We start from the raw sequence: 288,358 nt of genomic DNA on the forward strand, positions 1-288,358 counted from the left end.
ACGATTTCACGGCCTTGGCTGTATATGATAACACCTTTCTTTCCAACCTTTTTGAAAGACATTTTGACAAAATAACGTTTTTTATTCATAACACTATGTGAACTTCAACTGCGACCATCAACAATACAACCAAAACACCAGACTAAAACGGAACCTAACCTAACCCCCTAAGTCTCCCTGTCCGCCACTACATTTTTTTAAACTTGGCAACACCGTTTAGACTGCCGGCTAGTAAAAGCATATAAAAAGGTCCATCTGTCCCTGGCCGCTGCCGCATCTGTTTTAATTGTGTCCAAGTAAAAACCGTACTACGTTGCCAAGTGGCTTTTTGACCGCTTAACAATATATTTTCGGGAATATTTTAATAGGACGCCTCTGATTATATCTAATGCGACGGCAACTGTAGAAGGAGAAAGAAATAGTTTTAAAAACTGCGTCATTGATGATGCGGTGGCCTTTTCTCATCTGATTCGAGCTCTACCATTTTCAAGACATTATAGTGTACAGGGTGTCCGTTTTCGTGTTTGGAAAATCGAAACGTCGGATTCTAAATTTTACTCCGCGTGTCATGTGTGTAAGTTGTCTCTTTTCTGTCTCTTCCGGAAATTTAGTCGGAATTTTGTAATTTTTGAGAAAGCATCATACCACAGAGTACATGCGCAACTTTGTTCTAATTTATCTCTAATCTAATTCATATATTTTCTTTAACAGGTGCCAGAAAGTTAAATACAAAAACAGTGTATCTGATCCTCTGGAAACTGTATAAGGTGTGCCTCAAGGAACTGTGTTAGGGCCTCTGCTATTTATATTGTATGTAAATGATATTGAACATGCGATTAATGATTGTAGTATAGAACTGTTTGCAGATGACACGATGATTTATATGATTGGGAGGGACTTACATGAAATGCAGAAAATAGTCAATAATGATTTAGATAGACTGTTCGTATGTCTTAATAATAATAGTTTAAGTGTTAATGTATCTAGATCGAAATGGTTTTTATTTGGAAAAAATGTTGTTAAATTTTAATTACGTTAACCTAAGCATAAAAATTGATAATGAAGAACTCATGAAAGTTGAGCAAATTAAGTACCTGGGAGTCTTCCTAGATTCAGAACCGAATTTTCATGGTAATGCGGACAGTATCATGAGAAAATTGCCTAAAAAAGTAGCATTTATTTCTAGAGTAGGAAAAAACTTGTCAATGTACACTAAAAAACTGTTGTATGTATCAGTATAGCTGCACCACACTTGGAATTTTGCTCTACATTGCTATACAGTCCAAATTCGATGCTCACCATTGGGATCTCAGTTCTCTCTCTCTAGTCGTTAAGCGTCGTGATTCTATGTTAGTCTCATGTTGTGTTTTTAGCAGTTTCCCTCCATTCCTCTCTATCTGACGTGTTTCTAATGCTGTCTTGGAAAAAATTCCCTGTAAACTGCTTCACCTGGTTCAGCTATCATTTTGGAGAACGTCCTCAAGTCGTGTTCCCTCTACCTTCCCTTGGACCATAAGTTTTTAGAGATTGTCATCTTTCCTCCTGCTGACATGTCCAAAATACTTGAGAATCAGTTGTTTGATTCTAGTTGACAATCTGACTTGGATGTTAAGTTCTTCGAGTATGGATACGTTAGTTCTGCGGTCTGTCCAGGGAATCTTCAGTAGTCTTCTCCAGACCCACATCTCAAACGCATCCAACTTGGCGATGTCTGTGGCTTTTAAGGTCCAGGATTCTGCTGCGTTGGAAAAACGAGGGTGTTTACTAATTTGCATTTTGTTGTGGTTGTTATATGCCGATCTTTCCAAATTTTGTTCAGTTTGGTCTTGGCCGTTTTGGCAAAAGCTATCCTTATTCTGATTTCTTGACTTGATCCGCCATTTCTGCTGATGTGGGCACCTAGATAAGTTATTTCTTCCACGTTCTCGACATCTTTAATATTAGGCATAAATTAAGGGCTTTCCTTATGATATATTATCTCCATATACGTTAAACAATAAGGATGACAGAACACAACCCTGCCGTACACCACGTTCCACGTTGAAAAATCCAGAGGTTCTTCCATCCATTTTCATTAATGTTATGTTATTGTTCTTTTAGTAGGTGAATCAGATGCCGCGGAGTCCCCATCTGCGACAGGACATCCCAAAGTCGTCTCCAGTTGACACAATCAAAAGCCTTGCTGTAATCCAGGAAACACAAGTATGCAGTTTTGCCATATTCTCTTGTTTGTTCAATGATTTGCCGCACATTCATAATCTGGTCTCTCGTACCCTTTCCCCTCACAAAACCGGCCTGTTCTTGTGGTATTTGCCATTCTAAAAAATTTATAAGTCTATGCAACAGGATCCTGGCAGGATTTGGAACTACAGATCATGTATTGGCCTTAAAAACCCTTATCGAATAAACAGGGGAGTATAATAGATCGTTGGTTCTGATCTTCGTGGACTTTCTGAAAGCATTTGACACTATAGAACCAGACGCAATTCTCAAAGCTCTTAGTCAATGCCGCATTGACTACAGATATACTAGACTAATACACGGTATATAAAAATACAACAGCATGCGTGAGGTTGCACAAAAACACAATTAAATTTCCACTCGAAAGAGGAGTTAGGCAAGGAGACACGATGTCACCCAAACTTTTTATTACCGTCCTCGAATACGCGTTCAAACAGCTGGAATGGGAACAAAGAGGCATAAACATCGACGGTAAGAGATTATACAACTTGCGTTTTGCCGACGACATCGTGCTGATCCCAAGAAATGCTGACAGAACTAGCAAATGCCACCACAAAAGTAGGGCTACAAATAAAAGACAAAGATAATGACCAAACTAGTTCTAGGAGAAACTCAACATTGGAACATCGACGAAGTAAGAGAATATAGATATCTAGGCCATGACATAAAAATACACAGAGACAACCAAACGCAGGAGCTACAAATACAAGTGGGGCTTGGATGGGCAGTCTATGGTAAACTGAACGGAGTATTCAAGAGCGATATCCCGATCTGTTTAAAGCGTAAAAATTTAATCCAGGTTACTAAACCGTCTGGATAATAATTTAAATACTGAATAATTCTTGGAGAAGTAAGAATGTTTTTGAGTCCCCGAGGATAGAATTTAATCTAAAATTTTCGTTTCACCTTTCCATCAATAGGACTGAAAACACTTGCAATCCTTTTGATAATTTAACTTACCCAGAAATAAAACCTCTTCATAAAAAAAATGGATTTGTCTTAAGGTATGGACAGACATGCTCTTTACTAGCACGAAAGCATGCCATTATTGAGCAGTTGCTCCTTAATAGCACGTGTGTACTTACCGTGCTAGAAATAGGCATGCTCATTTTGAGTATCCTAAAAAATCGCCAGTCGTTTGATTTTCGAGCAAGCTTATTGTGGAGCGGGTGGATGCTTTAAGTGCCTCTGAACAGGTTTGCTTATGAGTGTGCCACTAAACACATTGCGTGCCAGTTCAACACGCATCTCAATCCGCGAAAAGTGTGTTTAAAACTTGCAAATATGACCCCTTGGGGGGATAAAAAAACATTACTTTTTTTTTACTCACTATCGGAGTCCAGAATGTCTGTGGAACACACGATCACCTCTACAAAAATAATATAGCACGCAATAATGCTTATGAAGCTTTAGTAAATGAAATGAAGGATTCAAGTTTAACTATAAAAATAATTAAAATTAAAAATTGAAGGTTTGTGTGCCATTCACACTATTTTCTTGCAAAACTTCCATTTTAGACCAGAAATTGCATTTAACTAGCAGGTGTGGCGAGTGGTTTGCTTTTCAACACGCTTTTTGAAAGTATGCTTAAAGCAAGCATGTTTTTTGCGAGCAAATGTAAATAGCACGCTTGTTTCAGGCATGCTTTTTTTCGAGCATGTGTGTCCCTACCTTTAAGGATTACTTTAAATCAATAACAAACAAAATTATCACATCAAGTTACAGTTTATTTACTCATAATGTAAAACAAAATAAGTAATAAAATCCTACTTAACTTACTAAAACTGCAACCTATGAGGGAATTGGCTTGACCTCAGACCAAACATGGCAGACAAATAAGCCAGCAAAACTTTCCTAAATAAAACATCACAATTCAGATTCAGACCTTTACATTGTTTTTAAACAATAAATACCTGTCAGTATGTTTCCTTATTGCTGAAAGCAGTTGAGCATCAACTACTTTTTGATCTGCTTTCCTTACCTCACTGACTTTGTAACTCTGCAACAGAAAAAGCACTTTTCATTACCATCACATCCACTGTGCAGCAATAATACAGTAGAAAAAAATGCATAAATCAGTTATAAACAATCAAAGTGTTTTCATTATTTATCCAAAGGTGTCCTAAGATTAGTCATCATGTATACTTTTTATTAAACTATCAGTTTAATTTTGATTAAACCTACTAACCTCCTTCTTTTTCTGGAAAATGTCTCCTTCTTCCTTTTTCGCCCGCTTCACTCGTTGGCGTTTGAAATATACATCATTAATAGTGTCTGGAATTTTCACTTCACTGATGTCAATTTTAGTTTGTGTACCAATGACGTACCTTTGGCTAATACGTCTCAAAGGACATCCATTAATTCCGTAGGGACCTTAGAAAAAAACATGAGATAATCAATACAGAATGAATCAGTAAATAAATTAATTGATAATTTCTTTAAAAAAAAATCAGATTTTATCAATTCATATCATGTAGGATCTTAAGGTGTCCTAAGTATACTCATCATTAAAATGTAAACCAGCAACTTTTTCGTAAGTTTCAAAATATACACAAAATTACAATAATCATTACCTGTAACTAGAAGAAGTCCAGAATCCAATTGTTTCAGAAAAACAACCCTTTTTCCTTTGTGAGCGCCAGCCAATAAAATCAGGACAGTTCCTGGAACAATGGAGGTTCTCAATGTTCGCTGGTGGTTTTTATACAGCTGTTTTGCTGGCCTCTTTTTGATTCTACAAAAAGTAAGAATAAATATACACACAAATTTACTTCTAACATTATAGTGTGTAATTAATAGAGTTCAGATTAAAAAGCACTAAAATCGTGGAAAAAAGCGCTTAAAAAGCCCAAAACTCTTTCAGAGATGCAACATTTTTTTGTGTTCAATTTCTAGAAATCTTTTTTGAAGATTTCAAATTGCTTTAGAAGCATACAGAAGATTTTAGACTGTTTTGAAAATTTTCAAAACCTTTTTGAACTACTTGAGAGCATTTGGAAGGTTTTTGGACTGTTTAAACAGCATATTGAAGGTTCTGGAATGCTTTAGAGGCATTTGGAAGCTTCTAAACTGCTTTAATATCTTCTGGGAGCTTCTAGACTAGTTAAAAAGAGTTTGGAATCTTTTAGACTGTTCTAAATGATTTTGAAAGCCTTCTGACTGCTTTAAAAACATTTTGGAGTTGCTGTAGTGTTTTAAAACCTTTTTAGACTACTTTAGGAGCATTTGGAAGCTGTTTGGGCAGTTTAAAGAGCCTTGAAGGTTCTGGCCTGCCTTTAAGACATTTGAAACACTGTAGACAGTTTTAGAAACTTTTGGAAGTTATTAAACTGCTTTAGAAGCATACAGAAGCTTTTGAGAGTTTCTAGATAAATTGAAAAGCATTTGGAAGCTTTTAGACTGTTCTAAAAGCTTTTAGAAGCTTCCAGGCTGCTTTGTAAGCTTTGCAAGGCATTTTAGAGGTTTTATAGTGTTTTGGAATGTTTTTACATTTTTTTAGACTACTTCAGGAGTATTTGGAAATTTTTTGGTCAGTTTAAATTTGTAAATTGATACTTATACATTTTGCAACATGTTTTTGTCATTCAGAAGCCTTCAATATAGCATTTTTTTGTCAAAGCAGTTATTGTTTTTATTTTTAAAAACTTGAAAAGCTTGTTTTGTAAAAAAATAGTTAAACCATACAAAAATAGCAATAAATAAGCACAAAACAAAGAAAAAAGCATCAACTAAATCTGTCAAATGACATGTTTTTGCATAAATCGTTCACATTAGATGTCAATTGTTGGTTGCTTTCATTATTTACAAAAAGCAGAAATATCTAGAAATCCGGAGTAATTAAGAATGTGCAAATCAAATAAAAAATGTAAAGAGTCAATTATAATTCTTAAAGTATATCAATTTGAATTTATGTATCAAGTTTAGTGTAGAGCTTTTAACTAAATTTATGAAACTTGTTATTGAAAAGTAAAAACTCACTTGTCTTCAGTGGGATAAACAGCCCTTCTCTTTTGCACCAGTACAAATCTTTTCCCTCCATTTTTTTCACCTCCAATAGATTTTTCAACAACCCTTGGTTTAGCAGGACTTTTTTTGGGGGCTACTTTCTTTCCCACAAACTTATACAGAGCTTTTTTGTGATATACTCTGCTTCTTGAAAAACGGACAACTCCGTTACCAAGATCGTAGTTCCTTGGTCGCGACTTCTTCTCGGTTGGAGCCATCTAAAACCAAAATGAAACTTTCAATACAAGAGCCACATTGTTTATGATTGAGACTATTTAAAACTGATTTTCTTCAGGCAATATCTGAATGTATCGACACTTATTATTCGGCGGTGTCCTAAGTAGAAATTCATCATATAAATTTTCAATTTTTGAAGCAGAAATGTAAAGTTTAAATTCTAACTAAACAGATTTGAGGTTATAACTTTGTTGTTGAGTTAACATTTTGTTATTTGGAAAGAAAAATGACTAAAAATGTATACATAGAAGGAATGTTCGTGGTTCTTTGCATGCAAAAGTGAATAAAGTTTTTAAAAAACAAAAAAGATTTTTAGAAATATTTCGGATTTTTAAAATAATACAAAACTTACCTTCTTGAATGATCACGTCAAAAGGAAAGGAAATTGGAATGTTTTGTTTACGTCATACGTCATGTCAAAAACTGCTATTTGACACTATGACAGATGACATACTTGCAAAAATAAGGATGTTGAAATAGGGATGTTACTTACTGGCTACTGGCTGCTTATATGAAATTGGCTACAAAATGGTAACTGCTAACAAAACTTGAAATGTATGGTCGAGGGCACTAATGAGAGCGATGCACGTCATTGACGTTTAACGCGCCACGTTGCCAGATGTTTAGTTTCTTCATTAAAACCTGAACTTTACGTAAATTTTGTTTTTATTTACTTCATATATAGAAGTTGAGGCAGTTTTTTAACAGATAATTTTGAATAACATTATTAGTCAATATTCAGGTTTATTTCCTAATCCTTTTGAAAATTGCTAAAACTATCTTGTGCTTCTAAAAGCAAAATCAAAAAAATTATTTAAATTTAATATTTTAATTAAAAGTTATTATCTTAGAACTAACAATTATTATACTACTTATAATTAGTTTAAAAATCTGCATAATTGCAAATAAGTAATAATTACATAAATGTTTTAACTTTTTTTCATAGTAATGCAGACTATTGAGAATACTCTTGATGAGACTGATGAGAGCATGCGAGACTGTAAACCGAGTACTAATAGTAAATAAAATCTGCAGATAGCTTTAGTCAGTCAATGGTGTGCGTGATAAATTTGTTTTACTGTTGGGCTACCTCACTTTTAGATTGATTTGTTTTTATTCAAGTTTAAAAATTAATAGCATTTTAGCAAACCAGTGTATAATTTAGGAACGTACTAGCTGTCATATTTCCGTCCAATGTGACATTCAAGCTGTCAAACTTATTTATTCATAAATATGGCATAAGTCATCAGTCTGTCATAACACAGTGATAGTGGTTGATGTAATGTGTAAAATCGTTATTTGTTTATAAAAATGGCAAAAGACTGTGTAAAAATCTAAAAATGGGTGCAAAGGATTCAAAAAGAAGTTGTCTCAGCTACGAAGATGCCGTTAAGCGAAGTAAGTGACATTTAAAAGTATTTTTTTTGCATAAAAACAATCTCAGTGTACCCTATCACATGATTGACAGACTAGGTTCAACATAAATAAGATTACGATTCTTATGATAATTAAAAAAAAAGTCTCTATAGTAATTTTTTAAATAATCAAACATTAACTTGAACAGTTTTCGTTCCTTACAGCTTTAACTGGTATTCATACAGGAATATATTTGAGGTTGTGCTTTGGCCCCCATCATTAAGTTAATTAACTATAACTATGGCAGGAGGTACTTAATGATATTATTACTTAAGTGCTGATTTCCATTGTTACTCTTGAATGTATGAAAACAAAACCAACATCAAAATACCTTTTGATATAGTGCAGGCTTAATTTGTGTTTGTTAGCTTAAATTTGTATAGTTAGTAGATCTCCTTTATAGTATAAGTAGCAAGCACTATTGTGACTAGTAAAGTTTTTGCAAACTTTGCAGTTTATTTAAATTACTTTTGCCTTAAATATGAGAATGCACTCTATGGTTTGCATTAATAATTACATACAAAATAAATCATATTTTTTTATCTTAATTCTCTGGCCAAAGTACAGATACCTACCTAAATTAGATGAAAACACTAATTACTAATTTTAAAAGTTATCAACTTCCAGTTTTTAGTATAAAATGCTGGTGTGTTACTTCTAAAGTTGAAGATTTTTTGTGACATAATGTCTCGCATAATGTTTTACTGAAAAATTGACCTAAAGGCTACTTGCCTAATTACCTGCGAAGTCCAAAATGCAACTGTCTGAGTCAAATTGTTATGTCTTTATTCCAATAACAGGGTCATTATTTGAATAACACAGGGCTGTTGACCAGCCAGATAAGGTTTGTGTGGGAAATTTGATATTAGAGGAATTTACCATGTTATGCATATTTTTGGGTTTAGGTATTTTTATTTAATTCATTGACATGCTGTCTCACTAATAAGTAATAATATTTGTTTTAAATTTGTGATGTGTTTATTTTATTACTTTAGAATATTGTTATTAACATTTAATGATGATGGTAGTTTTATTTGAATAATATGATCTCCAGTATTATTTATTATTTAGTATTCTCCTAAATAAAATGTTTTCAAATTGCCTTTAGTGCAAGTTTTTGTATGTCAAACATGAAACAATCAATCTTTGCTTTGGCTTAGTTAACAACTACTGATTTTTTAAAGAAAGAAATTACACCTGGTAAATTTAGGTCAAAATAAGTCAGTTTAGTTTAAAGTCTACTTTTACACCCTGTCCTTATCAACAAATGAGATAGATTTAATCAGCTGATTATACCCAATTTTGGATATACAGTTTGTTTTGAAACAATCTCACATCAACAACCAATGAATTTTTGTTTTATGTAATGTGGTTTTACTTTGTTATAATAAAAAATATATACAATTTTTTATAAATGGGCCCAAGAATAACCCCCTTAAATATTAAAATATTGGCAGTGACAGACATGTGAGAGGTTTTACTTTAATATGTTAGGGCTGATTACACCAATCGTTTCTTTTTTAAAACAGTTTTGAGGAAATATTTCCCTTAAATGACCTTTAAGGGCATAAGTGCCCTGATGCAATCTTGTAGAGAAAGAATTTCCTACAACTTTCCTTTATTACACTTTTTTTATATTTTTTCAAATAACTGATTTATGCACTCGTTTCATTTTTTAAAAGAGTTTTGAGGGAATATCTCCTTTAAATTACCCTTTAGGCCAAAAGTGCCCTGATGCAGTCTTGTGTAGTTTGACTATGAAATTTTGCACATGATCTGTCACAGTCAAATCACCACTTAGCCTAGGTGAACCTTAGGTCTAGGGTAATAATCATTCCTTAAGGGTTCCTTGAAACTTAAGGTAGCCATAATACTTGTTATTATTACTCCTTGAGGCTACCTTAATTAAGTCGGTGCAATCCGCCATTAATGTATCAGTTCAGATTCAAGTTGCCATAAAATGTTTTCTTCAGAAAGCTGTTAACTCAGCAGTACTTATCATTCAGATATGTTGACTGTAAAATTTTGTCTGGACTGATGTAATCTTATAGCAAACTGTTACATAATAAAGGTAAAGAGAAACCGAGAAATATTACTACGATAAAATGATATTTTAGATTAATTTTGTGAGGCGATAATGTTATGTTATTTTATCATTTAGTATAAGACAAGATTTTTGTTCATTGTGGGCAAGTTCAAATTTAGAATTGCACATTTCTCTACTATAGGCATTAATCACTTTTTTAGTATACAGATTGGCGTTTCAAGATAAGATACTCCCTCTGGTGGTCAATTGAAACTTGAAGTGTTGGTACATCGTCATTTCTCTAAAAGTGTCATGGTTTCTTCTTGACCTAGACAAATAAAAATGTTTTACTTATCCCTGCTGTCAACCTGTAATTTAATCATTTGAGTAGGTACAGCACTACTTAAATGAGTAGATAAAGTGACACCTTAACATTCCCAATGGAAAAAACATTTAAATGAAACAGTTTAAAGTTTTATTTAGTTAGGATCTGGTACTATGTAATATGGCATATTATCTAGTAATTTAAAATTGATAACCACAATGATAGTGCATAATTTATAATTTAACTAGGTTACAGTGATTGTGGTGAACCATGAGGTGGTATCTACTGAATCAATAGCCTAAATTAAGGCCTAAATTGATTGCTTGTGTTTCAAAATTAGTCTGCACTTATATATACGGACACTCTGTATTTTTGATAATGATTGTACTTAAAGGATATATGACGTTAGTTAGTTCACCACGTTGTCGACTAGCAATATAAATGTAACTTTCTAAGAAAGAATAAAAGTCATGAGCTTTCCTTTGCTGTTGCAAAACTATAAAATTAAGTCTGTATAAGAATATCTGTTTTATAATACAGAGAAAGTTCTATGTATAGGATACCCTGTATAAAATAATGGAAGCCCAGATACCTGTATACCTATAACAATAATATACTACATGAAATGTCGCAGGTTCCAGTAACGTTTTTGCAAGCTGACAGCTACAGCATCCAGAAATTTTTGTGTTTCATTTTCTTCTTTTATCACGAATGATATCATAACATTACAATGGACGGAATGCACTCCCGAAGACTGATAATACCCAAAGGTGTTTTGGATTCAGGAAACAATGTCATTGACATACCGGATGGATGCGAAGACTCGAGAGTTTTAATAGCCAAACTACGACCAAATCAAGGGTCGCCTAGTCGATCTGGGCAAGGTGGGGGATGTCAGCCAAACTGCCCGTCTCATGTACAAAAGCTTAGTTCAGCCGGATCAATTTCCTCTTCCCGTAGAAGTGCCAGACCTTCCAGAAGTCGTCAAGCTAACATTAGTATTAGCGAGGGAATCGTACCAGATGAGTTAAACAACAGCATCATTAACCATTCTTTGGCTCAATTGGAACAAGTAGAAATTGACGAACTAAAGGTTGTTCAAGAAAAAATTAGGAAATTTCAAGACGCCCGAAGAGAATTGGTTATTAGCATTCTGATGCTTCAAGAAGTCGAATCAGCCGGTAGAGAATCCTAATACATTATAATTATAAGTTTTCAGTTAAAGGAGGTATTATTGTAGCATTTTATTTCTGAATAAAACCCGGTATTACTAGTAAAACTCTAATTATTATTATTATTACACATTCACGAGAACAAAACACTTTCCTGATAAGCTTGATTACGAGTATGGAGAGCCGGTTCTGCTTAACTGTGATATAACAAAGTAAATTCTAAGATTAGCGCTCCTTTGTTTATTTAATTAAATTTAGTAACCAGAAGTTTGCAAATAAAAAAATCTTCCGTTCTGTGTCAAGGCGAATATAGGAGAGCAAACGCCGATAGTCTAAACAACGTTTAATGATAAGGTTATAGCACATTTATTATGTAGTTATTATAGTAAGTAGTAATATCCTCAATTGTAAAAGGTTTAACGACTTCAAATCTGATAAAAACATTATGATTTTATCTAATTTTCAAAGACGTCCTTTTATTTGACTAGAGATAATGTTGCAAATGGAATGAGCACCATAAATCGAATGATGAGTAGCACCTAATATAAATTTGATTGTAAATGCCTACTTCACCTTGAGCAGCATCAGTTAACTTATTTTGAGTGTGTACTAATTTTTAAATTTAATAACGTGAATTTACAATCTTTTTAACTTTTCCTTTAAATATTTACAGTGTCTGATGCCGAGCTCCGACGAGTTTCTGAGGCGTTTAAACGTCTTACGAATGGAGGAAGTCTACTCGGTCAAATCGCTTTTGCACAACATGTCTTAGGGGAAGGGGTTCCTGCTGCTATTGTTGAAAAACTATATGCTGCATGTGGAGGAGGCCCTCGTGGAATTGCATTTCGCGATTTGGTTTGTGGCTTAGTTCTAATAACTAAAGGCTCTCAAGATGAGAAAATTAAGTAAGCCTATCAAAGGAGTTAAATGAGCAGTTAGTATAATTTACTCTGTGTGTTTAAGGTTTCTGTTCCAACTCTATTCCAACGATTCGGGTACTCAGATCACCCGAAGCGAATTCGAAACAGCTTTGGAAGTTGAGGGTACGCTACCTCCAACTGATGGAAGCACTACAAATCCAAAATCGAATTGGGATCTAATGCTACTCTCCCTTTTTGGGAGTGGCCAGGATAAAGTTAGCTTTGATGATTTTCGAGCCTGGATTAAACATAATAAGGAACAAACTATATTATCTAATTGGTAAGTGTTGTTACATTTTGTAAAAGCATAAAAGACGATTAAAGTAACTTCTAGCATTTGAAAAGAATCGCGGTGATCTTACTTATTAGATTCCCGGTGGAAAAAATTCTTTGTATGCTTAGAACAGTGGACTGATTAATAAGATTCATAAAAGTTTTTTTCACAAAATGGTCATGCTTTTTCTTTTTCTCAGTTTGAAAAAGGGAAATCACACAAAATATATTTAAGACACAGAGCCTTGAAAAAGGTGGAAACTAACTACGGCGAATATTGAAATAAATCAATGTTCACAACACAGTCCAAATTGCCTGGCGTGTTTTTTTTCATCGGGAATCTAATATTTGAAAAGTTTAAGGAACTCTTAATTTAGCTTGATAAGCTATTTTTAGAGGCTTATATAACAAATTGCGCAGATAAAAAATGTAATTGGTAAATTATGCTAAATGTCTGTATGTACATACTTACGGTTTGTATTTGGTGTTGCATTAACATAGATTATCGGACGTATTTCGGAAACTATGGAAGATACAGTTTTGAAAAAAGATGTATTATAAAGGTTAATGGGAAAATATTTTTAACTTTCCGTTAAGTGACGCTATGATGTAATGAATCATTTCCCGTATTGAAACCAACAACGTAATTAGAGTATAAGTTTTCTAAGGAGTAGAAGCGTCTTTACTACTTATTGTACTGAAGCTGCGGATTGAGTTTCGAACGAAGGGAGAGGTTGCTGAGAGACTGCTGTAGTACAAAAAAAACTTTTATTTCTTTCCCTATACAACATACTATTTTTCTTCAAACATCTAAAAATTCAAGAATTTAGTTTGTTTATATTGAATTTTGAACAGTCTTTTTGAAGCCATTTTACAAACTTTATATTTTCTACCGATTATTCAATTTCACTGCAAACCTTTATTCTCAAAGCTTTACAAATTTAACCAACTTTACATGTGATATGAATCAGCTTACTGTTGAAATGTATTGGTTAAGATTGTTAATTTTTTTTTTGTAGGCTTCTGTCGAACCCATGCGTTTCCTTAAGTTCGGAAGTGGAAACCCCAACATTTTACCAAACTTTAGCCGGAGTAACACATTTAGAAGAGCAAGATATTTGCGAGCTAGAAAAATGTTTCTGGGCCATACAAAGCAATTCTATATCCGGGCATCTGGACTTCAACTGTTTGTTGTCCTTAGTATGCCCTCCTGTTCCTTCAAGAGCATGTCGCGGGTAAGTTTAATAAATTTGTTATCACCTGCAGTTCTTATCTTATTTTCTTCTACTTCAACTATAATGAAAATTAGACATTTGTTTATTATACCAAAGTGTCATTTCATTTTTTTTATGTTAGATTGTTTATGGCTCTTGATGTAAATCGTGACGAACACATTGATTTCAAAGAGTTGTGCTGTGGGATATCAGCTGCTTGTCGAGGTCCGATGGCGGAGCGCATGAAATGTATTTCACATCAAATAATTTAACACAGTTTTCTTTACTAAAGCATTTTTTTAGTTTGCTTTAAAATCTTCGACATGGATCGGGACGTTTATTTGAACGCCGAAGAGTTAGAGAACATGAAGCAAACATTACAGTTTATTGCTAATGAAAACAAGCTTACGTACGCTTCTCAGTTTTATCTGGAGCAATCTTCACTTCAATCCGAACAAAATTTAAACCATCAAAAGGCGTTGGAATCACTTTATAAGAAGGTTTTTTTTAATACTTACTTAAATCAAGGTTTTTGGTATGATACCATTTCTTTTTATAGATTGATAGTAATGGAGGACTGACCCAGGAGGATTTTCTTATGTGGGCTGTAGAAGACAACAGTTTGGTTGCTCCAGTTTTAGAATTGTTATTTCAAGTTTGCCATGTGTCATTGGGTTTAAGGCCTCACTGTAGGCATAACGAGTACGAAATAGGTTGTTTGTTAGTACTTTGCGATTAAAGTGGAAAACTAAGTTTGTTTTTTTAGTGATGGGCTGGTTGGAGCGGGAAGAAAGACGGGGTTATAACGTCGGACAGTTTTGGTATTTAATATCATCAGAATGGTGGCAGCAATGGTTAAATTATACATCAGCTCCTAGGTAATTTATTTTCATTCATTTTGGTGTTGCCGTTTCCAGTGTAATATTGTTTTCAGAGTGAGTACTGATTATTGTCAATGCCGTACGGAATCTCGTGGAATTGTGGAAGAAGGTATAGTGTGTGATGAAAGTTTGGTCAGCAACACTACCGACTACATTTCCAACAGTAACGAATTTCATTCTAATAGTATGGAATCGGTGGGTGACTTGCTGAGTAGAGGAGACAGGTAAGTTTACTTTCTGTTATATAGCGTGCATCAGTTTATACTAGGACACTCTGACATTGAACGGAACAAGTTTGTCTCGTAGTTTTCGATGCTTATGGCTTCTTCGGTGTTGAGTTCCCTAAAGTATTTTTCCCATACATCTTTAGTTAGTTAGTTAGTTAGTCTTCTTTATTTCTAATTATGGTCACAATACATTTCCTGTAACTACAAAAAACATACATGAAAACACAAAAAGAAACAGCGTTATTTTAAGATGTGCGTACACCTGATAGTCTCTTACATAATCCCTGATACAATATGGCTCGAAATTAATTAACATCTGTTTTACCTTTCTTTTAAAAAGTTTCTCATTTCTTTCTAATTTTAAATCATTTTGTAATGTATTAAAAAGCTTCAAACAGGCATAATATGGATTTTTTTCGGTTATAGTTAATCTGTGTATCGGATAATTTACATTTACGCTTCGAATGTTATAACTATGATGTACCTCCAGATCAAACATACTTTTGTTTTTGAAAAAGAAAACTATACATTCATAAATATATAGTCCCCACACCGTCAGAATGCCATTAGCTTTGAAAACCCCCCTGCAGCTCTCCCTGTATCCCATTTTCTTGACTATTTTAAGTGCTCGTTTTTGTAAAACAAAAATTTTTTCCATTAAGCTATTAGAACCCCAAAATATTATCCCATACTTGAGCACAGATTCAAAGTTTGCGTAATATAGGATTTTTAATGTTCTTTCATTCATGTATTTCGCAGTGACTCATATGCCATAGCAAACTGAACTAAGCTTTTTGTTTAACTCTAAAATATGATTTGACCAGTTCAGGAATTCATCCAAGTGAATTCCAAGAAATTTGGTATGTTCTACGAGCTCTGTATTTGATTGTCCAAAAGTTAGTGTTCCAGGTTTTTCAATTTTAAATTGTTTTGTTCTAAAGAGTAGAACCTTTGTTTTATTATTATTAAGTAATAATCTGTTACTTTTAAACCAATCTTGTGCTCTGCAAAATAAGTTTTCTCCCGATAGTGCTACCTTTTTACATTTCTTCCCCCTGTCAATAAATTCGTATCATCGGCATAACACGTCACATGCTCATTTTCTGAAAGCAGAATGTTGCTCAGGTCATTAAGAAATACAATGAATAAAATAGGTCCCAATATGCTTCCCTGTGCAATTCCAATTTTATTTTCCTTCAGACTTGAGAAATAATCCTGTCCATTTTTTAATATTTTAACTTTTTGTTGCCTATTAGTTAAATATGATGAAAACAAATGTAATGTTTGACCTCGTACACCATAAGCCTTAAGTTTTCTAAGCAACATATCTGGGTCAACACAGTCGTACGCCCTTGACAGGTCCAAGAAGATGCGAATCGCCAGGTTATCTTTTTCCATACTTTCTAATATCCGTTTTGTAAAGTTAAATATTGCAGTCTCCGTGGACCTTCCAGGCACATAACCATGCTGATTTAAACTCAATAAATTACAATGCTTGAAAAAATCTATCAACCGTTTACACATACATACTTCAAAAATTTTTGAAAAAGCCGGTAACAAACTAATAAGCCTGTAGTTTTCCATCAAATCCGCATTTCCCTTTTTAAATAAAGGCTTAATCAACGCTATCTTTAATTGCTCTGGAAATATACCATGTTTGAAAGAATTATTAATTATATGGCAAAGCACATCTTTAACAACCGGAATAGCTGGTTTGATGTTGCTAGTAGGTAGGTCGTCAATCCCACTACTATGCTTATTTTTTATTTTTGCTGACAATTCACATAACTCCTGAGTGGACATCTTTCTAAGAAACATAGACTGGTCATTCTCCCTAATGCTGCAGTTAAAGGGGATGGTCTTTAGTGACTCCTTTTTTTGTACAAACTCATTTATTGGCTTTTCCTGTTCTTGAGCATCTTCCACATTTTCTTCTGTGCTCCATATAGGTCGTGATCCATATCGCTTCTAAATTTTGCCCAGTAATCTCGTTTTATGGCTTTGATTCTGGCATTGATTCTATTTCTCACTTCTGTATATTCGGAATGTTTTTCTGGCGTTGGTGAGCTCCTGTATATGAGGTAGGATTTCTTTTTCTGTTTTTTGCTATTATTGGTCCCATTTATGTTGACTTTTCTTTTACCAATGGACTCTTCGGCTGCCTCTACGATATATGATTTGATTTTATTCCAACAGCTCTCCACATCATAGTCCAGCGTATTAAGTCCTTTCAGTTTATTTGTTAATCGGTTCTCATACAGACTTCTCGTGCCATCATCTGTCAGTGATTCAATATTAAGCTTGTCTAGTAAGCATCAAAAGGGTACATTCTTTAGATCGAAGGGTGACAATTTGACACCGTTATTAGGAAAATATGTCTGATTTAACTGCGATTAATGGTCTTGAAAATAAATTTATTATTATAAATTTTGGTATATTTTAATAAAACTTGCTCTGGACTTGTCTCTAAGTAAGGTCATAATGTCACAGTACTGTGACATCTTGTATTATTATTTTTATTTGTTGGTACATAATTTATTACTAAAATATGTCTTACATAGTTGCAGTATTGCTTCAAGCTCTGGCGTTTCAAGTAGCTCAGGGACCGTTTTAAAAAAATTGTCTCTTCCTGGTCCTATCGATAACAGGAATTTGGTCGCCGAAAGTAATTTGAAGGTGCCCACTTTAACAGGAGAAGGTAAGCCACGAATAACCGACCTCATAACGTGAGATGATTAATAAAATTTGCTATGGAAAGGTGGACGTTTGAAACGCGATACACCATTAGCTCAACGCAGAGACTTTGAACTAGTACCCGATTCATTATGGAAAGCTTTGGCTATGTGGTACGGCGGACCTTTGCCCTTACCTCGACAGGTGATTTATGCTGTTTTTTTTAATTAATACAGTGTGTCGAAGGAAAAAGGGCTTTCAGAATCTGATTTAAAAAACAAAACAACAACAACAAAAGTTTCCTCATTTAACCATTTCTGTAACTACTATAGAGTGGTTCAAATAATTGAAAAAGTATTTGAGCCACACTACACTGATACTCGTTTTCATTTTACTAAAAAAGAGACAACTGTTTTATTAAAATATGATTATGATGTAATGTAATAAATGTAATTTATTTTTTAATATATTATTTTCAAAGGTTATAAGGCCTCCAGGAAGAACCGATGTCGAACTAGAGTTATATCCTCTTAATTTAAGGATTTTGAGGCATCAAGTACAGCCGGCTGTAAACAATAATTCAACGTGGGGTAGTGTTGTTGGAGGGTAAGTGTAATTATGTCTTTAAACTGTGACGTTTTTGATAAATGATATTTGCGAATGTCAAATATGAATAGGATGACATAACAGTACATTAGACTTGCTAATTACAGCTCCAATTCAATTTTTGTTTCATTTTCCTGATACATATTTGATGTTGCTTAAGAGCTTTGCAAAATAGTGTTTTGTTACACCATTTACAGTTACGGAGCTCTAAGTACTGCGAGTTTTCCTCCCTCGTCTCCAAGTGCCTGTATACGTCGCACTTTGACCAATGTGGCGGCGTTTTCACGTTTGGCTAGCGTACAGCAGGTGGCAGATTTTCTCTGCGAACGTTTGGGCATCAAGAACGAGGACGCGCGCCTTTGGTTGCTTAGGGATCATCAGCAACCAATGCTTCTCGAAGACGAGCAAGCTCATTTGCAAGACTTAGGAATCAAGTGAGTAGAACATTTTTATTTCCGAAAATATTAAGGACATCTTTAAATCTTATGAAATCGTTCAGATAAAGTTTTTCACAACTAATTGTGGGTTGTAACTTATAATTTTATAGAGATGCTGATCAAATATTGTTTGAAGTGCGAAATAAAGATCTTACGTGGCCAGAGGAAATGGGACAGTTGGCTGCTGGAGGAAGCAACGAAACTGCGCTTGCTGAAAGGAGACCTACAATACATTTGCCGCCGGGTAAGTCATTAAAACAGTTAATTTTGATGTACAGGATGTCCTCTTTTTATTGATAGTGCAGTACAGTTATGTAAACAAGGCAATTGTTTGCTCAGGGTCTGAAATTTTATTGAATGGTGACACATTTGGCTCCTTAAAGGTGTCACTTTCTATTGTTTTATGTCAGATTATACCTAACGGACGAAACGCGTAACTTAATAATACAATAACCCTTTTTGCTTGAATTGGAAGATACTTATTAGAAAAATTACAGCTTTTGCATTTTTCAAATTAAATGCAAGATGTTTTACAATAAAAATGGTGTTTCTAATTTACTTCAGTGACATCCCTACAAGCACCTTACTGCTAATTTTTAAAAAGAGTCTGTTTTGTGGATCCTCAGTTTTTGGTAAAATTTTTCATTTTCGAGTAAAAAAATTATGTATGTCGAAAATGAAATATAATAATAAATAAATTATTTTTTTATATGATAAAAGTAGAACAAATTGATTTCAATTTGTAATTTTGTTCAATAATATGCTATTTTTACGTTAGTTAAGGTGGGTTTACAGTTGAGCATTTTCGTGTGGACCTACCTTTTCACATCTTATTGATTTCAGAAAACAAAGACATAATAACAATAATGTACATTTATATCGTTATTTTTTAGTAAGTTTTCTTTGTGCTCGAATTAAGTCAGCAAATTGTTGTTATCAAATTGGTGTCAATTTGTTGTCATTGTTTGTTTAAATTATAGGTGCCACTGGTCTACATAACCTAGGAAATACATGCTTTATGAACGCGGCTCTGCAAGCTGTATCCAATACTCGCCCATTAACGCTATACTTTCAACAGGATAATCAGCTTTCCGAGTTAAATTCTAACAATCCTCACAGTACCAAAGGAACCGTGGCTAAAAGATATGCCGAACTCTGTAGGCAAGTTTTTTTCTAATCTATGTGTAGCATGAGTAGTCATTGGTTTACTTATTATTAATAGGGAGTTGTGGGCGGGATCAACCCGCAGTGTAGCTCCGTTAAAACTACGCTGGTGTGTTACAAAGTACGCTCAACATCTAAGCGGAGGCGGGCAACATGATGCTCAGGTCAGGTCAAGAGATTGATTGTTTGAGTTGTATTTGACTGCGTTGTAACCGTTTTTAGGAACTGCTCGCCTGGTTACTAGATGCCCTTCACGAAGATCTCAATAGGGTCCCTAAAAAACAGTACATTGAGCAAAAGGACAGCGATGGACGGCCCGACGAAGTAGTAGCTGATGAAGCTTGGCAATACCATCTAAAGAGGGAAAACTCCATTGTCACTGATTTGTTTCATGGGCAGCTGAAAAGCAAGGTAACTAATTAGATTTCTGATATTTTTTTGCACCATCAGTGACAATATTCACCAGGTTCTTTTTATATAATATAAGTATCGACTTTAGGTCACATGTCAAACATGCGGACATGAATCAGTGAAATTTGATCCATTCAACCATCTCAGCCTTCCATTACCAATGGAAAGTTACACTCTGTGTGAGGTTTTGGTGGTACGACTAAATGGCGAAATTCCAACAAAATATGGCCTAAGACTGAATTCGGAAGCAAAATACGGTGATTTGAAAGAACACTTGAGCTATCTTTGTGGTGTAGAAGATCAACGACTTTTATTGGCCGAAGTTGCGTTTAACCAGGTAAGTTTTATGTGTGTGTGTGTAGTGCGAGGGGTAAACCACTGAGTAAAATATTGTACACTAATTCCTAATATGCCAATATTTTCCACTAATTCCTTTCCTAATAATTTCCTAAAACTAATCTGAATTACCACAACTGGAGAGTCTAAAAAAAACTTATTTAATTAAAAAAAGTAGATATCAACTGCTGCTTGGTTTAAATGGGACACCCTGTATATTAACGTAATTTTCAGATAAAATCGCTATTATCGAGTGAAAGTAAGATAAATCCAAGTACTGCTTTGGAACTCTACGCATACGAACTTCCAGCTAGTTACGGCAATAAAGAAGATGAGAGTGATAGAAAAGATGATGTGGATGCGGAGGGAGATATTGAGACAGGTAATTCTTCATATTGGTATAATAAATATTGTTTGCTTATGACCGATTGCACCAACATATTTTTGAGTTTGAATTAGGCGTAAAATGTCTGATTCAAAACATTACTTAAGTTGGTGCAATCGGCCATTACATCACATATGTAAGTGTAGATTTGATATTTATAATTCAATTTTGATTTTGGGAGTTGGAGCTAGTTTTTTTAGGCCATTGAAAAAGTGTTCACTTAAATAATTGTTACTTTTATAGAGGCTTCAACGGGCGCCACCGACAGTCCTTTGGCCCGCAGCCCTGAGGTAAGGAGTGGTTCGGCCATTTGCATGCCCAACATTCTATGCTTTAAGGTATGCACGGCCTAGGCCTAGTGTATTTAACGTTTTGTTTTAGTCGATGTTGTGTATGGTCATTGGTTTTGTTTTACTTCTTCCTTACACTAACGTGTTAATTATTTGGTATAAATATTTAGCTGGTTTTATGCCAATATTTCCGATATACCTACTATTTTCAGTCTAAACTTTCAGAATACATTTTTCTAATTCACAGATGCATTAGAAAATGGACATTAAACAAGAATTTGGTTTGCACTGTACTTAGCGTTTCTTGGAATGTATTACAATGTCTCTTTTAACGTCAGTATAAAGCGATAGAACCTAATTTAACGGTTATTTTTCCACAGCATTTTTCTTAAATCTGTCAAGGCAGTTTTGTGAGGTTAACTATTTTATGAAGTCTATTTTATGTCCCAAGGGCGTTAAAAAGAACATAATGTCCTGAAGAATCTATGAACCTATCCCTCGGTCTGATGGACATTATATTCCCCCTAACGCCTGTGGTGCATACAATGTTTTATGTTTCGAATAATTCAGCAAATTATTTACTGTTTCTGGAATTGAAAAGTAAGGTATACCTTTACCGGTATGTTGTTTAGTGTTTATTTTACCTGAATGTTGTGACTTTGATAGTCCTGTCAGTCAGTGAAAATGGCAAAAGCTGGACGAAATTTTAGAAAATATCAAAGAAAATGCAGCAGAAGCTAACAAAAGTTTATGACATAAAAAGTCAAGACCATTCTCTAAGGTATGGTTTTTATGGCATGAAAGAATAAAAATGCCATTGCTAAATTAAAAAAGGTTTCAGGGCGTTATAATATCGCCCGCCTATAATGCCCTCAGGTTGTTATGAACACTATAACCTACACCGTTTCCAAGGTAATATGCATTCATAACGTATAGGTGAAACATAAAGAAATTGAGAGGTTGTGTTTATTAAAAAAAAACAATTTGTGGCGTAAAGGATGAGGTAAAACATCACCAATGACAAGAATACCTACAATTTTGCCTTTTGCTTTAGTAATTTTTGAAAAAAACACATTATTTTGATGTTGAGAAAAACAGGTACTAGAAAAAGCTAGAACCAGTTTATCGGGTTCAACAAATTCGGCGGGAGTACGGAGATCTCGGCAACCATTAGAAATACAGCGTTGGTTAAATGGAGGGCAAATGCGCATTTGACTATTGGCGTTTCAAGTTAAGATCGCAGCGCTAGCTGAACTAAAATCGAGCAACCCGTTCCTAACCTAACATTATAAATAATATGACACTGTCACTTCATATTTATGAAACCAGTGCTATACTCCTAACCAAAATCAATGTAAACAAACGGAGAAATGACAGCTAGAATGCCTGTCCTGAACTGTTTTCAAAACTGATCACCAGAGGGAGTATATCTTATCTTGAAACCCCAATAGAGAGAGGTATTTTATTTATTATTCAGGCAATTTTTATCTTTAGTAGTGATTTTGTCTAATTTTCTTATGATCGTCATTGTATTACTTTTGGTGTTCTTATATTCATATTTCAATTATTTCCTTCTATGTCTAAAGAAATTGAATTTTTGCTATAGTTGAAATTTTACCTTTTAAGAATGACGTCATCTTTTTACATCTTTGTTTCTCGCATATCAAACATATGAAATGAACAATTTTAGCAAAAAAGGCACGTTGTTGATTTTATCTGTCTAATTAAAAAAGTCCCTTTGATTTAAATACATTTTTCTTTGATATTTTTACTAGTACTATCGAATCTGCACATTTGCCTCCACATTTAACTTTAACCATTTCTACACTTTTTACCGTTTTCGAGGACTCTGTACTCACCTTCAAACTTGTAACACTCTGTGTAAACAATTAGCTTATGCATTAGTTCACCAATCATAACTTTGCGCTTAACTTAATAAATTGTTAATCCCAACTTTAAGATTAATTTGCTTTAACGTCAAAATTGATTGACTTCTTGATTTAACTGCCAACAGGATAAAACTAGCATAAAGCAGCACTGTGATGTTTGGGTAGCTTATTTTACTGAAGTTTGATTTGCGTGATCAATGCTAGTTTTAGGCATTTTATTAAAAAAGAGTCGAAATTTAGCTTATATTAATTCTGAGAAAAATCTTGTTGCATTAAATATGTGTAGATTTTCCGGAGATATCGGATTGTGCAAACCCTACCACCTTGTATCAAAAATGTAGAACGTTTAAGACTGGGTCATAAAATCACCTGCTTAAGTAGTAGCAGATATTTAAAGAATACCCTGTATATTGATTATACTGTTGTTCAACTCTAATACATATTATGTGGATACTAAGAAAGATTGATGCTTCAATGAGTTTTATTTTATTAAAATATTGTTTGGTAATAGGAACTCTAATTAATATTAAATAAATAGACAATCGTTTGCAAAAGAAACAAAGAAAAGACCTCTTTTATATCTATCTGAGTTCTCTAGGTAGTCATGTATGGGATCAAGTAGGACGACACATCAATTAGGTAATACTACTTTTTTATTGTTCTGCTACAAGTTTTTAGGTGTTGATATTTATGGAAAAATATTAGAAAAGTATTCTCCGCTCGCTTTCGTTATAAGTTGTAGCAAGTAGCTATACTGGTAAATTGCAATAATTTTTCTGTGTGGTATGCTATTCTTTTATTCTCTTTATTTTTTTAATTATTTTGGTTTTGATCATTTTGTACATATGTATATATTCGTAGATGTTTTAAAATGCAACATGTGCAAAGGATGGTGAGTTTTAAAAACAACTTAAGTTGTTGGATATTTTTGTTTTAGTTGTTGATTGATAGTTTTGTCTATTTTCGTTAAAGATGCACTACAATAACTAACGGTTTTATCTTATTATTTGTCACATACTCCAGTGAGACAGTCAATTTCAAAGCCAATGTTTATCGATAATAATTGTATTATTTTCGTGCTACTTTTTATCGTAGACTGAGTTTCGTCTAGGAAAAAGGACAATTTGTTTATTTATATTATAGTAATATTGTTTGAGGTTGCATTTGGTTTTTACTGTCACAATAACTGGGGGACATCCATAAAGATATCCGTCCTTTAATAAATCGTTATATCGAAACATTTTTCTTTCAAGCGGGGGAAATGTATGCCGTCATTTTTTTTTGTCAATGCATCTTAATATTGAAGAAGTCATCATCAAAAATTGATAAAATGAAGATGTGATTACTTATTACAACATTTTCTTGTTTTAAGGTTTAACGCTCAAGAATTGGAACCAATAAAATCAAAAAATAATTATGTAGTTCGCATAAAAAATTTTACGATAATTATTTTTTACATTCTACTTCTCTTCTTTTCTGAAGAGTGTTGACTGGCACAATTCCGTTTCTTTGGTTTGCATCTTTAACGTGAATATTCTCTAGTCTTCACTACGGATTACTATACAATACTTTTAATTTAATTTTTTATAGTAGTAGATAGTGACTGTTAAAAGGTGCTGTCATGAATTTGGATTAACATTTTTGATAAAAATAATGAAATAATACAGAAATGCTTTACTTAACTTTTATCTCCAAGGTGTCGTCTTTTTAAACTGTGGTTTTATTGGTGCTTATTGCATTTCTTTGTTTTTCTCCACTGTTACAAACACAAACTACTAAACAATATTAACCTACAATAAGGTTGTATTATAATGGTGTTATTATCTTTATTTAATATTTAACGTCACTACTACTATGTGAAAGACACTTAAATTTTTAATAATCTTAAAAATATTTATTTGCTACACGGGACTAAGTTGATTGATAATTTGTTTGTAGACCAAGAAAGACAATTCCTTGACCAAAGCAACTTCGTTTAAGAGGTCGACCATTTCAATTCATTCTGATGGCTCAAATATTTCGGGTAAGTACTGAGATTTTTAACTTACGTTTTTTGTTTTTTTACATTAAACTTTTTTACAACAAAAGCGCTTATCGCATGTGACACAAGAAGCTGTCAAGTTTTGTTCTATTTTGTTAGGTACACCGTCATCTTTGTAATTTATATTGCAACATGTTGTTAGTAAAATTGAATTTTTTTACAACATTTTTTGGTTTTAAGTGAAACTACATTTGTTAATTTGGTTCTTGTAGCCGTTTTTGATCCAGCTAATCTGACCCGACCACCAGCCTATCTAATTGCTGTACACCGAAAAGTTGTGAGACAAGATATTTATTTTCTTTCCCAACAAAAAAGCAAACCGAGCCTTTTCGGTATGCCTCTGTTGCTCGGTTGTTCGCCGGGCAGCACTTGTAGGGACGTATACGATATGGTGTGGCAACAAGTAACTCGATTGTTAAGTCCTATGCCACAGAGTGACCAAACTAACCATGCTACAGACTGGTAAGTTTGTTTTTTTCCTGGATCACTTAGTCACGATTAACTTTAATGTGAATTTTAGTGATGATTCATTAGGTTACGAGTTTCCTTTCACGTTGAAAACTATACTGGCCGGTGGCCAGATATGCGCCGTTTGCCATTGGACGAAATTTTGTAGGGGTTGTCCATTGCCTTGTACCGACTTGCCCTTGCTTCATAAGTGCGGGCCGTCTAATAATACACCTGCCATGTATATTGCCATAGATTGGGACCCTACCGCATTACATTTACGTTATCAAAGCAGTCGGGAAAAGGTATATTATTAAATTGTTTTACTTCCACTAATTCTAAAAAATTGTTTATAATCAGTTATGGAATGAAGATGAATCAGTAGCGATATGTCGGAAGTTGCATACTGAACCTATAGACTTGGACTCCTGCTTGAAAGCTTTTACTTCCGAAGAAAATCTGCAGGAAACTTATGATTGCAGTAGTTGTAAAGGAAAACAGCCAGCGACCAAAAAGCTGCAGATTTGGCGGTTGCCACCCATTTTGGTAAGGATATGTTTCTATTCTTGTTTATTCCATGGTAATCAGTGTTACCAGGTCTGGGGAACTTTCCACACCTCTAGGGAATTAGAACCACATTTGGATATTTGGGGAAAATGTTTAAATTTTTTTTTGGAAATCTGGATTAATACTAATTCAACACTCCTTTTCACTTATTGATTGAAACAAAAAATGTGTTTGTGTATATACAGGGTTAGAAGAAGAAATTGGACAGTCATAAGGGGTATCTGACTAATTTAATCATATTTAAATCTGTCATAAACTTAGAAACTGTCAAATACCACTCCATGAAGCTAACTACAAAACTTGTTTAAAAGCAATACATTCGGTGTATATCATATTGTACCATATAACTGGACTTTGCCTATTGGGGATATATTTCAGTCTGTCACAATGGTGATAATTGCTGTTAAATGTATAAATTAGCTCCATGAAGCTATCAAACTATAAAACATGGTTTAAAGGCCAGTACAATTGCTAAAAAATCATAATCAATTATTTATTAGCTTATAGGGCTATAAATACAATTTTGACAGTTAGATGACATAAAAATATATATTTTATACCGAATTTAATCTGTTACAAACGTGCCAACTGCCAAATTCGGATCCATAGAGTTATTAAACTAAAACTCACTTGAAAACATTTAAATTAGTGTTAAATTACGTTATACATTACATCTTCTAAAAGACTGTATTAAGGTCTCAGGGGCTTCCTTTCCTTCCTTCTTAACTTCAGAAGTTACATTTTTACAACTAACGCGTCTATTTTGGACATATTTAAATCTTTTACAATGAAGGTAACTGTCAAATACCACTCCATAAAGTTATAAAACTACAAAACTTGTTTAAAAGCAATACAAACAGTGTAAATCATTTTAATATTTATAATTATAATTTTATCGTTGGCGTGCGTGCCTATTGTGGATCAAACTACAAAACTTGCTTAAAAGCACTGTTGTAGTTAATACCGTTGTAAATCATATTAAATGCTTGTTTTTAGGTTCATGAGTACAATTTGGACAGTCGTGACGTGTATCTGAGAGATTTAGAGCATAATTCAATCGGTCATAAACTTATCAAAATCTTCTTCATGAACCTATAAAATGACAAAACTTTCTTAAAACGTACAATCAGTTAAAATTCACATTAAATGTTTTTTGGAGCTCCATGAGCAGAATTTTTGACAAATGTGAAGATGTTTCCTTTGTAGCTGGTTCCATATGTCAAAATGACACTGAAGCTGTAAATTAAAAAAAAAACATGCACAAAAGCAATACAGTTGTAAATCATTTTAAGTACATTTTTTAGGTTCATGAGTTGAATTTTGTCGGCTGTCACTTATTCTAAACATGTTTTAAAAATCCGAGGACCAAATTCTGTTTGTTTTGAGATCAGCAAATCCACATTGAATAGACGTAATAATAACATTTTAAGTGAAGAGAATTAAAGCAACACTTCAAAAAACCTAAAAAAAATCTGAGGAATTTTAGTAAAATCTGACAAACTTTTTTGAAATGCTATGGAAAAATTGAAAAAATGGTAACGTTATGGATCAAAAAACGGTACATACTAATACACGGTAATTCGATATTACCCTCAATAAATCAACAATATAAATTCTGTTGGTACGTTCTGTTTGGTTAGCAGTTTAGTTTCACAGCCCTGTTCTAGCAGGAAAATATTGCATCTGATATTACTAAATTAAAACTGACTGTTGGTGGTTTATATCTTTCAATAATTTAAACAGCAAAACCAACTTTTAAATTTGTTCAACAGATAATTCACCTGAAACGCTTCGATTACGTCAACAGCAAATGGGTGAAAACTCAAAAAGTTGTGAACTTTCCGTTCAATAATTTCGATCCGACTGCCTATCTTGCTTCAATACCGCAACAAACAATACTCAGGCATCGTCAGTTGTTGGAAGAACACAAACAAAAAGAAGAAACTGAAGATGCCAGGCAAGATGGTACACTTTATTACTTCGGTTTATCTATTTTTTGCTACAAATTATTACTTTTCAGCCGGGAAGATTTTAGAGGATGTTAGCGAGTTTTCGTCTACGAGTACAAGAAGCAGCCTGGAAACTAACGAATGCCTTTTAAGTAATGGAGACAGTAAAAACGACAATTCTGGTCCAAATATCAATATTAACAAAAAGCAAACTGAAATTAGTGAAAAGCAATATAAACACAGCAATAAATCGAGTTTGAGCACGTGTAATGAAGAGCAATGTAAATTGTTGGAATGCGGAAAGACTGATGGAGTAAGTTGCGTTTCCGGTATCAATGGAACTGATGAAGTAGACAGGGTGAGTTTTTCGCTCAAGATTTTTACTTGAAAGCTGAATGTTTTGTGGAACTTTTTCTAGGTGGAAACGAATGTGAGGCTTAGGCCAGAAAGAGTGAACAAAATACGATCGAGATTGATTTCAACCAGTCTCATAAAGACACCTATTATAGATGAGAATCTTAAAGATTATCATGAGCACAAGCTGTTAGAAGGACAGGATCCTTATGATTTAAAGTATCAGTTATACGCTGTTGTGGTAAGTTTTTACTTTTTAGATGTTTTGGTACATTTTTTAATTAGGAGGAGTTAAAAAACTGACTAGTTTTGCGTTGCGTAGTTTATTAGTATTGCCAAAATTCTTACAGATTGATATTTGATCACATTTATTTTTAAATCATCAAACGATTATTAATATTGATCTGACATTTATGTTATCTGATGCAGAGTCATTCTGGAATGCTAAACGGTGGGCATTACATATCCTACGCCTGCAATCCAAACGGAAACTGGTACTGCTACAATGACAGTTCTTGTCGGGAAGTTATTGCGGAAATCGAATCGAGCCATGTGATCAACGATAATCGAGCAAACAGCAGAAAAGGATCGTCCTCAGGTTGTACCCCTTTAAGTAGGCGAAAATGCCCCGCTGGAAGCCAACCGCAACGGAAAGGTAACTGTTTTCTTACTATAAGACACTTGTATCAATATTAAAGGTAAATAAGTTATAATGCTTCAAATAAAAAAACTGTATTTATAGGAAGTACTGGATCAACCGATTCAGAAAGAACGGCGCCACTTGCGTCACTGGATATGTCTATAGGTTCTTCCACTAGTGTGTTGGACAGCGGTAACGCTTCAGATTCGGGAGAACGAACGAAAACCACGAATTCTCCGTGTCCTAGTCGAATGTCGACTAGTGGCAGTACCAGCAGCGTAAATAGTAACAGTTTTAGGTAAGTTTATTTTATTTTAGGTGTTAATTTGTATTTGATGACAATACTATATTTCCGAATTGGGTATTTTTATATAATACTCTACAGTTTTTGTCATAAAATCCAGTTAGTTTATTCCACATCTTATGGTTTTTGACTTATTCAGTATGTCCAAGATTCGATTCTCTATACTCTCGCTTCCCGTGAGAGCTACTGCAAAGGTTAAATAGGGAAAGTTTTAGAGAATTTATTAGGCAATCCAAAAATGTTTTAAAAATATTTAATTTTTGCTTCATTTTTTAATTATTTTCGAAAAACCAAAAACGACAATTTTCAAAAAAGTGCTTCAATTTTCGCTAATTTTAAAAATTTTTAAATTTGGTTTAAACATTGTTAGAGCAGAACTATCTTTCTGTGTATTTCGTTTTCAGTTCCGACGTTTCGGTCTCGAGATACCATCATCAACTTTTTTTCTTATAGACGCCATTTTGTTTTTTCAAAATTATGTATTACATGTTACAAAAATGTACTTTTATGTTAAAAAAGCTAAAAAACAGTAATTCTTAAAATTACGTTAATGCAAAATCTAAACGATTACAAAATGATGAAAATGTAGTATGTAATTAAGGTCTAAACTAGCTTTCAATCTAACCAAACGTAACTTAATCTTAATCTGGTAAACTTTCAAAATGTCTCCCGTTCGCTCGTCGACACTTTTCGCAATTCTTTAGCACCCTACTTATGACTCTGCCAAGTGTGTTTCGGTTTATCATTGCAAAAGTATTTATTACCCTTTCTCAGAGAACATCAACATTTGTAGGAGGTTCAAACTCATAAATCTCATTCTTAGCATGACCCCAAAGATAAAAATCTAAAGGGGATAGTTCTGGGGATTCAGCTAGCCATGGGATTACTAAACGTACTGTATTATGCGCAGGACAGCCATCCTGTTAAAACCAGAATTTTCTAAAATCAGCTTTATTTGGCACAATTTCTCGAAGAGCTTGTAAGAGCTCAGCTCTCAATAAATCCAAATACTTCCCTCCATTAAGATTATAATCAAATGTAAATGGCCCTATTAAACGATTTCCTAAAATGAGAAACATTGCTCAGTTACTGAGTCGCAACTTTATTATAAAAGTAATATTTTATTTGCATACCAATGATTCCACACCAAATATTTAAGCCAAATCTTGTCTGCATCCGTCTTTGAGCAACCTCATGGGGATTCTCTACAGCCCAAAAATGTCTGTTGTGCTTATTAAAAACACCTGCTTTCATCAGTCCATCCAACAAAATTAGAAAAACTGGGTCCTCATTACATTTATTAATGTACCAGTTTGAGAAACGCAGTCTTCTGGGATAATCGGTCTCCAAAAGTCCTTGTACAACTGTTGGCTTATAAGGATGATATCCAGAAGTTTTAAGAACTTGGTGAACAGTTGATTTTGGTACGTTTACATCTTGTCCTACCATTCTAACAGATGCGGTTGTGTTTTCATTGACGGCTTGCAAAATATTCCGATTCCGGATTTCATTATGAAGACGATATGATCCCCTCGGTTTTTCAAAAGCACCGTATTCTAATAAATTAACAACTACATTTCTAAAGTGGGTCTTGTGAGTCTTCGTTTCTGTTGGACTGAAGATACAGTGCCAACATGTCAAATTTCTCTTCATCTGAATTTTAATACAAATATTAATTACAACCACGAACGAAAGCTTATTTGTGCAACAGTTTTGCACATATTCCACAATGTATTTTTACAGCAAATGGCCACCTAAGTCAAAGCCAACGATAAACGTGGTTTAAATTTTAATTAAAAAATTACGATGGCGAATTCTGATAGTAAAACTAGAAAATACACTGTAGTACTGGCTTTAATTAAAGTTTCTTTCAGTTTACAGTTCAAATTATTTCTTTTATCCATAGATACATATTTTAACAAGTTACAAGAAGCCAAACTTTTTCAGGTTTCCATACAGCGATGCTAAAATCCCAAGAATAGACACGAGCACAGCGTACATTTTGTTTTACGAAAGATCCGGACTGGATTACAAGCCATATATGCCTAAAGCGCCGCCCGTCACCGAAAACGGATCGGCTACATTTTGTGAATTGGACAATAGCGGCAACGAAATACGTAAGTAAATCATTATTATAAACAATTCTTTGTGTGAACAATTTATTACAAAATCGGCCAGTATTAAAATTGCTATCAAGATAATTGAGACATTACACAAAAAAGTGTTATCCAAACTTAACCTTAAGTAAAATGCTTATCATATGTGTAGCTTTTGTTCCAGAAAATTCCAGGTCATTGCCAGAAAAGTCTCCTGTCTTCAAATGGATCCGGGACAAGTTCTCAACCTAGCACTTGTTAATACTAAAACCTTCCAGAATTAATTTTATTCGTACAGACTGATATTTGAATTACGTAATAGGTTTGCACATTTAAATAATTTGATATTGTATTAAAGTGTGTACAGATTTCAGCACAAACATGTTATTCACAAACTGTATAATCGATGCTTCTTCATCCGTATAAAATAATTTTTGCCCTGGTAGGACTTTTTATAAAGAATATCTATTTAACTTGATTAGTAATCAGGTAAATTTTAGCAAACAAGTCGCTTTCAACGTTCAAGTAAAGTCTGTACGCACCTTTTTTAATATTTAATTTTATCAACGTTGTTTTATGAAAGTTGTTTATTTCAGTACACTTTCAGAAGATTAACCTCAGATTTCAGGTTTGGATGTAAGTTTGGCTGAATATTGTAAGTAAGTGCATGTTTATTTTTTGAGAAACGTTTTTGATGTATTAATTTACATCATTATTCAACAGTACTATCATATACAACTGTATTTATATTTTGTATAGATCTACTTCAGGTATTATCATCTATTTGAACAGAGGTAAGGCTTTTTTAAGTTTCACTTTGATTAAAACTCTGATTTACAGCTTTTAGAATTGCATTTAAAAAAAATTATCATTTTTAGAAATCGTACACTTTTTTAATGACTTTTAGCGCAAAAAGTTCTTCTTCGCACTAGTGCAACAAAGTCTTTTTTGCATTATGCTATACAGGGTGTTTCTAAAAGGTCTGTACAAAATCTTGTGACATATTCCTGACATCAAAATAAGCCGATTTAAAGCAACTTGTCTTAGTCAGAAATTGCTCCGTTTTCGAGAAACAGGTAAATTTAAAAAATTGTATATTTCATTAGGAGTACAAAAATAAGGGTTTTTCTGTGCGGGTATGACCAAGTCATGCAAGCACGGAAAACCTATTTTTGAGCGAATTATGAACGATATTTTTCATTCTACTTCTTTGAAAACGAAGGCATATAAACCAGAGTTAAGAAAAAAAGACTTAAAAACTATTTTTTTATATATTTTCGTATCCATTAAAGAAATATAAATAAACATTTAACTATACTAAAGTGGGAATATAGAAAAGTAAGTAACTATTAAAATACAAGTACAGCTTTTGCTAGTAAATATTTGTCCCTTGTTCTGCTGTTAAAACTTTCGATTTTTTCGGGTTATATCCTACCGCTTTGCGCTTCAAAAAAGCAATAGTTTTTGGATACTTCCCCACGCCAGCCCTTTCTTTTATGGCCAAACAACTCTTTAGCATTGAGAATCGTTTCTAGGAAACTATTCCTGCAAAAGTTGCTCTCAAAGGGACTAACAGTTCCGGTGATATTAACAAAAAACAATATTTTTTTAACTTTGGAGTGTATGTTTATGGTAACTAACCCATCGTTGCCAGATTTTAAAACAATTCATGAGTGTGAGCTTTTTAGATGTTTTTGAATGGACTTAGTGCTATAAAATTGAGAATTAGAGCTGGTTAATATTGCTTCAGTGTTAAGAAAACAAAAACTGGCAATCTTGATTCAATCGTCGTCAGTTCATCGTAATACTCTACTTTTACTAAAAGTTTTTTATGATGAGAATGATTAAATTGTGAGTTATTTCTCTTTTATGTTCTAAAAGTATCACATTATTTGTCACTTTATTGGCTGTATGTCACTTTTAGGCCCACAGGCGTAAAAGACAAAAAGGGAATATTTTGCTTTGCACTTGAATCACCCTGTATAATGTAGAAAGTGAAACTTAATAAAGTAATCAACCTAAAGAACAGATCTATTATACATATTGATCTGACAAAGTTAAGCTGGTAACATCTTCCATGTGAAGAAATTGATGAGATTGCATTTGCGATTCTGATTTACAAAAAAAAAAAACTATTTTTTTGTCTTAGTATCTTAATTAACTCTTTTGGTAAATGGTAGGAAAACTGTGATAGTAAACCGGATTAAATTTACCATACTGTTGTTTTCTCCAAACCGTTGAAGTCATAAGTGTCATAACGAATTGGCTTAATATGATAAGATAACTTTTGCGAGCGTTTTTCTCATTGTTTCTCTCGTCTCAGTAATGTTACGAATGTTGTTTTGTTGAGATTTTATAGTTTTCTAGTTGTATAATTTTTATCTTGTTATTAAATTTCGTTTTATTCTTTGTTCGTAGAAATGAAGTGGTTTACGCTTTATTACTTAACGTATAGTAGCCCCACGCTCACCTGTTAGTATACTTCAAACCTAAAAAATCTCATTACTAAATTAAAATCACTATTGCACAGAAATGTAATAATAATCATGAGATTAGTTCGGCGCATGTGGGTTTAACTGTTAAGTGAGACATCTGAATGATTGGTCAAGCCTTTTAAATAGGTTTCTTATACACGTTACACAATAAAAATTGGAATGGGTAGACTGGTTAAGTTCAAAGTTTAATTATTTAGTTTCTAAACGCGGTAACCTGCTAATAGTTTAGATAAACCAAAGATATTTTATGATTGCATTTTACATGTATGTTAATTTCTATCTACGCCTTTCATATAAACCAGCGTATCTAAAGCTACCAATTAAAGCGTAAAAATATTCCGACTAGTCTGATATTTAAGTTATTCCTAGGATATCTTATTTTCCCATAAGTTGAAGGTATCTAAGTATAGTATAATTAACGACAAAAGGATAAGCATTATTGTATTATTATCTCGGTGCCATTATGTTAAATTCAATAAACTTGTATATTGTTTACTGGTAGTTTACTTAACCTTTTTGTCCAGGACACTTTGTGTGTAAGAATTTTGTTTAACACAACAATTGAAACCAAATAAGTTCTTCTAAACCAACCAATAAACTTTATTTTACATAATAAGATACTTTGACATGTCATATACCTAAAACTCTCTAGTAAGTGAATTCATATATTATCCAGTATAGCACCTTTATAATTACAATATCAAGTCAAGAGTACTGTCTATCTAACTTAGAAGAAAATTGATCCCACATGGTATCAGTTTACCAAACATAGCTTTGAAAAAGGAGAAAATATAATATAATTATTATTTACTTATGTTTACTCATTGTCCCTCTCTGTAAAGTGTGTGACCTTCTTGACTTTCCTTGTTCTACTTTCTTTTTGTGCATGGTTTTCAGTAAATTGAATATTACATCTGGACTAACACCCATGTTAAGAAGTTGGACTAAACTCCTAAAAAAAATTAAATGAAAATGTAATAAAACAACTTTTCCCACTTCCACTATCAGTAATAATAGTTATTATGTATTAAGAGTGAAAAGTATGGCTTTAGCGCTACTTCTCGCTGCTACACCGCAATTAAAATGTTAGAATTTGGCAGAGAGTGAACAAGTAAACAACTTTCAAAATCAGGTAAAAAAAATTATTCTTCAAATGGTTACAGAAACTAGTGTATTATACAGGGTAATCATAGAACTACAGCACATTCCTGATATCAAAATAATACGATTTAGCTAAATTCTGCTATACGGAAAGTTAATATTAAGAAAGATACAGGGTGTGAAAATCATATTATCAAGGTCTTTTCATATAAAGGCGTATGACTGTTATGACATGACTTTCATGTGTTTTGCAGTAGCTGATAGGGCGCGCTACCTGCAACCATTTTAGCTGCTTAAAACGACCTAAACTTTTTTTAACGCAACTGAGACGGACATACGACTTTAAAATTTGATTCTAATATGTTTTCTATAAAAAAAGATATACTAGTTCTAGATCTTAAAAGTGGACAGCTTTCGAGATATTTAATGTTTTAATATTGCATACTTTGTCTTCCACAAAAAGACATTCACTGATTGTCAGATTGTCAGTTTGAAAACTATGTCAATTAATTTGATTTGTTTACTATGGATTTTTTGAGTTTCTTTCTGTTAATACTCATTTATAGAGCCCATTTAATTTCTAACCTGTTTAAAAGTGGAAGAGTCTACTCTTTTGGCTTTGTTTATCCATTTTTTTATTTCAACAGATATTTTAATAAAAATTGCCTCAACATAGCCCTAGAAGTCCTACAATTATTGATACAAAGTATAGTATGTGGACTCTGGGGGTAGTTTTATTTCAGCAAACCTTTAGACACGCCGTTTTCCATATATGAATGCAAAAGGTTTTTTGACAAAATTGTGATTTGATTCATAGGGTTATATTGACGTCAGCATTGATGACGCACGGGTAAACTGGCTCTGCAAGAAGGGTATGAAACTTAAACCATCTATAAAAGTGAAAGTAACTAGACTTTTACACCCACATTATTTAAATAAAAATAAGTGTATGCATTGTTGTCTATCCCATTCTGCTAAATTTCCAAGTACTTCAGCTTTTAAGAGGGTTTTATATTACCTGAAAACTTGTTTGTCCATATGAACCCCTGCCAAATCTGCCAACTGCAAGAGTTCATCCTGATAGGGTCGCAGATCGTTCATGTGCTCAATGTGGGAATTAATTACCGAAGGCATCAGTATCGTCAATGCAAATAGTGTTTTTAAACTTTTGTAATTTTGTTTTAAATAAATTGTTATTGTTTTTGAATTTCAAATGATTACACATAACCTCACAAACATCAAAACGTCAAAGTTTTTAAAGTTTAAGTCTTCTTTTCTTCCTATGTTAACGGTTTTCAGATGTCAACCCTATTCGGCTGAACTAAAAATGGTGTTTTTACATTCAAAGAAAAGTGAGTCCCTGTGCCTGAGCATATGTTCCTTGTTGATTGGTAACTTTCTTCAGAAAGTTACGACAAAAATCCTTAAAATGTACGATAATTTGTTGGAAGAACCACATTTCACAAGACAGGAAATCAGCTGTTCGGCGCTGTGTCGGTTCGATGTTGCCAAATTATCTACATAATACCTATAACCTCGAAAACTGCGGCAACTGTCCTATTTCCAAATAATTTGACGTAAAATTATTTGATGGCAAATTTGATGTGTAATTTAGCTTTACACTCGTCGCTTTATGAATAAGTTCCTCAAATTTATTTGAATCAAATGCCCGGTGTAAAACCCGCATAAAGAAATGTATTGTCTGTTGTCTGTACTGTTGCATCTTAGTTTAGTGAGGTTCTTGCTATTTTCTAAATTTATACTTTTTGTATAGTTGTGTGGTAGATACTGTAATTTCTTGAGTCAGTTAAATGATGGATACTGTACTTGCCGGGCAGTTCGGCCCTGTTAATTATACTGTTAATGATACTGCGCCTAAATTAATAAATAAATAAACAATAATCGCCCTTTTTTTACTCCCAGTAACATAATATACTATTATTATCTGATCCTTAGGTAGTTGCGGCCTTATTCTAGTAAAAGAAGTATACTACCTATAACCTTAAAGAACCTGTCATATATGTCACTCTCAGGGTCACGGATATGAAACTGTTATGATTTTCAAAACAGGTGATCTTTTTATCAAAATATTACAGTAAATTTAAATATATACCCATAAACTTTTATTACTATTTATCAATCATTTTGATTAGCTGATGTAGTTGCAATTTGTTCCTTGAAAAATGATATTTATAAGCCATTCAATAGGTTTGTTCATACAGTATTGTTATTAAACAGTTGGGACCCAATAATTAAGTGTAAAGTGTAAAAATACGTGTTTAGATACAGTTGTGTGTATTAAAATCCTGGATTCTCTGGAAAGCTACTGTTTTGGTAAGTACCACCTATCATCAATTTTAGGCCAACGTGATATCAACAATTTTTGATCATCAGATGATTACCTATTTGAGTTGGCAACCACAAACATCTATTTAGTACAGAATTAACAATGTTCTATGCATTTTTGTCACATCAATTGTGTTATTTTGTCACATCAAACCTACTCAATAACATACCATTGACATTTTTTTCTGAAAGCCTGAAATAATTTTATAGAATTTTGCAACAAATTCAATGTGACTATGATCAGAGATACCTAGGTACCCCTACTTAGGGTACCTTTCTTTATTTAAATAAAAACTCCTTGAAAAATAAACACTGTAATCAGAAATGATAATTAATAATTATTTATTCATTAGGGTTATGAGGGGGTGCAGTGGATGGTTAATAAAATCAGAGTTTATTTAACTTTTAAAAGAAAGGAATAACTTTTAACAAGAAAGAATTTTAAATATTGTCATACCCCCAAATTTAGTTTTCTACAATATTTTGAAACTTAGTTCTGGCTATAGGTTTAGTAAACAGATCCACCAACTGTTGTTACCAAAGAACATCTTATCTCCAAATATTTCAGCCTTAAATTATTTTCTGGATGTGTTGCTATATTAATAGCTGATTGATTATCTTTAAAAACATGTACTAAAAACTCTCCAGAAAATAATCCAAAGTCTAGTAAAACTTTTTGAATCCAACACTCTTCTGAAACTGCTCTTGTTAAGGCTGAAAATTCGGCTTCTGTGGAAGAGATTGTTACAGATTGTTGTTTTTTACTTGCTCAAACTATAGGGCAATTTAAAAATATAACCAGCAGTCACAAACAGCACCTCCCCAATCTGCATCAACTAATCCACTTAACAAATCTACACTATCATCAAGTTCAAAAAACAGTTTCAAGTTTATAGTACCCTGAACATAAGGAAGGATTTGTTTAATAGATTTTAACAAATTTTCACTGCCTTTATCCAGAAATCTACTTAAAAAATTAACACTAGCACACAAATCTGGTCGAGTTCCACTTTAAGTATATAACAAACTACCTATGATTTTCCTGCACAACTTAACCAAATCTTCATTACTCAGCATTTTTCATTAAACTAAAATCAAAATAATAATATGCAAATATGTATGTACCAAATTGCAGTCTGGCATTCCATATCTCTTTAAAATTTGCTTAAGATATGCACTTTGATCCAAAATAATCAATCCCTTTTCAATGTTATGCTGTACCTGTATACCCAAATACTCAGATACTGTTCTCGCGGAGTTGTGGAGTTGTCCCCCTGTGATATAGAAGAAAATTAGAGCTTTTATTTCATCATTGTCATTGTCAGTTTGAAAACCATTGAAGTTTACTTGATTTGTTTACTATTAATTCTTTTCGGTTTCTTTGTGTTGTTAATCATTTATAAAGTTTTCTATTTACCACACCACCACAGTTCTTTTAAGAGCTATTGTTTCTACGCTTTTAACATTCTGTAAGTACTTTCATATTATTATTATTATTAACATTTTTATTTTTTTTATATTAGCTGTCACAGTCTAACCAAAATTGGTACAATTACTAACCTGTTTTGAAAAAAAAGTGAGAGTGTCTATTATGGTTTTTATTTAGCCATTTGGTTTTAACAGATCTAATATAATGTCGTAAATTCGGAATTACTTACTATTACAGTATTTTTTAGAAAATGCCTGGAAAAATTCTCCACAGACAAGCCCAGCAGTTAATTCTTAACCTTTGTGAATATTTTGAATTGAAAAAACACAATGGAGGACCTTTCGAAGCTTTATCATCTGTTCAGGAAGTAAATAACAAACTTTAAGACCTTATACAGGGTGTCCCGCGAGGTAAGGGACAAAATTTCCCTACATGATCTTTAGGTAAATTCGAGTCATTCGTTCGGTGCCTGCGAGAGAATGCAGATGACTTGTAGGATAATAGAGCGACGGTGCACCGATGCTGAATTATCAGTTAATCCTAGCAAAACGCAGACCATGCTCTTCACAAGGAGAAATATAATAATAAATATGAGCATCCGTAAGCTCTATGTTTAGGTACAAATTTATTATCTAACAGTAACAATCGTACAATTTTTAGAGCATCAGTACCTATCAGAAACATCAGTACCTTAATATTTCAACCACTTCTAATCAACAAACTTATTTTTTTTTCTAGAAAAAGTACGCAGTAACTCGTATAATGATAGCGTTGCAGCACCAGTCACAGTGAAGTGAATAGGTCACATGTTGCACTCATAAAACTTGGTTCGACTAATTATTTTATCCAAAGTAATCAGATTATACCTTGGATGATACAAATCGATATATAAAGTTGAAGATAGATAGGTATTGCTTAAAAAGTGCTTCGAAAAGTGCATACCTGATTAATGTGTGTATGTTTGAAACCTATTACTAATGTGCATCTAGTAAGTTATTTTTTAGTAGTTTATTTTAATTAAGTCTTGACAGTATACCCATGTACTTTAGTTCTAAATTGTAGGAAGTATTTTACTTGATTATTTATCATAATTGGAATTATAATACTTATTTATTTGTCTAATAAATGAGTGATGTTTTGTCAAAAAATCTACTCTCACAGACTACAGAAAGAACTCACTTATTGTATAAATAACTGTTATTCAGAGTTACCTATGTTCTGAAGACTGAACAAGTGCAAATTTATAAGATGAGTGAGGTTTTCCTGGTAGTGGATTCACGTATACAGGGTAACTTTTTTAAATAGAACACCAATTTTTTTTACTTTAAAATTTTGTATCGATTTTTTTTTGCGTATTCTATGTAAAATGTCTTATATTATACCTAACCTCTGAACAGTTATCGAGATATTTACGTTTGAACTTATTAAAGTTTAATCATTACACTTTATCAGTTATAAGTATTTCAATACTGAAGAATTGAAAAATTATGATAAAACGATTATAAATTTGGATCTTCTGTATTTCTGTCACTATGTGTACTCTTGTTTAGTAATACTGAGTGTGCACGGTATATTATTCAGGATTCAACAGAAACTTTTTGTATACTGCGTGCCCAAACTGATAGGGTCTAACCATTCTTCAACCGTAAATATCTTGATAACTGTTATGGTTAGGTATATAGTACACGAAATACACTTATAATTCGAAACCGAATTCAAAAATCTCTTAAGATAAAAATTATTTCCTCTAAGTGTTCAAACCATTTGTGTTGAAGTTATCAAGTTGAATACTTGACGGTAAATTATTGGTTTTCAATTTTTTTCATACTTTGAAATCTATCGCAGGAAAACCTGTCCAATACTTTGCTGCGACATTAGAAGCACAAAAAAAGGTATAGAACCAAGAGCCGAGAACGCGTAGCTTCAGAGAGAGAACCAGGCTGGAGAAAAAACTGTTTTACCGGGCCAGCGGCCCTTTGACTATCGATCTGTCAACAGAGGAAGACCAAACCTCTACTCTCGCTAAGGCGCCGATGACAGAACCATCCACGAGGAGCGGCACGCAGTCCGCAGATATAGTGCAAATAATACCACTTATGAATAATCGAGGTACTACTATATCCAATATACCGAAAAAAGCACCTGAAAGCTCTCAAGCAAAAAGAAAAAGGCCATCAAATGGGACACCCTCAGTGAGAACCAAAAATCGGCCGAAAAATACTACCCCATTTTCTAAAACTGTCGATACCGACATTTACAGCTCAGCTTTGAACAGAGAATTGCAAGTTGTCTTCATGTCGAACAGACCAGAGGGCAACATTCTACCTGAAGAAGTGGAAAAGTTAAAAGCTCACTTAATCAATGAGATGAGTAAGGCCATGACGAAATCTGCAGGTCGTCCTTTAGGCCTAGAATTACGCTTCAGGAATTCAAGCTTAACAGAAGAGGACTGGTTTCTAATAACTGCAGAAAATACGGAATCAAGAGACTGGCTGGTACAAAATTGCAAATCAGTGTACACGGCGAATACAGGTTTTAGCGCAATTTTGGCAACGGAGGATCCATGGCCGGCGGAAGTTAGTTTCGTGATCAAATGTGAAGCTCAACCTGATATTGAAAAGGTAGCTAAAATGCTCAATCTCCAAAATAGAACATTTCAGGTTACCAAATGGAAACACTTGGATACTGCAGAGGTAGGTGAACCGGGCAACTGGCGCCTCACTTTCCGGGTAAACGGAGAAATCAGAAAACTATTGGAAGCGGGACCGCATACTTTATGGTATGAACTGGCCACCATAAACACTTTTATGAAAAAACATCACTAATGGCCATATTCACTAAATTTTTATCAAACTTATAAGTTTAACAATCTGTTGAGCTCAATGATTTCACATGTGTTTCCATAGCAACAAACGAACTCTTAAAGTTATCAACTTGATAACATGTTGGTGAATATGATTGTTGAAGAAGTAAATTAATAAAATTAACCTTACTACCTACTGAACTGTACTCTGACTGAAAGAAGGAGCAAATAGTCTGAATGCTTTACAAGGATATTATAATATTCATTATGACTTAAGTTCTACGAGTAAATTTGAGAAAAAAGGTTTTTCCCAAAAATGCAAAACTTGCGACCATAAAAAATGAAAAGTTGATGATGAAATGTTGTTGCAGAAAACCGAAAGGTCCGATTAGAATAATGAAACAAAGTTTAAATTGTAGTTTCTTTCACAGTGCAGAGACAGACGTACCCTACGTATCCTCCAATCCGCAACAATATTTTAAATTACTAGTGGAAATCGAGCCATATAGTGTAAGGACATTTTTCACCACTCCCAAAAGTACTTATTTTTGTAAGAAATTGCCATTTTATTTATGTACAGGGTCATTCATTCATTTGGGACTTACCAATCTCTTTTAACCTTAAAATAGGTTAGGAACAATTTGGTAGAAATTTTTGGATTAAACTTTTTAAAGTACATCAAATGTCTATTTCAGTTTTTTAAATTACAACGAAGCCCCAAATGGAGAGTTGGTCAGTCCCCAGTGAATGATCCTGTCTATACTGAGTATTTCAAATGTTTCGAAACGATCTACCTTTTCCCACAACACGAAAGCCACAAATATGAAATTTTTGAAATATCACATAAGGTTAAAAAATCATCATGGCATCCTTTGTAAGTGATCATATCATAGCAAGCATTTTCTTTCTACAGTGTCCATAATTGTACTTTCGACGTTTATGATCTTTCTGATTCTCTCGTTTCTAACATGATCAAGCCTAGAGATGCCGCAGCTCCGTCTCCAAAAATCCATCTCCACCACCAACAGGCACTCTCTTTGCCTTTGGGTGAGTTTTCATAGTTCTGCGCCATTGAAATTATGAAGAAAGGCGAGTAACATTACTCGTGATGATGATGACAGAAGACCTTCCTATCTCTAAACACGAGAAATATTCAATAATACATTTCCCAATCGAAAACTCATAGCTCTATCTACCGTATAAATTTCTCACCCCTAATCCACCTTCTAATTTGACGTTATTAGGTATTTTAGTCAACAAATGAAATCAACAAGTTGTTCTTTGTTCAAAGTTTAAACTCAGATTTCTCGAAACTATCTGAATAAAACTTTGCAAAACCTTATTTGTTGATTCTAGGACTTTGGAAAGAACAAAAAAATTGATTAAAATCATTACCGATCTATGGGTCCTAAAAATTCGAAATGACCATCAAGAGATAGATTTTTTAACCTTATGTAATATTCCAAAATTCCATCTTGGATCAGCTTTCACCTGGAAAAAGGTAGACCGTTTTGAAACATTTGGAACACCCTGAATGTATCCTTACATCTATATTTATATCCTAGATTGTATGTACTTATTTTTGAAATAAAGATATTTATTATTATTATCAGTTGTTTACTGTTTTGCCATCAAAATTACAAAAATTTGTCAAAGTTAGAGGTTTAGGCTTCCAAACGGTCATTAAGTCTCCCAAACAGCAACTTTTCCTCCATTTGCACATCTTTGTATTTTTTACTAAGATAGCAATGGTGGTAGACATCTTACCTTTTATAATCAAATTTACAACAATAATTGTGTGTGCGCGTGAACACTTGAAGTGCTGCTCAACTTCGTGCCCTTAGACCTTCACATAAAAATGGAAGCCATAGGGACAGCATATACGCTGCGCACTATGGATCAATTACAAGTTTGCACGTATGGACACTCTTGTATATGGGATTGGGCAACGGTGCCCAATACTTCTTATGAGTAGTGACCATATGCCTAGAAGCCTCAAACTTCCTCAAGGTTGTAATTACCGAGCGGGAGGAGTGAGGGAATGGAGCTGCCCCGGGGGTCGTCCGTGAAGGATCCAACTGGTTTACGGATGGATCCAGTAGAGGGGGGCAGGTGTCTGCGCTGAGACAGGCCAAAAAGCGAAGCACTTTGCGTTGGGTAGACACGCTACTGTATTCCGTGCGATCCTGTATTGTGGACTAAAACTACTTTCGGGCCCACGACAGGAAGACACAATTAACATTTGTTCTGACAGCGGAGCTGCCATCATGGCAATCAGTGCTGAGGTAGTGATCCTCTCCATCCACTCCAAATTGGTTCTGGAGTGCAAAACAACTCTGGAAAAGCTGGCCCAAAAGAACGAGATACGTCTTGTGTGGGTTCCGGGACATGCTGCTATTCCGGGAAATGAAGAGGCGGATCGACTGGCAAAACTGGGCACTCAGAAAGTGGCTGTTGGTCCAGAGCCGACTGTGGGGATCGCCAATAGCAGGGTGATCCAGTCGCTAAAATCTTTAGCCCAGCAGCTGTTTCAAGAACGCTGGGACTCCGCCATAGGTATGAGGCAGGCCAAAGAACTCATCATTGGCCCCACCCAAGTCAAAAATATGAAATACCTGCTGGATCTAAGCAGATAGAACTTAAGGACGATGACTGGCCACTGCCAGCTGAGACGGCATCAGTACTTGATGTGTATAACCGAGGATCCTATGCTTGGAAGAGGAAGAGGAAGAGTCGGCAGGACACATCTTGGTGTCCAACCCTCACTCGTTCGCGGACAACATTCCTGGGACAGTCAATAATGACGCCCAGGGCAATCAAGGAGCTAAGACCTGGCAGACTGGTTGGCTTTATAAAGTCGACTGGACTGCTGTAGATCATTGGGACTCCCTGTATAGCTTGCACTGGCATAGATGGTGAATCTTTTGCTGCATTGGTTATCATAAATCATAAATTATTTTTATGTTGTTCAGATCTAATCTTTCATGACGATTTCATAATAAAACTACGACAACATAAACTCCCAATTTATAACATAATTGCTTACGTTTTTCTTAGAATGTCAAAAGTATTGAGTAGGCATAAAGTTGATCTGAAGCTTTATTCGGCATTCATTCGGCGAAGAACGATTTTTCTGGTGTTTAATACTTTGCCCAGATTAACGTTGTCGGAATACCGATTTGAGTAGGCTGCAGTTGCAGTAGCAGTCTTCTAAAAAAAGACATTGATTCTGACCAAAAGTTCAAAGCTGCTGTACAATTTACTCAATTTAGCACCTATGTTTATAATCTACACACATTCGGTTGTCCTTAACATGATTATGGTATTTTTCTTGAAATCAATACTAATATAGTTTAGCATTCCAATACGTTACATAAATTAGCCTAAATGATAATTATTATTTTCACCATCATTCTCAGGCGTGACGTACGATTGTCAGTACCGTGCTGATCTCTTATCTCAGATCATTGCCAACTACAGTGACTTCTATAACAAATGCGCGATGTCGTACAGTTTGTTATTGTAAAGAAATAGATTTAAAGTCACACAAGGGTATTCTATTCAAATCACGCCAAGGTTATCTTTTATCCAATTTAAGAGTTATTAAATGTATTAAAAGTTGTCTTCAATTTTTACATTAGTCTAACCGGCACATTTAAATCGATTTGTTCGGAGCTTTTTTAGTAACTGTCTATGGTACAGTTCAATTAACTAGTTTAATGATATTTGTAGTCGGTGCTACTGCGGCCCTTATTGCGGTTCTGTTGGTTTATACTCTAGTTGAGTTTGATTGTTTTGTTAATAAACGCGGGTTGGAAACAAGTAAGTGTTTTGTTATTTTCATAGAAAAATATCTTCTCTTTCTGGAAAGCAACACCGTCATTTTAATCGTTAAATTGAAAATTTGCGGATTTCAGACCAAAGAATATTGTCCTTTTGTTTTGGAAATGTGACATACTTTTGTTGTCAGTGGTTTGTTTGACATCTGTCAAAATATTACATTATTAGAACCCTTTTTGAAGGCAAATGAGATGTTTGGTAATTTGTAAAAACTGTCCAAAGGTATAAGATAAATTAAATAGGAAATATCGCTTTGCCCGGGCATTATTAATAATGCTAGAAGCCATATGGCCAATTTAACTATAACTAATTAACCTAACCTAACTTTTAAGCTGATGGTAATAAATTTTGTATTTGCCTATAATAATTTATTACATTGCCCGGTCATTATTTGTTCTTCTTCTTGAAATAGGCTTTCAGCCTGTTTTCCAATTTTAAGGAGTTCTTTGCTCTCCAGACATTCAGAGTCGACATCCAGCTATCCCTCCACCTATTTGGTGGTCTGCCTGGCGCTCTTCTAGAGTGTGGTTTTCCGTCTTCAGAAATGAAGATGATATTAAATAGAGTGAGGGAAGAAAGAAGAAAAATAAATTTCAGCAAGACTAAGCTTATGGTGGTCGATAGAGGCGAAATTCTTCCTAGACCGAACATTTCAAATATAGAAAATATGGATGAATTTATATACCTGGGATCCCTATTGAGTAACTACGACTAGCAATGGCACGAGGAGCCTTGTGAGAATATGGAAAGATTGTGCCCTAACAAGAAATACAAAGAAGATTCTACTTTTTTTCATAAACGAGGGTATTTTAGTCGAGAATTAAATGACAAATTAAAAAATAAGTTTTATTAAAACCTGGAACGTTCTAGTTTTTGGTTAAAAACTTACGCACGCCACTGCTTACATTAAAAAGACGTTTTGTACTGTAGTATAAAAGCTTTTTTCCACTACTAACATAATAAACATAACATTATTGACCGATTAGCAACTTGAGAAATTAGTTTTCTCTACCTTAATGGTCATTGTTGACCTACGTCAAAAATAGAGTCTAATCTCTAGTTCTAGTCTGGCACAAACACGACAAAAATAGAAATATTATTGACCTAGGTAAATAATAATGTCAATGTCCATTAAGACATCTGACATATATTTGACTTGACAGAAACAGATAAATTAGGTTGACTTTTCATGTTGTTGTTTTGTTGTTATCTTAAATTTTCAATAAAAGGAGCTTAAAAAATATTTTTAATAATGGAAAAAATGCTATATTATCCACGGTTTAGACAGTTGGTTAATAATATACTATTGATAGTGACCAACACTATTAAAGATAGATAAAAAATATGGGATAGTTTGAAAATAATTAATCTTTTTAGTATTTTTTATTTCATTAAAATACTCAAGATTATTTCTCATGTAGAATCTATGATTTAAATCTGACTCACCCTGTAATACATATTCGCGGATCGTATGTTTATTGAATGTTTTGTTTCTAACTAATAACAAAATGGTTTATTTTATCAAATTATATAACGCTTTATCTGAGCGTGTTACATCAATTTTAGAAATGGCTGATCTTTTGACCTGCAAAACGAATGTCGTATTTACGAATGTTAAGTCCGATATTTGCATAAGGTCACCACTAAAGGGGCAAATAGAAGTCAATGTTGTGTGAAAGGTTTATTGAAGAAAGTGTTTCTTTCTAAGACGGATCTTTAACTAATGTGTTCTTTGGTGGGTTTCTTAAGTCTTCAAATTGATGTATGGGTGTCTCTTTTTTTATCAGTTTAGAAAGTTTCCAAGATTCTTTAGTAACCAAATTATTTTTCCAGATACGGTTCGTCCTTGCGAGGAAAGCACCAGCTCGTCTCAAGACGGTAAGCATTCAAGTGAGGAATTAGTAAAGTAATAACCAAGAATGACTGATCAACCAGCTGAAAATGGAGTTGACAGTAAAGAGCATTTACAATGGATTGTGGGTAAGTCAGATTTTTGTATGTGGTGGATATGTTTTTTAATATGCCATGTTTTACCAAGGGGATGAGTCTTACGACGATTTTGATGAAAATGGACATGACTTAGAGCACATGCCTCCACCCTCTCGATCAGTGGGTCAAGGGGGTTTTGGAAGCCTTTCGGCCGCGGAGCAAGCTGCTTTGTTGGAGAAACGGAAACAACTTAAGTGAGTTTTTGAACAGTTTAAATAGTATCTAAAAAAGGTTTTTTAATAACCACAAGATGATTTCAAAATTGTGCTATACTGATAATAAAAGTCCTATAAACTATAAAGAAGTTTCGAAACGTCCCTGGTTTCCGATTTAAGTATTTTATTTTTTCTTGTAATATGTTTATTCTATGTATTATTACTCTCATTTGATATTACAGTGTAAATCTTATTTGAGAATTGCAGGAAACAAACACAAATTCAGTTTGATTGATTGAAGATTTTCATACCTATGTTATTTAACCGACATTTTTTTGAAAAAAACGTATTTGAAAGTTTTAAAACTGATTCATTCTTTGTATTGGGTTATTTCACTGTTCAACCACAAATAAGGCGGGAGTTTCACTTGGACGGTTGCCATGTTAATGTGGTAAAAGAGCGAGTTTTACTATTTTAAAATTTGACCACCCCATATTATTATTTTTGCTAAAAATTGACATCAAAATCATAAGAAATTACTGAACCATGGTCAACAAATCAGAAAAGTTGAACTGAAAATTGAATTCGAGATTATGAAAACTGAATATTATGTTTAAAATCATAAAAATTTACTTGAAAATTAACAATTTATCTCACAACTACAAAAACTGACCAAAATAATGAAAGTTTACTTGGAAACTAAAAATGTACTCCAAAATTATGAAAACTCTGGGTTGGAAATTAAAAATTGACATCAAAATGTACATAAAATTTACTTGAAAGTCAAATTTTTTGGTTAAAATCACGTTTACTGTTCTAGAAACTTAAAATTAACTTCAACTTCATGAAATTTATTTTAATCACTGAAAATTGTCTGGAAAACTGTCAATTGACTAAAATCATATATTTTGGTTGCAACCTTAAATTTAACTTGAAGATCATTAGAATTGACTTGTCAACAATTTATCTCAAAACTGACTTCAAAATTATGAAACCTTACTAAAAAACTGTAAATTGACTTTAAACTCATAAAACTTTACTTAAAAATTTAAAATCGTCTTTATATTACCAATTTATTTCAAAATCCTAAAAACTGACTTCAAAATCATGAAACTTACTTGAAAACTAAAAATTAACATCAAAATCTATCTAAATATAGTTAAAAATTCTCAATTTTTTCTTGAAAACCAAATTTTGATGTAAAAATTACGTATACTGTCTTCAAAATCATAAAAAAAATGTTTAACAAATCAGGAAGTTGGAACCTGTAAATTAATTTTGAAATTCTGAAAACTGAATATTATGTTCCAATTCATAAAAATTTACAGGAAAATTTACAATTCATCTCAAAGCTACGAAAACTGACCAGACTTCAAAATCATAAAACTTTACTTGGAAACTGAATATTGACTCTAAAATCGTGGCAGAAAACTTAAAATTGACATCAAAATATCCTTAAAAATCATAGAAATTTACTTGAAAAATAAATTTTGACGTCAAAATCATTTGTACCGTCTTAAAAATTTAAAATTAACTTAAAAATCATAAAAATTGACTTGAAAATTTCCAATTCATCACAAAATCATGAAACTTTACTTGAAATTTTTGACTTCAAATTTACATGAACTGTCCTAGAAAATTGACTTGAAGCTTCATGCAATTTTACTTGAAACTAAAATTTACGTCAAAATCATAAAAATGTACTTAAAAACCATGCAATTTTCACCAGTTTTGTATGTAACGTCATAGGACAAATCATACAAATTTACAGGAAAATTTACAATTCATCTCAAAGCTACGAAAACTGACCAGACTTCAAAATCATAAAACTTTACTTGGAAACTGGAAATTGACTCTAAAATCGTGGCAGAAAACTTAAAATTGACATCAAAATATCCTTAAAAATCATAGAAATTGACTTGAAAACCAAATTTTGACGTCAAAATTATTTGTACCGTCTTAAAAATTTAAAATTAACTTAAAAATCATAAAAATTGACTTAAAAATTTCCAATTCATCACAAAATCATGAAGCTTTACTTGAAATTTTTGACTTCAAATCTACATGAACTGTCCTAGAAAATTGACTTGAAGCTTCATGCAATTTTACTTGAAACTAAAATTTACGTCAAAATCATAAAAATGTACTTAAAAACCATGCAATTTTCACCAGTTTTGTATGTAACGTCATAGGACAAATCATAAAAATTTACAGGAAAATTTACAATTCATCTCAAAGCTACGAAAACTGACCAGACTTCAAAATCATAAAACTTTACTTGGAAACTGGAAATTGACTCTAAAATCGTGTCAGAAAACTTAAAATTGACATCAAAATATCCTTAAAAATCATAGAAACTGACTTGAAAACCAAATTTTGACGTCAAAATCATTTGTACCGTCTTAAAAATTTAAAATTAACTTAAAAATCATAAAAATTGACTTGAAAATTTCCAATTCATCACAAAATCATGAAACTTTACTTGAAATTTTTGACTTCAAATCTACATGAACTGTCCTAGAAAATTGACTTGAAGCTTCATGCAATTTTACTTGAAACTAAAATTTACATCAAAATCATAAAAATGTACTTAAAAACCATGCAATTTTCACCAGTTTTGTATGTAACGTGTAACGTCATAGGACAAATCATAAAAATTTACAGGAAAATTTACAATTCATCTCAAAGCTACGAAAACTGACCAGACTTCAAAATCATAAAACTTTACTTGGAAACTGAAAATTGACTCTAAAATCGTGGCAGAAAACTTAAAATTGACATCAAAATATCCTTAAAAATCATAGAAATTGACTTGAAAACCAAATTTTGGCGTCAAAATCATTTGTACCGTCTTAAAAATTTAAAATTAACTTAAAAATCATAAAAATTGACTTGAAAATTTCCAATTCATCACAAAATCATGAAACTTTACTTGAAATTTTTGACTTCAAATCTACATGAACTGTCCTAGAAAATTGACTTGAAGCTTCATGCAATTTTACTTGAAACTAAAATTTACATCAAAATCATAAAAATGTACTTAAAAACCATGCAATTTTCACCAGTTTTGTATGTAACGTCATAGGACGTGGGCTCTGACGTAGCTCAGTCACGTCACGTTGACAACGTCGCCCATTTTCGCCTTAATGACGTGCAATTAGAGTTATAATAATCAGTTTATATTTGCAGTAAGGCCCTTGGTACAAAACAAATAAAAAAAGTTTAAGGAGCCATTATCTTACTTGTTCATTTCAAATAACAGTATTAGCCGATTAGGCTGAATATATTTTTCGTAACGCCCTTGGTATAATACATGTGTACAATGCGCACACTATAGGCGTCACTTTAACGTAAGTTTTCAAAATCAAATGTCACCTGAATAATTAGTAAAAACCCAACAAGTTATTCCACTTTGTGTTAATTTTTCCCAGTTCAATATCGTCGGCCCGCCACTGATCGTACGATGCCTTCGTCATAATCGCGACATCCTGTAGCAGCGAATCGATTCAGTTTGTTTTCCTCCTGCTAAAGTTACTTCGATTTTATTATATTGTTTACGGTTTAGAGTGTTTTGTGTTATTTGTGAGTGAAAACTACTGTAAATCCAAGTGAGAAAACCATCAAAGGCGTCTTAGTGTATTTATAAAAATTACAATCGTACTAGAATCGTGTAAAAAAACAATAGTAAATATACGTAAATATGTGTGTTAGTGACCTAATTACTTAACATAACAATAACATTTAAGGTTGCAACTTACATAATAATAGCACAGTATAATGCAAGTACACATTGCATGTTTCTTGAATCTATTGTAATGCAAATAATTCATTTTACAGTTTAAATTTCCTGAAAAATTTAAGGTGGGTTTTTTTGCCTTGCAAATTTAAAATTAATCAATTAATAAAAATAGAAGTTTAAATTAATTTTTTTTTTATAATCGACAAAAATCATGTACTCGAAAAATGGAATTTAACTTTTGCCCTCTTCTTGACGTAAACACCTTCCTATAAATATTAATAAAATGTCCTCGATAATTATGCACTAGAAAATTTTGCATAATTTTAAATAATTTCGCGGTTGTACAACTATTGGATGACTGTTAAAAATTTTCCTAAAATAACAAGTGCAATGCCGCTGTACGGTTAATAATGTAATGCCAGTGCGGTTTCTTGTTTATCTCACCAGTTTTGCGAATTTAAATTCAAGTTTATCAACACACTTTTATTTTATACGGGGTGTCCCAGTTTATATTTACTCGAGGCATGGTTAGGAAAACTAATTTTAAAATATTCACCCGAGGGGTAGACCGCCGATAATTTGTTGTACACCAAAATGTCTTTTTGCATACAAAATACCTTGAAATGCCTTTAAAATGCTGCTTTTATTATTGCTCAAAATGCCTTATAGTGATAATGCCTTAAAACTGCCTATAAAATACCTCAAACTGGCTTGAAATACATCAAAATGCGCCTTTAAATTATTTAAACTGCCTCAGGATACCTTCAAATGTTTACACATTTGTGGCATTCTTAAATTTCGTTATAAGTCCCCTGGTATCGAGATAATGATAAATCTTGATGAAATATACCTTTGAAATTAATTTTTTATGGTCACGTGACAGTTTTTAGGTTGGATTGATTGGCATGTCTGCTTTTACAATTTGTTCATGAATTTTGACTATTGCCAAAATGTCGATAAGGATTAATGATAATGACTTCCTCAGGTTACGTGACTGTTTTTCCAAATTCTGACAAACAAAAAATATTTTTTGACGTTTGCACGAATCTTCTAACTGTCATAGTTTCCAAGTTAGCACGTGTCAAATAAAGACACTTATCATTTAAAAGAAACAGTTAAAAAATTGGTAATTTAAATTTAGACAGTAGTAAAATTGTAAGAACTAGGTCACGTGACTTGATAATTCAATTTTTGAGCTTGCAACATTGTAAAGGCCAGTTGACATTGTCAAAAACAGTCACGTGAACTTCAAAACGCGGTTTAAACTTTGAAAAATGGTAAATTAAATTTAGACAGTTGTTAAAGCTGAAATTGCTAAATACACGTTACGTGACGTTGAAAATCCAATTCTGCATGTTCTTGCAACACTGTAAAGGCCAGTTGACATCTGTCAAAATTAGTCACTTGACGTTTAAAATGTGGTTTAAAATAAAAAAATTTGGTAAATTAAATTTAGACTATTTTAGACAGTTGTAAAAACTGAAATTGCAAAAGACACATCACGTGACTTTGATTATGCCGTTTTAGAGCTTGCAACACTGTCAAATCCAACTGACACCTGTCAAAAACAGTCACGAGAATTTAAAATGTCATTTAAATGTTGATCATTTGGTAAATTAAGTTTAAACAGTTGTAAAAGCTGAAATTGTAAAATACACGTTGCGTGACGTTAATAACACAATTTTGAGCTTGTAACATTGTAAAGGCCAGTTGACACCTGTCAAAAACAGTCACGTGTCCTTAAAAATGTAGTTTAAATGTTGAAAAATTGGTAAATTATTATAATAATTTGTAATCAATATCTACCACCCTTTTTGAGTTACCTATTTGAAAAAAGAAATAAGAATACTGAATGAATGATGTGTTTATTTAACATATAGCTATTCAAAAAACTAAAAGATTACCATTTATATTCTAAAAAAACTTATGCAAAACACAGTGCGTTAAATTTGGTTTAAAATATGTTCCCTAATCATTGCTTTTTGAATCTACTTAATTGATCACAGTCTCTAATAATTTTTGGCAACATATTGAATTCATACAATCAATATCCACATTTGACAGACATCTTTAAAAACGTTAGTCCTATCACAAAAATATGAAGGCAACAAATTATTTTTTATTTTAATCACTAATACGTAAACACTAAACACAATCTTCTGTTTAACCGATAAAAAGTTTAGAATATTGAGCATAGTTGCGATCGGCGTATATCGGTTGCACTTGAATAGGTATATTTCTCATTGCTCGGTTTTGGATGAGTTGGATCTGGTCAATTTTACAAGAAGGCAAGTTATACAGTATACATACATACAAAGTAGCTCTACAACTACTATACTCATCCAGTCCTTCCGGTCTTCCAACAGATTCGGGTCCAGAGGCATATTCATTTTTGCGAGGTCTGTTTTGATGTTGTCTTTCCATCTCTGGCGTGGTCTTCCAGGTGGCCCGTTTTCCCGACGGTCTTTCCTCTCATATCAATCTGGTCAGTCTGTCATCTCGTAGTCTATGGACATAACCGTACCCTCTTAGACGTTGGGACTTAATGTCTTTGACAATATCACCGTCGCCTTAAAGCTTTTCTTCATTAGCCTCAGTCATTGTCCATGTATTCCATCAGTAAGTGATTATTGGCCTTATAGTGCTTTTATAGACTTTTACCTTTGAGGTATTTTTAGATTTGAAGGGAGAATAGACATCGATTTGCGTCTTGTATTCTGCCTTTCATTTCCTCTGTGAGACATCGTTATCGACTGTATCATTTTTCTACCAACTAAACCATCCGTTTATACATTTTAATTTCTCTTTTCAGTTCTTCTTATCATTAGTACTAAGCACTCCACTGTGGTGGTGTTAACACCCTGTATATCCGTTATTATTGAGTTTTCGAAAAAGTGTTATAGAAACTTGAGGCAACAATTTTTTTCTGTACAACTAAATCCTGTATTTAAATGACCAATTGTCTTAAAGAAGAGTTTACACATGCCTAGATTTGCGCCAACAGAAACTAGTGTTCCAGTAAATTCAATTTTGTCCGTGTAAACATCAACTTGCAAGTTGCAAGTTGAATCTTTGCGTGCATTTAACTTGCATGCAAGTCAAAATTGAATTTACTAGTAAGTAAGTAAATCTATGCATGTGTAAACTCTCCTTAAATTTTGTTTTTCTCACCATGTATGTTCATTAAAAACTGGGACACCTTATACAATTTATTTTGAAAGTAAAGGTGAATATGAAAATACACTTTGACGCCTTCATCGTTATGCGAAAATCAACTTAAAAGGTGAATTCGGTAATTAATTTTTAATGGTAGAATAACATCAGTGTTGATTTACTTACCATAGTGGACAGTGCGGTCTGAAGTCGTCAAGAGCACAAACGCTTATGAGTGTCGTTATCGATAAACTGCTGCGGCTGTTTAAGTTTTTGTTTGATTTCCTTAAACTTTCTGCCAATTACTTATACCAGTACATTACTTTCGACCAGTTGTGGAGCACCGAACCACAAGAATTGTGGAACAAGAAAGCAATCAAAATTGAACCAACTGAGAATTCCTGTTTACCCAAACGACCAGATACTTTGCAGTTTGTATCAAAGAGTAAAAAAAACTTCAAGAACTGTCCTAACAAACAAAGGACAATAGGGAATATTAATGAAACCAAAAACTATCTGCAAGTTTCCAAACCGCGTGAATTAACACAATCGGCAGATTTTGGGAGTCCCCTTCCAAAGAAAATTGAGACAGAAAAGTGCTTAAGTCTGGAAAACATACCGGTCAATGACCAAGTGATATTAGTTCGAGTGTCGGAAGAACCACCCATGAGGCCGTCTCCAGGAAACGGAAAACCAGAGGAGGGGGAGGAGGATTCCAACAACCAGAGCGCCTTTACGCCCACTTTCAATTTTTATCCACCTCAACTGATGAATAACCAGAAGTTTTTGAATAGGAGAAACAGTAAAAGATTTGTCATTGGGGATGGTGAAGATGAATTACCCTCTCCTAATCCTCCCGATGTTACTGTAACGGAAAGCCCTAGTGTGGAAATGAGGGCTGAGTGGGCTAAACAGGATAATGTTGGCAAATTGTCGGTACCTGGTAAGGGATTAAAGTAAGTTTAAAGATTTTTTTACGTTTAACCTTTGGGTGCGTATTTTTTTGAAACAACATGTTTAGACAGGTTCAATAGGTCAAGGATTTACAATTTCTATGTAAATACTTAGCACCACTCGATAATTGTTGGATTGTTGAAGCTATTAAGTTTCAATTAGGGTTTCTAAAACGACCGTAATTTCTTAATTGACTTATTTCTAGCACGACTAATTGACTTTTTATAACTTCTCTAATAGCAAAGTCATCAAAAATTAAGTAGCATTTTACATTTTATGTACCTTTTGTTTCGGAGGATTTTGAAAATTTAGTATACTAAGGCCCAGTGGTTCAATCTTTGAACCTGGTTCAAGTCAGGAACGTCACTTTGACAGCATATGGTAAAGTTCAACTAAACCGGTCTTTGAACTGTGATTGTACAACTGGGCCTAAGGGGATCATGATTTTTATTTATTCATATTTGAGAAAAACAAGCTACTAATACCTACACGTATTTTATTATTAAAATAGTGATATTGAAAATCTACATTATTCAAAAAGCTTACAAGTATGACGTATTAAGTTATTGACCAATCAACGGTAAGATATTGCCTTGTACAGAAGGACGAAGCAATATTTTGGCCTGTTGTCACTTTCTGCATTGGTAACTATACCATAGTTATAATTCCTATAAAATTGGAAACCAATGCTCCCGTCAAAAATGCAGAAAAAGTCTAAATGTGACATGTGTCAGTATGCCAGAGAAGATATGACGTAAATTGATAGTTGGTCACAAAATGATCACAAGGTATCTTTCAGACTTTGTAATGAAAAGGTCATGTGGACAACCGTCAAATGACGTCACATCTGTCACCTGCAGATTAATTTTTTCTTCCATCTTTGTCGATAAATATAATATATATTATTTTATAATTTGCAACACTTTGTATAGACTTTTATATGTCAATGGATAGAAAATATAATGGGCTTTCCAAAAATATGGCCGTTTGTGTCGATAGGGTGCTTCGTTTGGCCGCCAGAGGGCTCCAAAACTAAACGTTTTTCTTGACTGTAACCACTCTAACTTCTTTAAGGTTTTTTTTTTATTGGGTCAGGTGCGGTCCTGATATTTGGCACAAACTAGCACCGTGAGGGTCAAATTTAGAGCCGTAGCAAAACTGAAGAAATAAAATCATTAAAGTCGATTTTCGCTTGCACTAAGTGGCCAACATAACGCAAAACCCATTGGAATAGTGGTAGTGTTTCAGGCAAATTTGACCCTTACGAAAATTGTCATTTGCAAAATCGGTTTTTCAAAAAAATGTTATGCATTACATCGGAGTAGACCTAGTAGCTCATGTAACCGTGTTTTTCTTATTTTCCAGGGTCAAATTAGCCCTAACAAATCAAAAAGTGTTTCTAGGGCACCCTGTTTGTAAAACGTAAATAACACGCGTATTTCTATCACTTTGTATATACTTTTATATGTCGATGGATAGAAAATGAAAAATTTAAAAAAAAAATTTTTAAAAGTAAAATTACAAAACTCTTAATTTTACAATGTATTCCAAGGGAATTCATTAAAATTACCAAACTTTATGTTTAAATTTGAATGGTATGTGTATCAAAAAAAATATTTTATGGATTTTTTTTTATAATATATTTTAGACGTTCCCAATTCTATTACCTAATAGTTTTCAAAAGACCAATGTACTTCCAGTAATGCCTAAAATTTGTACACCATAATGCCCCAGCGGTTTACCCCTCGATTATTCCACTCAACCATAGTAACGTTATAGAAAAAATAGCTATTTATGTAACCAGTTATGAAAAGATCGATTTTGTGTAACGAATGAATGTTTGTAGGGCGAGCGCAGCGAGGTCCTACAATTTGAATGAGTTACACAATAAGACATTTTCGAAACGTGTTGCATACATAATTTTTTCTAATTTTGACCAAAAAGTGGTAAAAACCATCTTTTAAAGTGATTTAACACAAATATTCACTTTCATAGCACCTTGTATAAACTGTGACAACGACATGTTATGATGGATGTCGCCCATATGTTTCTACGGAAATGCATAAAAACAGGGAGTGATGAAATGAACTTTTCTTAACCAGTTACATAAAGTGATACTTTATGTAACTAGTTACATAAAGTAAAACCTTTTGTCACTCTAATCAGTTTTGAAAAGTGTCACTTTATATGCCAAAATTAGAAAAAAGTTATTCATAAACGGTAATTCGGTAATTTTCGAAAAAATTTGTAAGAAAATGTAGAAAATTATGGAAAACATGCTATCATGAAAATTATCGGTAAATTTAAAGCTCTCGTGGTATTAATTTTGAAATTTCCACAGCTACAATGAGATAGAGCAGAACAAGTAGGAACGTTTCTAACTTAATTTTTCTGTTTTGCTTGAAGCTAATATTGTCAAGTTTGGCAATTTTTGTGTGTAATTTTTCCATTTGAGATGGTGAAAAGAAGTATTGACACTGTCTTAATGAACATTTTCCTTTCGTAACTTATCAAACATGTTCAAAGCAAGGGTAACATGAAACCGTAGGTGAAAATTTATCGAAGAGTCAAAATAACGATTCTTCAATAGAAATTCTTACAGAGCACATATCGAATATTATCTGTAGGTTCATTTATCTTGAAATAATAAATATTCGTTAAATTGAAAATTCCTGATGTATAAACAAAATATAGCAAGAAAATAAATATTCCAAACAAGCTCTTTTTTGTTATCACTATTATGTCGGTGGTTTTGTTTTATGCAGTTCATGTTCAAATAGTGACATAGTGAAGTCGTCCAACCAGAAAATGAGAGTAGTTTTAGGATCTTGTCACGGCTCCAATATTGTTAAGTATCGACATTTAGTCAACTTTATTAAGCGGTAGGTGCATAAATACAAAACAGATCACTTTTAAATTGTAGTAACTGTTTTACTAGCAAACTGACTACTCAAAACACGTTTGTATCAAGTATTAATAGTAGCTTCAAAATATCTTTCAGTACTCACCCTTTTAAAACAGAATACACAAAACTGTTGCTACTGTAGTAACATTTTCAATCAATTAAATTGGTAAACTATAGCATTCTAGAGGAGATATCATATTTGTCTGATAAACTTAAGGGTCATTAGGTTAAGTCAAGGTTGCCATATGTAATATCAACCACTTTCTCTTATCTTGCGTGATTAAAACAATGTGTTTGGCAGTGAACCATGTTATATCACACTTGAGAATAGTTATGTTTCACCTGTCGAATCTTTTCTATGCTTTCTATTAATATTCAGAATCATGACTGCGTTCTCAAGAAGAAACGTATTTATGTTTGAAGATTGTAGGGTGTTGGACGTGTTTGTTATTATTAAGAATGTTTAGTTGACCTTTATGGAAACCCGGTAGAAAATGCATAAATTGTTCCACCTAATTGAAGATAGGAGGTTAACTGGAAGGTTTGTCACTTTTTGACAGAGAGGTTATTGAGAAGCTTTTTATTTAAAAAAATGTTCTTTATTATCTTTACAGTACCTTTCTTATGTCCTTTTCTAATGTATTATTGTATAGAGTTATATATAATATATTTATAATACTGTTCCAAAGCTGTACAAGTCGAAAACAGAACTTAAAATCTCGATTTTACTATATTAGACCCCTAAATAAAGTGTTAATTCTATTTCAGACCCTCAATGTCTCAAGGAACAGTGATGCTCCATCACAACCGGTTCCAAGAGAAGGACTTTACAGTTGCCACTCCAGAAGAGTTTGTTAAACGTTTCAACGGAACGAAAGTCATTAACAAAGTATGTTTAAAACTACTTCATACGTCCTTCATTAAATTTATTTTGTTTGCTTTTTTAGGTGTTAATAGCTAACAACGGTATTGCGGCCGTAAAATGTATGAGGTCTGTGCGTCGTTGGTCCTACGAAATGTTCAAGAATGAGAGGGCGGTTCGATTTGTTGTCATGGTGACCCCTGAAGATCTGAAAGCCAACGCCGAATATATCAAAATGGCGGATCACTATGTTCCCGTTCCCGGTGGAACAAATAACAACAATTATGCTAATGTGGAGCTTATTGTGGATATTGCCATCAGGTTACAAGTGCAGGTACAAATATTTTTTAATTAATAATTCTATAGTTAAAAATTAGCCATGTTTTTGGTCTATAGTTTGGTTCAATATCACAATGAAATATCGATTTCATGATAAGGCAGTAGCTTTGAACCGTCATTATAGGTCACATGTGGGTCCCATATTATGTGTTGCATAGTTTTAAGTCAATTCCCTTGAGTGACAGAACCATACAGAGTGTTTGCATACAGTTAAACTGGAAGAACAACTTGTGCAAACAATTTCATGTTACGCTGGACACCCTGTAAGGTCTTACCAAACATGGGGCTTGTCCTGAAAAGTACTCAGATCATGTAACAAATAATGTTGAACATACAACGGCATTTGAATGATAGATACAAACCTGTTAATATGGCTTAACTAAAGAATCCATTTTCCGGAAAAATCGATATTTCTTCGGACACATGACGTTAATAAGAAATGCCCAAAAACGTACCGAGGTAATACCCTAGACAAGGTACTATGTAAGAAAAAAGTTAAAAATATGTATTAGTAAAGTGACTGTAATTTAATACTTTTCTTTTTTTTTGCACACGTTCTTGTCCCACTTTCATTGTCTCTAGCCACCCTGTATGGTTGTATTGGTAATGGGGTTGCTTTAAAAATTATGTAACAGATAATATTGGATCTACACCCAACTAAAATGCCACATAAAAAGCTGCCATAATTTAATTCGGCTAGAGCACTGTAATGTTGTCTTTTTCGGATAAATCAATATTTCTTGAGACATGGGACGTTAATTGGGAAACGCCCAAAAACGTCCCGAGATAACGTCCACCTAACCTAAATAACAGCTATTTATGTTAAAACAAAACCAAAAAAATTATTATTTTAATAATTTAAAAATTCCTGTAATTTAATATAGTATTTACGGATGATACAACAACTCCATTTTAATGGCATTTTGACGTTAAAATTTTTATTCAGGCTGTTTGGGCTGGATGGGGTCATGCATCAGAAAATCCAAAACTGCCAGAGCTGTTGCACAAAAATGGTATAACTTTCATCGGTCCCTCAGAGAAGGCGATGTGGGCATTGGGTGACAAGATTGCTTCCTCTATCGTGGCTCAAACAGCTGACGTTCCTACATTACCATGGTCTGGAGGAGGTAAAATCTTATAATAGTTTAATTTGAAACATTTAGTGCAGAACTGCAAAAATCTACTAAAAGAAACAATTTCTCTTTAAAAAGTAGTTATTTTTGTTGTATAGTACAAATGTAAATATATTTTCAACAGTTTGATTAAACTGTAAACCACTTGATTATAATTAGAAGTGTCATACTTATTACTTAAAAAAGCTGTTTTCAAACGATTATCGGACGTCTTACGAGAACTGCGTCTTAGATGGTTAAGGCGAGGTAATTAAGCTTTGTTTCATTATGCAAAATACTTAAAAGACAAATATTTTGATTTCAACTATTGCTAAAGAAATGTACTAAGTACTTTTTAGAACCCTAAAATCAAACAATTTCAGAAGCCTGTTATTTGTTTAATCCAAAAAAAACATTAGTTACATAATTTTTTTTTTCAGGACTTAAGGCTCAATATTCAGGAAAGAAAATAAAAATTTCTTCGGAATTGTTTGCAAAAGGATGTGTATCAAACGTGGATGAAGGTCTTGCTGCGGCTCATAAAATTGGTTTTCCCGTAATGATCAAGGCGTCAGAAGGTGGAGGTGGCAAAGGAATAAGAAAAGTTGAATATGCCGATGACTTTGCTGCCGCTTTCAGACAGGTCTGACTTTACTTATTCTTTTTTTTTAATTTGTTTTATGCGAATTGTTGACAGGTCCAAACTGAAATTCCCGGATCGCCAATTTTTGTCATGAAACTCGCTAGAGGGGCCAGGCATTTAGAAGTTCAATTGCTTGCTGATAATTACGGTAACGCTATCTCCCTGTTTGGAAGGGATTGTTCCATACAAAGACGTCACCAGAAGATTATCGAGGAGGCGCCTGCTACTATAGCCAGTCCTGAAGTGTTTGAAGAAATGGAAAAAGTAAGTATGATTACAAAAGTTTCATTAGAATTAAATTATGATTATATCGCTTTAAACGATAAATAACAAAGTTTTTTAATGATTTTAGGCTGCCGTTCGATTGGCTAAAATGGTGGGATATGTTTCGGCTGGTACGGTAGAGTACCTGTACGAAACAACGGGGCGTTACTATTTTCTCGAGCTGAATCCTAGGCTGCAAGTAGAACATCCTTGTACTGAAATGGTATCTGATGTAAATTTGCCCGCTGCTCAACTACAAATTGCTATGGGACTTCCTCTACATTATGTTAAAGATATTAGGTAAGTGAAGAACGTTACTTTGGTTAAGATAATCTTTACAATTTGATTAAGTTTATTTTTTATGGAATATAGTCAAAGCTGTCTTGTCCTAAATAGTTATATGTGTTAGTAGAGTGTAAAGTAACATTTTTTTTGCTTGTGCATGTTGCAGCGCAAACCGCAGGCGCGCGTTTCTTAAATGCGAAAAAGACACTTTACATTTGAGTGGTACATTATTTTTTGCACAACTTACCTCTATAAGAAAACTGCAAATTTTGTTGGTTTTGCAATTTCAAACATTGTTGCTCTTCATATATTCACTTACTTTCTATTCCGAAAATGACATTGAATACAGCTGAACCGGCGGAGGCAGCCAGTAAAATATTTCTTTATTTGTTGCCAGAAAATTGTATGAAAGATCATACCAAAATGCCATAAATCTTTCAAAAATTTGCACTTTTTGTTGTTACATAAGTTCTACGCTTCGCCAAATGTTGGGAAAAAATACTATTGGTAAACTCTACTCAATGTATTTTGGCTTCGTCCGGAACCTTACTAGCAGTATACATATACAGGGTGTCACTAAAAGGTCTGTACAACGCTCTGCCAAAGTTAGCTGGGGTCAAAATATAGCGATTTAGCCATATTTGCCTTAATCCAAAAGTTGATAATTACAAAGCGACTTCTGGAGACTGTTTTAGACTGAGATTAACGTACATTTAGTAGTTCAAACGCATTTTTTCTCGAACACGGTGGCCCATAGCGACATGATTAAGGCTTTTCTAAGCAGAAATAACAGGCAAATATGCCTTTATACTCAAAAGTGATTTACCGTTACCGAGAAAAAAATACAAAGGAATTAAACAAATTACTTGAACCGTATGTGGCGCCCTCTACGATCAATGTAAAAATCGTTGGCAGATGATACCTAATTTCATAATTTTAAATGGTTTGGTATAAAAACTACGATTAAAAATTGATTATCAAATTTTTACTTTGCCGCCCTGTAGCTCTGTAATTATCAACTTTTGGATCAAGGCAAATATGGCCAAATCGCTTAATTTTGACTCCAGCCAACTGCGGCAGAGCGTTGTAAAGACCTTTCAGGGACACCCTGTATAACCTATGAGTAATGACTCACGGGTACACAAACGTTACTCGACGAGGTTTACTCAAAACTAGTGAATAATAAGCATTGTGATCACCACAATTCGGTCTACGATTGATTGTTTGATTTTACTATTTGCAGGTTATTGTACGGTGAATCTCCATGGGGCACAACAGAAATCGACTTTGATCAACCCCAACACAAACCACAACCATGGGGTCACGTAATAGCAGCTAGAATAACTTCCGAAAATCCCGATGAAGGTATAGTTCATTCCTTCGGATCGATAAAAGCCATTTTACTGTTGATATTTGCAGGTTTCAAACCAAGTTCTGGCACAGTTCAAGAACTAAACTTTCGCTCGTCAAAAAACGTTTGGGGTTATTTTTCCGTAGCCGCTTCCGGAGGTCTGCACGAATTTGCGGATTCACAATTCGGTCATTGTTTTTCGTGGGGTGAAAACCGCGAACAGGCTCGAGAGAACTTAGTAATTGCTCTCAAAGAATTGTCAATTAGGGGTGATTTTAGAACTACAGTGGAATACCTTATTACTTTGTTGGAGACTAAAGACTTTCAAGAAAACACGATAGACACTGCCTGGCTGGACATTTTGATTTCGGAAAAAGTACAGTCAGAGAAACCTGACGTTATGTTGGCTGTTGTGTGCGGAGCGTTGCATATTGCTGATAAAACAATTGAAACGGCATTCCAAGAATTTATTAATTCGTTGGAAAAAGGTCAAGTGCAGTCGTCAAATACTCTGACTAATGTGGTTGATGTCGAGCTGATTAATAATGGCAATAAATACAAAGTTCAGGCCAGCAAAAGCGGTGCCAACACATACTTCTTGCAGGTACTTTGTAATAATTATGTTTTACTTGACAGTTCAGCGACATTTTTATTTAGATGAATGGAAGTTTTAAAGAAATCGAAGTTCATCGTTTAAATGACGGAGGTATTTTGCTCTCCGTTGATGGCAACTCCTTTACAACTTATATGAAAGAAGAAGTCGACAGGTACGTGATTAACAGTATCATGTTAACTGACAGAGTTTTCAAAACCTTTTATTCATAGATATCGCATAGTGATCGGCAATCAAACGTGCATTTTTGAGAAAGAGAATGATCCGACGATACTTCGCTCTCCGTCCGCGGGTAAACTGATTAGTTTTATAGTCGAAGACGGTGGTCACGTGACTAAAGGACAAGCCTATGCTGAAATTGAAGTTATGAAAATGGTGATGACTTTAACAGCGGGCGAATCAGGAGTGATCACTTACATTAAAAGGCCCGGAGCAGTTTTGGAGGCCGGTGCCATTTTGGGTAGTTTAGAATTGGACGATCCTAATTTAGTGACGAAAACCGTGGTTTACAAAGGTAAGTGACAGTTTGTATTACCAATTTTTACAAGTCTTGTATTTTTTAATTTTGTCTGGAATGTCTTTAAATACAAAAAATTAACGCATACTGTTCTCGCGGAGTGAGTTTACCCGTGCGTCACGAAGCCTACATAATTTATAATCATATGAATCAAATCAAGTTTTCGTCAACAAACCTGTTGTGTTCATATTATAGAAAAGGGGGTGTCTAAAGCTTCGTCACGTTTAAAATTTTGCGTGTATTGCCAGTCAGAAAGTAGAGATCTTTGGCTGCAAATTTGCACTAAAACAACCTTATAGCAAAGCAAACCAAAAATATCTTGACCGAAATAACATTTTTCATTTATGAGAAGTCTCCGTTTGGATCATAGAATTCCGTCTAAATTTGAAACCTAATTTATTTACCAAAATTCGCAGAGATGTATTACCAATATGTAGTATTTCTTTAACTTTAAGCTCTTGATTTAGGTTTTGGATGGTTACATGTTTCTCTAAAATAAATACAACAAATTAAAAATACAATAAGACATTCTGAAGGATGCTGTAGTATCTCATATCTCATTTTCAGGTTGCAATCCACTTATTTTATTTTAAACCCGCTGGAAAACATTTTAGACGCTTATTTTGTTTTTCTATGACTTTATTATTAATATGTTTGAAGAAATTTTTATGAAAAATCTATAATGCAACCCAAAAATCTCAGTCTCTGGAAACAATGAAATGTTAATAGATGTTTCTTACAAAAGTAGATATATTTTACTATTATTAACATACTATCGTTGTACATATCATATAATGTATTTCGGACATCCATTTTAATGCTTTCAGATAAATCAGTGATCTTGGCCCGTCGATAACGGCTCGATTTACGTTTTCTAGGTGAGGAAATCATAAGATTACTTCCTTGCTTTTTCCGAATCGAATAAACAGTTTTGCGGGAAATTTCCAAAGTAGCTGCAACCTTCTAGTATCAAAAAAAATCAGTAAGAATATGTAAGGTCTTAAAATTTCTTATTGTCTTCCTGAACATATGATAAAGCTTCTAAAGGTCCTCCATTGGTTTTTTCCAATTCAAAATATTCACAAAGGTTAAGAATTAACTGCTGGGCTTGTCTGTGGAGAATTTTTCCAGGCATTTTCAAACTGACAATGACTAAAATAGAAGCGCTAATCAGTAAATGTTTTTTTTGGAAGACATTCACTTAGATATTTACCCTTTCTGAAAGTGAACAATAGACAAAGATGAAGTCAATAATGCATGTCTACTTCTAAATCACAGGGGGATGACGCATGGGTAAACTCAGTCCTCGGGAACAGTATACAAATTCGGGCATATCCAAGGGTAAATTATCAGAAATAGAATGTCCCTCAAAAGTAAGTTTATTGGGATTTCTGAAACGGTAAGAGTTACAATTTTAGTTAAATGAGAAACAACATTTTTTAATTCGCAGGTATTTTTAAAATATTTAGCAAAAACCTAGGTAAACAGCGAAAATGAAATATGTTCAGATTATCACCATCTTATAAATCAATTTGTTTCACTAGGCTCAGTTTGTGCATTTCAATTTGAAAAATTATGACTTAAGGCATGATGACATTAAAACATCAGTGTTTCGACCTATTACACAGATAGGGCTTCATGAGTTTTACAGTAGGATCGAGTCTGGTGAATGACATCTCATTGATCGGAATGATATGTTGGTAGAGCAAAAGTTTGAGGTTAGCAGTCTTTTCCTGAGAAGACTTAACATATAAGACCCGCATGTCTGATCCTGAATGTGTGGGATGGTTTAATGAGAATTTTAAAAATATCAGGGATACGGTTCATTTTCTGGGAGAGGTGTGCAGACAGTATGACACTCCGGATAATAGACAAATATTTAAAAGTTACCAGAAACATTACAAACAGGCGATTATTGACTCTAAGCGTACCTACAACGATGTTTTAGTACAATCCTCCAAGAACCCAACTAAATGCATGTGGAATATTATAAATAGTAGAAGAGGAAAACCATGTCGGGACGGGGAGCTACCATTGTCGGCTGATCAATTTAATGACTTTTTCAGCAGCATCTCTGAGAGGGTTCTCGATGGCTTGCTTGAGGGCAATGTTTCTCCGCTAGATAGTTTTGCGGGAATGGTCATGCCGGGTGCAGTCTTTGAGTTTAAGAGCGTTACATAAACGGAGGTTAGGGATTGCATAGACTCACTTAAAAACAAGAAATGCACTGACATATATGGCATGTCACTCCAACTTTTTAAAAACAATAAAAAACCTGATAATATCTGCCTTGACTAAACTGATTAATCACTGCCTTAAGGAGAATGTATCTCCGAACACTTTGAAGAGTGCTATAGTTGTACCCATTTTTAAGAAGGGTGATGTCTCGAACTACCGTCCTGTGTCTTTGCTGCCGATCCACTGGAAGGTGGTGGAGAGGTGCATTGCTGTTAAGATGACTGAGTATTTTGAGGGAAATGGTCTGTTTTCTGAGCAGTTTGGGTTTCAGTCTGGCCGGGGCACAATTCTTGCTGATTTACGATACTCTTCCGTGAAATGCATGCATAAAAGTACTCGTCTAGAAATTCCAATAAATTTATGTGTATAATTTTGTAAAAGAAGACGAACGAAGACGAAGAAACGGACTGGCCCATGCAGATTATAGATCAAACTTTCACAGTTTTTTCTATTACAAATAATGTTTTGTTTGTTGGGATGTTCAAATATTAAAAATATTATTTGTTAGGTCCATTTCCGGAAATGGATACCTCAGCCCAAGGGCCTTTGGAGAAACTGAATCACATTCACAATGGTTACAAAACCATGCTCGAAAACACTCTCGCCGGTTACTGCTTACCTGATCCTTACAATGTGCCTAAATTGCGCGAGGTAATTTAATTAAAATACCATTTTGACTAATTTTCACAAAACTTTTTGTGTTTATTCAGGTTATCGAAAAGTTTATGTCATCATTGAGAGACCCTAGCTTACCACTGTTAGAGCTACAAGAAGTGATGGCGTCTATATCAGGTCGTATTCCTATCGCTGTTGAAAAGAAGATTAGACGTTTGATGTCTTTATATGAGAGAAATATTACTTCCGTTTTGGCGCAATTCCCAAGCCAACAAATTGCCAGTGTCATCGATAGTCACGCGGCCACTTTGCAAAAAAGAGCTGACCGCGATGGATTCTTTTTAGCTACCGAAGGAATTGTTCAATTAGTGCAACGGTACGGTGAAGTTTATTATTTACTTTATTTTGTAGTGTAAATCCAATTTGTTCCTTAGGTATCGCAATGGCATAAGAGGTCGAATGAAAGTCGCCGTTCAAGATCTATTAAAACAGTACTATGACGTGGAAAGTCAATTTCAACACGGTTCTTATGACAAATGCGTTTCTTTGTTAAGGGAAAAGCATAAAGATGACATGAAAGCGGTGTCAGCGACCATATTTTCACATTCCCAGGTATCTAATTGTTAAACAGAAAATATAAAAAATAGAATATAGCAAAACTGTAATTATTATGTAGTAATTTTAAATGTGACGTTTGCTTCTTTATTTGTCACATTGAAAATATTTATCTTTCTATTACATGATTATGTCAACTGATCTTACTTTGATTTTTACAATTGTTTTTCAGGTTGCCAAAAAAAATCTTTTAGTTACAATGCTGATCGACCATTTGTGGTCTAATGAACCCGGATTGACTGATGAACTAGCCCCTGCTCTAACTGAGCTTACATCTCTGAACAAAACTGAACATTCCAGAGTAGCATTAAGGTGAGTTAATCGTTTAGCTGTTTTAACAATATTTTTTAAAAATGAACCAAAATTTCACTAAATATACAGGATGGTCCAGTTTTAAATGTCAATAATTCACCATTTGATACTCCATCAAAAAATAAGTTAACATCTCATTTTTGTAAAAAAATGCTTTCTAAGAAAGATACAGTTCTCCAAATTTCAGTTTAAAAAGGAATTTTGCTTTTCGTAAATAATAAAAGTAACCAACCTTTATTGACATCTAATATGAATGATTTACGCAAAAACACGTCATTTGACAGATTTTTTAATGGTTTTTTGCTTCTTTCTTCTTTTTGTGCTTATTTGCTGCTATTTTTTGTATGGTTTTAAGTTGAATAGGCTAATTTACAATTGCAATAGCTATATTGAGGTATTGAAGACTTCTGAGAGACAAAAACATACCAATTATCTGTTTCAAAATAGGTAAATGTCAATTTACAAAATTAAACTGACCAAATAATTTCCAAATGCTCCGAAGTAGTCTAAAAAGTGTAAAAACATTCCAAAACACTATAGAAGCTTCAAAATGCCTTGCAAAAGCTTACAAATAAGTCTAGCTTCCAAAAGCTTTTAGAACAGTCAAAAAGCTTCTAATTTTTTTTTTCTTTTCTATAGAAGCTCTCAAAAGATTTCTAATACAGTCTAAAAGTTTTTGTATGCTTCTAGAGCAGTTTAACAGCTTCCTAAAGTTTCTAGACTGGTCTACAAGTTTTAAATGCCTTAAGAACAGTCTAGAACCTTCAGTGCTTTTTTAACTGTAAACACTTTATAAACGCTCTTAAAGTAGTCAATTTTAACTAATTATGGCATGGAGAACACGAATCTGATGCTTTTTTTTCACGATTTTAGTGCTTTTTAATCCTGACTCTATAGTCATGACTATCAGACCGTTGGAGTAATTTTGATTTGATTTGAGTTACGACGTTCAAAGATTTAAAACTAACCCAACCCAAAGTGAAAAACCTTAAAAAATGTCTTTGTAGCCAGTTTTCATAGTTTTCGGACAAATTGAAAGGCTGTCTTGAAACTTGACTTAGAAACTGTGACAATTGACTTGATCGGCTTAAAAACTAACAAGTCTTTAATAGTCAGTCGTCATAGTTTTCAGATAAATTGAATGACTTTATAGTGTTGAAAATTGACTAGTATTCATGAAAAACTACTTTTTCTAGAATTTTTGACTACAAATTCACACATTTAAATCTTGAAAATTGACTTGGACACCAAAAAGTGACACAAATTTCAATATTTTAGTCTTGAAAATACCCCTAATACAGGATATTGACATTAGGTCGATGAGAATTGACTTTTCAAGTTTTTTTACTTTGCTTTTTATTTTCTTAGAACTATTTTTAGTGCTTTAAAACTGCTTTCAGATTGGAAAATCGAGATTTAAGACTATCTTCACCAAGTTTTTGACATAGTAGACTTAAAAAACGATTTTCCTACATTCTCCATAGGCTTAAAAATGTCATTTCAAACTTTGTCATTATTAAATTAAATTCTAGACACGTCAGTGCTAAAAATTCGAGCATTTATAAAAATCTAGGCGGTTTTTAGTGCTGTCAAGCTGTGTTCAGCCAAGTCAAGACTATCTTCACAAAGTGTTTGACTTATCAGGCCTGAAAGCCAGTTTGTACACTGTCCATAGTCTTAAAAATGTCACTTTAGTAGTAAAAAATGAGCTTTATGCGCAACAATCTTTGTCTTGATTTCCGGACTGTTTTTAGTGCTTGAAATCCAGTTTCAAACACTTGAGAATGGATTGCAGTCTGAAAAAACAAATTATAATATTATTCCTAGTAGAAAACTAACCAGTTTTTAGACTATTCAGTAGAAATTTGGATTCTCACAAGTCTTGAATGTTCAATTTTACACTACCTATAATCTCAAAAATTGAACGCCAGTAACCTGTTTCTTTGACTGTTTTTAGTGTCAAAAACTAACTTGTAAACCAGAACCAGATTTAAATCCTCTCTCTTTTTTTGGGTCTTAAAACGTAATAACCCAGTTATCTCGGAAATAGAATTTTATATCAAGATTTTACAAGATCTTTCTCCAAATTGAACAAGAAAACTAAAAAAACTGTAATTTTTGAATAATATCCAGTGAGCGTAGAAAATAGAGCGGAAAAATGAAGACCGTTCCCCTGTATCAACGCCACTAAACAATTTTGACAAACATTATTTACATCACATTCATTTCATAAGTTCTTGTTCCAAATTTAAACAAAATTGCTTCAACGGTCTGTCAGTTACAGCAATAAATCTATTTTTTAAACTGAAATTTCGAAGACTGTATCTTCCTTAGGAAACGTTTTTCAGGAAAATGACATAATGCATGTCAACTTATTTTTTCATGGGCTATCGTATGGTGAATTATTGACACTTAAAAATTGACAAACTGTGGCTGTAACTGCAACCGCAGCAACCAAATTACTGATGCACTTTCACCACGTGGTGGTCTCTAATGCTCTATTTTGAGCACTAAATGGCAGCATATAACAAATTCAAAATTTTATAAAATATACTACAATTCATAAAAAAAATTTGTAATACACTTAAATACCGAACAACAAACGTTTTAGGGCTCGACAAGTTTTGATTGCCGCTCATCAACCCGCTTACGAATTACGCCACAACCAAATGGAAAGTATTTTTCTGTCGGCCGTTGATATGTACGGTCACGAATTCCATCCGGAAAATTTGCAGAAACTTATAGTGTCTGAGACCTCGATTTACGACATTTTGCACGACTTTTTCTATCATTCGAATAAGTCGGTTTCTAGTGCTGCTTTAGAGGTAACAATGTGTTTGTTTAGTTGTTAAGGTTGCTATAAATTGAACTTGCGGTTTTTCAGGTTTACGTCAGAAGGGCTTACACCAGCTATGATATAGTGACTTTACAGCACTTGGAGTTGAGCGGTGAAATTCCTGTGGTACATTTTCAATTTTTGTTGCCTCCCAGTCATCCTAACAGGTTAGCGCGATTGATTAACAGTGGCTCTGAAAGTGGTAAATCGCGTTTTTTTTCTTATTAACTCAGTCTTATCGGTGAGTAATTGGTTTTAGATGACGCCTTAAGCGAGCGAGCGATTATAGTAGATACATTCCAAAGAACCGGTTGTATGGCCGCTTTTGAAAATTTCCACCAATTTGAAGAATATGCTGATGAAATTCTGGATTTGATTGAAGATTTCTCTAATCCGGCCACTATTAGTGCCAAAGATCTGAACGCTGTCGAATCTGGTAGTTTTGGTTGATAAATAATTAGTCAAGGTGCAACAGTAACTTTTCTTTATCTAGGATCTGAATCAAGGAAGAATTCAACTTCCATAAATGTCAGTTTGTCAGTTGATGGCCCTAGAGCCAATCAAACTGAGGAAAATATAATTCTAGAACCAGTACATATTTTACATGTGGGAATTAAAGATGATGGTAAGTAGATGTGTATTCATAAACTTTTTGTTACCGAATGATTCATGAGACAGGAGCAATAGAGGCGAATTGTTTTAAGCTTGGTAAACGCAGCTGTTACATTGAATTTTTTAACCAACTCAACTATTTCATTTTTCTAATTTAGTGATTTGTTTGGTAATTTTTGTGCTCCTAATCAGAGGCTAAAATTAAAGAGTTAGTTTGGTTTTGAAATAAACAAAGAAACAAGATCAATTTTATTACCAGCAGTAACTTAATTTTCTTTGATTTTTTTAATCTGGTTAAATAGTTTTTATGGTAATAGTGAATAAACTTTACAGGTGACAAAGATGACTCAACCATGAGTAAACTCTTCCTCAGTTTTTGCACCAAACACAAAGAAGAACTTATCTCCAGGAAAATTAGACGAATCACTTTTAGTCCTTTGAAACATAAGCAGTTCCCGAAATTTTTCACGTTCAGGTTTATAGCTGATTACTTTATTTAGTACTCCAGACTTTAACGTTGTTGAATTTTTAGAGCTAGAGATGGATTTACGGAAGACAAAATATACCGCCATCTAGAGCCAGCTGCGGCTTTCCAACTCGAATTAAGTAGAATGAGATCGTACAATTTGGAAGCTTTGCATACGTCAAATCAAAAAATGCACTTATATTTAGGCAAGACGGATTGTTGGTTGTTTGTATTATCAGACTTAACTGTTGATGGTTTACAGGTAAAGCTAAAGTTCCACCTGGCAAGGAAGTCACAGATTTTAGGTTTTTCATCAGAAGCATTATTAGGCACTCGGATCTGATTACCAAAGAAGCGTCCTTTGAATATTTACAAAATGAAGGTAACTTCAATCATTTTATACTACTTATGAATGTATTGTCATAAGTTATATTTTCTAAGGGGAACGAGTACTCTTAGAAGCCATGGACGAGCTTGAGGTGGCATTTTCTCATCCTCAATCCAAACGCACCGACTGCAATCACATTTTCCTTAATTTCATTCCAACTGTTATTATGGATCCCGCTAAAATCGAAGAAGCTGTCACCAACACCGTATTACGTTACGGTCCTCGTTTGTGGAAGTTGCGCGTACTACAAGCCGAAATTAAAGTTTTAATTAGGTAAACCAATTATTTTTAGTAAACCAAACAATCTAGACTAATTTTCGTGCATATAGATCATCACCAAACGCTCCTACAACTCCCATAAGGCTGTGCTTATCCAACGACAGCGGCTATTACTTAGACATTAACATGTACACCGAAATGGTGGATCCGGAATCGGAAGAAATTCGATTCCAAGCATATGGAAACAAACAAGGACCGATGCACGGACTTCCAATCTCTACACCGTACTTGGCTAAAGATTATCTGCAACAAAAGCGGTTCCAAGCGCAAAGCAACGGTACTACTTACGTGTACGACTATCCAGAAATGTTCAGACAAATGGTAGACTTACAATGGAAGCAGTATAGTCAGCAGTTTATCTCGGAAATCGAAATTCCCGATAAGTTTATGGATTTCGTCGAGTTGGTACTGGATGTTGAAAACGAAAGTAGGCTAGTTGAACAGAAACGAGTTGCAGGTATGTTTATTTACGTTTTTGTTATTATGTTTACTACAGTATACTGGGTTTTCTACCGGGAACTATATTTTTCACGATATTTCAAAAACTGCAAAAGATAACTTAAGGGTTTCGTAATTGCGTTGGGGCATCCACATTTAAAATCCATCCACATTTTAAAAAATGTTGTTTAGATTTCCAAAAGTTGCCCAACTTAAACCGATTCTTCGCGCTATCTCCCGAGTTTGGTTGCCTTTGCCTATAAGAATTTCATGTCCCAGATATTTATATGAGACTACTTGTTCAATATGATTTGAACGTAGGAAAATTCCTTCAGTTGCTCATAAACTCGGTCTTACTAAAATTGATTTTTAAACCTGCCGTTTCCGAAGCATTTTTCAATCGCCTAAGCATCTCCCTCTCCACGTCAATTCTGTCTGTAACCAATACAATATCGTCCGCAAATCTCAGATGGTTCAGTCTCTCACCATGTTTAGTCCCATATCCTCAAAATCTAGTAGCCTCTAGTAATTATCTATCTACAAATATATATTTTTATTTATTGGCCACCGTAAACTACGAACAACGGGAGTAACAGTTTATAGATTCAGCCTAATATTTGAAGAGTAGTTTTGACGCAGGGGCTAAGTGAAACAAAGTAAAATGGTCAGAAAGTTGTATTTTATTCGGAGCATAAGTTACTCTATGTGACTCGTATGAACTAAACTGTCATACTGTGTAATTGGATTTAAAAAAAGTTGCATTAATTAGAAGAACGCACAAAAATATTTGACACCTATTTTTTTCTTTTTTTAATAACGCAATGACGTTAGAAACGTCAGTGAAAACCATACTTATTTGGTACACCATATACAGGGTGGTCCAGTTTTAAGTGTCAATAATTCACCATTTGATAGCTAATCAAAAAATAAGTTGACTTGCATTGTGTCATTTTTCTGAAAAACGTTTCCTAAGGAAGATACAGTCCTCCAAATTTCCATTAAAAAAATCGTTTTATAGTTTAAAACTGAACATCCAAGACTTGTGAAAGTCCAAATTTGTACTGAATAGTCTAAAAACTTTTTTACTACTAGGAATGGTCTTATGATTCGCTTTCTCAGACTGCCATCCTGGTTGAGTGTCTGAAACTGGCATTCAAGAACTAAAAAAAGTCCGGAAATCAAGACAAAGATTGTATTGTGCATGAAACTCATTTTTTACTACTAAAAATAGTATAAAAGTTGACTTTTAATGCTAGAACGGACCTTACTAGGACTAAAGAGAGTCCAAAAGTATATTTTCAAGACTTTAATTGGTGTACAACTCAATTTTCTTCAACTTTCAACAAGTCGAGAAGTAAATTAAATTTTCGGACTATTTTATTTCTAAAAATTAGTTCTCAAGACTATTATTGTAGCATTTGGTGCCAAAATTTTTTACTTTTATTACTGAAGAAACTTGACTTTTGGAAATAGTCTTAAACTCGATTTTTCAGTCTTAAAAAGCACTAAAACAGTCTGAATTTCTTAGAGATGATACAATTTATTGCACCTATGAGTGTAGAAGTCAATTTAATAGTGAAGAAGCTTGAAATAACATTTTCAAGACTATGGTCAGTGGAGACACTGGCTTTTAGGCCTGATAAGTCAAAAACTTTGTAAAGATAGTCTTGAAACTCGATTTGAGGCACTGAAAACAGCCTTAAAATACTAAAAACAGTCTAGTTTATTAAGAAATACCCGAATTTTTAGCACTGAGGTGTCTAGAAGTCAATTTAATAGTGACAAAGCTTGGAATGCTATTTTAAGTCTATGAAAAATGTAAAAATTGTTTTTTAAGTTTGCTATGTCAATAACTTGGTGAAGATAGTCTTGAAACTCGATTTTCCAAGCTGAAAGCAGTTTTGAAGCATTAAAAATAGTCCAGAATTCGAAGAAAATGAAAAGCAAAGTACGAAAAGTTCGTTTTCAAGATAATTTTCATGAATCTAATGTTAATGGCCTGCATCTAAGACTGTTTTCAAGTCTAAAATATTGAAATTTGTCTTCAAATTATGAAAACTTACTTCAAATGCAAATTTTAAGCTTCTGATGTCACTTTTCATTAGTTCAGTCACATTTTGGGGTTCAAGTCAATTTTTAAGGTTTAAATGTATGAATTTGTAGTAACAAATTCTTGAAAAAGTAGTTTTTATGTCTACAAGTCAATTTTCAGTATTAAAGTCTCTCGATTTGCAAGAAAAGTCAAATTTCAAAACTAAAGTCTTTCAGTTTGTCTGGAAACTATGAAAACTGGCTACATTAACATTTTTTAAACTTCTTAAGTGAATTTTCCGTTTCCAAGTTCAATCGTGTTCAAACAAGACCAAGAGCTGTTCTGATAAGACATTATTACGAGAAAGACGGGAAATAGAATGAGTCCTGACTTTAGACTTCTGCGTACGTTATAAAATTGAAAGGTCTCTTACTACGTCACAGGAGACCGCGCCCGGCTCATTGTGACTTTCTATTAAAGCTTTTTATAAAATTCCTAGCGATGCAATATTAAAACGTAAGACGTAATAGCTCGTTTTAATGCATAAATAAAAAAAAAGTTTTTTAAATAAAGTTACGCCAAGATTATTCTAGTAATCAATTACAGGAGAAAACAATGTTGGCATGGTGGCTTGGAAACTCACACTGTACACTCCGGAATACCCGGAGGGACGGGACATAATAGTAATTTCTAACGATATTACGTATGGTATTGGAGCATTTGGGCCTAGAGAAGACAAGGTACTACTTTGATAATATTTTTAAGTTGTTGAGTAATAATACAAATTATGTTATCTAAGGTGTATGGATTGGCTTCGGAGTTGGCCAGAAAACTGAAAATTCCTAGAATCTACATATCAGTCAACTCGGGAGCTAGAATAGGACTCGCGGAGGAAGTTAAGGGTCTGTATAAAATTGCGTGGGAGGATCTCAGCGATCCTGAAAAAGGTTTTCGATACTTGTACTTGACGCCTGAAGACTACGCAAAAATCAGCTCCTGCAACTCGGTAAATTAATTAAGGCGATTTTAAATTAAGTGACAATTATTAATACGGATTGTTGTAGGTAAGGGCCGAGTTAATAGACGATGAAGGTGAATCTCGTTACAGAATCACCGATATTATAGGAAAAGAAGATGGGTTGGGTGTGGAAAATTTAAAGTACGCCGGTATGATTGCAGGTAAGTTTTCATAGACCTTTTTTTTGTAATAAAAAAACTCACACAATAATTTAAAAAATAAATATATGTAATTACAAACTATAGTTACAGGAAGATTACATTTTCGCATATCTTACAGAAACCATTTTATTTCAGGTGAAACTTCCGCTGCTTATAACGAAATAGTAACCATCTCTATGGTTAGCTGTAGAGCGATAGGAATTGGTTCTTATTTGATTAGGTTAGGTCAAAGAACAATACAGATCGAAAACTCGTACATAGTTTTAACAGGGTGAGTTAATAATTTGTCAAAACTGGCAATTTGGAAAACAATTATTGTACATTTCCAGATATAACGCATTGAACAAGGTATTAGGAAAGGAAGTATACGCTTCGAACAACCAATTAGGAGGCATTCAAATAATGTACAACAATGGAGTGTCTCATAAAACGGAACAAAGCGATTTAGGTAAATTGTCGTGTGTTTGTGAGCTTTGAAATATCAAAACTTTGTATTGTACTACAATTTTAGATGGTATTTACACGATATTGAAATGGTTGTCGTATGTGCCAAAAGATAAAATGTCTCCACTGCCCGTGATTAAAACGAATGACCCCATCGACAGGGAAATCGGTTTTGTACCTACAAAAGCACCTTATGATCCAAGGTAAGTACTATTATTTCAAGTGTTCAAGTTCTTATTGTTTTTAATGGTCACCAGTATTTAGTTGGTATCGTCTACAGTTGGTTCGGGAATTGGTTTAGAATTTAATAAAATTTTATTTTTATAAAATCAGCTGACAACTATCCAAATAAACTGGACAAAATGTGAGAGACAATAGATTATATTATCTATACAGGGTGTTACAAGTATAGGGCAGTGCATTACGGTAAACGTTTTTCACGTTAGCAAAAAGGCAATAAATCAGGCCCAATTACAGTCGAAACTGCATTAAAACCCGTTGATTTGTTTCGAAATGGCGAGTTTTTTAAAATGACCCAAAAATCACTGTCCCAGTTGACAGGGCGCTCAATTTATTTTTTCGCCGATTGTCAGTAAACCTGTCGTTTTAGTGCCTAACGACAGGCTGTAAACAACCACTTTTACTGCCTAGGCAGTAAAAATTTTTTTACTGCCGCTTACCTGGCGCAGGGACAATATAAATATGACATCGTTTACACAACATAAAATTTAACATTTATTAAGAAAAAACACCAAACACAACATTTTTGGAGTCAAACATTCAAAAGTATATATAATTATTTATAAACATTAACAGTAAAATGAGAACATCCTTCTATCATTATTGATTTGTCGTTCATTTCGTTAGAACTATTTTTCAAATACACCGATGAACTAGAAGTTTCATCTTTTCTCTTCCCACTGTCACTGCAGGTGGGAATATTCGCTAGAATTTTTTCACTAATCACACTTTTGCTTTCGACTGAATTCTCTATGTAGCCTTCAGCAACACTTGTGGACTTCCACCCTCCATGTCTTTTTAGCATTGTGATGTCAGCTCCAGAATTAACAAGCCAAGTAGCAGACGTCCTTCTAAAGCAATGTCCAGTTAACTTCTGAGCATTTGGTAGTTTTAAATAAGTTGCTATCTCTTGTGGCATAGCACCAAATTTATGAATTCCAATAACTTGTTTTAATGCTTTACCCCTCCAATATCTGAAGAAAAATCTTCGGCTTTCAAATCCAGGACGATAGGAAGCATATTTTCTATACATGTCCAGGTGTTCTGATACCACAAAAGATCTCGGTCTCTTCATTTTGGTATCAGGAAGGGAAACTAATAGCTTATTGCCCATATCTTCGATATCATCTAATTGCATTCGCACAAGTTCGCCACTTCTACATGCTCCGGCAATCGCAAGAACCGCCGTAACCTAGACAAAAATACTTGGTTGTTCACTTAAAATTCGATCCAAAGTTCTGAAACTTACTTTGGTTGATAAATAGTTGGCATCTGGAGCTTCCGATAAAAATTTAATAACTTCTTCCTTCTCAAACACCTTAGATTTTTTGGGTTGGTATCCATCTTTCTGCCTTTTTAAAAAAGCCCTTAGTTTCAAATACTTTGCCAAATCTACATTATGATGAGTGCTTAAGGTGGATTGGAGCATAGAATATACACTCCACAATGTAGAAGACTTTAGTTTTTGAGACAGTTCAGCAAAATATGCGATTAACACGTTTTCTGAAAACAAACCGATGTTCTTGTTCTTCCAGTAATCCATAAATCGGCAGTATGTGTCTTCATATATTTTTTTCGTATTTTTCCAGTAGGAGATTAATTTTTACATTCCTGGCTGCTTCTCGCACCTCCGGAGGCGTTAGTGGTACATCGTCGTCACTCTCCATAGTCTCCATCATGAAGAAACAACTTATAAATTTGAAGAAACTTTTAGATGTCAATTTTGGCTTAGTTAAGATGTCTATTTAAGATCGTAATCATAGCAACCAAACAGGTATAATTATTGTTGTAGGTACATCATAGGTGGACAGTTTTCATTATTAGAAATAGGAGAGGTGTATTACTACTTAAATATAAAAAGTTATTCTGATTGACAATAATTGGCGAAAAAATTATGTGTTTGACTCCGCGAAAATGCACATTTACTGCCGCAGCGCTATTCATTGTCGAGTCAAAGACGAGGCCATGAAGAAAGATGAGAATGAGAAAAATGTGCTACTTTTTCGCCTTGTAAAACAAATAACTATTTTATATATTTTATTATATAAAAAAGATGTTACAATCTGATGTTTTAATTAATTGAACGTTCTGACTTTGCCATTATATTGACGTTTGACCTTAATATCGTCTAGATGGATGTTGGAAGGTAGAGAATCTCCAAACGACCCCACAGTGTGGGAATCCGGATTTTTCGACCGGGGATCCTGGAACGAAATATTGCGTCCCTGGGCCCAAACAGTAGTAACTGGACGTGCCAAACTAGGTAAATGTTTCTTTGGGAACAGAACGTGTCAGTTACTAACTCCAATTGTCCAAATTAGGTGGTATCCCAGTAGGTGTGGTTGCGGTAGAAACTCGAACTGTCGAATTAAAATTGCCAGCCGATCCTGCTAATCCAGATTCAGAAGCTAAAACTGTATCTCAAGCTGGACAAGGTAATGCATCAGTTTTATTTTTGTTACTTTAAATACCAAAATTATTTATGAAACAGTGTGGTTCCCTGATTCCGCCTATAAGACTGCTCAAGCCATTCAAGACTTTTCCAGAGAAGATTTGCCGCTGTTTATTTTTGCAAATTGGCGAGGTTTTAGCGGTGGCATGAAAGGTAATAACTTACCATTGGTTGTGAACAAATATTCGATTGTTGATTGTGTTATTTAGATATGTATGAAGAAATTTTAAAGTTTGGTGCTTACATTGTTGATGCCTTAAGGCAGTACAAACAACCTGTTATTGTATACATTCCCCCTAACGGTGAGCTTCGTGGAGGCGCCTGGGCTGTTGTTGATCCTACAATTAATTCGCGGTGAGTTTAAAATTATTTATACAAATTGTAGAATGATTAAAAATAACCATGTGCCAGTATGAAGATCTCGAAAACGGTAAGAGATAGTTGGCTAAATTATGGCAAAATTGCGCAGTTTGGAGTTTAATAATATGCCGCTTTAATATTTCAAAAATTTCTAGATTAGTTCCGGAGATTTCGATAAAAAAAGACATTTGTAAAATTAGTTTTTATTGTTTGTTGATTTTAATTGAAAATAAGCGACACTTTTTCCTCCTCTACAAGGAGACAATATCGTGTATGATATCCGACGTTTTGGTTTTTGGTTTCCATCATCATTTTTTTTTGCGCGCCATGTTGAAATTTTACATTTTTGATTACAGCAGCTTTTTTCTGATTACGGTGATCTCTTGCAATCTATCGTGCAGAAATAAAATAAATATATTTTTTTCTTGATGAAACATAATTTAGATAATTGATACTTTCTCATTGCAACTTTCCTTCTAAAACATGATAACGACACATTTAAAGTCGGACGTTTCTGTTTTTAGTTGAACTTGATTTTTGTTAAATACTTCTATTTTTTAGGAATATTGCAGAAGTTTTTTGCTTGAAATTTGGCATTAAAAGAAAAAAAATTTGTTGCTTAAATTTACTGGAATAGCTCTCCTGGTCATTTCCTATAGGTTTTTGCTCCACTTATATGAATCTACCGATTTTACAAATTTAGTAACCTAAATTTACTAGAATATCTATCCTTGTTGATAATATTACAGATGTTTTCCACTAAAAATTCGACCTTAAAAAACTAATTTTATTATTCTACCGATTTTACAAAATGTCAGTTAAAAAACTCAATTTTTTCAACTTTTTAATAATATTGAATTTAACAATATTGTTCTTTTATACATATTCATATTATGTATGTAACTAAAATATAACAGCACATTAAAAATATTAACAATTATTATATGAAATAATACTTCAATATGATACATGAATTAACATAATTTAATTTTCCCACCCTAGTGCGGCAAATTAATCTCTTTCCGCACTAGTGCAAAAAAATGATTTCTTTACACACTAGTGCGGATTACTGGTCTGACCCCTCTGGACCTGTATATAGGCTAATACACTCACCCTCCCCACTCTACCGATACAGAGACACTAGTGCGGAAAAGTCTATATTTTGAGAACAAAAATAATCATTCCCGCATGTTCGTAGAAGAGAGAAAAAAATTATTTTCAATATTTCGGTTTTCTACAGCATATTATTAAACTCCAAATTGTGCAGTTTTGCCATAATTTAACCAACTTTTTACCTTTTGCTACATTCCCATACTTACACACCAATTTGTGGCACCCTGTATAAACTTTTTTTAAGACAAAACAATCGCAATTAATTAATAAAACCCGGTATTCAAAATTAGTTTAGAGGGAATTAAAAACAATAAATAACAAATCGTTATTCCGTGTTTTTTAATTTAGTTTTATTTCTGAATTGATTTTTGATGTTTTATTATTTGATTCCCCTTCACTACTTGCCTGTTTTGTAAATTATATTTTGTAAGAATTCTCAATGTGCCGTCATATCGGATCATTAATATAATGTGCCGTCATCGCTCTTAATATAATGTTCATTCAGTAAATTGGTTGTTTGAAAAATGTAGTTACATGGAGATGTACGCGGATCCAACGGCAAGAGGTGGAGTTCTTGAACCGGAAGGAATAGTTGAAGTAAAGTACAAAAAACGAGATCTACTTAAGACGATGCATCGTTTGGATCCTGTACTCAAAGATCTTGACGATCAACTCAAAACGTTCCAAGCTGCTCAGCCAGTTAGAGAAAGGTTTGCGAAAACTTCCGTATTTTAGTTAAACATTTTGTGATAAAACTGTGTATTACTACTAAAGGTCATCTAGCATAACACCCATCCAACCCGTACCCGAGAGAGAGAAACCGAAAGAACTGAGAAATCTCGAATCGAAAATCAAAGAAAGAGAAAACTTGTTGCTGCCCATGTTCCATCAAGTTTCAATTCACTTTGCCGATTTGCATGACACCCCCGAAAGGATGCTGGAAAAGGCAGCCATTTCGGTATGTTGCTAATAATTATTCTCTAAAAAAAATTATTGATTTTAATAAAATATTATCATTACAGGAAATAGTACAATGGAAAAAGTCACGTAACCACTTCTTTTGGAGGTTAAGAAGATTGTTACTGCAAGACAGAGTTTTGAAAGCACTCTTAGAAGCGCAACCGGAAATTGGTCTGGGTCAAGGTGAATCAATGCTGAGGCGATGGTTCGTGGAAGACAAAGGAGCCACCGAGGTAAGTTTTGCACATCATTGGATTGACGTTACATTTTATTTAAGTGGGTAGGATTAGACACAAAACATACCTAAGCGTTTGAAATATAAGATAAAAAGAAGTAGTCAATGGGTACGTTCACTCTATGTCAGGGGCTTAGAGGTTAAGTAAGCGGTCCTATTTAGTTTGTTAGGACTGCTTACTTAGCTTCTAAGCTGCTGACGTCGGGTGAACGTACACGGTGTCTCGGTCTCAAATTTATGAAAAATGATCTTTACCAGTTTGACAAAACATGGAATCGTCAAAAATTCTGCCTAGCTATGGGTTTTTGCTTGTCGACATGATCAAAAGGGTATAGTCGGATTTTTACCTTTTGAGAATGACGTCATCTTTTTACATCTTTGTTTCTCGCATATCAAACATGTGAAATAAACCATTTTAACAAAAAAGGCACGTTATTAATTTTGTCATCCTGTCAAATTAAAAACGTTGACATTTACTGTCAGTTTGATATAAACAAATACCAAAGGTATAAAAATGATACGCTACAATGAGCAAGCCCAAATGCTAGTTCTAAATGTGCTGCTTTTTTTGGAGTACGAAAAGAAACAGTTTCCAGATGTCATCCCAATTGATCATCAGTCACTTCTGAACACACTAATTTTTCAAAGCATTTGTAGGTTAAAACTTGTGATCTAATTCCAGACATGCGTGTTTTTTCACCTGCATGACGTCATTCTCAAAGGGTAAAAATTTGACTATACTGTGACATTCTTTAGATCGAAAGGTGACGATTTGACGTAATTGTCATTAGAAAAAAGTGTACTGTTCTCGCGGACTGAGTTTACCCGTGCGTAATCTCCCTGTGATTTAGAAGTAGACATGCATTATTGACTTTATCCTTGTCTATTGTTCACTTTCAGAAAGGGTAAATATGTAAGTGAATGTCTTCCAAAAAAAAAACATTTACTGATTAGCGCTTCTATTTCAGTCATTGTCAGTTTGAAAACCATCAAAATTTATTTGATTTGTTTACTATTCATTCTTTTCCGTTTCTTTGTGTTGTTAATCATTTATAAAGTTTTCTATTTACCACACCACCACGTTCTTTTAAGAGCTATTGTTTCTACGCTTCTAACATGTTGTAAGTACTTTTATAATATTGTACCGTCGTACTCCTTAATGACACACTTCTTGAACAACACCGTATATTGTTTACAAACAATAAACTGACACTGACACTTAACCTCGCTATCTGACAACTTCAACTTCACTACAACCATCAATTCAACAACTAACTAACCAGGCCTGGTTCAGCTGCTTATATAGGCTTCCATGGTTTCTAGAAAGTTCCCAAATATTCATGAAATTGACTTTCTCCCTCACACTCATTAAGCTATAACATAAATCTCTCTCTATATAAGCAACGGAGCCAGGATTTTCTAGAACACAGACAAAAGAATGTAGAACGTAAACAAAGCAACGTAACATACAGGGGTAACAACAAATAACTAAAGAAATCCTAACTAATAATCAAAAGTTCGCTTCGTAACACTGCCTCCCTCCTAGAGTTGATCGTCCCGATCATCAACTTCACCAGCTTTGGGTGGTCGGTAAGGTGCAAGTCGATCCAGGTGAACTATTTTCATTTTCGCCCGATGTCCTCGCTGTATTCTGTAGACGACGTCGTTCAGACGCTTTATAACGTCGTAGGGTCCCTCCCATGACCTCTGTAGCTTCGGTGACTTTCCTTTCTTTCGAGCAGGATTGTATAACCAGACCTGATCACCGGCTTGGAATCCGCTGCTGTTGGCCCTTTTGTCATATCTTGTCTTTAGTCGGTCGCTTGCAAATTTCAACTTCTGCCGGACTTCCTCATGGATCACGTGCAAGCGTTGCGCCAATTTTTCTGAATAGCTATCACAAGAGGCTGGGGGTTCTTCCGGTCGTCCAAAAAGAAGATCCATTGGCAAACGAAGCTCCCTTCCAAAGACAACACTAGCTGGTGTTTTGCCAGTGGAATCATGTACTGCCGATCGATAAGCCATCAGGAACAACGGAATGTGCTGATCCCAATCTGTCTGATTGTTATCGACGACTGTCCTTAGGTAGTTGTCTAGTGTCCGGTTGAAACGTTCCACCATTCCGTCTGACTGTGGGTGTAATGGAGTAGTTCTGGTTTTCTTAATTCCCAATCGGTCACACACTTCCGTGAATACTGCCGATTCGAAATTACGCCCTTGATCCGAATGCAGCTCCCTCGGTACTCCAAATCTGCAGAAGAAGTTGTCAACCAGAACTTCTGCTACAGTAGCGGCTTCCTGGTTTGGTATTGCGTACACTTCTGGCCATTTACTAAAGTAGTCCATTGCGACCAAGACGTAGCGATTTCCGGAATTAGTTTTGGGAAAAGGTCCAGCTACATCAACGGCAATCCTCTCAAACGGAGCTCCGACATTATACTGCTTCATACATCCTCGGCTCCGAGTTTTGGGACCCTTGCTACTGAAACAGTCTGCGCAACGCCGACACCAATCTTCTACATCTGAGCGGCTTTGTAGCCAATAGAACCTTTCCCTAACTTTATTTAACGTTTTGTTGATGCCAAAGTGCCCTCCACCAATTCCATTATGGGCTTCTTTCAGTACGTCACTAACTCGGTTTCTTGGCAGAACTACCTGAAGTCGTTCTTCTTTCCCATCCGGACTTTCCCATTTTCTTTTTAGTAAATCTCCATCAATAATAAGGGACTCCCATAATGCCCAATATCCCTTTAATGTTGGAGACTTAGCGGAAATCTCCTCCCAATTTGGTCTTTCTCCACGCTCTTTCCAGTTAATTATCTGTCCTAAATCGGGGTCTTCTCGTTGATCGGCAGCCAAGTTTTCCCGATCCCATGCGATGTCATTTTTCAGAGCGATCCTTCGACAAGGCTTTCCAAATTCGGCTATCTCCAGGCGTTTACAGTGATTGCAACCTTCCACACAAGGTCTTCGTGACACTGCGTCCGCGTTTCCGTGCAAACGTCCTTTTCTGTGTTCAATCTGGAAGTCATATTCTTGAAGTCTTTGCAACCATCGAGCTATTTGTCCTTCTGGATTTTTGAATTGAAATAGCCATTTCAGAGAGGCATGGTCCGTCCTTAGTCTGAATCGTTGTCCGTACAGGTATTTGTGAAACTGCTCGACTGTTTTCACTACGGCTAACAGCTCCTTCCTGGTTACGCAATAATTTCTCTCTGGCTTTGATAGTGATTTGCTGAAATAGGCGATCACTCGTTCTTCACCATCTTGGATTTGAGATAAAACTCCGCCTAAACCAATATTACTAGCATCTGCGTCCACAATAAACTCTTCCCCAGGTCGTGGAAAAGCCAAAACTGGTGGAGAACAAAGGGTTACTTTCAGTTCTTCCATGGCTTCCTGACATGTTGTAGTCCATTCGAAGGGCTGGTTATTCTCCGTCAATTTGTGTAGGGGTCTGGCTATATCAGCAAATCCACGAACAAACCTTCTGTAATAGGAACACAATCCCAGAAAACTTCTCAATTCGTGCTTGTCTTTCGGTACAGGCCAATTCTTTACAGCTTCAGTTTTCTTCGGGTCGGTTTTTACTCCTTTTGACGATATAACGTGTCCCAAGTATTCGACTTCTTCTTGGAAAGAGCTGCACTTCTTCGGATTTAATTTCAGGTTTGCCCCCCTGAACTTCTTGAAGATTTCTTCAACGTTTTGCAGGTGTTCTTCAAATGTTTTGCCCATAATAATGATGTCGTCTAAATAAACAAGACAGGTTTTCCAAGTCAATCCTCGTAGAACAGTTTCCATTAATCTTTCGAAGGTTGCCGGAGCATTGCAAAGTCCAAAAGGCATGACGTTAAAATGCCACAAGCCATTTCCAGTTGAGAAGGCAGTTTTCTCTTTGTCCCGTTGATCCATCTCCACTTGCCAGTATCCACTTTTTAGATCCAAGGTGGTAAACCACTTTGCGTTAGCCAGAGTGTCTATGGTGTCATCTATTCTGGGCAAAGGATAACTGTCTTTCTTAGTAACTTCATTTAGTCTTCTATAGTCCACGCAGAATCTTGTCGACCCATCTTTCTTAGTAACAAGTACCACAGGAGAACTCCAAGGGCTGGTGGATGGCTCAATGACGCTGCGATCCGCCATGTCCTGTATAAGATTTTCCACTTCTGCCTGCTTAGCCAATGGGAGTCGTCTGGGTCTTTGCTTAATGGGCAAATAATCCCCTGTTTCAATTTTATGCCTCACTAAATGAGTTCTTCCCAAATCCGTTTCATTTAAGGCGAACACGTCCTTGTAGTCGTGAAGCAAACGGCCAAAAGTCTGTTTTTCTTGATCAGTCAAAATTGAGCTCGTCTTTTTCATTAAGTGCACCAAACACTCAGGAAGATCACTGTCGGGGTTTGGTTTTGTTTCGTGCGACTCCTTAGTCACCATAAGTACTGGTTCGGATTTGGCTATTATATCGCCTTTTTTTAATCTTTGACCACATTCTTTCAAATTGGCGACTTTTACGTATGCTTGACCGTTTTTCTGCTGGACTAGGGTGCGGGCTACAAGAACTCCCTTCTTCACAGCATCATCTTCCTCTTCATAACTCGGTTCTATCAGCTGAAGTTTGCTCAATTCCGTTTTTCTATCCAAATTAACTTTAACGATGGTCTCTGATCTTGCAGGTAAGTTGACATCTTCTTCCAACGTGACTTTCCTCACACGCATATCTTGTTCGGGTGTCATCATAACAATCTCGTCTTGTCCAGTCTTGATCAGTCTCTTCTCCAAATCCAGCTGGAACTTGTGTTGCTCCATAAGATCTAAGCCCATTAAGACGTCATCAGTTATGTTGGCCACAAAAACGGTATGGTTGAAGACATGCCGCCCAAGCTTCACTTCCGCTTCATGGATCCCCAGAACAGGCATTGACTCACCAGCGGCAGTTTCCAATATAAACTTTGTACCAGTGTCGCTAATCCTGCAGTGTTTCACTATGTCCGGCCTTACGATAGTATGACAAGAACCGGTATCAACAACCATTTGGCAATCCCGGCCGCAAATCTTACCGGTCACTATTAAGCTGGTGTTTTCGTGCTGAAGACGGGCTACTTTAATTATGGTTGGTGGGGCTTGACAGTGTTGCGTAGCCAGCTTTTGCCCCGGAAAACTGGCTACTCTTCGTTTTCCTGGTTTGCGACACTGCGATTGAATGTGCCCCTTTTCTCCACAGTTCCAGCATTCCAATGACCGAGTAAACGTGGTGGTTTGAGCGTTTCGGTTGTTCTGACTTCTTCTATTTAACGCTCCCATTAGTTCTTTTCGAAATGTCTCCAGCTGACGATTCAAGTCTGACTGAGTGATTGTGTGATCTGAATTGGAAGATCGGTTTCTCGGTTCCGGTGTAAGGCTTCTGACTTGACGCACTCGAGTATGTCCTCGTGATACTTGCTTGACCGCCTCAAACTCCAAAGCGTAGGCAAGAGCATCATGCAATGTTTGGCATCTCGCTAATCGTATTGCTTGCTCTGTGTCACAATCTTTAAGACCTCGCACAAAAGCCCGTACTGCCATTCGCTCTCTAATGTCGTGAGAGGCCGTTGGATAGGCCAGACAAACTAATCGAGCAATGTCGGCTTCATACTGTTGAAGTGTTTCCATGCTTCTTTGGGTCCTACTAGACAACTGAGCTTCGTATACTTGTTCTAGGTGCTTATTTCCAAATCTCATCTCTAAATGTTGGATTAAGTCGTCGTAGTTTTTGTACTGGCTCTCGTCCAAAGTCTGCAAAACCTCCAGTGCTTCTTCTCGAAGTGACAAAACCAAGGCAGTGGCTTTGTCACTTGATGTCCAATTGTTGGCCTCTGCGGCAGCCTCAAACTGTTTTTTGTAAACCTGCCATGAGGTCTTACCGTCAAAAACTGGTGGCTTAATATTTGAGCAGACACTAGAACTGGCGACTACGGTTGGCTTTGAAGACTTTTCCTGTAGTTTGTCAAATTCCTCTCGCAAGGTCTGAACGGTCTCCTCCATACCGCTTATCCTCTCATTTACCTTTTCTTCCAAAATTTCCATCCTGTTGTCCATTTCTCCTTTTATTTCATTTATTACTCGGTCTAGTTTTTCATCTTGTCGTTGAAACTGGTCTTTAATTTGGTCTTGGCTTGCTTTGAACTGCTCTTGACTTATTTGGCTTGCTTTCATTTCTTCGAACTTTTGGTCTTGGCTCGCTTTCATTTCCTCCAACTTTTGGTCCTGACTTGCTTTCATTGCTTGAATCATCTCCATAAGTTGTTTCATTCCTTCATCCATTTTGGCACTTTGTTGTCGTGTACTCACAGGCATTCAACACACCTTCTGCTTTTGTCGGTTTATTCTGTCTTCCTCTGGAACTCTTCTTCGATTCTCCAATCCCACTTCTGACACCAAATGTACCGTCGTACTCCTTAATGACACACTTCTTGAACAACACCGTATATTGTTTACAAACAATAAACTGACACTGACACTTAACCTCGCTATCTGACAACTTCAACTTCACTACAACCATCAATTCAACAACTAACTAACCAGGCCTGGTTCAGCTGCTTATATAGGCTTCCATGGTTTCTAGAAAGTTCCCAAATATTCATGAAATTGACTTTCTCCCTCACACTCATTAAGCTATAACATAAATCTCTCTCTATATAAGCAACGGAGCCAGGATTTTCTAGAACACAGACAAAAGAATGTAGAACGTAAACAAAGCAACGTAACATACAGGGGTAACAACAAATAACTAAAGAAATCCTAACTAATAATCAAAAGTTCGCTTCGTAACAATATTATTATTAATATTTTTATGTCGGCTGTCACGATCTAACCAAAATTGGTACAATTACTAACCTGTTTTGAAAAAAAAGTGGGAGTGTCTATTATGGTTTTTATTTAGCCATTTGGTTTTTCGTAAATTTGGAATTACTTACTATTACAGTATTTTTTTAGAAAATGTCTGGAAAAATTCTCCACAGACAAGCCCAGCAGTTAATTCTTAATTTTTGTGAATTGAATTGGAAAAAAACAATGGAGGACCTTTAGAGACCTTTATCATCTGTTCAGGAAGAAAATAAGAAATTTTAAGACCTTACATATTCTGACTGATGTATTTTTTTTTTGATACTAGAAGGTTGCAGCTGCTTTAAAAGTTTCCCGCAAAACTGTTTATTCGATTCGGAAAAAGCAAGCAAGTAATCTTATGATTTCCTCACATAGAAAACGTAAATCGAGACGTTATCGATGGGCCAAGACCACTGATTTATCTGAAAGCATTAAAATGGATGTTCGAAATACATTATATGATATGTACAACGATAGTATGTTAATAATAGTAAAATATATCTACTTTTGTAAGAAACATCTATTAACATTTCATTTTTTCCAGAGACTGAGATTTTTGGGTTGTATTATAGATTTTTCATAAAAATGTCTTCAAACATATTAATAATAAAGTCATAGAAAAAATAAAATAAGCGTCTAAAATGTTTTCCAGCGGGGTTAAAATAAAATAAGTGGATTGCAACCTGAAAATGAGATATGAGATACTACAGCATCCTTCAGAATGTCTTATTGAAGATTTTTTATATTTATTTTAGAGAAACATGTAACCATCCAGAACCTAAATCAAGAGCTTAAAGTTAAAGAAATACTACATATTATATATATATTAGGTTTCAAGTTTAGACGGAATTCTATGACCAAACAGAGACTTCTCATAAATAAAAAATGCTATTTCGGTCAAGATATTTTTGATTTGCTTTGGTATAAGGTAGTTTTAGTGCAAATTTGCAGCCAAAGATCTCTACTTTCTGACTGACAATACACGCAAAATTTTAAACGTGACGAAGCTTTAGACACCCCCTTTTCTATAATACGAATACAACAGGTTTGTTGACGAAAACTTGATTTGATTCATATAATTATAAATGACGTAGCCTTCGTGACGCACAGGTAAACTCACTCCGCGAGAACAGTATGGTTCCAATGCTATTAATTCATTAATAGCTATTTATGTAACCAGTTATGAAAAGATCGATTTTGTGTAACGAATGAATGTTTGTAGGGCGAGCGCAGCGAGGTCCTACAATTTGAATGAGTTACACAATAAGACATTTTCGAAACGTGTTGCATACATAATTTTTTCTAATTTTGACCAAAAAGTGGTAAAAACCATCTTTTAAAGTGATTTAACACAAATATTCACTTTCATAGCACCTTGTATAAACTGTGACAACGACATGTTATGATGGATGTCGCCCATATGTTTCTACGGAAATGCATAAAAACAGGGAGTGATGAAATGAACTTTTCTTAACCAGTTACATAAAGTGATACTTTATGTAACTAGTTACATAAAGTAAAACCTTTTGTCACTCTAATCAGTTTTGAAAAGTGTCACTTTATATGCCAAAATTAGAAAAAATTAATTTTTTATTATTTAATCTGATATATTGGACCTTTTTCAAGGCTTTACTACTCTTGGTAAAATCTTCTAGCATTCATAGTACTTCCGCAAAAAATGTTTTTCTAATTTTGGCATATAAAGTGACACTTTTCAAAACTGATTAGAGTGACAAAACGTTTTACTTTATGTAACTAGTTATGAAAAGTTCATTTCATCACTCCCTGTTTTTATGCATTTCCGTAGAAACATATGGGCGACATCCATCATAACATGTCGTTGTCACTGTTTATACAAGGTGTTATGAAAGTGAATATTTGTGTTAAATCACTTGTTGGATGGTTTTTACCGCTTTTTGGTCAAAATTAGAAAAAATTATGTATGCAACACGTTTCGAAAATGTCTTATTGTGTAACTCATTCAAATTGTAGGACCTCGCTGCGCTCGCCCTACAAACATTCATTCATTACACAAAATCGATTGGATTTACGAAAAGCGTAACTGGTTACATAAATAGCTATTTTTGTATCCCCCTGCTATTTACCATTTTACACAATTTTATTGCAAATAACGTAGCCACCAGTTAATTTGATAACTACAAATTAACTTCTAGCCAGAGTTAATTATATTTTGGTAAAATGTTTAGGGTTATAAATGGGATCGCAATGAAGTCGTAGTAAATTGGCTCGAGGATCAACTTAGCCAGCCAGCCCATAAGTCAATTATCAGCCACAATATACATGCAGTGAAAAAAGACGCCGGCCTGAATCAAATTAAAGAACTTATAGAGGTAAGCGCCGGCATTCCTTTTTTGGTTTTCAGTTTTAGGTTTGAGTTAAATAATTTGAATTAATAGGAATGCCCCGACATGACCCTCGATGCTATCGATGTCATTATTGAAAAATTAAATGACAATCAGAAGGCGGAAGTAATTAGGAGATTATCTCAACTTGGATCCATGGAAAACGTCGATTAGTCATTGGATTCAGATCAAAAGTATTTTTTGATCCTGTCTAGAAATACTTTTGATATTTGGTTGGTTATTCACTTTTACCTGTCGGGCAGCATTTCTTTATAATATTGTCAAAATCAAGTTTTCCGGTGGCTATAGTTTTAAGGCTTTTAAAATATAATTCTGTAAGTCCAAGTACAAAAACAACCGGAATTTTGAGGTCCTTTAAGGGTTTAGTTGTAATAAAGTTACTATATGAAGAATCTCGTAAAGTAAATTTTATTGAGGTTTTTGTTGAATATTTTTTTTTAATTTCCACATTAAGGCATTGACAATGCATTTGACACTATTTGGTAACGTTTAGTAACATTTTATACTGAAAAAAAAAAAAGATAAAATATAATTTTATCAATTATTTGTATTTATTTACCTTTTCTAACATACCTTTATAAAAGGCTATTATTGGCTAAAACTTGTTACCTTTTTACTGTTAAATATTATTTTCAATAAAAAAACTGTTACTCATAAACGGGTTTTCTTGCATCCAAATGATAGATCTTCGGATATTATGTCAATGGTATTGACATAAGTATTAATTATATGACAACCGCCGATTTCTTAGCATAACCTGATATGAGAAATTAATATGCCAAGTAGAATAATATAAAAGCCAAACAAATGACGTAAAGAAAAACACTAACTGCTTAAAATCTGGCAATATTTAAAATATTTCTAAACAATTAATGGTGAAAATCCAGTTATCAGGAGTAACTGAAATTTACCTCAAATTTAACAAAATTTTAAAAAATATATTTTTTTTTTCTTTTATTTCCTAATATTTTGTTTTAGTTTGTGGTAAAATTGTAAAACATGCCTTATATTCTACCCATTCTGCTCTACACCACTGAAAAGCAAAATTCAATATGTTTCTTTTGAGTGGTTAAACCTCCCTGAACTCCCAAAAATAATCAAGGTACAGGGTGTTCAATTTTTGAACTAATTTTCCGTAAAAAGTGCATCTAAGTAGTTTTTGGAAAAAATTTCTCAAGCCTTCCAAAAGTTTTTAGAACGCTCTAAAGGCTTCCAAGTGATCTTCAACTAGACTAGAAGCTCTCAAAAAATTTCAAGGCAGTGTCTAAACCAATGAATAAAAAAAATGTAAACATAGCAGGAAGGAGCAATAGCAATCAAAGAGGGGGACAGAAACAAGGGGGAGGCGGGGGGAGTAATATGGCGGCCGTCAACTTCCGGTTGGCACTATCAGATCTAAATTTAATCTTGTCCACTGTACAACTTAATTTAAATTTGCAAAACTCAACTGTTAAAGAACCACAAACAAACAAAACAAACTAACACTATACTACAACAAATACAAACAACAAATTTTTGCGGGTTTGAAACTCCAAACTTTCAATGACTGCGTCAATTCAACTGCGCAGTAGGCGAATGCGCAATCAACTTCCGTCCCCCTCGCTTAATGCACAAACGGGTTATAATTTGTATTATTGTTACCTCCTGATACTTGTTCTTTTTACTCATTGGTCTAAACAGTCCATAAGTTTTCAAATGCTTTAAAAGCAGTCCAAAAACCTTCAATGCTTTTTAAACTCTCTAGAAACCTTCCAAATGGTCCTAAAGTAGTCTAAAAAGATTTCAAAATACTACAGAAATAACTTCAAAATACTTCTAATGCAGTCGAAAGCCTTCCAAATGCTCTTCATCTAGTCTAGAAGCTATCAAATCATTTCAAGACAGTCTAAAAGTTTCCGTGTGCTTTTAGAGCAGTTTAAAAGGTTCCAAAAGTTTCTAGAACCTTCTACAAGGTTTCAAATGATTTAAAAGCAGTCCAGAACCTTCAATGCTCCTAAAGTAATCTAAAAAGATTTCAAAACACTACAGAAACTCTCGCTTTTCAAAACAGTCTAAAAGCTTCCAAAAGCTCTTCAACTAGAAGTTTCCAAAAAATTCAAAATTGTCTAAATTTTCCAAAAAATTATAGAACCGTCTAAGAGTTTCCAAATGCCTCTAAATCATTCCAGAACCTTCAATATGCTCTTTAAACTCTGTCCAAACCCTTCCAAATGCTCCTCAAGTAGTTAAAACAAATTTTGAGAACAGAAATTTCCAAAACAGTCTAAAATCTTCTAAAGCAGTTTAAAAGCTTCAGTTCTAGAACTTGAATTCAAAAAATGTTGCATCTCTGAAATAGTGCTTTTTTACAGATTTTTGCTTTTTGAGAAAAATTAATTAGCTTTTTTTCACGATTTTTGTGCTTTTTAATCCAGACTCTATTAATCACTGTTAAATTGTAGCAGCTAGGGATTTAATAGAGTATAAAACTGCTCTCATTGGTTGAACTAGAAAGGTTCATTGAATTTTATTGGCTGCTAGTACAATGAGGGAAATAATCAACTATTAGAAGTGGAAAAACGCTAAGTTCTGCAACATTTCAGGATAAAAAAACTGCTCTATGTGAGGTTTCGTTAGTAAAAAAAAGAAGCTTTTAGCTTTAACAGTGCTGGTATTTACTCATATACTGCACATGTGGGCTTTACACGTCGCTCAAAAGAGAAGTCAGAAAAGTGGGAATTATGACTATTAATATTACATTTTATATTTTCGATTCATAACCGTTTTGTTGCATACCGAAGGATTAAATCAAACAGTAATATTTAGCTAAAATATTTAATTCCTTGATTAGGAATAACCAAAAATTTCCTGTTTTCACAATATTTGTTTCAACTGAGTCTTTAAACAATACTTTATCAATCCACATTTAAATATAGATCTAAATATCATGTGCTTAATAGAAAACTTTATCAAGTTGACTATGATTGTCTGAGTTTATCTTATTATTTCTAATATACAGGGTGTCCAAAAAGTCTGGAATATGTCTGAAAGACCAATTTAACGATTTACAGAATTACTACTTTTACAACCTTTTTTCTGAGTCAAAAACACTATTTGTGGGGTTCAAAAATTTGAACAACTTTAGAGCCCAAAAAAAATTGATAACAATTTAACTATATTAACGTTATAGCTATCATTGTTACACCTACTATTGTTATAGACGGCTACACCTTTCAAAAAACATTCAACACACAACAAATGTTTTGAGATGTTATTAGGATGTCCTTTTGTTAAGATTCTATTTATTTTGTCTTCCTTGATTTTTTTTGAATATAACAGATGTTAAAAGTATATTATCAGAGTCCTTTAAGCCCAATATTTCTACAGTTTTTAATAATTAAGTAGGTAAATAGATACAGGAACTTATTGGAGTGTTAAATTGGTCTTTATGAGTACGCTTAAAATCTGAAGTAATATACAGGGTGTTAGGTTTGAAGTAAGAAAGTTGGTATGCTTTGTGACTGACCCGGTATACTTGTTTTCGATTTGCAATATTCCAGACTTTTTTGGACACCCTGTATTTTATTTCATCGTTTATACGCTGCTGATTTGACTATAATCAATTCCAAAGTTAACTGGATAAAGACTTTCAATAAACACATTTTAGGCTTAAACATCAAAGAGGGTAAGTAACTACCATCAGTACAATTCGGTTACGATTACATACAAACCCAAAAAAATGTTTAGAAAGCTAATAAGTATAACATTTAAAAAAAATAAATGTTCCTAAATAATAAAGAATAAATTCAATATAAAAACATGTTAAAAAGTAAAAAGGTGAATTTTTAGTCACTTACCCTCACTCTAAACTTTTATTAAATTTAAATGATTTGGCCATTGTGTTTGGAGCTAATGGTGATGACCAAGAGTCAACAACAATGGGCATAAACAACCCAAAACCAGCACCACCAAATCTTTGGTTCTTAGTGCTGAATGTATTTGGCCTCTTCCCTCCTCTAGACTTTGAGGTAATTTCGAATACTGGCTTTTGCTTAAATTCTGAGTTAGATCAGCCAGCACATGCACTGTTGCCACATAAAGAAAAGTTCCGGCAGAAAATAACATTGCTATACCTGAAAATGATTAATAATAATACAAATCTTTTATGTTGTATAACTCTTAAAAATATAGATGTAATTAAGCACTTACTTGTGCCGTTTAAGGAACTTAAAGTTTCTTTTTGCTTCTGACCAATTCCAAAATAGGTCAAAAGAGTAAAAACTGGGGCTGCAAGTGAAAATATCAACAAATGTCTTCTTATTCTATTCCTAAAAAGCAATCCCTTGTATTTGAGTTAACACTGACTCAAAAAGAATAGGACCCAAATATTTTATACTTTGAGTTGTTTTTTCAAAGTTATACAGAGTGGTCCAGTTTTAAGTGTCAATAATTCACCATTTGATAGCTTATCAAAAAATAAGTTGACATGCATTATGTCATGGTGAATGGTGTATGGGTCAACAATATTCGTTATGCGGACGACACAGTTCTAATTGCAGATAACATGGAGGATTTGCGGGATATGTTTGGCACCTTTTTACACTTTGCAAATATTTCCAAAATTTTATTCCACTTCTTAGATTTGTTACCTTTGTTATTAAAATTATAACTAAAATTAATGTAGCAACTTATGTTAGCACTTTTTGTTAGATAGAAGCGAGGGAAGAAATTGTTTGTATATTGTAGTTTTTTGTACTTTTTTTAAATGAAAAAGTTTTTTAGACTCTCTAATTGTGTTAATTTATAAAATTAGTGGGAATTGCTAGGTTTTATTGGAAATTATTAGACATATTAGGAATTAGTATGCAACTTACTTATCTCTTACCATTTTCAAGCTTCCCTTATTTATACATAAATTCTTGGCACACTGTATCAATGAATTGAAAGTAAAAAAAAATAAAAAGTGAATCCAAATAGCAAATTATTACTGACAGAACCCCATTTAAAAAAAAAACTGACTTTGTTAGTTACCAATAAGCAAAAAACCAAGTTTGGATTTTAACGTTATCACATTATTAAGAAAATAAAAATGGTAATAAGAATGTGTTTCTTGTTTTCAAAAAACAACCACTCAGATCATCAATCAAAAGTATTTCTCTCCCATTCTTTTTGAGTTTAAAGTTCCAAACCTTTCGATTCCCTCATGCATCAGCACAGTCACTAAACCGAAAGCTGCAGGAGCCTTGTGCAACATTATTGCCAGGAAAACGATAATTTCCACGTCAGCATGACTGGTAGTGGCAGCGGCACCTACATTTTTAAATTACAAAATCTGATATGGTATAATTGAAAACATCACCTAATGCCACTCCATCAGCTGCTGCATGAACCACAAGTCCAACTGTTGTCGAAATATTACGCTCAGAAGGACTTTTATTTTCATTTCTACTTTGTGTAATCTACAGAAAAATATTTTAGAATGATTGTTTCTATAAACTGCTCACAGAAAGGTTTTACTTCAATTATTTTATTATTGATAAACCCAAAGGTCTAAAACAATAAATAACAAACCAAAACTTTTATTCAGTCTTTGTTTTCCAGAATTTTATTTTGACAATATTGACTGAAAACAAATTTAACGACAGCCATGACAGGAAAATGGTATCTTTCAAGCAAATTTCAATCAGAACCATACATTTACTGGTCAAAATGGAAACACTGAAAGAAACACAAAAAGAATGTTATAAAATTATCTCAGCTATCAAATGAACTGGGTAGAAATTAAAGATTTGCAGCATATATCTGTAAAGAAACCACTTTTGAGACAAAATGAATAAGGGTCTTAATTATAGAAGAAATGGACTTTCAAAACCTTTCTTGTTTATTAAATTGAGTATTGAATGATCTTTTCTGTGAGCAGTTTAGTTGAGTTACCTATTGAAATACCTGATCAACTACCAGCATAAATACAAATCCAAACACTAAACTAATACCAATCACAGACAAGGAATCACTTGGTTCTGCAGAATTAGCAGATTCATTATGAGCATGAGTTGGAATGTTTTGCTCTGATATCATTGATCGCACTCCTAAATATTTTTAGTTAAATATTGGCTTTTTTACATTATTATTAGACTTACCTTCAGGAATTATAACAGCCAATGCAGTTCCAACTAACAGACCTGCCCCAAACAGAATGATTTTATTCAACTTTTCCTGAAACAAATAAAAATATAGTAACAACATGGCACAGCTTAACAGTTAAGCATAAATAAACCAAAATCACCTCTTGAAAAGCATAAATAAGTGGTATAGTTCCAGAGGCTAAAGCCCCAATAAACATGGCAGCCGCCCAATACACAATATTAACAGTTGGAAGCAACATTACTTTGATTTGTCTGTTTAAAACTTAATACTAATGGTAACTGCAACACATAAATAAACATGAAGCCTTCAAGGTGTGTTTTATTATTATACATAAGCATATATTAAAACAGAAAGTGCTGATCAAGAGAAAAGTTATTTTAATAGGTTTTATAGTGTAACATTAGGTTGACCCTCTTTTTTCAGTTAGTAGTATGGGAAGGGTACAGTTAATAAATTATTTACTAACCAACTACAGCCCCAATCAACCAATATAACAAATCTAGAGAATATTTACCTCAGAAAATGTAAAAAACAGAGGTATGGAACCAGCCAAGTAAGACCCCACTAGCATTACAAGGGCCAGGGATACCAAGATGGGCATTTCCTCCATCTCTGTCAGTTATCCTTATACAGCAAGATTTATTCCCATTCAGTTCAAATTTACATTGTTCGTAAAGTAGTTTGCGGTATTCCGTTGTTACGAAATGATTATTTATTCCACGTAAACAACAATTTCCCTTTCTAAACTTTTTATTATTTCTTTTGACAACACAGGTATTGTTTTTGTGCTGACTTAACCTCACTTTATTACTGGTCTGTGGTCTGTCACTTTCTAGAAATGTCACACACTGTCGCTTTCGGGTGCAGAGTATTACACTCCAGTGAGTATTAAGTCAAAGGCTAGAGATATTATATATACTTCCTCCTTTAAACCTCACAATATGTATCTTTCATTAAGCAATTATAAATAAAAATGAGAAAACTATATTGTTTTGAAAAAAAACATTCTAAGAATCTCACATGTTTTGCATGCAATAAATGCTTCTTTTTTTTTCGAGATCTGTATAATTCATCGGTCCGTTTATTACTGCAACCAACAATACACCAGGTTCACATCTGCTCGTGGAAGATGTGGCAACATAGGGCACAGTCCCAACTGACAGCCGGCTAAACATTTTGAGGTTAGGAATTTTAAAAAGTTAAAAAACACCTAAAACTACAAACAGAAGAAATAAAAACTTAATTTAGGGTTGTTTAAGTTTATTAATTAGTGTTGTTATTGCGAGACCTTCGTAGAATTTCAGATTTTTCTTCACCAAACTGGAAAACTTGCAACATTTGGTGGTAAACGTACTGAACGGTCAAAGCGCCCATTTTCAGCTCCAGACTTCAAATTCATTGTTATTTTTCTATTAACTGGATAAACTTACTTGGGCTGGTAAATGTTAATACTTAGTTTTAGTGCTACAGCCACATGATTAGTTGAACTATAAGCAATAATCTAATAAAATAACGTTTTTTTAGAGTCTGTATTGGATGGTTTTGGCATAACAATAAGAAAAAAAAGCTACTTGTTCACAAGTTAATTGCTTTTAATGAAACAATGAACACAGAAATGTAAAGTAGAATCACAACAGATCAAAATCTCTGAACATGTTGCAATTTTATTTAAATTTTAACACTTTGAGACATATGATACGTGTGAGATTATCAACTAAATCAGATTTCAACTAATTAGAACTAACGGTATAAACATCACACAGTAGTAGAAATATAAAACAAGTTTCTATAAGTTTTTAATAAACTTTAAACGAGAATTTTTACCCTGCTTAGACCTTTGATCAAGTTATTATCAATAACCATCAACAATAACATTTTTAAGTTAAAACCTAAATTTGTATATATTGCTACATTCTTTCGTTTTAACACACTTAAGAGATTTGTATGGAGTCCTTGGACACACATACACTTTTTGGCAAATTTCACTTTTTAAACTAGTTTTTTGTTCTCAAACAGTCTTATTTTGAAACATAGAACTGTCAACTTTACCAAACCTAGACACCGAATATTCAGAATGTTTATAAGCACACGCACATCCTGAAGGCATTTTGAAAGAATCGGTCGCTGGTTCTCCTTTATTGTCCAAAGATACCAGTTTCCTGTACAGATATTTTTGTCTACAATTCACCGAGTAACCGTCTGGTAATACTCCTGGTATATCACACTTTGAGTCTTGGCTGGAAGTTAACTTAATTATTTTCTTTATTTTGCTTAGTATGGTAATTATTACTTTCTGCACACTTCCACTTGAATCCCTTGCTTATACTCACTATCATCTCCCATATTGATTACAAGCTTCCATTTGCTGTTTTTAGTCTCTCCTAATTGAGGAAATACTATTTTCGTATATGAGCTGCATACGTAAGTCTCGTCTTCATGACCCAGTCGGTTTGTAATCGCTGGAGCCTACACAAAATTACCTACAATGCCAAATTTTTGCATTTTTTTAACATACATACCTCATCTTGGCCAAAAAAAGATTTCAGGATATTATTTGAGTCTAATATAGTTTTGATATGTGAGTAAGGGTAAAGATCCAAAGTTTCACAGTAGGTTAATTCTCCAGCACATTGTGGCACCTGACCAGAGAACCTTGAAGATATGTTGATCTGATCTATGCGATCAGAAATGGAATCAGGGAAAATAATCTCCTGTTCTCTATCATGAAAATCTGCAAGTTAATTCTTTTGTTAACGCATATACGGGAAATCCAACTAAAATAGAATGCCGTCATACATTTGTGTGTTATGTATAGAGTCCGGATTGAAAAGCATAAAATCGTGGAAAAAAACGCTTAAAAAGCAAAATTTTTTTTCTCAAAAAAGCATAAAAATCTGTAAAAAGCACAAAACTCTTCTTCTTTTCTCTTTTCTCAGGGATGCAAGTTTTTTTACTTTTTTTGAGTTTGGAAGGTTTTTGGACAGTTTAAACAGGATATTGAAGGTTTTCGAATGCTTTAGAGGCAAGCTTTTAGATTCTTTTGGAAGCTTCTGGACTAGTTGAAGAGCATTTTGGAATCTTTTACACTGTTCTAAAAGCTTTTGGAAGCTTCTAGACGGTTTTGAAAGACTTGGAGTTTCTGTAGTGTTTTGAAATCTTTTTGGACTGCTTCAGGAGTATTGAAGATTCTGGCCTGCTTTTAAGACATTTGAAACCTTGTTGACGGTTCTAGAAACTTTTAGAAGCTTTTAAACTGCTCTAAAAGCAAAAGAAAACTTTTAGACTGTCTTGAAATCTTTTAGAGTTTCTAGACTGTCTAAAGGCTTTTGGAAGGCTTTCGACTGCTTCAGAAGCATTTTAGAGTTTCTGTAGTATTTTGAAATCTTTTTAGACTACTTTAGGAGCATTTGCAAGTATTCTGGAGAGTTTAAAAAGCATTGAAGGTTTTGGACTGCTTTTGAAGCATTTGAAAGTTTATGGACGGTTCTAGAAACTTATAGAAGCTTTTAAACTGGTTTAGAAGCATACGGAAGCTTTTAGACTGTCTTGAAAAGCTTTGAGAGCTTGTAGACTAGGTGAAGATCATTTGGAAGGCTTTAGAGTGTTCTAAAAGCTTTTGGAAGATTCTAAACTGTTTTGAAAGGCTTCTTTCAGAAGCATTTTGGAGTTTTTGCAGTGTTTTAAAACCTTTTTAGACTACTTGAGGAGGATTTGGAAGGTGTTTGGATAGTTTAAAGAGCCTTAAAGGCTCTGGACTGCTTTTAAGGCTTTTAGACTGTCTTCAAATCTTTTGAGAGCTTCTAAATAAGTTGAAAAGCAAAATTTCTAGAAATCCGGACTCTAGTCATGTATACCTATGTAAAAAGTTACTTTTTTCTGTATTTCTCGTACTTTACTGTAACTTGTTGCAACTACAATCTGTTGTAGTATAAGTTTGCTCTAAAGGCCTCAAAAAATGAAGTGATACACTGTAGAAACAATAAAATTTTTCAAAAGTGACGATATTTCAGTTTATTTTGATTTTTCCCGATTCAAACCATACATAAACTAACCTTTAGGTGGATGAAATAAAATCCTGGGTTTAGTTCTGTTGCTGTTGGTGTCTGACTCACTGGAGTTAGTAGAAGTGGGCTTTTCATAGGAACTTTGAACCTGGAAGTATATGATAAACGTTGTTCTGTAAAGTACATTAATATTTTTTCAGTCAAAATATGATATTAGTCATTTCCTAAACTAATTTAAAAATGATTGGTGTGGCATTAGGAAATTCCGTAAACATTGTTACAGTAATGATTGACTAAATTCAGAAAAGTGATACATTATGTAAGTTATTATGATACTTTTACTTTTAGAAAGGATTTATTTTTGCATAGTCTTTGGATTCATTAAACAATAACGGAATGTGACTTAGTAAATTTGAACAGATGAGCATAGTTTAAGCAAATTATAACCTAATAAATATCAAATTTACTTCCAGACATTTCAAGATTTCTAGTTTTCAGTTAAAAGTCAAATTAGTAACAGTGTTTTAGGAAGCAAAATCATGTGCATTCATATCAAAGTTTATCATAAAAATAACAATTTCTATCAAAATAAGTAATCAGGAAAATCGTCAATTAATGTTGACGACAACCATTATATGATTTTTTTGGTTTTTTGTTTCAAGATTTCAAAAATAACTGAAAATGTTAATACCAGCAGAATCGGTTCTCTGTCAAACATGTTGCACCTCTTTTTAAAGGAAATTTCTAGTATATTTAAGAAAATGTGTAAGCAAAATGGCGTCCCAAGCTGTTGCACCTCGTTTTAACCCTAATTTTAGGTGGATTTAAGGAAAAGTAATCAAATTGGCGTCCGTAGGTGTCATTTTAAGTTGTCTATCAAAATCTATGTTGCATCTCCTTTTAAAGGGAATTTCAAATAAATTTAAAGAAAATTTTTTATCTTGTAGGTTTTTCATAAATTTGCAACTCAAAAATGATAAAAAAAGTTCGTCAATCAATTAACAGAAATCAACGCTTGTTAGTTTATTCTGGAGTACTTTATACAAGAAAAATATTGTTACTATTTATAAAGAAAACTTACTAACTACACCTAAATATCAAATTCCAAAAGTCCGTATATACAGGCCCACTTTTAGATTTATTATCTTTCAAAGCCGCAACAATTATATTAATAGATTGTTGTTTTATTATTACTTATGTAATCAAACACGTTTCAATCCATCATTACATGACCATAAACGTAACATTACATTTCAATTGATGAAGAAATATTATTATTAATGTAGAATTCAAATTAGAAATGTGTCTGTTTTGTTCAAATTTTTGAATAACCATACCTCTAAGTTTTCTCATTATCAATATGTCAATTAGTTTGCATGGTCTCAATTAGAGAATCTTATGAACACAAATTCCATATTTGTATAATTACCATCAATAATACAGCAACAATCCCAACAATCCTGTAACAACAACAATCACTTAACATTGTTTTTAAAATTGACCTGTTATCAAAGTGTCACAACTTTTGTTTACAAAACCAATTGGAAGTCACTTTTACCATCTTTCACCTTGGCGTTCTTCACTTTCATTCTTCAACGACCGTCAAAAAAACTAAGTTTTCTTGTATAAGCACGGTGACTTTTCATTTGAAATGTACTGAAACTTTACACAACATTAGGTCAAAACGCGCACCTTGCACTAAAGTAAATAGATGCGTGTAAGAGTGTATTATAAAATACTAAAAGCACTCTCTCTCGACGACGTCGTATCTACTGGCCACTTTGTATACTAGTCGTTTAGAATATTAATTTATTTCGCATCAGTGCAATGATACCATCACTCATTATTTTTAACCTCGGTTTTCATCACCACAACTGAGCAATTTAATACAGGCATTGATAATTGTAATTAAGATGTATTTATAACACTATAAATCAAAAAAAATAATTGATAACTGGACGTTGATTGTACGTGATATCACATTCACAATGCTACAAAGCTGATGCAAATTTATTATTTCAATATTATTATGAATTTTTAAAAGTCAATTTGTACAACCTCTGTATTCGTGAAACCCCATTTCTGGTTTCTTTGACTATTAAATGACTTAAAAACTCAATCACATCAATCCTGAAAATTTGAGCTTTTTTAAGGATTATAGTTTTTACCTGGCCTTAAAAATTGAGTTTCAAGACTATTTTTGCTAGGTTTCAGACTTGTAAGGTCTGAAAGCCAATTTATAAACTCGCTGTAGTCTTGAAAACTACATTTCTGGGTTCTTTTACTAAAAAATTGATTTAAAAACTCATCACTCCTGAAAATTTGAGCTTTCTTAAGAATTCTAGACTGACTTAGTATTTTAAGACTGCTTTCAGCCTAAAAAATTGTGTTTCAAGACTATTTTTAATAGGTTTCAGATTTAAAGGCCTGAAAGCCAATTTGTATACCCTTTGTAGTCTTGAAAACTCCATTTCTGGTTTCTTTCGCTATAATGACCTCAAAACTCATCAATCACGCAAATTTATGCTCTCTTGAGGATTCTAGACTCTTTTTAGTGCTTTAAGACTGCTTTATTAACTTTTAAATCGAGCTGCAAGACTATTTTTAACAGGTTTTAGACTTGCAAGCTAATTTGTACATTATTTTGTAGTCCTTAAAAGATTTCCAGGTTCTTTCATTATAAAATTTACTTAAAAACTCACTAATCCTGAAAATTCGATCTTTCTTAAGGATTCTAGACTGTTTTCAGTGCTTCAAGACTGCTTTCAGTCTGAACAATCGAGTTTTAAGACTTTTTCCACTTAGTTTCGGACTTGTAAGACCTGGAAGGCAATTTGTACACTTTATGTTGTCTTGAAAACCCCATTTCTGGTTTCTTTGATTATTAAATGGCTTAAAAACTTATCAACCCTGACAATTCGAGGTTTCGTAAGAATCCTAGACTGTTCTTAGTGTTTCACGACTGCTTTCAGCCTAAAAAATCGACTTAATGCTATTTTTACTAGGTTTCAGACTTGTAAGGCCTGAAAGTCAATTTGTTCACTATCTGTAGTCTTGATTTCTAAGTTCATTCACTATAAAATTTACTTAAAAACAGATCAACCCTGAAAATTCAAGCTTTTTAAAAGATTCTAGGCTTTTCAGCCTGAAAAATCGAGTTTTTTTTAACTAAGTTTCGCACTTGTAAGGCCTGAAAGCCAACTTGTACTTTCCCTGTAGTCTTGAAAACCCAATTTCTGGTTTCTTTGACTATTAAATGATTTAAAAACTTATCAATAGTAAAAATTTGAGCTTTTTTAAAGATTCTAGACTGGTTTTAGTGTTTTAAGACTGCTTTCAGATTGGATTTGATCACTTTTAACCCTACATTCAGTTAAAACTTTCACAAAATTTCGTTAAAAATAGTTCCAGTATTTATAATTCAGTTGAATCAGAACCTCCAATTTCCAACCAAGCCAACCAACCAAGTATTAGGAACAACTTCAATTTACTACTTCGCGTTTCTGCTCTCCTAATAATATGTTCGAATTACTGTAAAAATTGGATTTTCTATCAGGAGTGCAGAAGTAGAAGGAGGCAAATTTACTATTCTTAATAATTTGTGAATGAAGCAAGTATCAGGAGTAACTGAAATTTACCTCCTTGTGTTTCTGCTCTTCTGATAACGCGCCTGGTTTCCTGTAAAAAATGTATTTATTATCATTAAGGAGCACAGAAGTAGCAGGAGGTAAATTTAGTTTTCTTGAGAGTTGGCGATTGGATTTACTTTACTTCCTCGCCTTTCTGCTCTCCTAATATGCGCTGATTTTTTTTGATAATTGGGTTTTCTGCATGTATCAGGAGTAACTGAATTTTACCTCCTAGTGTTTCTGATCTCCTGAAAACATGCCTGGTTTTCTGTAAAAATGATTTTCTATCAGGGACACAGAAGTAGTAGGAGGTAAAATTAATTTTCTTGACAATTGGCGAATGCGCCCAGTATTGGAAACTAAAATGTAGTTTTGCACGTTTCTGCTGCTCTTTCTCCCATATGTCCGATTTTTTGCTAAAATTGGACTTTCTATCATGAGCACACAAGTAGCAGAGGGATAATTTAGTTTTCTAAAACTACTTTTTAAATTTACCTCCTCGCTTTTCTGCTTTCCTGATAATATGCTGGATTTTTTGTAAAAATTGGCTTTTCTATCAGAAGCACAGAAGTAGGGGAATTTAGAATTCTTGATTTTTTTTTCTCAATATTCCATAACAACAATTTTTACAGCTGTCTCAATTTCATTCAGCGTTTGACGCGTCAGGAATATAGACAAAAAACGTAAAATAAAAAAAAATTAAAACCCTACTTTTTTCGAAAAGTAACTAATATAAAAGCAAAAAATACATATTGATGACAGGAAAGTGTAAACAAGGATGATAACCGGCGACACGTGTTTCTGCTTTTTGGCTTGTTCGCGGAAACACGTGTCGCCGGGTTATCATCCTCTTCTGCTTAACTTTTTTTTTGCGATATTTACCCAACCAACACTTTCCTGTCATTCATTGAATCCGCGTCAAACTCTTCTATGATTAATATTTGAATTCAGAAAAAAAGAGGTTTTCTGATTGAGCAAATAAAATACCAGTTCCTCCAATCATTTATTATTGATTATATTACATATTGAGTAAAATATAAAAAATCTAGGGTTCAATACGATATTTGTGAGTTATTGTTGTTGACAGATACCAACCTGACCAATAAAATTATCCAGAAGGGTCTAAATTTAATGATTTTTTTTTAATTTTGCAAATCACTTAAAAATTTTCAGTGATACAAAAAAGATTTAAAAATTGACTAATTTAAACGAATTGGAAAAATTAAAAAAATATCACCCTGCGTACATTTTTACAACCACTTAACATATATTGATAATTAAAAAGATTGATTAAAATTAATATCAAAATAAAAAGTTATAGGATAAGATTTTATACGGTTTGATTCGTAAGTTAGGGACGCCCAGTATATTTCATTCAGTTCTCTCTTTGTACCCTAGTATTTTATTGCACAACTACCTTTTCGGCACCAATAAAAGATGATTCTTGGAATCAAGACATTAGCCTAAAACGGTAACAGAAAATGTTAATACTGTTGACTTGCTTTAACCCCAAAAAACAAGTTTTTAACACCAACTTTACTCCGTAAACTGCATTTTAGAATTCTTGTGCAAATCGCACTTACTTTTGGAACTTGGTAAATATTTTTGATACCTTAAAATCAACAACAAAACCCAAAAATAACGACCAACAGTTTTTATGGGCAGTAACTAGGTTTATTGCTGTCCTAAAATTGAAAGGCATTTTAGTTTTGCGTTTGAGGGTAACAAAGTACCTGCTTTAATGCGTCTTCTCGCATAAATTCTGCCCAAAACGGTAAATAAGAAATACAGACAGGTACACAGGTTAGAAAAATCCTGAATTCAGTGCTAAACGCAACTTCGGACCTAACTCGTGGTAGAACAGTGTAAAAAGAGTAAAATGAATGTGTTTTGGCTTTGGTTGATTGTGTTGTCTCTTGTAAGTATTTGTATTACTTTTTTTATTCTGTGGTTTGTTTTTATTTACTAAGAATTCACACAGTTCAAACAAAAATGTATGTTACTTTTTCTTTTTAGATAATATTGAGATTGTTAAAATACTGTATTGTATCATGACTTAGCATTACCTACTATACAGGTGTAAAGAATTAAACCATTAATACCAGTAGTAATTGCACATGTGCTACAAAAATTTTTCGTACGAGTATCAGTTTTCGTTAAATTGAACGAAAATGTATAGTACTACTAGTTATTTTAATATATTACTAAAATAAAAGTTAATTGAAAAATGAAATACACAGTTTTGTTTTTTGATTTAAATGTTTTTTTTTCTTTACTTGAACATCTCATAAAAACGTTGGTGCAAATGGGTATTTTCGCTCTACACATATAAACTTCAAAATTGCAGGTTTATTATACATTTATTGTAAATTAATCTGGCAATGCGGAAAAGTAACTTTACCGCATCCGGTGCAAAAAATACTCCTTTCCGTATTTTAGCATCTCGTTAGTAGTCACGTCTGGCCCGGGGCTGTTCCTATTTTAAAAAGAATTAAAGGGTTTTTTAACATGTCATTTGTTAATTCTATGTCGTAGTTTTCTTCATGGTAAATTTTTTTCAGTTTTTTATCTTTTTCTTTCTCTTCCTTGTAGAAATTCTTAAAGTGTGTTTCTCACTGTTCTGTCACGATTCTATTAGTTTGTATAGTATCTGTGACATCTAACTTATTTAGTCTTTTCCTCTGGCTTCCATATAATAAACTTTTTCCAATAGTTTTCTTTTTGCATTTACCTCATTTTGTCCTCTTCGATAGTTGTTCCAGTTTTTGTTAATTGTATTGATGTTTACCTGTCGCTTTCCTATTGCTTCCATAGCCGCATCTAGAAGATTATTTTTATTGTTTTCCATTGGTGGTCTATGCTCTTCTTAGTAGTATTTTCTGGTTTAATCGATCTTCAAACATGCTTTGTATTGTCATCTTCTAATTATTCCACAGTCCACTACTGTTTTCAGTTAAAAAATCTCTCCCTCTATATTTCTTTACTTATGTCAGGTGCATAAACGCTTACAAATTTAATTTTAATGGACCTATTGTATCAATTAGGTTATTCAAAAAATTATTGATTCTTTCTTATACAAGACTAAAAATGTAAAAAATTTCAGGTGGAATCGCTGTACGCTCGACCACAAGTCCTATTTAACAATTTTGTAAATTTTAAAAAAGCAAGAAAAGTTAATCATACACAATGGACATCCTCTAAAATAATTTTTCCGGACGAGTTTGAGTTGGTACCGAGAATAACCGAAACTCCAGCTTGCTCCAGCAATCTGACCTTCTGCGAAGAAGTAAAGTCCTATCCGTATCATCGTGTCAAAAAAGCGTTAGAAAAAAATGGGGTGCCCAAAGTTTTTTTTGGAAAGGACGAGGTAAGCTAATATTATATTTTCTACCACAGATGACTAACAAATTGATTGTTTTAGCTCCCTAAAGAAGAATTACTTGCCAAACGTGTTGATGATGATACAAGATTCGTCTGCAGGTCTATGACTAAAACCGTTTTTCCTAAAGCTGCACAAAACAAAAACAACGAGTGGAAATACATTATCAATCAGGGAGAGCAGGATGGATTCATTCAAGGAATCCAAATTGACACTTGTCTCCAGTAAATGATACTTTCCTTCTGGTTTAAATTAATGTAATATAAAGTATGTTGTGTTTTTAGACCTAATGAACCTTGCGACCTTCCAACCGGCAGTCAAGTTCTGGAATTCCATTCAGTTTGCAAGCAAAAATTCAGCTATAGGAGATTATTGTCGATTAACGAGAGAGGACAACCGATTGCAGAGACTTTTAAAATTCCTTCAGCTTGTTGTTGCAGCTATAAGAGGAAGTTTGAATTTTTTAACCGGATCCGCAAATAATGTACCACAGACGCTAAAAGTAGTGAATAGGTAAGTTGTTTAAAAGTCGCTTATAATTGCAAGAAGAACACAAAAAAGTAGTGTAGATTACTTTACAATACAGTAATACAGTAATTTTAGTTACGTTGTGTAACGGTGTTCAAATTTTCTGAAACTCTCATTGAATCACTCTGTATTTATTAATTTGATATTTCTTTTTCAGTTGGAACTTGTTTGCTGCAAAGTGAATTATTTCAACAAATCTGGGAAAAACTTTTGTGTGTGTGTGTGTTTATCAATTTCTGATATAATCAAATTGTTGTGTTGGCTGTGCATAGAGTCCCATAAATTCTAGAAGTACTTCAGTTTATTTATTTATTTTTTTGTTTTAGACTTTATGTCAAACTTATCCCGTTTCCGTAAAAAAAAGGAGATTCAATTTTAATATTCGCTTAATATAATTTCCTAACTAAAAGTAATAGTTTTAACAAAAGTTTTATCGTCATTTGCCTCCGAGATTTGGGTGATACATTTTATATTCTTACGGCCGACATGTTAAACATTTTTCTATTTTTATAAAGTGCAAATGTTACTTTTTTTGTGGAAAACTGTTATAACTAATAATTAGAGAGTTCTGGTGGGTTTCAAAAACAGACTGTTTTGATTACTATCGAAACAAGCTTCAATACTAAATAAGGTTATAATAAACAAAAAAACAGATGTAAAAATTGAGTCATTAATGAATAACATAAGTAAATTTAGAAAACAAGAGTATTATTAACTACTCGTTAACTTTTAATTTTATGCATATAGTTTTATCGATTTACTTATATTTTACTGTTTAAAAAAAAAATATTGAATCATCCCAACTATGAAAATCGACTATTTGAGCAAAAACCTCTTACTTCCATTCCAAATTTTTGACAGGAAAACCCCATTTCCCAGCTAGATAAGATAAAACTAGTATACATGTCTAGAACTCAATTTCTGAAAAAAGATTAATGGCAAAAACCGTATTTTGATATCTTGTCTCTCTAATTCTCACTTTAAAAGAATGTCTATTTTTGAACATTTACTACGATGTAAGTACTGAAATATGAAGTTAATTTGCAATGAGTAACAGATATAGACGCAATAACAATTACTTTTTTTTACCTCGATTTTCACACACATTAAAGTAACTAACGACCAAAGTTCTAATTTTTAAATTAATAGTAGAAAATAATTAAAAATAAAAGAAATAAAAAAAAATAAAATTTTGACTCAAAAGTTAAAAACGCAGTAATTTTTATCATTCAAGTGTTGTTATAGAAACGAGAAAAAAATAACCGTCACTTTTGACAGCTGATGTCAAAGCCAACTTGAATAAAAACAAAAAACTGTAATATCTTAGTTATTTTTAAGATTACCGATAGACATACTTTTTTAAAGTTATAGCCAACTGTCATTTCAATTTAAAATAATAAAGTTAAGTAAATTTTTGAGAAAACGGAAGACATTAGCAAAAAACCAAGCACGCCACTGGAATCACATCAAGAAATTGCCTTAAAAATGTTTTTGTTTCACTTAGATATTTTAATAAACAAAGAAGTTTTGAGGAGTTTTCAAAATGGGCGAAATTTGAAAAACGCCATCCAGCGCCTCAAACTGACAAGATATCGAAATACGGTTTTTACCATTAATCTTCTCTCAAAAATCGACCTCTAGACATGTATACTAGTTTTTTCCTATCTAGCCGGGAAATGGGGTTTTCCTGTCAAAACACTCTAAATCCGGATACCCTGTACATAATGTAAAACCACACATATTTTGGTAGGATAAGTATTTGTCATTGTCTGCTAGATAAACTAAATAGATATGTAAATAAAGTATTGTAAACTAATAATTGTCCTGAACCTTCAACATGCTCTTTAAACTGTCCAAAAAATTTTCAATTGCTCCTGAAGTAATCCAGAAACATTTTAATTAAAACACTATGGAAGCTCCAAAACAGTGTTTAGAAGAAACAGTTTAAAAACTTCCAAATGCTTTTGAACCAGTCTAGCAGTTCTCAAAAGATTTCAAAACAGTTCAAAAGCTTCCATGCTTTTAAAGCAATTTCTAGAACCGATTAAGAGTTTCCAAATGCCTCTAAAGCAGTCCAGAACCTTCAATAAGCTTTTTAAACTGTCCAAATGCTCCTGAAGTAGTCTAAAAAAATCATTCAAAAGTTTAATTGTAAAGCAAAGGAAAAACACATTATCTAACCCTGGATTTACGGATTGAATTTTAAAAAACCTTCAAATCATCATGCCATGGACGCCTTACCACTTTCATAAACACTCACAAAAGCGTAATAAACATTTCAACGATTTTATCACTTCAAGGTTTTTTTCGCCAACTGCATTAAAACAAGAATTTTCAAAAATTCCTTACATTTTCCGCGATAGCAAAAACTTACACACGCTTGTATCGTTTAAAAATCGCAAAAAACCTCTTAACCCTCCAGTAATTCCTAAAATATGGACGGGATTGGCAGGTTCCTCCTGCTCGTTTCATTCAGTGTCTTAGTAAGCACTGTTGTAGTGCCAAGTAAGTTTGAACCGGTTATAAGTGCCTGGGCAACTTATAAGAAACTGTGTTACAATAGGTCAGACGAAAAAACACGGAAATGTTCGACATGTTAGAGCGGAAGACCAGAAATGTGACTTGATTTGTCCTGGACAGCCGGTATTACAGTTACCATCGAATTTTCTGCGAAACTGCACTTCAGGTCACTGGAGTGTGCCTACCACGACAACCAAAACTCCCAAAATCACAACTTTACAAGCAACAACAACAGAAGAATCTGAAGAAAGTACTGAAAGTACCGGTTCTGAAAACTCTACTGAAAGACGTCACGGTATTTTTTTTAATTCATTTAAAAAACTAATAGAAAGTAGGTTCATTAACTGCTTGAGTCGAAATTTGCCTAGGTTTTGATATTATTCAAACCTAGGCAAACCTAGTCCTCGAATATATTGAGGTTATGATTATTAAGACAGCTTAAGGGGATTAAAAGCCTTTCCCTAGCAGACTACGATGAACTAGATGATGAAAATGTCAAAAAACAACGGTTCTGCAAAGATTTTTCTATTTCTGACAATGAATACGAATGAAAACGACGAATTTCGGTCTAAGTGCCGTATCACGTCACGAGGCACGTTTCAATTCAGCTGCGTTTAGCGGTTGTGATTATTAATTCCTCTTTTGCTTGTTTAGCTCAATTATTATTGAAGAGAAAATGGTTTGTCAATACTAAATGGTGTCAGAATGCACAAGTTCCACCAGGGAACATTAATTAAAGACCTTAAATAAAGACAAGTTTTTCAGATAGAATATGTAAATAGCTCAAATTTATAATAAACTTTTTAGAATCTTCGAAAGTGTAAAGAAGGTTTTCAACAGTATTTAGAGGTGCGTCTAGCCATTATAAACGATTTTTCTAAGGTTTAGGACATAGTAGAGTCTTCTGACAAATTTTTTTAGGACGTTTTCAATAGTATTTAGAGGCTTCTGTCCATTTTATAAAAAAAACTTTAAGGTTAGGACTCTCATAAAGACCTCTCACATATTTTAAGAGATTGTCGAAGATATTTAGAAGTCTCTGGCTTTAGAGTCCTTTGACAATTTTTAGGAGGGTTTTGATAGTATTTAGAGGCCCATGGCCATTATAAATGATTGTTCTAAGGTTTAGGACATTTGTGAAGGCCTCTGACCATTTAAAAAAAAATCAGAAATTAACGATTTAGGAACTTTCTGGCCATTTTAAGCATTTTTTCTAAGGTTACGACACTTGTAGAGCCCTCTGACAATATTTAGGAAGTGTTGCATAGTATTTAGAAACTTCTGCCTATAATAAACAAATTTTATAAGGTTTAGGACACTTTGAATTTACTCAGGACTTTTTTAAATACAGACTTCTTTGTCTCATAAGTGGTAGGTAATTATCAACATCAGCAATTTTTAACGATTAAACCGCTAACAAATTATTAGATTGAGATTATTACAAATCCTTCTTCACTCATTTTGGGGACGCTTTGTAATTTCTTTTTAATAAGAAAATATATTATAAACATTACTATAATGATTCAAATATAAAACAAAGGTTAAGATTCAAAACAACAAAGAATTGACAATGAAGTAACAGTATTAAAATCGGAACGGTCGCTGAGTAGGAATTCTAGACAACGGGATGTGCCTCGTGACGTCATTTTTACGTAGAATTTAATAGTATTTTTATATGCAATCGGCTGAACAATTCAAAGACTAATGTTCAGAAGAGTTTCAACCAAAAATACAACTAACTGTTGCATCAGAATTCGGAATCAAACGCCAGCTTCAAACTCACTTTTGAACCTGTACAATAAATTTGGGACACACAGTATATGAAATATTTGACGCATATTTCCAACTTTTAGGTAGGCATACTCGACATCACAAGAAGAACGGCCAAACTCACACTTTTAAAAAAAGAATGGCGTTTATCAACAAAGCAGCCAAACAAAAACTATTCAGACAACACAAACAACTACAAAATCGTGTAAGACTGGACGGATGTTACGTTATTTGTTCGGATCCCTATTATGGACCCGGTGGTAGCCAAACTGAAGAACCTGAAGGTATTTCCTGACACAAAACCAGATTCTTTTCGATTATTAGTTTATGTTGTTGTTATCCAGAACCCGATGGAGATCAGGGCTGGGATAATTACGTGCCAGGCGAGGATAAACCCATAGAAATAATTTACGTGCCCACCGCAACTGAAGAAGACAAAAGACCACATCAAATTTACAATAATTATGATTTCCCACCCTATTTTGACCAGCAACCAGATTTTGGATATGGGTTTCAGTCGTGGGAAGATAAGAAGCAGAAAAGGAAACACTCAGAAAAAAAACACTGAACATATTTTAGCCTTCAGCTATATATACAACAAAATGCCAATAGGGCTCTAGGTGTGATAACGGTCAGCAGTTAAGATTTCATCTTAAGCGAGTACAGTATCAAATAAATTACCTGTCAGTGTAAAAATATATCTCTCCCTATCCAAAATTAAGTCTGCAAAAGCTTCGGTGGTCGTAATTGGAGCAAAGATCAGAGTTTTGGGTGTTGGTCCTTGGATTTTTCTTCCATATCCGCCTCATTTACCTGTTTGATGAAGTTTAGGGCGTTTTCGTAAGCTTTTCGGACCGCCTTGCGGTCTGATTGTTTTCGGGGCTCGTTTGCCTATAAAATATAATACACAATTTAAGTACCTAAAATAATTATTGTCAAATTTACGAAAAATGTCACATGAGTCTTTTACTGTTATCATTCTTAAAAAAAAAACAAAATTATGATTTGAACTGCAAAGGTTATTAGAGGGAAAAAGGAATACTTCACCGGGACTATTTCACATCCCGTATTTTCGTAACACTTACTACAGCTCTAAGTAGCTGACTAGAACATAAGGCAATTTAACCAGATTTGCCAAATTACTAATCAAGGACCCATTTAGACATTTCAGAACTTCAGAATGAATTAAGTATGTAATGCCAAAGGATGACGTAACAATGAAATAACCATGTTTGGAAGGTGTAATGCAATAAAGAGGCAAACGTCAGAGCTAGAAAATGTCATGACGTGATATATACAGGGTAATTCAAACACGAGCCTCACTATTGGGATCTCAGAAACCATAAGAGATACGAGCAAGATTAAATTGGGGCAAAGTTGCGCAATTTAACGCTCAACCAAATGCTGTTCCAAAAGCATCTTTTGGAAGGTTTAGGACACTTGTAAAGGCCTCTAGCACTTTTCAGAAAGTTGTCAGTACCGTTTAGAGGTTTCTGGAACTTTCAAAATGCTCCTAGAGGCCTCTGGCGATATAAAACAATTCTGAGTAAGTTTAAGACAGTTGTAAAAAAGCTCTGACACTTTTCAAAAAAGAGTTTTCAGTAGCATTTAGAGGTTTTTGGCACATTCAAAACGGTCCTAGGGGCCACTGACAATTTAAAACAACTCTGAGAAGGCTTAAGACACTTGTAAAACCTCTGCCACTTTTTAGAAAGTTCTCAATAGCATGTAGAGGTCTATGGAACTGGAGCATTTTGATGGAACTTTCAAAATGCTCCTAGAGGCCTCTGGCAATTTAAAACAATTATGGGATGATTTAAGAAACTTGTAGAGGCCCCTGACATTTTTTAGAAGGTTGTCACTAGCTCTCTTACATGTCTTTGGCAGATTCAAAATTATCCTACAGGCCTCTGACAATATAAAACAGTGTGTAAAGGCCTAAGGCACCTTTTAGAAGGTTCTAAACAGCATTTAGAGCACTACCGAACTTAAAACAATTCTGGAAAAGTTTAAGGCACTTGTAGAGGCATCTAGAGCTTTTTAAAAGGTTCTCAATAGCATTTAAAGGTTTATAGTACTCTCAAAATGGTATTGGAGTACTCTGGCAAAATTTAAAACAGTTCCGGGAAAGTTTCAGACCGCTGTAAAGGGCTCTGGAGCTTTTCAGAAAGTTCTGAGTACCATTTAGAAAATTTGGCACAGTCAAAACGGTTCTAGAGACAATTTAAAACAACTCTGAGAAGGTTTAAAACACTTGTAAAAGCTTCTCGCACTTTCAAACTAGCCCTAGAGGTCTCTGGTTCTTGGAACGTATAAGTTTAAAACTCTGCAGACGCCATAGTATATGACCAACCAATCAAAGTTTGGAATACCCTTGGAACGTCCATTTCGCTAGTTCGTTTTTAAAGACTTTTCAGCTTTATTTACTTGTAAGTTCAATTTCGAAACGCTTTAAGCATCCTCTTTAAAATGTGACATCAGTTGCAAACAAACAGAGCGTTATTAAACAAAAACTGATACTGAAAACATTTTTTTAGTGGTAATAATGTTGATCTGGTAATAGTCTATGAAAAGTGTTGATAAGCAGATTAATCCTTTTCGCTGTATAAAACGCTGTTTATTTACGAAATTGATAAAAACGTCAAAATAATCTGACATTGTTTGAACCGTCAAACTGACAATATAGCTGTTGCAAACACACATTTTTATTCCATCTTCGTCTAATGAAATGAGATAAGGAATGTGACGCAGTCAGAAGTCACTGAACAGAGAACACACAACACACTTGTCACAAAAAGACTTATACCGCCCGCATTTTTGCCGACCACTCTGTCATTGCTGTTGTCTTTTTCTAGTCAATTACAATGGCTTGCTCTGTATCAAGTATTCAAATGAAATGTGTTTAAAACGTTTTAATTTTATCTGAGCTACTTGCAGTAAAGTGTCGTACGAATACTGGCTTTTTTTGGATATCATGACCGTTAAACCAATAATTTTTTCGGTAAAATAATTGAAATATTAGCATTTGAAACACTTTGAACTGTTAAAAATGGTGGAAAAAACAATTTATACTGTCTTAACTTAAAAAAGCATACTTTTTCCTCATCTTTCTCAGTATCGACGCCCATCAGCTCTAATTTCTCAGCTGGCAGCCATTGCCAAGTTCTCTTCGCGTCGAAAAATAACACTAAGTACACGTGTTCGGTCGCTTTGCTCGACAGGTCCATTACTTCTTGAGGTGGCGTCGGAAGCGGAATACCCTTGTAGGAAAACCCTAAAGAAAAAAGTCCGAATATTTCTTTTACCAAGCCATAATTATGTCTATTATAAATAGGATTTTAAACAAGACCAACTAAAATACCTAAAAGTGGAATAAATCATCAGAAAACAATCAATGAGGGTGCTTTAAATATCCCAGTCAAATGACAAGCGAAGTCACATTATTGATTTAGACGTTTAGATCAGATTGAGGAAATATCGTAAAACTTAAATACCAAACTCAAACGCGTTATTTGTCAGAGATAACTTGGTGATTAACCGGATTATACTGGCATTTATTAACCATTTGTTGCACCTTATTTCCTCTGAACACAAACAATCATCAATCGAGCTAACAGTGAATGACTAAAATTCCGACAACCAATAAATTCTCATTGGAATTGGAGACCATAAAACTGATACTATTTATTGTGGCCTGGGACATTATCTGAGGAAAATGGCTTTACAAATTATAATTATTATTGTTATTGATGAGCGATTAGCCGTTCTTATCTAGTTCACTAATAACCAACGAGTTCGACCAGTGCAATTATAAAGTTTCGCTACAGTTATTACTTAGGTGTGAGTGAGTTTTAAGAAAAAAACATGCACGACAATGATTCGTTAACTGTGAATGCAATGGAAGAATTACGGCAGGAAGTGGGAAAACCGACAAATATTGTTGTTGGAAACAACTTGAGTTATGGCAATAGTTTTGAGGATTTAGATCTCGTGCCCCGTAAGTATTACTAGACTTAACGTTATCACAAGTACAGATATTTTAATTCAAAACTTACTAAAAAGTAAAAATGAGAGTTTTTGTATACTAAAAAAATTGTGTTTAGTGTCTAAGAAAACCACTGACATTACAGAAAGTAAGGTACCTAAATCATGCCAGATTTAAGAGAAATTTGAACAAATATAAAAAAGGTCAATACCTAATGCATGTTGAGAAATGAAACAAATTAATTTTAGATCCGCGCACAGCTGTCAAAGAAGCCAAACGTTCAGGATCCGTACAAAATGAAGAAACTGTAGTACTTCTCGAAGATGATATACACCAATCCACCGAGATTGAAAGGTTGAAATTAACACGGTCAACTCGAGGAATAAAAGTCAAAAACAACAACCGCACCCAATTATACACCCTGTACACCATTTATTTCGCTATGGTGGCAGTCGCCTTTTGGTTTGCCACGTTCTACGTGTGGATGCCCATAATCGACGGTTTGAAAAATGGTAGAGTGGAAAAAACGGTTGTTCCAATTAGAGAAGGGAACTATTATCGTGATCACTATTATTAAGTTTAAAGACCGGAGAATGTGTTACGTTTAACACAATACTCACAGAGTTTATGGAGTAAGGATCTCAGGTCAGTATGTTTGACCATAATAGTTAAGGTAGTAGATTTAATTGTATATCTACTTAGGATATATTAAAACTAATGTATGTTTTCTATTCTATTAATAATGAGCACTAAAGACTTATATTGAAATCCGCCTTATTTTCATTGAAACCTACAAACTTTTAGAATTTTATTAACAATGTATTACAGATTTCTGGAAATATAACTTGTAGCTCTCGTCTATGATGAGACAAATCTCTACAATCAATATAGTTCTCTTATACTGTTCGACACATGTTTTACAGCTCCACGAACCGTATTTTGACAGTTAACAGGTCACTGTCTAGGCAAATAGAGTTCTAGTTTCAAGTGACAACTGCCATAACACATAAAAACTGACAAACTCTAAAATCACAGTACAAAAGCGTTTCCTTGCAGCCTTAGACACAAAATGTGTTTTAGCGCTTCATTTCATCACGTAAATGTCTACGGAAAAAGTGTTCTAGTATCTCGTGACAGCTGTCATAAACGTAAAAAGTGACAAACTTTGACCAGTCTGGGTATGAAGTTCAAAAAGTCACAGTATGGAGCAGTGTTGCAGCGTTAGATACAAAATGTGTTTTAGAGTTGTATGATGCTTAATTTGACAGTTGACACGTAAATGTCTAAAGAAATGGTGTTCTAGTATCCCGTGACAGCTGTCATAGACGTCAAATCTGTCTAACTTTACCCAGTATGGACGTAAAGCTATGAAAATCACAGTACAGAACAATTTACAAACTGTTCTATACTATGACTGCTAAATGTATTTAGTTTTACGACAATTAGGTATTTTGACAATTGTCACCTGCCTGTCTGAGTAAATAGTGTTCTAGACAACTGTCATTAACTTCTAAACTGTCAAAGTTTGCTTAATCGAGACCCCTTTAGTGCAGTTTTCTTGGAGTGTTTGACACAAGGCGTGTTTCATAGATTCCTAATTTGACAGTTGACACTTTACTGTCTAACTAAATGATGTTCTAGTATCTTGTGACGGTTCTGTCTCACTTAATCTGTAAGAATCACATTTTAGAACAGTTTTCTTACAGTATTCGCGACAAGACGTGGTATTTAGCTGCTTGACAATTATTTTCGCATTGGTACGTCACTGTTAAGTAAATGATATTTAAGTGTAACGTAACAGCTGTCATAAACGTCAAAACTGTCTTTTAGGGCAGTTTTCTGGTAGCTTTAAAGTAGCACAGCTTCATAACAATTATTTTGATAGTTGTCACGTGACCCTCTAAGTCAGGCAGAATTTTCTACATTAAACACGTCATATAGTTCTAGGCGGAACGATCCAAAACCACCTAATAGAACCTTCTAAAATATAGGCTTTTTCTAAAACATATTCTAGAATATCTTCCAAAAGCTGAGGAGTCAACTTCGTTAAAATCTGAACCAGTTTGATGCAATTTTGTTTGTTGTTTGTCTTGTCTTGATGCAAACTCTTCATAAACGTGAGCATAGTGGTACAAAAAATTGTACATTACTACAAATCTTAGTACATAGTTGTCGGTGTTAGCTTGACGACAAGATTGTCTTTCAGTTATCTGATTAGCCATCTTTTCTCTGGAAGTATGTGATCTTTTGACCCGTTTTTGCTTTCTGTCGAGATTCTCGCATAATTATAACAAAAGTCGACCTAAGTTAGAATAATTAGGTATTAATCATGTGTTTAAGTCATGGCGTTTTAGATTTATAGTAGTGATGATGGAGAAATCCGAAAGCGCTCTACTGTAAATGCTATTAGAATATTTTGTGTACGCAGAATACAAAAAATACTACTTCTTCCATATATTATCTGTGATATTACATATTCGTACATGCAGTCTGGGAAAAAAACTTGCCGACCTGTTTAGTGTTTTTGTCAAAACTTTAGTCAGTGTTTCTTTTGTAAATATACACAAATCGCAACTACAAACGGAATAATGTTACAGTCGGAGTTTATAAATCTGAAATAATTGCATAAATGCATTTTCATTGGTCGGGCGATGGGTGAATTTGCTTTTCCTTATAATACCAATATTTACACTTTTAGAGTATTTGACAGCATGGCAATTAAGTTATTCAGAATTCAACAGAAACACTTGAATCCTGGATTCCACACCGTTGACACACAAGTTATTAAAAATGATTTAATTAGAGTCAGTACATAGTTTAAATCATACACAGTGGCTTATTTTGCTATAAAAGTTGAAAATGTTAGAAACTTCTCCATGATCTAATGGATTACTGCATTAAGATGCAACAAATTAACATAATTCAAACAGTAACCTAACCTAATCACCATTTCCCCCATAAAACGTTAAATTAAAAATAAATTACATCAACTCACCTTTCGGCATTTTGGGATCGATAATCAAGGCCGGATACCATGGATATCCTCGACACTTGGCCCACACCAGCTGTAAAGGTTGAAGCACTTTCTCTGTCCCGCTTTCGACGGCCGTGTCGCTGTCCTCTTCTTCGCTTGATATTTCGCTGGGATCGTGCGAGTAGCAGGTTGACAGCGAATTGTCGCTGTCACTTTTTTCCTCGTCCGTCGTTTGTTTCCCCGCCCTGTAAATCTGGGCATTGACTTATCAGAAGCGAGATTTTAACATCGATTATTATTATAATCACTTGTTGACACGTGCAATTACGAACTGAGAAGCATTCACACAAAAGTTAATAAGTACAAATTAGAGATTTTTGAGAAAGACGTCGTTTCACTATCTTAACTCCAGTACAACTAGACCGTTCCTCAATATATCATAAATAAAACTAAAAGTAAAGCTGAGTAATTCAATCAAAACCCACCAGATCACAAACAAACCCAATTCAGCGACCAATAAAGTCCCAACAGACGAGAACAACACCGGAAACGATCTTTGCTGGTTTTGAGACGAAAGAAAACAATTAGGCAGAGATTGACAACGAACGAGCCAAATTAAGCGTTCAATGTAGTCCCAACAGACGTAGAATGGCTCAAAAGTAACAATTATGCAGACTAGAATAACACGGGAAACGATGTCTGCCGGTTTTGAGAAGGAATAATACAATTTGGCATAGATTGACCACGAACGAGCCAAATTAAGCGTTCAATGTAGTCCCAACAGACGTAGAATGGCTCAAAAGTAACAATTATGCAGACTAGAATAACACGGGAAACGATGTCTGCCGGTTTTGAGAAGGAATAATACAATTTGGCATAGATTGACCACGAACGAGCCAAATTAAGCGTTCAATGCAGTCCCAACAGACGTAGAATGGCTCAAAAGTAACAATTATGCAGACTAGAATAACAGCGGAAACGATCTTTGTCGGTTTTGAGAAGGAATAATACAATTTGGCATAGATTGACCACGAACGAGCCAAATTAAGCGTTCAATGTAGTCCCAACAGACGTAGAATGGCTCAAAAGTAACAATTATGCAGACTAGAATAACAGCGGAAACGATCTTTGTCGGTTTTGAGAAGGAAGAATACAATTTGGCACAGATTGACCAAGAACGAGTCAAATTAAGCGTCCAATGTAGTCCTAACAGACGTAGAATGGCTCAAAAGTAAGAATTATGAAGACTAGAACAACACCGGAATCGATCTCTGCCGGTTTTCAACTTATTGACCTTTGCGTGAATGCTCTTCAACTGATGAAATTTTACATGTAAAAGTTATGTAATAATACTCACTTTAAAGCTGTCAGGTACTTCAGCAGTTTTGGTGAGGTTGCTTGGATCCATTGTTTTTGGAACAGTGCCCGATTGTTTAGTTTCTTTGGCGGCTCTACCTTTCTTCTTTCTAACATTGTATATTTCAAGGAGATAAAACTAGCACTTAAAAAAACAAGTTTAACCCACCTTAAAGGAGTCGAAGTATTTGAAATTTCAGACTCGGTTGTCTCTTTCTCTTCTTCTTTTTTATCGACCCCCTGTCCTTTTTTACTATTTCGCTTGCTTCCTGTAAGAACAAACATTAAGATTTGTTGCACATTTTGCGTAGGTTTTACCCTCAGATTTTTTTTCTGCCTCATCTGTGTCGTTTTTAGTCTGAGAATCCCCGGTTTCAATCACTTCCACTTCTGATTCTTGACTCTCCGTAAGTTGTGAATCTGCTTCCGTTTTTTCTGTAGTTGTAATGCGTGTTTTAACACTATCAAGGTTTGGAAGTTAGAACTTACCTTGTGTTATAGACTTAGACAGTCGCCTGACTTTGTTCAGCTCACTGCGCACCGCTTTAACGCGTTTAGCCCTGGCTAAACCATGCTTTAAAGTCTGACTCTTGGTTAGTAAATCCTCCAGTTTGGATATTACATCACGCCCACTTTTCCCCTGTACAATCACCGTTAAATAAATAAATTAAAACTCAAGGTTTACAAAGTAACTCACTTGCAAACTCTCTAACTCTTTGTCAATGTCCGAAGCTAGCGCCTCGTCTCCTCCAGTACCGGAATTTTTAGGTCCTTCCTTGTCAACCTTTAACAATCCAGCACTTTCCAGCTCTTTCTTCGCTTGCCGAAAAATAGCTCCGCATTGGTCACGCATTTTAACACCCGCTTTATAAAATACTGTGTCTTTGTTGTTGTAAGCCAAGCAGTTCGAAATCATCAGGTCAAAATCCTTTTCCATCGATGATAAATCTGGATACAGACCGTCCTTTAGCTTCTGGCGCATTGTGCTTAAGTCCATGGGTTCTGTTACAACTGTAGTGTAGTCCGGAACCTAAAGTAACTATGCATAATTCGGAAATAACGCTTCACAAACTCACTTCTTCTAAATCAACTGGTTCGATAAAAATTTCGTTGGTGTCCTTCGATTCGATCAAATCAAGCACCTTTCCCAAACTAGCTTCCAGAGGCTTTAACTTCACATGCAACACTTTTTCGCACGTTCTGGTATATTCTAGTTTCATTTTTTCACGTTTTCGTACCAACTCGCATAGTAATCTGGATGAAATGTACCGTCAAAAATGCAATTTTTTTAATTTGTTTTGATTACCTGGCTCTTTCCAAGTCTTGGCGTAAACATTGCCAGTACTTTAGCTGCCTGCACAATTCGATGGTGTCCACGTTAATGGTGTTTGAATCCCTAGTACCGCCCTGTGTTTGATGGAATAATAAAGTGTCGATAATGTTGAGTAATTAGTGTTAATTCAAATTGAATTGTTGATCGTCCATAAATACAGTGTGAAATTCTTTAAATTGAAAGATCTATTTTCGGAAATATTTGAAGAACGTTTTGATGGGTTTATTTTTCTCTGAATTTGTCTCTAAGAAAGGTTAATGTTTTATATTAGTGAAATAACCACATCCATCTGGCTTTGGCAAGTTCATCAGTGTCTTGGTTTAAAAATTACCAGTACCATAGACTAAATGATATGTATGGACAAACAGTGGCAATAGGACTGAAAATTAATTTAAGTAAGCAACGTAAGATGGCATTACTAAACGCATATTCGGGTAATTTTAAAGCCAGACGCAGCATTTCCGATCTTTTGACTGTTGGAAAATATCAGTTTTAATGCGGCGTTGTCTAGTTGACAAATCACATTTTTTGTGTGTGTTTTCTTTAATTATTGTGTTTCATTTCGTTGTATTTTTAGTTTAGTTATTTGTTATTAGTTTATTTTTAATATTCATCAAGGGGGGTTATTTTATACTTAATACATTATGAATTCCATGTTTAATCTTAAAACAGTCACGTGACCATTTGTACCTTAAAATGAGTCACGAGATTTAGAGTTTAAAACTAAAAAACGGTCACGTAATCTCTAAAATTATTAAATTTAATTATTAAAAATAGTCACGTGACCCGTCAAATATTATTTTGACATTTACAGTCACATGATCTTCAAGGTTCCGTTTTGGCATTAAATAAGTCACGTGACCTTTAAAAATAAAATTTGCGTATTGAAAATCGCCATGCGACTTTATAAACTGCAAAAAGAGTCACGTGACTCTTCAAATAATATTTTTAATAAATAGGAATCACGTAATTAAAAAAATATCAGTTCAAAGTAAAAAACGGTCACGTGACCCTTTAAACATTATTTCGCTAATTACAGTCACATGACCTTCAGGATTTCGGTTTGACATTAAAAAAGAGTCACGTGACCTTTAAAAATATATTTTATTTTTGAAAATCGTCACGTGACTATTTGCACATTATAAGGAGTCAGATGACTCTTCAAATAATACTTTGACATCTAAAACAGTCACGCGACCTTTAGGATTTCGTTTTGACGTTAAAATAATTGAAAATTGTCACGTGGCCATATGCACTGTAAGAGGGTCACGTGTCTTTAAAAATATCAGTTCAAACTGAAAAACGATTATGTGATCCTTCAAATGACATTTAAAACTGTCATGTGACATTATAAATTCTATTTTTAATCTTAAAAGAGTCACGTGACCTTCAGGATCTGTTTTGACGTTAAAAAAGAGTCCTGTGACTTTTAAAATAAATAGAATCTTTATTATCGATACCGCAAACCAGAAATTCTTATCTTGTTTAGTTTTCAAAATACGAGTAATTTAACTCAAATTTATTTAAAAAAATCAAGCTTTCTTACGCAGTTCAGATGGGATAACAAAAGAAAGCGGATTATAGAAAATACTGCAAAAGTTGGCAACTATGTCTGTAGTGACGAGCTGTATTAGCGCCATCTCTTAGAGTTTACCTACAACTGAAGCCGCCAAAATACATTAGGCGCTGGTTGTCTGTACTTATCTTTTAGTCTGCCAGTACTTTTTATTTCATCCTTGGAATAATATTTTTTTTAATCTGATGCCTTTTTTAAAGCTCTTAGTAAAATTTTCTAGCATTTATAGTTTTTCCGTAGAAAATAGTTCAGTTAGGTCTTCAATTATATCTGTGGTAAGTAAAATGAACACACTTAACCTTACATGAACAGTTAAATTGAAATATTTGTTGTTTGGATGAGAAAATAATAATAAAAACTCACCTGAGCACTCTGTAATCGCCTTAACAAAGGCACCCCATTGCGATACTGCCGTTTCAACGTCCAGTAAGCAATCAGCCTTTGAATAAATTGAGACTTTTTAGTAATGGTAACCAGAGAAGCAATTTCTTGAATCCGTTCTGGCGGAATGGTGGGTATAAGAATTACAGGAGCTGAAGTTCGTTTTTTGGCCAACACTTTGCGAGCTTGAATCATTTTCTTTCTAGAATCTTCCTTTTTTTGATCGCCGTTTTCGGTTTGAGCTTCACTGGGAGCGTGAGCGTCGCAGTACGCAATTTTCTGAATTAAAACTGGTTGACCAGCAACCTCGCCACCCTATTAAAACCCTATAAATCAGATCCAGACGCTTGATTGACATTGTAGAGTGTCAAACCTTGACAGCGTCCATTCTCATATACAAACCAGCTTGTTGAGCACAAGTAACATGAAAAGCTGCATAACAAGAGTTTCGGTGGCATTGTATGCAAGCTCCAACACCTTTTTGCTTGCAAACGTAACAACTTAAACGCCAGCGTGCTGCTGGAATCGTTTCAATGGAATCTGCAAGAAAATAACCATCAAACACTACTCAGTTAAAACTAGCAATAAGTTACCAATTGGCTCTAGAAAAACGGTGTTAGCAAAACGGACTTCCGGAATCCACAAAGCGCAAACAACATGAGCCCAAGTGCCTCTGTCAGTTTGCTTAAAGGCTCCACCCTGATTGGGACACAAAACGCAATCAACTGCTCTACTGGGAGATTGCAAACATCTGCAAGAAAATTTTATTTGGATCTAAATAGTATACAAAGTTACCAATCATTAAATGATATGAAGTTTTGCCAAAACTGTTTTAAAAAAGTTGCCAGATTTCAATAAAAAATTTTCAGATTTATTTTTTTTTTAGGTATTTTGAAGTTTTGCTTAAATTCTAGTGTCTTCATTACTTCATATATATTTTTAGAAGTCATAACTGGCTGAATCCAACTGATAAACCTATAAAATGTATTTAAAATAATTTAGAACAGTATTGCTTTTCAGCATATTTTTTTTTACTTGTATAGCTTAATAAAGTGATGTTTGACATTTTGCGGCATTGTTACGTATGAAACTAGCTCCAAAGAAAACAGCTTCACATCTGTCAAAACTTCTGCCCATGGAGCTCTAAAAACCATTTAATGTGAATGTTAACTGATTGTAATGGGTGCGCCATCTATTACTTTTTTTATCTATAAGTCCATATGTTACCATCTGAGTCAAAAGTCATATGGTATGCATATGGTATGAACTATCAAAGATATTCCACTTATAGTCATGGATTGGCTTACAACACAACAACGCATTTAATTTAAAAGTTTTTCTCAAATATCCAAATGTGATTTGAATTCTCCAGAGGTGGGGAATTTTCTCTAGACCTGGCAACACTGATAGTATACAAAAGTCAAAAAGCTCAAGTACCTTCTGCACAGCCATTGCCCTTCAGGTATATAAGGGACGCCATAACAATCTTGGTGAACTGCCAAGTTGCACATGTCACAAAACAATATGACGTTCGTGTTTTGACATTCACCGTCCATGCAAATACAACAAACTGCGTCATCGTCAACCACAGCACCGTTGGAATGCCCGTTTACAGCAGCCTGTATCATTAATTTAATGCTACTCATAATATACAGCAGAGAGAGGTAAAGTAAATATCAGTTACAATTAGTGAGTAAAAACAACAGTTTCCAATATCCCATAAACTGTCATTAAAAATATAAATACACACGCAACATTACCTGAAAATATGATTCCTTTTCTAGTCTATCCATTAAAAGTTCCAGGGAATCTACACTAACTGGTGATAATCCTTGAGCTTCTCTATGAGAGCAAATACAATAAACTACCATTAGACCAGTAACTTTACAGTCTACTCTACCTTCTTTCATTCATTATAGACAACCAAGCAGTGTCCTCTTCATCAACATCATATTCAACCTCCCCATCCAATTCTTCAGTACTTTTTTCAATAAAACGAATATAAGCATTAGGCCTTGGTGGTGCATCACATATATTATAGTCTTCCAGTTCTTTATAGTTAGCTTTTGGTAGTTCTACTGTAGATTCTGGCTGATTTGGAGGTTTGCATTCATCTACTGTAGATATCATTTAGGAAGCAATGACTACTATAATTTTGAATGTATTTACCCTCAGTTTTTGCTGTTTCAGGGGGAGGCGTTTTCTCTTTGGAAAACACCTCTAAAGGGTCATTAATGTTCCACCTAGATTAAGTTAAAAAATTGTAAATATAGTTTTGTAAAGAAAACTACAAGGCAAAAATGAAGCCAAAGATGTTAAAAACCCATTCTAGGCAATCAAAGACATTAGTCGAGACATTAGTACCGATTATGGTTTGAACGGTTTTCCAAAAATGTGTCACATTTTAAATCAAATCTCCAATGACTTAAAATCAGTTTGACAACCATGGGATGGAAATGGTTGAATGGAGTAAAGCCCCAAATTTGACATTTGGGCGACCAAGTGACACTTTGATATGTTCACGTCATCTGACAGCTGTCCTGTCAAAACTCAGCTCTAAATACATGGAGTTCGTAGATTAGTTGTATTTTTGTGATAAATCGCATTGCAAGTTGTATTTATAGCTTCATAGAGTGAAATTTAGTCAGTTGTGACATTAATAGTCACTTTAAGGTTTTTTACGTCACTTGACAGCTGTCAAAAAGCACGCCGATGTGACTTGAAATAACCAATCAAAAATAGATGTACCGCTTCAATAAATCCCACGTCAAAACTGAGAAATTTGGCTCCATGAAGCTGTAAACACAGCTTACAGTAAAATGCCTCAATGAAACACCTCTATTTGACATTTTATACTTTCAGGTCAGTGGTGAGTGAGGTTTGACAATTATGACAGCTGTCACGTGACACAAGCAAAGTATTAAAGTGTTCCTTAACATCCCAACTGTAAAATATGGCTTGATGGTGCTTTAAGAACAACCTTCAGAGTGATTCATCAAACTAGAAACTATTTCTAATTTTATAGTTTCAGGTCACTGGTGAAAGGGTTTTGACAGTTATGACAACTGTCACGTGTCGTAAGAAAAGTATAAAATAATGTTCCCTTAATGTTAGAACTGACAAACTTGGCTCCATAGAGCTGTAAACACAACTTACAGTGCAACCTCAAAGAAACAGATCTATGACATTTTATACTTTCAGGTCACTGGTGAGTGAGTTTGACAATTCTGACAGCTGTCACGTGACGTGTATAAAAGTGTTTCTTAAAACATATTTCTGAGAATTTTCTATCTCTACTTGGAAAAAATTAATTTTGTGAAAGTAAGGGCTCTTAGATAGCTTTCCATTTTGAGTCTTTTTAGAATTGAATAAGGAATGATGTGACAGTTTATATATCTAAATAAAATAAGAAACTATAAATAAAACCATAAATGAACCCAAAACCGCCCAAAACACAAGGATGGTTTAGTACTAACAAGGGTAAGGAATAATAAACTGAGGATTCCACATAATCAACAAACAAATAATCAATAGGTACATCATTCAGAGTCACTAAAAATGATACTTTAGAACAATGTTTTTGACTTTATAAACTGGCGCAAAAGGAACTTTACACCACACACAATTTAATACTTGTTGGAGTACCAAATAAAATTACACTAAATTTAAAATTCAATTTAAATTTACAGGAAGGTAAAAGTGACTCAAATGACTGAAATGAGAAAATTAATAACTGCAACCTTAAGTTAATATTTGAATATATAATCACATTTTTCTTATGATTTAACTTAACCAAAAAAGTGGATCCAATGTTGTAAATTTGAGGTTACATTTTCTGGATTGCCTTTCAAATAATTGAGTAGTTTAATAGTTAACTCACCGACAAACTATTCCATTAACTTCAAACTGAACCATTTTCTGAGCTTCTTCAAAGGTAAGAGGCTCAGGATCCGTAGCCGCAACAGTGGGAGTTGCAGCAATTTTAGGATTCTTCCTACCTTTCTTATTCTTTGAAGCTGATGGTGTGCTAGGCATTTGTGGGGTGGTAGGATTTTCGTGATTATAATTCTAATAATGCAAACCGGATTAGTTTTAGTATTGTAAGGCAGAAAAGCTCTAAACTGGCGGCACTCACTTTAAGATGGTACTGTAAACCACAGACGGTTTTGTAGCTCCTGTCGCACTTATCGAGCGGACACTTATATGGGGGACCGTGATCGGCTCTCGCTTTCTTACAGTGCTCTAGAATGTCAAAATCCACGCCCATTCTCAATTTTTTTTGCTATTTAAGCAAAATTGTCTTAAAATTTAATTGTTTTTTGATTGAAATTGTTTACAAACAATTAATTTATGAAATGACGGTTGACAGTTTTGACACTAATAACGGGACGTCTCTTTTTATTACATGCCCCGCATACGTATAAAAAGAGACACACAATTATGTGAACAAAAGTCTGACAGATGACAGAGACGCGCCAATGAATTATTGAAGGAAAATAGATCCTCAAGTGGCATAGGAAACTATTGACGTCATACGTGATCAGGAAGTGTTTGCTTTTTAACAAATACACAAAATTATCAATTAAACATTGAGGTATTGGGGTCGCTATTGCGTTATTAGTGACGTAAACAAATCTTTTTCTGAGTAAATACACGGTTAATTTTAATAATAATGGTCCAAAAAAAAATTATTTAAATAAAGTAATTTGCAATTTATAAGATTTGCCATCCAAAACGTAAACAAACATAAAAAACAAACCTTGAGGTCACGTTACGTGATCCCGCTCAGTCAAAATAAAAAGAAATTATTAAATGTAAATAAACAAGCGAACGAGCGCGTACGCGCGTACAATGAACCAAATTGAGACCAAGTGGTGGTGGTACTAGAAGCGGTACCACGTAACATATCTTTCTATTTATCTATTTAGGGTTCCAATCATACGGCCGTTTAGCACCGTGGTAGATTTTATAAATAGAATGCCAAGAAGTGTTCAAAACTTCTTTTATGGTACTACTCTTTTAGCGGCTATTTGATTGATTACGGAATTATCGCTGGGTACCACTCTTGGCCGCCAGGGTTACGAATTTTTAAGCCTCTTACGAAGAACCTACCCGCACTTATAAACGGTTGAACGTTTAGTTGACTATTCAGTACCAGAGTAAAACCGGATGAGTTTAAATATTGTGGCTATATTGCTTTGTAGTGAAACAGTACAGGTCAGAGAAGAAGCTTAAGAAGAGAATTTGAAGAAGAAGTAATCTTTTGCGGTCGAGTTCTTCAGGCCAATCAACCCGTCTGTACCGTTGTGATAAAATATGGCGTTTTCGATTTTTCGAAACGGCCTGAAATTGGCAAAGCACGTGCAGAAGATGAGCGTTTTGAAGAACGCTCTAGAACAAGCTAAAACTGAACAAGTGAAGAACGCAGCTGCAGTAAGTAGAATATCATAAAAAAAATTTGAATGCACGCATATGATGTGTGTGTATGTGAAAGTTTATAGTGAATAGCCTAAAGGCTATTACTGACTGAAAAAGTTGTAATATTCTTGACTGTAATATTTAAGTTACTTATATGTATTAAATAAGTTAACATATTAACACCCGTTTGCACCGTAAAAGTGTTTAGGATGCTAATCATCATTGATTAACTTAAATAACGCATTTTTATTTTGACATATTAGTTTAGGACTACTAACTCTGTAGCTAACTGTAAAACTGTAAACGGGGGTAAAATGTATTTTTATAGTGTAACAGCACTTAAACTATATAAAGTCAACAACCTATAGAAAAATTGAAAAGTAACAAAAGATAACTTCCGAACCTATAATTGTTGAAAAAGTACATAAGATACAACATAACGTCACATCAAGTTATCAGTCACAGATTAAGGCAAAACAAAGTGACAAATTTTTTCAATTCAATTTACCGCATTATCTGACACTTTAGTGGCTTAAAAGTAAATAGGACTGACCCACATGCACGCCAACACCAGATATACGAAACGAGATAATATTTTCAGAGCAACTCTTACGAAACTTTTACATTTAGGCACCACACCTTACTGTTCGGAACCCATACTGGTTCATCAATTATTTTTTATCGACGTGATCAGGCGGGTGTAGGCTGATGGTGCGTTTTGTTGTTCACGTAGGCCCCCTTTCAAACCAACCACTTGTATAAATAGGTCCATTGACCTACTTCTTTGTCCAGATGCAAATCAACAACAAAGTCTCAATGCCATAAATTAAATGATTTGCAGACTAGTCAGGGTTATTAAAATAATAATCCGCAACAAGGTTATCGATTTTTGATTTGTTGTTACAGAACAAACGCAGTACCGCTTCATTTTTTTTTTGTTTTTCTAGGTTTTGACTTGCACTCAATATTCGTGTCTGCTGACCCCCAAAACCACCAGCGAAGTGGCCTCGAGGGCTTACAGCAGCAAGCACGACCCTAAAAGACATTTGGAAAGGAAGTACCAGTCGTCGTCCGAATCGGACAGCGACTTGGAACAATGGCTAGGAAGAAGGGTAAGGGTATGACCCTTTTAAGTGCACCTGCAAATCTAACCAGGTGTTGACTTGATAAAAAAAGGGAAATTCCGACTTTTGGCGTCGAAAAATGCGTACCTTCCACGCCATATTGGACCTGAACAAAGACGGAGTGATCTCTTTCGACGACTTCAAACTACTCGCTGACGGTTTCGTGGAGCTGGGGCATTTGAGCGATCAGCACACCAAGGAGTTCTATCAAGTGATTGAGGTAAAAAATGTTTGTTGAACAGTCCAATATACAAGTTGTCAAAATTGCTCTAAAATTTAAGAGAGAAGATCTTTCAAAAACGGGAAATTGTAGTTTATTGGCTGAAGAGAAGGCGCTAACTTCACTACTTTGCAGTTTGAAACAATTTGTTTTTCTTGGTGATAGTCACCCATATCTTGAGATATTCCAGTGCCCACAGTATAAGAAAACACATTTTATTGTTTTAAACGGCTTTAAGAAGCAAAGCAATACAAAGTAAATAAAAATGTAATTTCAATTCAACTGTACCTATCTATCGAACTAGTTGAACCAAATTGAAAAATGGTATCATAAAACTCATTTTGATCAAATAATCTATAACTTTGTTATTAACGGATTAACCTCATTTTTTGTATATATATATAATACTCCCTGAACTGCAAAAAATATAAAATACGTATTTTTTTTATTTTTGAGAATTCTTGAAAGTCTAAGTCTAATAAAAATTAAATAAAACGATTTAAATTTTTTTTTTCATCAGCTTTTTCTAGGCCCGCTTTTGTGTTGCCAGTTTGTAGAGTTTTACCTATTCAAATTAATCTTGACAAATTAGAAACAAACTCAGTCATTTTACATTATTATACTTGTTTTATAAGCTTTGACATTATTGACAGATATCACGTGGTTTTAAAGGATAATTTAGCTAGGCAGTCACATGACCATTGTCAAAAATCATAAATAATCTCAAAAATACGTTTTATATCAAATATTGCGAGAAAACGTTTCTAAACTCTGATTTTTGCAACTTTTAAGCATGGTTTGACAGTTTTGACGTTAGTGACAGTTGTCACGTGATTGTAGGACACTATTTAGTTAGAGGGTCACGTGACAATTGGCAAAATAACTGTCATAAATCACAGAAACACGTTTTATATCAAATACTGCAAGAACACGTTTTTAAATCCTGATTTTTGCAACTTTTGAGCATGGTTTGACAGTTTTGACGTTAGTGACAGGTCACGTGATTTCAGAAGACTATTTAGCTAGACTATGAAGTGACAATTGTCAAAATAACTGTTAAATTTCAGAAAATCGCCTTGTTTCGAAAACTGTGTTAAAATGTAGTTCTTGCAAATTCTAGTAAAATTTTGACAATTCTGACAGACATTACGTGGTTTTAGAAAATAATTTGTATTAAGAAAATGTGTTTTAAGCGCATTTATAGAATCCTTATTAAATTTCCTATTATTATTAATTTAAACCAAAAAAGTACATAAAAAGTTTCACAACCAACATAATGACAATAACGTAATTAAAAAGGGTAGATTATATACCAAAAACATGCTTGTACTGTTGTGAAGATCATTTTATTGTAAGTAGTATATGATTGCTCAAGAGTAGAAAGTACATTTAAACACTTGGAAAAATTTAAAGAAAAAGTTACAAAATAAAAACAATAATATTCAATATCATTTATAAGCACTTTTCATTTTTACAGATAAGACTAATATTATTACTAATACTAAAATTAAATTTGGTTTTAGAAACCAGGCTTCAGTGTTTACAGTTTTTACAATAACACTAGATTAAAAACATTATGTCAAAATGACAATTAATTATTTTTTGTCGAATGAAATAAGAAAGTTTTCGTGTTGCGCTATAAAACGTGTTATTTGGCAATATTGCATTCTGCGGCTTGACTTTGAGGTTATAAATCAGCTGATACAAAAATGATCTGTCAGTGAGACAGCCATAGCCAATAAAACTGCTTACTGAAAGTCGTCTACGTCATACACGCGACCAAATCGTCGATTTGAATTCAGTAACGCATTTTTAAATTCCTGAAAATCACCAAAAATCATTTTTTTCAACAAATTTTCCAAAAAATTCTCTAAACAGCTAACCTACCATTGACCATCAATCACACTGTATATATTGTTTCTCCTGATGGAAACATTTTATTTTTCATAGCTGTATATAATGCGGTTTCTGATATTTTTTTAATTCACCGGACAAAGTTAAAAAAATTACCCAATTTGCTACACACTGCATATACATTTTTTGTTACTTTTTCAGGACTTGTGGGAGAAACAGTTTGGCCCAATCTCCACCTACAACCTAGTGCCAGTGGAAAAGTTCCTGGACAACATGCACCACGTCCTGAACGACAAAATTTTAGTTAGGCGTGCCCATTCCTTTTTGCCGTATCTATTTAAAGTAAGACTTCTATATGTTAAAATACAGACAAAAATTAAATAACAAAACTATTTAGGCAGTTGACAAAGATAAGTCTGGTGAAATTACGGTAGAGGAATTCAAACTCTTCTTCGACGTGTTAGGACTGAAGGAACACGACGCCATATTGGCGTTCAGAGCCATTGACTCCAATGGTGACGGAAAAATCACTAGCAAAGAGTTTGTGAAGCACGGAAGGGACTTTTTCGTCACCGAAGACGAAGACCGGATTTCCAAATACTTTTGGGGACCTTTGGTCGACCACTAAAAGCTTTATTAAGTACTAAAAATCAGTTTTGCAGTTTTCTAGTGTTAAAAGTGCAAAATGTTATTAATTTTTCAAGTATATTACTTAATGACTATTGGATAGATTATTTTGTATCTAAACTATATTTACGGTGTATTAATCATTGTGATAATGGTAGGAGGTGCGTGTGGAGAATAAAATATATTGTTCTTTATAAAGTAGTTTTTATTAATCTAACACAATGAATCAGGCTTAATAGTAGAATACAAAATAACGAAATAGAAAAAAGTTATTTATTTTAAGTTCAGTAAAGCCTTGTATTCGCGTACTTGTTGCACCATTTTGTTGATTTTCTGGGTCCTGAAATACGTTCAAATATTCAAATATGTAATTACAATAATTCAGTAATAACTCGAAATCAGTTAGAAGGTTAGGACGCCTAATTATAACATGTAGGATATTGTTCCCTTCGCTAAAAAGTTATTATAATTAAATACAATTTTTGTATCAAATTCATGTAGCAAATGTAATTAAATCGGTGAGAATAAGAACAGTACAAGTCCAAATGGTACCAGTTTTTGGAAAACGAAAAAAGTTAGTTATTAATGCAACGAGTTTTTCATGCATATAGTAGGGTTTAGTGTATAATCTTATACGTTGTTTACACTAATAAATAAAATTTGTTGGTCTCTGATTTTTTTCACTTTAACACAAATAACTAGAGTCCGGATTAAAAAGAGATTAACAACCTCACTGAAGAACTGTCTTAGCTTCTAAAGAAGATTATCAAAAACATAGTTTCTCTGTGGTAGCAGCTAATAATATTTTGCGAAATCTAAACAGCAGAATAAAGCTTTAATTAACTTGGTAACTATAGTAAGAAAATTAGAAGCTTTCTAAGAAAAACTTTGAGAAAAATGCTGACAAAAAATATCCCTGAAATAACACCTATTAGTAAGGCTTTAATAAGAGACCAAGAAATCTTTTGAAAAAGATTTCAATGTTTTGGAACACCCGAATAAACTTTTAAAGAACCAGAAACACTCTAAATAAGATGGTGATGAAAAGCCCAAAAGCGTGAATTACAGAAAACTAAATGCTTTTAAAAAATGATTTTTGTATCATGAACTTCATACAATTTAAGCCTTATCTACTTTAAGACTCTTTAACATAAAAGTTCAACACTACGAAAATATTCCAAACCCAATAAAAAATTAAACTTTGGTTTATATCACACTCTTTTTAGAAATTCTGTTAATTTCACTTAGAGTAAGTGCCCAAATATTTTAAAACACATTTAAATAAAAGCCAATAAAAATACTTACGAAACTTTAAGACTGTTTTCAATGGTGGAGGACTGCAATTCGCCGATGACAGGGATTTTCTTGTTTTCTCTTTCCTTCCAACTTCGGATCTAGCCAATAATAATAGAGCTTTATATTGTAAAAGTGCACAAACATGTTTGTTAATAACAGTAAATTAAAAGTCCAGATTTTCAAAACCACACTTAAAAACATATATTTTTATAATTTTTTTTTCAATATTTCTCCTGAGGATTACGTTGTAGCTCAGTTTTGCTAGAAAATTGCTTTGTTCTCTGGTAGCATTGTTACGAGTATTATTAGTAAAATAAAATCATCAGCAAAACGCAGTAAAAAGTTATCAGTACAATCCTATTTACAATTAAACAGCAATGTAAATTTAAGAAACCTTTACTTAATACTTTAATACCTTTATTTAATGCAAAAAATAGTAAAAATCCGCATCGAGAAACACATTGTAGTAAAGGTTTTTTATCTACGGATACTATTTGGAAAATGTAATTCTCTGTAATATTGCTTTAGTGCACTTTTTCTGAGAAAGTTGCCTCAAACACTAAAGTCATTAGGTCTGCATTCACCCAATCATATCTCCGTTATTTAGAAAGCATCAAAAAAGTGTAAAGAAGAAAAAATGTAGGGCGTTTTATCCTCTAAAAAATCAACTAAGGGCAAAATTTATCACAAACTGCCTTAGAACTTAACTCTCCATTTAATTAATTATATCTCTGTTATTTGAAAAGATATCCAGAAACTGAAAATAGGAAAAAAAGTAGGAAATTTTATCCTCTATAACAATGCTACAGGGCTTTTTCTGTAAAGGGTCAACTAAGGAAGATATTTGCTAAAAACGTAAGTAAAAACCCAAACGTACTATCTCTAGAAAACATTTTTCTTTTTTGTAAATCCGTAGACTCTGAAGATGCAATGATAAATTTGAGAAACCTCGGCTAAACTAACAGATTAAATTCAGTCCAAAACATATATTTATATGTCAAAACTGTCAAAATTCTATTCATAGACAGATAAACAAGCATTAATGATTTGTCCTCATGTTTTATAGTTTGATAGCTTCCTGGAGTTGTATTTGGCAGTTACCATCATTGTGATTAATATATCCACAATAAACAAGTACACATCACAACTGCCAAGAAATAACTCATGAAACTATAAAATGCATAACAGTATGATTTACACTGATTGTATTGCTTTTAAACACGTTTTGTTGTTTTATTACAGATTTTTGCAGAGGTATTTGACAGGTTCCAAGTTTATGACAGATTAAAATAATCAGATACTTGACAACTGTTCAATTTCCCTTTTTTACCCTGTATAGACAAACAATTTTGTTGTTTTAATGTACAAGTTAAATGGAGCGTTGAACGAGTAATAGTATTCACCCAGGTTTAAAAAATTAAAAGTTTTCCCCAAATATCTAAATGTGTAAAACAAAGACAATTCAAGCAAAAAAAATTAACTAAACCTATCAATTTTAACATTAACAACATTCATTAAAACGATCCACTTACCTGGACTTCTTGGTATTTATTCTTCTTTTTAACCGTTTCAATAGCTCTTTGAAAAAGCACACATTTTTTGCTGTAGCCTTGCAGATCATCAATAAACTTCTTCTCCGCGTCAGACGGTTCCGGCTTCTTCCTAGCCACCAGCATCAAAAGCTTCTCACATCTACAACAGAACCATATTTAAACCTACAAAATGCGGTGTGTGAGAAAATGAACCTTTTTAGCAGCTCATCCTGCTTGTCTTTAATGTCCTCGTACTTTTCCGCTAAATGCTCGGCTTTCAACCTCAGCTCCTCTTTTGAAGAGTTCATTTCGTCCAAATCCATTTTCTGGGCTTTTTTCAGCAAGCTGAGAGTATGCGCCCGTTTCTCTAATTCTTCACTAGCTTTGGCAAAGTTTTTAAAATGTTCTTCCCTGAATGTTTCAGTTGTTAGCCGAAGAATCTGCAACAAATCCACTAATAACTAGTTTAAAGTAAGTTTTCAAAACGCACTTCGTAACACTCTTTTGGTCCTGCTGTTGAGGAGTTTGATAATTTCAACAAAGGCCTGCTAACTCCTTTCTTTAAAATCTTTTGTATAAATTGGTCGAAAGGTTCGTTGAGCATCTGAAATTTCCATGTGTTTAACACTGTTTTTCGGCAGAAGACTGGGTATATAAACCTTTTTTAATGGTGATTGAACCTCAACTTGGTCCAGCAAGATATCTTCTGTTTTAGGAGGAAGAGCTGCAGACATTATACCCATAGTGACTACGCTTCCATCGCTCAGCATTGCAATCACTGAAGTCGGTTCATAGTATAAAGAAAACCCAACAATCGGGTTTGAGGTGGTTGTGTTTGAGGTTTTTGTACACACCAAGTATTCAGCTGACGTTTGGTTACTGAAGATGTCCAAAGTAGGATCCTCATCTGTTTGTAATTTAAGGGAAAATCACCAAATATTACGATTTTGAATTATATTGAAGCTTTACCATCAGGTCCAAAAACAAAATTGTGAAGCTCCTCCACACAATTAATATTCAGAGTGTGTACTCCAGCTCCGTGGGTGGCAAAATACCTGGACACTTTGGATTCGTCTCTGTGCAAGAAAACTGGACACTTATACCTAATTCCGTCATCTTCAGAAACCGTGAGACCCAGTTCAAGTTCTACGGTTTCGAACACTAAGAGTTGTTTGTTAGGTTTGGGTGCCAAAGGATCAAGTGGGGTTGGCGGAGTTAGTAGCACACTATGAGTTAACAAACCAGTAGAACTAGCTACTGAGATGATTTGAGGAGTAGTTTTCAGACAAATTATTGAGCAGGCTTCGTCGTCTGCTAGATCTGGAGGGTTGGAATAAATGCATGGACCTTTAATAACAGGCAATACTCTGCAAATATTATTTTTTGATTAATGGATTAAATTGTTGCAAGTTAGAAAGACTAACCGTTTGTTTAGATCGATTACCACCCAGAAAATTGAACCGTCACCCCTAAGCACGTAGATGGGCCAGATTAAATCTTGGTGTTGGTTTAGTGGTTTAGCTTCTGGCGGTTTTTGCAACACTTTTGGGCTAAATTTGTGTGCAGTATTTGGCACTAGTACCTCTAAAAATTATTTGTCAATTATTAAAAAAAAAACAATAGTGCAGAAGTAAAAACTTTGGTGCTGTTAAGGGGATCGGTAAAGACTTTACGTTTTTCGATCGCGATGCTTGGCCTACGTGTAGAAAAATATATAAAAAACAGTGTTCGTTCTTTGTTTCTGTCGATAAAACTACGGCAGTGTTAACGCAGACATTACTGTTTAAGCGACGAGGGTCCTAGAGTGATATGGAACAAAGATGCAAGATTTCCGCTCCTTAATTCGAACAATTTTTTAGTCCCATCTTTTAACCCAAATTACGACTTTAATTTTTAACTTATATGCGTGATTTTTTTTTTATTAAATAGCTAAAGGTTTGGGGAATGTGCGAAAGTTATTTTTGTCACCAAAAAAGTTTTGCAGGTAGGAAAAATAGTGACTTGAAAATTATGGTAATTTTAGCATTTTGTTAAAATGCTTCTAGATATTTTGATTGACGTACTATTAAAATTATATTGACTTTCGCACATTCTAGCAAATGTCTTCTTTCATATGCCGTTTAAAAAACAGCAATACCTAGCCTAGTTTTTTTTTAATTTGGGTTAAAAGATTGTCATAAAATGCATTGAATCTCCCATAAGAGGTTTTGCTTTACCGATGCCCTTAAGCTCATTTTGACAGAGAAAAAGTTCCAGTTTTAACTTTTAAATAACTTTTGAGAGACTGAAATTGCGGTCAATCTGTCATTTTAAAAATAAAAACAGTCGTACAGTAGGACAAGTTTAGTGCTGTTAAGCTCATTTTGACAGCTCGTAAGTTTGTTACTTTGACAGTTACTTAGGTATAGTTTTCACCAGATTAAAAACCTTTAAATTGATTGTTGACAAACCCAAATTGGGCTTAAGTCAAACTGCCAAATAACGTTACAATTTGACAACAAAAACAATAATCGACCATCCGTTGTAAACATTTTAGTAATGTTGTGCCCATTTTGACGGCCTGTAACTCTGTCATTTTAACAGTTACTGAAGTCTAGTTTTGACCAGATTAAAGCCCTTTAAATTGACATTTGACAAACCCAAGCTGTCCATAAGTCCGTGCACAATTTGACAATAAAAACAACCGTGCAGTAGTAAAGATTTTAGTGCTATTAAGCTCATTTTGACAGCTCGTAACTCTGTCATTTTGATAGTTACAAGGTTCCAGTTTTGGCCAGATTAAAGCTCTTAAAATTGGCATTTGACAGACCCAAGTTGTGTATAAGTCAAACTGTCAAATAACACCACAATTTCACAATAAAAACAATCCTGCAGTAGTAAAGATTTTAGTGCTGTTAAGCTCATTTTGACAGGTCGTAACTTGGTCATTTTGACAGTTACAAAGTTCCAGTTTTGATCCGATTAAAGCCCTTTCAATTGACATTTGACAGACCAATATAGTGAATAACTCAAACCGTCAAGGAACGTCACAATTTGACAATAAAAACGATTGTGCAACAGTAAAAATTTTAGTGCTGTTAAGCTTATTTTGACAGCTGGTAACTTTGTCATTTTGACAGTTACAAGGTTCCAGTTTTGGCCAGATTAAAGCTCTTAAAATTGGCATTTGACAGACCCAAGTTGTGTATAAGTCAAACTATCAAATAACGTCACAATTTCCCAATAAAAACAATCCTGCAATAGTAACGATTTTAGTGCTGTTAAGCTCATTTTGACAGATCGTAACTTTGTCATTTTGACAGTTACAAGGTTCCAGTTTAAACAAGATTAAGGCTATTTAAATTGACATTCGACTGCCTGAAATTGTGCGAGTCAATCTGTCAAATAACGTCACAAATTGACAATAAAAACAGTAATGCAGTAGTAAGAGTTTTAGTGCTGTTAATCCCATTCGGACAATCAAAACTCTGTTATTTTTACAGTTACCAGTCTATTTGTAACCAGATTAAAGCCCTTTAAATTGACTTTTGACAAACCCAAATTTTACTTAAGTCAAACTGTCAAATAATGTCACAATTTGATAATAAAAACATTCGTGCAGTAGTAAAAATTTTAGTGCCTTATGCCCATTTTGACAGCTTGTATAAAGAATCGCCATTTCAAGACAGAAGAAATACGCCCTCTGGTGGTAAATTTTGGAAAAATATTGCACACCTCCTTTTTCCGTTTGTTTACGTTGATTCTAATTAGAAAATTAGCACTGGTTTCATAAAATGTAAGGTGTTTTCTGCCGTTACCGAGCGTAAAGGTGGATTCATAGTTCTGTTTCCGTAAAACATAATTACATAAAACGAGTAACCTAAAAATAAGCCTTTCAATTCATAGTTTTGCCGTAAATCCGTAAAATTTAATCTGTCATTTTGCAATGACTTGTAACTTTTGGGCAGCCAATTTTGTCAGAAAAAAATTGGTTGAGTGGTATATTTTGTGATATCTTTGTTTACATTTTTAGTGGCATTAGGATTTTTATTTAAAATGGATTTTATAGTGGCTGCTGTTGGAATATTGTGTTGTACATTACTAAAGAAAAGAAAGAGAAAAACACGACTGGAAAAAAACAGGAAAATTAATAAAAAAAAGATTCAAATTAGGTTTTAATAAAACATATTTTTTTATAAAACTGTTAGGTTACGAGTGCACGATTTTAGTTTTAAATGACGCTGCGATCTTAACTTGAAACGCCAATATTTGCTGTTTTAGACTTTTAATACTAACCTTTTTTTGGTTTTACAGAAGGCCTGTGAGTAGATTCTTCAGCAATTTCGGGCATACCAAAATCGAAATCTACTGCAGATTCTCCGTACACATCCAAAAATGTTAAGGTAGTTCCTGGAAACAGTCCTCCAGGTTTTTCCCCAATAGGGTACGCTCCAACGTTTAGAGCTTCATTGTTTTGGATTTGGTACAACCTGTCAGAAGTTTAAAAAAACAGTAGTTTTGCAAAGTTGAGTAATCCAGGCGGTTACCTGAGCATATTATCCGAAGTTAGAACCAAAACATGGGAATCGCTTACACTTCCTGGATGAAATTTGGCGCTCCTGACCTGAACGTGGTCGCAACATACTAGCAAACGCTCATCCAGACTATGAGTCCTGAAAAATGCAAAGTTTAGTGACTTGTGGTCCCCAGAAACCAGGGACAATAATAATTCACAAAAAAGCGGTGTATTCATTAAATTGTATACGAATCGCGGTCGGCCTCTTTTTGCAACGATATTTCTTAATTTGGAGGTGCTCTTTTACCCTTTTACACCATTACCGTCTCCGCAATGCGATTTTTGGTCGTGCGACACATCCTGGCGCTAAATAACAATTTCGGTGACGTCTTGCTTTTTAGCGCTCTTTACCGTAATTAGCGCGAATATGACTTAAATGGGATGATTGAGAAATATGACGGGACCGAGGCCCCCGAAAGAAAATTAAGCAAAAATACGTATATCTTAATGGAACGAGTGCACCAGCTTCCGGAATTTATGGCGGTTTAGTTGATTACCTTTTAAATAAACGGCGGCGTAAACCCCAAACAATAATAAAAAAGGGATTTGTAAAAAACATTTAGTTCATTAGCATTCCTTAGAGGGGTTAAACGGGTTAATGACTTCAATGTGCAAGTTAGTTTAGTAGAAAAATATGAAATTGGACAAACATTAAGAAACAAATATAAAACGGCGCCACTGATTTCCTTAACTATAATTAAGAAAGCATAGGTTAAGCGGTAATCTCACACTCGCGAAGATTTGGCCGCCGCGGTATGATTTGCATAAAAAACCAATAAAATTAGCGAAGGATTAGCGGAATGCGTGAACGAGGCTTAAAGTAGCAGAAATGCCGGGGTTTACGTATTCAAATGCCACTTTAATGGCGGATTGCCTTAGGTGACACCCCCCAGGTATATCAAAACTAATGTTCCTCCGGACGAAGCCCGCGAAAAATTGGAATAAGGTAGGGTTGACCGAATCGGGGGGCTTTATAAACGCTAAAGAATTCAAAACTGTATGAATATCTAAAGGCATAGCAACACCAAAAGAACAAATTTAAATAAGACAAATACTTTTTAACATGATTTAACGAAGGTTTGAAGAACTCAAGGTATAAAAACCTGCTTAAAAATATTTACAACAACGCAACATCAATTATTATAAAAATAGCAGAGGACATATAAACCAACAAAATCCTATGGGAGTTAGACAGGGTGACACCATCTTCCCAAAGCTGTTCACTCTTGCATTGAAAGATGTTTTCAAGACACTGGATGGAACAAAAAAGACATAAAAATTGATGACAAATATCTAAACATTCTAAACCATCTTCGCTTTGGAGACGATAGGGTTCTTATATGTCAGGGTGTTGGAGAATTTCAAGACACGATGGAAGATCTTAAGATAAAATTAGAGAAAATAGGATTAACTAAGAACCTGAGCAAGACAAAAATTATGACTAAAATAAAATTGAAAATGTTGCTATACGTCTTTGAGATCACGTCATAGAAATATGTGAAGAGTATGTTTAGTTAGGACATATTATTAAATTGGATACAGTAACCGGGTGGATGTGGATATTCAAGATTCTCTCTAAAGAATCATACAGATAAGCGTACAGGACGTCAAAATTAAAGGCATGGTAACAAAAGGCTGCAAAAGTAATATTTGCTGCCAGAAATTGACTTTAAACTTATCATTCAACAGCGATTTGTTGTCACGTTTTGCTGGATATTCTTTGAATTTGATCTGACATCAATGTACTCAAAGCTTAGGAGAACAAAAGCGAACGAGTAGTTGGTGGGTGGGGTCGAAAAGGAAGCCCAAGGACAATAATACGAGATAATTGAAATATGCACCCAGCGCGCTCCAAAATAAATAATTACGCTCCAGTCACACTAAAGAGTTATGCTAGAGTTTGGAGGAGAATTTCGCAAGTATATCATTTTAAAAGGCGCTGTTATGACTGAGGTAATGGCTCTTGTTGTGTAGTTCGGGAGGCAGGTGGAAGCCATACATTAGTCAGGACGTGGCGTCTTTCCCTTGAAAATGGAATAATAATTAAACTGGGGAATTAACAGCCGAAAAGTTGATGACAAAAATCCTGCCGTGAAAAGGCGATTGACGAAGCGTACTAACCACTTTCGGAGCTTTAAGAAAGTGTTGGGGTTGACCTAAATTGAGTTGTTTCCGACCTCAGGAACTAATTTCAGCCGGTCAATGCAGTCTCGTAAAACAAGTTTAATAAAACACCTTTGTTGCTCATTTTTTCTTCTAGTCTGTCCTAGTCCAAGTTATCCGAACGTTTGGACCGTAATTGAGTAGTAACCGCATGTTAATGGATATTTACTAGCCACAACTTTGTTACTATAAGTTCTGACCGGTGATTTCATACTTATAACGTAAATTTTGTTGATTAGACTATATGAGAATCAAGGTGTAATACTTTGAAGGTAGTAAAAGATATAGGCGCGGCGACACCTTGCTGGATATCAGAAAGTTCCAAAGTGCAATTAGGTACAACGGGGCTCCGCGATAAATTACGGCATATTTCTATACTGGCGCAAAGTTTAAATAACGTCACCGTAATGTATTCCGAACTTGTGCAATATAACACTTCGTATAATGTAAACAGTTTGGAAAATTTCTCCACTAATTTGTAAATTTTGTCTTTTCCTCATCCCTGCCGTATTCTAATGCTTCGGGTAATCCCAGCAATCTGTTCTATGACATTATAGGAGAAGTAGGTAATTACTGAAAGAAGGTAAAGTAACCTAATAGCAAGTTTTTTTGTGCTATTTAAGTTGCTTCATTTACTGATGTTGACTAATCTTCTTCTTCTTTTAGTGCCTAGGTATATTCTCTATGTTGGCTATCACATTTGTCCAGATATCTTTGTTTACTGCTGAACTGAACAGGGTGCCAGAGGTCATTCCCGTCCACTGTCTAAGGTTCTTGAGCTATGAAGTTCTTCTACGACTATCTTGCCCTGCAGTATCAACTTCGGTAACACCACATTTCGAAAGCTTCTATACGTTTGGCTGAGGAGTCTGTAAGAGTCCATTCTTCTGCATCATAGAGCAGTACCGAAAATATGTAACATTGGAGGACTCGAGTTCTCGTGTGAATGTTAAGTTGCATGTCTCACAGAACACTCCCCATGTGATTAGTTATCTATCTAATTTCTATTTGATCTCTTGCCAGTGATCCCAGTATTGATTAGGGTTGCAGCCGAGTTATAGCCAAGGATATATGTCTCTTTGCAGTTCAGCTTCATCCCGTACATGTCGTTTACGTTAACAATTCGATCGATTAGTCTCTGTAGGCCTTCGGCTGAATCTGCCAACAGCACCGTGTCATCTGCATATCTCAGGTTGGTGATAATCTGCCCGTTGATAGAAGTTCCTCGGACGGACAGAAGCTCTTTGGTTTGTGTATAGAGTTGCTATTATACGAATGTCTCTTTCATCTAAGCCTCCTCCTTTTAAGGTTCCGATGTCGGACCTTGTCAAAGGCTTTTTCAAAATTGATGAAACATGCGAATACGTCACAATTCCCTCTAGATAAGCACCTGGATGCTAAATATAGTGCCTTTTATTTCTGAAACCAAATTGTGTCTCAAAGATATTTGGCTCTAATTTCCTGTAGGTGCACAAATGGACACTTCAGGCCCAGAGAATCTACAATCGCCCAGTCTTTCTCAACTAATTCGCTTAAAATGGCCTCACAAGCGATAGAATCCTGAGGAAAAAACTGTTAGCAAATGTAGGCTCATTTTTGTTCAATGCTGCTAATTCCTTTATTCTATCCCTGGTTGTAACTTCTTAAGAAATTTCGTGGAGTGAAACATACTGAAATCCTCCCTGAGTTTTGCTATTTCGTTCTCCTCCTTCAACTTGAGCCCCTATTTGGAGCTACAGAAGTGTTCTGATTTTGTATAAAGGAAGGTTTGACAACCTCTTTGGTCAAGTCTTCATCCATCTTCATCGTTACAACCTTTCGTGGGTCTTAGCTGCCTCTACGACTCGCCTCCACCTATTTTTGTCCAACACAACCTCCTTCCAGTCCCGTTCGTTTATCAAACTCGGTCTTTTCACCACTTTTATCAGTCGAGATCTAAACAGGTCAGGTAAGGCGGAAAAACATTTATTTCCTTTTTGTATACTTGCTGTTATTTCGCTACTGATATCGTTATCCGAGGTTATAACTGCTCTTAGGTACTGAAATTGTAGGTGTACATTGTTATGTTTGGTTCTATTCTGTTTCTTCCTGCTCCCCCCCCCGTCTGACATGCCTATATTTGGTCTTGTCCTCGTTGATCGTGATACCTTCTTGGTATTTTCTGTGTTAATGAACACAGACAAGTTTCTTTACTCCAATATTAGCTTTTCCTCAATTTCTCTGTATCGTGAAGCTAAAAGCAAAGTGACATTATTTTGGTCTAGTTCACTGCCTTTGCCTAAACACTCCCAAACCATTTTTGAGGTGATTTTGGATGAATTCAGCACTGTTCTAGTAATATCTTGCAATACCCGTTATGAAGGCTAAACTAAATGCATTACGTATAAGAAAAGTGGCAAAAATAAAATACTGTGTACATCATTAGCAGTAAAAAATTGAAAAACGTTCAAATCTCCCGTCTAGTGGCGGACAACATTCCCTCTTGAAAGCGCGGAACAAAAAAACTCACCCCTGCGAATTAGCCGTCATCTCGCCCTCATCCGCCTCCCCATTAAATCATCGATACGCTACCGGCAAAAACAAAAGAAAGCCTTTGCGGCCACAACCCTCATCCCCCGGCCGTTTCCGTTGCCAGTAAAAAACCGCCCCCTAATTCTAAAAACAACCCTTTTGTTTTCCGATGTAGCTGACCGCCAGCTCCGTCGATAAATCTTACTTTTCGAGCCGGTAGTTGTTTAAAGGGATGAATATTTTATTCGATTCGCAACGGTCGATAAAAATGGGTCCTTTTTTCGTACATGTAAGGTTCGTTTCAGTAGTGAGGGATGTCACGTACCGAAAATGCGATTATTCAGTAAAACTATTCCACTAGCGGGGCAAAGTCGCATTTCATCCCCAGGGAAACGTCATATTCTCGAACGATATACCTGTCCTAAGGCGTAAGTCTTAACTTTCTTCTTCAATATCTTAGGACAGTTGATGGCTGAAATGCCGAGGAAAGTACACGATGTATGCCAGTGCCAGGACAGTATTCAGTACAAATCTGCCTAAACTAAGACAAAACACAACCAAAAATTTCCTTAAAAAACCACAAGACAGACACCAAATAACTCAAGATATTGCAGACAAAATTCCCAGACAAACCATTAAATTGTAAATTGGAAAAGACAGTAAGACAATTTGAAGTAGCAACCCTGTATAAAACAATTGCATGTCGCGAGCCCGTTCGCGATTGTCGTTTATTTTACGATCGTCAACCCCTTAAGAAGTCACCCTCTTAAATATTTGACTCAACGGCAAAAGATACGTTTACTAGAACGTTGAAATAACCTGAACGTCGTATAAACTAAAGTTATGCAGTCCTATATGTATTAAGGAACGTGAGTATAAACCTTATGCAGAAAAAATCTAAAATTACCTATCATAGCATGTTCAATAAATAACGTCATTCAAGGTGCGCATAACAACTGTAATATTGATAGATCTTAATTATTTATTAGAGGTTGAGGAATCAGTTACGAAAAGTCTGTTTTGCGTAACAAATGAATGAGTTGTCATCTTTTAACTTGTTTTATAATTAAAATTCTCTATTTTTTACTAAAAATATTTTTATTAGAAATAACGTTTATATTGTTTTATTTTTGTAATCTGTGTACTACTTTTACCCACCCTGACCCTAAATAATGAAACTTATTGAAAAATATAGAAGAGTTTGTTACATAACAATTACTTGTCAAAGAGAGCACAAACATCTCACCGCTCAATAATGGACTGTTTTAAATCCCACAGTATGAAGAAATCGCTAGTATTCACAAAATACCAACTAAAAACTGACTTTGTCCAGATAATCCCAAATAACGCTTAAAACAAATTCTAGGCAAAGACAAAGCCTAATCAGCAGGACAATACAGAATGTTAAAATTTAATTGCTGAGATTTAACACTTAAAAGACATTGTTAACATAATTGTAAAAGGGTCATTCGCGTTTAATTCTTTAAAACTTTAGTGTAAAAATGTATGCTTTAGTCATCTAAAGTTTCATTTTGGTGTGTGTTGGAAATTAACTTTTTACCTAAGAAAAGCTGTGGCTCACAACCTACACTGTTTGCTCGAACATCGAGAAATTCGTTTGCTACAGATAAAGGTTGTTGATGAAAATTTATTTAATTTTTAGTTGTTTTATCAATGTTTTTTTCTCGGGTTTTCCATTGTATAAATCCAAGAACTTCTTGCAATCCTGTAAATTTCTGGATAATCAAGAGGAACTTTTCTAATTATTTAATATTTTTCAGGATTTTCCATTGCATATCTAACTTGGGTTGGAATACTTCAGTGGAAAACAATATACTGAGCATCCCACCTCACTCCTTCGGTCCTTGTTTTAGCATGCGTGGACGGGAGAAAGAAAGCGCAGTAAGTAAATTCAAAGGGACTCTCGATAATAATATAACCCAACCCATGGCGGAAACGAAGCAAAGCCATTTAATATTAATTCTTTGGGGTCCACCCTCTAACAATATTACAAATACGGCATATAAAGCAAAACCGTGTATCCAGGGCCCCCGTGCCCGTTCTGGACACCCCATCCCCCACACATATCGGCAATTAAAAAAGCGCTCACGTGCACACACATTAGTATACAAATTAAACGTGATAAATTCGGGCATTTTTCAAAGGGCCGAGTCCGGGTACCGGCTCAGCTTTCCCTATATTCTTAATTATCCCTTGGAAACCTTTTTTTGCATGTGTATGCTCGAAGCGCAGAAATGGACGTGAATTTCAATTTTTTTGGCCCCGGATAAGATTGATTAATATTCTTTTCTGGACCTCGGCGTTTCCAGATTTTTGCACTGGTGATGCGGTTTTGATGGGGCCCGAATTAAAAAACGTCAGGGAGTCTAACCGGCAGAGCAAAAGCGAGACAATTATTGTCAAAGAGCCGGAGCAGAGACACTTAACACGAGGAAGATATTTAAAACATCCCAGCGGCTGAAATTGGATTTTTCATTTTAAAAAGAATAATTCCTGGTAAACAGCGAAATATAATATGCATGTAGGTATATTTAAAATTCTTGCACATATTTCTCCCGGCGGCGACCGCAAAAATAAAAACCAATTTGCATTCAAAGGCACAGAGGACAAAGGGATGGGGTTTCCAACCCTTTTACGATTCTGCACGGAGGAAAAATATCATAAAACACTGGCGGTCAGTAAAAATTAGAATGCGAGACCGCTGTCATTTTTAATGTTCAAGAATCCCATCCTCCCCTTTCTACCCTCTCCGCTCTTCCTCATCAACCCTCCGGTCGTGCTTTAGGTAAACCGACCGTCCAGATTATACTTTTGTACCAATCTTGTGTGAAAAAAATACGTGATCTCACAGGAAGTGAAATTTGCGCTAGCTAATCGTCAAGTTAATTTCTATCAAGAGACGACCAAATGACGAAAAGTAGCAGTGTATTAAGTCTAAAGTCCAAATAATATACACCCTTTTAACAGTGGACAACGTTTTTGTTTTAAGTATAAAGTTTTATATGGCAGTTTTTACTCAGAAAGATTATCCGCTCGTTAAAAACTTTCCAAATTATTTTATTCTACTACTCTGGAGTTTTGTCCTGGTTTACACTCTGATTTGCTACATCAAATATATATATTTTATCTCAAATTCTGTTTAAAATTTTATACCGTTATCTCCAAAGCACTAGATGATTTAAATGGTTACTTTTTTATGTTCTTAACTTTTTATGTATAATTACTGTTATTTGGAAAGTATGGAAATATTCAATTGTTTTGGAGAAATCTGCCATTGGCAACTACTGCTGTTACAATATATCAACACTTGGTTTTTAAAAATTACACCGTTAAACTGTGAAAATAGTGTTTAAAAACTTCTCAACAGTAGTAACCTAATTATTATAGTGTTTTTAACATTCTTGCATTTCCTTGCTTAAGAATACTAAGATTTTCAGGTATGGTTTTGTAAAAAAATGTCTACAAATAAAATCAAGAAAAGATAATTTAAAAAAATTACTAATCATTTTATATTACCCCATATTCCGCTCAATCGGTTTTTCTTAAAAGACAAAATTTGAGTATTTTACCATTATTATTGATTTATTTTTTATTAGTTTGCGAATTCCCTATATTGATATTTTCATGTAACTGCGAGTAGGTACTAGTATTTCTTCTAATGCTCGTAGTTCTAATAAATCAAATATTCCTATTAGAAGTAGGAAAAAGGACCTTTCAAGTATTGGTATAAAGCTAGACTAATATGCTCTTTTTATGTAACTTTTAAATGATCATAAGTACGGCCAAATATCTCTTTTAGGAAAAAGGTACATTGAAACAATGTTGTAAAGGATAAAATTCCCTACAACTCTTATTCCTTAAAACTTTTTCATATTTCTCCAAATAACGGAGATATGGTCGGTTGAATTGAGTACTAATTACTTTAAAGCACTTTTGTGCCCTACGGACAGTTTTAGCCAAATATCTCTCTAGGGTGACCCTTCAGAGAAAAAGTGCTTTGAGGCAATGTTATAAAGGATTAAATTCCCGACAACATACATGTTAGTAATGTTTCATTAATCGATACAAAAACACTTAAATTTTGAAAAAAAAAACAAGAAAAACAAAGCTGCCTACGCAACACTGAATGACTTTGGGTGTACATACAAATTAAAAATTCTCAGAAATTTATTTTTGGAGAAAATGACAAAGAATTTAAAGAATTTTAGGAGAATTCAAGAGAATGATGAAGAAAAGACAAATAAATGTACATACATTAAAAGCAACAGGCAATCGAATTTGTACCATTTGGAAATATACAATGCCAAATGATTTACAGCTCCATGGAGCCAAATTTGACAGTTCTGACGTTAAAGAGTACTTTTACACTTTTCTTACCTCACGTCACAGCTGTCATAACTGTCGAAACCTGTTAACCAGTGACCAGAAACTATAAAATTAGAAATAGCTGCCAATTTGGGGAATTACACTGGAAGTTGTGTTTAAAGCTCTATGGAGCCAAACTTGACAGTTGGCACGTTAAGGAACACTTTAATACATTGCTTGCGTCACGCGACAGCTGTCATAACTGTCAAAACTCACCCACCAGTGACCTGAAAGTATAAAATGCCAAATAGATGTGTTTCTTCGAGGAATTGCATTGTAAGTTGTGCTTACATCTCCATGGAGCTAAATTTGTCAGTTCTGACAAGAATGACAATCGTCTGACGTCACAACCGTCAATATCGCTCCACCCACAAGCTACAGTGTGATTTATCCAAGCGGTAGAACTATTTTGGATTGGTAATTTTGCGTCACAGCTACGTAATTCTTGACAGCTGTCAGGTGACGTCCAAAACATATCAAAGTGTCTGTTAATGTCTTAACTGTTAAATTTAATTCTAAGGAGCTATAAATACAACATCCAATGCGATTTATCAAAGAAATACAACTAATCTGCGCATTCCAGTTGTATCTATGTTAGCGCTGAATGATTTTTCGAAGTGTCACTTACCCTCACAAATGTCAAATTTCGGACTGCATTGAGGTGTAAATACAATATACAACTGATTTATCTCACTGATAAATAAAAAAAGCGTATGAGAATATTGTTGGTAAATTACTGTGAATTGAACATTGATGAATGTTGAAGCTAATGATTAATTCAAATATTGTTAGAGGAAGTTTTAACTAAATTTAAAAGTCATAAACAAACCGTAATTTTTAAAATTAGAATAAACACAAACTACGAGTTGGTAGAGAGGTGGGGCCAGCGCGACAACAAACTTCATCCCTTTGAATATGCATAACGGAATACGGCGAGTCGAAACTGTTCAAGTTCGGTCCGGAGCTTAACTAAAGAGCCATTATTAGGATTATTATATTGTTTTAATGGGCAAAAAGAATCGCGGCCGCGGGTATTTGCCGTCGGATTTAGACGGTGGGGCTTTACATCCAGAGAACAAAGTTACGTCTTGTCTTAATGGCCCTTCCTGTGAATCGTGTACTGATAATCTGAAAGAAAGGCATTTTCCGAGACGCTCGTTTCGATTATTTTGCACGCACGCCCTCAAAACAATTCCATTTTCCGCGGGAAAACTCGTTAATCCACGGTTAACCGAGTCCTAAAGCAACCTGTCAATTCTCGGGGCTTATTCATAATAAACTCGGGGAGGAAAACCCCGAAAACATCCCCGACTGTGTATCTTATAATCAACACCTGATTATTTATTCATTAATTAATCTATCTATACAGCCCCCGTATTACCTGAAGTTTACCGAAGTTAACCCTCCGGTTCGCACCTTTAACGTTCGATTTGTTTTAGTAATTTACGTGGTTTGTCTGGTACACTGAATTAAAGATGATTTTCCCTGAATTTGAACAAAGACACTAGTTTGAAATGGTACAATACGGGAGTAGATGCACACGGTGTCCCAAACAACCATAGAACATAGTAGTAACCATTGAAATGTTGAAAAAAATGTTGTTTCAAAAATTGCTACTTAAATCACCCCAGAAGATTTCATTGCAAAATTTAATAATATTTTTAACAAAGTCCGTAATAAAATATTGTAATATTGTTTTTCGACGACTTACTTTGAAAGTACCTCATGTACGCTTCCATTTAGAAGCAGAAAGGGGTTATTTGCCGCGCGCGAGCAGAAAGAGAGATTTTCTGCTCTAGAGCGTTTTCGCTTTCTACTAACAATCTACTCACCAACTTTTTTCGGCGTTTCCATAACAACGCTTGACATACCTGTTTGAAATAACCACATTCCGTCAAAGTGATTTATCGGTGACAATGAGTTCGAGCGACGAAAATGATGTGAGTTGTCCTTCTAATCCACCCCACAGCAGTCGTCGAAAAAATATCGTCTATATTTCGAGCCAAAAGTACTTTTGCCGCTTGCACATGAAATTTGCAGCTTGAGGCGAAGCCGAACGAAAAATATATACTTTCCGCTCTTAATATAGAATATACTATTTCTGAGAAATACTAATTTGTAATACTGCCCTGATAATTTTGTCAATTAAGCCACCAGCAACCGTCACATTAATAGGTTCTCCCAAAAAGATTTATATATCTTTCATATGTATTAAAATTTCGCAAAAAGTCTTTTAAAATGAAAACGGTGTAAATACAGTTAAATGGTACTACACAGAAAACTTTTTTTAGAAAAGATCTTTCAATTTACTAACTCTCTATATGACAGTTCTACAGCTCTTTAGCACTTACATTGAATATTGAAATACTCCACTAAATTAGGGTCTAAATCTCTATATTTCGTAATTTGGGGATATACGACACACATTTTTTTAATAAAACGTCAAATTTTTCATTTAGTTAGAATACGAGATGTTAATATTATTTTTTGTTTATTTGCTTACCAGATGGTTTATTTAATAAACATTTTACAAAATACCAGAGATCAACAATTTTTTTTTCTTTTATTTTTTTTATATTTCTTATAGACTACTTCTTTTTTTCTAGATTTATCCCGTCTTCTTGCTTACAGTACTTGTTCATTTTTGTTGTTTTGATGTATAAGTCTAGAATTTTCATAATTTTAGGATAAACGAAACACCGTTATTCACAGTTTCTTGTTACGTTTTATAGCTTTATTTTTTAGACCTATTTTGTGTCTGTTTCTTAGATGTTTAATTTATAATGAATCTTACAGAGTGTACTATATTTTATTTATCAAAATTGGTATGTCATACGGATGTTTTTGGTTTTACATTGCCCAAAAGCCAGTTTTTTCACTACTTTCCATAATTTCCTTTCTCTACTTACATATATTTGCCATAAACATTGATTGATTGATGTTTGGCAATGATGACAAAAATGAAATTTTATGTTATTATACAGGATGTCTTAACGGAAATCTGAGATTGAATATAAAGTTCAATTAAGAAAATTTTGAAAAGCAGTGAAGTAACGAAAAAAAACAAAACCATGAAACTTTTATACTTTCTCATCACACTGTACTGTTATTTACATTTAACGTAACTCAAATTAGACACTTAATGGACGTTAAGTGATTTTCGTTTCGACGTGACACTGGACAACACGCAATTTTCAAACAACTTTCAATAAAATGCAGGGTAATTAATTTTTTTTTAAAAAGCCCTTACAGTGTGATTGAAACGGCGTTATCGGCCTTGTTAATAACTATAACCAAATTTTTGAAGCCATGACAATTAGATTGCTATAGGAAACGTCAAACCAAAAATGTGTAGTTGTTCAAAAAATAAATGGATTTGTTTGAAAAATTAATTAAAAGTAAATTACATAAGTAGACCAGTGCTTCCAAGATTAGATGATACCAGTAAATAGTGTGATTTACACTTAAAACACAATCCTAAAATCATCCTTTTTATTTTACAGAAAAGTTTTTATTATTTGAAAGTATACGTATTAACCAGCCAGTAACTAGTGATGTTTGGTTTGTGTTTCTTATAACTTCTTAATATTATATTATTTAATAAGCAGGTAATGATAGGTATTACTCACGAAGATGAAGTTTACGACACGAGTCGAAGGCGAGTGAATTATCGAATGAGTAATAGCTATTACATACGTGTAAAATACTATTGCGAAAATCAATGTAACTTCAGTCACCATTAGTCAGTATTAAAAAATAAGAGAAGTTGATTGGTCCGGATTAGAAATACCAGAAAACTGCCTGAATTAAACTTCTTTGCATTTTTTAACAAATATATCGAACTAAACATTTTAGTAAAGTTATAAGACAACTTTGACTAATTTAGCTCCATTTAATGCAATTTGATTACTTGTTTAACAACCAATGTTGTCACTGTTCCAAGAGTGTCTTTCGAGGAGTTTTAAAGTACATTTTGACCTTCTGAAACTTTGCATTTAAGTGTCATCTTCAATTTTTTTTCCTATCGTTTTGATGGAAAAACTTTTAGCGTTGAAATTTCAACGGCTCTTGACAGGGTTGAGGCAACACCTTGATTTAATTCCCATAAATTAAAACCTTTTTTAATTTTTAACAGTTGAAAGACGCAAAAAACGACACTTTAAAAACTTCTAGCACCAAACTTTATTAAAAATACAGTACACAAAATGACAGGGATGGAAAAACGAATAGCGGTTTTATTTGTGTGACTGGGTAAGGGGCGGCCATTTTTCCATAACCATTAGACGAAGAACAAATACAATAAATATCAGTAAAAAAGCGCGATAAAATTCCGATTTTCGAGTCGCTGTTCAAACACGGAGGTGGCTAATTTTTAATTTAAAAGGGTTGCCGGATTTTTATCGGCAAAGACCAAACGGGCTCCGCGCCATAAATCGGACCGATGTTCAGCGTTTTGTTTCGATGAACATGACCGGGAGCAATTTAGGAACAAAAAAAATATTGGCTTACCTGCAATAGACTAATTCCTTGTTACCGTCGAAAGCACCGTGGGGCGGACACCTGGGGGGCAATTGCATCACCAGGATTCCATCTGATCCTGCTACACCAAGCAGGTTTCCGGTTTCGTTTGTGAAGAGGAATTCTGGTGTGAAGAGAGGAGGATGAAGTGGTAGTAATTTCTAGAAACAAAAAAAGAATTACGTGAAAACTGTGATGCTCAATAATTACTGAGAAATATTTGATAAATATAGTATATTGCTGTTAGAGCCTATTCAAGTATATTAGACCCCAATATTAAGATTATTTGTTGTCACAGTGTAATTATGTTAATGTTTAACGTAAATATTATTTTATATCAAAAAAACATAAAACAACGTCAAAAGATTTCATCTGTAGAAATTGTTATCAACGCAACAACCGCCAAATCAATTTGATTTTCATCAAAATAAATTTTCTGACGTCAAATTAGAAAGAGAAAGCTGTAATCCAAAATCAAAATGAAGAGAGGAATAACCTCAAACTTTATGAATGTAAACAAGTGAAAGTAAAATCAAAATAAATACTAACTAATTAAGTCAAAATTAGGTAACTAGTTAATGAAGAAATTGACCGTTTTTCGAGCCCTATTATGGGGATTTTTTGCATTCCTTATTTGGAGAGATACAAGTAAAACATTTTTACTTTAACCAGGGTCTTAACAGAAATTTATATTTACTCGCCCGATAATTATTCCACAGTTAAATTGACACTTGTAGAACCGGTCCTTACTCCCATTTACACCATCGTTTTTTAAACTGAGTTTAAGTTGAGTTTGGTTTTAAATGTGACCGAACAAGTCATAAACTGAACTACGCTTAACTTACGCTTAGCCATTGAACAAGTGTTTAAACCAATTACTTTCAGAGCTTGCTGTTTCTGTAGTCGGTTTTTTAATTTTATTTTTTTTCTTGGCTTTTATTAAACATTGCCATACAAGAATCCCGACAAGTGGCCGCTTGTCTTTCCATAGTTTTTAGTCTTAAACAGGAATTAATCATTTTCAAAACTTTTTTGTTTTTAATAAATTTTTTCTCCAGGACACACCGTCCTTACTTGCTACACAAACATTTTCTTCTTCTTCGTCTGACTAGGATTGCTCCTGTTTGTCTGCCTTTTATTATGTTTATGTTGTTCTTCCATCTTTCCTTTGATTTTCCTTTCGCTCTTCTGCTGTAAGGGTTGTTATTTTTGCAGATGTTAGCTAATCTGTCAGGTGCCATTCTATGAATATGACTATCGCAGTCATGAGTCCATCCAGTCCTATATAGGGCCAGTCATTCCGCAAACATTTTCAATTACTATATTAAGAAGGGATCCACTGAGATATTGAGATGAACTTCACCGACCCATTTCTATACTTCATGTAGTCTCAAAGGTTGTAGAAAAATGTATGCCTATACCGATAGTGTAGTACTGTGATGAAAATGGCCTATTTAGTGAATCCCAGTTTGGATTTAGGGATGGCAGAGATGCTGTAAATGGTATTCTCCGGCTAGTAACGGACGTGCTTCGGGCGTTCCATGACCATCAGTACAGCACTGTCCTCTTTTGTGACCTGAACAATGCTTTTGACTGTGTGGGTTACCAGTTGGAGGCATACAATGTTAGCGCACAAAGTGTTATACAAGTCTTATAACTTCTTATTTGATAAGACACAAAGATTGTTCTTTTATTAATATACTGACTTGCCCTTACTGGATCTCTAGATGTACACTGTTTGCCGATGACACAATCATGTCGGTCAGGGGCTGTGCATTGGAGGAGGTTATGCATAGGTCCGAGCCGGCATAACGTGAGTTAGAGAAGTGGTGAACTGAACCAAAACAAAACGGTTCAACTTCTCGTAGACCCGTGTTTGACGTGGGATGATCATATTGATTCTGTTGCTGCTCAGCTATTTCGCGTCCTTTACTGCTATTTGGCAGTGTTCCATTCGTACCTTGCTTGGGCCTTTTTTCTGGCATGAGTCGCCTTTTTAAAATCCAGCGTAGGACGATAAGACATGTTTGAATATGGTTTTCGGGATGACTGTAGGGACGGTTTCGTGCGGCTGGTCATGCTCACTCTTCCATCGGAATACATATAATCAGAATCTAGAGAAAGTCGCGACGTATTCACCTTGTAAGGGGATGTACATTCCTACGGCATCCGTCAAAGGGATAATATTAGAGCTAGGCCTCCTGGCGTTTTGAGAGGTGTCAGATGGGGCCCGACTATTGGGGTGTAAAATTTTTTGATACGCTCCAGCAGCACATTAAAAACCTTGGTCTACGAGCTTTTAGGATACGAGTAAAGAACATACCTGTTGCCAATAGTTTTTATTCGTTTAGTGAATTTTTTGACATATTCTTTCCAGGAAAATGACTAATTTTAATAATGGATACATATAATTTGTAGTCTGCAATTTTTGTATATTTTAACATTATTGTTGTTTTTTTTTTTGAGTGGGTGTGATACCGTTTTTTATTATATTTTTTTGACGTATGTATGTTGTTATCTACCCTAACATGAATAAAATATGAGAATGAGTATATCAAACTTAAATTTTTGCATTTCAAGAAACTATTAAAATATGGATTGACTGTTTTAGAATAGGCGACCTGCCACTGATTTTTCTTGCACGCCTCCTTACAATCCTGAAGAATTATTACTTGGCAAAATACAACTTTAGTCGATTTAATCTTCACTCTCCATGCACGGCAATAAATAAGCCCCACCTCAAATTTGTCATGATCAGTGTTACGGAGTCTAATGTCACCACTGAAAAATCGTCGATTTTCCTCGGGTGTCTTGCAAATGTAACGTCATTTTTCTGATTTACTTGCAAGAGAGCGTGTCGTTCTTAATCGCCCAGCTGAATAAAGCAGAGACCACCCTAAGCGAATAACACAATGGAAAACAGTAAAACTATCGGCGTAACCGCGCTTAGCGGCCGACAATAATCTTGGAAGATATTCCCTGAATGGAATAACTTCCAGATAACCATCCTGATGCGAAAATTCGAATAGGACCGCGGTAATAATTGCTTCCTGCGTGTCACCTCAAGATTTCAACAAAAGACGGCACTGCCATATTTCATTCCCGTTGAAAACCCGAGCGGACTAATAGAACGACATTCGCAGATCCGCATCCTGCCACCGAGGAAGTCCTGCTTCGAGCTAATTTCTGCAGTTATACTTCACGGATCGTGAAGTATAAACGCAGTTTATCACTCCCCCCTCCTCCACCACAAAATTAACAAGAAAAATTGTTGCGTAGATTAAGTTCCTCCCCCCCACCATCTTTTGAATCGAGTTCACCTGTTTCAATTTTCCCGGGGTCGCCATTTTAATTAAAGAAACTGTAAATGTTGATTTTCGTTTGTTTTCGGTTGATTGCATCTTGTCGCGCCCTAGAATTTGCGATTGTTCCCTTAATGATTCTCACAAACCGAATCAAGTGTTTCAATGAGTACTCGATTTGTTTTTGTGTCGGGTGTTTTGAGTTTGAGGCGATCGACTGTCAACGGCACGCCGAATAACCGGAAAAGAAGTTTAATATCAGTTAGTGGGGGATAAAAGCGACTTTAAGGGTATTATACATTTCTATTCCAGATACATTAAGAATTTTTCCGCCGTTACTCTGGCAGCCGATTAATATTCGGCCCAAATGGCTCATAAAAACGGTGATTTACGGGCGCCGATGTTGCCGATATTTTGCATTAAATACATTAAAATTAGCTCAACTCTGGAATGGATTACAGTGGCGTACTTTAAAACAATCCAAGATATCAAAAAACCAAAAAAAAAATTAGACAATGAAACGTAATTAACTAATCAATTTAAATTACATTACGTGTACATAACTAAAATGTGACAACATAAAATACATTTTTTCAAGTTATCCATATTATTTGTCATTAATTAATTATTTAAGTAAGTCATGGCAGTTACTTAGAATTTATCAGAATCTGTTAAAAAGCTAAAAATCACTTGATACTTTCGGATCTTTTTATAATATTTGATGGTATATACTGAAATTACAAATAAACAAATTTTTTTGCAATCTCATCAAGATGTCAAATTAGTGTTTTCCGCATATCACTTATAAGTTATATGTCAGTAAGTGTTATGTGATGCTTTCTGCATTTTGACATAAAATTTGATAATTTTGACAGGTGTCACAGGTGACTTTTTAAAGCATATACCCTGAAGTCTCTTTTGTTCTCTCTGTATGGTTTTTATACTAAACATAAAAAATTATTTCCTGATAAATGTTGGTACACACTAATCAAAATGCAAAACTTGTTATTTCTTCGATTTTGACAGGTATCACGTGACTTTCTAAAACTTATGATAGTCCGTGAAGTCTCGTTTGACCTCCCTGTACGATGCTTACACTGAAAATTGGCAATAAATAAACTTGCTTCATGGTAAATGTACGTTCAAACTAAACAAAATGCACAATTAGTTCTTTCATTTTGACATTAAATTTGATGATTTTTGATGTCACGTGACTTTTTAAAGCATATGACAGTCCGTGCAGTTTCTTTTGACCCCCTGTACGGTGCTTACACTGAAATTGCCAATAAACAAGGTTACTTTATGGGAAATGTACGTGCAAACTAATCAAAATGCGAATATTCTCCTTGCTTGCATTTTGACATTAAATTCGATGATTTTGACAGGTGTCACGTGACTTTTTAAAACTTATGGTAGCCGTTAAGTCTCGTTCGACCTCCCTTTACGATACTTACACTGAAATTGGCAATAAACAAAGTTATTACATGGTAAATATACGTGACAAGTAATCAAAAAGCAAAATTTGTTTTTTATTGCATTTTGACACTAAATTCGATGATTTTGACAGATATCACGTGACTTTAAACTTATGGTAGCCGTGAAGTCTCGTTTGACCTCTCATTACGATACTTATCATGGTTAATGTACGTGCAAACTAATCAGAATGCGAATATTCTCCTTTCTTGCATTTTGACATTAAATTCGATGATTTTGACAGATACCACGTGACTTTTTCAAACTTATGGTACTCCGTAAACTCTCGTTTGACTTCCCTTTATGATGCTTACACTGAAATTGACAATAAACAAAGTTACTTCATGCTAAATGTACGTGCCAACTAATCAAAATGCAAAATTTGTTTTTTATTGCATTTTGACACTAAATTCGATGATTTTGACAGGTGTCACGTGACTTTTTTAAGACTTATATAGTCCTTCTCGTTTGACCTCCCTTTACGATTCTTACACTGAAATTGGCAATAAACAAAGTTACTTCATGCAATGTACATGCCAACTAATCAAAATGCAAAATTTGTTTTTTATTGCATTTTGACACTAAATTCGATGATTTTGACAGATATCACGTAGCTTTTTAAAATTATGATAGTCCGTAAAGTCTAGTTCGACCTCTCTTTACGATGCTTACACTGAAATCAAAATGCAAAATTTGTTTTTTAATGCATTTTGACAGTATGCGTATTCCAGTTGTATGTTACATATGCTACAAATATCAAATTGCGGTGTGATTAATTAAAATTACGCTACTATTTGATATTTTACAGTTTCACGACAACTCTTTAGTGTTTTGACAGTTGTCAGGTGCCTATAACCCTGTCATTAAACGTCATAGCTAGTTCAGTTCGTCAAAGTGACCCACGTTTTTCTAACAACACGAATGGGCCTATCCCACATATCATAAAAAAAAATTGTGGGACAGGCCCATTAAAAGCTTCTTAAGCTTTTCGACTTTACCAAAATGACTGAATCAAGAGTTTTGGATGGGCAACGTTGATTTGAATGTAATTTTCAAGCTTTACCACCTGGAAAAAATGTTTTAGAGTCTGAAAACTGATAGTTTTCGCTTTGTGCAGGTTTGGCGTGATTTTAAAACGCCGACACCACTAGTCCAAAATTCTATTGTCTGAATTGTTGCAAAGCCATACTTTTCAGTTCATTTTAGGGATCTACATGAAATATTAGGGAATAATATTGATATCAACTATTTAGCTATGCTGATAGATTAGATGTATTAACAGACAAGTAGTTCAAATTCTTCTTGGACAAAATTACTTTGGGCCATTTATACATGTAACAAACAAACAAGTGATGTTAACGAAGACTCAGTTTAGAAGCACGCCTATGGAAAGGGAGACGTCTCACTTTGTAGTTTTTATAGGGTGAATTGTCGTTCGTCCGGAAAATTGAATGATTTTCCAAATTGGCCCGTTCAAACACAGATTTCGAAGCGGGGAACGGTTTTTCTTATTCCGAATTAATGGGGGATTTCTCCGCGGTTTCCATAATGCCTCTCCAATTTCCGTTATTGTTTCAATTATGCAAGTTTTTCGGCTGCATTTTGCGTCTCAAGACTCGTTTGAGGTTTGATGACGTCAATTCGCGGGTACAATTACAAGTTTAAACGCAGGTGCATTCGAGGACCTTTGTATCCGCGTCAAGGGTCTCCGTGTTAACTATTAAGAACTGTCAATTACGTCATTAGAATGGTTACGAGAGAGGGTTAAAGGACTTTTGACGTGTGTGTGTGTGCGTCTAGATGCGGGTAGTGTTTCGAAGAAGAGTTTAATAAGGGATTGGGTGGAATATTTGAAATTAAAAAGTACCCTACTCGACAAGATTTATCGGGCCATTATTTAAGAAAAAAACCGCTTAAGCTGGGAGCAATTATATCCTTCCCGATTATTAATCAGGCGTGGCCTTAAATGTTCTCATTGCGGCCGCGGAGGAGGATCTAAGGAAAAACCGAACATATTTATAGCGAAAAATTGATAAATATCCCAATTAAGGGAAAAAACGCGGGCGCCTTTTAATATCGGTTGCATAAAAAATAGCGATTTAATCCCCTTTATAGCGAAAAATTGCTAATTTAAATCGAACGAGCCCGACTCGCGACCGAGGAAACGCAATATAAATTATCGAAATTATTATATTAAAAAATCCATCCGAGAAAATTTTACTGATCTCGCCCCCCCGAGCGCATTAGAAAGCCTGCCCCGCAGATTAAAGTCCTGCTTTCCAGTAATTGCCGATCGCAGATAAAATTTATATAACCAAAGCAGCTATTTAGAAAAAAAAAAGCCGCCCTTAAGACCACCTTAGGCAATACCAATTTTCGTGTGCCATCAATCGGAACTCGACCAACCGCAGACGATGGCAAAATGTCACTGAAATCGTTGATCCGAACCACACGTGGTGTTTTATTACGCTAGTGACATTTCCAAAATAATTGAATTGAATTGATCTATTTTTGAAAGAAAATTATACGAAATTGGGAAAGAACAGCCTTACAATTAAAAATAATCTTTCAAGTCGAAAAGTGAATTTGAAAACTATTGATATATGAACTAATAATGATGAAACTGTAATAGAAAGGTGAATTTTTAATAATGGGAGTAAATTTGCCACGAATTTCAGTTCAGTGTGACAGGAAAATGTACCAATTTTACCAGTAAATTCCAATTTGATCAGTAAATTTATGGGTCTAATTGAATTTTGCTTGAAAGATATCATTTTCCTGTCATGGCTAGTAATGTTTGGCCAATATTGTCAAAATAAAATCCTGAAAAATGAAGACTGAATATAAGGCTCATTTAATTTGTTATTTATTCTTTTAGAAATTTTGGTTTATCAATAATAAGAAAAACTTTTTTGGCAAAGTGATTTTGTGTCAAATTAGTTGCAATCTTATAACTTTTTTATGAACAAGTAGCCTTTTCTAAAAAACTGTAATTTTCAGCTTTTTCTCACTTTTCTTTATTACTTCATGTTTAAATTATGACAAAAAATATTGTCACGTTTAAATTGTAAAGCCCTTTTGGCCCAACAAGTTAAACGAGACGTGTGTTTATTACTTTGATAAACGCCCTTACCGAGATCTTGTTTCAGAGATAGAATCAAACCACTTGGTAGAAAATTTAATAACTAAATAGCAGTTAAAACTAAACGACAAAATGGTTGGTTCATCAACTTAGTGAATCGGAAAAAAACCTTCAAACATAATTCCCAAAAGTAACACTTTAAACAATACCTTCTACATGCACAAAATATTACAATAATAAATCCATACTTGCAGTAATTTGTTAAATAATGATAAGGGCAGCTTTTTGGAGGGTTTGGCACTCGCGATTTATTATAATTTAAGAAATGGTTTACTATTTAATTAATTTACGAACCCGGTGTGGGTTGCAGAATTCGGGGCGACTACATCATGGTGTTATGAGGCGGAGTCTCCGACCGTCTCCCTGGCTGGGTTCTATCTTTTCCCTTACCAACGCATGACAACTTAATTTATTTATACCCGATCGATTGGCTGACGTAGACCGCTTCCACTTTCAAATTGTAATTTACAAATTGTTTGAATGTTGTTGTTGTTTACAATTTTGTATATTTGTATTTATTTGCATTTGTTTTCTAATTTACTCTTTAGTTTATTAAAATATGATTTTATAGTGTCGGCACGCGCCTCCTTTGGTACCTGTTGCATTCCCACCCCTCTCTTGGTCATTTGCTCCCCGGGGAGCGCGTGACCTCAACCCTTGCAAACAGCAACCCTTAATCTTCGAGAGGGACGCCGTAACTTCCTTAAAAGGCGACAAATATTCGGTCAAGGGTTGCTTTAAGTGGCGTTGTCCAACGTTGAAAAATATTGTGTACGTAGGTCTATTGGGGAATATTTTACGTCCTTCAATAAAGCTCACTTCAGATTTTGAGTCAAAAAATTGTGTCTCAAATTGAAATTAAATAAATAAACTATATTCTCTAGGAAAAAACAATGAAATTATTTACAAATTGACCTAAGAAGCCAGATCAACAAAGCGACTGCCATGTCGGGGTGCTTAGGCAGATCTATAAGACTTGTATCAGGCCAATCATGACATATGGAATAGAAACCAACAAAACGAAAAGAATGCTTCGAGTAGCCGAAATGAAAACGCTCAGGACCATAATGGGAAAAACAAGAATAGACCAAATTAGGAACACTGACATTAGGGAACAATGTGGGGTGCAAGACATCGTAAGATGGGGGAGAGAAAGAAAAAGATATTGGTACGTTCACGTGAGAAGAATGGAAGAGGGAAGACTGCCACGCATCGAACTTGAAGGGAAACCAATAGGGAAAAGACCACCCGGAAGACCACCTAAGAGATGGAAGGACAGCTGTCAGTCCACCTCCCAGGAACTGAACCTGCAAAACTAACAGATCGCGAGATCTTAAATATGAATAAGAAGAAGATCAAAAAGGACTTGGACTAATGAAATTAATGACAGCCATGACAGGAAAATGGCATCTTTCAAGCAAATTTCAATTAGACCCATAAATTTACTGGTCAAATTAGTAAATTTTTCTGTCACACCGAATTTTACTTCTCCAATTTTACTTTCCCTTACCGGTAAATAACTGGTTCCGGTAAATTTATGCCCATCATTAGATTTGACTATTTTTTTGGAGTTATTATATGAAGCTTTCCGTCAGGTGCAGGCTAATAAATTGCTAGGAAAACGCTACCGACGGAAATCCCGTAAATTTTGTCTTATTTAAAGGAAAATTCGCAGCAAATTTTCCAAAGATTAAGTCAATTTGCTTACAAATCTAGGCTATAGAACGCAGGTGACGAAAGTGCACGGATTTCGTGAATGCAGCAATTTTTTCCTTTTACGGTGCTCCGAGCTTAACTGCCGACCTTTGATGAATATTAAAGCGAAAGGTGTTTCTTACTATGCTGTCGTAAATTATTTTTAACGGGTGCCACCTTAAAATTATGTCATTTAAAAATTGAAACAATTAGCTAATTTTATGTTAAGTAATTTTACCTATAAACCAAAAACTAACTTAAATTTTTTATTCAATATCCTGAAAAATCAAGGAGAAAAAATTGACACTTTGAAAGGACAGTCAGAGACAAAATCGCCTGTAAAATCCACTTGGAGTTAGAAAATGACTGTTTTAAGCACACTTTTGAAATCCACATTAAATTTCCTATCCAATAACCTGAAAAAACACTACAAAATTTGGTAGAAGTCAAGGAGAAAAGCGGTGTCAAAATTTGAACTCAAAAAAACACAGTTTGAAAGGACAGTCAGGGACAAAATTGCCTGTAAAACCCACTTGAAGTAAGAAAATTACTGTTTTAAGCACATTTTTGAAATCCACATTAAATTTCCTATCCAATAACCTAAAAAAACACTGCAGAATTTGGTAGAAGTCAAATAGAAAAGCGGTGTCAAAGTTTGAACTGAAAGAAACACAGTTTGAAAGGACAGTCAGGGACAAAGTCGCCTGTAAAACCCACTTGGAGTAAAAAAATTACTGTTTCAAGCACATTTTTGAAATCCACATTAAATTTCCTATCCAATAACCTGAAAAAACACTACAAAATTTGGTAGAAGTCAAATAGAAAAGCGGTGTCAAAGTTTGAACTGAAAGAAACACAGTTTGAAAGGACAGTCAGGGACAAAGTCGCCTGTAAAACCCACTTGGAGTAAGAAAATTACTGTTTTAAGCACATTTTTGAAATCCTCATTAAATTTCCTATCCAATAACCTGAAAAAACACTACAAAATTTGGTAAAGTCAGGGAAAAAAGCGGTGTCAAAGTATGAACTGAAAGAAACACAGTTTGAAAGGACAGTCAGAGACAAAATCGCCTGTAAAATCCACTTGGAGTTAGAAAATGACTGTTTTAAGCACACTTTTGAAATCCACATTAAATTTTCTATCCAATAACCTGAAAAAACCCTACAAAACTTGGTAGAAGTCAAGGAGAAAAGCGGTGTCAAAGTATGAACTGAAAGAAACACAGTTTGAAAGGACAGTCAGGGACAAAATTGCCTGTAAAACCCACTTGGAGTAAGAAAATTACTGTTTTAAGCACATTTTTGAAATCCTCATTAAATTTCCTATCCAATAACCTGAAAAAACACTACAAAATTTGATAGTCAGGGCGAAAAGCGGTGTCAAAGTTTGAACTGAAAGAAACACAGTTTGAAAGAACAATCAGGGACCAAATTGCCTGTAAACCCCACTTGGAGTAAGAAAATCACTGTTTTAAGCAATTTTTTGAAAACCACATTAAATATCCTAAACAATAACCTGAAAAAACACTACAAAATTTGATACAGTCAGGGAGAAAAGCGGTGTCAAAATTTGAACTGCCAGAAACACAGTATTTGTAATTTACCAGTAATTAACTGGTCATTTACCGGTCAAATTTTCCTGATAAAGTAAAATATTTACTTTACCGTAATTTACCCATCGCTAGTCAAATCACTCTGGTAAGCCAGTTTTGGACATCCGACTGCAACCACGATTACTTAATATGCCCCCCACGATACCAAATCCCTTCAAAAAAGGGAATACAAAAAGACCTATTTTAAAAAACAAAAAAAAAACGAGTTCTTTTGTTTCGTAGGCCACTTGGATGTTAATTAACTCTATAAATTCCGTGGCCGCCCGCGTTTCCGATTTTCGATCGGGGCGGCAAAAACAAAAGATTAACGCCAACGGAACAAAAGACGGCGGCGCTGCGAAGGCGAAAAACAATTGAAAGAATGGCAACAATGGCGATTTGCATGCGGACAATTGAGAATCGGAATTCATTAAAGATTTTTATATCTTCATTTCCGGGATTGGGCGTCCGCAACCCCCTCTGTTGCTGGATAAAGTCATTGTTTCCCGAAGAGTTGCGTAAGCTCCCCATTTTTTTTTTTGTTTCAAACATACACGTCGAATTAAGAGGCTCCGCTTAACAAGATAATAGAATTTCCCCTAAAAGCAATTTTCATCGGTTTCGTTGGCGTTTAAGATGAAAATCTTTGAAAAAAGAGCGCCGGAAAAGCCGCGTCGCTTCGCTTGTTTTTATTGAAAAATTATTCAATTATAAAGTTTTTAAACAGATTGGAAATCACGCGCTTCGATGAGCCTTGAATATTTTCCGGTTCATCTTTTGAGGCATACACAAAGTGAGGTTGGAACATTTTAAACAAAAACGTGCAAAACTTTAACAGGAAAACTAACAGGTTTGTTCAATGTCCTGAAGAATAACGGCCCCCTTCCCAACCTATACGAGTATTTGATTTACAGCTCTCGGGGGAGCGAATTTTTCAACTCGGAAAATTTACATGTGAATGTGTCGCTTTCCTTTGGAAAATGAACGGAAAAATTCGCCCGGTAGTTGTTACAAAAGTGTGTAAGTTCGAGCACGAGCGATTTGTAAGGCAATAAGGACAATTTGATACAAGTAGTCTTGCACACTTCTGCATTTTATGGTCTTTCATATTGTGTACGGGGGCGGTATTTACATTGTTACCTTTGCCTGCGACATTTTTTACTTTTCTCCATTACATTATATTACTTTATTTGTAAAAATGTATGCAGTTTCAGAAGAAATGTTTTTAAGGAATACATAACTGGTATGATAGCTAAAGTTGATTATCACAAGACAGATAGAAAAGAAGTTTAGTTTGAAAAGTAAAAATTAATGCAAAATGTAGTTTTTAATAGAGTAGCAAAAGGTATTTATGACATGAGTGTTAAAAGTGCATTTTTAAGGCACGCATCTCAGAGTTGCGCGTGTGTCCAGTTTAAAAGAAATCCAAATTGAAATAGCTATTTATATAACCAGTTACAAAAGGTGCGATTTAGTATAACAAATAAATGTTTTTTTTTACACCATTTTTAATAGTTAGTGTGTTACAAGTTGAATTATTAATGCGTTCCTAGAAAAAATTATAGCAAAATTGCGCAATTTAGAGTTTAATAATATGCCTCCTTAAAAATTGAGAAACAAAAAATTGAAATAAGGTTATTATTATTTTTTGTCGATATTTGATGATAACTGAAAATAAATAAAGCTTTATTATTGCCATTTTATTTATTTTCAACGTTTTTCGGTTGTTGATCACCATCATCAACTTTCATTGTTAATATGGGCGCCATATTGACCTATTACATTTCCGAATGGAGCCTTTTTCTCTGATAATGATAATGTATCATGTGATACGGTTCAGTTTTGCAATTTCGTGGAAATAACAAAAAATGTTATAATTGTTAATGAGATAATTCAGAGTAATTGTGACTTGATAATAGCAACTAATTTTCCTTTCAAACATGACGTCACATTTAAAGTCCGACGTTTCTGTTTTTGTTAATCATTATCTACTTTTTTAATGTACATAGAATGTGTCCTGACTTAAATGTTGTCAAAAATTCTAGAAAAAGTAGTTTTTCATGTCTAAAATCAATTTTTAATACTCAAGTCGTTCAATTTGTCCGGAAACTATAAAAATTGGCTACAATAGTTATTTTCCTGACAAGTGCAGAAAGTGATACTTTCCCACACTTGCCTAAAGGAACGTAGCGAGGTTGGGCATCAGTCGTGTGTGGGAAAGGCACTTTCCGCACGTGATAGAAAAATCATTTTTTCTACGAGCTTTTTCCAATAATTGATAAAAACAATAATTAAAATAATTGATAAATTAAAATTAAAAAAATCAATTTGTAATAATAGTGAATTGATGTGATGAATTACCTCTAATCTACTTGTTACTAATATTAATAATAAATGAACAATTATTATATGAAATAATAGTTTGAAATATTATACATAAATTGACATAATTTAATTTTCCCACCCTAGTGCGGAAAAATGATTTCTTTACTCACTAGTGCGGAAAAGTCTATATTTGGAGAACAAAAATAGTGTGGGAATGTTATCCTTTGCGCACGCTCGTAGAAAAAGAAATTTTTTAAGCTTCTTAAGTAAATTTTTACCGTTTTCGAAACAATTTTTAAGTTGGGTTGGGTCGATTTCAGGTCTTTGAACCTAATAACTCACAACTAAATTATCTCGTAAATGAAGTTTTAAATCAGAATTTTATAAGAAATACTTTTTTTTCAACTTGAATGAGGAAATTAAAAAAAAATAATAATTTTTTAAAAATATCTGGTAATGTGGACCACTGGACAATTTTGACAATCGTCATTGACCTCACATAATAAATATTAATTTCATAAGTGCTTGTTACAAATTTGATCAAAATTACTCCAACGGTCAGTGGCAGACCACGTGACAGTTATGACAACAAACCGATTTTTTAAACTGAACTTTGAAGGACTGTATTTTTCAAGGTATTTTCCTTAGGAAGCTTTTTTGAGGACAATCAACTGGTTCACCCCGTATAAATAACATTAATAAAACGTTAAAATAGTCCAAAATCGAACTGTTCGCTGACGATACTATGGTATACGTAAGCGGGGAAGACATCACAGTTGAGCGTGGTGTAAACTATGACAAAAAATGTATATAAATGGCTTTGTAATAATAGTTTGTATGTTAATTCAAGTAAGTCATTTTTGACAGACATTTAACATTCCAGAATCATGTAACAAACTTCGATTCTACAATTAAACTATAATGGATAAACGTTGGTTTACCACACTAGTTACCATCCATTCCACAAGACAACAATCGTAATTGGAGCGATTTATCAAGAAGACGAAAACGGGACAAGAATGTAAGACTGACTATTCGAGGACCATACAAACGTTCTCGCATATCCCCATCTTTACAAACACCCTCAATATTTTATTAAACCTAAACGAAATTCCTTATATCGTCGTCACGTGATAATTTGCCTCGTCCACAATGGATGACGTATGACGTCATTAGACCGACGTCACATCGGCAATTGTCGCGGCCGCGATTTATGTCCGAACCTTTTTATTGTGAACAGCGCCTTATTGTGTGTTTAGCACGGATGGCCGTCGAATAGGTGGTAATTTTTGGTGGCGTGATTGCCACAATGCCATCCCCGGATGATTTAAGGGGATGTTATGTCATGTCTTGGCTAAACTTTTCCCTTATACTGAATCACTCTTATGCGTCCATCCCGGTATTGTCCCAATCAAATAATTCATAACGCACGCCCGTGTGATAAATGTGACTCGATTTTCATTACGTCGCGATACCGATCCGTCCACGCCATCGCATCCATCTTGAGCATCCTCAAAGGGAAATCTAAAAAATGACCTCCGAGCCTCCTGACGCGATTCGTTCAATTTTTCTGCGTTATTCGGTTAGCTCTCCACCTTTGCCACGATATATCTTCGTTTTGACTTGGATGGGTATAAATATCCGATCGGTTAACAGCCGGTTTAGGTCGTCTACTTCTACAATGTGGGGGAATTCTTTAATTAAGACATGAACGTGACCGATACGTCTCTGACCACGAGAATTAACAGCAAAAATAAATAAATAGACCCTTTATTGATGGGTCCAATTTATATTTAGCTACGACTTTATTGGTGGCATCTAGTCAGTGAGTTTCAGGCAATAGAGTCTACTAAGAAAATTTCCTCAACTTTAGAGGATATGTGTTGCTTCTGAACCACTATGGCGATTTTGACATTTAGTTCCTGTATTTTTGTTTAACGTTTCTAACAATTTTTTTTATTTAAGTTAGCCGAATTATGACAGAGATGATAACACTAATGAATATACAAGGCTAAACAATAGAAAAATATGTTTCTTCAATGCATTCACACGTTTCGGATGTTTTTCGTCAATTTTTCTTATGTTGATCGTAGTAAAAGTGATCAGTCGTCTCGTATTAAGTCAGTAGGAAAGTTAAGTAATACTTCTTAAACATACTCGTAGTAGTAATTAAATTATCAGAAGAGAATAATTCAGAGAACATCTAGATTCTGAATATTTGCACTTTTTTCACTAATTTTCTCCAGTTCAATCTGCTTGCTGATCAAAAAGATCTTTGCAATGCTTGTAGTTTGAAAATACCATTCTTTTTAGAAGAACGCTGTGAACTTATCACTATAACATTCCAATTGTACTTTATTGGTAATGGTATGAAAGAAGTATGAAAAGTTCTAATACATGGTCTTATAAAAGTTGGTCTTTCACTTATATTATGTTATTTAATTAGTCGGTCTACTTGATTTTTTTAGTACATCTAGAAGAAAAATCAATCTTGCTAAATTTTGAGCGAGAACAGTTGCTCATAACAGTACTTGACTCTCTAACTCTACAAACTTCCAAATAATAATAATAAGTTAAAGCTGTCAAACTTGACAGATCTCTCAAAACTCCCCTCAGATAAATATTTTATTACTTAGCCATAAACCATTACATGCGTATAGAATAATATACTTTTTCTACGACTATAGTAAGTACTAACAACGAAAGAAAATCACACATAAATTAAAATATCATCTCCTGGACAATTTGACAGCTATTGCAAAAATCAATGTAAATTGAGTCACACTGATTTTGTTACTTTTCAAGTATGTTTCGTAGTTTTGTACCTCTATGGGATCGAACTTGACAGTTTACAGGCTTAGGACAGAACTCTAACCGACGGTCAAATGTCATAACCGTCAAAATTCCACTCATAAAGCTATAGAATACGTTTGGTACTGTATTCTATAATGGTCTCACTGAATTTTAAGACTGTTTTGCGGTTTTACAACTTTATAGAGAGAATTTTGAAGGTTTTCAAATTTGAAAATAGACTAAAATTAAGTCAGAAACACACAACCAAAAATAAGCACCAAAAATGCACTGATAAAATTATAAAATGCATTCAATAAAAGTCAAACTGATTTAGTTATTTCTCAAGAATGTTTCATTGTTTTGTACCTTCATAGAATTGAATTTGACAGTTTTCAGGTTTAGAACAGAACAAAAGACAGAGCTGTAACCTATAACTGATGGCCAAATGTCATAACTGACAAAATTCCACTAATTAAGCTATAAAATACGTTTGGAACTGTTTATACTGATTTTACTGGTTGATATACAAATTGGTTTTCTTATAGTGTTTTCCTTTTATACACTGTGAGCAAAAATCATGTTGTAACATTTATAGGAATTATACAGAGTGCTCCATAAAGTAAGTCAATATAAAATTTGTATTTTTTAAACGTTATTGCAAAACAAAACTTATTTTTATAATCAAAATCTGAAAAAAACAATATTATTATTATGCCGTACAAAAATAACATAAATTTCCAATTTAAAAAATGCATCTTTGATATGCACCTAATTAATGGAGCATCCTGTATCATCCAATACAGGGATTTTTGTTATTGGAAGCGTGCTTTCCAAAATAAGATGGTTTGAAACTTTTTGCAAACAGTGTATAATAATTTACCAGTAATCGTTATCATAACATCATAACATAGGACGTGAAAATTAAAACAAATACTTTAATGTCGATTTCGTAGATTTCTCAATGAACTTCAATAGTCACGTTTACTTGAAAAATGCCAAATATTGATAAGGTAGAAAGTTGTTAGAAACCAATCGGTTCGTTTAGACAATTTTCTTTAATGATGGACCACAAGGGTGGGCAAAGATTAGGCAGCAATGATACGCAAAAATAGAACATAAAGACATTCATAATTTTATATTTATTTATTTTATAATATTATCATGTTTCAAAATTTTCATGTGTATAGTTCTCTTTGTAAATATCGACTTTTACTTCCAATAATTTAAAAGTCAAATATCGTCATAATTCAAATTTCAAAAAATTCAGTACACTTATAGGATATTTCCTTAATTGCTAATTATCATACGTGTAACGTCGCATGTAATTTTTTAACGCATGACAACAGTGTACCTAACCAATTTATGAACACAACACAGTAACGGACAAAAAAAACTTTAATGTATCGGCATTTTTGTTTAAAAAAGAAGCAAATACTATACAAGGTTTGGCACGTATCACAGCAAAACCATGTGTTTTGCTTAAGAAAATAAGCTTAGTATCACATCATCATCAAATTATTATTTTAATTAATAACCAAGGTTGGTGAAATAGTACCTGGGACGTCATAGTCGTTTGAAATCCTTAATTTCTCAGTTAATATACCTTTAAAAAAAGGAAACTTATTTATATTTCATTTGCATTGAATCTCATTTTTAATAGAAAAAAGTTGTTATAGTTCAACCAAATCCCTTCATTTATGAGTTTTTCTCTAAAATTAGAGAGCGAGTATTTTATCTTACATTAATCAATGTCTGACTTGACGTTTCCAGATTTACTGTCAAATTCCCTGGATATAACAGAGTACATTAAAAATAGGCTCATACACAGAAAATCCAAACCTCAAAACTCGTAGGTTTGATCTATTGTAAATGACCCAAAATAGCTCGAGCTTAATCCAAGAAAAATACATTATTGTTTGGCTTTCTTTATTTCGCGATCCCACAATAGAGTCGGGCAAATGTTATCAATTTTTCTCAGCTCGTCCCCAAAGTAGACCGCTCAGTCATCAACTAATCCAAGATCAGCAACGTTTCGGATATATTGACTGAGACGCTTAATGAAAAAAATGCTTTTGTTGAATGTTTAATGGGCACCATTGTCTCGGAATCAACCCCTTCTGAGACGGTATCAGAATAAAAAATGACAAAAATGGCCGAACACCGATACCAAGTAAATTTAATCAGCGTCCCTTAATGCCCTCATCCATCGCCGCCATTTTCATCTATTCATCTTCGCATTAAAACCGTCAAAACAGTGACGGCGATGGCCCAATTTTTGTTATACTACTTTCAATAAGAATAATCAATCAGATTTAAATTTGCTTGATGGAACGTGCAGAGTTCCTTTTGTTACCTATACAAGGAATAAGCTGAGCATAATTTGAAAGGATGTGATACACGTTTTTTTAGAAAACGTATTTGGGAGGCGAACGTCACTGAATTTCCGAAAAAAAGGGGTAACATCCTTCGCCTTTTTCTAATCGGCCCCGTCCGTCGTTTGTTTTTCTTAATCGGCGATCGTCATTCATTTGTCTTTGGCTCGTGCTTTTTTCTCGCCGCGCCGGTTTTTAGCCACCCCTTGTCATATTTCTTTCAAACGGCCGAGATAAAGGGTTAAAGGATGTCGGGGTGTTTGTTTGCCCCCTCGTTACAAATTTAATAAGATTTGTCATTTTTGCATTACTTCCGTTTTTCGTTTGCGGGAAGCTGCGCGAATTTATTGTCGTTCTTATGTCCTGTCCAATTTAACCTCCCCCACCCCTTCCACAAACAAACCGAAAAACATTGAGGAGGAAGAATCAAATTGATCGAAATTACGTCAACGAATGAAAACCGGTTTCCCGTTATTAGGCAAAGGATTAAAACCATCAGATAATAAAGTAATCAGAGTTAATGTTCCATTAGGAAAATTGGATTCAAATATTGACAGAAATCTTAAATTCTAATTCCCGATCCAGATCGTTTATCAGATTAGTGTATTAATATTGCTGGGCCTGAAATAAAGGACGGACCACAGTCAACTCACCTGGATTTTAATTTTTCAATAATCAATTTAAGGCTAAAACTTCAGTCATTTTGCAGTGGTGCAGTTTATTGGCAATAACCGACGAAATAAACCTCATTTCAATGAGTTCTGGTGAGTTATTCAGAAACATTTAAAAAAAATAACTAAAACCAGTTTACTATCACCTGATCATAATTGATGAGACAATATTAGTATTCGATTGTTCCTTGGAACACGCGAACAAGGCCTACGACATCATTCCCTAATGACTTTCAATCTTTCGAAAATTAATCATCGGAACGATAGGGACAGTAATAAGCCCCGCAGCATTGACATTTACGCGCTCCATTAGTTAAAGTAACCTTTTAATGATTTTACATTTTGAGGGGAAAGAGTCACTTTAAAAACCGTTTTCAGGGAAATTGACGCTTCGCATACTGGAAAGGTCAATTTGAGCTGGAAATCCAGGTTCAAACCGAAAAAAGAGAGAGTTAAAAAGCCATCAAAAAGTATTTTTTAAATTCGTTCCTGGTGATATTAAAATTAGTTAATGAGCAGGCAGCCAAGTAACTTTGACAGTCAAACTGATGGTCAGAATTTATTTAACATCGTAATTTATTGAATTTTAGTCATCCCTTATGTAACTGGGTCTTAAGTACATCACACACCCCAATCCTGAATTAAAAACATGGAATCCTCCGTCATAAACAATTTGGCTAATCGCCGTAGAAACAAATTAACTAAGAAAAAAATAAGGAAAAAGGGGGCATAGATCTCACTAATCTGTCCCCTTAAATTTCACCCCCATTCACCCCGGGAAAACGTCGGCAAGCATATTAATTGAATGGCCGTACATTTTTCTGTAAGACGACAGGCGAGCCGACGTGTTTTAATGTTAATCCACCTTTCCAACCTCCCCTTTTCCCACCACCCCCACGGGATTTATATATTTTTCCGTTGTTTTTTTTTCTCTCCTGTTATCGATTTAATTTCTAATGAGGCTCTTTATTTCGTTTCGCTTAATGTAAGCCGCTTTAGTGTTTGGGAAACAAAATGGAATTCGGGGGATGAGGGTCATAAAAACATCGTATAAATTTGAATAAAATTAAAAATCAATGTATAAGAATAAGTCGCTATTTTGCTTAATCATGGTGTTAGGTCCAGGTTAGGTTAGGTCCAATATTTACCATAAATTTGAATGACTATGTTTTGCAATCAATTGGAAAAATGAAGTAAACAGTCAAACTTTCGGCTCAGAGGTGCAATTCAGAATCTTCAGCCAGAAACTTAGTCAAGCAAGTTAATACAAATTTTTCTAGACTATAACTTAAGTTTCGTATTTACTGGCAAAATTCAAAGGCCTTGGTTTAAATTTTGCAGTAACAAAATGCATCTGTAAGTTTTCAACACTTCTCACAACAAATATAAATGATCAAATAATCCCACCAGGCTGAAAAGAAGCTCCCATTTACAAAAAAACGTAATAAAAACGGTGTAATTACAGATAAATCTCGGTCACAAGTAAAATTACTATTACCTACAACATATTGGCTCTAACGAAATAGAAGAACAAGCAAAATTTCGGTCCAGCCGATCCTCTGTTGACCATATACTTAGTCTTGTGCAACTCAATGAGAAAAAATTGCTACCTACTAGATGTTTACCTGCTTTTCGTTGACCTTACAATGTTGTTTCTGTCCAAACCCTTTAAAAATAGTAGGGTTACAAAGTTCTCTACAGTGAGAGTAGATTCGTCTTTCACAACAATTTGCCTTTCTTGGACTGAAACAGTTCTTTCCTTCTTCCTCCACTCTAGTTTATGAGCAGTTTCTTCAGTCGATACACCTCTTTTCGATGACTCTCTTACTGGTGATCACTTTCTTAGTGAAAAGTTCTTTAACCACATATTTGGGTAAGTCTTCCACTACTTGGTGATCTGGTAAAACTTCACCGAGACGCATTTCAATTAACTGTATTTCCAAAAGGTCTAATATTTCATACCGCAGTGAAATCTTGTTCCTCTAACTATATTGGGTTTGCTGTCTTAGGTTTTTTTTTCTTTAGACATTTAACTTCTTCAATCATCTTCCACAGTAACAATTTCAATTACTTCTTCTTTGTCGCCCTTCTTTTACCTTCTTCTTCTGCACCACGGTTTTTTTTTGAACATTCAACTAATCTAGGACAACAGTTTCCTGGATTTTACTGGCATTTTTACATTACAACTCAGGTAGTTCTTCTAGGGTATTCAGGAAGTGCAACTTCTGCTTCTACTATTACTACAGTAATAGGGACTGTCTCCTCTTTTTTGTTGTTAATATAGTGAGCGTCTCTCTTCTATTATCATGCTTCTTGAAAATATTCCTAGTTTTGGCTAGTTATTTCTTGGACTCTATTTGTTCAATGATAGAAGGTTACTCTACAACTGCTTCAACAGTGTACACAGGTTCTTCAATTTATTTCAGTCCTACTCTAATCTGGGGAGTTTGAGTCTTCTTTCTATATAGTTACAATTTCAGTTCACTCTTACTTATCTTTTTTATTATTTTCTTCTTTTTACTTCTTCTACTAAGACTTCTTCAATTAAAAAAGTTAGTACTTCTAGTCAAGTCAATTTTCTTGCGTTTCTTCAGTTTTGTTTATAATTCATGGCACTTCAATCAACTCTCAAAATAAATTTAATCAATTTTTGTTTTCTTCAGGAGCTTCTGTAGCAACAAAAGTTTCAGGAAATTTACCTTCTGCTTCTACAGTAACAATTAAAGTAGTTTCTTCCTTGTTTCCTTTGCGTTTCTTAATTGTGAAAAAACTTAACATCTTTAAAATATGTCTAAATCTTTATTGTTTTATTCTTACTTATTTTTTTTTGTTAACTGAATTTCTTGGTTTAAATTTAATACTTTTTTGAACGTGTGACATACCTACGTGAATTCAAGCTACGTGGGGGAGAACTAAAATTGAATAAAATACGATGTTATGAATTATTTTAGAAAAACATAACGTTGCGTTTTATTGTCCCCGCGACGTTCCGAGACTATTCGAAAGCGCGGAAAAATCGACATTATCAGACAATAAATAAGGCGGAAGTGCACCCAAAGCGTCGCAAAGAGGGTGATATGTGACAAACTTTCCCAATGGAAAAATGGGGAAAACATCTGCATATATTGGGCGTCAATAAAGTTACTGGGCGAAATTTATGACGATCAGTTTAAAACTAGACGGAAAATCAAAGTAGACTAGTATGACGTAACAATAGAAAAATTTATATTCTCTACTTTCGGTTGACAGACTTTGACATTTGGTATGCAATCAAAAGTACAATTTTTCCATCAAAAGTGTCAGAGCAAAAAATCGTTACTTTTCGCACGGGCGTCTGTCGCAACGGCATTAGCTGAAAACGGGCCGAATAAAACTGATTATATTCCGGGCAAACTATCACCGTATATTTCTGTTATCCTTGGGGAGTCGTGGTCATTTTTCTACATTCCTTCGGGATCGCCCGATATAGCTTATTGCCTGTGTTTCTAGTTTTCTTCTTGGCTGATTCGGGAATGGTTTCCGGGTATCCGAGAGGCGACTTATTGAGTCCATATGTTTGCTTAATTTAGGGTCGTATGTCACGTGAATGGAATCTTTTTGTGTTGTCTTTCTTTTTTATGTCTTGATTATATCTTTATTTGCTTGTCATGCTTTGGAAACGTTACCAAACAGTTATAATGGTATTGCAGTGACGTTCCACCAATTTTGTTAATGAATTAACTGATTCATTACACTAATTCAGATCATTGAGACTTTGTTAGGGAAGTTTAATTATTTTTGCATGAGATTTGAGATGAAGTTTCAGATTGCAAACTGCAGATGTCACTGGGGTGGAAGAAAGATAATATTAGTACGTTTAAATTGTTAAGCCCTTTTGGCAATGCAATAAGAAACTACAAAATTGGTGTCATGTGACGTTATGCATTTATTATAGTGAGATAATTTTCCCACAAACCTTAATCACCTCGGCAAATCTTAGAGAATACTACTGAACCACTACAAATTTTTGAGTAATACTGTATATTAGGTGTAACAACTGGTTTTCCACCTGAATGTATTCTAGTTCAATCGAAGCAAATCAAATATATTTATAATTACAAAACAAGAAGTACATCAAATTTCAGTATTTGCTTTCAAAAATATATTGCAAAAGTCATCGGACTCATCAAAACTTCTTGAATTTCGTATCAACTGCCCAATGTTTGGACTTATTACCATCAAACGGTGTAATGAAAACCAAGTGAGAAGCTTGAAAGAGTGTTTCTAGTTTATTATGCAAATCTCTCTAAGCTTTACAAACCAAATATACCTTATGATCAAGGTACACGAGGCGAACTCTAGAAAATTCACTCTTTTTTGTCACTCACAATTGACGTGAATGACAAGAAAAAGAAGCCAAAAAGCCTGAGACTTTTGCAGTGACTGAAGAGATTACTGGAGAAACAAAGAAGAAACCTAAGAGAATCTTGCTGAGAAGGTAGAGGAAATTCCTTGGACCGAGTAAGTCCAACTCAAACGCACACCAAAAGCTCAGAAACCTGTTGAAGGAAAACCTGAAAAAATCCAATGGAAACCTGTAAAGAGAGCGTAAGCTCCAGTTGAGGAAAAAACACTATTTATTGAAGAACTGCCTGGAGAAATCTGGAAGACCACAGTCAATGATAAATTAAAAGTAAAAGACACAAGTCACCAAGAACAAACCACGCAAATCGGCACAGTGGGAGAAGAAGAAAAAGCACCCCAAACTACAGTAACAGTAGAAGAACAACCTAACGAAGATCTAGAAGCGGTACCGCCAATATATAGAGTTGAAGAACTACCTGAACAAGTCACTCAAAGGAAGAGAGTCATTATAGACCAAAAAGGTTGGCAAAGAAGAAGTTACTGAAATTGTTAACAAAGAAATTGAAGGCTACAAACCTGAAGTTACAATCACCACTGAGGAGGTTGAAAAACCCTCAGAAGTCCCAGAAAACGTTTCCTACAGTGTTCAAGAACTTCCTTTGGAAGCACAGGAAACTGTAGTTATTGTTAAAGGTGTAGTCAGAAAGAAGATACAAAAAAGAGTTCTCTACGTAAAGAAAAATATGGCAAACAAGAAGTATCCGAAATTATCACTGTAGAAGAAAAAAGTAAACTTCCCAAAACCCAAGTCATCGTCCATGAAGAACAACCGCAAGAAGAACAGGTGATTGAAGAATTACCAGAAGATGTTCAAGAAGTCACAGTGCTTGAAGACGGTGAAGTGTTTGAAGTTTTGAAGAACTGGAGGCTGTGCAACCAATCTTCACTATTGAGATGCTCCCTGAACAAATCACACAAACCACAGTAGTGGAGAGAGGAGTTGAAAAGAACGTAACTCAAAAGAAGAGAGTAATAAAAACTAAAAAAGGTGAAAGGAAAAAACCTAAAGTTACTGTTACACCTGAAGAAGTGGAAAACACCACAGAACTTCCTGAAGAACGTTTTTACACCATTCAAGAATTGCTTATGGAAATTCAAGAGACTGTAGTTATCGATAAGGACTAAAAAGATAATCTAGAAGAAGAAAACTCTTCGTAAAGAAAAAGATGGAAAACAGCAGATAACTGAAATTAAACCTGCCAAACAAGTTACAGTAGTAGAGGGAGTAGTGAGAAAGGTTACGAAAAAACGTATTTTAAAGAAGAAGAAATAACTATGAGGGATGAATGCAAAAAAAACTAGTCAGTGTCACTGAAGAAACACCTGAACAAACCAAGAAAATTAAGCAAAAGCCTGAAGTTTCTTGGAGTGAACAGATACAACTTAGGAGAACTCCCAAAGCCAAAAAGATAGAACTAAAAAACCGGAAGAAGTTCAATTGCGTCTTCTGAAGAAAGGTAAAGTTCCTGTAAAAGTAGTCTTGAAGAAGTCCAGCAAACCACAGTAATATATAAAGGCAAAGCCACAACAAGGACCACCACTAAGAAGCGTACACAACAGTCCACAACAGTTGCTAAAGGTGATACACAAGATTCAACAAAATTCAGAAAAAAAAGCAAGTTAAATTTTTTACTGCAACCATATTACACACCCTAACAAGTTATTTCCGACTTAATTAAATTGAGAGAATAGCATCGGAAAGTAGAACGTAAATCGTAAAATATAAGACAGAGAAACAGCCCATCGCCTTTAACTGTTACGTTAACGGTTATGGCAGGACAAAGGACCGGGAGGAGTGAGTTAAATAAGACCTGCAGGAATTCCTCGCAGAGCATAAAACGAGAGTGGCCTATTCAGTACCCTTAAAAACAAAAGCGACGAATAAAAAGGGTGAGTCAAAACGCATCGGTCAAGCAATAATTAATCCGGTAACTGATGCGTGGCCATAAACTAATTAAATATTTTTTATCGTTATCCTACTAGCCGTCGAGGCCCGTTCGATATCGCACTTAATGGATATCCATATGGAAATAATGAATAAACATGCCGAGCGAAATTTGTCACAAAGGTATGTAACATTAATCGAGGGAGCGCCCATATCCATTAATAGGAATTACTAATCTGTTGCCATATTTAATTTTTAGGCAGGCACGGCATCACATGCACAAACATGCCTAATTACTTAGACGACATGAACCGAAAAGAAAATTCATTCGGTTTGATTTCGGGGCGGGGGATGATACCTCGATGCGTGATCGACTTAATTTTTTTTTTCGGAGTTGTTTTATGCCGCCCCCGCGACACCCTAAACCGGACGAATTATGTCAACGCCGCGTACACGTAATAAGGGAAGGTTATAAGGACGTTTTGGGGTTTTAAGGGTTGCCGATTAATTTTCCGAACGTCTTGTACGATGGTCGCGTTTCGGTATTGTCGTCATAATGAGCGCGTTTGAGAAATTATGAAACTGATACCCAAAGGGTTTTACTTGGGCGGGTCCGCCCTACACCTGCTGGGTTACAATTAAACTCTATTTAATTAATCTATTGTCACTGCAAACACTCTAAGGGTATGTATATTCACTACCGGTTAGCCCATCTAACCAACTGTTCTAAACGTCAGTTAAATACTAGCTTTACACCAACGAATTGATGACCTTATTCACGAAGCGACTTATGAACGAATTTTTCTACATCAGATTCGACGTGTATAAATTCACGTCCATTTCTTCATAAAATAGAACCTCTTCTAATTTTCATCAAAAATAAACGAAACGAATCTTTTTAATTATTAGGAAATTATTTCTCAAAATAATAATTAGTATTTTATTATTTTTTAAGTGTAATGGATTTTGACGATGATTAAAAAATATTCAATTTCTTTGAAAATGGTTTTCCAAAAGAAAAGCATGAAAGTTCCAACTATTTCGACAAACTAGAGAATTGATTGACTGTCGGCTCTTGATTGACTTTTTCGCAATTTTTCTCCAAGTGACTACCAATTATTTGAATTCAAAAATTCGGAGATGTCAATGTCACAGATGTTTCGACAAATCTAGATCATCAGATTTCGGTAATTCAAAACGAACAATATGACAAAACTTTTGCTCATTTGGTTGATAACCAAAATGCCATCTCTAGATATTTTGCTGAAAAACCAATCAATTTTTATTAATCAGGGATTGAAAATCTACTCACTAGATGACAAAAGGTTAATGACAAAGATGTGGAATATACCACTGAGTAAAAATAAAGACTCGTTAAAAGTGTATGTGGCGATTAAAGGCCGTTTAAAAAATTTATTGCAACATTTTTAAAATGTGGTTATTTTTAATTATTTTGTTTTAAATTTAAAAAGTAAGTTTTTTTGTCAGCAAAATGAGATAAGCAAAATTACATTTCAATTTGCCCTCTTAAGGTAAACATTTTACGAACAGCGTTGTACAGGGTGGATTAAAAAAATCATACAAAATAAAAATCAAATGTGTTACCATACAAATAAACGATGTTATCTTTATTTGGTAAATTTAATCGAAAATAACGGTTTTTAATTTTAAAAAAACCCTTGGCATGCTATCCACCAACTTTGCAATAAAATTTTGGGGAATTGCCTCCCATTCAACCCTCACCATTTCTGCTAACTCATTCAAATTTTGAATTTAATGCTCTGATACCATTATTTTCTATTAAAATTACCAAACACGAAGATTTACAATAAAACGTATGATTTTATTTTGATTATTTTTTTTTGGTTAAGTTTTTACTTAAATTGGGTAGTTTTAAGTGTAATTTTTCTAATCCCGTATTTTTTTCCGGAAAAGATCTAAAGAAGTTGTTGAAATTGAAACAAAAGAATTAAAAGTAACCAAATTTTACAATAAATTTTGTAAATGGCGTTTTTGGCGAAAACGTCTAGAGATATGAATTGGATTATTAAACAAATAGTGTGCTTCTTTATCCAAAATCATTAATTTCTATTAAAATTACTGAAAATGCTAAGATTTCTGATAAAACATATGATTTTATTTTCAAAGTTTTTTTTAATTAATAAAATTAGCAAATTTGAATGGTGGTTTTTAAATTTACATTTGCTAAGTACTTCAACATATTAGAATAGGTCAATAGTATTAAAAACTAGTTAATTCTAAAGGGTGTTTCACGTTTAAAGCGTCATTAAATTAGGATTGATTGAATTTTGAATAAAACTTTGGCACCCGGTGTTTCTGAAACAAAACATGTATAATATTATAGTATACAGGATGTCCCAAAACTATTTAGACGCTAAATACTCGTATCTCAGTCTCTGTAGATTTCAGAGGAAAAAGTTTATGGTCATGAAAAGGTGCTTCAATGACAATTTACTTATATGTACAGAGTGGATCAAAATTGAATTACTTTTGAGTGGTTCTAACCAGATTTGGCTTGCATGTTCTTATCTTAACTTTTTGAGATCTATCATTTTGGTTTAATTTTGACGAGCAAAAAAATTGACACCTTAAATCTAAAAAAGTTAAGGTAGGAACATGCAAGCCGTTTTGTTCTATCTTATTCTGGTTAGGAGCGACGACACTCCAAAATCTGAAAATGTCATTTATCATCAGCAGACGCTTTCTGTATTTCGTTCAAAATTTCAATTGTTATCACTTCTAAATAAATTATTACTTGTAGACAGTATTAAAGCTGAAATACTAAACCAACCGGTTAAAATTCAAGATAATAAGGCATCTAATATATTCGGTTAATAAATTTAACACAGTTGCGTGTACGAAATACCATCCCATCCCCTTTATTGCCGACAAAAACAGGCGTCTTAAGTCAACCGATACCCCTTCCTCGAATTTAGAGCGTCCTGATACAAGAATATGGGAACCCTGTCGGCGATAAATTACGCGATTTTTGGCCAAGGTGGGCCCCAAAACATAATATAGTATTTAATAAGACGGCCGTAATTAACACCACACAGTCGAGTATTACAAAATACCAACACACGATAACGTATAGTCTATACTGAATTCTGGAAATTTGTTGGGGACAACCAGGACAGGGGGGGTTATTCAGTTAAAACCTGTGCGAAAGAGAGGGATGGAGATAGGTGACGGTCTAATGTTAAACTATCTTCTCTGGATGCGGAGCGAAAGTGTCTTGTGGCACAATTTATGGAGATTGTTGGAAAATGTGCAGAGAGGAATTAGATTGTTGTACAACCCTTATTTACTAAAAGTGTCATTGATAACTTCTCTCAATTCTGTTATTAAAACAGTTTGATGTGATGTAAACGATAACTTTGTTGATGAAATCAATTGTAATTACAGTGTGTGAGCTGAAAATAGTGACCTGGACACTCTCGATCCGGTCCTGTAAATTAACTAAACACATACAGAGTCCATACGATGCAAGGGAAAATAATGCCGAAAATGGGATAGTTTGAATACGCCGAGCATGTTGCGTTGTAAATTAACGACACAGTAAATTTCCGAACCTACCCCATCAGTGATTAACGGCTTTAGGGGTTCACAAAAATTTCGAAATTCACTTCAAAGAATGTCGTTTTAATTAACACCCGTTCACATATACAAGTGATGAGTTTTCTTCACCTTTCTGGAAATCATTTCTCCGTTCCCTCCCCCCTCCTGGTCGACTACTTTTAATTTTCATTTTCCCCGAGTTAGGTATCAATTATTCAATTATGCAAATATCCGTTCGCTACCCCCTTGAGACGGATCTCAAGAAATTCAAAATCCGCTCCGAATATGATTTCGGATTATGGATATTTTAAATAGTACGAGTGCCGCCCTAAAATGACACTTTCGTTATGAATATTCATGATGGAATTGGGAAAATGGGGAGTCGACGCCTCATGTCTTTCAACCCCTTCTCGAGACAACTTTTAGTTTCACTCTACCAAGGGCTCGTTCACGATTCTTTGTGAATCGATTTTGTTAAAAGATCACAACCCTTTAATATTTAAGTTGATTTTATAAATAATTAATACACTGTGAATACTTGATGTAGCGAATTAGTTTCTACAGATTAGTAATGGTGATATCGATAACTAGGAGAAATACTACAATAAGTTGCGCAAGTTTAAAAGAAACCAAAGCGTAAAAAACCTTTTCAAACATTTTTCATTAAAGAAAATAATTTCAGTTTTCAATTTTCATGTTTTGTTTTTTAGTTACATTCATCTACTTCAATTTTTCCAACACGAACCTCTTAGATTTAATTTCGTATTTTAGTAGCTTACAGAGTACAGACCTACCAAAATTAATGATGTAACACACTTGTCAGAAAATTGTATCTAGTGCATTACTAGTACTGTAGTAGTACCAATTTTTAAAAAGTTTAGCAATTAGTATTGATATGTTGTCATAATAAATGGATAATTTAGGTTGGCATGATGATACAGGGTAGCAGCACAACTTACCTCAGACGAAATGTCAACGAAAACAGAAATACAGGGAGTCAAAGTTATTTTTTTTTAAATGGTCTTCTTTAAATAACTCACCAAAAACTTTACTTTCTATTTTGAGTTAGCGTGCTAAAACTGGAAGGATGGTTAGAACCCTTGCAGAGCCACATTTGCTCATCTATACCATTTTCTTCTAAATCTAATGGTTTCATTGTAAAAAAAGAAGAAAATGATAATATTGGGGTAAATCCAGGGTTTTCTAAAAAATAAATACTACAACCCGTTCAAAAGACATCCAAGTATAATAAAACTATTCCAGAAATTGAAAAATAAGAAAAATTGTCTTAAAAAGAAAAAAACAAATTTAAGGCCAAAAATCACAATATTACATAATTCCTTTATAGTGACGTTTTTCTTAGTTTTCACAATAAGTATTCACGCTTTTATTTTAGCTTCAGTAGCTCCAAATTGTTCAAATCTACGGTTTAAATTTTGCTTTTTTTCCATTACCTACAAATGTTTTCTAGATAATTTTGAGTTCCATTTTCTTTAACTTTAATAACTTGGTAATTTGAAGAGTTACATTCAAAGCGCATTAAAATTGGTACTTAATCTACACTCTAAGCCTTCTCAATATATTCCATCTAAAATTGTAGCTTTCACCGATTGTCTGCTAGAGGACGCTGGTCTCTATTTATTGACCAAAAACATTTCCAGCATTTTGGGTTTTCAATATTTTCGAAACCGAACAAAATCTTACGACAGAACTTTGAATTTGAACAATTTTTGTCTAATTTAATCGAACTTGTAACTGCCAGTTTAGAATATTGCAATAGTAGCCCAACCAATTAAATAACCCTGTCACAACTTTTGCTTTAATTCATTCTATTATAACTTTTGAATATTACAGAATTGTTTAATGTGTTTTTGTGAAATGTTTTAAACCCAAAAACTATAATTTAGACCGATTTACATACAATTAAAGCTTTTACAACTTTCCAAACTATGCCAGATCCTATACCAAGTTGAAGTTCTTCTACAGATAACTGGTTCACTTGACTAATTGAAAGCTTTCTCATACTTATAGATGTAATTTCAGACGATTTAATAAAATTTTATTGACTTTTTTACTGAAAAGACAAATCAGAGAGTTAAACGTTTGTAACCTTAACACATTAAAACAACCGAGAACGAATGCCTAACATTATCCAAAAAAGGCGAGGCAAAATTTTGTACCGACCGTATAAAAAATACCACTCCCTGACATATCCTAATAAATCCTGTTACAAATTAGACAAGTCATTACCAAAAAAAAATCGTGGAAATTCGTGGCATTAGTGCCGTTTTACCATTTAACTAATTAAAAGCCATGTTAAGTGCAAGAATGACGAATCACACACACTCACTCCGATGATTATCTGCGAGATTAATGACAATGGTTAAAGATCGAATTAGAAGACGATATGATTAAATTAGGTTTTCCCGGAGTCCAATTTTCAGTGTGATTTACTAGAATGGCGGTGTAAAATAACTAGGAACTGAGTTAGTGTAGGGTAAGACACAGAGGGCAACTATACCGTGTCCACTTAAACGTTGTTTAAGAGTATTCGTTTCGGGGCTTTGGGCTGATCGTAAACTCATTTGGGTCGGGAATTACGACTATTGCTCAACAGATTTTATTGCACGATTGGATTTTTTCTTGTGCTGTGCTGAAAAATAAAATTACAGTATTCTCCCTTTTTCAGTGTGTTCCCTCAGGGGCTGCTCGGGTGAATTACAACATGGAATCGAATGGGTAAAAAAAGGGTGTGAAACGCCTCCTGACAACTATCCAGTAATTAGTTGTGCATTTATTTGAACGCATAAATAACCAGTATCTGATGGATCTTAGACCCTCAGGGACCACGTACTCCACATTTTATTTGAAATTGGAATTTCGTTACCAAGACCGTACAACTGAAATCTAATTTAAAACAAAATTTACGAAATGAGATTTTTAATTCATCAAGCAGAACAAAAGGGAAACTGGATGGCAAATATTATTTCCATCAGGCTGTTAAAAAAGAAAAACAAATAATTCCTTCGTCGGAAAAACTTCGTCGTCTTCGTAACGAAGTTATCCGGAGTGGGCCTTGGGCTACAATTTACCTCCACGGGATCATACCTCCATGTCAATAACGAAATTACTCAACTTTTCTTATTATTATCTTCTGATATTACAGTTTTTCCCTTCGAAGAAAATTGCCTCGAAAAATTACTCGCGTGCCTCGATCTCCCGCGATTTTCCTCGAATCAATTAAAACTTTATAAAACGCAGAGTAGGCTGGAAAAATTGTTCCAAATTGTTTCTTATGAAGCATTTTTGTAATCCTCAAACCAATCATCAAAAACTCAAAAAGAATATATTCAATTCATTAGAACAGTTATTTGTTATGAAAATGGGATTGCCTTTTTCCCAAACATAATTTTTATAGAAACTATTTCTTGATTGTATCATTTCTATAGTAATTATCCCAAGCATAAATTTATCTGGATGTGAAAGTACCAGTTTTTTAACTAATTGGTTAAAATGTCTTGGATAGGCTAAGTTATCTGGTTCTAGAATGAGTTCCAAACAAAACTGTGTTTCCTAGTAACTAACTGACTGTAGTTCTTTGACATCAGAAGAGACAATATTACAAATGTGTACACAATTTTAAATTTATAGTTTACTATTACCAATTAGTTAAAAGAGATATTTTTTCGATAAAAAACTGGTAGCTTTATACCAAATTTAGGCACTATGGGATAAGAATACAAAGTCTTGCTTTTTTCTTGATTAAATATTCTGTTTTGCAATTATGGTAAGAAAAGTAATCTTCTACACGAAGAATTTACGGAAAACGGTAAATTATGGAGAATTTTCTTTTGCAAATCTTCTCAGAAAATGTATCATTCGTTAAATTCTCAGTAGTTTATCGAGAATATTCTTACGCTTCTTTTTAATTGCCAGTTGTGAATGAATGCTTGCTTTTTACCACAATCGAAACATGAAATCTGAAGCATTGCCTTCAAATTAAAAACTATTTAAAGCCCGTACTTTCACCTCAAAGATAATTTCTATACAAATGACGAAAATGACCAACCAAAAGCGTCCGATTTCACGATTTCTATAGAAATTATCTTTATAAAATTATTCAGAAGTGGAAGTACTGGCCCTTAAATGAAAAAAAATTGTCTAACTACTTTTCTATCAATACATTTAATCTAACAGCATAGCCAAGAGCATAGCTAAATAGTTGACAAATATTTCTCAAAATTTCATGTAGATTCCAAAAATAAAATGAAAAGCATGGCCTTGCAACAATTTAGGCAATTGAATTTTGCAGACCTTCACCCTCACCTTCACCAACCCAAAAATGTCAGTTTTTAGAGTCTAAAACACCTTTTCCACTTGGAAAATCTTGAAAATTACATTCAAATCAACGTTGTCAAAGTCAAAACTCTTGATTCAGTCATATTTACAGTGTCGAAAAGCTCAAGAAGCTTTCAATACATGTGGTTGGAAAAACGTGGACACCTTTCACAAACTGAACTGGCTATGATGTTTAATGACAGGCTTATATTTACCTGACAGCTGTCAAATCTCATTAAACAGTGCTGGAAAACTGTAAAATGTCAAATAGTTGTGTCTCTTCGATGAATCACGGCGCAAATTGTTATTAGTAACTCTGTGGAGTTAAATAACAGTTTAGGGCCTTAAATTCTGAAAAACACTTTACAGTGTGGCTCATAGTTAGCTGAGACTTGAGACTATCAAATGCCAAACAGTTGTTCCTTGTATTTACATCTCAATAATGCCCCAAATTGACATTTGTAAGGCTAAGTGACACACAAAACTTGACAGTTGTGACGTTAAGTGACGTAAGCATCAAAGTGCTCCTTAATGTCAGAATGGACAAATTTCGCTCCATGGACAAAACATATTTTTTTTAAATATTGGATTGAGTATTGGATATTTCTTGGGATCCAAGTAAGTTAAAACTTTTAGAGATAATCAGAGATACATTCTACACTTTTAGTATCACAGAGAAAAACTCCAAAACAGTTCACAATTTACCATTTTGAGAGTTAAACTTGTAAGTCTTCCTAATAAAACTGATTGCAATACATGACATGTAACATTTTAGTACTTAAGTATAGGTACACACCTTAATTACCTTAATATCACATAATGTTAAATTATCAGTTCTATCTAATCAATCAGACACTGTTGGAAGACAAAATTAAAACTAACACCAAATTGACACTTTTTCTGAGTTAAAAAGCAATGAGGGCAAAAATCTGACATTTTACAACAAGGTATGAAATCAAACAAGTAAACAGTTTCCTGGGGAAAAGATATCCAGTAAATAAATCTCAAACTTTCATTTCATGATTCAGAATTCAGACTGTAACTTTTTTACCTAAGAATGATAAGCAAACTGCAAACTTAAGTCTGGCTTAAAGTACAACAATTTAAATAGTTTAAACTACAAATTCAGATAGCACAAAAGCATTCAAACAATAATCTACAAACCATTTTTTGCATTTTATAGGAATTGTTATCATTCCAACAAGGATATAGAAAGTGAGGTTAACTTTTCTGTTTACATCCAAACTTAAACCTTTCAGGGGGTATTCCTAAATAAAACTTACCTGATGAACCACCTCGTCGCCCCTTTTTCCCCTGGCGGCCTTAATGTTAAGGGAAAGCACGCAATTATTCGAAAAATCCCATGTAAACAGCACCGAATCCCGGACTGCCAACAGATTCAGGGGCTTATTGACCTCTTTCGGGAGCACGGCGGCCGCTTCCTTGAATATTTTATGCTCGGTGATCCTTAAATAGTCCGTAGAACTCATTCTGAATAAAGTTTAAAAAGCTTTTAAAGTTTTAGTTGTAGAACGAAAATGTACACAAACAAATTTAAAAATGTGACAGTAAAATGTCACCGGCTGACACTGTTGACAGAGAACAGCTGCGTTACTAGAGATGGGCTGTGTATCAGTGGCCTGGAAAGTAGAGATGTGCTCTATAATATTTGCTGCTTATTTGAAATATTCGATACAAGTCGTAGTTGCCTCGGCCATTATTTTAACAAATATCACGTGACTGTCTAATTAAATAGTGTACCAGAATCACGTGATTGTTGTAACAGATGTCAAAGTTTGCTCAACCTAAGTTTTTTTTTGTAGCGTTTGACACAAAATGTACTTTAGCCGAGACTTTTATGCTTCCTAATTTGACAGTTGACAAGTCAGTGTCTAAGGAAATGGCGTTTTAGCATCATGTGACAACTGCCATAAACGTCAAAACCGACCAACTTTAGCCCAGTCTGGACGTAAAGCTCTAAAAATCCACATTACGGAGTTTTCTTGCAGCGTTAAACAAAATATCTTTTGAAATATTCTGAAAGTGTTACATGCTTCTAGATGCTCCTGAAAACTTTTGAAAAGTTGCCAGAAACTTCTACAATTCTTCTAAAACTTTCAAGGAATTCTAAAACTGCTAGAAACTTCTAGAATAATTTTGAAAGTGTTAGATGCCTCCAGTTGCTAATGAAAACCTTCGTAAAGTCTCCAGAAATTTCTAAAATTGTTCTAAAACTTTCCAAAGAATTCTAAAACTTCTGGAAACCTCTAGAATGATTCTAAAAGTGTTAGATGTTTTCAGATGCTACCAAAAACCTCCAAAAAGTTGCCAGAAACTTTTACAATTGTTCTAAAACTATTTAAAGCATTCTAAAACTTTTATAGGCTTCAAGAATGTTACTGAAACAATCAAAATCCTCCAAATACTACTGGGAACCTTCAAAAAGTTGCATAAAGCTTCTACAATTATTCTAAAACTTCTAAAGGCCTTTACAGTGACTCTGAGAGTGTTAGATGCCTCCAAGTGATATTGAAAGCCTTCAAAAAGTTGCCAAAAGTCTCTACAATTTTTCAAACATTTTCAAAAAATTCTAAAACTTCTAGAGACCTCTACAATGATTCTGAAGTAATCAAAAGCCTCCAAATGATACTGAAAACCTTCAAAAAGTTGCCAAAAACTTCTACAAATCTTCTAAAACTTAACAAAGAATTCCAAAACTTCTAGAAACCTATAGAATGATTCTAAAAGAGTTCTTCAGATGCTACCGAAAACCTTCAAAAAGTTGCCAAAAACTTTTACAATTGTTCTAAAACTATTCACAGCATTCTAAAACATCTAGAGGCTTCAAGCTTCTTCCTATTTGTTAATTTGTAATATCTAATTGTGCTCTCTTCTCAATTTTCACTCTCGTATATTTTTAAGTGCAATCAAGATAAACTCTCCAAAACGTATTCACGTAATAAAACAAATGCTGAGATAAATAAATAAACCGAGAGGTAAGCTAATAAATGGCTTAATTTCATCCATTTGACGAGATTTATGCCTGTAGGTACATCCTAAACAATATAAGCCTATATACCCGCGAAAAGTCATAAAGCAAGAAACTCGCTAAGAATCTAGAATCCCTTTTCTTGCAAATCCCTAAAGGGCCTTAAATTAACCGTACATCTTTCATTAGAATGTGTGTAATGGCGTCGAAAGGGTGGATTCGACCCCGTTTCCTGGGGATGTGTCTTTAATTATGGAACCGACACCATTCACGATTTATTGACGGCGGGCGAATCTTGGTGATTACTTATTGTTTTGTTTTGCCACCCCCTCATCCGCCCCCCCAGGGAATAAGCAGGTTTTCTTGGTTTTAGTTAGGAGCGGTTTTAAAATTTTCCGGATATAATTATTGCCATAAGCCTTGAAATAAAGCGTTCCTTATGAATACGTATTGCTTTATTTACTACAGTCACCATAAAATTTGCCTGTGGTAATATCTTTCGAGGAGATAAGGGAGTAGGAAGTTATATTATTCTGGCACCTTATAACCTTTAATGCGCAAAGTTTCTGTATCTGCAATGTGACACCGGCTGTCTTAAATTACCGCAAATCAAAACTAACAACCACTTTAATTTCCTCATAAGTTAAAATAAAAATATGATCAAAACAAATTACAAATACGCGCTTGAAACTTTTGGAATCAACAATATCGAGAGTTGGTGTGGGTGTTAATGGCATCGCCAGAAACATCCCCCAGAAGGAATTCGTCATACTCATTGTCTGCGTAGCCGACAATTACAAGGACAAATTAGCGGCATTTACAAGCAAACATACGCGGAACGAAGCGCTAATTGGCCTCCTAAACATCTGTATATGGAGGATTAAAAGTTGTCATTAATTATTGCTGAAGCAGCAAGGCTAAAAAACCTAAAAGCAAATTGCCATTCGACCGGAAAAAACCTCTATGCTACAGGATGGTAAAGAGACTAATCAGATTTCTACCATATTTTTCAATTAGTAAACATTTAAAAATTAAAGTTCAAAAAGTTGTACTTACCTTGGAAATCAAGATTGGAGTGGAAGTAGGTGTGCCTCCAGTCTCTTCAATGGGTTTTTCAACGGTTTTCTGCACGTCCTTGCTTTCATTGGGGCCCATTTTCCGTAATAATAACGAAAACGCACTAATTCTTCAATTAGAGAAAAAAGAGGGAATATTTTTTGTGATGAATACAATTATACAGGACATTTTTTTTCCTTTAGTTATAAATTGTTTTGCTATCTTACAATGGATATAGTACAATACAAAAACTCGTACACAAAAAAAAACGCCAAAAATAACCTTTTTTCAGTAGAAGAAGTTTTCCCAACCCAAAATTAATTCATAAAATGTTTTTGTTGTCCTTTTTAACATCATTTGTAACTGTTTTTGTTGCTGTTTATCAAAACTTTCTACTATAATGTTTTCGTCTCTTGTTTGTTGTATGATTTTGAGTTCTTTACCAATATCCTTGTTTCTTTCAATTTTCATCTCATGTCTTTTTATAGTGGGTGTAGTTTTTGATGGAAGGCTGTCTTTGTCCTGAGAAACTGTTGTGTAATTATTTTTTGTTGGTCCTTTGTCTGGTGCTTTTTGGGGTATATTTTAAAGTATGTTTGAGTATCCTGTTTATGTCTCACCATTTCTCTGTATCTCATTTTTTAAAATTATGTTGCTCTTTTCTGAACTTTATACTGAAATACTATCCTTCCTTTTAGCTTATGTAAATTAGTATGTTTTTGTCTTAGACAGTTTTGATCATTGTGGGGCAAGTCTGAGCTGTTTGTTATTCAGATTATTTCGAATAATACCTTCTTTGAGGTCCGTGTGTTGTACCTCCCCTTCTGGATTTTTAACAAAATGTCTTCTTTTATTTACTTGAAAATCTGAACTGAATCTATTCCCTTTACAGCTGTGCACTTCAAGTTGAATTTCTGTCACTTGTCTTTCTTTTACTGGAGTTCGTTTTATCTCATTTTCAGGTTTGAAAACTTATAGGATAGTTTCCCAAACACAGTACCTCGCATTTTTAGTTGGCCACCTAGTACACCGTGACTAAATTGAGAAAAGTTTACTACACATAGTAGTACTAAGCAGTTTTCTAATCCCTATTCTGTTTCAACTATATGTACTAAGACGTAATACATTTGTATGCAGAAATTGAATTTCTAGGTTTTGTATTAACTACTGCAGTAAAACATATGTCACAGCATTGAAATTGGAGTAATAAATGCTCTTTAACAAGCTAAACTCACATTTAAAACAACAATATTACAAACCTTCAGAAAAAATCGAGTGTTTCGTTTTATTTTTTATATCATCAGAAATATGTAAACCTTACCTATAATAAGAATTTTGAAGCAGAATTACTAGTACAAAAGTTATAGAAAATTAAAATGGTCCCAAGCTAAACTAAATGCACTGTATATTTAATGTCAATTGACATATTCCATTAATTGAACTTTTTTCGCTTTTGAAAAATGAGGTATTAAGTATCTGCCCTTAAATCATCAAATCACATGAAGATTTCTGCACAATTAGCACAAAATAAAAACTACTTAATGAAACAATCGACATTAAATTTATGTTTGTGACCAATGGTAAATTATATGGATGAAACTAAAACATCAATAATTTTCAGACCAAATACGGTAATCTTAACTGTACAATCTTCGGATAAATTTCATTCTGGGTGTAAAGACGATGCGTTGAAGTCAACGGCGGTTTCATAGAGTAATGGAAGCGGTTTTCAAGATTTGTGTTTAGCTGGGAATTGAGTTTTCCCAGGTTAGATCCCAAACTCGACTAGACCCATAAATAGAACCACCAATCAATTCTTTTACTGGAATTTTTGTGGTGGAACCATTCCAAGAAGCTTTAATACTATGTTGCTATTGAGGCATCTTAAATATTGTCTAAAATCTATCATTTAACTAAGACACAAGGACATTATTATGCTTTGTTTAGTTCATTCTGTATATCTGCTAATTACATCAGCAAAATCTTCCAGGAAACAAAAACGAGATAAATAATAATCCAGCGGCTATATACAACAGTCAGAGTCTAAATTAAATCAGAATTTACTATTTTAAGTAACTCAAACAACACATTTTCTTGATTTTTGTATACTTCATACTCTACAATCTACCTATATTTTAATATGATATTTAGGGTGGTTTTCATCACCTGAAAAATTGCGTTGCTGTCGTGCCGTTTGTCTGACACCCTCGTTCAACAGCCTCACCCCCCTAGTCAATTTATAAATATGCGAAAATACCAATAAGGTAAGGCCGAGTACCGAAGGGAAAAAAAGCACATTACGTCGCGGAATTCAATAAAATTTTAAATTATATCTTTAATATTGCACAATAACATTGAAGAGAGCCGAAATGAGAGGCGGATACATCGACGGATAATGGCAAATTACGATCAAAAGAATTTTATTACACGATAAGGGGAGGCCAAGGTATGCAGATCGGTTTGGAGTGCCATTGTGCTGGAAATTCTGACTGGAAATGGCAACAGGAAGAAAATATACGACAGCACAATTGAGATGAAAGATTATTGATGAATTATGCCGAAACTCCATTACAAAGAATAAATAAATAAAAACAAACTAATCGTTAAACTTTTATCTCAGTTGGGGAAATAATAATCGATTGTCGCACTAGATCATAAATAAATATCATCAAGGTTCGTAATCGCTAAACTTTTCTGCGGGCAGCAAACTTTCCGTCTGTCGTGCTGCTTTAACGATGTTTGTTTTCCTATTTGGCTTTTATTGTATGAAGTTGGAGATGGAAAAGTTTTATCTGGCTCCATTATCAGACCTCCTGCCGTCCGTGCGTCCCGTCCCTGTCCTCGATCGCGTAGATACGCCGAAAATTGAATACCAGCAACAACATGCATTATAAAAGAGCAAATTTCGACTGATATCGGTGCTCAATCGGTCTTTTAAATATTAAACGAAGGAATTGGGACTTGAGACGCTCGCGTGTCGCTTAGGTTTAGGGAAAAACTGTATAATAAACGGGCCCTTCGACGTATAAGAGACTCTAGAGATGTTACTCACAATATTGGCAAATTGTTTTCACTTTCACTTTGACAAAATGTTGTTATTATTCTATCGTTTCAACTTATTTGCACACCAATTCAGTATGAGCCATAAGAAATTTTGGATTATAAGTAAATTCAGTTAGCACTAATACTAAAATTAAATTTTGTTTTATAAACTAAGCCTTACTTTCTTTCCAAATCAAAATTCTTTTTAATTAATTTTGGCTCTATCAAATAAACTTTTCACAATACTCTTTTTTACCATTATTGGATGATTGGATTTGTAGTTTAAATATCTATTTATGTGGGTTGTGGTACTTTTGTGTCAAATTTGTCTTTTTTGATTAGAATGTCTAAGATTAGAAGTTCCTTATTTTGCTCAGTTTCTGTTGTAAATTTGATTGTGGGTTCTACTGAGCGTGTGTTAGAAATTAATTGAGATGATCATTACCGAATGGATATATTGAGAAAACATCATCAATATATCTGCACCAAATTGTTATTATGTTATTTTCTTCAAAATGTTTCATAAAAATATTACTTAATAATATATATAATAATCATCTCCATATTGAAAGTATGTTGTTTTTACACAAATTGTTTTAAAAGTTCTAATATAGTGTTTATGCTTAAGCTTGTACGTTCTCCAAGACTTGAATCAATTTGGATCTTACAATTGAAGAAGTTTCAGTCAACTGGGACGTTTGTGAATAAAGTAACAAAATCAAAACTTACCAGAATTTGATTGGGATTAATGTCAATTTGTGTCAGTTTTTCAAGAAAGTGAAAAGAGTTTTTTATGTAAGAATTTTACCTATTAAAGGATCTAAACGTCAAGTAGCGACCGAATGAGGCAATTTTATACTACTTTTTTTATGAATTTTAGAAACACCATAAAAATGTGGTGATTTGCTGTTATGTGGCGTAAGGTACGTCTCTCAATATCAGATAATTGATCTTGATGTTTTTTAAAAGTAGTGTAATTTTTGACTGCACTTTTTTGAATTTTATGAACGCACTGCGGGCATTTTCAATCCGGCATCTGATTCCCAGTTTTCACACAGCCACGTTCCTAGATATTTAAATTTATTTACTCGCTCTATTGGTTGATTCTCATATGTTAGTAATTTATCATAAATTTAGTCTTCTTGGTGTTGATATTGAGGCCCATGTTCTTACTACATTCCCCGACAGTCCCAAGCATATCCCGCAATCCTCCATGTTATCTGCAATTAGAACTGTGTCGTCCGCATAACGAATATTGTTGACCCATACACCCTTTACCCTAACGCCCACGTTGCGTTCTTCTAGAGCTTCCTGAAAGATGGCTTCAGAATATAAATTGATGAGAAGTGGGGAGAGAACACACCCTTGTCTGACCCCTCTACAAATTGGTCTTGCTTCTGTGAGATCGTTACCAACTCTGACTTCAGCCATTTGGTTCTAGCATAGGCTTTGAATGCAGCGGATGTCTTTTTGGTCTATGTCCAATCTATTTAGGATTTGGATCAGTTTTTGATGTTGGACTCTGTCGAACGCCTTTTTATAATCGAAATTTGACTGATTTGATCAAACATTTGACTTTTGAAGGCAACATAGTATGCAACTTTTTTCCATATTACAAAAATTAGAAATATACTTGTAAATCTGAAACTCAACAGTGCCCTAAAACCTGTCAGATTATGAACCGAATGCGAGAGAAGACGAGTAAAATAAGAAAAAGGTTTGTGCTGCTCGACGGACCGAAATTTCGAAAACTAAAATCCGCACGATATAAAGAATCAGTTTCCAGTTTGACGGGCGATTTAAAATTCCGGAGTTCGTTTGTGTACGTTGATGTACGGTGACGTCACACGTACGTAGGATTATTGTTCGGGATATCAAAGTTGGACGAGACAGGCGGGCGTATTATCAAGCATTGCTTATTTTAAAGTTTTGTGACGGCCTCCAGAGTTTGAAAAAAACCGACTCGGGCGAATGGGCAAGTGACAGTTATGGAACAGAAACGTTCAGTGACGCTACCAGTTGTTTCTTTTTCCCTTATTGGAATAGCAGTTTAATATACTTAGAAAGAGAAGTGATCTTAACAGTTTTCAAAAAATAATATTGTCACGTTTAAATTGTAAAGCCCTTTTGGCCCAACAAGTTAAACGAGACTTTGATAAACGCCTTTACCGAGATCCTTTTTCAGAGGTAGAAACAAACCACTTGGTAGAAAACTATAATTTAATAACTAAATAGCAGTTAAAACTAAGTAAGTGACAAAATGGTTGGTTTATTTCAATCGGAACCTTCAAACATAATTTCCAAAAAACACTTTCAACAGTATCTTTTACATGCACAAAATATTACAATATTTAAATAGATTATACTTACATTTGTTAAACAATAATGAGAGCAGCTTTCTGGAGGGTTTGGCACTCGCGATTTATTATAATTTATTAAATGGTTTACCATTCTATTAATTTACGAACCCGATGCGGGTTGGAGAATTAGGGACGACTACATCATGTTGTTATGAGGCGGAGTCTCCGACCGTCTCCCTTACCATAGACCATATGATGATTCTCATTTCTTCCGGATATATCCAAAAAAAAAACAAAATTTTGGAAATAAATAAATTTTTATTATTAGTGGAAATGATAAATGACACTTTATCATTTCCTGTTCTACAAACTTTCATTTTTTCATCTCGAATGATTGCTGCGCTCCACTTTGTGTCGCGCAGCAAACTTCATTCTCAGAGCATAAAAGTCATGGTTTGCGCCCTTAATACATAAATCACTATTTGTGTAGAACAATATAGTGTTTTTTAATGATTATCTGCTCCTAAATCTTACAAGCACGACATAGAGTATCATTCAAATTTTCTTTAATTTTCCCTAACTAAAATTCCACTTTGTAATACTATGCTGATTATTAAGAAGAGTAGTCTTCACGTATATGTTAATGCGGTTGGCAATAAGAGTTAAAAGGGAGTGGAATCGCCTACCTCTTACGTCAAATACACGTGGGAAAATAGGCTCGGTTTTACACTTTGGCACTGGTGGGGTTGAATATTGTTTAAGACTGCTTAAGTAGTTTTCACTGTTGTGCTTTGCACCCCCTTTTCTACATATCTAGCGGGTCAACAGGTTGACGACTACACACCACCCTAAAATTTTGAGTTTACAACTTTGGCTGTCTGATTAGTGGAGGTTTTGGATGATTATCACAGCCTACACCACTGTTTCCTCTGTATATTCACGCACGTCTTTCTTTCAAACATTCGCTTATGATAATCTCGACGATGATTTCCTACAATCAAAGTGCCCATCGTAGCTCGGCGCCCCCGTAAACTTTCGACTTTTGAACGAGTCCCGTGACGATTCTCAAGAAACGCACCCTACAAATTAGAAAAGGAGGCGGCGAGGGGCGGCTTTGGGACCGTTACAAGGATCTTTGATTAAATTTAAGGCCTAATGTAAGAAGTTTGGGTTATTCACTTTGGTTTTTAGGTGTTGAGATTTCCTCCGCGGTCCGGCTAATAACCGACTCGTTCTGGTTGTTTGAACGATTAATATCCACGTATGTCAACCGCACCCTATATCGTGGGCTTCCGCCCTTAATGACTTTCATTTCGTTCCAAACAAAATAATAATGAAAACAAATTCGTGTCATATGTCGAAGACGTCATTAATCTGGCTGTCAAGATGACCCAGACGTATTTGTTTTTATTATGGATGATCCAAGGGTGGGGCAACAGATAGGGATCGACATAATTGATAATTACTGATAATGGATTTTGTTACGCCGAATTGAGCTTGTTTGCATAAAATCCTTCAAAATTCTTGCGGCAAATATTTGAAGGAGAATTCGAATTGGAGGTTACCGGGCGGAAAATCGTATTTTTTAAACCAACCCCGAATCCTCCTTAAATAGGTACAGGAAATTCGGGAACGGAAATATTTACCGTTCAATATAAAAGCCGGGGACCGGTTTAATTCAAGCAAAACATGCATAAAGCATAGATGCAGCAGAAGCGCCACTTTTTATTTTTACTTTTAATAAAATAAATAGGACCGCCCGTTGCCGCCCACCAAATTAAACCCTTGACAGCGGCAGAAAAACCAACAGCATGGCTGCATACGGGGCTAAATCACGGCCCGGGGCCCCGCGTGATTATAAAAATGATGGCTCCTCAGAGATATGTCGCGGTCTTGCTTTAATGTCATTACGTGAGCTAATTTTGTATTAAAATTAAAAAAGCCGCTTATTGTCGTCGTCACCACTAGAAAAGCCCGGTTCCAACTACAAAAAAAAAAATAATTGGGTTAAACCAGTGCCGTACAACTAGACTAGAATTTATATTTTAGTTCTTTAGTTTATACAAACAAAAATAAGATGACGTAACAATGTCATAGATTGTGTCTCAAAAATAACCATTTTTCAAGAAAATAACGAAATTTTATTTGTTTTTTAATAGAAAAGATAAACTTAAAGGAGGTGAAAAAAGGTGGTACGTGGAGAAGGTGGGATAAAAGTTTTTTTTTGTTTTTGGTTGTTGATTGTCAAGAGAGACTTTTAATAAAAGCTGGAAAGTCAATTTTCTAAAGGTTTCTTGGAAAATCACAGTATTGAAGATGAGGAGATCTTAGAAAGCTATTTCCTTCCTGATCCGGAGTTACTGGGAGTATAATATCAAGTGCTACCAGCCCCTGTTACTGAGAATAATATCAAGTGCTACCAGCTCCTGTACCAAAATGTTTGGACGTTGTCCAGTGAAGCCGATTTTGAAGAGGATCGGTTCCAGAAGTGGTTGAATTTGTAACCAAGGAGGCCTCCGGGCTGTTATCGAGGAGCACCCCTCTGCAGTTAGCAGAGCATCCATCTCAGCGGAAAAGTTTGAAGTTTGGTCAACTGACGGGGTGTTATGGACTGTTTTGGCGAAGAGTATTAGGTGTAAGTAGTTTGTAATTTGTTTATAAAAAACAATTGTATTATCATATATACCTTTGCATTATATTTTTTCGAGATATCTAAGATTAAAGTGCAATTTTTGTTAAAACGCCCTCTATCAAAAAGACCGAAAACTAAATGGAACATTCTTTTAGGACACTCTACAGGGCAGAAAATGCTCTTCAAAATGCCGCAAAAACGAAGTTTCTTTGGACGCAAACTTTGGACTACTCCTTCCACTATATTTAAAGAGATAGAAAAAAAAAATAAATAGGAAAATTCTTCGTAGAGAATAGGGGATTACCTACTTTTATGAGATTTTTACCTTTTAAATTTTTTTATTTCCTTCCTTTCCATTTAAATTTTCAGAGTTTTTGAACATATTTCATTTTAGCGCTATCGAAACGTCCCCTAGCGGTGGATTTAGAAAGCTGAAAATTATTTTCAGCATTTTCTCTTGGCCACATTTACTAATAAAAAAAAAATTTTGTAGCCATACTACGTATAGTTTCCCAGGAACAGCCGCGTGCACGGCTTATTGGGACACCCTGTACATAAAATAGTTACACAAATAATTTTCCAGGTTTTTAATCTCTATTTTAATTTAACTTAAATATACAGGCTGCTTCCTAATAAGTTCTGTACGCAACATCAGGGATGGATCAATATTTGTATAGAAAATATATTGAGTTTTTGTCTAAACCACTCTAAGTATACCATACACTGTGCTCCATCATTGAAATTAGTATAATAAAAATGTTATTTAACTAGAGAAACCTTGAAATTTCTAAAAAATCGATGATCGATGGTGGTTTTCTTTTCTTTATTACATATCAAAAACTTACCTGAACCTACCCTACGACAAGTTTTTGAATCATATTGATACATTTACAGATCAACTAAATCACATTAATCCTAAAAAAGATAGAGTTGTTGGTTCTACTAATCTTTATCTTAACCGATTAATAGTAAAAATGTAGAGAAATATTAATTCAGTTTATCAAGAGGAAGCAAAAGAAGATAGACAGACACCAGTCCCGTATGTTTCTCAGCCAGAAGTGTTGCTTTCTTCCCGGGCCTCGACGTCCCTCTATTTTTCCTTCTAGAATCAATTTAGGAATGTAATATTTGCCTCCTCTGAGGATATGGCCGAGGTAGGAAACTTTTCTTTCTTTAACGATGTTAAGTAGTTCTCGTTCGCAGCCTGCAGTTCTTAGAATTTCTTCATTCGTGGCATGTGCTGTCCATGGCACGCTCAAGAGTCTCCGGAAAGTCCACATTTCGAACGCCTCGATGCGGTTTAGGGTTCTAACTTTGAGAGACCACGTTTCTGCTCCGTATAGTAAGATGGGCCATATGTAGCACTTTATTACCCGTAGTCTAAGTGCTAGACGGAGACTGCGAGCTAATAGGAGGTTTTTAAGATTGAAAAATGTTGTTTTTGCATATTTCGTTCTTAGTTTAACTTCTTCATCGCAGTCCCATCGTTCGTTGATCGTGACACCCAGATATTTAAGCCGTGACATAGGCTGGCGGCCTACTACCATGAGTTTGGTCTTGGTAGCGTTGATTTTAAGACCAAAACGTTTGCCCATGTCCTCTATCCTATCCCATCATTTCTTGGAGATCCTCTAAAGTTGCTGCTAAAATTGCCGTATCGTCTGCATATCGTATATTGTTTATTGGATATCCGTTAATCTTTATTCCTCTACTTTCTTCTTCCAGGGCCATTTGAAAGATCTTTTCCACGTATATACGAGTATTAAAAAGTATTGGTGACAATATACAGCCCTGGCGGACTCCTTTGCATACATTGAAGGTATCTGTTATCAGGTTTTTGTTAACTCTTATCTCCGCGATTTGGTTCCAATATAGTTCCTGTGTGATTCTGATGTCCTTGGCGTCATTATCAAACGTTATTAGAATATGTTATTCTTATAAGTTGTTATTAAATCTGTATTAAAATAATTTGGATTGTGTGTAGAATGCACAAAATGTGTGCAACCTCTGTCTGTTTAAACTCTTTTTCACGTTACACCATTACATGTGAATAAAATAAATTTGGTGTCAATCGAAAAGTACTTGAACAGACTAAACGTTGCAACAAAGGAAATTACATCAACCGTGTAATATCGCCCGTAGATGTGGGCAAACGTCCCCAAAAGCGGACAAGCCTTTTAATTAACAGGCTCTATTAAACTACTCCTAATCAACATCGGCGTATATTTATCCGCGCACATTCGAGTCCTTGAGAACGCGCTTTATCTTTCCTATAAGCCGAAATTTAATTAAATAAGTAACCCGTCGCCCCTTTCCCCATTAAGCTTAAAAATAATGCAAATTCGAGTGTGTCGAAATTTAAAAGGGTTGAACACCGCTGATCTGCTCGCAGATATTCCAAATTAATCCTGAATATTATTCCTGAAGCGGGACGGAACGGGGAAGAGACGGGTTAAAGAAAATTTGCATCGTAATGGTAGCCGGCAATTATTTTATTGCGTTTTCTGTTAGTTTTTCTACCCCGACGGTTCGGAAAAATGTCGGAAAACCCGCGGAATATAGATTCGGGAGGCCGAATAAAATTTTATACAGCCCCGATAAGGATTAGGGTTAAGATGATGCGCCAGGGACGAGAGAAATTCGAGGCAAAAATAATAACAGTAAAATTAGCATTCGGCCTGGCTCACTGTATTACATTTATTTACATCGAAATTCGGAGTTTAAGGAAACGAGCTGGGGGGAGGGCGAAGCTTTTTGACAGCTGACAGCGCTCCGATGCTCATTCCGCCTAGAAACTTTCCCCCTACAGGTTTGCGAAGCAAAAAACGCTTTTTTTTTCGATATCTTATTGCCCATCAAAAGTTTACACGAAAGCCGGAATTTATGAGTTTTAATATTCGAATATGACTTTAAAATAGAGTTACGACCTACAAGGGGGGATTGAGTTTTAAAATGTGAAAGAATTTACAATATCGTAGAATAGAAAATGAACCAAGTCACATAAAACAACAGGTAACCATAAAGTGTGAAAAAGATCAAGTAAAAATAAATAAGGAAGTAGAAGAAATTAGGAAGAAGTATTGAAAATGTGGCAACACATTGATTCTAAAACATACATCGATGAAAAATACTGTTTAAGACTATTTTAAAAAAACTCTAATATGATAAAGGATATCGTCCAGAAGAAAAAGGTAAGTTGGCAACATAGTAGCCCACCAGTATTTTCAGAATTACTATGCATCCTTATGCTGTCGTATTTTTCACACCTATCTGGTTTTTGCCACCCAGTTTCTGAGCTACAGGGTGATATTGAAAGTTTGTCAATTTGAAACTTTTCTCATGGGTGGCTCAACGAAAAGGACACCCCTACTAATGATTATCCTCGTAGATTTGGAAAAAAAACCCTCGGACACGTCAACATTGATTTTATAACACATGTTGTCCACTAAAATACTAGTATACTAGGTGATCCATAATGAAAATACCACGTCACACTTTTGATTTTTAAATGAGCCTACTAGTTTTATATTAATTTAATTGCTTTTAATTTAATTTAATAACTTTTTAAACCTTGTCAATTTGAACACCCCCTATTTTATGGTTATAGTAGATATAACTTTTAATCATCTATCGAAAATTCTGTGTGTTTTTAGATACTTTCCAAATAGTACTCTTCGTACTTAGTACATACTTTTTAGACTTTATTTACGTATGTCGGTACGTACTGTACCTCAATTGTACGTTAATAATTCGTACTTCGATGAACATAAAATGTACGTATACATCTATACGTATTTAGTACATTCTAGAGCCTATTATGTGTCGTACATGGTACGTACTTTAATGTACTTAAAATGTACGTAATAACTACCTGCTTGTACAACAACAAGTAAACATGGTGCATATTGTTGTATGTTGTTGGCTTTTGGCACAAACTTCAAATTTTCTCCGGTTGGTTAGAGTGTTATTTTAGTTTTGTGCACCAAATTAGATATTTAAATTGTAAAGGACATGGAGACCAGTATAATTTTCCATTAAATTAAAATTCTGCCACATTCATGCAACAATGGAGTCTTAAGTTGTTGAAATCAAATATTTTGTGCACTGACTCTTTTAAATTACTTTGATTGGTAAAGTAACAGAGATCAAAATGAACCAAAATCTCAGGTGCAGACTCTATAATTTAATTTGACTTTTGAATGGAACAAATACAATGAAAAACATCAGAACAGTCAAAAACAAAAGTTATTCCAAGTTGTCAATAAACGTGTTGATACAATCGGCCATAAGTCAATCTAGAGACAGATTCTCTGTTTTCCAAAAGAAGTATTTTTTTACTAAAATCTGCTGTTTAAAAGTCCCAAAAACTGATTATTGATATTAGAAATACTCCAACGTGTTTTGTTTTATTTTACATTTTACTGGTTTTCAAATATTTTAGAAAATCGAGATTTATGAGTTTTAAGCACAACAAAATTAGTTTTTCCCCTTTTTAATATTGGAACGCACCAAAAAACGCTATATCATATATTTGACACATAAACTGCTAGATACTGCAAATTAGTAGAGATTTCTAGAAAGTAATAATATATTGAAAACTTTCTTCTCGGTCCTTATAATCGTCAAACTTAATAATGAAACGTGCTCACCTTTATTATCCAGTATCTTAGACAAGCAGACAATATCAAAATTCGGGGTTTTTGCCTAACACCCTCTTCTACCCCCTCTTCGACCTTAATAAATTCCAAAGACAACAGTGTAACGCCTTGACGCGGTGGTAAAGTAGACTTTAACGTCCTTTCTCAACCCCTTCCTCTTGTCTTTTTAACACTCTATAAGTAACCAAACATACCAGGGTAATCCGTAAGTTAGTTATGATTTTGCTAACCTTGCTGTTAAAGTGGTGAACGAGTACCTAATGGAATAAATGAAATTAGAAACTTAGACTTTTCGTAACTGGCTACATAACTAGCAAATACTGCACTAGTAAATTAAACTTGATTGATAATTAAATAAACTAAAAGATCAACCCCGGTATCAAACAGTAAGTCTTGACCCCGCAAATCATCAAAGTCTTAAATTTGAGACTCCCGCAGAACTCCGAAAAGACGGTTTCGTTGAGGTGGGGGAAGGAGGTGGACAAGGGGGTGGAGGATATTTATGCATGTAAGATCGGCGAAAGCTGTTAATCTCGAGTCACACACAAGTTTGTAAGGCCCAAAACACAATGAGGTCCGTAAATTTGACGGTCTTTTGTAAGACAATACGTAGCCTCCGGACTAAAAACGAGGATATTATAGTTTATGGAAGTTTTGCGTTGAGCCAAGGAATCGTTATTGCCGTTAAGGATTATAATTTTCTTGGTTTACGTCTTGTCGTATTAGGGGCGTTATTAGCAAGTTGCCTGGCAAAAGTTTTTTCCTCTTCCTGTCCTCGAATATTAATTAAGTTTTGCGAGTTTCCAAAACTATGCGGTGGCGAAGATCGCTGACTACAGGGTATGTTAAAATTTGGAATTGATTGAAAAACGAGACAAAAAGTTCATGTGAGCAAATTTCGATATAAGAAATTCATTACAAAAAAAAAATGAAGAAGAAGATGAAAATAAATTAATTATTGGTAGCATAAGGGTTATTTGAAAACAATTTTAAAACCTTGAAAAAAAATATACCTATAATTGAAGTAATGATGAGTTTGGTTTTTTTTTGTTCTGAAACATGTTTTAATATAGGTAAGTAGAAAAACTTAAGAGTAAATTGTCTTAATAATTGTTTCAGACTACTTAAAAACTTCGAAATATAGAACAAATTATGACCAACCTGTTTTTCAAATTTTGCCTTTTTTAAACAATGACCAAATTGAGGTTTAACCTAACCTAACCTTTTTAACCTCATCATCATAGAAACATTAAATGCTGAAATTGTGCCATTTTGCCTTTACCATAAAGTCGATTATTTCCAAATATACCCATAAAAATACAATACTACACTCTAGTGGAAAGTCAGATCAGATTTCAAGATCCGCAAATTGGTAAGAAAGTCACGTAACAATTATAAAATAATCATGCGAAAATTTAGGATCACAGTAATTCATTTGTTGATAATTGAGTTGTAGAAAGTATTAAAATACATACAGAATGTCTAAAAGGTGACTTGAACTCTACAGACTGCTTCAAAAAAGTTCACGTGACACATTACAAAACAATCGAGTTATGAGCTTTCAAAAGGCATAAAGCACAAAAGAAATTTTTAAATGCCAAATTTTTCTAAATTCTTTTGACAACCTTCTAAAGATTACCGGATGCTTCTGCAAGTGTCTTAAAGCTTCCAACATTTTGTTAAAATAGCCAGAGACCTTAAAATACTACTGCATACTACTTGTCAAATATTTCCAGAAGCCTCTACCGGTGCTATAAATCTTCCAAAATATTTTTTAACATTGTTACAGGTCTCTACAAGTTGTTTTAAAACTTGACACAGTCCTCTAGAATATTTTGGCAATATCAGATCCCTCTAATTACTACTGTAAGTTTTCCACAAATTGCCAGACGCTTCTAAAAGAGTCTTAAAGCTTCCAACATTTTTTTAAAAAAGCGAGAAGCTTTTGGAATTATTTTAGGCATTTGGAAATATCCAGAGGCCTTGCCAGATGCCTCTACAACTCTCTTAAACCTTCCAAAGTATCAATTTCCAGAGTCTACTAAAAGTCTCTTAACTCTTCCAAGAGTCTAAACTAGACAAAGCCTGTAAATACTACTGAAAATCTGAAAGATTTCCGAAAACCTCCCGAATATTTCCAAAAGCCTCTGCAAGTATATTAAATCTTCCAACATTTTTTTTAAATAACCAGAAGCCTTTGGAATTATTTTAGGCTTTTATCAGAGGCTTCTACAAGTGTCTTCCAAGGAGTTTCTAACTTGACAAAGTTCTCTAGAATATTTTAGAAATACCAAACGCCTTTAAATTCTCCTTCTAAGGATTACCAGAAGCCTCTACAACTGTCATAAATCTTCCAATATTTTTAGAAAATACCAGAATAATTTGGAAGTATTTTAGAAATTCCAAATGCCCTTAAATTCTACTCTGAACCTCCCAAAAATTGCCAGAAGTTTCTACAAGTGTCTAAACGCTTCCCACATTTATTTTAAATTGCCGAAGGTTTTGAAATTATTTTAGGAATTCCAAAGCTCTAAATACTACTGAAAACTTTCCAAAAATTGCCAGAAACGTGTATGTACAAGTGTCTTAAAACTTATAAAATATTTTTTAAATTGCCAGAGGCCTCTACAAGTGACTTAGACCTTCCAGAAAGTTTTGAAACTTGACAGAGGCTTCTACATAGGAATTCCGGATGCCTCTAAATACAGTTGAAAAATTGTAAAAAATTGCTAGAAGCATCTACAAGTTGTAGTGTTAATCCTTTCAAGAAATTTTTTAACATGACACAGGACTCTAGAATGTCAGACCTCTAGATAATTTTGATAATATCAAACTCATCTAAATATTACTGAAGACCTCCCAAAGATGACCAGAAAGCTCTACAAGTATCTTAAACCCTCCAATTTTTTTTTAGATGCCAGAGGCCTCTAAAAGGCCTCTTAAACCTTTCAAGAAGTTTTTTCTACTACTTTAAACTTAACATAAATCTCTAGAATATTTTGGAAATACAAAAGCTTCTACAAGTGTTCTAAACCTTCTAAAATATTTTTAATTGTCAGAGTTTCATACAAGTGTCCTCAACCCTCCAAGAAGTTTTTAAACTTGACAAAGACTTCTAGAATAATTTTGGATATACCAGACGATTCTAAATACGATTCTAAGTCTCCCATAAATTGTCAAAAGCTTCTACTAGTGTCTTAACCAGGATTTTAATCCTTCCAATTTTTTTAAAAAATTAAGCTGAGACCTTTAAATTTATTTTCTCTTAATATAGTAGTACTGAAAATTTGTCATAAATTGCGACAAAAATTGTAATCATACCTAGTGTTTTTTAGATAAGGATAGGTTAATAGGATGTATAGATTAGTAACTATTCCGTTGTTTGTAAACTCAACGATATTGAATTTAAAATTTCTTAAAATCACTTGAGTATAGGACATTATACTGATTTTTACTAATTTATTAAGCTCACTAAAATGAACCCACTTTCGTTACAACTGAATGTATACATTTTAAATATACTTATGTATGTTATATGTATTGAAATCCATCCTCCATTTCCCTAATAAAATATCTATCTAAAGACATTTGATATCTCAAAAACAAATCTATGGGACATACTTATATGAAGTATTTTGCCATAAGACCCTATAAAAATAAAATATAATAGAAACATTAATTCAATTTATTTCCATCAATCATCAATATTTATAATAAACTGAAATAGTATTTTTTCAAACACTTCTATTTGAGCACAGAGTAATTTTGTTGGGGTTAACTATATCAGCCCTTTAACCGATAACGACCACCCGTATGCCCTTTGTGGAAATTCTTGAAATTTGCGCAAGCCTTTCCCAGTCAGTTCAAAGGGTTTCAACTCTTTATCCTACCTCTATAAGGTCTTTTTGCGATAATCTTAATTCCGTAACCGTCTACCTGCTTTGCTGTCTAGTTGTTTTTCTACCGGCGCTAATTACAATTACCTACACATATTTTTACTACTCGCTTGTCTTTGTCGCGTGGTAAAAAGAGGAAAAAGGGCTGGCATCGCTTAATGTGATTACTGAACGTTACATGACACAGTTACGTCGCTGTTTTTGTTAAGCTGAAACCCTTATTTCGTTGGAAATCTCGAGCCGGCAAAATCCTTAAATATATATAGGGAAAAGCAAATTAAGCCGAACTATCTTTAATTCTCTTTCCATTATTAAATTTACAAGAATGTCATGTCAGTCGACACTCTAAAGATTAGAGCCGGAGCGGGGCTGTCTCAAAGTTATTAGACGCAAATTAACTTGAAGCATTGACTTCCAATCCAACTGCCAACTCGAGTTATCGCAAAGTATGTGTAAGGCGAGGTGCTGATGCCATTGTCTGTTAATTAAATTTATCCAGTGTTCTACGCCCTACACGTACCTATCCCCTTATTCATCACAACATCTGTCTCGTTACGTTTATTTCGTAAGCGGCAGTTTGTTGTTTTCGATCGTGCGTTTAAATGGTTTGAATCAGAGCTTAAATTGATACAAAACGGGAAATTTTATCGAACGGACCACCCGGGATTCCCATCCAAGACATTACAAGTTCATATCGGGAGTGTATTAGGAGAGGGAACGTAATCCCGCAAGGCCCCGTCGTTATTGATGAAATATCGCCACAATTTACTTACGAGGTGCAATAAATGGTGCGATAACGAGTGCCTTAATCTTGGATCCATTGTCGTTCGTCAAGACTAAAGTATAGAAAACCGCTTCCATTCTATTTCCAAGAGCAGCGTTTTACTAATACATATACAGAAAATCAAAGTAAATTATAATGGTAACAAATTAATAACATTACATTGGTGCCAAATTATGGAACAAACTGTGATTTTTGATTAATCTCCGGGCTTAGCCCATGAAAACTTCCACATTCTGATAAAAAGGTGAAAGAAAAACAGATGCAAACAAAGTTAATACCAAAATTCACACAATACCAAGAAAATTGGTCAACTGCGATTGAAATGTAAGTTGTTTTAATTTTTAAATAAGAACCTAAACTAAGAGGTAACTCAAAACTTCAGAAAACAATAAAAACAATAGTAAAAGGTACGCGATACTAAATACTAAACGCCAGACAATGCTAGAAGGGCGAAAACCCGGTTGACGACTTCTTCTCTTACGCAACTTGTAGCTGTATTTGACAAGGTTTAAAATTTAAAAAAAATGGTTACATATATGTCGGATGATTAGGAGCCATCTTTTGTCAAGTATACAGTTTTAACGTAAATAGCTTGTTTTTACCGTAAACATGAAAAACTAAAATTTGGAAAAATTCTACTCAAAAATTGACATTCTGACATTTTTTCCGCACCAATAAAACCACTTCAAAATGCGATTCTAATATGTTTTCTACGAAAAAAAATTATACTTGTACAGTCTTAAAAGTTGAGATATTTGATGCTTCTTCTTTTTCTTTTGTCTTCTAATTAGGCACAATACCTGCTCCTCATTGTAACTCACGTTTTGAAAGTAGATTGTCACTCCTACGTTTTCGAAGCCTTCCTGTGATTCGCCTCTCCAAAGGAGATTTATCTCTGGCAATCTTCACTATTCCCTCTTCAGTCATACGTGTGATTCCACTCAATTTTTCTACTCAGTCGTTGATATTCTCAATCTGGGTGCGTATTCTTAAAACGAGGGAATTGAGTTATCAAGAGAAAGATCTGTAGAATGTGACAGAAACCTGCCATGCTAGCTTCTTCTGTCACATTCTATCAACACTTATCTTGAGAATTCCGTTCCATGCTTTCAAGTATTAGGCTCCTGGCATGTTTGTCTGATATTCGCGCTTCTTTCTGTTTCCCGAAGTGTTTTACCATCTATTCTTCATATCTGTTGTTTCCATAACGTGGATTGTTTTTGATGTTTTGGGTCTCGTTTCTATTTCAGGTGCTTGTTACGAAATCTTGTGTTGTTGATTTCTGCAGTCAAATATTGAAAATTTCGCACATGGCAAGCTGGATGTAGGGGCTTATAATATCTGATCTAGGAGACAAACTTAAAAGGTGGGAAAAGTACCTGTAGGAATTGTTCGATGATGAAAAACTCCCAAAACCGGTTTTAGGATTAGGGAATTATAAAACGCCCAGTAAGCTGGTGGTCCTAATCAGATACTCATAGAGCTTATCAAACTCTGAGATGATGTTGTAATTGATATTCTTCTGGAATAAGGGAGAAATTCCTAAATAGTGGCTCTCATCCACTTTTGTCTTCCTGCCCAAGAGACCGAACCCAAGGGAATGTTCAGATTACCGAACCATTGCCTTTATAAGCCACACCTTGAAGGTGTTCTTAAAGATCTTTTAAATAAGCTACGCCACTGTAAACGACCGATATGAACTCGACTAATGCAAACGGCTCATCGAGCTCCACAATGGGCACATTGATGAGTGCCGATAAATCAGGGATCTATGCAAAATCCACCCCAAATAAAGGGTGCGCCATTGCCCTAATGAACACCGCGCGGAGCGTGCTAACATTCCCGATAATGCAAAAGGGCACTTTTGACGAATGTTTTCGTCTCCCGGCACGTTCTCAGACGCAAAATAAATCCGAAGAACTTTGATCCCACTTAGAGTCGGATCTCACATTCGGGATGCCCATTAGTACGGCATCTGAGTGACAATTGCGAACATTTAGAATATCCTCATTCTTAATTAAAGTTTCCCTTAGAAACTAGTGTTTGCTGCCTTTTCTAAAATTATCACGATCCGCTAATGAGGGTGTCATACCTTGGCCATACATAGGCGACTCGTTTTGTCAAAGAAAACGCCTTTAAAAACCACTTTCCTGTGTTTTCAGCAATTTTTAAATAAATGCTCATCATACTGTATCAAATTATGCTAAAATGTATCTGAAATTTCTGGCAAACAGAGGGGTATTTTCCAAATGATCCATACGACACCTCTGGATTCTAGCGTGATAATTTATCCAATTCCATCCTATCTTGGCTCTAAGAGTAATTTGAACAACGCACTGCGACACTTTTAACACACTTAACATTCCGTTAATGGTGACTTAGGAATTCTTAAAGAGAATGGCTAAACTTAGGCCTTTCGCAAGTTCGCAGCTTACGTGCGCTCTCCTAATGGATAATAATATGGAGATTTCTCCATTCGAAGACGTAACCCCTTTGTCGCGAGGACGTGTTTGCGATTTTATTACCTAATGTTTAATGCTTTCTGTGTTGCCCTCGTCAGATCCATATAGTTTTATTCCCTTTAATTCTTCCAAATAGAATGGAAACCGAACTGGATTCATTGAAGCGAAACAGCTTATAGGCAAATATCCAAGTCGGTGCATTATCTTTGTTAATTTGGAAACTTCAAGTTTAAGCAGGGAAGCGACAAAACAATTTAGAATGTGCCGCTGCTTTGCTTCTGTGTATGTGTTTGTCTATGTGTGTGAACGAATTTCTACCATCGACCTACTATCCAGTCGCTAAGGATTTAGTTAATCTATATTTAGTTGAAAAGTATTGTTATTTTTGTTTGATTTTGAACTTGGTTATTGACTTCTTTAAAAATATAACTCATAACACATTAAACTTTGATTTTATCTTTTTATCTGTCAACACAATAAAACAGATTCTTTTAGTTTTTCAATATTTTCAAAACTGCAGAAGAAGGAAAATAACCCCTTTGGTATGCAATTTTATTTAGGGAGATTACTTTGTCCCTAAATGAAGCGAATGATAATTACCAGACAAACTCTTCAAAAGCACGAATTAGGAACCGATTACGTTTTTGTCACTTAATCGTGCTATAGATTAAACCAACCTCACAAAAATCAAATTGTTAAAAATACGTACTTTTTAAAATAAGAAAAAATGACAGTCATACTGTATTAAATTATCATCAACCTCTTATACCTTTAATAGCAAGGTTTTACATTTTAGTTTTATAGCACATAAGCTATGACCCGTCACAGTATTGTAATTTACCAGCTATTCTCAAGTGATTGCCATATAGCTGGCATAGTAGGCTTACATGAGCTAGTCTATGTCAGTATTGTGTCAAAACCCTTCTTAATTGATGCTAAACTTCTGTCCGAGATTATTAACACTATTCGAATCATAAAACTTCTACATAAGGCAAAAGTGAACTGATTAGGACGTACAAAAGTTTAAATGAATGCAAATTGGTCTTAAATGAAACAAAACATTATATCAAGCATCTTACATTCAAGACAAATTAGGTTTGTTTATTTCATTGTAAAACCTTTTTGTTTTATTAGAAAAATGTAAGCTTAGGTTAGGTTAGATAAGGTTAGGTTAGGTTAGGTTTATTGAAAAGGAAATCAATTTAGATCAGGAGCAATTTACTTTTTGTTCAAAACAAAACTTTGAGTTAGGACTACAAAATATGTAAAAGTAAACGTTGATTGTATACATTTAAGTAAATAATTGTAAATCTACCTCCTGCCGCTTCTGTCATTTAAATCAGACCTAATATTTAAGAATCACCAATCAGGAGACCAAAAATTTAGCTCTTCTGAAGGTTTTCTGCTCCCCTTATCATTTTTTTAATAATTGGATTTTCTATCAGGAGTAAGTAGGTACTAAATATAAAGAAAGTAAATTTTGATTTAAGTGAATGGCCATAAACTACTTACCAAACCTAATTTTTTTCTTAAAGGGAAGATATCCTCCTTCCATTATAAACACAAAAAATGTAAGAAGTAAATTCTGATATTAAATGTTAAAATATCAAGATGAGCTAACATCTACTTCTTGGCGTTTCTAAGCTCCGACAAATCAATAGATTTTCTATCAGTAATACAGGAGGTATGTGAAGTTTTGATAACAAAAGGTTACCTATCAGGCGCACTAAATATTTACCTCTTCTAAAGGGTTTTTGCTCTTCCTTCAAAAAATTGGATTTTTATCAGATCCGAGTATAGAGGAAGTAAGTTTTTATGCAAGAACCTAAAATGTCTAAATTATCTACAAAAAAAAAATAGATTTTTCCTACAGAAACAAGTATATGAGGTAAGTATTGATATTAAAAGATTCAGGAACAATTCAAATTTACCTCCAAGAGTGAGTGAATCTAGTCACTCTTAGAGGCAAAGTACAAGAAATTAATGTAATTGAGATTAAAAGTAAATTTTGACATTAAAAACTTAACTCCCTTAAGAATTCAATACATTCATTCTGTTCTTCTAGTATAAAAATCATCGTAAATTATTTAAATTCACAGAAAATATTAAATAAGAGTAAGTTTATTTTTATAAAACCGTGCAGAAAAGTACACTTTTTTGAATAATTTTTAGTTCAAAAAAATATACTTTTTGCACTTGTTGCATAAATAACTATTAAAGGTTTACTTCTGTTCGTTTCTGCGCTCCTAATACAGAATTTTGCCCTAAAATGCACAGATGATACAGTTATGAATAACTCACTTTGTCTCCTTTATTTTTTGCAGTTTAAAGTTTTACTAATCAGTATCAGCTGAAATTTAGTTTCTAGGATATTTTGTCAATTTTTTTCGAGTTCCAAGTATTTGGTTTTTTAGTAGTACTAACAAATTATAAGAAGCAAGTTTTGATAACAAAAACATTAGTATCAGATGCAACCATCATTTAGTTGTTTGTTTTTTGTTTTCCTGAAACAAAACAATTTTTCTTTATTAAAAGTGAACTGAGAAAAATTATTATACTATACAGTGTGTCCCACATTGGTTCTACATGTATTGGGATCTCTGTAACCGTAAGAGCTACCTTAACCTTAACTGGATTGGTAACAAAACGTTGTTTGTGTAAAATGGAGAAGAACAAACTGTTTTTCTGTCACAACACACACAAGTTTACGTCATAAAAATGTAATACAACGTAGATAATTATTATTTGGAGGCACAAACAAAAATGACAATCATACTCTGGCAAATTATGAATAACGGTTTATTTCATATAATTTCTATGAATGCCAGTTGAAATGTTATTACTAATTTTACTATTTTTCATTGGTGTATAATACAGAAATCATCAGATAAACAAAAATACTATGTAATACTACAAAAATTACATTCAAAACATTTTTTATTAAATCCGGGCCACTAATTGTAATATTCCTTGACTATCTTGAGGTTGGTCTCCCGCATGTATGTGTTAGAACATCGATGAATCGTATACTTCGTACACTTGCAGACATAAATTCGGCGTTAATAGAATTTAATAGATTCGAAATCGCGTCTAAACAGTTTGGGAAACTATTGTGCCGATTTGGTTCTACGCCAATTGTTTGTAAGTACACGCCCAAACTTAAATCGCTATTCATTCGATTAATTAAATATTGTGTTTGGCGGATTTCGGGGAAATTTCTAGTCTGTCGCAGCGAGATAAGTTTCAATTACCACCCCCGCGCCGCCCGTAAATTAAAAATAAATTAACCCGCCCCCGAAGCGCACATTCACATCGACTAACCCAAGACAAAATAAAGAAATGTTTCGTTACCTAACAATTTTGATGATTAAATTGAAAAATTTCTCCGTCCCTCGATTGTAGCTTTAATTTTTGACATTGCCACCCCCCTGAATAATAAAAGACGCAATAACCGACCGAGGACAAATAAACAAGGACGACGCTTCATTTGCACCTCATTTTGCTTCAGTTCGACGAAACGACGCGAGAGGGAGTCATTGATACGCCCATATAAATATATATTAATACAAATGGAGGCCATCATCAGGAATTTTACCGAGACGGGGACGCAGCCTAATTTTGATGCGCCTTCATTAATGTAGATGGTGTGAAAGTTTTCGGTCTCTCGAGGTGTCGTTAAAACGCGAATGAAAAGTTACGACCAGGACGAATGGAAAGGGCATTGTTGAAATCAAAAGTGTTCAGCTTATACTTAAATGTTACGTTTTATTTTATTAAGTTTTTTTTTTTCACTTGTTTCTGCTGAATTTTATTCAATTACAAAATTTACAGTATAAATTTAAAACTAAAATATATGGGGAAAACATTAAAAGATTGTAACATGGAAGACTTAAACAAAAGTAATTTTTCAAAAAATGGTGTACTTGTACTTATTACCTATATTTTGAATTGGATTTTTTTCTAGTTAACTCATTTTAAACGTATTCAAGTAATCAAATTATTTACACAAAAAAGTGTTATAATAACATTTTCTTTAAAATTACAGACAGTTACAGATTAAGATACAAATAGAATGTTTTGCACTTTTTCCAAAAAATTCTCCGAAATTTTTCCTGTTCAACAGAAGATTTTTTTTTTATTTAATGAACATAGTGTCGTAGACAAGACACTAGCAGATGTAAATTTGAACACTAAACACACAGTACCTACTTGCTTTATAATGGGGAATGCTACTAAGTATAATCCAATTTCTTAGAGGTTTGGTTTTATCTTAAAGCTATTGAAGAAACCTCTCTAAACCAATAAAAATGTTAACAAATCTTTAACGTTGAGATCCGAATATAATAATACACAACAGACAAAGACATATACGGATTAATTGACATTGACCTTTAGGAAAGAAGAAAATATTTTAACATATTACCTATAACCACAGTTCAAAGGAAAGCTTTTACGTTTGACAACTACATTTTACATTTTTGAAAAGTAACTAATATAACCTCAACAAGTTAGATATAAATAAAATTTTCCGATTGATCATCCTCTAGGACTACTATGAAAATTTGAAGTAATACCATATACAGGGTGTTTGAATTAAGAAAGTTAGTATACTTTGTGACTGACCCTGTATACTTGCAAACCTCATTTCACCCTCACGTCATGCGCTGTTATTTACTATAATAAATAAGGAAACTTTGAGAAAAAAAAAATCAGTAATTTTTAGTTTAGCTAGACTGTGAAGTGACAATTGTCAGAATAACTCTCATAAATCTCAGAAATACGTTTTATATCAAATACTGCAAGAAAACTTTTTTAAATCCTGATTTTTGCATATTTTGAGCATGGTTTGACAGTTTTGACGTTAGTGGCAGTTGTCACGTGATTTCAGAAGACTTTAGCTAGACTATAAAGTGACAATTGTCAAAATAACTGTTAAATCTCAGAAAATCGTCTTTTTCAAAGACTATTTAGTTAGACGGTCACGTGACAGTTCTCAAAATAACTGCCATAAATCTCAGAAACACGTTTTACATCAAATACTGCAAGAAAACGCTCCTAAACCCTGATTTTTGCAACTTTAGAACATGGTTTAGAGCATGGTTTGACAGTTTTGACGTTATTGACAGTTTTCATGTGATTTCAGAAGACTTTAGCTAGACTATGGTGACAATTGTCAAAATAACTGTTAAATCTCAGAAAATCGTCTTGTTTCAAAAACTGTGTTAAAATGTAATTCTTGCAAATTCTAGTAAAATGTTATTATATGACAATTCTGTGACAATTATGTGACAATTCTGACAATAGTGACAGACATCACGTGGTTTTAGAGAATTATTTGGAGTAAGAAAATGACTGCTCTAAGCGCATTTTTAGAATCCTTCTACAGTAAAATAGGGTTAAGGTGACGTGAATTCTAATATCTATTTTTTTTTCTCAATTATTATATTTTTAAATGACAATTGCAATTAAAAGGTCTTTAATAAATACTAATAATTTACCTTAAACTATTGAAAACTGTAAAACATTTTGGTGTATTCCCCATTCATAAGTTTGTACTTAATACTCCTTAAAAATGCAACTTAAAGATTAAACTTATGACTTTGACTGATCTTATGATCGATTGCATTAACGTAATTAACTTAAGCCAAGTTAAGATCTAAATGTGATAGGTCAAGGCAAAGTACGTTGAAAAGGGCAAAATAGCAAATTACATACTTTTCATTAAATGATAAGTTTGGTAGCTCTGTAAAAAATCTGCAGACAAATCTGGAAGCTACGATTTTCTGTTTATTTACAAATACAACAGAATCTCAATAAATTTACAGGTTAATAAGAGGAAGAAAATATCCAGTTAACAGTGAAACACGGAAAACTGATAACGTTTGAGATGAATTAAACACTAAACAAACATCACATTTTGAAAAAAATTTCTTAACTATACAAGCCTCTGTTATTAGACACTTTTTAAAATTTGTTGCATACGTAAATGCAATTTCAGCAAAATCTAATAATTAATAGCTCTGATCTTTTTGATTAGAGTTTATTCATCACATTGAACCCCGTTTCCTACACTTACTCTTGGACGACATTCCGTAGACTAGAAAATAGGCAAAAGTTCCAGTTGTCACTGGAATTTAGACAGTTTATGTATTATGTCAGTAGTGTCCACGTTTTAACAAATTTCTCCCATAAACATCTCACTTTAAAAAACACATGAATAATTTGCAATTACTTACTATACTTATTTGATATGTATTATGTTAACCTCTGTTCGTTTTTAACTTAAGGTGGATATTGTAGCAAAATGTTAGCCATATGGAGACATCATACTATGTTCACATCACGTCTGTTGAAGATTCATTAATCATCAAACACGACGATTTCTCCATCAAAAAAATATAGGTTTATATCCCCAGGATGTTGGGTAATACGTTTGGCGTAGTTGAAACTCCCTCAGGAATAACCTATTATTATTTCAGGGCGGTTTTTTGTGTTCGGAAATTCCTCAAATTGATTCGAGCTATTTCCAAGGTGACGGATATTTATCTATTTCGGCAACAGCGGCCATTTATTAGAGGGCCTTAGACAAGGAGAGAAATTTTTCGATTATCAGCCGGACGTCTGTTCCATTTTCCATTTTTCCATTAGGATACGAAACGGGCGTAAATTTTCAATTAAACCGCGACGCGGAGCAGCCGCCATTAACGGCGATCTAATTAAGAATTCTAATTTCCTTATTGCAAAAATTATTAAACAGATATCAAAAAAAGTGTCCGCGTTTTTACCGCAAGAGACCGAGACGTTTCTTATCTTTGTGTCGTAAATATTCGGAAAAACTGCTTTTAATTAGACGAAATTCTTAATGTTTTTCCAGTTTCGGAATTTTTTTTATTAGATAGACATCCACTTTGGAAAAAGCGATCTGATTCACCACAGCATAAAGACATTTATTCAAATATATCCGGATGGATGTTATGGAGAATAAAGCGATCCGTTTCCGCAAAAAAAATATTGCCAAATCCCTTAAAAGCACAGTGGCGTAACTATTTACTATCAACTGGTATTGAAATGTACAGTCTATAAAATGGATGTAATAAATATATAACTTTATTCACATATCACAAGGAAGTGCCAAGATAAATTATGAGTTATTAACACAACTGATGTTATTACATATAAAATGACTGAAATGGAAAAGTGTTGGACCACCGCTGGCTAATGTCACAATAGTAAGGGTGACGGCCTGTATAAACTCACCCCATTCCTTAAGAAAGGGGAGTGAAGGGAAAAAGAAATATTTCTGGTCACAAATCATACATGTCAACTTATGTCGTAGTGGATGGAGACTTAGGGCTTATATTGAACTGCTTCCGTTCGGAATATCTTGGCAGATAATATCCTCCCTCTCTCCCAACCCCGGAAAACTAAAAAAAAGTTTAAAAAACACCGGAGTCGACTGAAGGCGGCGACATTTCCACCCATTTCAATTAAAACGCTAATAATTTTTAATTCCGGCGCAAACGGACTGGTGAACGCTGGCAGCGCCATCGCGCTGAATTAATTTTTATCAAAACTAACTTTTAAATTAGACGCTGCTGAATGTGACTCCCGGAATAGGAATTTATGGGAAAAACATGCCAAGGTGAACTACGAAATTCGGTCCCATTTGTTTACTATTATCTTTTTTTCGTTTGCCATCCCCTTTCAACCGCCATTAACTCTAGACAAAGGAAAATCTGATTTTGAACAGTTGTCGAAATGTACATACATACGTCACCCTTTAGTATCGAGTGCCCTTTGAGCAATCAAGCAAACCTAAAACCCGTGTTGGACCAAAACCCTTGTACGGTGTTTACCTAGTTTCCGAAATTAAGGCGACCACTGTGACGATGTGCTATTATTTGTTCTGTTTTCGGTGTTTGTAATGTTTAAATGTTTGTTTAAACGTGTTTTTAATAAATAAATTAAAACCGGTATATTTGATTAAACAATCTGTTTTCAACCATTTATTTGACTTTTGTATTAAACGTTAAATATTTGGGTCAACAAATAAAAAAAATTTATTACATCAAATCTAAGACCAATACCGTGGATAAAGTTTAAATTGCAATTAAAACTAACCTACCCTAATATAAGTTTTATTTTTATCTGGACCCATCCCAATATTTACAGAAAAATAAAAATCCTGACAATATTATATGTATATTTAATTGTTCTTACTGTAATAACCAAAATCAGATTTATTATTTATTCTAAAATGAGGAAATTAAGTTCTGTCTAGCTAGATTTACAATACACACAAACACAAAGCAAAACTTTTATTTTAGCAACGTATCTTGGTACTTAAATCTATATCGAATTAATTCTGCTAATATTTTGCTTTGCTAACATCTGGTTTTCAAATAAAAACAATGAAAAAATCTTGAAAATTGACTTGCAAGTGCAAAACTCGTCTAATAAGTCGCTTTGCTAAGTTGTTGACTTGAAACTGACATCTCAATCGAAAATTTATTTAAAAGCTACATTTTGAGAAAATTTTTTATGAAAATTGACAAAAACATCAGTTTTTCAAAATAAAAACCATGAACATTTTCTTGAAAACACTAAATTTGTCTTCAAATCTATGAAAATTGACTTGAAAGTGCAAAACTAATCTATTTAGTCATTTGGCAAAGTTGTTATCTTGAAACTGACATATCTCAATGGAAAACATATTTAAAAACTGAATTTTCAGAAAAAAAAATACAAAACTCTTTAATTAACTCACTTTGCAAAGTTTTTTGCAAAAAAAAACGAAAAAAGAAAGAAAACTGTTTTAAAAACTACATTTTGAGGTGAACATCATAAAATTTGGCCAAACCATAAAACTGTCTTTAAAACCTTGAAAGTTGACTTGGTAATGTAAAATTGGTCTATTAATGTCCGTTTAACCAACATTGGCTAAGTTGAGTTTAAGAGCAGCTAAGATATGTTTAGTTTAGACTATGTTATTTTGCACTTGATCTGGCACATTCCAACCTCAACCTATCTTAAGTTGTAGGTACTTAAAAACGACATGGAAGTATATTTTCAAAGTTTTTGGCTTTAAGTCGACATATTTTAGCTAAAAATTGACTTAAAAAGCAAATATTGACTTGCAAATTTGGAAAATTAACTTAAAAAACTGCATTTCAAAGCAAAGTTTCAATCAGACAGTAAAAATTGGCTTCGAAACACTATATTTGCGTTTATTTCTTTGAAAAACTTATATAAAAGTACAAAATTCGTCTATTAAGTTAATTTTTAAATGTTGTTTACTTGAAATTGATATATTTTAATTGAGAGTTTATCTAAAAACTGTTCTTTGAGACGAAAATCATGAAAATTTAATAAAAAATCAAATTTTCAATAAAAAAATAGTTGAACCTAAAGTGCAAAATTAGAGTGAAATTCGAAAGTTGGTGAAAATTGCAACATTCGTCTGTTAATACGTCCAAATTGATAGATTTGAGTTGAAAATTGGTTTGAAAACTGTATTTTCAGTTAAAAATAAGGAAAACTGTTTTACCAAACCAATATTGGCTAAGTTGAGTTTAAGGGCAGCTTAGATATGTTCAGTTTAGACTATGTTATTATACACTTGATCTGGCACATTCAAACCTCAACCTACCTTACGTCCCTGAGACTCTGAGTTCCTGAGTCCTGCCCTACCTTTAGTCCTTTGAGTCGAAAATCAATGAAAATTGACCTAAAAACACAAAGTGCAAAATGAGAGTAAATTTGTTTAAATTGCAAAACTGTCAGTTGAATTAAATATTAAGGTGAATGTAATTGCATATTAAATACCTTCTAATGGATATTCAATTAAAAATAGACTTTAAATCTGTATTTTGAGTTAAAATTATGGAAATTGAGTTTTCATAAATTTTACACCTATTACATTTTCCACTGAAACCTGTCGATATCAGGTCAAAAACGATGAAAATTGACTTCTAAAAACTAAATTCGTATTTAAATCATTCAAAATTTACTTAAAAATTGCAATTTCAGTTGAAATTTGCCTTGAAAACACTAAACTCGTCTTTTAAACTTAAAATTGTAAAATTTGACTTGGTAATAAAATTTTCAAAATTTTTGACTTAAAATCGACGTATATAATTCAATTGACACAATTTCCATTGTTTTCAACTGAAAATCTGATTTTTGAGTCAATTTTTGTCGATCAACATGGATTAATAGTAGTTGTTGTGCAACATCTGGTACTCAACTCTATGAGTTAGAAAGTACAAATGACATTCCCAAATCTAGGAACAGCCGCATCATTCGGTAAACACCGATCTGATTGGTTAAAAATGGTGCGGTTTTGTTTTTGTTTATCAATCCCAATCCTCTGACCGGTCTTGATAACCAAAGAACGAAACCTTAATTCTAGTATAGTCAAATGGATACCAGAAATGATAATTATTTACAAAGCACGTTTCTGAAATATATCAAAACTGATGTATTAATCACCTGATTAGTTAATGTCGTAATAAATATTAGTGGGTGGGTAAATATGAAATATGGCAACGTCGTCTGGTTGGTGGAGGAGGAAAAAATGCCGGAAACCTCCCGGGGTGATTTTTCACAGAACGCGGCGGCGAAAATTATCAGAGGACCATTAAAATACATCAAAAATTAATTTCTTCGCGAGCCCTAGATTAAAAATTAAAACTTTCCGTTTTAAAAATTAATGGCTAAGAAAACAGAAGATAATTTCCAAATTCGATGCGATAAAAAGCGACCGCCATTAAAATTCTGTACGGGGCAGGTTTTTTTTTAATTACTATCTAGCGTCCCTTTGTTCGTTGCTTTTAAGTGAATTATAGATTGCAGTCCCCCATCAACTAAAATAAATATGTAGGAGAATCGGGACAAGGAGAGAGGGTGACTCTGACCGAACACGTAAACTTTAGAGAGGAAAGTTAAATATATCGGATCATTAGGTTGGGCGCAACAATCGTTCCAGGCCGTTTCGGTCAGTATCTTAGACTGACCCGCATTCCTTTCTTGTAAAATACTGATGGTCTCTGTTTAATTTCACGTTCTGAGGGTTGATTTTCCACTTTGTTCCAGAACCAATAAAATCACCGAATCGAATTAATTTATCTGCTTTGTTTGGGCTTTTCCAATTACTTTGTAAACCAGAATTGTGTCCACGTTTTTTTCATAAATCATTTTGACCACAAAAAATTATCGTGTGTGACCCTGCCTATTTTTCATACCTTTCGTTACTTCTGGCGTAACTTTCTCGGTTAATAGGCCCGGTAATGATTTTTCATGCAATCCCAACGGATTGGGCTGGCCAGATTTAATAGAATTTTTTTCGTAATTATGTCTCCTTTGGGAAAATTTCTACACGAAGATACGCCCCTAAAAACTAATTACTCCAATATTATAAGGGAATCACTTTTCCTACTATATCTCGGAATCAGAATTAGGCCACATTTGAATTCTATTCGGTTCACTAAAACACCTAATAAACCCTCGAGACTCCTACTTAAATTTCACCCTCCCTGGCCACTTCTGGCGCATAGTTTCCGATCGAATAGTTTGAAACTATATTCGAATCGTTATTAACACCCCATTGAGTTGAAACGAGTTTGCCGAAGCCCTCGTCTAGGATTCCTACACTCGCTTAACCAGTGCGAATTTCAAGGAAGACCGTATTTCTTATCTTTGATTTAGTTAGCACCCTGTTTATCAAATGTTAGGGTTACTGGAGGGCCTCTCTAGGGAATTGAATTCCATTTAACCCAAAACAGATCATATTTGGTTTGAATATTGAGATTTATGGTAACTTTGGCATCGTCGCTATGTTACATACGAAATACACAAGTCTTGGCTTTGTCAATAAGATAAGTTTCAACAACTATAGTTTTATGAGTGACCACACGTCATCAATGTCAGATTATCTCTGCCAAATCTACAGAACCAGGGTAGATATAATTTTAGTAAACTTGTCCGACGTTGCCAATATTGTCAAAAGTTGAAATTTTGTCATGAATGTCAAAAGTCAAAAGTAAAAAATGAGGATAGGAATACTTTATAAGACAATCGTAATACTTAAGCTAATTAAGCCTTTTCAATCACTTGTCAACAATTTGATTACTTTAAATAAAGTGCCACCCTCTGTTTTTTTCTGATAAGTTAAATACAAGTAGATAGGGCAATATTGTGACAAGTCTAAAAAAAAAATTCTCTTTGATTGTAATTTTAACCTTAGAAACAGTTACGTTACGTTTAGGATTAAATTGTGACCTTAAAAATGCTTAAAAATAATCACGTGACTTTTAAAGTGGATAATTGTAAGCAACCACGTGATCATAGTAATGTCATTTTAACGTCAAATAGAGTCACGTGTTCTTTATGATTTAAGTTTGATTATTAAAAATACGTCTCGTAAAATGCAGGATAACGTTTCATTCTTAAAAATAGTCACGTGAAGTTTAAAATGTTCTTTTTACTTTTAAAAGTAGCCACGTGGTTTTAAAATTAAATTTGAGAAAGGAAAACAGTCACGTGATCTTAGGAATGTCATTTTAATCTCTGTTTTTCAAAATTTGGTTCTTAACCTCAAATATTCGGAAAATGAGGTTAATGAATCTTTAAAGGTCAAATTTACCTACAAAATGAATAAAGATGTTGCGGCAATTGTGAGTTTAAATAAAATTGGTGGTCTAGACGTGTTTGTCAGTTTGGTAATTTAGAGCGGTTTACAAATTTTATTGCAAAATTTCAAAAATAGGGTTATTTTTACTTTTTTGTTTTAAATATAAACATTTCTTTAAATCTCTAGTGGAAAAAGAGAGGGATTAGCAAAGGTTACACTTAAAACTATCAAATTTAAGTAAAAAGCTTAATCTACGTCATACAGGGTAAACCAAAAAAAAAAAATTTGAAAACAAAATCATATTTTTATCATAGATCTTTTAATGGAAAACGATGGTATTGGATAAAGGAGCACATTATTTGTTTAATGATGCAAATGCAATTCATATATTTTCACCAGTTTGGCGGCAATTTATTGGTAAATTCCAAAAATCGGTTTATTTTTACATCTCTTTATTCAAATTCAACATTTTTTTTAGATTTTTGCTGAAGAAATACTAGATAAGCCAGATGACACTTAAAACTACCCAACTTAATTGAAAAGAAGTAGTCTATATTCCCAAAATGGAGTATTGAGTGCAAGTGAAAGTAAAAACACAAAAAATTGATTGAAATTTTGCAATAAAATTTGTAAACGGACTTTAATTATCAAACTCACAAAAACGTCTAGAGATATTGACCACAAGACTCAAAGATTATTTTGAAAACAAATTTTTGCGAGAAATAGCGTTAGACCAAATGTTTTATTTTTTGACTACACCTCAGTCATACCCTGTATTCTCGAATCCATGACAACTTTCAAAAAGATTATTTAGATCATCGCAAAGAGGAGGAAAATACCTTTTAATTCTCAAAAAAATTATTAAAACCGAGTGAATAAATTTGAAGAAACAGCCGCTCAAAAATGTCCAAAACTGTGCTGTCTCATTCTTTTTGACGAGCAGTCAAAAGTTTTTGCCGCGAAATGTAAATAAAAACAAAACGAGTTTTTAAAAAATTATTGCAATTAATTGAAAACTGTGATATCAATATGCTCGAATTGAGATCCATTCTGTAATTAACAATGGAACAAACAGATAAATGTTTTGAATATGTCAAATAAAGAAACAAATATCTGTCGTAATCCATTATTCTGTATAAAACTTAAATATATTTAAGTGTTTCACCAATATGTTGTCATATCTTAATATATGATAATAAATTGCTCAACATTTTCTAGAGTTTGCTTTGTAAACTTTGATACAAACAACAAACCCCATTATCGAGGTTATTAGATTTTTTATCTTGCAACCGCCACACTAAAGGACAATAAATCAATTTCGTTTGCTCCTAGTAGATCCAATGAAATATGACATCAAACCAAAGTAGACATGCAAGCTCGCACACAAGATCGATATTAATATTGCCTTCGGATCACGTTGAGTGCGATTTGCATGAAAAATGACAGATGTAAAGAATAGACGTCAAAGCTTATTTGCAAGGGGAAGGAAAAGACACACACGCACTCACTTAGGGGTGGATTACCTCTCCACTTTCAAATGTACGTTTGCGGTTTTCGGAAAAGCGCGGATTTAGTTTGTTCATTATTTATCACTGCACAAATCGCGCTTATTAAACGTAACGAATGTGATTGTCTTATACGGCGCGAAATGCAAAACCAAATGAATATTAACAGGATTCGTCCCAGCAGGAAAATACAGTTTGAAAAAAAATTGCACGACACCAAACATCGTGTTCTTTTTCCCTGGAAAGTAATAAAGGGCATAACTCTCAATTAGAGAATGTGGTAACAGCGGTCAGGCTTGTTTAATAAATAAATTTGACGTCATGACAAATAGGTCCGTATTGGTTTTTTCCTTTTTAACGACTCGTCTCCGTGTCCCCGAGTTTAATTTTATGGGGTTTGAATTTTTTAATTTAACCACCTCATCATTTCAACCATGCTGAACTTTAGCATTTTACAAATTTTCAATTTTAATTCAACTCAATTCAATTTCAATGGATTTCCCAGGGAAAAAACCTGAAGACTAGCATATAAAAAAAATAATCAAACATACTCTGTGATTGTGTGTGAAGTTCCTATTTTAAGTGGAGAAAGATTGTCGTTTAAGGGCATCGGTAAAGCAAAACGTCTTATGGGAGATTCAATGCATTTTATGACAATCTTTTAACCCAAATTAAAAAAAAACTAGGCTAGATATTGCTGTTTTTTAAACGGCATATGAAAGAAGACACTTGCTAGAATGTGCGAAAGTCAATATAATTTTAATAGTACGTCAATTAAAATATTTAGAAGCATTTTAACAAAATGCTAAAATTACCATAATTTTCAAGTCACTATTTTTCCTACCTGCAAAACTTTTTTGGTGACAAAAATAACTTTCGCACATTCCCCAAACCTTTAGCTATTTAATAAAAAAAAATCAGGCAAATAAGTTAAAAATTAAAGTCGTAATTTGGGTTAAAAGATTTGTGCTCTTAATCTAAAAATTAGAGTTTTAATACAAATTTTACTGCCCTAGACTCTAGAAGATATAAAGTGAAGCAGTGTGTATGACCAGAAATGTTGGGTTAATAATATTACTTTGCTTCATTATTTATAAGTGTAATTAAACTTATGCCTAATTATTAATTAAGCAGGCTTTTGGTTCTGTTTTTTTTTGTTGATATGTCCATTCTATATGCATTACGAATTTTATAGTATTTTCCAATAAATGATGATATACATATGATTGTAATTAAGCTATCGGTAGCAAAAACCACGAAAATCAAGAAATTAAAGATTCACCTGGTGGAATCTGAAACAGGCCCGATCCAGACAGGATCGAGCGATTTGATATTGATGGACAATATCTATGCATGATGTCATTTCGGTTAGGAAATGGGTCGCAATCAGCAATATCCATTGGGAACAACGGTAATACCTTATTTGAATTTTTATTGTCGTTAATTTACGAGGGCCGTCACTCATTTTTTTGTTGTCCGCGACCAATTAAATTACTCTATGGCCGAAACCGTAAAAATTTAATCGCACCCCGCTAACCCAATTAAACGTCTCATTTTTCCCTTAAAACAACTATAAATAATTGAAATTTCTCGATGAGATCGCCCCCGGATAACAATGAGACTTCCTTGAGAAACCACGTCGTGTAATTAAATTTTTTTCACCCCTCAAGTCGGAGATGGTTGTTAATGAGCCGGAGAACGGGACAGCCCATTTTTATGGCGGTTTTTTTTTTATGGGGTGCTAAATATACTCGGAAACAATAATTAGAGCTCCTTCGTTAAGTCCAGTTTTGCAGCTAGATTAATCCTAATGACTAGACCGGACTGTTCTATCCAACCGATAGAAAATACCCCCGTTCTGTCCAAGGCTTGGACATTTAATAATACTTAATCCTATTATTCCGTGAGGATGTTTTGTGCACCTGGAAATATTATTTAACGAACTAATGAACGACGGCTTCGCCTTGACAAGTCCATAGTCTGGATTCTCCCGAAACCGAAGGGCAGATTATAGTTTGTTCCGCTCGAGCCGGGCATAATAACATTCCGCATCAAGGAATATCATTTCCAAACTCTCCACGATACTTTTCCATTCCAAAGATTAAGCAATATTTTACTTGAAATATAACCGGCCTCGATCCGGGGATTTGCATATCCAATTCGGCAGATCCGTAATAAAGAAAGATAAAGCCCGCGGAAAGATAATCTTTCAATTTTGGTAAAATGTTTTTTTTGTTTAATATTCTACGGTGGAATTTATTCGGATGGGAACTGGCTTGAATAAATATCAGGATATATCAGTTTTACAAGCAATAATAATATAATATTGCCAAAAAAAGCATTGTGAATTTGGTAACGTGATTTTATTTGAAAAGTGGTCAGGTTTTTATGATATATTTGCATTATTTAATTTTCGATTAGAAAATATAGCAACACTGCGTTTTTTCTTATTTTCTCTTTCTGTCTAACTCGCTATATTTATCCAACTCTCTTTTTTGTCTATTTTTCAATTTTTTACTAACCAAGTGGGAAACTGAGTAAATTATATAAAATAGACGAGATAAGAGAGACGAGTAATGAAGATACATTATAGAAACCGAAAACAAAAATCAAAGAAGCAAACTGAATGATAGACGTAATAGAACAACAAAAGCAAAGCGAAAGAAAAATGACAAAAATAAAAAAAAAGTACAAAGAATATGACAGAAAGAGCAAGACAGAAAAAATAGAAATTGTTAAACTTTTCTACTTTTATCATAAAATATCTCTTTTTAAAAATAAGGTTTTTATACTATAGACGCTATAGACGAATTTCAAGAGTTGAAAATTGATAAATTGAATCACCCTGTATCTGTAACTGCTAAAACCACCGAGTTATGGGCTACTAAATTGGAAGCTATCAAATTCCAATCTATTTTTATTAACAAATATATCACTGTTATTTCTCATTTTCACTATAGACACATTTAGGGTGGTCTAAAGTAGAATTCAATGGCTTCAAAGTGACATTTTCAGCCACCCTGTAACTGTCAAAATAACCGAATTATTGGTTTATTAAGGAGGTTGATTTCCTTACCTTGTGGTCTGATTTCTCACAATTCCTGCCCAAACATTAGTTTTTCCAGGATATTGGGTGTGTTGTTCTCTCATCCATCTGGGATTCTCTATTGCCCAATACTGACAGTTTTGTCTATTCACTTCCCCCGTTACTGTGAAAGTTGATTAATCTGTGAATATAATATTTTTAACTTGAACAGGAAAATTACGACACATCTCTATTAAGGTTTCACAGAATTGCATTCGTCAGTCTGGATCGTCTTCATTTAATTCGTGTACCAGGTGCATTTTAAAAAGGTGCCACTTTTCTATCTTTAAAACCTTATGTAGCAGATGAACAAGGGATATCATAATCGCGTGCAATTTGACGAATGCTAATATGTGGATTTTCTTCCACAGGTAATATAACATTTAGTTTTTCGTCTTCGTTTATCGCAGGACGTTCATTCTCTGACTTATTATCCGTATCTCGAAACTTCCTTTCAACTTTACTAACTACTGACTTGTTTATTGGCCTTTCTGGATATTTGTTATTAAATAAAACACATACCTCATGTTGAGCTCGCACTCTATCGCCATGCCCAATCATCATCAGAATGTCAATTCTTTGTGTTGTTAAACGCATTGTAATATTATTATTTGTTTGAAATAAAGTCACAGACAAAGCAAACAGACATATTAGGTACTTCAAAATGATTGAGAATAGCATTGCTATAGGAATAAAAAAAAAACACTAGCAGTACGGTGTAGGTTTTTTTCAAAACAGCTGAATATCGACAAAGGATATGCTACGTAAAAAATACACAGAAATTCATATTCAATCTATACATGCAACAAAAAATGGAGGTTCTCATTTGAAAATGTTTAACACTCTGTATATCTAATTTTTTTCTTAAAAAATGCGCGTTTAAATTTTTCTTCTCATTTTTCTGAAAAATAATTTCCTGAATTTTAATTGAATTCCATACTTTATGGACACACTGTATAGTATGTATGTCATTCAGCATTCTGGTACAAGCAAAAATAAAATTTTAGAGCTATCTTCTTCATTTTTTTCTCATTGATTTTAATTTAAAAGAATCATAGTTATTTTTACATTTAGGCAAAAAGCAACAAGTGGTTTAGTGGTCTTTTTCAATGCTCTGCCTTTTCCACACTTTGAAACACATATTCTCGACTTGATGGCGAATTCTCTCTTGCCTTTCGGCATTTTCTCCTCATCCCTTAAGACTTTCATAACCTCAATTTACGTGTTAAACTCAGAGCCACTTCAACGTTTTTGTTAATTATTTCAGTTGTAATAAAATTTCTGTTTGTAAACTAACAAAAATGACCATAAATCGCTGAATGCAAACAAGACGTCTACATTCCCAGGAAAAAAAGTAGAATGTCGGACGCGATTTCTAAAAGCCGTGTGCATAGTAAATGTAGCGGAAGATCGGTGACAGAGGCAGCAGCAGTAGAGCGCTATCCAGAATCCAGCTATGGCGGAGCGCTGCAACTTTATTTCGGGGGGGCCCTGTTTGCGCCAGATCGGTCCGGTTTCCGCTTGCTATCATCTTGACGTGTGCGGATGTCACTGCTTACAGCGAATTAATTCCGTATATTTCGGTGTTTTGTACGTTTACAGAATCATTTTATAGTTTATGCATCGCTGAGCCATATGGCCCCGAAGCTGGGGCGCAATCAAAAACCTGTATAATACAGTCGGTCCCACTATCGCTGCCATATTTATTCAGACTGGCAACTTAATATTGCATCAATCTTTCATGGTCGAGGTATCTGTGCCCTTAGGTAATTTCGAAGGATCCCCGGTAACGTCGTATGGTCGTCTAGGGATTTTTATGAATACGAAATATCGGTTTGATGTGACACTCCTAAGAGACCAGACGTTTTATTTAGTTACTACAATATTAATAGTAACCAAACAGAGATTACGCTGTCAATAAACCCTTAAAACCCAGTTAAAGGGGGAGAGGGGGATAGATGGATATAAGACGGCATATTTGCCGCAGCGGGGTATTTAACGCAACATTAAATGTGGAGCTCGTTTTCGGTCGCATCCCCGCGTTTCCCCCCATCTATAGGCTGTTTTCCATTAAGCAAATGACGCGAATCCGCTGGAAAAACTATAAAAAAACCGAACAGTGAAACCACAGAAAATCGGTATTTAAATTGAAATCAAGTGGATCTAAGTCTGGTAGACTCGGCGGCCATCACCATAATGTCAATAATATGTTGGTACTCATGTTATGTGGATAAAACATCTTCTACACCCTAAAAATGATTTATCGATACAAATTTATCCGTGAAAACTGTATTTTATCAAGCAAGTGTATTTTTTTGTTAATTTTTTTCTGTAATTGTGACATTTTTACAAGTGATACTAACTCTTGACTATACCTTAATATGTTTAATGTATTTTTATTAAGTGAAAGAAATCTTGTACTACGAGTATAACGTCTACACTTGTGGCTTGAGTTATTTTAAAATTTACTGAAATTATACAGTTTTCTAACATTATTAATATTTAGTACAGAGTACACACAATCATTCAATGATGTTGATTATTTAGTCCAGTCGATTTTTGGTTTTAGGCCTATGATATAAATGATGGACGGTCTTCTAAAACCCTTATCCTATAATGTTAACAATGTATGTAGTTGACTACATATTAAGAATGTAACCAAAAGCATATAAAGCCTCCATTCTTATAATAGCAAAAACTAATCATCATACAACTATAAAGTGTTGGACCCTATGGGCAAAACAACAGTTAAAAAAAAGTATTTTTACTTATGTGGTTTTTAACTGTTCTTAACCTGATTGACGTGTAAATTTCGGTAAAAATTATAATATATATAATTATAATCTCGAAAAAATAAGATAGGAACATGTAAATCGTTCTACTCTATCTTCAACCGTTCGCCTGCTACAGCCTTCCAAAAATAGTGAAAATTCCAATGTTTAACAGTCAATATCTCGAAAACATCATTTAGAGAGATACTGATTAGAACAAAAACACCCTGGGTTAATCAACAGAATCAAGAATCATATCACCTGCACTGGTAAAGAACTAGAAAAATGCTTTTTTTATTTTACTCTGAAATGAAAAAAAAAGTTAAGAAGATCTCTGAATCGACATGCTCCACTTTGATTGCTCTCTTAAGAATTGATGTTTAAATAGCCACATTTTAGGTATGTATAGTATTTCAAGAGAATTTTTTACTTCTTCTAAATATTTGAAGAATAAAGTAAAGAAGAGATGATTAAGCAAAGCAGAAAATCAAAACTATAACCTGACAACACTACTTGTTTCTGCTAACTCGTACTTGACTATTCAAGTTCAGGAAACTTGTATTAGTTTTAAAAGTCCATATTTTAGTATTTATTTTGTGTGTGTGAATGTTTCAAAGTGATATTATACTCCACACAGCCATGGCGGTCTTATTAGGGGTTGATATAAACGACTAGTCATTTGTATTCTATTTTAATAAGCTTTTCGCATAATAAATTAGGTATAGTTTCGCTTTTCGCGTTCTTACATCAACCCCCCTTTCCATTCAGCTTTCTTTTTCATTTCTTAAGAGTCCGTTGCTTTTTTATGGTTTTAAACACGCAACCAACATTGGCACGGTCCCAATTTTAGGGACAAAACTGGGGCTCTTAAGGGATATACCGAATTTCCCTATCGCGTATTAGCCGGGTCCCATAATGATAGGTAATTTTTTATTATTAAGATTTCGGGATTCGAAACGGCGTAAGCGCGGTTTTCGCAACTTATTAATTTTGAATTTTGATGGGACAACATTTGTACCAGTCAAAGATAATAATGGAGCTGGGAGGGGCGGTCGGGAAATATGGAGTAATATAGATATAAATGGCAAGCCATAACGAAGGCGGATATTTCGTTTTCGGGTGCTGTGGCGATACTTTTCGTTCGTTTTTAGTTAACCCAGAAGCAGGAAGTTTCGATTCGTTCCCTGAACCCGTTGAATTAATCCGATTGAGTGTCGGTTTACTCAGACAGAGACACGCGCGACATTCACGGATACGCCTTTCTTTGTAATTTATCGGCGAATTTCGAAATTACGCGAATGGCTTTATTCTGATTTATGCGATTCTTCTTTTCAGGATTGCATACAGGATGCTGTCAACGAGTGTATCTTTATAGAGTCAACAGAAGCGCAAAACTTCAGCTCTTGGAAGCAGATACGAAGCAGAAACGAACGCAATGAAACAAAGTACCTCGATTAAATCAGTTTTTGTGTTTTTAATACCAACTAAATAAAAATGTGTAATAATAAAAACCAAAAGTTTTTTCAAAAAAGCCATAAAATATAAACAACATTCCAATAGTATAATTTCAAAAAGTTTGCTTGAGCAGTAATCAAATCAAAGAAGACATCCCACTTTCCAGACTTAGTCTATACAGAAATGTGAATTGATCCATCTAATTTTCCATCCTCTGGAGATAAAAATAAATGACATTTCAAAGGCAGTCCCTAATTAAAAAATAATCATCTTAGCCCCTGACATCTTGCTAAACAAGACAGCAAACAAATCGAACAATAAGATGGCAACCGGTAATTAGAAATAAAAGAAAAAAAAATGGGAAATGAGTTTTTAATTGTCAACTGGGGTGTGTATTGAGAGAATTTAACCCTCCTAAAAAAAGCAGAATTCAGTCCCGCCTCTGGTTGTGATGTCAGTAAAACCCAAAGTGTACGATAGCAATTAGCGTTATTGCGATTTCCCATATAGCAAAGAAGTAGTTAAGACAGCAGTCGTAAAGGCCCTTACACATCGATTGCTTCGGTGTAAATTACGCATAAAAGCAAATGGGAAATCCACCTTTCCTCTTCTTTCCCTTCGTGTTTTTATTGTGAAACGATTCATTAAGCGCGTTTCTTATTGACAAGGGAAGTCGCGTAACTACTAATTTTATGGCGCGTTTTCGTTTTGCAAGGAATCGTTAACCCCCTTTCCATCTCGACGTTTTCCACTTTTAATCCATCCAGAAACGTAAATTCTTAATAGATCCGTTTCAGGCTTATTGCCGAACGTGTCGCGTATCATTTCCATAAGTAGCACACACATACATACTGGGAAGCGGGCCTGTCAATTTTTCATCCCCGTGTCATTTTAAATATTTACCCCACCCGGTTGTCTCATCCTCTAAATGTTTCTGCCTTTGTGTCACTTACGGTCGTATTTTTCCTTTCAATATTATATACATTTCGGCATTTAAATTGTCTTACTTTTCGCTATAGATATACGTGGCTCGAGACAAGTCAAGGGCGGAGGCGACATGATATTTCGATTTAATACGTTTTATTTTTGGGTGTTTTTCTAGATTATTTATTGTTACCCTTATAGCACATACTGGATATATCCACATAAACCAGTGGTTCAAAACAATAATGCAATGATGATGATGTAATATGATTTCTATATAAAAGTTGCTAACTGCATTTATTAAAATTTGATAAAATTCAAGAGATTGTCAAAAATATTTAAAGGCATTTTCAAAATATATTCTAGCCGCTTCAAAGAATTTTAATTTTTAGAAGACGAAGTCACTAGTTTCTGACAAAGTCAAAGTTCACCGAGAAGTTCACTGACTTTGTAGAGTTTTTGGAAAAATTTCAGTAGTATTTAGAAGCCGCTGCCATTTTTTAATAATTCTTGAAGCTTCATTTTAAAAATATTTGAAAAGGTTTAAGACACTTGTATAGATTTCTTGCAAGTTATGGAATGTTTTCAGAAGTAATCAAAGGCCTCTGGCAAATTTTGAAAGATTTTTGGCAGATTTATGAAGTTTTGGATAACATTTAGCTTAGAGTTCTAGACTTTATTATTTTCCAAAATCAAGAATAACGAAGTTAAGAGAATAGACAAAATTCAAGTAAGCGCTCTGTATAATACTACAGTGAAATAAAATACTCATAATTTGTAATGTCAACAACACACTATACATTATATTATGTATACCTTCTTTGATTCTTAACCAAAACAAGAACGTCACTGCAATCTTATTTTTGACAGAATTTAGTTTCAGCTAAATCATTGGTCACGTGATGATTAGAAATATTAGCTGGCTTATAATTTTCTATTTTCTCACCATTTAATTGATATAATACAATGTTGTTGAGACTTAGGATGTGGTTTTTTCGTATATTATCGCGACCTTTAATCGCATTCATGATAAAGGAGTAATTCCTAAACAATGACTTTCATCCACTTTTGTCCTCATAATGCATACTCAAGAAACGAAACCCAAGAGAATACTCAGATTAGCAAACCATTGCACTTATGAGCCACACCTTGAAGTTGTTCTTAAAGATCATTCACAAAAGAATTTACAGAAGACTGGAGGAAAACATAAGCAAAACACTTGGGACTTGGAACACAAGAGGCGCTTTTTAGGATTAACGTTCATTTCCAGCGCTGTCTCAATATAAACCAAGAGGGGTATTGCATGTTACATCGATTTTGAAAAGGCATTTGATTAGGTTAGGTTAGGTTAGGTTAGGACGACTTTAGAATAATTAGTAATTCATACTGGGACCAAAAAGCTAATGCAAAGGTAGAAAACCAACCAACAGAAGAAATAGAGATTCGTCGTGGTGTGAGTGAGTGCGTCAGGGATGCATTCTGTCACCGTTTCTATTATATTTAACTCCTATAGCAAAGCTCTTTTTAAAGGATCCCTAGAAGATGAGTTAGTGGGAATAGTTACAAATGGAGAAGTAAGTAATAATATAAGGTATGCAGATGACACCGTCTTATTAACGACCAATTTTGAAGACACACAATATCTTTTAGGAAAATCAAACAGTCGGGTGACCAAACCAGAGAAATAAGAACGAGGATAGAATTGAAATGAAGAAGTAATTATCGAGTCGGGATATTAACATGGAACTTAAGATGAAGTTTAATCATGGACCCTCAAGAAGAATCACATGAATGAATCACAGAAATGTGGTGCTACCGTAGAATGTGGCGTATTTCCTGGACCGACAGAAAACTTCAATACATGGATTATATAATGAGAGGATAGAAATACACACTTCTCCAATTGATTGTCCAAACAAAAATTTGTGGAAGCGGGGGCATGATGTGTAGCAATATGCAACTGTTCAGAGCTACAGTAATGATAGCAAACCTCCGTTACGAAATGAAGAAAACAGAGTTGTTTCTGTTGGGATTTGTCATATATTTTGCCGAGCAAATTAAGATGGAATGTTCTTCTATCCCTATCTATTAATACGAAATTAATAATGAATTGTAAAATATTCACAACTGCATAAAACCTTTTTAAACTTGCCCTGTAGTAATATTAATTTTATGAGCATTGGGTTTCTATACTTACTATATCAAGTGCGTAGAAATTGAAAATATTTTAGGTGGACCGTTTAAATGGAATCCGATCCGGTGCGTATCCATCAAACCATTAAAGGCAAATTAAGCAGTAAATATTCCCATCAGTGTCACGATACATTGTAAAATCGTCATTCCAGTGACGTATGCAGGACATGATCTCCATGATTCCTGCTATCACCTGGTAGCAGGACAATAAGCCATGAATATCCTGCGATGTGTAGGATGCGATCTAATTGCCTTCCTGCAGCCCTACGAGCTCATAATTTAGGGCCAGATGATTTGTGCCTTTTGGTTACGGGATTCGGCCTCTTCTCCGGATAGATACGGGCTTTATTAGCCGAGGTTAATAAACAATTAGATCAATTCGGGCGACACATTGATATATTTACATGACTTAAAGACCTTCAAGTTAAACATGTTAAGCTTGTTACTACACCTTACTGTTATCCGGATATATTCTGTATAGCTTTTTACCAAGTTATGTTAATTTGAAAAGGACCGTGCACTTAGAGAAATCACAAAGTTAATTAAATTGAACGAAAGGCAAAGCTACTTTATTCTAAAATACAGGCCAAAATCTCTTAGGTTTTATCTATAGTGGAGTGAAATATATTCAATTAGAAGTCAGCCATCTTTGAAGTTCGAAAGCTTATTTTCCAAACGAACGTGTTTCTTAAGCTTGACATGTAATAGGTACAAGGAGAAAATCAAGTTTATATAAAGGGCATAAAAGGGGCTCCCGATATATCAGAACGAGTCTTTAAGTTTCCTCGTAATTTCGAAAGTGGGACGGGATTAAAAGTAAGGGATTTAAGCCCGGTTTAATTCCTTGTAAATTATTCACCCGATTTTGATTATAGTTGAGAGCTTTTAGGTAAAACTTGTTTAGTGAAAGTCACTAGATGTAGGTAGGTGTCGTTCGATAAGTAAAACGTTCTTTTCAGGGCCTAAAGGCCTTGTCGAATGAGCCGTGCGACGCACTAAATCATTTGAAACGTCGTATCGGAAAAGATATATTGGAGCTGGATTGAGAAAAGAAAGGGGATCAAGCGTATTCCGAGTCTGCAGGAGATATTTTACGCATAATAAAACATCCCCGAATTGTGCAAAATATAAGAAGCTTTCGACACTTTTAGCCATTCTTGTCTATACAAAGACATCGAAACGCATTTGTTTATTATTATTATAGTTTTCTGACTAATGGGGGCCTATTCAAGTTCAGGGGAGATTTATAAGGCGCGACAGTTTTATATTTCTTGCACACATTCCGCAGCTCTTTGCGTTTCCTGCATAAATCAAATTCGAGCTTTTCTGCCGAGGCTTGCAATGTCGAATAAGTGTATCCAGATATGCGGGTTTGCCTGTCACAATACGATTCAATGAGTTCATATATGTAGATCTAGCTTAAAAGGTCATAAAATTATGTCAGAAGAGTAAATACTACTAAGAAAGTAATTATTGAAAAGTAGTAAAACTAATTATATAAACAACTAGCTAACATTAGCTCTAAAATGCAATGTTTTACTTGTTTTTTTTTCATCAGGAAAGATTAAATACGTTGAACCTTATTTAGACAACTTTTAATGTGGTTAATTAATTTAGAAATGATTTTCAGTGGTTAATCAAACGTTATAACTAGACACCTTTCTAAGAACTTACAGATGAGACCATATTTTATTCTTTTTTTCAAAATTGTCCATAATTCTAACCTCAGTTGTTGTTTGAATTTTCTGCTTAAACTTTTTAAAAAACAACTCAAAAACCCTGAAAAACTAGTCAAAATGGCGTAAACTAAGTAGTGACATTGCAAAATCTCGAATTGAGCTAATATCAGCATTATTCGGTCGAAAATTTAAGATTTACAGTCGTCAGAACATCTATTTTTATAATTATTAGTATTTATTATTATGACAGAGACAGAGGATTGTTTTATTGCATCACTAGAACACATCAAATTCTATGTAGAAAAGTAAAAATAAATTCATGCTATTGCATTTGTAATTTTTGAGATAGTTTGACAAAATGACGATTTTTGAGAAAACGCCTTTTACAGAATAGAACGAGAAGGAACGTTTTAAAAATCACCCTGTAGCTCAGAAAATACTCTTTTAGATACAGCAAAGATCTACGATTTCTTGTGATATGTGGTTTCTTTGATATTTATAGAATAAATTTTTAACGAACATGATCATAACTTTGTAAATTCTTATGGCTGTTATCTCGGAAACCAATGACGATAGATATTTTCTAATTAAGTCATCGTGTTCTACGTAAAAAAGTGCCTTAATAATGTAATAATGTCTTAGTTTCAAAACTCTCTTTGGCTTTGTTAAAGAGTGTTTAAAATGCAGCCTCTGACGTTTTCTCAATTTTCCGGAAAACGGAGAAAGATAATTTAATTTGGAAACCGGAAATAAGTTTCACATAAAATTCTCTAAAACTTTCCCCATTTAACCGACTTTGAAGCTCTTACTGTTTTCGAGATCCCAATACATGTAGAAGCAATTTGGGACACACTGTATATCTACGGATTGCTTAAGCTCGTGTTTAGTCTATTCCACTTACTGACTTCTTTTCTTCGTCAGAAATTAGGCATTTCTGTTTTTCCATCCCAATGCTTGGTGTCTAATAGTATAATCTAATTTATTCCACCAATCTTGTAGGTATTCCATCATTTTGTAGTATCTTTTTGGACCTATCTTACCTATAAAATTTTTCCTGTATAATACAATGACAAAAATCTTAAAAAGCTTTAGATCAAACATGTCAGGGTCGAATTTAAATTCCCCTGTATAATACAAATTTTACTTTTTAAAGAATTAAATCTCAAAAATCTCAATTATGTTAATAACTTACTGGCTGTCTTACTACAGCATTCCTCACACTTAAACTCTTTTGTTTCTGATTTTATAGAAACCTAACCTGAATGATTGGGTATTCTTTACTAAAAGCTGGCAAACAATCTTATTTTTGCACTTGTATATTAAAATCTAGAAAACGCCACTGTTTTACATATGTATCAATGGACTATACGAGTCCATTCACTAACAGGTAAAAATGCCCATAGTTTGCAATAAATGGGTCGTCATTAATATAAAATAAATTCTCAGTGTGTCCATGTCCACCCATACGCTACCCCACAACCAAAAAATTACTTTGTGAGTCCAGTGGCGTTCGTTCTTCACTCACTTCACTCTTAAATAAAACAGTTTATTTAATATTGCTGAGTTATGGTAATATAGTTGCATACGAGTTTGAAAAGATTAGTTAAGGATTGATTAGTTACACGGTGAACTGTCATGTAAATTGATTAGACCGCCACTGTATAAACTTTAATAAAATCAAACATAAAAGTAAAAAAGAAAACATCATTTAATGTTGTGTGTATTAATAAATCGCGATAAATACCGGCTATTAGTGACAAATGTTGGGGCCCCTCCGCGAGACAATATTACATTACTTACGCTGACGTCGACTAATGGGGCCCATTGTACGGGGCTACCGTTCGACTTGGGAGGCACTACCCCCCGTCGACAAAGCATTTTTAAGTCTGTCTTCGAGTCCGGCCCTGGACTCCCGTACATCCAGACATGACTACGTGTGTTTTTCCGGGATTCCAAATCGTAAATAGTTGGACAGCCCCCGTAGAAGCATACTGTTGACGCTAAGAGATCATTGTGATCTGCTTGATAACTGCCCGTATTATCTTACCAACAACAATGGTGATTTCTCGAGAAAAAAATTCCCCATAAATTCTCATTATGATGTCGAAATTTATGGCAAGTGGCCACAGGGCCATATGGTTTTGATTTAGGAGATTATAAAGGATATTTATTCGTGTCGTTTTCAGATCGCCCAGTAACCGGTTTTTTCCTAAATATTCGTTAACTTAATTACGACGCCTTCGTTACAAAAACAGTTTTAAAAAGGGGTTGCCCTCCCTGAAAATACGGTCTAATCACTAGTCCTTCAAGACTCTTTTTTCAATCAGGGCCCCTTTTAGGATGGAGACGAGGACACTGAAAAAAAGCTTCCAAAGACACTTAATTGTAAATTAGCGTATCTTACGATCGTTGATTGCCTATACATCCATTCAGGGCGACCTATAAATAATCAGAGGCGGCACTTAACATCCTTCACCCTCAAAGAAAATGACGACATTCAAGAATTTTTAAAAGGCAACAAAACTCAAGCAGCATAGCTGAAATGCATGAAAACTGTATCGCCAAAAATGAGTTTTTTTGAAGTGTTTAATAAGATTTTTAATCATCTCCAAAGAACTACGCTACTGAAGGAAGCATCGTAAATAACATGGGCTAATCCGGTTCGAGCAAAAGACTCAAAGGGCCACTTACTTGTCCCTTTAATCTTATAATTTTCTGCCATGGATTATTTGCTGCCGTAAAGAAGCGCGTAAGGGATCGGAGATCCAGATCGTCTGAATCTTAATTTTTCCTTCTGAAAAAAATTGATGTTAAACATGAGTGGCAACATAACAACTGTCGCTTAACATTTTATATACGGTTAACATTTTGACTAAACGACGCAAATATTGCGGAATCAAATAATAAAACCGATCGTAAAACGGCGGTATAAAAACCGCATTAAAATGCTTAGTAAAAAGGTCGCATGCGGCGAAAAGTGCGCATAAAAATCGTTCGAACACGAATAAAAATCCGTTTAATGATCGTTCTGATCATCCCCGATCATTTAGTGGGTGGTCCGGTGGTTTTTTCTCATGTTGGCGACTAAAGTCCGAAACAACCCTCGGTCCGTCCCCCCAAAAACCTATTTGTTTTTGGGTCATTTACGTAAACCGAAACCCATCGGTGATCGGCCAAATTGGCAACACACCGCAGGCTTTATTGGGTTCGGGGGGAAAATTTGGCAGCTAGGCAAACAATTATTGTCGGTCACTCGTTAGTCGAGAAACAATTGAAGCCGATCGTCCAGAAGGTTGACTAGGGACAAACGTAAAAGGTCCGATTTTACACAAGCCGAGAAATTGGATTGTAACACTGTTAATTTTGTTGACCGACATCCATTAGTTCATTAACGTTCACGTAGAGTTTGTTTTTGTTTTGTGGTTTATAATTCTTTTTTAAAGAAAATCAGTAGTTTTCTTGAGTGTATATTTAGCTGTTTCTCAGCATAAATAGATGAAGCATTAATGGATATATTTAGTGACATTAAATGCTTGATATCCAATAAAAAAGCTAACCAGTAAAACATAGATTAATAAAATACCTGCTGTATAATGTATTCAAAACATTTACAGCAGATATTTCATTGTTACGTACCACTGTGTCCTTAAATTTGCATAAGACTTAAAAAGTCTGATATACACTTCTTCTAACTTCCGCACATGTGATTTAAGGACTTGAGTACAGTTTACTGGCACAAAATAACTTCCTATTGTTTCTTCAGATTTACGATAAAAGAAGAGAATATAGAAATAGCTAGTTTTAAAAATTCAGGTAAAACAAGCATTCCTGATAACACATTTTTATTTCAATTCTTCTGAACTAAACATGTAAGCAGTATTGTTTTGGCAAAAGTGCAAATGCAAGAATCATGAACGATAATGCTAATGATCATGGCAAGCTGCTTTTGGTACTCTAACTAGAAGTGATTGCGTAAACTGCAATTAGTATTAACCATACCTGCATACAGGAATATTTGTACTATAATTCTTGGATAGAAAGCATTTCTCGCAAATATGTAGCCATTTTTGCTATACGTGGACCAACTAAAGGCTTTTTAAATTTGTTTTTTATTATTCATATCTCGATTACAAAATTCAGTTGAATCTCCATCAATCAGTTTCTAGAAAAATTTGTCACCAGCTTCATAATGACATCAATTTTTCTTGCCATATAGCCTCTAAGGTTCCGAGTTTTCTATTTCATTCAACGCTTTACAGTCCAATTTCCTATTTCTCTTTCAAGTAGTACTTAATTAACATTGTGTGAACATTCACCTGCATATCACGTCTCACCTGCACTTGCTACTTTACAAAGTAAATCAGCCTTTAAAATTATATAACTATCTAGATTTAGGAATTTGCATATTTATTTACCAAAATTGCTCAAGAGGTTAATCGATAACCAGACAGTGTATAATTATCTTTGACTTTTGCCAAATTCACATTCACTCCATCAATTATTAGATCTCTTTTAAACTTTTAAAATTTCAAATTTGTATCTTCAAAAGTATATTTAATTTGTCCAGTTACTAATTGATGAAAAAACTACTTTTACTATGTCGTTTTCACATAAAACAAGATACATTTGATTGACGAACATAAAAAATAGTATATTTTAATCAAGGTTAGTAAAAAGAAGCTTTTCTTAACCGTATGTCATAAGTAGAGTCCGGTTTAAAAAGCACAAAAATCGTGAAAAAAAGCGCTTAAAAAGCAAAATCATTTTCTTTAAAAAAGCATAAAAAGCTGTTAAAAAGCACGAAACTCTTTCAGAAATGCAAATTTTTTTTTTCAAAATGTTTTAGAAGCCCGGAAGATTTTAGACTGTTTTGAAAACGTTCAATAGTTTTTTGAACTACTTGAGAGCATTTTGGTTTTTGGACTGTTTAAACAGCATATTGAAGGTTCTGGAATGCTTTAGAGGCATTTGGAGTCTCTTAAACGGTTCACAAAATTGTTTGGAAACTTCTAAACTGTTTTAATATCTTCTGGGAGCTTCTAGACTAGTTTAAAAGCATTTGGAATCTTTTAGACTGTTTTAAATGATTTTGGAAGCTTCTAGACTATTTTGAAAGACTGCTTTAGAAGCATTTTGGAGTTTCTGTAGTGTTTTGAAATCTGTTCAGACACTTCAGACTACTTTAGGAGCATTGAAGGTTCTGGACTGCTTTTAAGACATGCGAATTTGAACTTTTGGAAGCTTTGAAACTGCTCTAGAAGCATAGTTTTATCAAAATGTTTTGTTTTTCTTTTGGAAGTTTTATTAGACAGTTTCTTAACACGCCACTGGTACTAAAGCCCACTATGCACCCTCTAAGTATTGAATAATTCCTGAAAAAAAATCGTTCTGTTTTATTCATCGGCTGATCCGCTAGTCGTTCCGCTTCGTTCCTTTACGACCGCGATTTGAATGCCGCAAAACACTATACACGTATACATTTACCGCCATTACCTTTATTATTATCGGAGGCGGAATTTAGCTAAAAGTGGCGGTGGTAGTTTTGGAAAGTCGATGTTTTTTTATGGAGTCCGCAGGACCCGTTTAGGGAAATAGGTCGGCGTGATTTACGAAGCGATGCTTGAGTATACACGGCTAAAAATGAATTAAAAGCTTTGAGATGGGACCGTGAGCGTCTATTGGCAGACCTCGGAGCGTAAAGATTAAAAATTGAGAAAAATGGAGCAGTTAGGCAAATTCCGAAGCGTATTGTCTCCATTTAATCTCTCCCCGGGGACACATAAACTCTCCGATACATTTTTACGAACTTCTAAAATTTGCCGAAGTTTTGATGAAAAATTCGCCCGTCGCTCTTCTCTATTTTTCTTTTAGTGGAACTTCGGAGTTTCATTAAATTTTATATCGCTCGCGGTAAATAATCAAGAAAGAATTTCGGTTAATATTAAATTTGCCGCTTATCGGATTATTAAGATCTTGGTCACACGACAGTTCCTAAAAATACGAAAAAAATAAAAACTATTTAAAAAAATACGGGCGCTAATAAATTTTTCAAAATCTGTGCGCCGCAGTAATTGGAACATAGCCTCCCATCTCACGTAGTGGCCAGTATCATATTTTTGAAATATAAATTCCCAGTTCCGCGTATTCGTTTGGGAGATATGTGATCTCTGATACGGAAAAGGCTTTAATATTTTTATGGTTCTTTTTTTTCTCGGTGCTTGAGCGGTAAATTATTACTCGGTTGCATTTTATTCAACTTCTGTAGTGGTCACGTCTCGATTTGGTCGACCGCTTGTACAACTTTTAAAGGTCAATAATAAAGATTGGCAGATATACTGCGACAGTTAACCAAAAAAACAGAGAGCGTGGGCGTAACAAAAGTCCAGTTTCTACAAATAAATGGGCGATATCTTATTGAAGGATCGCTAGCGGTATCGTGCAGATAGACACGATCTTAATAAAGCACCATTTTTGGTTTTTGTAGACAATTTAATAAGTGGGTCCGGCATATATCTCTACAGCACTTAAAATGATTAATATTAATTGTTTGTAAATAGTTATTCATTTGTATGAATAGCAGAATATATGGACCGGTCCAAGAAAACGAACAGTGGAGAATAAGATAAAACCACGAGATCTACCAGCTCTTCGCAGAAGCAGACCTGGCAACAGCAATAAGATTAGAAAGACTTAAATGGGCCGGGCATTTGCAGAGGTTGGAAGAGTCAAGAGGATTTTCAACCAAAAACTGGAAGGTAAAAGACCGGTTGGAAGACCAGGGAATAGATGGGCAGACAAAATCCAAGGAGACGCTCGATCCATGCTCGGAACTCCAAACTGGAAAAAGGCGGCGGAGGACAAGTATGGCTGGAGGAAGAAAATAGAGGAGGCCAAGACCCGATTTGGGCTGTAGCGTCATTGGAAGGATGGATGTACTAAGGGCGTTAAAGAGAACATAATGTCCTGAAGTCGGCCTATGGTGCATACAATGTTTTATGTTTCACCTAATTCAGCAATTATTTACTGTTTCTGGCATTGAAAAGTAAGGTATACCTTTACCGGTATGTAGTTTACTGTTTATTTTACCTGAATGACGTGACTTTGATAGTCCTGTCCGTCAGTGAAAATGGCAAAAGCTGGACGAAATTTTAGAAAATATAAAAGAAAATGCAGCAAAAACTAACGAAAGTTTATTACAAAAAAAGTCAAGGTAAGGAATACATAGTTTTTATAGCATGAAAGAATAAAAATGCCATTGCTAATATTAAAGTTTCAGGGCGTTATAATAACGCCCCCCTATAATGCCCTCAGGTTGTTATGAACATTATAACCTACTCTTAGAATAAATTTGATATATGCAATATCTGGGCAAGTCTAACTACACCGAGGACATCATCAAAACCCAAAAAATAACCGTAATACGGAATTTGGAAAATTTTGAGTGCTATTAAAAAAACGATTAGACTTAAGGAAAATTTGAAAGAGACCAAAAAATTTCCAAAAAAGAGTTCCAAAAATGGCAGAAATACGGAATTTTCAAAACTTGGATGCAATTTCCAAAAAAAAAAAATCAAGTTGAGTACCTCGGAAACGGTTAGAAAAGGCCTTCTTGCAACTAAATGGCTGGGTTTACACTAGTTTCAGTTAGTGAGAGTATGCGAAAAAACAGTTTAACACCAACATTTGGATCTGTTTACAGTTACGGAAACCCCAAAAATGTCAGAGATATAAAATTTTCAAAATTTAATGCAATTTTGAAAAAAACATAAAAAGCGAGTATCTCGAAAACGGTTAAAGTTACGAACATTTTGCAAGGAACTGTAAGTGTTGACAAAGCCTCTTTGGGCCTTTGGCCTCTTTGCGTGTAAATGACTGGGTTTATGCTAGTTTCAGATACTGAAAACGAGTTAAACGCAGTCACTACTGAACGTTAATTTCATAAGTAACGGTTTTCCTTTTTGTTTTTTGAATACTCTGTATATGTTCAATCGTGTTGCGGTCATGTTTACAAAGAGTGTGTGTTACCGACACTTTTCAAGAACTGAAGAATGGGCTGGAGAAACTTATTGTGGAGCGAAAATCAATGGTAAACGATCAAGAGGAAGGTCTCCAACGCGCTGGGTGAATCAAACCAAAGAAATGACTAGTCACGGTGTGCAAGAATGTTGAAAATTGAGACATGATATCTTCTTACTGCCTCGAGAGTAAAAGGACAACAGCAGCACTCCTGTAGCAGCATTTGTAATTTCCGTCTTTATCTTTTTAAAAAAAAATTATATAAAAATACTATTTTATTCATGTTCTCATGTTCCTTCCACTTTCAAAATATAACTTATTTCGCTTTTGTACTTCACTGAACCGACCGCGTTCCGGACAGGCTTAAATTCCGGGCGCGAGAAACGTTTCCGGCTTTCCGGAAGTTACCTAAATGCTTTGCAACGGGAGCGGTTGCATGTGGGATTGTACAATAATATTTACACTCTAGTTCAAGACCCTCCAATCCCTTATTTTACTGACTGACCGAATGAAATCATTACGGAAAATGCGAAATGGAAAAATATACTAAATAGTATACTATTCAACGAGCATGTAATAAGAGCTATTACTCATTCAGAGCCTAAGACGAGGCACACAAAACCTATTAGGTAAGTGTTACCCTAAGCAACCAGTAGTGTAATTTTAAAAATAAGCAGAAATAAAGATGCAACTGGTATGAGTTAATATTTCCCAAAATAGACAAGGTAAGAGAAGGAATGGCATTAGAAACCTAAGGGAAAAAATTCTTAGTGTATTTGCATCCGAACATGACATGAACATTGGAAATAACAAACACTTTATATGAGCTACCAGACAGACGACTATACCTACACCTGGACTTCTCCCGGAGACGATGGCCGGAGAAGACCAGATAGATCGTATCTTAATAAATAAACAGCGATGAAAACATACTCGGGTGCAAACATCCATGCGGACCACAATACACTTATCCGAAAAAAATTAAGATCATAAAAAAGCCAAAACATAATCTTAGCAAACTTAAGAACGACACAGTGAGGAACCAAGTCGAGGAGTACATCAACGATAAATGCAGATTGATTGCGGAGCAGACTGATAACACAGAAGAACAAATAATGATACTTGCTGAAACAACAACTAATCTCAGAGATGAGTACTTGAACAATTATGGAGCGAAACATAAATCATGGATGAGAAAAGAAATTTTGATACTCATGGAAGAACGGAGAAAACCAAAGAACAGTTTCTCAACATAATAATTCGTGAAGCTAAAAAAATGATTGGATAAGAAATGCCAGGTAATAGAAGTTTTGCAAAGCAGATCAGATTAGAGAAGTTACATGTTGGAAAAGCAAGAGAGCTGATTGTAGATAGAAAAGATATGAGATTAACTTTGAACAGTTTTTTGATGAGACAAGAGACCTCGTTATCATGAGAGATGAAGTTAAAGCTCCTTTTAATACTCTAAGGGACTGAAAGGCTCCATGGCCGGATGGAGTACATTCGAAACTCCTCAAGCTTCTTGACGATGAGCATTACATTCCTGACTGTCATTTTGAATAACATCTACAATATTGGGAACTGAATTTATAATTTTACCAAAGAAACAGGGAGTCAAAGCGTGTGGTGACTACAGAACAACTAGTCTTATGAGTCATATGCTAATGCTGTTCCTCAAAATCATTTATCAAGAATTTATAGAATCTGCGAAGAAAAATTGTCACATACCCAATTTGAATTTATGAAGAGCATGGGTACAAGAGATGTACTTTTCTGTCTACAAGTATTGTTCCAGCACTGTAGAGATATGAACTGTTATATTTTTGCCTTGACTACCAGAAGTCGTTCAATGGAATAAAACACGAAAAAATAATTGACGTCTTGATGAATACGGCGATTGATGATAAAGTTGTAAGGATCATCCAAAACCTTTACTGAAATCAATCAGCTACTATTAAAATTAATTTATAACACAGTTGTCGAAGAGACAGACAAGGTTGTATCCTGTTGCCACTCATATTTAATCTATACTCGGAGGAAATCTTTAAAGAGGCCTGATGAGAATACCGACATAGGATTTTTGATGAATGGAGAACGAATAAACAACATCCAGTACGCAGATGATATAGTGGTTTCCACTGACAAAATTGACGAATTACTAGAACTAATAAACAAAATAAAAGACGTCAGCAGTAAATATGGTTTAGAAATTAACATCAGTAGAACCAAATTTATGGTAATCAATAGACACCTGAAGGAAAACACGGCTTAACAATCAACAACACCCCAATAGACAGAGGAGCACAGTTCATCTATCTGAGAACTGTAATGAATTATAATTGGGACCACTCACTGGTCAGGTGTAGAATAGAGAAAGCAAGGACCGCCTTCAACCAAATGGCTAAACTGTTTAAAAGTCGATAACATCGATTCTTTTCCTTAATGGATGAGACAAATTTGAACTTATTTTGTCTTCGAACTAGGGGCAGAACTGGTTTCAGAGCAATTCAAAAATTACCAGCGTCCAGAGGACCTATTTAAACTGCTGGTTGGCAAATGAATAATGAGAATAAGATATGGGAAACCATCTGCAGGATCTTGTGGTAGTATGTGATAATGCACCCTGTCACTCTACTTTAGAGGGTGTGTTTCACGGAACAGATGCTAGTCTGTTACGTTTAGCACCTTACTAAATGCTAAACCCAATAGAGACCATTTGGTCAAAAATAAATAAAATCGTTTGTAAAAACAAACTTAAGAACTCCCGATGTTATTGCTCCGGGAGTAGATGAGTAAAGGCTTCTTTAACTAGAACAAACAATCAATGCGGCCATTGAATCCGTTGTAGGAGGTCACTGTAGTAGAGCAGTTCAACATTCTACAACTTTTTATGAGGCTGTTCTAAATATGGCTGATGTTGTTGTTGGAACCTAAATTGTGTTATTTTAGTTATTAATTTAAGTTTATTAATTTATTAAAGTGCCTTGGAGTTTCAGAATTGGTAATTTTATCCACAGATAATGTATTTTGTGGAATTGCCTTTGAATGTTCTGAATTTTATTTGATGGTTTAGGAATTTAAATTGATTGTTTCCGAATTCCACTTGATGGTTTCTGAATTGCAGTTCCTTATTCTGAATTACGCTTGACCATTTCTGAACTACATTTGGAAATGGTGTAGACGACGTCCTTTCTTATAGTGACTCACCCGGTACAAATATATACTTAATATATAACTCTATCAAGGTCTACCGTAGTTTTATTCAAAAGTGTATTAGCGTCGTGAACAGCATCTAAATGAATCAATTTGCGAAACCAGACATAAAAAGAAATACAATAAAAGACACCGCACCAATTTGTCAACTTAATATTCCACCTACATACTGCGTTTAACAATCGATGTCCTTTTCGGTTTATACTACAAAAAACTATCTATTACTCATCAAAAACTTTTAAGGATAATCGATTCATTTAAACAGTTCTAGTCTAGCATCGATTGTTGTATAACTGAATCCACGAGTCCAGTTTACCAGTTGCATCCAGACTTTCAATAACGCCGTCTTTGAATGGGCATTGTCCCGCTGAAACAATATTATTCCTAACTTCATTTCGCATATATATCCCGAAACTGACCAGTGGCCATTCTCTATGCCAACTTATCTGAAGCCGAAGCTTTCGAATGGTTTTCTTTATCACTGGCCGCACAATAGTTTAGTACGTCTGCTTGTTGCCGGTCTTATTCTATGCGAATGTCAACGTTATACGATTTGATGCATGAAAGCTTAGAATTTAATAATATTGCATTAATATGTTAAAGCAACAACTAGGCTATGATAAGAAGTGTCTGACATGTGTAAGTGCAGTCACGTTACTGATAAAGTGAACAATATAACTATAAGAATTTTAGAATAAGGAAGAAACCACAACAATTTTGTAATAGTATATTTCATTACCAGTACAGAAATGAGGATTTTTCCGTGCCCGCGTGATAAATTCTTGTGTGAGGCGCAGCCGAACACGGGAAGTCATGCAAGAACGGAAAATCCATTTCTGGACGAGTAATGAACGATATTTTTTATTATACTTAGGTACCTGAAATCAACATAAACAAAAAATATCGCAAAAAATTATTAAGAAAATCGGGAATATTTATTTTTATTTTTAAAACAGTAAAAATGTAAGTACATACAACTCAAATTAACAAAAAAAATACAAGTAGGTAATTCTAAGAAAATTAATTTTGGACAGAACCGTTATTATTAATAGTAATATTTATTGTACAATTCGTATTATTGTTGAAGCTCAATCCCTTTTGCATTTCTTTTTGTTGAACTAAAGACTCTGCTAAAGATGTTGAAGCGGAGTGTTCGTGTGTGCTTTGGTTCTCTTGATTGACTGTTACAGATGTTGTAGTTTCCAAGTTACAAGGGCTAAACAACTTCCGTGATACTTCAATTTTTCTTTGTATGGACTCTTGTATATATCCTTCTGCTACATTGGAAGAAAGCCATCCTCCGTGTCTTTTCAAAGTGAGCAAATCACCGCCGTTTTCCACCAACATGGTTGCCGAAGAGCGCCTTAGCCCATGTCCGGTATATTCTTCGGGATTTTTTAGTTTTAGGTATTTTGCAACAAGTTTTGGAATACCACTGATAGTATGGCACCCAACATGTTGAGCGTAACATCTTTGGTTTCGGTATGCAACAAATAATCTTCTACTCTCCATATGTTTAGGGCGGAGATCTGCGTATTTACGGTAAATTGTACAGGGATCGAATTTGCAATTTTCATTGGTAATGGTAAAACTTCTTGACCTGTGAGTTTTTCCATCTCGTAAGAACACGACAAGGAAACGCCCATTATCTTCCACATCATCTAAACTCAAACGTATTAAATCATCTCTGCGGCATGCACCGAAGATGCCAAACACTAAAATTACTTTTGCTAGTAGATATTCTCCATCTGAAGCTTCACATAAAAATTTGGTTACTTGTTCTGCTGTAAGAATCTTGGATTTCTTTGGTATATATCCTACAGCTTGTCGTTTCAAAAAAGCAATCGTTTTGGATATTGATGGTGAGTATTTTCTTTTATTGCCAAACAACTCTTTAACATAGAGAATCGACTCCATAAAGTGGAGGATTTCATAGTGTTGGCTTTTTCAGAAAAACATACTAAAAGAATATCGTCACTCACAATTTTGATTCGTTTCTGAGTCCGCCATTCGGTAAAACTGTTATATTCTTGTTCATATCTCAACCTGGATTTCACTGGTAATAAATCTGCACTCACTTCTGCCGCTCGTTGTAAGATATTTTCGGGAATATCCCGATTTTCTTCACAATCTGAATTCATTTTTGCAAAATGTAAATAAATACATAAATACTTAATTTTCACTGACAGAAAATAAAATTTGTCATTAATAAATAAATCGTTGCTATAGACACATTACTCGTTTCTTTTTTTTCTTCGGGTTGCCATAGGATATCTAGTATCATGGATATCTATGTTTATTATTAAGCGCACGGAAAGAGGGATTGGGAAAAAATTTCCGTGCGCTGTTCCGAAAATGTCATATTTACTGTATTTTATAAACAGTTGAAAATGTAGTATTTTCTGTTAAGTATAATAATAGTATATTTCATTACCAGTACAGAAATGAGGATTTTTCCGTGCGCGCGTGACAAATTCTCGTGTGAGGCCCAGCCGAACACGGGAAGTCATGCAAGAACGGAAAATCCATTTCTGGACGAGTAATGAACGATATTTTTTATTATACTTAGGTACCTGAAATCAACATAAACAAAAAATATCGCAAAAAATTATTAATAAAATCGGGAATATTTATTTTTATTTTTAAAACAGTAAAAATGTAAGTACATACAACTCAAATTAACAAAAAAAATACAAGTAGGTAATTCTAAGAAAATTAATTTTGGACAGAACCGTTATTATTAATAGTAATATTTATTGTACAATTCGTATTATTGTTGAAGCTCAATCCCTTTTGCATTTGTTTTTGTTGAACTAAAGACTCTGCTAAAGATGTTGAAGGGGAGTGTTCGTGTGTGCTTTGGTTCTCTTGATTGACTGTTACAGATGTTGTAGTTTCCAAGTTACAAGGGCTAAACAACTTCCGTGATACTTCAATTTTTCTTTGTATGGACTCTTCTATATATCCTTCTATTACATTGGAAGAAAGCCATTCTCCGTGTCTTTTGCCGAAGAGCGCCTTAGCCCATGTCCGGTATATTCTTCGGGATTTTTTAGTTTTAGGTATTTTGCAACAAGTTTTGGAATACCACTGATAGTATGGCACCCAACATGTTGAGTGTAACATCTTTGGTTTCGGTATGCAACAAATAATCTTCTACTCTCCATATGTTTAGGGCGGAGATCTGCGTATTTACGGTAAATTGTACAGGGATCGAATTTGCAATTTTCAATGGTAATGGTAAAACTTCTTGACCTGTGAGTTTTTCCATCTCGTAAGAACACGACAAGGAAACGCCCATTATCTTCCACATCATCTAAACTCAAACGTATTAAATCATCTCTGCCGCATGCACCGAAGATGCCAAACACTAAAATTACTTTTGCTAATAGATATTCTCCATCTGAAGCTTCACATAAAAATTTGGTTACTTGTTCTGCTGTAAGAATCTTGGATTTCTTTGGTATATATCCTACAGCTTGCCGTTTCAAAAAAGCAATCGTTTTGGATATTGATGGTGAGTATTTTCTTTTATTGCCAAACAACTCTTTAACATAGAGAATCGACTCCATAAAGTGGAGGATTTCATAGTGTTGGCTTTTTCAGAAAAACATGCTAAAAGAATATCGTCACTCACAATTTTGATTCGTTTCTGAGTCCGCCATTCGGTAAAACTGTTATATTCTTGTTCATATCTCAACCTGGATTTCACTGGTAATAAATCTGCACTCACTTCTGCCGCTCGTTGTAAGATATTTTCGGGAATATCCCGATTTTCTTCACAATCTGAATTCATTTTTGCAAAATGTAAATAAATACATAAATACTTAATTTTCACTGACAGAAAATAAAATTTGTCATTAATAAATAAATCGTTGCTATAGACACATTACTCGTTTCTTTTTTTTCTTCGGGTTGCCATAGGATATCTAGTATCATGGATATCTATGTTTATTATTAAGCGCACGGAAAGAGGGATCGGGAAAAAATTTCCGTGCGCTGTTCCGAAAATGTCATATTTACTGTATTTTATAAACAGTTGAAAATGTAGTATTTTCTGTTAAGTATAATAAAAACTATTTTAAGCTTTAAGAACTTGCATCTGAGTATACTATTAATATTGTCAAATTACACATGAACTGAACCAAAACAGGGGTGGTGGATTAGGGTTCATTTACAGTGACCGGTTCGGGACACATCGACTGTCAAAGCTCAGTCCAGAACAATTATCGAAATCTGGTCCAGCACCTCTATAATTGAAACGCAAACACATACACATATTCGCTTATTAGTCAAATCAAAAGGCTCAATAACAGATACCGTTAGATCGCAAACCGAAGCCAGTCGGCCTGCCAAAATGTTCCCTTGATTTTCCCCTGGAATCGTTCGGGAATCGACGGCTGGACGGGCGTCGCGGCGCACATGGCGCCCTTTTACCACAAACCGAACTGCGTAATATGCTTAACACCTAAAACGGTTCGGCTGATAGATGTGTCTACATCGGTTATGACTGCAATTGATATTGTGGCAGGGCGATTCCCGTTCGGTGTTTGCGTTTTGCATTTGAAAGGAAAACAAATTGGAATCATCTACATTTACTTGACATCAGAAAAAATTGCTGATCATTGTCGCATAAATCTAGTACAGGGCAATTCCACACTAAGCACTTGGGTAGCCCAAAAAGAAACAGAAAATCAGAAGCTGTTATTTGGAAATTTCACCTTACAGACAGCCACATGTTTCTAACTTATACCATCTTTTTATTCAAGTGCCTATTAGTTTTGAATATTGGCGATCATCCTGAATATGATGACTTTGTTCACGGCTGCTTTAAATAGTTCGGTAGTTTTTGAGAAGCATGTTCTTAAGTTTTTAAGCCATGATATTCTTGTTCTTCCTGGTGGTCTTCTGTCATAAACTTTCCCTTGGAAAACCGACTTTGAAGGTGATATTTACTTTCGTTCCTCACAATATGTCCGAGGTATTCAAGCTTTATTGTCTTGATGGTGTTTATTACTTCCAAGTCCTTCTCTCCATCAACTTATGATATTCTTACCATCCTCCTGTAGAGCCACATTTCAAAAGCTTTGAGTTTTCTTTGTATTGTCTTGGTTAATGTTTATGATTCTTTTCTTTTCTGGGTATTTTTCATGTAGCATATCCTATGTCGATATTCAGCTGTTCTACGTTACGTTACGTTACTGTTCTACGCTATCGGACCTAATGTTTCTTTTCGTGAGTAAAAAATGGTTTAAGTCACTTCCTGTATAAATACCTATTTTCTATTGGAATGAGAAGTCAAAATTAATGTCAATTTTAGAAACACTTCTCTGAATTCTAGATTGAAAATTATTATGTTTAATATTTATTAGTTATTCTTTTTTGTGTTCTGTTTTTATAGATTCTTTGAAGACGGTGATAGACTTTCCATCAAAACTTTAAATTAGCCGAAATGATTTCAGGCATCAATTCAGTGGTCTTGGGTTTGGACGACTAGATCATTGTTATTTTTAATTTAGTTGAAAATAGTGCAAAATTTCACTTTTCCACCAAATCCAGCTTTATGTTGCGGTGAGACAAAAATCTTAACCAACAAATAGAGTAACTGGTCTCTTCCAACTTATTGGAAATTTGTGCTTGTTCTATTTAAAGCATATAGCTATTAGCATAACATTTTCAAGTATGCTGTCATCATATAGTTGAAATTTTACCTTTTGAGAATGACGTCATCATGTTACACCTTTTTTTCAAACAAACAAATGAAATGAACAATTTTAGCAAAAAAGGCACGTTGATCTTGTCATCCTCTCTAATTGATGTCACTTTGATTTAAATAAATATCAAAGTTATAAAAACGCCAAGCTACAATAAGCAGACTCAAATGCTAATGAGTGAAGTAGTAGTCCATGTTACTTGCAGTGGAGGTGAAATCATAATCAATCAAATGCTAATTCTAAATTTGTTTCAACGAGCAGGGAAAGAAACAGTTTTAAGATTATTACACCAATGTGTATGATAGAATATCACGGGCTTGCAAACGAATTATTGGACCAAGTTGGAAAACATTTAAAAACTTTCAGAGCCATTTCTGTCTTGCAAATATGATGCAAACTATTGGTTTTAAATGGAAATAAACATAAATAACCACAGAAAACTATCTCAGACAGGAAAATCACTATCAGTCAGTAATGACAGTAAAAGTCAAAAATGTTGTTAATTACCAAGCAATGATTTTTTTTAGCTTTAAAACTAGATACAGAGACAAAAGATTTCCACTTTGACTTTGAGTGTGAATGAACAATGAGTGAACCTACTTCTTTATGAATGATATTCAAGTTTAGGTATTTTGGAATCCGTCAACACATCAAGTAATATTACTGAAAGTACTATGTTTAATACTCATAATACATAATTCAACTGAGGTGTATAATTTATTAAAGTAATATAAGAAAAGCAAGATACGCTTTTCTTCTTAATAACTGTAATGTCACCATAAATAATTATTTTAAACACAACAACACTAATAATTAGATATGTAACATGTGAATTTTTTTATTACGTTATTATTTTTGCATAATACCTATGATTAGTACCAATATGATGTTAATTTAAAATCATTTAAATAACATTTGGTCGTAGGTAAAGTATAGTACGTCACACGTGCTCTAAGGCATTTTACTCATGGAATTACACACTCGCCACTAAGCGGCTTCGTGCGTAACTTATTCCATATCGTGCGTAAAATGCTTCTTACAGCACTAGTTACGTAATATATTATTACTCAAATATGACGTGTAAAAAAATAAGGTACATTTTTCTATAGGCAGCGTTCTCAGCTCATATCAAACTGATTAAAAGATATCTCTGGTTTTCCCTGCGCTAAAAAACTGCCCTCGATTTTATAGGCGAGCATCTATGAGAGTGTCTGTCAAATTGCAAATTCCGCTTTGGCTATTAGACAGTTTATGGCGGTCAAATATTCCAATTTAATATGAACAGCGACGGAATTTATTGTCTTTATTGTCTATTCCGCGCTTCAAATATTCGGCAAGTTCTCCGTTCGCGGCTCGATTAACTTTTCCGTATAATTTTATTGCCAATTTTTACGTTATTTCGCCCTTTATAGGCCCGTTCAAATATGCCTCGTCTTCGAGGCTTTAGGTGCGCCACTATATCGTGAATCTTTAATATTTTTCCCAATTTCGGCCCGTAAATTTCGACTTAATGACGACTCGAAGTAGATTCCAGAAGCACCACAACGTTATTGTTTCTGAGTAGTGTAATATTAGCATTTCTGAAAAAAAAAAGACATCAGCTTGTAATCAATTAAGATGTGTGTATAGATAAAGGTGATATACATGGTTGACGACTTTCTTTCGGGTTTATTAGAGCCTGGTGGCTTGCTTCCGTGAACCAAGGGTTAGGTAAAAGAAAAAGGGCGTTATAGGAACGCGGGAAAGGTGGTTTCAGGGTTATCGCGGTTACCCATCAGTTATTTTAGTAATTTCGTCTCGATTTCTTGTTTAGCGCGACGTGAATATTAAATAACCAAATACAAGACACTGTTCTGTTTCTCTCTAGTTTCGATTGTTCGCGCCAAACCTATCGGAGCATTAATTTGAGCGAGTGCATTTCAAAGACAAAGAGTATTATTTTACCGACTTATTCCCATTGCAAAACATTGAGACGCTTTTGCTTTGTTTCCATTTTATAAGTGGTGTATCTAGTATATTGGTTTTCCACGGGAAATTTAATCGTCTTTCCGTATCGTTTCGGGCTCGAATTAACTCAACGTCTACTGCAACGTTATTGTATTAACACCGGAAAAATGTGGGTGTCGTCACGTCTTACCAATTAAACTGAATTTAATTTTAATAATTGTAACTTCCTTTTTTCTACTTTGATCATGACGCAATTGAACTAGTCTAAGGAACAATGACTCTACGAATACGCCAATAATAAACCTTTATGACTGAAATAATTCAGTAGGAGATAGCGAGAGATATTCAAATGAACTATTGTACAACCGAAAACAGATATGCACGATCGTCCCGGTCTCTTATAAAATATTAATTTATTTATTACTTTATGCGAACAATACATCGATTTTATTAGATCGGTATCGAAATGCATACGATTTGCATTGCTCAAAATGCCAGTAGCTTCATTGTAAAACCAGTCCCAATAGGATGCACTAATATGGAGACAGTTTCGTGAATGCTTGAAGTTACTGGGTGGGCCAAATGAAGAATTTTACAAATAGTTTGTTAGCATTAAAATGTGTTAACAAAACCGCTGGTGCAGGGTATATTCATTGTAGGCATTCATCAAGTCAATTTTTTAAGAAATGCTTGACAAGAAAAGCTACAAATGGTTTCCCATATAAAATTTAACGTAGAACTCAACCGATATTCCTCAGAGCCATTCCTTAGGTATTTTAGCTACAGGGTGTTTAAAATTAATTTTAATTAGCGCCCTCTACATGTAAAAGCAAAACCGAGATCTAATTTAAGTTTCTCGTGTTATAAAACCCCCAAATACCAAGTTTTGTCCAAATATCGATATTATTTCAAAAAATAATTAGAAAAAACCAAAATTAATTTTTAACACCCTGTAGCACGATAAGTAAGGCCTTGCCTGTATAGATCCATGCCTATACAGGGTGTTCCGTAAAGAATGCGTCAAAAAGAAAGGTGAAATTCTAGACGTCAAAATATTAGGATTCCACCAAACATGCTTTAATAAAATGTTACTCCTCTTCGATATACAGGGTGTCAAAGTTTTCCTTTATTTCTAAAATTTATTTAATAATTAGTTTGGTGCTGAGGGTTTTGGGTGGCGGGAAATTCGAATTTGATATCGTTTTTGCGTCAATTGCTAGAGGGCGCTAGTTACGCGTGATTCTGATGTTATTTTCAGCTAAAACTCTTTTATGGGACGTCCTAGCAGAATTTAGATTAACGAGTTCGATTATTTTTACGAAGAAAAGGTATCCTTAATTGAAATCCATAGAATGTGCCAATTGGGTGATATTCGACATTTAACAATTTGTAACCTAATGATAAAATTGTAAACCTCATTAAACAAATCTATAATAACGCTTCCATTCATATAAAAATAGATGATGATTCCAATCAAAAGAGGAGTAAGGCAAGGAGACACCATCTCACCAAAACTTTTTACCCTTACCCTGGAGGATGTCTTCAAAAAACTTGACTGGCAAGAAAACGGGATTAATATCGATGGAGTGCGTCTAAACCATTTACTATGATATTTTGGTCGTTGCCAGCCCAGGTGAAGAGCTTAAAAACATGCTTCGGGAGCTTGGCTGCAAATTGGACTTGAAATGAACTTGAACAAAACAAAGATCATGAGTACAGAAGACATTCAGGTGACCGTTAACCACCAACCCCTGGAGGTTGTCTCGGAATTTGTTTACTTAGACCACAAAATTCAACTTCTGAAATCAGAAGAAGAATAGGCCTCTCCTGGGCAGCCCTTGGCAGACTAGGATTTATCCTTAAATCTAGTGAATTTCCTATAAATTTGAAAAGGAGAGTGTTTGATGCTTGCGTGATGCCGGTTCTCACATATGGACTAGAGACAATTGTGGCACTAAAATGGAGTTTCACACTAAACAACTAAAACATACTAAATCCGGACACCCTGTACAAGGTACGGCTGCTCCATCGTTCCTTTCGCAAAAACCGCATACCTTTGCTAGTTTTTGTTTGAGATACCCCCTACAACCATTAATTTTGAGATACCCTAATCAATATTGTATTTTAGTTTCTATTATTTGTTGGAAACGAGTTATTTCTTCATACGGTGACTTTGAAGGCACTGGCAGTGGCGTTGTCAAATACTTTCTAGCAGTTGTCAGTTTCTGGCCAGATACTTACTGACAATTGTCAGATACTTTATGGCATTGCCAGATCGTTTTTGCCAATAATTATCAGATAGTTTCTGATATTACTAAATAGCTTCTGACAATTGTCAAATGGTTTCTTAGAATTCTCAGATAGTTTCTGTCAATTGACAGATAGTTTCTGGTATTTCCACATAGCCCACTTGAAATATATTATTGCCAACGTTTTGAAATTACATTAAGTCAAAACAAAAATCAATATGGCCTCTATCACACCATAATGTTAGCTCATCAGTCAGCAAGTTTAGAAAAAAATTGAGAATATTTTGAAATTATTCAGGTTTAACTACAGTATCATAATACATGATCTTTTAGTTTTAGTAACAACATACAGGGTGTTCTATTTAAAGCATTTATTACTGGTAGTAAAATTATGAATTTTCAACCACCCTGTAAAAGCATATCAGAAAAGAATCAATTTTCACAGTTCTTCGCCTTATATTAACCTAAATATTTGTTTTTTTCGGAAAATGTGCCTATTACTAGTCATAGTCCAAGCCAGACAAAGTGGCCCTTGTCAAAGCAAAGTGAATAGGTCACGTGTTTCTTCTCATAAAACTTCCTGACTGTACTAACAATTTTCTCATAGTAACTACATTTCATTGCCCATATTACTGTAATAAAATCATCTCTTTCCAGTAAAATACAACTGGATTTTCAATTATAAAATTTATCAAAAGATTTTTTTCCACTTCAGCTAAACAGAACTCAATAAATCCAAATTTTAACGATCGTCGAAAAACAACAGAAACGAAGGTAATACAAGAAGCGACTTAATTAAATCCGGTGGTAAGCCGATCTTTTCCGTGTTTGCGTCCCGCCTTTATCCCGCCGAATTTTTCAATTAATTTCCCTGATGATAAAATTTATTGGGCTCTCGCCCATCGTTGTCGTCTTTGATCTTTCTTTGTTACGCCGGTGTTCTCCAGACAAGTCGATTTTTTGGCTCAGTCAATATTAAGTCAATATTGGGTCTTTTGCGCGATATTAAATGTTCCCGAAATGGATTTTACGGGGAATGTCCAAAAAATTTATTCTAAAAATTAATTCAGGACCGAGAGTATTAGAAAGTTTGTGACGTGGAAAATGGCACTCAAATCCGAGGGCTGTAATTATTGAATTTTTATTACTGTTAATGTATGAAAATTTCCGGTAGAAAAATGGTAATTTTTCTCTTGGTTAATGATGTTTTTCACGCCAATCAGAATAATTGCAGTTGGACTATTTTCAGTGACTAAATACACAAAAGAAAAGTAATTAAATCACTAAAATTGTTTGCCCTCTATAATATTTAAAAAATATTCTCTCTAATAATGAAGTTAGTTCAGGATTGCAGTTTACATCCAGCTGTAAATAAGGGAACTTAAGTGGTTCCCAGTTGCCCTACAGTGTATAAATATAAATTTCGCCCTGACACAAGTACAATAACTCTAGTTATATCTGACTAATTAGTTATCATATGCAATCCAGTTGTGATGTTATCCCACGTGAAGTTATCAGGACAATTTAGAGGCAGAGACTAACATTAACGAGAGCGACTTTCAGCGGATTTATTATCTCTTCGAATAATGTCCTCGTGTTGATTTTAAACCGTTTTTGGTGACTAATTTAGTCATGTCATGTCCCAAAACAATTTATTATACTCATTGAAAACTGAACGTTTCTTATCTTAAAATCTGTCCCCCATTTTAATTCAATGCATTCAAATTGATTCGAGATCAAAGGTTTCTATAAGACAGTTTTCATTTGAATATGAATCCTATTGATTTAAAGCGCAGGTGGGACAATAAATGCCAAACAGAAGGTCCGGATCCCCCACAACTGCCCTAGTTATGCTAAACCTTATTTGTAGGGGTGTCGACAGAGCCTTTAGAAGAGTTCGGACGCAACCTCTTTAAAGCAGTCCATAGAAAATCGCTTTAAAGACGTTTCAAAAGGGTCGAGGACATTTGTAGTTCCGTTTTTTATTTCTTGCATTGTATATTGAACGGCCCTGATTTGAATATAAGTTCCATTGAAATCTAAAGATATTATTGATGAATGCGCGGGCTTTGTCTCGTTTGCTTTTGAGGGCAAAACGAGGGCTTACAAAAAAAGGACAGCGAATAGAAAAACACACTTCTTCCTTCCTCGTATACGCAGACTGGCGGGCATGCATGTCTAATAAATAAGGCAGCCCTCCTAGGGTGCAAATTAGTCTGGACAAGTATATGGGCCGAAACATCCGGACTTTTCCCCGAAATAGGAAACATCTCAATTTGCGAAGGACGAACTCTCCCTTACTTTTCGAACCTCTCAAGCGGAATGTCTGCCCGTTTAATTGCACTTATTGATTAAGGTTTGACCATGCTTCGTTCCGCATCATACGGGTTTCGGTTCGGTTAAAACCTACTGTTTTCCGCTTAAATTCGACTTTGAATTGCTTTGGTATTTTGTTGAATACCCATCCAAACTAAAAAGTGCAATGACAGTTTGAAAAACACACAGAAGATAGCTTTTCATAAAATTTTAAAAGTTTTCCAGTTACTTTTAATATCAGTAAATCCAAGACTAGCTAACATAGTAAAAAACTATGAGTAATATATGAGTAATGAGTTATTATTCACGGCTATTCCAACCGCAGACACCAACGATATATAGCAAAAATCAAAGTAAAATGGAGTGACGTAACAAAGCAATAGAAACATAAAACGTTTTGAATGTAACGTTTGCTTCTTCATTTGTTAAATTTAAAATATTTACCTTCCCGTGGCGACATAGAAGTCCATAGTGTTATTCCTAAACCTCTACTTTTTTTTCTATTACATTATCACGTCATATTTTGATAGTTGCTGTCAGTTACAGCTCTGCCTTTATGTTCTGTTCTAAGCCTGAAAACTGACAAATTCAATTCTATGGAGGTACACAACAACGAAACCTTGTTGAAAAGTAACAAAATTAGGTTGAATGCATTTTATATCTTCATCAGTGCATTTTTGACTTTGATTGTTTCTGGCTTAAAAGAGTAGAATTTTGACAGTTATGACAATTTGATTGAATGTATTTTATACCGCCATCATTGCATTTTTGACATTTGTATCATTTGGTTATGTGTTTCTGACAAAAGGCCTATTTTGGCGATAGTGTTAATCCGAGTTTTAAGCTGTCTATCCTGTTTTGTCAGAATGAGTTAAAACGAGATAGACACTGATAGATAACACTACTAAACTGTCGTCAAAATATGTCTCTAATTTTAGTCTATTTTTAAATAGGACAACCGGCAAAATCCTCTTCATAAAGCTCTTAAAATCCAGTATAAGCAGTACCACACGTATTTTATAGCTTTATGAGTGGAATTTTGGCAGTTATGACATTTCGCTCTTAGTTACAGGTTGCAGCTCTGTCTTTTGTTTTGTTCTACAGCCGAAAACTGTCAAATTCAATCCCATAAAGGTACAAAACAACGAAATAAACTTGAAAAGTAACAAAATCTGTTTGACTTTGGTTGAAATGCATGTTATACCTCCAACAGTGATTTTTGACATTTGTCTGTCTGTTTCTCACTTTCTTTCAGTCGATTTAAATATGACAACCGTTAAAATACGGTCAGTTACAATTTTGTCCTAAACCGGAAAACTGTCAAATTCAATCCCATGGAGGTACAAAACATCGAAACATACTTGAAAAGTTACAAAATCAGTGTGTCTCAATTTACATTGATTTTTGCAATAGCTGTCAAATTACCCGGTACCAAACCGAATAATAGCAGGTGAGGGCGATTGTCATTTTGTCAGCAGATGATAGAGGCGCTTTCATTCGGTCCATGATTTCGGATCCAAACGCGTTATGATCTAAAAGTCACATGGAACCATGATTACAAAAATTACACGCAGGTCACGTGTCTTTTGGATCATGACACGCTTGGATCTGAAATCACAAACCAAAAAAATACTACTACTACTCCGTAGCACTACAACCCAGGCTGGGTATTGGCTGCCTTGACTATCTGCCTCCACCTGGGGGCCTATTCTTGAAAGCAGGGAACGGAATTCTCAAGAGAAATGTTGATAGAATGTGACAGAAGAAGCTGACAATGGCCAGTTCCTGTCACATTCTACAGACCTTTCTCTTGATAACTCCCTTCCCTCGTTTCAAGAATATGTACCCTGGAGCAGTCGTGGGTCATCTCCCTCCATTCTTGCTGGTCTACACCAAGGATAACCAGATCCTTAATGATGTTATCTCTCCATCTGAGTATGGGTCTGGTCTTTTTCTTATTGGTGCCTCCTCCCATACCCGTTTCTGCCAAAAAGAATACGGCTGATACTATAATTTTGTGTGACAGGGCGGAATGTTATTTTCTTTCGTTGCGAATACTTTTACCATCAGAGTCGTAGAAAAAGTATAATTGAATTCTACACGCACGTAATGGCTATTATATGCCCATTGAATAATATACTATTACGTACCTACCGACTAAGCATTTGCCCTACAAATAACAGCATTGATGTTTGGAGACAATTGGTATAAACAATTCTCTGTTCCTATCATCTCCGAAGGAGTAGGTACTCTTGGACAGGGTCGTAATCCTTAAATTTTTTTCAAGTTCTAATTATTTCCTGAAAAGTTTATTGATATTGAAGGAAAAAATTATTAAAGTGATCAATATTAAATTTATTATTGAGTGACTAAAAATTAAATTTCTAAGAGATTTTAAAAGTGATTTAAATATGTGTTTATCGTTTTACTTTTCTAATTTAAGAAGAATTAAACATACCACTTAAGTTCAGTATTATACTGAATGGGCAAGGCATTCATTTTTTATCTTATTACATACCTAATTTTCCTACATGTATCAAATTTGAAGAGTAATATTGAAGCAGCATTTCATAAAATCTGATTAAAAAGAATAAAATTGGATTTCAGTCCAAAAATTGACACCAAAGGCGATACGACCCAAAAAAAAAAAGAACTACGCCTACGGAAGCGGAAAAACCCCAGTTAAAAATTCCAATATCAATTTTCATCTTCGAGGGTTTTCCGATTAACGGGCGGACGCAATAAGTGGAACGCTAATCGCTTTTAAACTTTTCTTTCAAAGTCGAGGGGGGTGAATTTTTATTCGACGCTCGTCCGTCGAGTTTAAAGGCCCCGCGCGTAATTGATACGGAATTGGGATTTTTTTTTAATCGGAAACATCCGAAACCGGAATATCCCATCCCGTCTGTCTGCCACGCTACACCTAGACCCGCGAAGACGAAAACGAGAAATTAGATCGAGATCCAATTTAAGTTGGCCGCCTGTCACCTGTCAATCTACGCAATGGGACGCTCTCTTGTTCAATTAAGGGACTAATTGAAATCATTCGAAGAGACACGGGGACCCTGTTGTCTCGTTATTTCGGGAGCTTTTTGTACGTTTGTTGTCTATTGGCAACTCCCACTTAAAGAAGACACTCGACTTAACAAGTTTGTTTAGTTTTTAAGAGTTGTATTATTTAATTGGTAAAAACATATTTAAAACAAAATATATTTAATGGGTTACTAGTCCACTTTTTTTTTTCTTAACTAAATATTCCATTTAAAATATCAAATATTAGTTCAAAAGTCTTAGCTGAAATCTTATAAAACTGAATAACAATTTTGCTATGTACTTGTGTCTAACCAATCAAACCGAATTATTTTTAGATTAAGAAAGACTCCTTTTTTGTTAACAATATTCAAATGTGATTTAATGTAAATTATTCAATTGTTAATTTATTGATTAACTTACTTCATAGAGACCTCAAACCCTTTGTTTACCTTTGATTGTTGTTTAATTTATGAGGATCTTCTTTTTCCCCATATTTCTCTAATTTTGTTGTTACTGTTAGATGGAGAGTAATAACAAACTCATGCGTCTGTCATTTCTATATAAGAATTCGCATTATGCCCAGCAAATTGATAATTACCATTAATAAGAAGCTATGCTTATGCTTGTGTTGTGCTTATGGTGTGTTATGGCGATAAGTGGACATCATCAGTTTTACAATGTAAATTCATATAAGTCTAATTAACATTATTGGGACAGTTGATAATTGCCATTTGAAAAGCAAAACTGTTATATTAGTTAACATTCAAAAAGTTACACAACTCAGATTAATTTAGAAAAAATCGTATTTAAAGATAATTGAAAAAAAACTTGAATGTGTAGTAAGTGAAAACACTATTGAAATTTCTCACGTGTATTTATACACGGTGTTACATAATATTTGCGCAAAATTAGTTTTTGGCAAATATCTCCAAAACCTTTTATTATACAGAAAACACTTTTTGTAAGCATTTTCTCGAGCATTTTCTACTCATAATAATATGCGTTTTTTTTCTTCAGTCATAAGAAACGTTAATAAAAACTTTTTTCCACTACTAACATGAAAATTAACAAACATACTATGCAGGGTGTCTCTAAAAGGTCTGTACAAAATCCTATGACATATTCATAACCCGATTTAAAGCAACTTACTTTAGTCCGAAATAAAATTATTAAATTTATTGAACATTTTGTAGCATACTACTATCAAATCTGGTAACCAGAGGTTTTTTGAGATGAGAAACCCGCTAAAACGACTATTCAAGACAGAAACCACTTAACAATGCCAGAAGCCACTTAAACATGCCAGAAGCCACTTAAAAGTGTCAAAAGCCACTTAAACAACATTTCAAAGTGTCATAAACCACTTAAAAATGCCAGAAGCCACTTAAGAGTGTCTGATGCCTCTAAAACGACAATTCAAAGTATCAGAAAACACTTAACAATGTCAAAAGCAACTCAAAAGTGTCAAAAGCCACTAAAACAACATTTCAAAGTGTCAGAAACCACTTAACAAAGTCAGTAGCAACTTAAAAGTGCCAGAAGCCTCTAAAACGACATTTCAAAGTGTCATAAACCACTTAAAAATGCCAGAAGCCACTTAAGAGTGTCAGATGCCTCTAAAACGACAATTCAAAGTATCAGAAAACACTTACCAATGTCAAAAGCAACTCGAAAGTGTCAAAAGCCACTAAAACAACATTTCAAAGTGTCAGAAACCACTTAACAAAGTCAGAAGCAACTTAAAAGTGGTAAAATCTTATGAAAGTCACTGAAAATTGCCAGAATCCTTTAAAACGACATTTTAAAGTGTCATAAACCACTTAAAAATGCCAGAAGCCATTTAAAAGTGTCAGATGCCTCTAAAACGTAAATTTAAAGTGTCAGAAATCACTTAACAATGCTAGAAGCCACTCAAAAGTGTTCAAAGCCACTAAAACAACATTTCAAAGTGTCAGAAACCACTTAACAATGCCAGAAGCCACTTAAAAGTGTCAGAAGCCTCTAAAACGGCAATTCAAAGTGTCATAAACCACTTAACAATGCCAGAAGTCACTTAAAAGTGTCAGAAGCCTCTAAAATGACAATTCAAAGTGTCAGAAATCACTTAACAATGCCAGAAGCAACTTAAAAGTGGTAGAAGCTTCTGAAAGTCACTTAAAATAGCCAGAATCCTCTTAAACGACATTTCAAAGTCTCGTAAGCCACTTAAAAATGTCAGAAGCCACTTTATTTTCATTATTTCATTTATTTATCTCAAAGACGGAGCAATTTTGGACGAATTTTTTCCAGGTATGTTGCCTTAAATCGGCTTATTTTGATGTCGGATTTTGTACAAACATTTTAGAGACACCATGTACATATATACCGATTAGTAACTTGAGAAAATAGTTTTCTCTACCTTAATGGTCATTGTTGACCTAGGTCAAAAATAAAGTCTATTCTATAGTTCTAGTCTGGCACAAACACAACAAAAAAGAAAATATTATTGACCTAGGTAAATAACAATGCCAATGTCTCTTAAATAAAATACACTTTTGACAGAAACAGATAAACTAGGTTGTCTTTTCATGTTGTTGTTTTGTTGTTATCCTAAATGTTTTTAAACTTTTAGAATTGTTTTAAAATTAAACTGTAAGAACCACTCAGACATTTCTGCAAATGCATATCAAAATGTAAACAAACACGGTTCTGACATTAAATGCCACATTTGAAAGTAAAATCATATTCTTCAATTTGGTTTCGTTTTTTATAATATTGACAACGCCGCCTATTTAAACTTGATCATTGATGACGTGCAACTAAAGTTATAATAATCAGGGTATACATATATTACACAAGTATTTAAAAAAAATAAACTGATAGGTTATACATATAGCAGTTTACTAATATAGCATTAATTTAATGCAGAATTGTTTTCGTCTCCTGCTAACAAACACTATTTCCTATTTGATATTTCATCTAATTGATTCATTGACTTTCAAGTGGTTAGAGTTTACAGTTAGTGCATTGTTCATTAAGTAGGACAGTCCAATTACGACAAAGATAACCCGGAAAGCGATAATGCAATCTGACTGAAAAGTAGGTATGATGGATGTCGTTTATCTCGCCAGAGCAAGGGTTATCGAAGAAAATATGGCATTGTAGGAGCTAAGAGAGGGTGAGGCATTGAATATTGCTGTCAAAGGTATATGCAATCCATTTACAAAAATACCATTTTATCTGATAACATCCTATCGCTTGCGAGTGTATAAGAGTTAATTCGTCATTGTCACGAGGCACTTCGAATTGTCTTGACACGTCAGGCGAAAATTATTGCCCTCTTTCGATAGAACAGCTCGCGAAAATAGAAAAAAATCCACAGGGGAAAATATATATTAGTGGAAAAGGAGATCTGTCAGTAGGAGCAACGTGTGCCTGCGAGATGAAAAATAAATTCATGGTATGTTTTATTGAACGCAGTTCTCTGGGTTCTGTTTTGAGCAGAGATAGAGGCGAGTTTCCACGTTCTTGACTGATTGCTTAACAATAAACCTAATTTTCAAGACGAACGTTTCACATCATCCGGGCCTATTGTCCCAATCCGGTATAATCGACTACCGGGACAATTTTAAAGGCCATTTCGAGGAAGAGCTAATATCGCATCTATCGATCAGTCATAATTTGTAAATGTACGACGCACATTTAATTTCACAATCCAAGTTGTCTTATTCAAATTGTTTAGACTGGAAATTCTCCAAGTGGGTAGGCAATCAAATAAGCGTGCAATCGGGGGTAAGCATGCCGTTGTCAGATCAATGGAATATCTGTTGAAAGTGGAAATTAGTGGAGAATCCCCGCACACGCATAGAAAGTTTGACACCGGAACTATTGTGGTTCAGACACGATGTTAAACGGTTCGGGCGAAGGGTAATTTCTTACCTATTAGTTGGGATTCCGAGGGTTAATTATCTTTAATTGACAGCCTAAAAGCTGCGATTCACGTATTTTACGTGTAGAACTGGGAAACACAAAGCCGGACACTAAATCAATTATTATTGCTCAATTGCTTATGTAATTACCGCATGACCGCCTTGCGGCCCATCAATGGTCTGCCTAATTTGAATTGATACCATCAATGACAGGCCGGACATTACCAACTGATTGAATGAACGACCGCATATATGCAACGTCGTATCGATGAGTATTTGATTTACACCTCATTCCCATTAGTAATTAGTTATTGTTCAAATTCCCATCTGATTTATGTTACAACCCTAAACCCAGAATGCGTAATTTCCATTAAACAAGAAACGATATTTCATCAGGGCATCGGAATAAATTCCAATATTCAATGGCCGGGCACAAGAAACAAATTTATTCAATGACTTGTAAAAGCGCGGCGTCATGTTAAACGTCAAGTTGCGGCCGGGATTTTTTTCCCCGGCCGCAAATTGAATGAGAGCCGACCCTCCCCCCTTTACGTAAAAAAATCCCTTTTTACTGCCCCCGGCCTTCGAAATTTGTCTATAACCAGTCAAGTGGTCCTCGGGGATCTCGAAAACGGCGTGCGGTCATCCCTTTTTTCCGCAAATATTGAATTTTAAAACAGATTTCGAGGGCCATTGAACAAATTGGATTATTTATAGTGATACTGTTTGGGTGATTCTTTCGTGTGGGACTATTGAAAATTGGGGGAAAACTTGACGTAAGGGTTTTATATGCGAAAAAATTGAGTAATGTTTTAAGACGTCATTTTACCGTATACCATAAAATTGTTATATTTTGTTTGTTAAACTATGTTATTGTTGATCTTAACGACGTTTGGTATTGTTAGTATTTTTTTAAACTTTATTAGTGTTGCTATAGTACAATTAATCAACGTTTCCGCAGTTTTATTTTTGCCAGACGATTTCTGGCACTGCCAGATAGTTTCTTACATTTTCGAATAGTTTGTGGCAATGCCAGTTAGTTTATAGCATTTGTCTTAACATATACCTATACTATTAATATTGCGGGATTGTTTCTGGCAATGCGAGTTAGTTTCTAGCAATTGTCAGATAGTTTCTAGAAATACCAATTACTTTTTAGCAATTATTAGATGGTTTAGTGGCATGGATAGTTTATAGTAATTTTCAGATAGTTTCTGGAATTGCCAATATGTTTCTGGCATTACAAGTTAGCTTCTGGCTTTCCCAGACAGTTTCTAAAAATGCTAGATAATTTTTGGCAACGCCAGTTAGTTTTTGACAATGCCAAACATTCTCCAGTAAATCATTAGATAGTTTCTGGCATTGCCAGATAGTTTCTTACATTTCCGGATAGTTTCTGGCAATGCTAGTCAGTTTTTAGCAATTTTCAGATAGTTTCTGACACAGCCAGATAGTTTCTAACAATTCCAGAGATAGCTTCTGGCTATCTCAGATAGTTTCTGATATTGCCAGATTGTTTCTGGTATTGCCAGATAGTTTCAAACCATGCCAGTTAGTTTCTAGCAATTGTCAGATAGTTTCTAGAAATACCAATTACTTTTTAGCAATTATGAGATGGTTTAGTGGCATGGATAGTTTGTAGTAATTTTCAGATAGTTTCTGGAATTGCCAATTTGGTTCTGGCATTACCAGTTAGCTTGTGGCTTTGCCAAATAGTTTCTAAAAATGCTAGATAATTTTTCGCATTGCCAGTTAGTTTTTTACAATGCCAAACATTCTCCAGTAAATCATTAGATAGTTTCTGCCATTGTCAGATAGTTTCTGGTATTGCCAGAAAGTTTCAAACAATGCCAGTTAGTTTGTAGGAACTGTCTTAACATATATAGTATTAACCGTGTAATTCCAGCAATTGTCAGATAGTTTCTGGTATTTCCAGATAGTTTCTAACAATCCTAGATAATTTATGACAATGCCAGATAGTTTCTGGAAATACCAATTACTTTTTAGCAATTATCAGATGGTTTAGTGTGATGGATAGTTTGTAGTAATTTTCAGATAGTTTCTGGAACTGCCAGATGGTTTCTGGTATTACCAGTTAGTTTCTGGCTTTGCCAGATAGTTTCTAAAAAATGCTAGATAATTTTTGGCAATGCCAGTTAGTTTCTGACAATTTCAAACATTTTCCAGCAAATCATTAGATAGATTCTGGCACTGCCAAATAGTTTCTTACATTTGCGAATAGTTTCTGGCAATGCCAGTTAGTTTCTAGCAATTTCCAGATAGTTTCTAACAATGCCAGAGATAGCTTATGGCAATGTCAGATAGTTTCTGGCATTTCCTGATAGTTTCTAACAATATTAGATAGTTTATGACAATGCCAGATAGTTTCTGGATCAGATGGTTTAGTGTGATGGATAGTTTGTAGTAATTTTCAGTTAGTTTCTGGAACTGCCAGATTATTTCTGGCATTACTAGTTAGCTTCTGGCTTTGCTAGATAGTTTCTAAAAATGCCAGATAATTTTTGGTAATGCCAGTAAGTTTTTGACCATGCAAAGCATTTTCCAGCAAATCATTAGATAGTTTCTAGCACTGCCAGATAGTTTCTTACAGTGTATTTTATTTAATTTTAATTTTAATCGTTGTATTAAGGCAGATACAGTCTGAAACATGTTAGTGTCACTTTGACCGTTAAACCAATTTTCAAACATTTCCCAAAATTTCAAATTTTCTTTTAGAACCGAAATTTTTTCAGGAGTAGTAAAGTGACTCACCCTGTATATTCTGTAATATTTTTTCATAATTCTACTCCTTGAATTAAGGGAGATACAGGGTGAAACACGTTAGTGTTACTTTCACCATCAAATCAACCTTCAAACATTGGCAAAAATTAAATTTTTTTCTTAGAACCTTCATTTTTTTTTCAGGAATTTTAAAGTGACTCTCCCTGTATATCCTGTAATTTTTTTATAATTGTATTCCCTGGATTTAGGGGAGATACAGGGTGAAACAGGTTAGTGTCACTTTGATTACCAAACCAACTTTCAAACATTTCCCAAAATTACAATTTTTTATTTACAACCATTATTAGTCCGCTAATACGCTCTTAAATTTAGTATGTACCAAAAAAAAACGCTCTGTATAGCATTTTAATTTAGGGAAAGCACCTCAAAACACATATTAATTTACTTGAGCTTAGGATTTTTTAAAAACTGAAAGCTATTTCAACTAGCTCATTATTTACTAAAGTCAAGAAATTAGTAGAATATTGCTTTTGATATATTAAAAGTTGAACTTTTTATGGGTTCTAAAATTAGAAACCACAACGGATCACCAACATTTTAAGTAGTGTGAAGCTCGTGTTTTGAAAACTTTACCATCTAATTAGGACGAAAAAAGTCAACAGAGTAAATTAATGATGAACTAAAATCGAACACCCTAAACCCATTAATATTCTTTACGAGTACGTTGGAACGTAAACCACATAAAAACAAGATATATTAAACGATCAAAGGAAACACGTTCCGAAGTATGTCATATTAAAATATAGTTTAAGAGGGATTGTGGAACTATTTAAACATCTGTTTACGATTTTCGGTTATACGTAGAGCGCAACAAAATCAGAGGGTCCCTTGTCAATTACCCGCAAAACACGGCTATTTATGACAAGATACACGACCGAACCTGTCAATACGGGAGTAAAAAATTGCCCTGGGGAACCACCCTTGACCGCCCCGGCCCTTTAGGGCAGTCGTTTACATCCAAACATAGATTTCCTTTCAAAAGCCATTAAATACACCCTTTATGGAGCTGTTTAGAAGATCCACCCTGCAATGACCGTTGTTATTATATCATTCCTTTTATATAGGGTGTAATTGAAAGGTTTAGGTAGAAACGCCAATGACCTCTAAAACCCGATTGGGAAAACTACGGGACAGAAAACAAAACAGCAATTTGGTGTCCGCTTTGCTAAATATCCCTGATAATGGGCGCACAAGATTGCCCTAGTTCGACCTCTGTAATTGGTCCCATATGCCAGAGGTCAACTTTCGAAAATAGGTGAACAAACTTTCATACAGATACCATTTCGGATAATTTCCATTAAAAGGGGAATGAATCTTCTAATGGAAACAACAAAAGCGGATCGGCATGGCGGGCGCGCGGTGTCATTTTCCATTTTCCATTAGACCTTATTGAAAAGTGTGCCTTGGAAGCAGAGAGGCAATATCTCAAATGGCAGCTCGAATGCAGCCAGATATCAGTCCTCATTTGTTTATCTGTCACTTTCAGTTGTTTTAGAGCGAAAGGCCCTTCCCGGATAAAATGATACTCCACGGCTCTCTTTGCGTTTTTGTTCGAAGGATCCCGAATCGGTTTGTTTTTGAGTGATTATTTTCGGTTTCAATGGGAAGATGGAACGGGAATATTAATCAACGCGTTTAAAGAGGGAAAGTTCGGATTGATAAGAACTTTTGTCGTTCCCTAATGTCAAGCTTTCGTTTGAAATGGGTCTCTATGTGTGTGTGTGCTTGCACGTCAAAAGATGCATATATTAACTCTTCAGTTTTACCACTGTTTGAAAACCATTTATTTTATAATATTGCTTTGTTTAGTGGCATTTGTTCAAGTAACAAGTTTACCATTATTTGTAAATAGGCTTTAAAAAGCTGCTTTTTCTACAAACGCATTAAGAAAAATTCACCTTTTAACACGCTACTGAGCTACTATTACTTTAAAATAGTACCAATGGCGTAAAACGCAACTTTTACGTCCAGTATCTTTACGAGGAAGGAAATCCAGAGATTTTTTGCAACTGCTCCAGATGAAAGCTATTTGCTCCATAAGGTTGTTATAAGCTTCGGGATTGCAGGAGCTTGCAGAAGAGAGGAGTTGACGAATTTACTGTTTGGTGATCTTACCATTAGGGACTCGTCTATTTTGGTACAACTGCGTCAAACAAAAACGAAGATACCAAGAATATTCACTATTGTAGACTGCAATAACGGAGACAATTTGAATTTCTTGACAGTGACGAAGAAATATATAGCACTGAGACCAAAATCTGCGCGAAACAACCTGCGCTTTTTCTTCTCATATTAGAAAGGAAAATGCTCTATGCAACCCGTTGGGAAAAATACTATGGGTAAGCTACCCAGTGTAGTAGCAAAGTATTTGAGCCCGCAAATGGAGGCGTAAAAGTACACTTTTACACCCGGAAGTACAAAAATGAGTTTTAAAGCACTAGTGTTAAAAGTTTAATTAAATGCTATTTCGTACTATTGTCGGGACTTCTACACCATTTCCAAATGTAGTTCAGAAAAGGCCAAGTGAGATTCAGATAAGGTCATACGTAATTCATTCATTAAGACACTTTATTAAATTGCGTCCTATTATTAGTCAATTATTCAACGCTTAGCAACGATTCAAACATTTTTTTATTCACTAGATGTTTAAAAAAAAATTATTTTCAACTATGTATGTAATACTATTATTTCTTACGTCTAAACCAGGTGGAAAGATACTTTTAGAAATCCTCTTCAGAAATCTATTTGTTAAAAGCACTTTAAGAAACGTTTCAGCTCAAAATATTGAAAACACAATAGCACAATAATGACGTTGTCAAGATTGTAAAAAAATCATAACTACTCGTACACCTATACTACCTTATTGTTACAGATTATTAGCAATCAATGTTTCAACTAAATGATTTATTAAAAATTTTATAAGATTCTGATAAATGGTTGAAAATAAAATAGTATACAAACCACGATGGAAAGTTTAATTTCTGTCTCGAGATAAAGTTACCTAATATCTCGACAGAAATCAAACACTTTCCACCTGAGTATGTAATATACTAATCACTCTGAATGACATTCGCCTATTTACAGACGTAAACAAACAAACATTAATGTCACATGTATGGGGCGCGGTGTAAATTTAAAAGAACTGTAATTTGAGTTTTTTTTTAATGAAAGAAATCAAAATTTAAAAAAATATTGTATAAAACACGTGACTTAAACCGGTTTATTCACAATTGTTCGCAATTTTCAATTCACAATTTTTTGTGAATAAAAAATCACTTGCTGTGTAAATAAGTATTATAACACAACGAATCTAATAAAAAAAATAACACAATTTAGGTTAAAAATTAAACTGAATTACACTTTTTTCATATTTTCTGAATTGCAATTAACCATTTCTGAATTACTTTTGACATTTTCTGAATTACAATTATCTATTCTAAATTACACTACAAAAATTTTTTTAAAGTTTTTATAACAGTCTAAAATCATTTAAAAAGTTTCAAAAAATTTCTTTAAACTTTATAGTTTTGTGTTTTTTTGAGGAAAATGATTTTGCTTTTTAAGCACTTTAGTGCTTTTTAATCCTGACTCTAGTAATAGTAGTTTTCTAACGTATTAAGTGGAAATACTGGAAGAAACTGATCCGAGGGGGTGTATAAGAGGCATTAAGTGCGTGTCAACCGCTGCACCCTTAAATCACGGAACTTTGGAGGCGAAACAATTGAAAACCGAACAACAGCAAAACAATAATCGACTCGCCTCGTAAATCTTGGTCCCGGCTACGATTGTATTTTGTCGAGACCGTTACGGTCCGGTTCCACTCCGAACTTCCGAAGGAGTTAAGCTCGAAAGTTTCCGTCACCGTGTGTAAACCAAACTGACCCTCAAGAATTAAGCCCCCCAGGGCCGACCTATAATAAATCAGTTGTTTAAAATCGAGGGAGTTAACGAGGAAAATAAATCGGAAGTTTCGGGAGTCACATATTCGCGATTTTTCCGTCTGGTTCGTCGGTGACGTGTCGCAATTTCCTCGGCAATAAAGACATTACCGAACGCGGTGGTCTCATGCCAAACACATCGTTCCGCTTACGACTCACCTTATGGGCTGCATATTTGATTCAAAAAAGATTGTTTTACGGGGGGTGGCTTTTCTCCCCATTTTGCGGGTGGGAAAACTTGCACTTTGATATACAAACATGGAAGGCGGCGCTAATAGGGGGGGCGGTTGTACAACAAACGCCGGTTGCCAAAATAAATCCGCCGCCGCCTTGCCGGCAATGTTTGTCTAGCCCCGTCGGCTTAAGAACACTAATTGCCAAACTTGGAAAGTGTATTAAGATTATGCGCGGCTTGCTCACCTTTAAATATTGTCAATTCGGCAATTTGCATTTGTCGAGACCGTGTTTACTTTAAATTTTCTACTATGGCCGAGTCATGGCAGCCGTTTTTATTTTTTTTCCAAATAAGACAATAAAGCTGCCTACGCATCTCGAAACGATTTCAGCATACAATCAAGGGCTTGTTTACGCCTTTTGTGGTGGCAGTAGGTATCACCTTTCATGTCCCATTCAACGTATTCAAGTGTATAAATGAATATGTTACAATTACTAACTAGACAATGACGCGCCAGTAGACGTTATTGAATAAATTTATTGCTTATTCAATTCAATACGACAGCAACGTACGCGATGAAATAGCAACTTTTTTACTTCCTTTTTTGTCTGTCTTTTAACTTCAATGGTTACTCGATACGTCACATACTATTCTATTAAGCTGTCAATCTCAACAACCATTCTAGTTTTCATTGCAATCATACAGTCTTATACTGAAAGTTTCTAAAGTTTAATTAGTAATTCACTTGTAACGAAAATCGAAGCCAATTAGCATAAAGGTAACACAGTCTACACCATTTCCAAATGTAGTTCAGAAAAGGCCAAGTGAGATTCAGAAAAAGGAACTGCAATTCAGAAACCAGAGTGCATTATCACATACTACCACAAGATCCTGCAGATGGTTTCCCATATCTTCCCATCGTCGAAACAGAGACTGAATTCATTCATTTGCCATCTCCCTGGTAAACGAACTCCTTCTTTTCTGCATCAGTACTACACCAGCAGTTGAAATAGCACCAATTAAGTAAACACTGGGTCCCCTGGACGCTGGTAATTTTTAAATTGCTCTGGAACCAGTTAAAGTTCTGTTCCTAGTTCGACGGCCAAATAAGTTAAAATTTGTCTCATCCATCCAAACAATTTGTTTGTCTTCTTGAATAAATCTGTTTAGTTGCCGAACGTATTCTTCTCTTTTTTTCTTATTTTCAGCATAGTTCATTGTTAACGGCTCGTGATGAACTTGTTTCACTGTAAATGACTTTCCTTCCAAATAATTGGCTAGAGTGGATATGAACACTTCTTTCCTTAAATTTATACGTACTTTTTTTATATCACATTCGTCTTCAACCCATAATATGATAAGCAAATTTCCTTTTCCTGTAGAAGTTTGGGTTTTACCCTGCCTTTTTTAAATGCTTCCCCTCTGCCCAATCTTACCCAATGAGAAGTGGTTTTATATCCAGTCCCTAAAATGTACGCTAGGGCCACCCAATCTTCACCTTTATAAGCGCATTCTTCGATTCGTCTTCTGCCTTGATTGCTGTGTTGTTTGTACTTCTTCCTCAAAAGAATTTCACTCCCTGTTAAAACAGCACATAGCGGACATTATACTAAGGATTCATAGAGTGACATTTTTGGTGTCGACAGGCAAACATTTCATCTACAGAATTCCGGACCATTGAAATGTCTGCTACACGTAAAGTTGGCTTAGAGCAGGAGTTTAAATGTAAGTGAAAAAAGCAATAAAATAGTAAAATCGCAATGTAACAGTCAAAACTCAGTGGACTTTTTTGATACGTGTGCAAACACTCGACTAACTCAGGGGTTCGAAGCGCCACTGACTTTAAAAGAGCAGGAACAGAGTCGGAAACCTTCAGATATTCTGTTTTCTGCTCCGAAGTATTTTCTTCATGTACCATCTCTATGTCGGAGGTTGGCTATCATTACTGCTATCCTTACTTTGCAGACTGCGGCTTTGCATAAGTTGGAGGACGTGACACCAAACCATTCTCGTGAGTTCCTAAGCCAGGATAGTCTTCTCCTTCCAACAGACCTCCTTCTTACGATCTTTCCCTGGATTATGAGTTGCAGAATATCATTCTTTGACCTCTCATAACGTGTCCGAGGTATTGCAGTTTCCTCTTTTTAACTTCATGTAAGATTCCAACGTATAACCCAGCAAAAGATAATCACAACAAAAGTTACACTTACTTACGTAGCTGTGAACAAAGCGAGCTAATTACCCTGTGACCTGAGCATTAAAACAACCAGGTAAAATTCAATTAAACATATTAAAAAAATCACAACTTAGTGGTTAAATCAGATGAGAATTAAGTTAATTAGAGCTAGTTAAAGTTATCAACAAAAAAAGTAGAACGAGATGAATTAATTACAATTTACGATTTCTGAATTACATATTAACTATTCTGAATTACACTTGACTCTTTCTGAATTACAGTTCGAAATGATGTAGTGAACACTTGAGTTGTTCTAAATAAGAAGCTCAACTCAGAACCTTGTATTTCTTAGTGTGAAAAAGACTTTTCCTGTTTTTCCGAAGAAAAAAATGAGGAAATCACTCTTCAACTACTTTGTATTAGATACTGAGGGATTAGCCACAATTTCAAGGTAGGGAAAATTAACAACAGTTGTAACTAGTACAAAGTTATCTTAGTTTGTCAGGCTGATTTCGAGAAAACTCGCTATAAAACAGGCAGATCAGGTAATTCTTCTTCTTCTTCAGCCTTCTCCCATCCGTTTTTGTACATGGGCCTTTCCATGTCTCTTCCACTTCTGTCGTTCTTGTGCTATCCAGAACCAGCTTCGATCTACTTCTTCCTTAATACCATATATCCAGCTCAGTTGTGGCCTATCTTTACTTTTCGTTGTTTCTCTGGATCCAGTCCATTTATTACTGTTCCAGCAACATGCCCTACCCAACTCCACTTTAAATCGGACACTCGTGATGTTATGTCTGTAACTCTGGTCCTCGTCTGGTAAGCTCTTTGGGCCATCCTCAAGCGATCAGCTCTCTGTCTAGTGTGTGTTGTGTCCAATCCGTACGTTGTCACCGGCAGAATGCATTTATCATAAACCTCTCGTTTCAAGTTCATTGGGATGTCAGTGTTTTTCAGTATGTGTTTAAGTTTACCAAAATCCGCTGTTTGATTTTTTTTCCTAGATTGACTTAAATAAACGTCTTTTTTGACATTTTCAACTATCTGATCTCCCAAGTTGATATGAGCATTGTCGGGGTTCATAGTTTTGGTCTTGCTGATGGAAATCATTCTTGCCTGTAGAGAAAACAAACAAAACCATTTCTTTAATGTTTTTGACTACTACGTGACAGTACTATGACAAAATAGAATATTAAGAAGAAGATTATCCGGGCTTATAAGCCGTGGTCCAATGGAATTTCTTCCTGACGTTTCGTCCTCCGTTGGATATTATCAAAGGCGGAAGAGCACTTCGACGGTTACGTCATCGCCTTTGATAATGTCCGCCGCAGATGTGGACGAAAGTGGACGTGGTAGAGCCAAATTTGAAAATATTACGTAAATATCAATACATAGAATCCTGAAATCACCTAAATTTCATCATCTCTACTAATTATAAAACTAGTGCCTAAGTCTAACCATTCATTTATTTTATTGTGAAGGTTTGTCACGAGAACATTACTAATTTGTTTGAAGCCAATTTGGACTTCACATACATTAAATTTTGTTAGGTCAAATTTCAACAATAAGATCAAGCCGCCTATAGCAACTGATATTTAAAAAAACCAGAATTTTTAATTTTTTTCTTTGGATTCGGCCATGTAATCACCAGGGGCGTAGGCTGAACACACTGGGCATACACATTGCCTGTCAGTTTGCTTCTCGAAAGAAAGACTTGGCATTTCGCGCTTCATTTCGTTGGGCCATCCGCTGTCTTGAAGCTATACGAAGAGTTTGAAAAGCGGCAGGTTCGATATCTACACGTTACACTGCTCCACTAAAATTTAGTGAAAAATTAACAAAGTATATTATTAGAACAGTAAATTTTTTGGGTCATTTTTAAAATCACGCTATTTTGAAATGAAACATACCTAATAAGTGCGGGAAGTGTCTTTTCCGCACTTAATACAGCGGAAAGCGTGCGAAAATATGTAACTTCCCGCACTTGTTAGGTAAATAACTATTGCACACGCGAGTAGAAAAAACATTTCTCGTTCGGTTAAATATGATTCTGGCTGGCACAATTCACTCTTTTGTTGCAAAAACAGTTACCGACATTTTCTGCATATTTGAAGTGAGTTTGGCTATGAAGAGCAGTGTATGCGTATCGAAGTTGAAATGCCGGTAAAGTGACTGACAGGGCCGGTATATCGAGGCGCAGCATATTATTAGCCGTTCTGCTATTAATACTTTAATACATATTTATTAGTTTGTGAAGAGATCTGCCCGCCGCAAGGGGCCCTCCAGAAGAATGGACAACATTTAATTGTCTGCCAATCATTTTTTGAGTAAAAAAATCGAAACGAATCAAAGTCTGGACGGACGCGATCGGACCGCGGTTCGGCCCACTCTTCGACTTTTGATTGACTTTTAATTAATTAAAAAAGCTCAGCCGGCCCTGTTTTCCGCATGATTGATAAATCATTATTTTCATTTCGATCTAGTTTCCGCAACATGGAAAATTTTTCTTAATCACCGGCCTTCCAAGGGCGATCGCTCAAAGTCACTTCACGCGTCGACAACCCTTGATAGATGGCAACAATTAAATAAGTGACCAATCATATTGCGCTCCCGCGATATCGCCGACCTTTTCATCAAAGTCACGATGCATACGTGCCGCGTCAGATTGAGAAAATATCCAGGACCGGATCGCCCCAACGTTGAAACGATCGACATGTGACACGTGACAAGTGACAAACGAGCATCGGCTCCTAATTGATAGCCGCCATTGCGTCTTAGTGGGCCGCAAGATCGCGGGTGGTCCATGCAGATCAAGAAATTTATTGGTAGACTACATTCCTTAAGAGTCATCCATCAATCGATTTTCAGATCAGTACAGAGCTCTCCCCGCTTCTCATCAACTGGTTTGTTTCATTCAGCTGAAGATGTTGCAACAATTTTGATGGTAATTAAAACAAAAACAGTTTTGGGGGGTAGTCTATCAAAGGAATGTATTCTAGAAGAGTATCCACAGATATCAAAAACAAGATACGATCGTTCGATCGCCCACGTTCCATTGTTTTGCGCCCGCTGTGGTGCATACGGATCGGAGATGGCCCCAGTTAGTCATTTGTTCGTGTGGCGCGATTAATACGATTTTTATGTCGTTTGGAATACAAGATCGGAGTGGGATATTAATAAAACTGATTTGGATTATTTATTTCACGAATACAAAAGACGCCTATACAATCGTAAAAGTTTCAGCTTTCAGCTTTGTTACGTCAATCCTTTGCAATTTTTCTAAAAAATGGTTCAAGTTCTAGTAAATATGTAAAAGAAAATTATGCCTATATAATATATTCAATTAGGAAACATCTTTCATATAAACTGGAGAATTTACAGTTTCTTTTTCTTCTTCCAGTGCGATCTCTTCTTGGCTATCATCATAGGCATTATCACTATTGATGCTTCAGCTCTAAACCACCCAGTGGAGCTACTACAGTTATACCATTTTCTCAGAGTTTTATCCAAGAAATGAGTTATTTTCCTCTACTTCTTTTTCCCTCTGCATAATATTCTGCAACAATACCTATTTCTCTCCACTCATCAGATATTGCAGCTTCCTTATTTTAACGATTATTTTCTTTTCCTTTCTCATTTTCCTGATTTGTTAACATGTCTACTCAAGTTACTCTTAAGAACCTTCCAAGTCGATCACTTATATTTTTCTTTAACGTCCAGGACTTGTACCTAATACCGTGAAATCTGTACTGCATAAAACATTTCTCATTCTGTTAAATATAGTTCTGACTTGCCCAATTACCTACTGTACTTACTAGCTTCATTGACTTTGTAAAGGCCTTCAATAGTATCAAACACGAACTTCTCATATCCATAATAAAAATGTAGGTCTCCACAGTACAGATATAAGAATGATAACCAATCTCTACTGGGAACACACTGCATGTGTAAAAGTAGATAACTCCTCTACTGAAAAAGTCAAAATTAAGAAAAGTGTACGCCAGGGATGTATACTATCCCCTGTTCAACAGATATACAGAAGAAATCTTCAGGAAAGCATTGCATTACGCTAATGTGGGCATACAATTCAATAGGGAACTCATTAACAATATTTGATATGTTGACGATACTGCAGTACTTGCCAGCAGTATTGAAGACCTCTAACATTTACTGAGAAAGATTCAGAAGCCATCAGACCAACCAAATGGCTGATACTTAATAACAAACTAGTAGAGCAGGTTGAACAATATTGCTATCTTGGATCATTAGTAAACTCTCAATGGGACCAGTGTATAGAAATAAGATCAAGTATTGAAAAAGCGGGAACAGCGTTTAATAACATGAAATCATTACTTACTAACAAAGATAATATCTTTGAAGACAAACATGAAATTAGCTACATAATTTCCGTTGTTTTATATGGGGCATAGGGAATGACAGATTGAATGATGAAGAAGCTGGAAGCCTTTGAAATGTTGGTATATCGTCGCATTTTATGAATATCGTGGAACAATCACATCATCAACGAGGAGGTCGGTAAACAGAGAGAAATCTCAATTCATTGATAAAGAACGAAAGATGGAATACCTTAGGCATGTAATGCGCCATGAGAAGCATCGTATCCTGCAACTCATCTTACAGGGCAAAACAGACAGCAAAAGAGAACCGGGTAGAGTCTTTTTCTCTGGAACTTTTTTGGAGTGCAGCAAACAAAGTTAAAATAACCATGTGAATCGTCAACGTTCGCAATGAATAAGACAGCACAAGAAGAAGAAAAACTTTCCTTACTAGTTCTCGGTTGATCCATAGATTTACTTGTAGCTGAACTGATTTTGTCATGGTCATAAATTTGGTATTTAAGCTGCTGATCTACATGATCAACCATTATCTTCGTAAATCTTCTATTGTTCCGGCAATAAGTATGGTGTCGTCTGCATACGGAATATTGTTAATGTTATTGTCATTGTTGTTTTCTCCAGTGCTCTGTGAATGATTCCTTCCGTATAAAGATTAAATCATATGGGCGAGTGCATGTCCTTGTCTTACTTAATGTGGTATTTTTAGTTCTTCTGAAAGTTCATTATCCACTTTGATATTAACGGTCTGGTTGTAGTATAAATCATTTATTATTCATCACACAAACTTAAAAATATGCTTTTTTTATATTTTGTATTATAATTATTATGATTTTTTTTAAATTTAAATGAAATAACTATGCCTATCGTCATTCTGACCTAATTAATCACTCGAAAAGTCTTTAAAACGCTTAACTGTTATGGCTTTTTCGATTCGTTACTAGATTAAGGTGTGCGGAACTGGATTTGATTAATTGCTACACCAAAAACCGCTCTTATTCCGTATTTGATTCGCATGACCCGAGATTGTTAAATCTAAATAGATCTTTTCACGGAATCGAAACGATTCCGGTTAAATAAAAATCTCTTCAAATTAATATTCATTTTTTTTAAACGAGTTTTGAGTTAATGATTTACATAATTCATATAGCAGCTGTTAATCAAAAGTTGAACAAAGCAAGCATGAATACTAATACCCGTTTGTACAAGTTGTTATAATCCCTTCTCCTTAATTTAAAAATAAGGACTCTAATTGTGATAGACAATACTAAAAAAGTCATAAATGAAATTTTTAGAAATAAAATAATTAACAAAAAAATAATTATTACATTGGGCAAAATGAAGAGAATAGACCAAAGTAAATATTTATTCTTGCCATATATGCAAGGTTGATCTTTACGATCAAACAAACTGTTTTCTAAACACAACATAACTGTATGTTATAAAGGCTATAACCTATTATCCAAATATTTCAACAAATTAAAGTCAAAACATAAAACAAGGAATATTGTTGTGAAAATGAATTGTCTGGAATGATTGTGAGTCAGAATACTTTCCTAATCCTATAAGAATGCTTCTATAGGATTAGGAAAGAAAAATGACTTAACTGGCATAATTGCCCAGAAATTTTGAACAAAAACTCCAACATGTATTTTAAAAAAGAAGAATGTTCTTTCAGAATTAGAAAAGTCAAAAAGAAGAACAAAAACTAACTAAGTTCCAACATGTATTAAAGAAGAAGAATGATTTTTCGGAATTAAAAAAAGGAAGAAATAGATATGTGTTAAAATAAAAAAGTCACTTTTTTTGTCATATCTAGAATTGCTTGAGATAAGCCACTATCTTAATGGGTTCTACCATAACAACTGAGAATAGTTTGAAGCAAAACTGGACCAAAATGATATATTATTTGTCCCTAAACAAATTAGGAAAATGCACTTTTTCAAGGAAAATTTTTACTTTTTTTGACACCTTGCAGATTGTTGTAACAGTCAACTTTAGAAGCTTTAAATATTTCCTCCAGTTTCCAAAAAAAAGCTTTAATTACCGCAAAAACAACAAATAGCAATATGGTTCAAATTTCTTTGAAATATGTCACTATCTTAATGAGTTCTGCCATAAGAATGAGAATAGTTTGACGCAAAAATAGACCTAAATGACATATTATTCTTTGTTCTAAATAAATGAAGAAAATGCATTTTTTAAGAGGATTTTCAAGTATTCAGTTCATTTCCTGCAAGTTTAAAAAAATACACTGACGTGAGATTTATTTGTTATTTAAGAATAAGCTCTATTTTATAAATAGTACGTTTACTTAACCTAAAACCTACTCCAAGTAACCACTAATTTAGTAGTAAAAAGTTAAAAGTCAGAAAATTTACTTATACGGTCAGTCTCCGAACAGTCGAAGCTGCAGAAATCTTTATATGGGTACAGTATTCAAGATGATTAGGAAATTTTATTTTAAAATCAAAATATCAAAAAAAAAACAAAATTCAAATGGTTATTAGTATCTATTCTTTAAAGTTTGTTATTAAATAAAATAAAAAAAAAGTTAAACTTAAAGTTTGTTATTAAGAAAAAGTGAATTTTCATGATATAAATCGATATATCTATATTTGGAAAACTATTAGATTTTATGCGTGAGAAAGAAAATCAAAGCAGTTGCGTTTGCCGGTAAAAGGGGCAGAGGAGGAAGGGAAACCGAATGGGTGTACCGGTTCCCCTCGGGTGCACCAGCCCCCGCTTTAAGGGCAATTATCGCATATTTATAGCGCAATTAATGATTTTTCTTAATTAGTAACGTGCGTGTCTCGAAGCCTTGGAAATATTTCTTCCATAAATGGTGGAAATCGTTCCTTTATACTGCTTTTCTTTGATTGTTCGCCGTACGCGGATACATGCGAAAAAGCGATTCGTCAAAGGGAACTTTTGACGTGTTTCGATGGATGAAAGTAGGTATTTATTGTGCTTTGAGGCGGCCACCAGACTCGGAGACAGCCTTGACACGTTCGGGAGGGGGGTAATTAAAATACGCCATAGAAAAATAGCCTTAGACCCTTAAGGTTCGGGTTAACGAGGTCAAAAAGGGGAGGGTGATATCTTCGAAGTTAGTTAGAAGTAATCAAAGACAAACAACCGATTCTTGGCTCTGTTTACTTAACGGGAGAATTCTGATAATTCAGCGAGGAAATTTGCATACACGTTCAGGTGCGCTCTCAAACGGAATCGAGACTGCGGAATTGCTGTTTTAGCCGCCCCGTTCAATTACAATTGTATCAAAACGGCTTCTCCTGAATGGCAAACAAACCTCTGTATCTATATTGGGAGGAGGAAGGGGGTAATCCTTGAGGAAATTGGATAGCGACAACGACAACGGAAATGCAACTCCAACCCCACAAAAACCTACTTTCTAACTAAACATTTTATAAATATTATAAAGGGAGCATTTAAGTATAAGCAAACAACTTAAGTAGCAAGATTTTGTTGACAAAAAGGGTTGCTGATTCCGAAGGACGCTAAGGTGAGTTTTTCCCTGCCCAAGACGATTTCTTAGCATCAGAGGCTCTATTCTAGAGGGTGAGGTGCTAAAATTCCTCAATCGAGTTAAGAGCATTAAAACGCCCAAACGCAAACATTATAAGGCGACCATCTTGTAAAAATGGCCCCTGCCGGGCGATAAAGTAAATCTGGAATACAAATATCCCATTATGGAGAAGGTTACCTTCTGGATCCTTTCGGGATTATGAAAGTCCTTGATAGCGTTGGCATATAAACGAGTCGAATTAGTCGCATCGATCACATCGCTATTAAGTTGGACGATACGGAAAAAAAACACAAACGTAAAGGGGAAGAAGTAATCGTTCTTTTAAAAAGGGGTTGAACGATTGACAGTTGCGTCGGTTAGCAGACGTCTCCACTTTGCAGGACTATAAATATTCCACCCTTAAATGTCCGAAGTGGCCACTTAAGGGGAAAGAAATTGCCTGGCTTGAATAAGGATACTGTCGGATTTTTTAATGGTTGTTTCAATACTGTTTGGCCGCAAATATTTTGTCAAGAGATTTATAAAGTATAAGAGTTATTAAAAAAGTTGTAGATTGATACAGATTGAGTTTGTTTAACGTAAATGAAAAAAAGTAAATATAGAAATAGTTTGTAAATTCAATAAAACATAAAGGAGAATATTTCCTCAAACTACACAAAAAAGTGAGTAAATATAAAAATTTACTGCACAGTACTTTATAGACATAATTAATGTAATGCTTTATTAGCAACAAAATAAACAAATATAATAATAATACCGAACTTGCTTATTCACATCCAGTATATTGTTTTGTTTTTGGATTCAAACTAATATTAAGAATAGAATTAGTATTAGTATTTTGGAATAACTGTCTAATTTTACTCGAGAGTTCTTTCTCAAAGAATCATATCTACTTGGCATTTTATAATTTCCAAATAGTCAAAATTGCCTGAATTGTTGCTTTTGATATGCCTTTTCCTCATCATTCTCTTAAATCCTTCCTAAAAATTCTTTAAATTCTTGGTATTTTCTTCAAAAATAAATTTCTGAGAATTTTCCATCTCTGCTAATATTATATAAGAATCAACTTACTTGTCGTTTTTTTTTTTAGACTGGCTTTCAGAAGTAGTCCATATTTTGTTAGTCTTTATATGGGCTGCACCAAAATGTCCATTAACCTTAATCAGCAATATTAAAAAAATGTTTTACTATTTTAAGTGGTAAAAATTATTTTTTTTAAGAAGGAAAGAGAAGGCAATATCAAAATCAAGACAATGAAAACGTAAACATAGAGATAGAGTTATTTTAAAGTAAGAAATTGGATATATTTTTGGAAAGCTTACAGCCTCTTTAAATACTGTTTTACCGTAACTTAACAAATAACAAAGTTATTTATGTTTAAAGAGACTACTGCACAGCTGATTGGTTTAGATAAATTTCAAAATAACTGTCAATTTTAACGCCCTCTAGCGTATGAACGGAAGCTACTTAAGCATGACTTTATAGTCTGTTCATTAATCATTGTAAAGGCGAAATAACGGTATAAAACTGAATGTTATTAAAAACGCACATTCCTGAATTTTTTTATATTTGATTACCTGAAGCTAGATAGGACTGAAGAGTCAAAACAGTTTTTTCGTAGAGAATAGAGGCGGTTTATCGTTGTACACTCTGTATAAGGTAATTCTAGTAATAAACAAAGTCTTGCTAATGATAGCCCCGGCAATCTCAAAGTTTTCGATTTTGATAGAAAAATTAAGTAAACAAAGCTAAAAAAACCCACTCCCATTTTTACGTTACTTTCTAATTAGGACTTATCCCCCAAACTCCCCAAAGGCACGTTCGGACACCCTTGCCTTCAGGGCTTTTGCAGGTCAGAACCGGTTCATTAATATAATATAAACGTTATTGGGTTCGGGGCTTTATTTCAGTTTATGTTTTCCCCGCCATACGTTTCTGAATCCCATTCAGTTTGTTTTGATTTTAAGGAACCAGCTATACCAAGTAAAAATAATAATTTTGACCAGACTTATAGTAATTTAAACATCCATAATAAAAAATAAGTGAAGCAAAATTGATCTCTAAATAAAATAATACTAATATCAA

General features: G+C 34.3%; 14 protein-coding genes, 5 long non-coding RNA genes and 1 other non-coding gene across 31 annotated transcripts; 10 read left to right on the forward strand and 10 right to left on the reverse strand.

The window, feature by feature from the left end:
- Positions 1-3,947: 3,947 nt before the first annotated feature.
- RpL6 (ribosomal protein L6) lies at positions 3,948-6,948 on the reverse strand. The gene is made up of 6 exons (XM_081975155.1): positions 6,836-6,948; positions 6,220-6,464; positions 4,815-4,975; positions 4,430-4,614; positions 4,155-4,240; positions 3,948-4,095 (listed from the first exon to the last, which is right to left on the reverse strand). The coding sequence occupies exons 2-6, from the start codon at positions 6,462-6,464 to the stop codon at positions 4,020-4,022; spliced, it is 753 nt and encodes a 250-aa protein (XP_081831281.1). The 5' UTR covers positions 6,836-6,948; the 3' UTR covers positions 3,948-4,019.
- Positions 4,312-4,385, reverse strand: LOC145727361 (small nucleolar RNA SNORD58). The gene has a single exon (XR_014177880.1). It is a non-coding gene; the product is annotated as a small nucleolar RNA SNORD58 (small nucleolar RNA).
- A 771-nt stretch (positions 6,949-7,719) lies between the features above and the next one.
- On the forward strand, positions 7,720-34,514 carry Usp32 (Ubiquitin specific protease 32). Of its 3 annotated transcripts, none has more exons than XM_081975682.1 (31): positions 7,720-7,881; positions 12,096-12,327; positions 12,386-12,622; positions 13,635-13,850; positions 13,972-14,078; positions 14,133-14,329; positions 14,389-14,542; positions 14,596-14,707; positions 14,764-14,934; positions 17,499-17,635; positions 17,696-17,814; positions 18,092-18,216; positions 18,414-18,650; positions 18,764-18,897; positions 19,634-19,818; positions 19,880-19,981; positions 20,040-20,228; positions 20,317-20,565; positions 20,799-20,946; positions 21,193-21,287; positions 25,067-25,151; positions 25,382-25,631; positions 25,690-25,921; positions 25,977-26,162; positions 27,956-28,148; positions 28,204-28,490; positions 28,551-28,727; positions 28,916-29,141; positions 29,229-29,424; positions 31,378-31,547; positions 31,699-34,514. In XM_081975682.1, the coding sequence occupies exons 1-31, from the start codon at positions 7,824-7,826 to the stop codon at positions 31,776-31,778; spliced, it is 5,286 nt and encodes a 1,761-aa protein (XP_081831808.1). In that variant the 5' UTR covers positions 7,720-7,823; the 3' UTR covers positions 31,779-34,514. The 3 variants fall into 3 exon arrangements, with proteins under 3 accessions (XP_081831808.1, XP_081831809.1, XP_081831810.1); XM_081975683.1 differs by having other exon boundaries at positions 31,711-34,514; XM_081975684.1 differs by having other exon boundaries at positions 21,193-21,239.
- An 83-nt stretch (positions 34,515-34,597) lies between these two features.
- LOC145726551 (mitotic-spindle organizing protein 2B-like) lies at positions 34,598-36,376 on the reverse strand. Its single transcript, XM_081975693.1, has 2 exons — positions 36,141-36,376; positions 34,598-34,973 (listed from the first exon to the last, which is right to left on the reverse strand). Exons 1-2 carry the CDS (start codon positions 36,254-36,256, stop codon positions 34,829-34,831), a joined length of 261 nt encoding a protein of 86 aa, XP_081831819.1. The 5' UTR covers positions 36,257-36,376; the 3' UTR covers positions 34,598-34,828.
- An 804-nt stretch (positions 36,377-37,180) lies between these two features.
- On the forward strand, positions 37,181-92,144 carry ACC (acetyl-CoA carboxylase). 2 transcript variants are annotated; one of them, XM_081975681.1, is made up of 41 exons: positions 37,181-37,456; positions 47,374-47,520; positions 47,579-47,723; positions 59,204-59,324; positions 59,383-59,631; positions 60,583-60,763; positions 61,189-61,391; positions 61,446-61,655; positions 61,744-61,955; positions 63,184-63,305; positions 63,360-63,895; positions 63,949-64,058; positions 64,117-64,418; positions 67,168-67,310; positions 67,370-67,650; positions 67,709-67,886; positions 68,062-68,201; positions 70,813-71,026; positions 71,086-71,239; positions 71,297-71,473; positions 71,531-71,662; positions 71,983-72,124; positions 72,182-72,321; positions 72,378-72,497; positions 72,557-72,776; positions 72,833-73,239; positions 75,859-75,992; positions 76,052-76,258; positions 76,317-76,431; positions 76,567-76,702; positions 76,761-76,879; positions 76,943-77,078; positions 79,248-79,378; positions 79,437-79,550; positions 79,607-79,720; positions 79,777-79,921; positions 81,571-81,750; positions 81,815-81,998; positions 82,063-82,233; positions 91,310-91,453; positions 91,520-92,144. In XM_081975681.1, exons 2-41 carry the CDS (start codon positions 47,460-47,462, stop codon positions 91,637-91,639), a joined length of 7,050 nt encoding a protein of 2,349 aa, XP_081831807.1. In that variant the 5' UTR covers positions 37,181-37,456; positions 47,374-47,459; the 3' UTR covers positions 91,640-92,144. The 2 variants fall into 2 exon arrangements, with proteins under 2 accessions (XP_081831807.1, XP_081831806.1); XM_081975680.1 differs by lacking the exons at positions 37,181-37,456; positions 47,374-47,520; positions 47,579-47,723 and adding an exon at positions 54,771-55,532.
- LOC145726549 (uncharacterized) lies at positions 39,752-43,309 on the forward strand. Of its 2 annotated transcripts, none has more exons than XM_081975688.1 (2): positions 39,752-39,885; positions 40,743-43,309. In XM_081975688.1, exon 2 carries the CDS (start codon positions 40,931-40,933, stop codon positions 41,720-41,722), a length of 792 nt encoding a protein of 263 aa, XP_081831814.1. In that variant the 5' UTR covers positions 39,752-39,885; positions 40,743-40,930; the 3' UTR covers positions 41,723-43,309. The 2 variants fall into 2 exon arrangements, with proteins under 2 accessions (XP_081831814.1, XP_081831815.1); XM_081975689.1 differs by lacking the exon at positions 39,752-39,885 and having other exon boundaries at positions 40,927-41,089; positions 41,158-43,309.
- Positions 77,102-79,252, reverse strand: LOC145726546 (uncharacterized). Its single transcript, XM_081975685.1, has 2 exons — positions 78,365-79,252; positions 77,102-78,307 (listed from the first exon to the last, which is right to left on the reverse strand). The coding sequence occupies exons 1-2, from the start codon at positions 78,656-78,658 to the stop codon at positions 77,672-77,674; spliced, it is 930 nt and encodes a 309-aa protein (XP_081831811.1). The 5' UTR covers positions 78,659-79,252; the 3' UTR covers positions 77,102-77,671.
- A 2,142-nt stretch (positions 92,145-94,286) lies between the features above and the next one.
- On the reverse strand, positions 94,287-98,424 carry Zip102B (Zinc/iron regulated transporter-related protein 102B). 2 transcript variants are annotated; one of them, XM_081975687.1, is made up of 7 exons: positions 98,127-98,424; positions 97,606-97,681; positions 97,412-97,554; positions 96,825-96,924; positions 96,655-96,775; positions 95,675-95,793; positions 94,287-95,598 (listed from the first exon to the last, which is right to left on the reverse strand). In XM_081975687.1, the coding sequence occupies exons 1-7, from the start codon at positions 98,220-98,222 to the stop codon at positions 95,375-95,377; spliced, it is 879 nt and encodes a 292-aa protein (XP_081831813.1). In that variant the 5' UTR covers positions 98,223-98,424; the 3' UTR covers positions 94,287-95,374. The 2 variants fall into 2 exon arrangements, with proteins under 2 accessions (XP_081831813.1, XP_081831812.1); XM_081975686.1 differs by lacking the exon at positions 98,127-98,424 and adding an exon at positions 97,752-97,876.
- Positions 98,425-99,183: 759 nt separating this feature from the next.
- Positions 99,184-103,425, reverse strand: LOC145726550 (protein spaetzle-like). 3 transcript variants are annotated; one of them, XM_081975690.1, is made up of 6 exons: positions 103,140-103,425; positions 103,046-103,076; positions 101,665-101,764; positions 100,132-100,343; positions 99,903-100,078; positions 99,184-99,849 (listed from the first exon to the last, which is right to left on the reverse strand). In XM_081975690.1, exons 1-6 carry the CDS (start codon positions 103,175-103,177, stop codon positions 99,621-99,623), a joined length of 786 nt encoding a protein of 261 aa, XP_081831816.1. In that variant the 5' UTR covers positions 103,178-103,425; the 3' UTR covers positions 99,184-99,620. The 3 variants fall into 3 exon arrangements, with proteins under 3 accessions (XP_081831816.1, XP_081831817.1, XP_081831818.1); XM_081975691.1 differs by having other exon boundaries at positions 103,175-103,419; XM_081975692.1 differs by lacking the exon at positions 103,046-103,076 and having other exon boundaries at positions 103,175-103,419.
- A 3,157-nt stretch (positions 103,426-106,582) lies between these two features.
- LOC145727221 (uncharacterized) lies at positions 106,583-106,958 on the reverse strand. Its single transcript, XR_014177809.1, has 2 exons — positions 106,829-106,958; positions 106,583-106,708 (listed from the first exon to the last, which is right to left on the reverse strand). It is a non-coding gene; the product is annotated as an uncharacterized LOC145727221 (long non-coding RNA).
- Positions 106,959-106,965: 7 nt separating this feature from the next.
- On the forward strand, positions 106,966-109,456 carry LOC145727218 (protein spaetzle-like). Its single transcript, XM_081976717.1, has 5 exons — positions 106,966-107,163; positions 108,349-108,612; positions 108,667-108,848; positions 108,909-109,137; positions 109,310-109,456. Exons 1-4 carry the CDS (start codon positions 107,125-107,127, stop codon positions 109,105-109,107), a joined length of 684 nt encoding a protein of 227 aa, XP_081832843.1. The 5' UTR covers positions 106,966-107,124; the 3' UTR covers positions 109,108-109,137; positions 109,310-109,456.
- Positions 109,457-109,767: 311 nt separating this feature from the next.
- On the reverse strand, positions 109,768-111,605 carry LOC145727222 (uncharacterized). The gene is made up of 2 exons (XR_014177810.1): positions 111,334-111,605; positions 109,768-111,276 (listed from the first exon to the last, which is right to left on the reverse strand). It is a non-coding gene; the product is annotated as an uncharacterized LOC145727222 (long non-coding RNA).
- LOC145727217 (uncharacterized) lies at positions 111,499-114,138 on the forward strand. Its single transcript, XM_081976716.1, has 4 exons — positions 111,499-111,657; positions 111,716-111,967; positions 113,526-113,726; positions 113,787-114,138. Exons 1-4 carry the CDS (start codon positions 111,588-111,590, stop codon positions 114,008-114,010), a joined length of 747 nt encoding a protein of 248 aa, XP_081832842.1. The 5' UTR covers positions 111,499-111,587; the 3' UTR covers positions 114,011-114,138.
- On the reverse strand, positions 114,012-129,405 carry Br140 (bromodomain-containing protein 140). Of its 3 annotated transcripts, none has more exons than XM_081976711.1 (19): positions 129,183-129,401; positions 128,928-129,115; positions 127,217-127,290; positions 126,948-127,161; positions 126,808-126,889; positions 126,485-126,666; positions 125,641-125,798; positions 125,421-125,587; positions 125,030-125,362; positions 123,064-123,164; positions 122,834-123,011; positions 122,455-122,787; positions 122,247-122,397; positions 122,076-122,192; positions 121,927-122,026; positions 121,759-121,867; positions 120,423-120,654; positions 116,538-116,716; positions 114,012-114,333 (listed from the first exon to the last, which is right to left on the reverse strand). In XM_081976711.1, the coding sequence occupies exons 1-19, from the start codon at positions 129,312-129,314 to the stop codon at positions 114,202-114,204; spliced, it is 3,162 nt and encodes a 1,053-aa protein (XP_081832837.1). In that variant the 5' UTR covers positions 129,315-129,401; the 3' UTR covers positions 114,012-114,201. The 3 variants fall into 3 exon arrangements, with proteins under 3 accessions (XP_081832837.1, XP_081832836.1, XP_081832838.1); XM_081976710.1 differs by having other exon boundaries at positions 126,948-127,164; XM_081976712.1 differs by lacking the exons at positions 114,012-114,333; positions 116,538-116,716 and having other exon boundaries at positions 120,466-120,646; positions 126,948-127,164; positions 129,183-129,405.
- Positions 116,854-118,195, forward strand: LOC145727219 (uncharacterized). The gene is made up of 2 exons (XM_081976718.1): positions 116,854-117,439; positions 117,676-118,195. The coding sequence occupies exons 1-2, from the start codon at positions 117,307-117,309 to the stop codon at positions 118,002-118,004; spliced, it is 462 nt and encodes a 153-aa protein (XP_081832844.1). The 5' UTR covers positions 116,854-117,306; the 3' UTR covers positions 118,005-118,195.
- Positions 129,406-130,105: 700 nt separating the features above from the next.
- CBP (sarcoplasmic calcium-binding protein) lies at positions 130,106-134,488 on the forward strand. The gene is made up of 5 exons (XM_081976714.1): positions 130,106-130,480; positions 131,413-131,577; positions 131,642-131,809; positions 133,865-134,005; positions 134,061-134,488. Exons 1-5 carry the CDS (start codon positions 130,364-130,366, stop codon positions 134,289-134,291), a joined length of 822 nt encoding a protein of 273 aa, XP_081832840.1. The 5' UTR covers positions 130,106-130,363; the 3' UTR covers positions 134,292-134,488.
- mbo (Nuclear pore complex protein Nup88) lies at positions 134,475-190,398 on the reverse strand. Its single transcript, XM_081976713.1, has 12 exons — positions 190,106-190,398; positions 155,243-155,412; positions 141,645-141,770; positions 141,394-141,587; positions 138,543-138,702; positions 138,088-138,485; positions 137,778-138,025; positions 137,609-137,722; positions 137,332-137,558; positions 137,119-137,278; positions 135,596-135,684; positions 134,475-134,630 (listed from the first exon to the last, which is right to left on the reverse strand). Exons 1-12 carry the CDS (start codon positions 190,310-190,312, stop codon positions 134,564-134,566), a joined length of 2,160 nt encoding a protein of 719 aa, XP_081832839.1. The 5' UTR covers positions 190,313-190,398; the 3' UTR covers positions 134,475-134,563.
- Positions 189,142-190,396, forward strand: LOC145727220 (uncharacterized). Its single transcript, XR_014177808.1, has 2 exons — positions 189,142-189,440; positions 190,082-190,396. It is a non-coding gene; the product is annotated as an uncharacterized LOC145727220 (long non-coding RNA).
- A 10,305-nt stretch (positions 190,399-200,703) lies between the features above and the next one.
- Positions 200,704-201,149, forward strand: LOC145726721 (uncharacterized). Its single transcript, XR_014177649.1, has 2 exons — positions 200,704-200,844; positions 200,997-201,149. It is a non-coding gene; the product is annotated as an uncharacterized LOC145726721 (long non-coding RNA).
- Positions 201,150-245,800: 44,651 nt separating this feature from the next.
- Positions 245,801-247,227, forward strand: LOC145726736 (uncharacterized). 3 transcript variants are annotated; one of them, XR_014177654.1, is made up of 3 exons: positions 245,801-246,094; positions 246,155-246,704; positions 246,772-247,227. It is a non-coding gene; the product is annotated as an uncharacterized LOC145726736 (long non-coding RNA). The 3 variants fall into 3 exon arrangements; XR_014177653.1 differs by having other exon boundaries at positions 246,161-246,882; positions 246,932-247,227; XR_014177652.1 differs by having other exon boundaries at positions 245,802-246,094; positions 246,161-246,704.
- Positions 247,228-288,358: the final 41,131 nt, after the last annotated feature.

Source organism: Ips typographus, linkage group LG3 (genome assembly GCF_016097725.1).
Source record: "Ips typographus isolate SLU linkage group LG3, UJ_Ityp_2.0, whole genome shotgun sequence".
In the NCBI taxonomy this organism is placed as follows: Eukaryota; Metazoa; Arthropoda; class Insecta; order Coleoptera; family Curculionidae; genus Ips; species Ips typographus.

Excerpts from the sequence above, each read along its gene's own strand:
- LOC145726550 (XM_081975690.1), bottom strand. The coding sequence starts at position 103,177 with ATGGTAAAAGTGACTTCCAATTGGTTTTGTAAACAAAA. Across the intron at positions 100,344-101,664 it reads TTTATTTCATCCACCTAAAG|ATTTTCATGATAGAGAACAG; the intron begins GTTAGTTTATGT and ends ATTAACTTGCAG. Across the intron at positions 99,850-99,902 it reads CAAGTGGAAGTGTGCAGAAA|CCAAGACTCAAAGTGTGATA; the intron begins GTAATAATTACC and ends GTTAACTTCCAG.
- LOC145727219 (XM_081976718.1), top strand. The coding sequence starts at position 117,307 with ATGCACGACAATGATTCGTTAACTGTGAATGCAATGGAAGAATTACGG. Across the intron at positions 117,440-117,675 it reads GGATTTAGATCTCGTGCCCC|ATCCGCGCACAGCTGTCAAA; the intron begins GTAAGTATTACT and ends AATTAATTTTAG.
- Usp32 (XM_081975682.1), top strand. The coding sequence starts at position 7,824 with ATGGGTGCAAAGGATTCAAAAAGAAGTTGTCTCAGCTACGAAGATGCC. Across the intron at positions 18,217-18,413 it reads TGGGGTAGTGTTGTTGGAGG|TTACGGAGCTCTAAGTACTG; the intron begins GTAAGTGTAATT and ends CACCATTTACAG. Across the intron at positions 25,922-25,976 it reads ATCAAAGCAGTCGGGAAAAG|TTATGGAATGAAGATGAATC; the intron begins GTATATTATTAA and ends GTTTATAATCAG.
- LOC145727218 (XM_081976717.1), top strand. The coding sequence starts at position 107,125 with ATGAATGTGTTTTGGCTTTGGTTGATTGTGTTGTCTCTT. Across the intron at positions 107,164-108,348 it reads GGTTGATTGTGTTGTCTCTT|GTGGAATCGCTGTACGCTCG; the intron begins GTAAGTATTTGT and ends AAAAAATTTCAG. Across the intron at positions 108,849-108,908 it reads CAAATTGACACTTGTCTCCA|ACCTAATGAACCTTGCGACC; the intron begins GTAAATGATACT and ends TTGTGTTTTTAG.
- RpL6 (XM_081975155.1), bottom strand. The coding sequence starts at position 6,464 with ATGGCTCCAACCGAGAAGAAGTCGCGACCAAGGAACTACGATCTTGGT. Across the intron at positions 4,976-6,219 it reads GTTTATCCCACTGAAGACAA|AATCAAAAAGAGGCCAGCAA; the intron begins GTGAGTTTTTAC and ends TACTTTTTGTAG. Across the intron at positions 4,096-4,154 it reads ATAAGGAAACATACTGACAG|GAAAGTTTTGCTGGCTTATT; the intron begins GTATTTATTGTT and ends TGTTTTATTTAG.
- LOC145726549 (XM_081975688.1), top strand. The coding sequence starts at position 40,931 with ATGACAGAACCATCCACGAGGAGCGGCACGCAGTCCGCAGATATAGTG.
- CBP (XM_081976714.1), top strand. The coding sequence starts at position 130,364 with ATGGCGTTTTCGATTTTTCGAAACGGCCTGAAATTGGCAAAGCACGTG. Across the intron at positions 130,481-131,412 it reads AAGTGAAGAACGCAGCTGCA|GTTTTGACTTGCACTCAATA; the intron begins GTAAGTAGAATA and ends TTGTTTTTCTAG. Across the intron at positions 134,006-134,060 it reads TTTTGCCGTATCTATTTAAA|GCAGTTGACAAAGATAAGTC; the intron begins GTAAGACTTCTA and ends AAAACTATTTAG.
- Br140 (XM_081976710.1), bottom strand. The coding sequence starts at position 129,314 with ATGGGCGTGGATTTTGACATTCTAGAGCACTGTAAGAAAGCGAGAGCC. Across the intron at positions 127,291-128,927 it reads GTTAATGGAATAGTTTGTCG|GTGGAACATTAATGACCCTT; the intron begins GTGAGTTAACTA and ends AACTTAATCTAG. Across the intron at positions 116,717-120,422 it reads CGATCCCAAAATGCCGAAAG|GGTTTTCCTACAAGGGTATT; the intron begins GTGAGTTGATGT and ends TTTTTTCTTTAG.
- ACC (XM_081975680.1), top strand. The coding sequence starts at position 54,808 with ATGAGTGTCGTTATCGATAAACTGCTGCGGCTGTTTAAGTTTTTGTTT. Across the intron at positions 72,777-72,832 it reads GAAATTAAAGTTTTAATTAG|ATCATCACCAAACGCTCCTA; the intron begins GTAAACCAATTA and ends TCGTGCATATAG. Across the intron at positions 79,721-79,776 it reads TTTTAGCGGTGGCATGAAAG|ATATGTATGAAGAAATTTTA; the intron begins GTAATAACTTAC and ends TGTGTTATTTAG.
- mbo (XM_081976713.1), bottom strand. The coding sequence starts at position 190,312 with ATGAGTTCTACGGACTATTTAAGGATCACCGAGCATAAAATATTCAAG. Across the intron at positions 135,685-137,118 it reads ATAAATACCAAGAAGTCCAG|ATCCGAAGTTGGAAGGAAAG; the intron begins GTAAGTGGATCG and ends ATTATTGGCTAG. Across the intron at positions 134,631-135,595 it reads GAAAACAGTCTTAAAGTTTC|GACCCAGAAAATCAACAAAA; the intron begins GTAAGTATTTTT and ends AACGTATTTCAG.
- LOC145726551 (XM_081975693.1), bottom strand. The coding sequence starts at position 36,256 with ATGCCTTCGGTAATTAATTCCCACATTGAGCACATGAACGATCTGCGA. Across the intron at positions 34,974-36,140 it reads ATGGACAAACAAGTTTTCAG|GAGTTTAGTCCAACTTCTTA; the intron begins GTAATATAAAAC and ends AATTTTTTTTAG.
- Zip102B (XM_081975686.1), bottom strand. The coding sequence starts at position 97,850 with ATGTTGCTTCCAACTGTTAATATTGTGTATTGGGCGGCTGCCATGTTT. Across the intron at positions 96,925-97,411 it reads TTATGCTGGTAGTTGATCAG|ATTACACAAAGTAGAAATGA; the intron begins GTATTTCAATAG and ends ATTTTTCTGTAG. Across the intron at positions 96,776-96,824 it reads AGCTGATGGAGTGGCATTAG|GTGCCGCTGCCACTACCAGT; the intron begins GTGATGTTTTCA and ends TTAAAAATGTAG.
- LOC145726546 (XM_081975685.1), bottom strand. The coding sequence starts at position 78,658 with ATGGATTACTGGAAGAACAAGAACATCGGTTTGTTTTCAGAAAACGTG. Across the intron at positions 78,308-78,364 it reads CCAACTATTTATCAACCAAA|GTTACGGCGGTTCTTGCGAT; the intron begins GTAAGTTTCAGA and ends ATTTTTGTCTAG.
- LOC145727217 (XM_081976716.1), top strand. The coding sequence starts at position 111,588 with ATGGACGGGATTGGCAGGTTCCTCCTGCTCGTTTCATTCAGTGTCTTA. Across the intron at positions 111,658-111,715 it reads AAGCACTGTTGTAGTGCCAA|GTCAGACGAAAAAACACGGA; the intron begins GTAAGTTTGAAC and ends GTGTTACAATAG. Across the intron at positions 111,968-113,525 it reads CTCTACTGAAAGACGTCACG|GTAGGCATACTCGACATCAC; the intron begins GTATTTTTTTTA and ends TCCAACTTTTAG.